The sequence below is a fragment of the Thermobia domestica genome, chromosome 12 (genome assembly GCF_964235325.1).
Source record: "Thermobia domestica chromosome 12, izTheDome1.hap1.1, whole genome shotgun sequence".
Lineage (NCBI taxonomy): Eukaryota > Metazoa > Arthropoda > Insecta > Zygentoma > Lepismatidae > Thermobia > Thermobia domestica.
Genome location: NC_137465.1, coordinates 229169680 through 229420022, shown reverse-complemented (window position 1 = coordinate 229420022; position 250343 = coordinate 229169680). Strand labels below are relative to the sequence as shown.

The window sequence follows — 250343 nt, the reverse complement described above, 5'->3', positions numbered from 1 at the left end:
AAATATTTGGAGAAGGAACTCCATAGCCTATCGAAGGCAACAATTATATTGTTATAGATTTGGATATCCCTTTCAACAAACAAACCATTTCAACAATGAAGAAAATTCTAAATAAAAAAATCGGCATGGATTGTAGTCTTCGATAGGTTATGAAGTTTCTTCTCTAAAAATTTGAAGTTTCTAGGTTGAAATTTGTAACAGAAATCGTGAATTTTCGTGAAAGGTAAAACATACATGAGAGAGATTCGAAGACTATAGTGACATCTATCGGCAAAACTTGTCCCTTTAATCTAACCTTAATCTTCTCATGTGTGACCACTAATTAGGATACCGGGATAATTTTTTCTATGGACACTTATTAATCCTGATAGTATTTTTTTCCCTGAGGATCGAATACCACTCTGAAATTGAACCCAAAGTCGAAAGTTCAGGAATCTTCGAATTTTCTTTTTTAGTTTTTTTCAGTATAACATACTTCGTTTTTAGGACTTGTCAGGTATATACCTCATACGGATACCTATAAATATACCACATTGACTTGATCCCTAGTCTTCCGTCGCAAGCGCTGCTATTGGCTGAAGGAATTCCAGTCACTTTCTCTCGCTTAGTAACAGCTGAACTTTTATTGGCTCAACGCATGGGTGTGTGAGGGTGTGAGCTTTAGTTCGCATTTTTGCCACGGCTCAAGACATTTTGGCAGCACAATAATTTGAACAGCTCGCAATCAGTGTTACCAACTAGGGAAATTAAAATGTTCCTATTTTCAGTCAAAAATTCGAAATTTATGTTTACAAATTCGTACCTATACCCATGGGCGGCGATTAGGGGGGGCAAAGGGGAGCAGTTGCCCCCGCATTTTTTTGAAGTAACCCAATAATGTATATAGTTTCATTTAGAAAAGTAAATTTTTTGTATGTACTTACTGGTTCATAGAAAAAATGGTGCCATGTATTTGCCGTTCCGTGAGTATGTATTGGTTGTCTTCTCGTGGAGTAAAGAAAATTTCAGGAATTGCATTGTAATTGCCACAGAAAGTAACCCCAAAATTAACCTATTGGAGCACAACAATTTCAGCATACTTTCACTTCTTACAAGGGCTCAATATATTAAGTCAGCCGCTTTGAAACTAATTCAGAGAGCATTTCGCTAAAGAAAAAAGTTTTTCACAAGTTATTTTTTAATTGCACAAAAATTGACAGTTCCTAAAATGATTTTTCTTCTTCTTGCTAAAGTAAGGGAAAAAAGCGTAATAAGAAACAACTTCTATTTTTTACATTGTTTTGTAGTGCAATATATGAGTGAAGTGATGTGTTAGGGGTGTACGAGTGTATATACAATTAAATTTAGTGAATTCAACATAATTCTAGGTTTTAGTGTTATTTTGTATAACTGGAGTATGGAGTGATTCTAAGCATTGTTGTGTTTTAATGTGTTCCAACAAAGTGAAAACTGCACCTAATGGCAACGAACATGTTTCGGGAAGCTGCAAAAGCTAAATATTTCTTTAAATGTCTTAGCATATCCTTGTAGTATTTACTGTCTCATTTTCTAAGAGTAATAACATACATTTAATAACGTGTGTGGAATTAAAAATTAAGTGTTCATTAATCCCTGTTTTAATATGACTTTTGTAAAACAAGCATCATTAATTATTACTATGATTAATATTATCCTTTCTATTTATTTGTTTTGCAAATTTGTTATTCAATAATCTGATCACGCAGTTTTCCAGACAGAATTTTAAGATGTTCATGAGCAAGGAATCAAATCTCCTCTTACACTTTTGTTGTTTAAGAGTACAAAGGGCTATTACCTACTGCCGTTGCTCTTGCTCTTGTCAATTTACTTAATAAAATATGAAATATTATATACCGTATTTTAACTGAAAAAGATAGTATCCTATTAGTTATACAACCTTTCGTCAAACAAATTAGAAAGAAGCAGGGAAACTAACATTTATATGCAAATATTCAGATCATGTCTTGCCTCCCACCCCCCACATTTAACGTGCAACCACCGCCACTGCCTATACCTATGCTATGAGATAGTTAAAAACTATGTAAATGTAAAAAAAAAAAAAAAAAAAAAAAAAAAAAAACAGAAAAGTCTGTTATCACCAGAGGTTTATTTAGTTAAGCAGGGATTGGAACACGAAAGACGTGATAGAAGAGGATAACAACTCAATCAACAAGAGCAACAACACTGAACCGCTGGATTTGATTGTAAGATTGCTTAGATAGTTGGAAACGATTTATTGAACGTCTCTATTACATTTACTGGAACTTCCAATATCATTCAATATCATTATTACCGCTACCAGGATATAGACGAATTTTTTTGTGGACGCTCTTTATATTTCGTAAAGACAGTGATTATTTTTTCGATTTATACTTTATTCTGCGACGCAAATAAGTTCTTTCTTCGTTGGGAATTGCTTCCTTCCCACGCAACTGGACAAAGAAGTCTTTCATTGTTTTTTCATATATATATTTAAACATTGCTTTTTTGTGGGAACGTTGCAGTGAATGACGAACCTTTTCAGTGTTTCTTCCTGACTTATTAATATGCACAGTATATATTCTGCAGTTATTTGGAACTGAATTAAGTGTTTTCTTTAATCATTTATGGAAATACTAGCTGATCAGGTGTTCAAGTGATCTGTACTTTGTTACGCCCAACTTATCGCAATGTCTAGTGCATCGTGGCCAGTGGACTAAAATTAACATAAATTCATTTCCGTATTCTGTTTGCATGTGCATACAGGCGATTTAAATGAGTCGTTTTTAGAATGAACTGCCAACACTCTTCAGTCAACCATTGCAGCTCGTATCTCGAACCTTTGTGCTCGAGGAGTTTAACTCCGGAATTGTGTGCAGCCACCACGCACGTCGCGTCGGGAATCAAGTATGACTTTGTGTTAAGGGGCACAAGCTATTAGCCGGTGAAGGACGTTTTCCTACGCCTAGCCCCAACTAGTGAAGTCCCAGGTTCACATACCTTGTGCATGTTATAAACGCGCCCTCCAACATTAGCATTCCACTTTGGAGACTTATTTTGTTGAAGACTCATCTCAACTCTTCAGGATTGTTTGGAGCAGCAACTAGATTGCTACGTGGGATTATCCCGGCAATTTTTCCCCCAGTGCGTCAATGGTGTGAGAAAAGCATTTACAGTGAAATCTGAAGTATAATCTTATATATATAAAGTATATATATATATATATATATATATATATATATATATATATATATATATATATATATATATATATATATATATATATATAAAGTGATAAAGGGGTACAGTGCATTGAAAAGGCAAAGTGCGATTGTGATATTGGAAATAATTATATATGTATCTAGTGTTGAGTATTGTGATGATTTTTCTTCGTTCTTCTTTTAATAGTATCCTAATAAATAAGTATAGTGTCATTAACTCAGTGTGTTTTCGTTATATGTGTGAATGATACTTGTGTGCGTTATGGTCTGGATGACCGTCTGATCGTCCGTGAGGTTTTCGAGACGAGACATCCGAACCTCTCCGCACCCAATGCTCATCTCATCATAGAGACCGACATGCGATTTGGAAACAATTTGTAATCCCTTCTTGGAGAGGTCCTTCAACGTCCTACTCAGGTAAGTCCAGGTCTCCAGGAGAATACTTATTGGCAGGAGCACGGAGGACAGAACCACGAACAGTGATTTGATATGTTTAATGGTTACAAATAAATGGCAGCCCGAACAGCGACTCGATACCTAAATTGGTTATAAATAAATGGCAGCCCGAACAGCGACCCGATACCTAAATTGGTTATAAAATGACTTAAGCAGCTGTGTAGCAGGAGAAATGTTAAAAACGAAAAGATGTATAACATTTTCGATTCTCCCTTTGTTACAATATTGCTTCACAAAATAATAAGTGCGGCAACTTTGAACACAGGTGTAAAAATGCTTTCCATGATTCAGAGTGCTACTGAATACCGATCAGCCAGAGTATTGGCCGAGCATGTGTAAAAATACAATGCCCCTATGATTACGTCATTTAGTCTAAAGAAGACGGATGATTATGAAAGAATTCGTGACACAATAATCTGGGAGGAAATTAGAGAATTTCAATTAAAACTCACAAACACAATGTTCTCCATGTTAACCGCATTTAATATTGCTTTGAAAATGCTCGATCGGAAACAGCACCACACGCCACTGATAATAATATATTAGACCAATGCACATTGTGTGCTGCAGTCAACACCAAGACGCATGAAGTATTTGTAGAACCGTAACATGAGCTTGTGAATGCCACTTTCGTAAAATATGGGACCCTGTTAATCCAGCGTTGCACCGCCAGATCATAATTGTAATGTGGGTGTTCCATACCCTCACGGAAACTGTCGCAACGGTTCTTGAATGCTAGTAGAAGTGTGTGGCCGAACATAATTAGTAGTACACCCTTTGACACAACCCAGGACGTTTTCGGACAACGTAAACGTTCCAATATAGCAACATAGACAACTGCATTATTGCTCCTATCTCCATGAAATTGACGAACACACTCTTCTGTTATGGGTCTGCCATTCTGTGCACAGTCCACTGTTGTCACCCTCCCAGTTTGAAACTGGGTGCACTATTTTGCCACACAGTATAGAGTCATCAAGTTTTTCCAGTAGATCTCCACCAGTTGATGATGAATCTCCGCTGCGGACGAGCTCTTCGCATTTAGAAATCGAACGACAGCGTACACTCCCTGCTTGGATCATTACTCTAATCGACCCACCATCTTTAACCACTCTAAGTTACCACCTAAACAATAGAAAGATATTGCTAGAGAACTTATTTCACAAGCACAAATTCTAACTTTTCTAAGTTACGAAATGAATAAAAAATAAATGAAATCTTCAGTTTTACGTCCGACAGTTATGCTGGGTAGGCTAAAGGTGATGATGTTGAGAATGAATAAAGAGAATGGGAGGAAACGGGAGAACCCCGAGGAAACTCACGCACACAGTTCTTGTCCAGGTTACGACTTCAAGATTGCCAGGTCTATATAGTATAATGTAAAAAAAAAAATTATATTTTCCCCGACCACGGAATTCCTCATCTACTATGCATGTACCTAGTGTGTGTGTGTGTGTAGGTAAAGAAGTTTTGCCAAACAAATGCTTATATATATATATATATATATATATATATATATATATATATATATATATATATATATACTTTTCAAGTAGTCTGGAGAGAGAAATTGCATTATGTGGCAACATCGCATGTAAAGAACCATATATTAGATCTACCAATCTATCAAATAGTTATATCAATTCTTTCCAAATGGCAGCTAAAGTCAATATTGATTGACACTAGCGTCACTTATTAGTGTAGCAATCGATTCAACTGTTTGTTGTATTCGTAGAGTAATATTAATGGCTCAAAGTTCATCTGAGACGTTGCCACATTATGAAATTTTGATGCTTCATAGCGGCTGAAGGAGGCCCCAAAGGCATAGTATATATATATTATTTTCGCTTTATTTTGGCCGGTAGAATAGTGCTCTGTGGTCAGTGGGCGCCATTTTTAGAACACCCGATATATAACATACCCCTACCTAGTAGCCGGATAAGGCAGTAAGAGAGACGAATTCTGAAAAGTAAATATCTGTACTTAAATTCTTGGACTTTTCCAAGTCTATAGGCATCCTATGTAGTTACATACTGTCTAAGATCAAAGTTATACTAGTGTGTTCCAAAAATAAATTTACAAACCAATAACGAAGATGTCAAATTACGTAAAACTGATAAAAATCAACGACCGTTTACTCCATCACGTAGCCTCGAACCCAGTAACATACCTATCTACAATAGACATGAATGTTTTCCTGAAACGTTTACTATCAGCAGGTAGTTATTTTCCATCTTCCTACTTACAAGGCGTGTGGTGACATTTCGATAAATACTGTTGAATTACTTGCGAAGCTAAATCTAACAGTATGCAACCACTATATCTGAACGAAAACTGCAGTTACTTGGCAATATTTTTTTTTTTTTTTTTGGTACTGTTGTGTTAATACGTTGGTTTAATATTATTACATAATAAAACCAAACTAATAATCACTCTCAAATTGTTTTATTAAATAATCCATACAAAATAATCACAAAACATTCAGTCATTTTCAAAAGGCAGCTCAAACAAAAACAAGAATTCTCTTTACCTCACTCACTCGTGCCATTACACACGACCACCAAACCAAGAAGCCAGAAAATAATCTGCACTATTGTCATTTACAATAATATATGATTAAAAAAAAAAAAAATGTTAACCTCTTTATGGTAATCAAAAATTTGACTAGTCCCCTGTTTGGGTTTGTACTGTCACAAGTAGGTACTTGATTGGATTAAATTACTTCAAGAACAGAGATACGGTATTAACTAATATAATTCACATTCACAGAGCCCAAAATTTTTTATAAATCTGTCATCTTGAAACTTGTGCTATTCAGTTACAGACTAGAAGAAAAAACAGTGTAGCCTACATTCTGGAGTACGGGTTCCACACCATAATTATAGCCCATTAAAACTAAGAACCATAGTTTTAATATTGTTCGGTTGCAGACAGCACAATCGAACTGCCACCATAAAAGCAAGCTATCGAACAAAACGCATACTACTTACATCCCATCACAGAATTAATTGATCGAGAGCAAAATAAACAAAATAGCAATATTCTGAGTGGGACGCGAAGAGGAGTACGTAAGAGAACCAATACAAATTAACATGGAGACACCTCGTTTTCATTAGATCCAAAGGTAAGTTTCTTATCAATAACAACCTCTGAATCTCATAAACATTACCCATCCTCTCTCCGAAAACTAACTTTCTGTACGAAGCAAAATTTAATGTAACTAGGTATAATTTGAAGCTCTACAGTGATGTCTGATAAGTAACAAATTTTTTTAAAAAAAAAGTTGCTATGACAATCGAGAAGCTAACTGCAATACGTATTGATAAACATGTGAAACGTTTAAAATGAAATACTATAAATTCAATATTTACAGAAATAAATTCTTGTTGATATTTGAACTACCCATGTATTTACACTGTTGCTCACATATGTACTTTTTAGGAATACACACATAGACACAAAGTTCCTTTTTTTATTGTTTATGTACAGAATAAGTATCAAGGCACACTTTAAAATCTACAGTCATTTATAATAGCACCTCATAGAACGCGTTTTAGGGCATTGAGCAAAATATACTGACTTTTTTATTTTTGATAGGAGATATACTAACATGACTTCCATAACATGTCTTTACAAACATACAATAGGCTACTAGAGGTGGTTGTAAAAATTAAGTGCTATCTTCTACTACTTTTACAATGTTGCTTTTTCCTAAGGCCGAGCTACCTTACATATTTCATATTCTTTTCTGCTTAACTATATGAAGTTTCGTATCAACAAATATTCTTTTACTTATTGTGCGATTAGCAGAAAAAAAAAAATCCTTTCCAATCCAAATATACTTACTTTGGCCAATAACTTCGGCATGAATTGACCACTTTTAATGTTAATTTTCTGTGTCTTTTTCCGACATCAAGATTACTTATTTTCAAATAATTAAGGATTAGGAAGTCATTAAAAGAAAATAAATTTATTAAATTAGGAGACACACATGCATTTTCATTAATGAATATATTCATACTCATACAATAAATGGAGATAATAGATTTTATCACACCTATCTTCTGTAGCAATGTTTCTTAATTTTTTATCTTCTTTTTTTCAATCAAGAACTAATTTACCAGTATACTTACATTTTAAAAATAGTATTATAAGGAGAAAATACGCCAGCTTTTTAATAATTGAAAGCTGTCAAAATATTTTATAATGGTACATCTATATAAGCAATTAAAATTGATATAATCTTTACTTTATTAAAATGTATAATTTTTATATATATATATTTGAAATTCTCAGCTACATTGTGTGATATGTACTTGACTTGAATTTTATTTTATTTTATTTATTTATTTTTTTATTTCTGAACAAAAAAAATTTGCAGCTGGACCGAATATGGTGTTCATCGAAAGTGGCACTTGCATATAACATATATACAGACAGATATGCTTTAACTGAAGTTTAATGACGTATCAGAGATGATTTTGAAAGGAAAATGAGTTGTCTTTCAACACGATTAAGAGGTGATTCCTCACACCAAAGTAAGAAAAAATTTGATATGAATATATGGGGAATAGTATATAATTTTGGAGGGCCGTTCAAAAGCGTGAGAAAAAAATCCAGCACGTGTTATTCCAAACACAAAGAACGTGGAACTGCCGGTCCCTATCTCTCCCGATTTCCCGCCGACGCACTACATGTTCACTGGTATCAAGGCTTACTTCTTGCCCCCGAGCACATTTGGGAATTCTGTTGACAGCATGTCTGGAAATTATGCTCTGTGGGAAATCCCTTATCCGTCCTTTGCCATTGCTGAAATATGCATTTTTGTATGGCTTCCTTGTGATTTCCTTTATGTCGATATGGACCCCGTCCCCCACTCAACGGTTCCTCGTGTTCGAAATAATACATGTTGCAATGTATTTTCTCCATGCGTTTGGACGCTCCTAACTTTGAAACTATGCATTTTCCCCAACAGATCCTATGAACTTGTTTCTTATTATTATGAAGTGAGGAATCACCTCTTAGAGTTTCGGCATACTTCATTAACAGCCTGTATTTAAAATTTTAACATGTTGAAATATTTAGTGGCTACAACGGTACCGATTAAAATTAACGCAAAGCACTCAACCAGTTTATAATAGATTGTAAGCACTGTTACCACCTACTTGATTACGTTTGTATTAACTTCTGTATACCATGTAACAGTTATACGCACTCAAAATACGAAGAAACAGGTACAAATAATCTTTCGTAAACGCAGCTAACTGAAAGAATAAAGCACCAACATCTTTAAATCCTTACGAAATTATACAAGTACATTAACAACAAAGGTAACATTATTATCAAAGCGCTAATCTGAATTTACACAGCTAATCTGAGCTCTTGAAAACATCACAGAAGACTTATCTTGTGTTAAGTATCCCTGAATCAACTGTTAATAGATACAACAAAACGCAGTTCTTCTGAGATTTCGACTTCTTAAAGAGTACCTTACTCCCTTCACCAGAGCCATGAGAAAGCAATGGTATAGTGTTCGAACATTGCACATATAGGTTTTATTGTATCTCTAAGCCTTTGCTCATTGAAACTTATAGAGAAGATGGAAGCTAGGAAGAACATTAATCACTATCAAACGAAAGACTGCAAGTAAAAATCAAAACATTAGTTCTTCACAACAGAAGGATAAATACGAAAAATAATAATAAAACATCAATTTCTTACCCTTACCCTTTCCGAAATACTACAAGTAATAGATAGGTCTGCAATTTACTTTACAAAAGTTAAGAAATAGTTTCAAAAATTACAAAAGTCAAGAACTAAAATTGCACACAATTAAAACATTCGTCAGTTACATACACTATAGTAACAGACTGATGTTCTTTGATCATATTTTGTAAAATGTTCAGAAAGGTGTGAATCTCCTGGCAGCTTTTAAGAACATTGTAGTTCGAGCCAAGGTAAAAGTAATTTTGCACAAATTACTTGGATATTATGATGGACCCGACTGTTTACTGGTTTAATGCACTAATTATTTGTCAAGCATCAAAAAAAAGCACAGTGGTGTATTTTATAAATTCACTAGTGATGTATTTTATAAATGTCTTAAACATATAAATTTACAAGTGATTTTTAGAAGCAATAAAATATTATGAAACACTATACATGGAGCAAAATTAGGAACGAACTGGCAGTTCAAAACCACATAGAAATCTGTATTGAGAAGGGAAGCTAAGTCACGGAGTAATTAAGGACGCCGAGAGAGGGCTCAATCATAAACGTCATGGTGGTAATTACAAGTGGAAGGTTTCTCTAGAACGGGACAACACAATGTTGTTGTATTGTAATAAATCTTTCAAAGTGTTTGTCAACCGAGATGTAAGAAGCCCAGCTGAATACTCACAGCGTGGGACCAGGTCAACACATGCTCCTCCAAATGCTAATTCGTTTCTCATTTTGATCAGAGGATAATACACTAATATAAATTACTTGTAAATGCATTAATTTGTCATGTAAAGCTGTAATATTTACGCTAAGTGTAATTGTAAAAACTTGGTTTTTACAAGTTTCTGCACTAGTACTACATTACTTGTACCTTTTACGAGAATATATATATATATATAATAAAAAGATTCTAAAAACTTCAGAGCTGTACCCTAACACATTGTAGATTTCGTTCTCAACACCAATGACCACTTTTGTGAATTAAGAGAACTGGAGATATGCCACCCTTCTGTAATATCTTAAAAAGACATCATCACTCAGTAGGATTCAACCCATGTATTTGCAAATCTACTGGACTTTCTGCAAATTACTACATATCCCGGAGTACACCCTTAACAGTATGAGTGGTAACATGTTCCGTATATTTGTTCATTTAACTGCTCTGTACACAAACAGAAATCCTCAAAGATTAAATTTGTAGTTTGAACACAGGGCATTTAATTTTGAGAGACTAGATATTTATGTTCCTTATTCCACTAAAAATAATGCTTAGGAATACAACCAAAATATAAATATAAAAGAAGTAATTGTTCTATCTCGAACGTATGTTATGGTACCTCTTTGTTCAGGACCTTTTACTCTAAATAATATAATACAAAATTCAGTTTTATCAGTCTTTTAGACATTAAGAACTCCAAGTTAACATTATAATAATAATAATCTTAAAAAAAAAAGACAACTTTTTACGTACGTATGTGAGCATCAGTGTGTTTTACACACACACACTGTGTACAAGAACAAACAAACTAAATTAATTAATTTAGCAGCAACGTGAAGAGATCTAACAGAAACTAAGCATCTTTCCACACACAAATATTAAACTCGACAGTCTTACGCGAACGACGCAAGACTCTAGAAGATGCGTCGATTGTCACTGCTTTTTATTATAATACAAATCTTTTTTATCAGGTTTTCACGAGATCATTGGACGTTGGGTACAATCACAACAGAACGAATATTTTGCATATATAAATTGAAAATTACGACCTGAAAGTACCAACGCAAACATCACATCATTGATTCCTTTGATTATAAAGGAATTCGAACATATCACTAAAGAGTTTTATTAAAAATACTATATACCATACGTGTACATACGTCTGTTTTGTGTTAAGGTAAGCACAACGGCCTGCAACTAATACATTGAAGACCGCGATTCACGCATATTGTCACTAAAATTCTGAAAACTACGCAAAGTACATTAGATATTAAGGTTCTCCACATTACAATTGATTCAACGACATTTTCAATCACTTTTGTACACATAAAATAGTTATACTGCTTTTCTCAGCTTTTATAAATTTTTATAGTGGAGAACACATCTAAACAATAATAATAAATAAATAAAGTCTAAGCATAGACATTTCTGATGCATAACACATCGGCACTTTCATACTGTGATATACAAATATGGTTTCATTAATGTAAATATTGAACCAAAACACGCTAAAGCAAGTGTTTTGCCGCATGTTAATTTGGAATTGCGATATTTACTCTTAATACAAACTGGTTTATGTCATTGTCTCAAGAGTATAAATATTGACATCAATGCAAAATCAGCACTTAGTATTCTTTACTAGGTACAATAACCAATCTGACGAGGAATTCAGTAATTTCACTAAATGATATGGCAAATTCTGTTATACTTCTCACAATTTCTAAATACAACTACTTCGTAACCTGGCACTATATAATCTACACAAGAAAAATAAATGTATAAATATTTCCTTGAGCAAATCGAACACACACAAAAAATACGAATACTTTTATCTTTCTGTCAGGTATTTCTGTTTTCAAAAACAAACGACACAGGGAACTATGAATATAAGTCTTCACGTTTGTCTATAGCACGAAATTCTGAGTCGTTGGTACCTTTTCTGAACATATTTTTTTAGAAATTTGTCTTTTCTAGTTATACGCAATTACTTGCTGCCCTCAGCGATCAATCACAAGGAAATTTTGAATATACAACATTCGCTACATGATTTAGCTTTCTCCTAAGTTTTCACGAAGAAAAATGTAATACAAAAGTCAGTATTTTGAAGTAAAATATCACACTGTTAACGTAATTAAATTTTCTACATAAACCTTTAGAACGAAATTCCATACAATTTGTCCTTTTTAACAGAAACAAGTAAGCAGCAAAAAATTTGTATTCTAGTACTTTTACAACAGAAAGCTGTCAACTTATTTAGTAGGTTTACCTCTCACTTCTTGTTATAATCAATACAAATGTTCACACCACTATTTATTTTCAGAACTTTCGCACCGTTGACTCGTACGAAGAAAAAAATGTATCCCAACAGAAGTTGGAAGAAGAAGAAGAATTGTTAATACAAGGTGCGCTTATAAACTAACTGAACTTTTACAAAAACAGCAGCCAACTTCCTTAAAAATGTTACCATAGTATGACAATACTACAAAGACCTTCGTCTAAGTTTCCTGTTAGTGACTGTTTAAACCGGTTTTGTTGCAGTTTTTATCTAGGTAAGCATGTGACACAGCGTGAAATCGTCGTATGAAACACGTGCATCGAAATAGAACAACGTTCTAACTGAAGGTTTGTTACCGGCTGGATAAATCTTTTACCGAAACGATGCAAGTGATAAGAACACCGTATAGTGATGCAGCTTTACCAAGAACCCAGGTGTAACAATAGTAGAGCCATTTCGAATGTTTCGAAGGATGATCCAAGGTCAGAGCTTTCTTGAAAGTCAGGAAACCATGGAGAAATTTCATGCACTAGTAAGAGGTGATAGACATGTAATCGCACAGCAACTATCAACAATACTTCAGATAAACAAAGCACGGTTTACGTTATTTTCAACTAAGGACTTGAAAATCAGGAGTGTGCATACTTGTTTTGCAAAATTCTGTGGACCTTTAACAGAACAGCAAAATACAGTAGGAAAGAGTACTGTAAGGATTTGGTAGCTACTGATGTACGGGACAAAATTTCCTAAAGTGCATCGTGGAAGCGACTAAACCTGTCGTTCAACAATTTCGTACAACTTCATACTGCATGCATTTGTCGCACGTTTACCTAAGTTACAAACTACATCAAACCGGTTTAAACAAGCACTAACAGGAAGCTTCTTACACAAAGATCTTTCTAGTGTGTCATACTACGGTAACATTATTACGGGAGATGGCTGTTTTAGCAAAAGTTCAGTTGCTTTATAGGCGAACCTTGTAGTCAGGGAGAATGACAATACTAGATATAATGTAACTCGTGCAAGGATACCTTTTGAAAATTCTGAAATTAACTCGTGCAAGGATACCTTTTGAAAATTCTGAAATTAACTCGTACACGGATACCTTTTGAAAATTCTGAAATTAACTCGTGCAAGGATACCTTTTGAAAATTCTGAAATTAACTCGTGCAAAGATACCTTTTGAAAATTCTGAAATTAATACTTAACATTATGATGGAGAACGGTACATTTGTCGAATACTGGGTCTAATAGGAAAGAAACTAATAAAGACATTTAGAAGTTTGTCATATATGAAAGTATATTGTGTCATATATGTCATATTTGGTGAAATAAATGGTATTTAAAAAATAGGGAAGATTACAATTGGCAACGATATCAAATGCGCGTCAATGGACATATCAAAGCTACTGTCGTACATACATGTATAGAAGCTTCTGTGGAGAGTGACTTGTTAGTGATCGTATAGAACTTGAACCACAGTCACTTAAAGGCTTCGATTTCTATGAACGTCATATTTTTATTTTTGCATCTTTTTACATGTCTAATTAAATATCAACACATTCCTGACTTTCGTAAACACAAGAACACAGTATTTTATTGGACATACACATGCATATTTGAACCATGTTTTACTTTTTAGGTCATATTTAAGCCCGAAGTGATAAAAAAAAAGGCATGTTTTTGATATGCAAGTTTCACTTTTTGCTCAGAAACATATTAGCCAGAATTGGTAACGAGGTTATTTGAAACTTCCTTTCTTAGAAATATTTAGCATTGTGTGCCGTGATTAGAAGGAATACTGTATACTGTTAGGGATGACAGTTCTTGACCTAGCGTAGTATCACCACTTTGGAGAAAAAAAAAAATCACTACTTTAACCTCTGACTGTCTTCTTAGTAGTGATAATACCTGAAGTCCAATTACTACTATGCATATCAGTGGAAATATTTTTCCAATCATATCCGGTGGAGATTTTCAATCCACAGGGAACGCAAGTAGTACTATGAAAATACTGGTAATGTAAATGAGCACAATCGGAAATAAGATCCTCGGAGAATTTTGCCCCTGACCATTCCTTGCAATTATCCGTCCCATTCTGAATATAACATGACCCTACTTTTTTTCTGTTAGAAAGCTTGACATCACTGAGTGTCGCTTCAAGATGCCTTTAGATTATATTTTACGTCATAGTTTGCCTATTTTTAAGGCATAAATGCATGCACATTTTCAAAGATTTTATGTCACAAAAATCGTAGCCCAATCACGGTATAGAACTGTACGCAACTAACCAGCTTCATTAGGACGACTTTGTGGTTTACTGTGAACTAAATTTCGAACTTTGCGGTGAATTCTATTAACAATGTTAACAACACAAAGTTTAAACGAAATAATCTGAAAACTTACTTCACTCCTATAAAGAATTATTATTTTTTGAGAAAAAAAAAAAAAAAACTTTCAATGACTGCGTCTTGTTAAAATTGTCCTTTACTCATTCGAAGATACGCTTGTCATCCTCACTAGCTCGAAGTTGGCTCCAGGAAAATCTCACATCGTAACATATAAAAATCATCATCTTGTATTTATTTCCAGGTTCAGGACGAGGTTAATTAAAAAAAAAAAAAAAAAAAAAAAAAAAAAAAAAAAAAAAAAAAAAAAAAAAAAAACTTGTTTTTCAAATTCCTGATGTAAACTAAGACTTCCTGATATACACACATATACTAGCAGCTGCAATTTTTACATTATCCTTAAGATTTAAAGGATTATCAATTAACGCGTTTTTACAATCAACCCATAGCTACTAAATATAATTTAAAAATAACAGAACGTTAACTTGTTTTTAAGGCAGATTTATAGTGTATAGTGAGAATACAGTCATCGTCTTCTTTAACTCAGTCTTTTTCCGCTTACGTGGGGTCGGTTTTTTTTATTATTTATTCGCTTCTATACTGCTTGGTTCATCTTCTTTTGCCTTCTTCCATCTTACCCACTCATTGATATAAAGCAAAACGATATAAAATATATAACGAATTACATAATCACTAATACTAATCAATTAATAATTCTATTAAAGTGAAAACTACAGCCACTAGTGTATGTGTATTAAGTTTTTTTTTTTAAGTAACTGTTCTCAATCTTCAACTTTTCTACACCTGGAAATAAATACAAGACGACATATATATTTTGTATTGTGACATTTTCCAGGAATTATCTCCCAATTACCAGGAATGACAGGCTGTCGAAATTGTATAGATTTACTTTAACACGACGCAATCCCTAGTAAGCTTTTTAACCATATTTAACAGAGGTAACTATTCAATGATAAAAATAAAAAAAGTATTATTTTCTTTAACATATATTTCTAGCTTTTTTTTGTTTGTTTGTTTGTTTGTCTGTCTGTCTGACTATTTTAAAATCTATCTACATTACGGTTACCAGATTTTTTTCAAGAATTCGGAGACGCTTTTCAAATTTCCTTTATGTTGATGTGAAGATAATGCATTAAAAATATCCGTAGACTGTCTGGTAATCTTGATCTACGTGTGAAAGTGATTTTGTTTTTAGTAAACTTTCATACTACTTACACAAACTTTATATAAATAATACTATATTATTAATCTTACAGAGAACGAGTTAAAATAAGTATGCAAAATAAATGGCAAAATCCTAATCAAAACATTACTCTTACTAAACAAGATGTTCGTGTAAATCAATTTATTAAATTCTAAAGATTTTCGAGTTTAATTTACATTTTACTGTTAGCTGAACTCAGTACTGCTGCTATCAATTTCAGAAATGTCTTTATCAGCAAGTGTCTACTATCACTGACAGGTCATCTGCCGAATAAGAAGCTTCCATACATTAGTTCTTCGCTAATCTCTTGAATATCATCTATCAACCGTATTCTTCTTGTTCCCCTCCCTTCACGGCCACTTCCAATGAACTGCTGATAAAACGCAACAGATATGTCAATACTTATCTATTATCTACCCCATTTAACTTAGAACGTTAAGAATATATGTACGAGAACTATTCTTGCTTAATGCTTGGATACATTTCTAGTTAAGGCATTGAAAGCAAGAGTGGTCTATGTTATATTATTGACGCTTCTGAGATATTGGTACCCACAGGTTAGAACAACATAGAATAGTGGGATAAGCGTATCTCAAGTGACTGAGAAGCTATACACAAAAGTATTTTAACAGCACATATTGTAATCCTGAGAGATGTAACACTTTGAGGACATTTTTCTACAAATAAGGCTTTTGTAACATAGATCACTCTTGCTTTCAACGCCTCAATCATTCTTTAATCCACTTTAAACTTTTAATTCATATTTACTAGTCATCTCTTTAATATATTTTCCCTTCGGTCTACCGACTTAATTTATGATAATGTTCCATACAGCACCGCCTTTGTTCTACGTGTTCATTGCATCAAATAGTTGCTCTAAAGAGAAAGTACGATTGTTCGTTCTTACATTTTGTTTTCGATTGTCTTTTCGGTTATTATATCGTTTAAGCTCTTAAGAGACAATGTCTAGAAAAAATAATGCACCATAATATACACATTCTGTATTTTCATTGTTCCTAATGTGTTTGGATTAATGTCACCTCTTAGTTAAGATTCTGGCTCTAAAAACGACAAAATGTTTGAAACAGAACAATTAATCTGCTGGAATATCACAAGCGATATAAGTCAGTTTAGATACACAGTACTTTGTTTGTCATAAAATCTGGAGTCTATGAATTCGACCAAAACGAATGCCAAGTATTATACGGTAGTTTATGAACAATATTTACTAAACTATTCATTTAACCCTAATACTTTTTAATACTGCTTATTTAAATACAGTACTCCTACGCAACCTTTCAACACTAATTAAAATACTGCATTTTGAAAATTCATGTTTGACAATCTATTTCACCCTAGATTGCTTTACAAAACATTTCTTTATGACACACATACTACTAGTATTATTTTAAATCTCCACTGTCCTACAAACTGAAAACAAAACTATGGAGTTTTTACTCCATTTTATAACCCGGACACAAACTAAAAAAAGTCAATTCGAATACAATTAGCAATCCTTAGTTTTAAAGTAAGGCACTAAGTGTCATGTTATATAGCAACTTTGAGCTTCGCTTTGTCTCAAGAACTTTCACGGGAAGTCAATACACAATACACACAAAACTAATAAACTAACATGTAAAGAAAATGAACTAGCTAAGATGTTACGAAACAATTAGAACCAAATACGAAAAACAACGTATTAGAATTACAAAAATATTACAATGAGTTATATAATAATAATAATAAAAAAAAAACTTCGCTTGCATAAACTAAAAATTAAAATTTCACATTTCTTCTTACATAGTAAGCAATTTATTTTCAATGAAACTGAAAATGTATGGTGTATATGTATATATATATATTTCGGTAATATATATATTAGTAAAAATTATATATTCATTCTATTAACATTATAATAGGCACACTCTTTCATACAAACACACATCCTAACAACACACTCAGTTATAAATATACCTTCTTTACAAAGACAGAAATAAGAACACGTGAAGAAATATGCATCACGAAGATACTCAAAATTTAGAATACTGATTATTGGTGAATTGGATTATTTCCAAACATGTACGCTTTAAAAAAAGAGTTTGAACTCTTCTTAAATTTTGTTTTAATTCGTAAGTCACTAACTAGAAAAAAGGTACGAGCTTCCTTCTTTTTCACTGTGCGTATTCTTTACAAACATACAATATATAATGTATATATATATTTATAACATGCAACATTTACAATTTTTAAAATATATCTATTAAAAATGCAATAAAAAACCTTGTTAATTAAACTTTCAAGGTCAGCAATCAATTAAAATTGTGAGACAGACCATTTTTCAATTTACAGTTTCTGGAACGAAATCAATCAAGTTGAATCACTTTGAAAGCGTTTCAGTCTATGTGTCATGGTTTCTACTGAAACATTTACCTCATTCTATCCTTCTTCATATTGTCATTGACAGTAACGACATTGTTAGGGTATCTTATAAGGAGCTTCGTGTTCCCAATTACAAATCCTTGGAGTTCTCTCATCGCATTCCCTGCAGACGATCCATTGTAGTAATTTATGAAGGCACAAAACCGTTTATGGCAAACGTTCATACTCTTAATGCGGCCATATCTAAAATAAATATATAAATGTACATATGTATAATATACAAATATTGCACGGCAGTTATATGTATACTACGTAACAGGATGTATATACGTAGGTTGACCAATAAAGACTGGTCATCAGTGTTTATGAGGTGAATACAACAGCAAGGCACAGAAAACGAAACACGTCTATGCAGTGAGAGAAGTGACGAACAGATCGAGTAAGTTTGAACGCCATGACGTCAGGAATGTAACCGTGGCAGCCGTTCAAGAACACACGTAGTTTCAGTTTCGCATAAGGCAACATGGAAGTAACACGCGAAGGACAGTACAGAAATTCTGTTGACTATCTTTCAAATATCAAAGTTCCGTGTGTACCCCATCCTCCATATAGCCCTGATATAGCCCCTTGTGATTTCTTTCTTTTTCCAACTTAGAAGAAACACTTCCGCTCACGGCGTTTCGCATCTTCAGGTTCAGAGGCGATTTTCACGGATCTGTCCAAAAATGGCTTCCAATATGTCTTAAATGAGTGGCAAAAACATTGGGACAAGTCCATTACATGTCATGGGAACTATTTTGAAAAAGACCATCAACATATGGAGTATTAGTACAGGTAATGACCATTCTCATTCTTTATTGACCAGCCCTCTTGCCAAAGTACCAGAATAAGTTGGGAAAGCAACGCAGACGTTTCAATGACAAACTAACATCCTCTTCAATGCGTATCCCTTAAGAAATGCGGATTTTCATCAATTTCCTCCATTGTAGAATTAATGTGCATGGTTCTTGAATTATTGCTATTAAATTTCTTCCCTTATTCCTATGCTATCATTTCATTACCTTTCTTCAGAATCTAAATAACTAAACGTATCATTACAGTAGATATCATTAATTATGACAACTATAACAGTGCTTTTAAGTTTTCTGAATTTTTAAGTTATGCTGTGTTAAGGTTGTTGTGCACACATATACAGGGTGACCCGTAAGTAGCTTGAGACTAGCAGTTATTCAGTTCTCAACTGACTAGAGCACCAGTAGGCTGACTGACAAAAAGAAATATACTTCCAAGTAGTGATCTTATAAACGATTTAAATCTTACTACATTTGTAATTAAATAAGTTTACAATGAACAGAAAACTATCAAAGGATGAACGTGTTGACTGAGTTATTTGTACAGCGTTTCCCGAACACTGTACCTCCAACTCCACTAGTTACCCGTAACTCGAATATAAGGTTTACATGGACTGGCTCTGAAGTGGATCCTCCGACCTACACCGGGTAAGGCTGAGTTTGTGACTACAGAAGAAACTTTCGTCTATAGTACAATGTTTCGTGCAATCTCACTGAAAATAAACTGCTAATAACAGTAAAGAGGATCACGAGATTGCATGGATAGCCACCGTTACCCGTGAAGATCTCAACAAATTGATTCTATTAACCCTTAGAAACCGGGAGACGTCATATCACACAAAAAAGAAAATCGCACAGTACAGTTGACGTGATATGACGTTCCGCCATGTGGGTCCTTCATACTTCGAAACACCCATGCCTACAAGATAACCGTCAATTATCAATTTGCGGCTCTGTATAATAAATAAAAATGCCCTTTTTCTTCAAAATTAAAATGCAGAAGAAATCTTATGTGCGTTTTTATTTATTTATTTTTTGTCTCTCTGATAGCAGCAGACACATGTGCAGGCAGCAGAAGGGGAACTCATGATAGAATTCGGTCACCCAACGTTAGTGGGCGGAGGCTGTTTCTTTGTCCTGTAAATAATATGAGTTCTGTGCCAAACTTGTTTTTAGCGTGAGTGCAAAAGAACACAAAGAGGCCTATTTTTTCTCTCCGCCCTTCCTTTTTTTCGGGATCTTTATTTACATTCCTAGTGGCAATTTTCTACAAACCAAATCGAAAACAGGTGGATTTGGCGGGCCTTTCCCCCAAATCTATGACTCTTTTCTACAATTTTGGGCTTTTGCCCCCTAGCCCTACTGAATTCGGACAAAGTATCTCAAATGCCACCAAAATGTATAGCACAGGGTGTATACTAAAATTCCAAAATGAAATTTCGTGACTTTTTCGTGACCTTCTTTTCACAAAACAGTAACATTCTTAAGACCGAATTTGGGTGCGAATTAGGCTGAGTTTTCATGCATGCGATAGAAGTGTGATTTGCTTGCGATTTGGTAGCATCTAAAGGCAATTACATACATTTTTGGTAGTGAATTTTGACGTTTTATAGGACAAAATTATTCAGTCCGTACTTAAATTTGTACAGTTTAAAAAAAAAAAATCGTTACTCAAAAGCTAAATTTCGTGACTGATACACACCCTGTAGTAGGTACCTTGCCCAAGAATATAAAGGTGATTTCGCAACTTGGTCTCATTTATCAACGTCATAATTATTTATTATTATTTGCGAGACATTATAATGACGTAAATTTCACACATTTTTTCCAGTTTGCAAGGTGTCAGAAAAAAAATTATAGTAACAATACTATTTCACATTTCGACCTGAAACAAACTGATTTTGCATTGGGAAGGTTGTAGTGACAATTTTCTACAAACCAAAATCAAAAACAGGTGGCTTCCCCCCCCCCCCCTCGCTTCTGGCACCACTGAATTCGGACAAAGTATGTCAAATGCCACCAAAAATTATATTAGAGACCCTGGGCAACAACATACTTTTTACTTCATGTCTCTGTGCACAATAGAAGTGATGCTATACGTTTTTGTTTCATATACTAGAGACTATTAAAAATCATTTAAATATCCCGCCGTACCATGAAGCATTCTGGGCGTTCGGGCGTCGTAAACTAAGGGTTAACAAACTCGGCCGACATAATCACTCTAGCTGTCTATTGAAAAAAAAAAAAAAAAAAAAATCATAACTTCCGCTAACGTAACGTTCGAGAAAATTCAGTGAAACGTCCTATGATTAAGACTTTTGGGCTAAGGGAGACGACTATTAATATAAAGCAAGTGAAAATGAAATGAAATTTTGAGTTTTACGTCCCACGGTTATGCCGATTAGGCTAAAGGAGACGGTGATAATGAGTAATGAATGAAATGGTGGAATGAAGAAAGTGGGAGGAAACGGGAGAACCCCGAGAAAACCCACGCACACGGTGTTTGTCCACCACAAAGTATAAAGCAAGTGAATCATGATGGAAGAATTGGTGGAATAAGAAAGTGGGAGGAAACGGGATTACCTCGAGAAAACCCACGGATACTATGTTGTCCACCACAAACTTACTTAGCCAGGGATCGAACCAAGGACCCCAAGCACCAGATGTAAGCGCTCTACTGAAGTAACGTACGTACGTCCTGTTATCATAACCTTATAAGACTCATTGACGTGATCCTATTAATGAAGGACACTTTAAGCACTTGATATAGGCAATTTCAACTTCCTATCCTAACTGAATGTTATGATTAAGATTGGCTTTCTGTGACGATGTCTTATGTTTGTATTCTGTCCATGTAAAATGATGCCCAGAATTTCATCTGCATCAAACAGGGCCTAACAAAACACAATACAAGATCGTTTCTCATTAATATCAACTAACGTTAAAATCAACCAACCAACCAAATTTTTTTTTTTTTTTTTTTAATAAGCACAGACTGTAAATAGATAAGCAAATATAACCCATTTCTAATCTATTTGCGTTCCATAATTTAACCATAATTATAAGTCTCAAAACATCATCACTATGTTGGGCGCCGCGCTGGCTCAGTGGTGAGCGCTCACCTCTAGTGAGTGAGATAACTGGTTTCATCCCTCCTTTCGCCAAGTGAGATTTATGGTGGAGAAACACCACGTTCGTCGTTTCTTCCCACTTTCTTCATTCTATCATTTCGTTCATTATCATCGTTGACAGTCTCTCTTAGCCTCGGAGCACAATCGTGGAACGTTAAATAATAATAAGTACATTGGTTTTCAGAAGTTAGTGGCAAACGTACTTCTTTTCAAGAAAAGGTGTCTATCTGTCATTTCCATATAGATATTTTACAGGAAGACACACTGGAGAAAAAGAAATCAGGATTTTCCGTTCTTCTACTTTGTATGTACGCTAAAAGTAGTGAAGATGACATTTTGAGAACTGAAAGGTATCTTGTAAGTTACCCAGATCTGTTCAAGGTGTTAAAAGAACTAGCGAAACTATATTATTACAGAATATATTATTACCGAATTAATATTACAAGATATACGAGGGGAAGTCAAAAACTTCCCGGAATTTCGTTGTAACTATTTATTACCACAATATAGGTACATATTCACTTAATCGTCTTCAAAATAGCCTTCTTGAGAACACACACTCGCTCCTGTCATTGCTGGAAACAACACTGAAAGTCATTTTTTGGCATGATCCGAAGTTCAGCCGTAGCGTTGGTTTGGCGCCTCACATAAACGAACATTTCCCTCCTCTACCAGTCTCCCTACTCACCGGATTTTTGGCTCTTCCCCAAGATCAAAAACGACCTTAAAGGTAACTATTTTTTCACCGTAGAAGACATCCAAAGCAATGCAACGACTTAACTTCGGAACATTAAAAAACCTTCCAGCGTAGTTTCCAGCAATGACAGGAGCAATGGAACATGCGTGTGTGTTCTCAAGCAGGCTATTTTGAAGGTGATTACGTATATTTTGGTAATAAATAGTTACAACGAAATTCCGGGAACTTTTTGATTGCTCCTCGTATTAAAGATAGTGCAAAATTTACTATTAATTATTCCCCTACTTGCCTTCAATATGACATGTGACTACTTAAAGCGAACTAATAGCTACTCGGCTACTTGGTCTCAGAAAGGCAACGATTCAATAATAAACATACCTTCAATTTACACCCAAGAACACATACGGCATATCCAGGGTGTCTACTAACATTCCAAAATGAAATTTCGTGACTTCTTTTTTACCAAAAAATAAAATTTTGTAACATTCAAAAACTAATAACAGTACCTATATAATTCAACACTTATCTTTACCTTATCTCTACTTTCAAAGGTTATTCCTTGGAGTGATAAAAGGTTGGTATCTTCTGACAGTTGAATAAACTGGTTAGATGTGTTGATGGTTTCGGCGATGCGAATCGATTTGCATCCCCACTGCTCAATGATGCCAGCTTAAGATCAGTCTGAAGAGCGAACTTGAATGTGAATTAGGCCGAATTCTCATACATGCGATAGAACGTGCTTTGCTTGGGATTTGGTAGCGTCTAAAGCCGACAATAGACAGTTTTGACAGTGAATTTTGACGTTTTATAGAACAAACTTTTTCCAGTCTCTACTTATATTCGCACAGTTAAAAAAAAAATCGTGACCCAAAGGCTAAATTTCTTGACTTTCATCACCATTTTCTGATTTCGTGACTTTTACATGACTTTCGTGACCGATAGACACCCTGCATATCTTAAGTCACCTTTTCATTGTAAGTATACATCCATTTATCAATTCATTGTTAATAATACCTTTCTTACCTAAGAGATACGTATTTTTTCTCGTACGGACGCACGCCCACGAAATTCTGATTGCGTACACCCTACAACTTGTACGTATACTTGTTTCACTCAATTTTCTTGCATTTATATAACTTGCCGATCTAACCACATGAACAGTTTAATTTGGTCTTTCCAACGTACAACAAAAGAGAAAGTGACGGAAGATAGGTATTACTAATTTCTGTGAAAAAGTTAACTGAACGCTTCTTAGAAAACTGTGTGTATTAATTAGTGAGTAATACTAATAATAATAACTTACTTTACAAACATATTGCGAATCATGTCTTCTGACACTTGTTCCGTAACATTTCCTATCCACAGAGATGTATAACCCATAGGATTGGAAGGACTGAAAAAAAGGAAGGAAAAAAAATGCATATAACAACAAAAGAATAAAGTACACAAATTAGCAGATCTTAACAGAATTAACATTTTCCCATTATACCTAATAAATTATTTTTGAAGACTTTTTAAGACCAAAAACACTTTGTATTAATTCCCACCTACCAACCCCCCCCCCAAAAAAAAAAAAAAAGGCGTAATATCGAACGATACAGCAAAAAAATTTGTTCTTCAGTTCTGGATCGTAATCTTTTTAATTATGTTGGTGTATATGTTATGAGACATATTGAAGATGGTTGAACTGTTTCCAATGTATCTTCAAGAACTCTTGTGAATTTACGTCCTTGTTGGAGATCACTTTTGTTCCAAGTATCTAGAACAAAAATGACTGCAGCTCTTTTCAGATGAAAAGCGACATGAGCAGTAGCCACTAGTACGCGATATTTAGTGCAGCGCTGCCGGAATGCGGACTCCCTTTTCCCTCCTCACTGTTTCTCTATCTAACGTTATTGCATGCCAATTGACAGCATTATCCATAATGTTCAAAAAAGGATATCCCCATAAACTTTAGACAACAACTTTTAAATTTATTTTACTAGAACTGATGAAAGCCTGTCACCTGTTTATGATGCTGTGTGATCATCATCTAGTTTGTATTTTGTCGCTGTCTGAGCATGAATCTTAAACTATAACATGTCTCAAATTTTGTTATTCGCTATTTTTGAAATCTTCCTCTTGTAAGATTCTTATAATTGATTCGTTGCTCCTGAAGTGATTGGCCAAGCATCTACACAATTTAAGCTTAAAAGCAATCCCGAAAAAAAAGTAATCGATAATTTTGCCTGAAATACTGATAACCATCTAAAGAAAATATTGTTCAACACAGGAACACATTCAGGATAGGACTGACTATCCGTTCAATTAGTTTTGTTTCATATATACAAAGCACACACCCTTATATGTTCTGTAGTGATGATCAGTTTGTCTTAGGTCGGCCACACAACTCACTTATTGGACAAACTGTATATTTTCGTCAACTTTTAATCATTATTTAAAATTAATATTTTATTCAAATGAAAAAGTTATTTTCTTCCTTCGTTCTGGACCCTTTATAGCAGCAGAGAAACTACGTTTGCACGCAGGTATGCTCCAGACATGTCGCCGAGAATAATACAAAGAAACCATTCTTTATTGAACTGAATGTTTATCTCATTAGCAGAGTACTTCAGAAAAATGATTATCAGCGTTTAGAAACCTTTTTAAATACGAAATTGTTAAACTGAAAGACCAGGATCAAAGCTCTTCACACTGACGCTTTGTTATCTAAACTCCGATGGGAATAACACTTACTGTCCGTGCGAAATGCAGGTGAAAAGCTTGCTCTTCAGAATTGCCAAACTGTATTCTTTTCAATTAAACTGTTTTCCATTGGACTCACATGTAAGATATCCATTAGTTACAGACTGAATTTCTCAAGTTCGTCTGCAACATTTTCCACCTTGACAACAAATTTTACTTTCCCGCGAGACTAAAAGACGTATTGCCAGGACTACTTATTATACCATAATTGTATCTGCATTGATTATGAATATATATATATATTTTTTTTTTTAATTTTTTTTTTCGGAGCAAATTCTAAAAGACACTGCCAACTAAAGGCGTTCTTTTGGGATATTCCCGGATGTCAGTAGAAGCGAGAAGTTCGCGTCAGTTACTCGAAAAGGAAGGCACGCAACAGCCACACTTATTCATGTCAAACCAGAGGCATGATATAGTGCACATAGACTAACGTTACTACATGACCGCAATCAGATGTTAACAGATTTGAAAAGTTACGACCCTAGTATACAATTAATAAGTGAACTCGAAACGCATTTTAATATTCAAATTACGAAGTGCGTTATTGTTAAAGCAACAAGACTTTGTTGGAAATTAGTGTGTTCTACCCAATCCCAGTATTTACTACCCCGTTCAATAGTGAAAGCCAAACATCCAAGTGAATAGTGTTCTAGTGTATGTGACATGAGGAATAATTGTGTGTTAACGGTTATACTCTAAGTTTATTTATTTTCCATACGTATATCTCGATATTCTTTTATTTTTTGTTGTTTGTTGTATCAAGTGTTTCATATTTTAAAAGTGCGTGTGCAGTGTTGTTCACTCAAGCATTCGTGCTTTATCAAGTTGGAATTTGTATGTATTTCGAGATATCATATAAATAAATAAATAAATAAAATAAATAGAATTTATTTACGGTAATTTTTTTTCTCATTTGTGTGTATACGAATACTTATGGAACTATCAGCTTGCCAGTCATATATATACTTACATATACGCAGAGATAAGATACAGACAAACCTTAATTTCCGAACCACTGAGGCTACCGATGTCGTATCACTTATCTGCCCTGTCGCAACAAAACGCTGTAACTTTGGCGGAGCAGTTTTGAGAAAAAGAGCCGTAAAGTCGCTACAGACCGGCTAATTTCCTACTTACATCAAAATTTCCTTTGGTATATTTTCAAAAGTATTTGACTCAGCTCAATGCTGGGTCTGGTGAACATAAATATCGGTGGCAGGAAATTCAAAAATGCTTATAGCGACAAAACAATGTAACTTAAGTTACAGCGTTTTGTCGCGACACGGCAATTATTTTCTATTATTATGAATATACACTTGAACGGGACGTGAGCTCTGAACCAGGTTATCATCAACTGTTTCTTGAGGGCCTATTCCAAAAGCCAGTACCCGAGGGAGACGGTAGGAAGCATCTTAACCTCTTCACGTCAGGGAACATATTGGTCCCGTTTCTTTAAACTGTCCTAAATTTGTACTTGATTTAAAATGTTTCAATTTTCACGTACTGTATGTTAAAGCTTCATGGATTACGAAGATGACAATGTAACTGAATATAAATACAAATTGTTCTGTAATAGTTTGAAAATCAACCTCTGGTTTTGTATAATTTTTACCAGCTACTCTGCTAACACTATAAATCAGAGGAATGAAGAGGTTAAAAGAAACTTGTCATAGATATAATTGCTTATGTTCATTTGTTTAAAAAAAAAAATCTTTATTGACCACAGGAACATATTTGTCCCACGCCATAGTTAAATACCATTGAAGTGATAAACTTATTATGAGGACGATTTTTGGAATCTATGTCAAATTTAGCCTAAATAACACAAAAAATATGTACTACATGCCTGGACCTGAAGAGGTAAATTCTCAGCTATATTTGCGGCATAATGTATGAATGCCCTTCATCATGATGTATTCTAAACTGAATTGTGAAAATGAGTTATTCACATTCTAGGGTCTAGCACTTCAGTAACAATAACCGATATTTATAAGTCAATGAACTCGGGTTTTTCACCAAACGACGGAAACACTCTACCAAAATATTTTATTTTCAGATTATCTTTACAAGTTTTATTTATTTGTATTCAAGTTCAGGTCTGGTCTCTACTGCGATCACGAGAAAGCGAAGAAAAAGCCTTACTAATCCATATGACCGGTACAGAGATCGAATAAAAGACCTCAACAAATAACATGCCTCTATGCTATTATAATGGACATCGTTGTAACACAAATTTAATTTCAGTATGGATCTGACACGACATAACCTGAAAACAAGACACGGGAACAGATAGTAAGAAAATTCTGCTATGAAGGTATTGAATACTTACTCCATCTGGGGATCGTCAATTCCATTTCCATTTGCAGTACTGTTCCTCTCTTCATCGTCTGAATAATAAATTTCATCCCCATCATCAACCGAGCCACTTCTCAACATCTGCATTGCTGACTAACGGAATAAATAAATAAACAAACTTTTAATCATCACCCAGAGAAAACTGAAGTTCACTTTATATTAACTAAAATCGCTACTAGCTTATAATGCTGATAAACAAAAATAATTTACTTGGGCTTCCTCACTTTTCAAGACAGTGTGATAAATAAAAGAGAGATCGCCAACAATTCATCCGTTTGATTACCTACCTACTGCTTTAACAAACCATATACGAGCAATTAATAATATCGACTGGAAATTAGGTACAGAAGCAGCTCAAAAAAGAAACTGGAAATACATATCACAAAAACGAAGAGCTTAAGTGCATTTGAGCTTATGATTTTAACATGGTGATTTTGTTTTCCTCAAAATTTTCTTTCTTAAAATATATCCACACTTAATAAATAAAACACAGTTCTGACCAGAGCAGAATGAAATATATTAAAAACTATACTTACAATGTGTTACAGTTTCAAGGACCTAACGTCCTCTTCATCAGACACAAAACATCTTGTGTTTGTGTCTGATGAAGAGGACGTTAGGTCCTTGAAACTGTAACACATTGCAAGTATAGTTTTTAATATATTTCATTCTGCTCTGGTCAGAACTGTGTTTTATTTGTTACTCTACTTATCCAGAGCCATGGAGTTTGTTCAATATCTACACTTGTTCAAAATTTAATTTCCTCCTTGAATTTTTTTAAGTTTCTTAAAATTGCCAGTTTGGCAACAACACATTTGAATAGGAGGGAAATCATAAGAAAATAAATAAATAAATAACGAAATTTCCAAACACAGCTCACAGTTTCCTGTTTGAGATGTTCAGCTTCTCTTTTGTTACTTAATCTAAGGATATTTTTAGAAAATAGTACCTTGACAAATGCAGAAATTTTGTTTTGTAGTAAAACACACAAGCTTTTTGGCCACAAAAATCGTAAAAGTTGTTGAGATGTTCGTTATCTATCCATACAATTGGAGGAAAGCTTTGTAGTTGTTTCGATAACTATGGGTGTTATTTCACTTTATGGTGATTCAATACTTTTGAACTTGGTTCGAATCTCACTGGGTGATTTTATTTATTTATATTTTGTAACTTTCAGTTATTCTTGTCGTACAGTTTTATAGTATATGTATTACATGGGAGTGATTGACAACTTTCTAACCTATCCAAAAATAAGAAGTCGCACAGGCGGAAAACCTTTTCTATATATATATATCCCAATGCGATTTCTCCTTAATGCAAATCATTTCTTACATCGATCCTTAAGATTTTCGTAAATCTGAAAATAAATCCGGAGTTCTAGGTTCAGGAAATCACTATTAGCCGTAATAACTCCACCATTACTAGAACGTAGTTCATTATTATTCTTAAGATAGAGAATAGAAAAGGTTTGATGATACTAAATTTGGTAAGATACTTTATTTCTTCTCAGTTTGTTGTTCTGTTGTTTTGCTGCATTATCAGTACAATTTCAGACAGTCTTCCACAGCGATCTCATTTTTTTCTTTCACTTAAATGTCTTAAAGTTTTCAATAGTTTAATCCAGTGACGTCTCACTGCTTGCTAGAGTGTCCATCATAAGAACGCTCTGAGTTCTATAAAACACCGGCCATGTCTCACATGAGATATGTTTTCTACTGCTTTCAAACCTGTTTTGCCTGATTAAAAGTGGTGGCTGTAAAGTCATATCCTGAATTTTATTAAAATCTGATTTTAATCTATTCATAAAGATAAATGCTGTGCTCATAAGCGAGCACTCGTTCACGTTTTCTTATAGAAAAGTTTGCTCGGGAGGAAATCGAAATGAGTTGGAGTCAGACACTATTTAATATATCTTAGCTCCGATGCGGGGCAATATTTCAACTCCGAGAGGAGAGGGGAAGAAGTATACCTGTAAAAAACACGAACACGCTGCCGAATATGTTCAGCACTCAGACATCTGGGAACCTGCCTCGCCAATATTTTCCTCATGCTCTGCTACAGATTTGTGTGTTCAGCACTTCATCAGAGGGTGTTGTAACCTCTTATATGAAATGTCAATTGTTTCTATAACTCACCAAATGTCTTCGATTCTGCAATACCATGCCATGAATGACATCAATGTTTTCTGGATCAGTATTGTTGAAGGTGCACTGGAGCGAAGCTTATCGTCAATGAACGTATGTCACTTTTGGAAATCTACAACCGAATTTCTCACAGTACCATTAGGAGCTGCACGATTCTTCAACGACTGACACATATCAAAAGCATTTCTTCAGATCGGTCAAAGATATTCAATAACAGCTCGGTTTTTCGCCCATTGTTCCTTGATCATGCCTATTCACAAGGACATTCTTTCGATTTGTGGGGCTTAAGGCAAAAGTAAATTGTATGGGACAATGATGTAGGTGAGAAATCTGTATCCATCATGAATACATTTTTGTGCTAGCTTGAACTATCGATTTCAACTACAGTGATATTTTGTTAAATATTTAGCACAAAGAAATAATAATAATAATACATAGTGTGTCTACTAAATTTCAAGACTGGCAACACTGTAAGATAACCACCAAACAGTTATTGTGTGTAACTTTTAGTACCGAATGTGTTGGGCACTGTGTGAAGAATTCACGAATTTATGTTCCGAATTTTGTGAGTTACAGTAATTTCAGTGAACTGTGTTTTCTTTGTTCATCATTGATAGTAAAATGGAGCAGACAGTAGCCATCAAGTTTTGTGTTTTGTTTAAGAAACGAATCACAGACCTCACCGCACAGTCGGACAGTCTTTAACCATTTTCATACCCTCTCAACAAGAACTAATACATTGTCAATGTTCCCACAGATGCACCTGGCCTGCCAATAGATGAAGGAAGCGGTACTTACTTTAAAACGCGTCATTCAAAAATATTTTCGGATCCTACGTTAAACAGTGGTACAGCTGCAGCTACAGCCTTGGTAACGAAAAGGGAAATTAACTCCACATCAATTGACCAATCGAATTTAACCGTGTAACCGCTAAGATACGACAAAGCTTTTTGATAGCTAGAAGTGTAGAGATTTAAACAGTGAAAGCATTAACACTATTGAAAGAATAAGAACCCAAATTAAGTACAAAATATTACATTAGGATAGATAACGGATTTGAAGTTCTCCCAAATTAAGTAGAGAATGAGAACTTTTTTTTTTCAGTGTCACGTCCCATGGTTATTCTTTATATAGGCTAAAGGAGACGGTGATGATGAGAATGAATGAAATCGTCGAATGAAGAAAGTAGGAGGAAACGGGAGAACACTGAGAAAGGTATTTATCCTTTGTATCTAAGCACACTAATACTATACTAATCCACACTTGTATTTCAATTACCTTAAGTGCGCCTGATCTCCCTAAAGCCTTCTCAGCCTTATTCCGATCATAGCCTTCCTTCATCAGCATCTGTACTTCAACTTCGAAAAGAAGATTTCGAGCTTCTTCGCAAGTTTCATCTTTTTCGAGAAGAGACCTCAACGAGGACGCAGCTTCATCGTACTTCTGAAAACAGAAAAGTAAAGTCGTGCTCTTTAATTCAAAAAAAGAAAACTTGGATTTTTTTTTAAAATGAAAAATAAAATAGAACTCAATATCATAGGCAAGTAAAAACAAAATGGAAAAACAAAGGTTTATTTTGAAATTTCCAAGACGGAAACAAATTAAATGTAGAAATGAACCATGTATATTTACAAACACATTTCACTACAAGAGAAAATAGCTGTCTTTATATTATTAGCCATGTGTTTGGAGATATCGAGGAATTAGCTATATAATCTCAAACTTGGAAAAATGTAGTAATACAGAAATCAGGATTCAGTCGGCTTTCAGCTCTGTTTCTTCAGATTAATAATAATAATAATAATAATAATAATAATAATAATAATAATAATAATAATAATAATAATAATAATAATAATAATAAAAGTGTGATTCTTTCTTAGAGCAGAGAATGTTAAGAAGCGGCAGTTCTCTCTACCACGTTTTAATTAAAATTGCATTTTGTACCATACTAACTTCACTTTGTTAAGCCACGCATTAATGAGATTGATTACTCATTAAATTAACTATTTTGATAAGCACAAAAATGTTGGTTTTCGAATAGCATTTAGTTTGGTTGTGGAATTCTCTATTTTGTAAAAATAAAAGAATAAATACAACAAAATAAAATAAAAAATAAAAAGTTTTTAAACTTAATTTTAATAATAAATTCATATTAATATTTGAATTACGGGAAATTCATATACTTTTGTTTACCTCTGCATGTATATTCGACCATCTTTTATTTTAAATATTTGCATCTATTCATTCACAAAATTATTTACAATTATACTTATTTTATTTAGCTCGTCCATGTTATTCATGTTTATAATATACTAAATCATAACATATTACTAAGTTTCAACAGAACACGACAGTAGTACACAATGACAGCAGAATGCGAAGGTAAATTCATGTGCTAATATTTATTACATTAGTTAATAGTTACATTAATTCATCTTGCAGACGTTGAAACATGTTATATTACATTAATTAAAAAATACTGTATAATTTGTTGTGTTACGCCTCACGCTATAATCTTTTATGCTAAAGGAGATGGATAATTATGGAAAGTGAAAGATTTAGGGATTTAGGGTTTAGATTTCTGGGCTTTCGGCATCTAAGGCCATTTAGCCCTTCACGATTTGAGGGATGACGACCCTCGGCGAGCACACAATCCGGGGAAAGGGAAGGAAGGAAGCGGCTTGGGACCTATAAGTTAGGTATCACCCCGGCATTTGCCTGGTGTGAATGAGGAAAACCCAGGAAAACCTCATTCAAGGTGGCTGGCCTGAAAAAGCGTGTTACACTTTTTCGACCGAGTGACCCAACCGAGAATCGAACCCGGGACCGCTCGCACCGAAGGCAGGAAAGTAAATGATTATGAAGTAACTGGTGGAATGAGAACGGAGTAGACGGAAAACAGTTGAGTTGATTTTTTAGTTTAGCGTCCCTTTCCGCAGCGGGGCTATATGAGACGCGGACCTACTGATTAACGTGGAATCCGAACCACATGAGCTCCCGCCGGGAATCGAACCCGGGTCTCCCACGCCAAAGGCGCGTACGCTAACCGCTTAGCCACGGAGGAGCTCTCTAGACGGAAAACACGAGAGTAGACTGAAAACAGAGAATATCACTGAGTCACCGTAATAGAATTTATGTAGAAAATTTAGAAGAATTTGATATAATGTTAAAAATCACATTCATAATTAATTTTGATCCAAGCGTAGTATTACTTGTAATTATAGTGTGCAGATATCTAGAGGTTTGCATTATATTATCCTTAACATTTCAATAAATAAACATTAATAACCAACATTCAAAAACAAAATCAAATCGAACACGTATTAGAACGAATGGCACGATTCTACTAAACGGGGACCATTCCAACAAACAAAGGAAATAATAACAATAATGTGAGGTACCATAAAAGGGTACGTTACAACCCTTTGCATTAATTCAAGGATTTTAAAAAGTTATTACGATTTATTTCTTAAAAGAGAAAAAGAAAAGGAAAACAATTTATGGAATTGTAATCTCCATGTTTCCAAGTACTACAAGAAGCTTGCTCTAACAATTTTTCAAAATTCACTCAATACTGTGGATAAGAAGACATTTCGCGTTTCTTTTGCATGTTGTCATTTAATTACATGTACCATTTGAAGAAAGAAAACATTCAGTTTAGCTGATTTTGAGAAATTAAAAATAACCACGTGTTGGCCACAATATTTTTCTTCTTTCAATTTGTATTATGCCATTTAATATTTCAGAAAACCGTATGATTGAAAAGTTTATTTATTCCTCAATGCAATAGATGCGTCTTTTAAATTAATAGATAGTGGTTATAAAATCTCATTTTCGCAAACACTGAAATATTTCCTTTCTTCAAATAACATGTTCAATTTAAGGTTTACTTTTTCATTATAATCAATAAAAGCATACAAAATGCAGGAGTATGGAATAACGATAAACAGGTAAGCTGGATGCCATCAGAGAAGGTTTTTTTTTTTTATATTAATTTCCTTTATACTTCCTGCATATATAATTCGCATTTCCTCTTCTTTCCTTTTATTATTGAATAAGAGAGAGCCTGACAACCAGTATTCGCTAACATATCGCGTGTAAGTTCGCCAAATATATACTTTGTCCTGACGGGTCTAAATTTTAGTCGGTGTAAAAATTAATGAAAAAAAAAAAAAAAAAAAAAAAAAGGCCTTATTGCGTTTCGATACAAGGATAGACATATTTATTGATACATTCAAAACGATGGTAAAACTGCTGAATCACACTTGATTCACATAGACTGTTTCAGCTCTAAACAGTAAAGCCATGTGATACAGCTAATGCCCAATTACTTTAAACAATTTATTCAAATAATTTGCATACATCGAACACCAAATGCGCATCTTCGTGTTGCATTAGAACATTTGATTCACAATTATAAGCTCCACTTCACTTGAGTGGGATTTTTAGTGTACTACAAGCTCACTAAACCAACCCGCTAGGATTATTATTATTATTAAAAAAAAGCCCCTCAGGATAATTATATTATTCTTCCTCCACCACCTGAAAAAGATGCCAGTGATAACCAAAAGACAGCCATCTACTTAGGGTAAAAAGACACCGTATCTTCACCATCACGACTAGAAACGATGACTGCTGTAGACGTAGAATCGCCCTAGACAGGTCTCCAACTCTGTTTTCAGTGTATGTTATAGTAAATATATACAGCTAACTTCGCTAAACATTAAATCGTGACTGTGCAATTCTCCATTCAATATTTCAACACGAAATTACAACCAAAATCAACACACACACATATCTTGCTAAACTAATAAATTTCCTTTGTTGAAATTTACATTAACTGGATTCTCTCAATGAACAGTCTTTCACTGTGTGAGAATAAAGCTTAAGTAAATTAATTAATGCTCATTTACTCGTTCTCATAAATCTAATTAGATTAAGGAAAAAATTAAATGAAATTTTTAAGTTTTACGTCCCACAATTATGCCAGTTAGGATAAAGGAGACGGTGATGATGAGAGATGAGTGAAATGGTGGAATGAAGAAAGTGGGAGGAAACGGGAGAACCACGAAAAAACCCACGAGCACGGTGTTTGTCCACCACAAAGTCCACACGGCGCGAGCTGGGATCGAATCGGGGACCCCCACGCACTAATTAGATTAAGGGTTAACTTGTCCCATGCTACATAGACCAGGGAATGAGGTCTGTCATACTTATTCAAAATTGAAGTTTCTGCATTTTCAGTCATTTTAGAGTAATTTCAATCGTTTACATTTAATTTAATTATAGACAAGAGTCTGATTACACAGTGAAGGCGAAAGTTTACTATTATGTCACAAACTTTCCTTGTAGCCTAACAAGCACGATACGTGGTACTAATTAAACAACTTAAGACGAAATAAAATAACTGGTAGAAAGATACGATAAACTTACCCTTAAAGCAATTAAAGCTTGAGCTTTCCTATAATAGGATTTGGTGTATGTTGGAAAGTGAAGTACCATATGTTCTGCGTCATCCAAGGCACTGAAATGATATTTACATTAACATATAATACTCCACATATAGACACTAACAATAGCTGCTCTGACAGACACTTACAGAAGTAATATCCTGGAGTATCGATACACCTGAATTGCGCCATCAAATAGCAAGAATTTATTATTATTATTATTACAGAAAATTAATCCATTATAAACGAAGCAAGTGTTTGAGTAATGACAACATGAATGTTTAGTTTGTTTGGTGGATATTCGAAGCGTTCCCCACATTCTTCTGGGTGAATGATACAATTTGCCACAATTTTCAGTCAAAATATCTATAATAGTTTCTCTGTGTACTTTGCAAATTTATATTTATGGTGATTTACACCTAATTCCTTCAGGACATACAGATTCTTTGTGAAAATCCACTATATAATGAGATACGGATACTGAAGAAAATAGCAGCGTATATTGTAACAAGTATATACGAAATTACCTTAACTGGATCGAAAGGTACGAGATTTTTTAATCAAACAAGTGCTAATGCGTACGACCAGATAGTTTTATTTGCTATTCTCAAATAATGATAATCATTACGTTTCCTATGCAGTGAATTATATTTAATGTTGTGTGTGTTCTACCTAAGTATTTTTTCTCTTTTGGCTTATTTTTCTACGATCTGACCTGAAGTATGCTAAAAGAAACAATGTATAACTTGCGACTAACTATAGCCTTAGAATTAAAATATATGAGCAGTTACGGTACAAATCAAGAATAAAAGTTACAGCAGAAATAGTTTTTGTATTGCACGAAAAGGTCTACCTCACCTTTTATATTGTTTTAGCTGATGAAAACAGTAACTACGGTTATTCCAGAACCGTCTTTCTTTAGGAAACTTTCTGATCGCTCCATTCAAAATTTTAATAGCTGTATCATAGTCCCCTAGCATAGCCTTCTGGTACGCTTTTTCTCCCAGCTCCTCCACTGCCTCCATCGAGCTGTAAACTGAAAGATTACGAAATTATTTCACATACAAATAAATTTTAATACCAATATTATATTTTATTCGATTAATATTACTGCTCATTCTCTCCTTTTCATTTATTATTTCAATATATACGTCAAGTTTAAAGTTCCTCTTCTTAAGCTGAAGACAAGAGGATATGGTGTAAGTTTCAACTAAAATTGCCATTAAAAACCTCGGGACCCACAAGACTATAATTTTGACTTCATTTATCAAATTAACTGTAATCCTGACAATACATCCATCCACTGTTTAAAAATGTTTGATGTGTAAATGCACAAACGAAACTAAAGGAACGAAGTTGAAAACAGGACGAAATTTCATCACCGAAACAAACATGGTGGATCAGATAAACAACTACGAGAATTATATTTTGTCCTATCGTTCTTAGCACTCTCTGACCCGTGTATACTCATTAGCCACGGATGGCATTTAGTATCTCCCCCTAAATCCATCGACGGCTCTGGAGCCGGTGGTGACTTACAGTGAGTCATTGTAAACGACCTCGTTTATGCATATACCCACCATCGCTGACGCGCCTGCTCACTACGGACACACTACCACGCTAAGGCTCGGGTCTCCTGCTGCGCTCCTGCCTTAACTCGATTAGATAGCATTTGTGTTTTCTAGTGGTCACCTAGCATAAGTTGGTTCGTGTTCTATGCACTGTAGTTTTATGCCGTTAGTTGCAAATAACGAACCATAATCACTACTAAGTGATTTGGTGGAGAAACTACTTTTTGGTGGAGAAAAATAATCAAGGATTTCTGATGTAATTCTTAGCTATGGACAACTTCGGTATGTATCTTCTATGATGAATCTCAATTTGTATAAAATTTCCATACTTATTATTTAATTTATGAATATTAGCAGAAAAAAATAAAAAGGTAGATTATGTGAGGTTAGATTTCATAACATGATACATAACAACATCAGCAGCAGTAGTTGAAGTAGGATGGTAGATATTATTCTTAGTAACAGAAGTGCGATGATGAGTGATTATAAGTTTATCATTGTTGATCCAAGTGGGCTATTAAAGTCGATAGCGAACAAAAATGCGATGGTAGAACACTAATATACACATCGTTAGTAAATCAGCTCCTATTCTCCCTAAGTTAATAGGCATGACTATCTCCACGAAACACAAAATACAATAAATATCTACTATTCATACAAGATGCGATATGCCTCTGCGGTCATATCAAAGTAATTCATTCTCCAGAAGACAAAAACACGTATTTTCGAAAAGATTTTTTTAAAAAAATCAGAAATAAGCAACTTATAACTAGAAAAAGGAAATCTCCAAAACTTTCATAATCAAATTCTACGTTCCTTTTTCGTAAATACGGCAAACGCGCAGCGAAATTTACACAGAGAGGTAATTTTACGCTTTATTACAAATACAACGTAAATCTCTCATAATGTTTATTACTATACATATGGAACAGCCCTAATTATCATAGATATTAAAACATTTTACACATAAACAAACGACTAAACGGAGGTAAGTCACAAAATATGCGAATCAATCAGGCATTTTGTGTTAGTGATTTCCTTATATACATTTACTATGTTGACAAATTTCAACTTACCTTCGCAGAGTAGTTGGTTACTGTGTTAACCTCATGCACCCGCCAGGTCCAAGTACTTCATTCTCCTGGCGTTCAACTCGAGAGGACGTGCGCTGGATTCCTTTCTCTCATATTCTTACAATTTTGGAGACGTCATCAACAACTAATTCTGGCCGCACATACCGTTTTTTGATAGCAGATTTAAAAGTATGTGACACACGGTGGAAACTTAATCGGAAAAACACCTCTAACTATAACTGATTCTACAGTCTAGGATTTGAAACTGTTTCTGAAGGTACTGTTCTTTACATGAACTTATTAACTCAATATTAAATATATATAAGCCGAGAGTAGCGATCCATTGCATATTAATAGAAATCTGTTTCTGTTTATAATAACTTGGATTGAAGACCTTTATTTTTAGGTGAAATTATTACTTGGAATAAAGAGTTCTATTGTTTATTCTATACAATGTCCCAAGTACCAATTTCCCATACGTCTAAAATAATAGGAACTCTAGGATGTCTGAATTAATATAGACAATACCCTTAAGGTGGCCACATTGTCAACTACACTGCATATATAGGCTACATATTATTGAGCACCTCATATATCTAATTTAGCAGCGATATTAATTTCCGTCGAACATGTAACACTTCTTTTTCAAATTACGTAAGTGGATGAGTTGAGAAAGTCCTTGCATTTACTTATTTAAGGATAGTGGAAAAGGACACTTACAATACTTTCACTATGACTCAAAATTCATTTCAATTTGCGTACACTGACATTAATTATTATATCCACACCCTCATTCAGGGTTGGCAAAAACCATGGATTTTATCGAAAAAAAAAAAAGAAGATAAACAACTGCACAAGTGAAACCATTATACAGAATTACATATGGATAATTTCAAAATACTGCAGAGTATAGAAGAACTAATTTAGTTCAAGCTAGTTCACTACGACTTTTATTAGGCCAAGTTAAAGAAATACAACGACTTAATTAGCATGTTAGTACGAAAAGCAAATAAAGATACGAATTATTTGAGTTCACATTGGCTCTGACCCATTTATACATAAATAGATACCAAAGATATTTCTGATCTCAATAAATGTCTCTAGTGGATTTTGTATGACCCCTCCCCCCCCCAAAAAAAAGTACGACATTTCGACGTATTTTATCAATAGGAAACATTATCAAGAAGAAACAGCATCTAGAACTTTTGTTTGATTGCAATTGCATAACAATAATAATAAATTATAGAAAAATCACAAAAGAAACATCTACAAATTTATATAAAAAGAAGTTGCTTTTGAAGTATAATCTCTGAGTAAGGAATGGGGAATTTAGGTCTGAATACAATATGAATAACATACGAGAATGAACCGTGATAACGCACAAATGTGTGTTCATAAAGATGTTATGAATACAAACGAACATTTGTCATTTCTTGAAGAAAGAAAAAAAAAAAAAGCTATTTTAAAGCAAGGTTTAAAAATACCTTGGTTTAAACCAGCCAACCCTGCTCTCATTCTTTCACAAAAAATGTTTCACATCGTATTTTACTTATAAATTTTCTATTTGGTACAACCCAGCTCGAGTGAACTCGAAGCAAGTGACCGGTTATGTTGCATTTGTGTACTTGGGACCCTCCTGTCCTGGTTTGGGAGCCATCTTTGGGACACATCATCCCTCACACCACAGCTCAATCATATATATTGTAAGTTGTATTTTAATAATTCATAAATTTGTAATATTTATTAACAATATTAACATGTACCCAAAGTTTTACTCCTTTTCTCCCATAACTCTTTAGAGAAGCTTTACGTTTAAGTCAAACATTACCACCGAAAACACCTATTCTTTCTTTAATAATTCCTGTTTAGTGATGCAATGTTTTCGCTCCATAAAAAGTAAAATGTAACATTCGTTATTTTTTAAAAACAAAGACAGGAGTTGGTATCTTGACAAAATATTTCTTTTTTGAAATCTACAAACCTTGAGTACAGTCTCAAAGCAGTCTCGGAAGTTGTGTACATGTGCCATTTTCCCGAACTTTGATCGCCACTAACTCTAAATCTATTTGGTCTAAGAAGGAAAAACTTCAAACAAGTTAATACCCTTATACTAGAAACAAGTGACGGAAATTTCATGAAAATCTGAAATGGCGGATTATAAAAAGACATTTTGCCGGATGATTTGATCTGGAATGATCCATTAAAAATTGAGTGAATATGAAAAATGAGTGTATTAGACACTATTTTCAACCAGCGGTATATTTCGGTTCTGCACAGTATATAGATGTTGTCTTATTTTATATTTACACAAGTGGAACGTTACTAGTGTAAAGAAATGACAAGTGCTACTGAAACTCGTATGATTGCCAAAATTTACTTGGTTTCACTACCTTCAAATACGCATATACACCCCATCGCTGACGCGCCTGCTCCCTTCGGACGCATCCCCACGGTATCCTACGAGCTCATGAGCTTCGCCCTGTTCTAATTCAGTTAGGGGTTATGGTTAGCAGAAGGGGTCCAGAAGCACGTAAAAACATAAAATTTACAGGAGAAATAAATAATGCAAGTACTTAGACCTAACATAACGTAACCAAATATAACCTAATTTAATCTAAACTAACCTAAGCTAACCGTAACTAACCTACTATTAGTAGAAATTAGCGAAATTCTATTTTTTTTTTTTAATTATGCATGAAAAAATATAAACTAACCTAACCTAATGTGAACAGAAATTCCCGAAATTGGAATTCTTTTTAGAAACAATTGCTAGATCCTTTCTGCTAAACAGTAGCCTCGGTTAGATAGTATTCGCGCTTTCTTGAGGCCACCTAGTACAGGTTGTGAAAAAAATATAATTAATTTTTCAACGATTACTTCGAATCTTGAGTCAAAACTTTATCTGCACGATTTTTATATTGCTTTAGTTCTTACTTAACGTTTTTTAATCCTTCCTATTTCAGTTACTGAATGTAAAAGAATATAAAATGATATTTACTCTAAACCAACAGTGATACCTATCACGTGTTTCAGACTGGCAGTGGTGTTTATATTTACCCTTGTTTTAACTTTTTTTTTTCGGTTCTTTCTATTTCAATTATTCCACATGAAATAATATACACATATTAATATTACTTGAAATACTATAGAACACAATTTTGGAAACTTTCGAACTTGAGCAAATATACTGTCACATCAAAAATAAATGAATTTACCTTTCTAACCAGAACTAGAACTTTGACGAGCGGAAATTTGAGCTCTTTGGTGCCTATTTCTTGCCAGCGATTATTCACCACAAACAATGTCATGAAGCTACAAACTACAGTTTGAACAGTCTCTGAATATAGATTACGAATTATTAAGTTTGTACTGATGTTTTTAGTTCATACACTTCAAATAAGGCCTTTTTAAATAATAGCACACACCTCAAATTTATAACCTTAAACTGACGTGTTGCTTGAATATGGTACAGTGTTGCCAACAATCCCAACTCAAAATTGTCTATTGGATAAATAATAGTTCCTCTGAATGACCTTTTAGAACACAAATTGTTTGAACTGAACAGGACCAATTTATATTTACACAAAATTATATACAGTTTATTTAGCATTTCATATATATATACGGAAGAATTTCACTTCTGCAAACTTCATTACAGATGTTTTACATTGTACCTGCGGTTTCGTCAAATAGGGAATGTAGTTTTAATTGGAACAAAATCAATGAGGTCCAGCATTTTCGTTTATTTATTGGCAAGTTCATATTGTTGTAATAAATGGACAACTATTAAGATAATAGGCAATATTCTAATCATCATCCTAACGAAATGATTTCTTGAACAACTTAGTTTTGGTATGTTTTATCGGGATTCTTTCGTTTTATTCTCCAACAATTATATTATCATTCATTTGCACTTCTATCAATCTTTCTAGATCTACAGGGCATAAATGTACATTTGTATACCAAATAATATAATGTACATGATGGAATATGAGATCTCAGCACTGCAGAAGAGAATAATAAACATTGCACATTTTATTATTTAAATTATAAATTGGATTTATCAACTTCCGAGTATGAAAAGATTAAATGCTGAACATTACTTAAATATCAGATTTTTAAGCGTGATTTTCTAAAGCAGAAACACATCGGATGGAATAATCTTAACATGATTAGTTGAGTGAATGTCAGAAATTAGTTTAATATTGTTGCTTTAGGCTGAGATCTAAAATTATCGCAGAATCTCGAAAAACACTTGAATAACTTACACGGTTGGGCAGCAGTCCCAGACATCTTGTATTCGAAGTTTCTTCTTTAGTACAAAGAATTCACAGTACAATATTGTCTGATACTTTGACAAGAAAACAAAGGAACTCGCACAATTGTTTTGTTTGGTCGACTCTTCTGTGATAAGGTGTAAATAAGTTTAAGCACTAGTTTAAGCAAATTGACTCATTTTTGGTTAAAAAGAAGACATTTGGCAAAACAGTAAATCGTCTACTACGGCTTTTATTCTAGTTCTTTCCATATAGAAATACGTGTACTGAATTCATTTGCATTTCAGTAATTTCCCTTATGGAGCGTAGTTGCCAATTTTCACTTATATAAATGATAAACAAACATTTCCTTCAGAAGTTTATTCGTGATGCAAACAGTCATATTAGTCTAAATGTTATAAAAATCTAACTATATAACGGTTAAAAGCATTTTTTCGACCACTGGAAGGGATATAGAAGATGACAAGAAACTGTATGTGTTTATACTGTTAGCTTAATTAACTCGGAAAGTGTGATGAAGGTTATCAAGAATAGAAAATAAAGACTAATTAGAAATACATAGGCGTCTCTGGCATATGAAAGTTGAGGAGGACGTTTACAACAAAAAATACTTATAAATCTCGATTAGATTTACATAAAAAATTGTGAATTAAATGGGGTTACTTGAGTTAGTGGAGTTGACTTTCTACTTCTACCAGTACGATTAAACATAATAATCATCATAATAATTATTCCATCATTAGTAGTTCACTTATATATATATATATATATATATATATATATATATATATATATATATATATATATATATATATATATATATATATATATATATATATATATATATATATATATATATATATATATGATATAAATTGTGGTTATGCTTAAGGTTTATCCTAATTGAGGTACATTGCGAGAGGTTTCGTATCTTAAACATAACCAACTCCCTCCTATACTCCTGATAGAAGAGATATACATATTAATTAAACTAAGATATTCTAGGCGTGAATAAAAGATACAAGCCCCAAATGTGTGATTGATTTTTAATGTTTCAGATTAGTTATGTGGTTTGTGAATCGATTTACGCGCAGAGACATTCTTGGAGTTGGCAGAGTTCTTAAGCACATACCTGAGTTTCTTGTTGAAGATATCATTCCACGACTGCAGTGTTGCCACAATCCTAGCTCTGAAGTGGGCTGAAAAATAGTACCAAATTGAAACAAAAAGGGCTGAATTCACTATTTTATACCAGTGTAATACATGGCTCTATAGCATGAAACTAAAAGAGGTAAAGTTCTAGAACACTTCCTCACCCCCTCTTCCAAGAGACGACCCGCTCGGTAGAGTAATACTCCCGGAAGTACGTTTTTCCGCGCGCTACTCTAGCCAGCTTTTTTACGCGCTATCCTAGCCAGTTGTTTTTAAGTTGGTTACAAAATTGATATCATGAAGTACAAGGGGAACAAAACGAGCCCTATATCATGGAGTACAAGGGCATAAGTACTACAACTACTTATCTGCACAAAAGTAAATAAATCACTTTTTTAAGTACTATTTTCATATTATTTTAATTTAATAAGTGTTATAAAATGTAAAAAAAATATAAAATAAAACTTTCCTCGGGCCGGGTTTGAACTCACGCCAAAAAGAATTTTGTTACTAGCATATAACGCTAGCGCACTCGGCCACAGAGGCCGACAGCAGTAAGTGTTTGATTTCTGCTATTTTAATGCAACGTGACAAGAAGTGGATAACGCCAACCAATCAGAACTGTGTTTCTCGTTTCTACTTCCGGGAGCATTACTCTGCCGAGCTAGTCCTTTCCAAGAGCCCAAATCAAGAAAATGTTCTTTTTAAAAACATACAAATAGGAGGATCCCGAAACCGTGGAAGTAGATGACACTTTTCTCGCACGTAGGAAGTATAACAGAGGCCGCAAATTAAAAGGATAAACAGTTATTATCTTCGGTACGTATTGTAAGGATACCAAAAGCAACTCTATTTCAAAATGATCAATAAACCAAAACGGTATTATGGCCATACAGGAGTACCCACAGAGGGGGGGCTATGACGCAAACTGCGTCATTGAAATATTTGGGGGGGTCAAAAATCTATATAAATATGTTTGAGGCGGTGTAAAAAATAATCGAATAGAAGATTTTATTCATGGAAGAACACCTACGGATAAACAATTGGAGGGGTGCGTCATGGACATAAGGGGGGTGGGCACCACTGTGGCCATATATGAAAAATATATAAAATGAGGAACAAACCATTCATCTCATGTGTAAACAATACGTTATAATAAAGTATTAAAATATAAATTATTGTATCCTCGTCGCCAAAAGTGCCTTTACATCGCCGTGACGAGTATGTGACCGCGCAGTACTCCAAGGAAGGGATGGTTGCATAAGAAATTGTGAATAATTTTGAAGAGTTTTTATTTTGACTAGGGAAATAACGTAGGTATAAGGAGTAAAGGAACAGATTTAAAGCATCAGTACACTGTCATCTCTGAAAAGATTCGTATTTTCAGTTTTTCAGTTTATTATCTTCTATGTTCAGTTAATAACTGCTAACAATTGCTACTAGCGCATGTCACTCTTCAGGAATTTACTACGACACGTTTGCAGGACACTTTTCTAAGTCCTAAATGTATGCGTCAATAATTTCTTTCGTCTCACTGTCCTTATTTCAGAATGGAAACTGATTACGCTGAACGTGAATATGTTTCGCTGTCGTAAAGCAAGGTCCGTAATAAATGTAAATAAGGTTGAGACGGTCCCTTTCCGCTCATGTATAATTGTTTATATTAGTATGAGATCGTTGGGATCTGAGGACCCAAAATGGCGCCCTTCGAGTTCGATCCAAAGCCACATCAAGTGTTCGTTTATAGTCCTCGCTGTGCGCGAATGTGCTGCCACCAAGTGAGAAAAGCTAGAATAAAAACAAACAAATATCAAGTATTTTTTTTTAGAAGAGAAAAATTTAAAATTTCAAACTAGATTTATTCAAGTAAGTAGTTGTAATTTAAATATTTTTACTTTAATCGTAATTATTTTACCACATTTAATAGGTTAATAAGTATGTTAAATTTCCAACATCCTCCGGTATTTAAACCTACCAATTGAAAAATAAGGGGGGCGAAGTGAAGCTATCCTCGCCGGTAGGGGATAGCGTCCTTTTTTTTCCGCGTCATCATGAAGTGGTGAGAGCGTCTTAGCCAACTCAGGGAGAAATTTCTGACAAAATCCACTTAACCGCAGTGTAATATGTAAGTCAAACTTATTAGTGAAACCAAAACCGGTTGGTGGGAGAAAACCTGAAGGACAGCTATGGATTGAGTGTAATAATTCGATCAACTACGACAAAATTGACAACTCCCTCTTGCATGGTGAGGATGCACGTGCTTCACCCATAATGGATTAGTTCGCAGTGGATAAGGTTTGAACGTTAGTTTCCAGGATTACAAGGTAACATCAATGCTTTTTTTATTTATAATGCGGCTGGAGTAAATCTAGAAGATAAATTGTAAATCCGGAAGGGTCATGTGACTCGGAAGATTCCAGGCGTAGGGGAAGTGACTGCTGCCGTCTAAATTTAGTTTCGGACGAATTGGCTGATGTTTTATAAACCGTGACAAACCTTAAAAATTTGAACTAGGAACTAAATTCTTGGTTTTCGAAAATTTATATTTTTTTTATATATATATCAGATATAAAGGGGGAGCAAAGATAAATTAATATATACGCCTGCTTATTGTAAATTGTTTCTACAATGATAAAAATAACATTATATGAGTTTCGTTAGAGTAATGGAATTTAGAAACATGATTGTTTAAAGTAAATCTTTCCGGTCAAGCATGGGTCCCCAGTCGCCTGGGTGATAGAATTCGTCCTTCCTCTCCCTTCACTTCCACTTCCACTTGTCTCTGTTGGAACTTCAAATATCGAAAATCTACGCTTAGCTCAGCACCTCTCCATATCAAATCTTCGTTCAAATCTCTTTCGTTTTGTGTGAATTTATTTTCTTTGTTTGTTAGTTATAGTAGTTAGGTTAGTTTAGTATTGTTAACTATTGTGTACCAAAATCTGAAATTGGCTCTGTTGTTTGTGTTTAATAGGACCCTTCTAGTAAACTTTAAATATGGAATTATAAACCGGGGGTGATGTTTAGAACGTTCACTGCTTTCTCTCTCTATCCTGCTGGCATATTGTTAACATAAATGCTTGTGATAATGGAATTACCTGAAGCTTGTCCGCTCACCCTGTAACTTAAAGAAATATTTGGCAGATACGATTAGTAGTTAAAAATTTGTGCTACACAAAAGTGACACTAGAGAAGTTGCGACTTAATGAGCCATGGGCAAAGAAATAGTTAAATATATGAAGAAAGTGTGTATTTAGAGACGTGTTGCGCCTGAGATAGACAGGTTGCCCGCTCGAAGGCAGATAATAATTTATTTCTTCAGTGCGTTTATGTAGGCCCGGCCATTCTCTATCTCCACCGCTGCCACTTTCATAGGGTGTTCAGCCATTAGGAAAGCTGTTGGGTGAAAATTGTATTCAGTTTGTGAACCGATTTAATAAATATGCCGTAAACCTTTGTAATAGTTATTTTGTATTCCTGATGTATGTCAGCAGGCGAAAGAAATGTTACCACCCCCCTTCCTTTCGAATGATGTAATAGTGTTTAAAAAAAAGCAATTGTAAAATTTAATACTAAATTGTGACGAAATTGAGTTCCGGCAACATAACAAATTTTTTTTTTTTTTTTGGTCAACCCGATATAAACAGAACTTGTAATTTTGTACTATGTAATTCTAAATCTCCAAAATGCAAAAATGTACTTGCACTAAGAATCGGATTGACGAAACAGAGTTTATATTGTATGAAACTAAATATAACCTGAACTAAATTTTTTTTTGGAAACTTAAGAGGTGCATTAAAGTAAATGTTCTGTTCGCGTAGATATTGTCGTAAAGGTAGGTTTGGTGAAGACAAAATTTGGAATTAAGAACATAATTTGGGACTAAATTTTCAACCCTAATTATACTTTTTTTTTCCACTTGCAATGTGTTTCAGTCTTTTCCTCCCCGTGCGGGAAGGGGAGCTCTGTCATTGTAGTTTCATTTTTTTTTTCTTTCTGTTCTAACAATAAATTTAGTTTGTATTGTATGAAGTAGTCGTCATTGTGTTATGAGATCTGAATATCCCTTAGTTATAAGCTCGATTAACAATATTGGCAAGTGGTCTTCAAAACGAAAGAATTAAACTTTATGGATATTATCAACAGTTGCAGTGCTTCTCGCAGTGGTCTCAACAGGAGAAAAGATCCTGATTCAAAGTATAGTTTAATTTTATTTTATTTATTTATTTTTTTTAAAATCTTCCTTTCTTCATGATTGCAGATGTTATTTTATTTCTCTTTTAGATTTTAACTTAAGTTTTTTTTTCTCGTTGTGCAAATACAATTTAAGTTACGGTTGGATAGCCTGGAGTACCTTCAGTACCCAGGAGAATATTCAACCTAAGTCAAATTCTGAGGAAAGGAAGAAAGCGAATTAAATCGTTACATTAAAAAGTGGCGACCCAGCCTTAGGATGTTTCTCTTGTCTGAGTACTGCTCGAGAAGTAACGTGTAATAATATTAATGGATAATTCAAATATTAAGTAGGTGAAGTGGAAGTGAAGTGGAGAGATGGTGGGCGAGTTTTGTTTTCCGGTGCTGGGACTGGAGGCTTGACTGGAAATATCTTATGAGTGTTTATATAAGTATATAGTGTTCTTGAAGTGAAAGTTTCAATGTCTTTTTGTTTTATTTTATGCTAACTGTGTTTATGAAGCGATTGTAAAATGGCGTCTCGTGGAAGTGGCTCCGATGGGGATAGCGTTTGTTCGGGTTCTCAGCAAAAAGAATATGCATGTTGTGATAATGCGCATCAAGTAGTCAGTAATGAAGGAGTAGAGAAAGTGAAAGCCGTGATGTGCGAGAGTTGCCTTCGCTGGTTTCATTTTGATTGTGTAGGTATGAAGAATACCTCTAGTATGTTTGCTTTAGTAAGCGCTGATTCCTACCGCTGGGTATGTGCAGGGTGCGAAGCGGCTAAGCTACCTCAGCCTAACAATGGCAATGACGAGGATCCCGAAAAGGGAAACAAGGAGTTTACGCTTGATAACGGTATTTCTGACAATGCACCCATCGCGACCTCGTCACCTGTCTTACGAGACAATTGTACTGTGTCGTCTGTCTCGCGAGAAGACGGTCTTATGTTAATGATGGAAAAGCTGTTCAAGAAGATAGACGAAATTAGTTACGAGGTAGTTAGTAGTAAAAAGGAGGTGAGTAAAGTTAACCAGAAAATCGACGAAGGGTTCGAGAAATTTGGGACTCAAATTACTGAGGTGCAGTCTAAAATTGAACGAACTGCTATAACCGTGCAGCAATTATCCTCTAAGTTGGAGCAAGTAAAAATACAAGCTCATGAGGAATTGCAAGTAGCAAGCCAGAAATTAATGGATAATGTTGGGATAGTTAGCACGAAGGTCGAGAGTAATGAATTACGAATTCAAACACTTGAGCATAATATGAAGGGAACCTTGAGTAGGCTCGAATCTCAGGATACGCGTTTGCAACAATTACCTGAGAGGATAGAAGCGCAGAATATTGTTTTACAAGAAGTTAAAAGTAAGCAGGACGGAGTTGAGGGCGCAGTGGGCGAGCTGAAATCACAGAATTCCAAAACAAATGAAAGATTAGAGAAGTATCAAGGCGAAATAGGAAATGAAGTAACAGCATTGAAACAGCAATTAGAAAAGTTAGAATTAGCTTTGCATGAGGATAGTAAAAGTGACAAGTCTGTAGATCACGAAATTCCTAGAAAAAGAGCGCACGTGAACTTTGAAACCGGGCTTGCTCAAACAAGTAACCGGAATAGGAATATCCCAACTAACAATCCTTTTGTATACAACCTGTCGACTCCTCCTTTGTCGAGTGGCAATGATAATTATCATTATATGGCAGGTAATTGACAAAACAAGATCTTTGAGGGTACTAACTTAGGAAATTGTTTCGGATCTTCTTTTATGACAACCACCCCGAATTTGGAATCTCAATGGCAATGGCAAGGCCAAAAACCTGATGTTCATCCAGTAACTTCTAACCCATTTTTCTTTTCACCTAATAGTGGTTTCCAAAATTCTCCTAGTTTCTCATCGTCTATTATCAAACCTAAAGACCTTAAAGATTTTCCGGTTTTTAGTGGAGAGGTGACAGCAGGTGCAGGCCGATCTTTCTTGCGAAATTTACAACGATGTTTGGATATGTATAGATTGTCTGATGCCGAAAAACTTTTAATAGTGTCGAAATGTTTGATGCGGGGGGCCGAAGCGTGGCTGCAATCAGTGGCACGCGATATTAAAAGTTATGAAGATTTTGTAAAACTTTTTAAGAAACAGTATTGTTCTGCTAGTATGGAAAGGATCCATAAGAAAGCTTTGCAAGCTTTAAGATTCGACAGGTCGAAATTTTCTACACTGCTTGAGTTTGCTTGGTATATAGTCGAGGTCTATTTCAATATAACTGAAGTGCCAGACCAGTCCGAATTGATAGATATTTTATTGGGTTGCTTGCCGGCTGAGGATTCGCGGTTGTTCATGGTAAGCCCGTGTTCAGACATCGATGAATTGATGGCTAAGATTGCAGCTCTGTCGGGTCACGCAAACGCGCACGCGAGTGATTTAAGACCTCCTGCGAGACGGTTTTCTGCCAAACAGGCTAAAGTCGTCAAAAATAAAATTCAACAAGTAGAAAATGGGAGTCAAACTGATTTTCTTAGCTACTTCGACAGCCAACGTACTAACCGAGATAATTTAGGATACGGTAATGATAATAGAAATAATCGGAATGGTCAAAACGCGCAAAACAATCAAGGCTTTGGATCGTACCGAGGAAGGAATCGTAACTTCCGACGAAGGTGGCGTGGTAGTCGAAATGGAAATTCGAACTATAGGCATGAGTTATCAGAAAACATTTCCGGTCAAAATAATGAGAGAAATAGTGATAACGCAATTTTTACCAATAACTCGGGAAACAAACGGAAATAATACTACCCCAGACAGACGGGCTCCGGCCCCGGAAAACTAGAAAGGCAGTCACTTTTGGAAATGGGGGAAGCTGGCTGCGGTAAGGATGAAGACCCCATTATAATTGATCAGACGTTAGAAACTATTCCCAAAACTTTAATACCGTTAGAACCTAATGAAATTTCTCAGACTTTCGATACTAACCAACAATCAGTTTATTTCAATGTAAATTTTGTAGTAGAAGACGAAATATCAGAACCAATTAGTGAACATTATTTTTCATCGTCTCCGGTAGTAAGTGGTGATATTGGGGGTGTAACGTTAAATTGTACAATAGATAGTGGCTCAGATCTGAACCTGATGGACTGGGAGATATGGAGAAAACTTAAGCAGAAATTCCCATCTGCTAAGTTAAGACCATATTCAGGATTGACTTTGGGCGCCTTTGCCGGCAAGGAGAAATTTTCTGTGCAGGGTGTTCAAACTTTTAATTTAAACATTCAGAACCGGATTTTTGATGTGCCAATCTTTGTCATAAAATATTTAAGGACTGATTTAATTTTGGGTTGTCCCTTCTTGGACAAGTTCCAAGGAGTGATTGATAGATGTAGAAGAGAAGTTAGATTGAAGGATAATTCCGGGAAGGAAATTATTATTGAAACCACAAACCCGAACATACTTTCGGTTTCTATTTCGATGGTTGAAATCGAAACTAGTCCTTTTCAAAAGTCACTGGAAAAGATAGTTGCGGTCGTAAGCGAAACTTCTAATAGTAAAGATCAGTCTAAAGTGGGTTCAAGGACAGATTCGGTTAGGTTGGAGAATACAGCTGGGTCAGTAACGGAATTTGAATCTAATCTTAGTGAAGACGAAATTCGAACTTATATTTCCTCTCGAGACGATCTCGACTCCTCTTCGAAACAACGCTTACAAGATTTACTTATTAAAAATAGAGATCTCTTTTCTGAGTATCCGCGAAGAGTTAGAACACCCCTGTGCAGGATCGAATTGACGGATGAGGTGCCTATTGTCGGTCCATATTATCCTATCCCGCAGTCTATGCAGGCAGCTTTCGAAGAAGAACTTCAAAAATGGATTAAGTTAGGGATCGCCAAAGAACAACCTTCTCCTTACCGCAACCCGATCCATTGTGTGAAAAAAGCTTCTGGTGGTGTACGCCCAGTCCTTGATACGCGATATCTCAATAAAAAGGTAATTTCATCTAAAATACAAGTGGAGCCGATTGGGGACATCCTCAATCGTGTTGCCAAGGCATGCTATTTCAGTAATTTTGATTGCTCGTCAGGCTATTACGGAATAGGACTTCATCCTTCTTCGTATAACTGTACCAGCTTTGTTTACTTAGGCAGACAATATGTAATGACTGTTCTTCCGATGGGAATTAAAAGTGCTCCATCTATTTTTCAAAATGTAATGTATAGTTTTTTTCAAAATTCTACGAAATCGTACGTAACGGTCTATCTAGATGACGTTCTCGTCTCTAGCATCACTTTAGACCAACATTTTGAACATTTGGAACGTGTTTTTGAAATTTTTAGGTCGGCTAATTTTTCTTTGAATTTCAAGAAGTGTAGTTTCCTGCAGAAAGAAATCCACTTCTTAGGACATGTAATAAGTGGCCAGGAAGTTAAGACAGACCCGCGTCACAACGAACCGATAAGATGTTTTCCTATTCCAAAATCCAAGAAACAGGTCAGGCAATTTTTAGGTTTAATTGGTTGGAGACGCAAGTTCATAGCTAACTTCGCAGGACTAACAGCTCCATTTTTCGACCTTCTTAAAAAGGATAAGAAATTTCAGATGACACCCGAATTGCTAGAACTTTTCTTTAAATTAAGAGAAATCATTAGTCAACCTCCAGCTTTAGGCCAACCCGATTTTTCTCTTCCTTATCATATTTATTCGGATGCTTGTGCAGAGAATTTAGCGGGCTATTTGTGCCAATACCCTTCTCCGGAAGCAGACCCTGTGGTGATAGCTTATGCTAGTCGTCGTGTTCGACCACATGAATTATCTTTATCAATCTTTCAACTTGAACTCTTAGCCGTACTGTTCCTCTGCGAACATTTTTCTCAATATGTTTTGGGTCGAACTACATATATTCATTGTGATAACGCTGCCGTTACGCACGCGTTTACAATGAAGAACTTGGATCCTCGTACCACCCGTATTTTATTGAAATTGCAACGTTTTGATTTAATTTTCGAACATTTATCCGGCCGGTCCAATCAAATTGCTGATATACTTAGCCGAAATCCTCCTGAGGTAACTAAGGAACAAGAGCTCCGGTATGTAAATTTTCTTACGGTACAGGATTCTTCAGCTCTAGACTTTAACGAAATTAAGGAAAAACAAAGTACCGACCCCCTTTGTGTTAAACTTCGGTCCTCTTTGGATAACGTTTCTAAATCTAATCATATTTTGGTTCATCAGGATCTCCTTTATATCAAAAATCGTAAAACTAATCAGTGGCTGTTAGTTATCCCTCAGGAACTTACAACAAAAATCGTTGAGTTAGTTCATTCCAAGGGACATTTCGGAGTGAGGAAATGTTGGTCGTTTTGTCGGTCATTGTTTTACTGGAAAGGGGTAAAGCTTAGTATAAAACAATACATACGAAATTGTATAAAATGTGCAGAAACAAAATTCGCGAACCGCATTATTGCAAAGGATGATTGTAGCATAGAGGCAAGAATGCCACATGAGCGATTAGGATTGGACATCGTAGGGAAATTGCCAGGAAGTCATGGTTTCTGTTATATTCTTTCAATAATAGACATTTATTCTCGGTACGTGTGTTTCTTTCCACTTAAAACGGCCCACGCTAAGGAGATAATAGCAGTGTTGGAAAGGAGATATTTCTATCTGTTCCCCTATCCCAGGGCTATTATCTCTGATCGTGGCCCACAGTTCCTTTCTAAGCTTTTTAAAGGATATTGTAATCGTAACAGTATTAAGCATGTTCTTACTTCCAGCTACACCCCGAATGCGAATGGCCTAGCGGAACGCAGCCATAAAGAACTTAATCGTATTATTAGACTGGAGTGTCAGGAGAGACAAACGCAATGGAGTCAGGTATTAAAGCTCGCGCAGGAACTTTTAAACTATTCCTTATGTAGTAGTATAAACTGTACGCCTGCTGAACTGTTCTTATCGTATTCAGCGGCGGAAGTCTTTAAGAAATCATTTCCGTGGCCCTCAAATTTAAATAATTTAAATATTAGAGATAAATATCTTGAAATTCACCCGGACGTGACCTCAAAAGTTGAAAGAAAAAAGGTAAAGAAAACTGGGCGAGAGGTAATCCTGAAAGAGGGACATCTTGTTATGGTAAAAACCCATTACCTCTCATCTGCAGTTAAGCATGAAACGTATAAATTTATGAAATGCTATGTCGGCCCTTATGTGGTCCAGAAAATTCTGAAAAACAGCGCCATTCTTTATACGTTGAAAGGCGAAAGTATAGGAACCCAAAACTTTCGAAACCTAAAATTATTTGACTGTACCAAGGAGAAGAGATTAGAACTCCTCCGTGATTATCCTCACATCATACAAGACGAGGTTACGTAACGATTGGAAGGTAAAGGAAATAGAAACCAAGGACAGGCTATAGGATATGTAGAAAAAAAAACAATGGTATGTGATTGTTTTATACTGTAATTTTGTTAGTGGTAGAAGATATTCCTTATGTTAAGATAGGTGTAAAGTCGTTGTCATGTCTCATTGTGTATTTTTTTTCCTTTCATTGTTAGTGTATTTTCATGTCATGTTGTCATATTGATTTTTTTTTCCTTTTTTTTCCTTTTCTTTCTTCCATTAGTAGTGTATTTCCATTCCCGTGTACTTTTATTTTATTTTTTTTTTTGGTTAGGTATAGTCTTATGTCATATTACTCGTGTATGTGATGTTGATGTCTTGCAGATGATTTCATTGACTGAATCTTAGGTGTAATTTTATGTCGTGCGGGTTAATGTGAATTGTCGGTGGAACCTGAAGATTTTTTTTATATAGTTTAAGAAGTTTTTTTTTCTTTTTCTCTTAGCTAATATCCTTGTAGGTATAGGTTAGGGTCAGGATGTCATTTTTTTTTCTTTTCATTGGTACGGCTTGTTAAATGTTATGTCGTGTTTGTTTTGTACCTGACCTTCATTGACGATTTAGGTAAGAGTTAGCTTTGGTGTCGTGTGAACTCGAATTAAATAATTGGGAATCAAGATGGAAAAATAAATTATCTCGATCGAGATAACTTATTTTTCTTCGGTGGGCCCCGAAGATGAGACGGTCCCTTTCCGCTCATGTATAATTGTTTATATTAGTATGAGATCGTTGGGATCTGAGGACCCAAAATGGCGCCCTTCGAGTTCGATCCAAAGCCACATCAAGTGTTCGTTTATAGTCCTCGCTGTGCGCGAATGTGCTGCCACCAAGTGAGAAAAGCTAGAATAAAAACAAACAAATATCAAGTATTTTTTTTTAGAAGAGAAAAATTTAAAATTTCAAACTAGATTTATTCAAGTAAGTAGTTGTAATTTAAATATTTTTACTTTAATCGTAATTATTTTACCACATTTAATAGGTTAATAAGTATGTTAAATTTCCAACATCCTCCGGTATTTAAACCTACCAATTGAAAAATAAGGGGGGCGAAGTGAAGCTATCCTCGCCGGTAGGGGATAGCGTCCTTTTTTTTCCGCGTCATCATGAAGTGGTGAGAGCGTCTTAGCCAACTCAGGGAGAAATTTCTGACAAAATCCACTTAACCGCAGTGTAATATGTAAGTCAAACTTATTAGTGAAACCAAAACCGGTTGGTGGGAGAAAACCTGAAGGACAGCTATGGATTGAGTGTAATAATTCGATCAACTACGACAAAATTGACAACTCCCTCTTGCATGGTGAGGATGCACGTGCTTCACCCATAATGGATTAGTTCGCAGTGGATAAGGTTTGAACGTTAGTTTCCAGGATTACAAGGTAACATCAATGCTTTTTTTATTTATAATGCGGCTGGAGTAAATCTAGAAGATAAATTGTAAATCCGGAAGGGTCATGTGACTCGGAAGATTCCAGGCGTAGGGGAAGTGACTGCTGCCGTCTAAATTTAGTTTCGGACGAATTGGCTGATGTTTTATAAACCGTGACAAACCTTAAAAATTTGAACTAGGAACTAAATTCTTGGTTTTCGAAAATTTATATTTTTTTTATATATATATCAGATATAAAGGGGGAGCAAAGATAAATTAATATATACGCCTGCTTATTGTAAATTGTTTCTACAATGATAAAAATAACATTATATGAGTTTCGTTAGAGTAATGGAATTTAGAAACATGATTGTTTAAAGTAAATCTTTCCGGTCAAGCATGGGTCCCCAGTCGCCTGGGTGATAGAATTCGTCCTTCCTCTCCCTTCACTTCCACTTCCACTTGTCTCTGTTGGAACTTCAAATATCGAAAATCTACGCTTAGCTCAGCACCTCTCCATATCAAATCTTCGTTCAAATCTCTTTCGTTTTGTGTGAATTTATTTTCTTTGTTTGTTAGTTATAGTAGTTAGGTTAGTTTAGTATTGTTAACTATTGTGTACCAAAATCTGAAATTGGCTCTGTTGTTTGTGTTTAATAGGACCCTTCTAGTAAACTTTAAATATGGAATTATAAACCGGGGGTGATGTTTAGAACGTTCACTGCTTTCTCTCTCTATCCTGCTGGCATATTGTTAACATAAATGCTTGTGATAATGGAATTACCTGAAGCTTGTCCGCTCACCCTGTAACTTAAAGAAATATTTGGCAGATACGATTAGTAGTTAAAAATTTGTGCTACACAAAAGTGACACTAGAGAAGTTGCGACTTAATGAGCCATGGGCAAAGAAATAGTTAAATATATGAAGAAAGTGTGTATTTAGAGACGTGTTGCGCCTGAGATAGACAGGTTGCCCGCTCGAAGGCAGATAATAATTTATTTCTTCAGTGCGTTTATGTAGGCCCGGCCATTCTCTATCTCCACCGCTGCCACTTTCATAGGGTGTTCAGCCATTAGGAAAGCTGTTGGGTGAAAATTGTATTCAGTTTGTGAACCGATTTAATAAATATGCCGTAAACCTTTGTAATAGTTATTTTGTATTCCTGATGTATGTCAGCAGGCGAAAGAAATGTTACCACCCCCCTTCCTTTCGAATGATGTAATAGTGTTTAAAAAAAAGCAATTGTAAAATTTAATACTAAATTGTGACGAAATTGAGTTCCGGCAACATAACAAATTTTTTTTTTTTTTTGGTCAACCCGATATAAACAGAACTTGTAATTTTGTACTATGTAATTCTAAATCTCCAAAATGCAAAAATGTACTTGCACTAAGAATCGGATTGACGAAACAGAGTTTATATTGTATGAAACTAAATATAACCTGAACTAAATTTTTTTTTTGGAAACTTAAGAGGTGCATTAAAGTAAATGTTCTGTTCGCGTAGATATTGTCGTAAAGGTAGGTTTGGTGAAGACAAAATTTGGAATTAAGAACATAATTTGGGACTAAATTTTCAACCCTAATTATACTTTTTTTTTCCACTTGCAATGTGTTTCAGTCTTTTCCTCCCCGTGCGGGAAGGGGAGCTCTGTCATTGTAGTTTCATTTTTTTTTTCTTTCTGTTCTAACAATAAATTTAGTTTGTATTGTATGAAGTAGTCGTCATTGTGTTATGAGATCTGAATATCCCTTAGTTATAAGCTCGATTAACAATATTGGCAAGTGGTCTTCAAAACGAAAGAATTAAACTTTATGGATATTATCAACAGTTGCAGTGCTTCTCGCAGTGGTCTCAACAGGAGAAAAGATCCTGATTCAAAGTATAGTTTAATTTTATTTTATTTATTTATTTTTTTTAAAATCTTCCTTTCTTCATGATTGCAGATGTTATTTTATTTCTCTTTTAGATTTTAACTTAAGTTTTTTTTTCTCGTTGTGCAAATACAATTTAAGTTACGGTTGGATAGCCTGGAGTACCTTCAGTACCCAGGAGAATATTCAACCTAGGTCAAATTCTGAGGAAAGGAAGAAAGCGAATTAAATCGTTACAAGGTTCTTCTTATTAAAAAAAAACACAGATGTATTTATTGTTTGTATAGCACAATATAATACAGTAACTAAGCAACGTGATAATCCTTAACACCTGCAAGATTTTTCCAACAGGAGGGGGGAGCAAAAGGCCGATATAGAGTTTTTCGATTTATTGCGCTATATATATATTAAGTTAAAATTCATAACATTTGTAATTGATAGCATATATCGTCTTACTTTTTGAAATCGCCACTGTAGCCTATTGGTCAGAACATTCATCTCCTGACATGATGTAGAGAGAAGAGAAAGAGATATAATCAGTAGCGTAACTAATTTTCCTGCGCCAGGGATCTATTAATAATCGATTAACTCATACCCGCCGCCTGCCCCACGCATTTCAGCTGCTGCGTTATATATATGGTTCTATGTCAGAAGGGCAAGACGAAAGGGCGAGAACCGAAAGGCCGGAGTCAAAACAGGAACGATCAAAAGGACCCGCGACATAAGAGCTCAAGGCAAAACGGACCCGCATCAAACGGGTTTTGTTAAAAGGACCCTACGTCAAATGGACCGGTGTCAAAACGGGCCCCGCTACAAAAGGGCCCCAGTCAAAAGAAACCTGCTCAAAAAGTCTCCGAAACAAAAGTGCCCTAGTCAAAACGGCCCAGCGTCAAATGGGACCGGGTCAAAATGGCTCCGAGTTAAAAGAGCCCGGGTTAAAAGGGCCCTGGTAACTGCCTCCGCGACAAAACGCCCGAGTAAAACCGGCCCCGGGTCATAAGCTCTCTGCGCCAAAGGAGCCCTGTGCTAAAAGGGCCCGAGTCAATACAGCCACGCATCAAAGGAGCCGCTTCAAAAAGGCACGGGTCGAAACGCCTAACAAAAGGGCCCGAGTCAAAACGGACACGAGTCTAAAGGGACTGGGTCAAAAGGTCTCCGCGACAAATCTACCCCCGCATCAGAAGTGTCCGGTTCAAAAGTTCCCTGCGTCAAAAGATCCTGGGTCAAAAGGACCCCGACTCAAATGGTCCTGGGTCAAAAGAATTTCGTGACAAAAAGACTCGAGTCGAAAGGTTCCTGCGTCAAACGTGCCAGAGTAAAAACGCCCTCGCATTAAAAGAGCGTAGGTTAAGATGTCTGCGAGTCAACAGGGCTGGGGTAAAAGAGCCCCGAGTAAAAACAGACTGAGCCAAAAGATATCCGTGACAAAACGGCCCTGCGTCAAACGGGCCCGAGTCAAAACGGCCTGGGTCAAAACTCTCCGCGAAAAAAGGGCCAGAGTCAAAACGACCCGCGTCAAAAGGTTCTTAGTTCAAAGGGCTCGAGAAAAAAGGGCCCTATGTCAAAAGAGTACGGGTCAAAACGACCCCGCCTCAAAAGGGCCCAGGTCCAAACAGTCCGGCGTGAAAAAGGTCCGAGACAAAATTATCCCGCGTCAAGAGAGCCAGGAATAAAACGACCCATCGTGAAAAAGGTCTGCGTCAAACGGGTCCAAGAAAAGGCAGCCCCACGTCAAGAGAGCCCAGGTCATAATGTCTCAGTGTCAAAAGGGCCAGGGTAAATGACCACCGCGACAAAAGGCCCCAAGTTAAAACGGCCCCGGGTCATGAGATCTCAGTGACAAAAGGGAACTGAGCCAAAAGGGCCCGAGTCAATACGGGCCCTGGTCTAAAGGGCCCGGGAAAATTGGCCCTGGGTCAGAAAAGGCCGGGTCATAGGAGCGGCCTCTAAAGAGCACAAGTGAAAAGGACCCCGCAACAAAAGGGCCCGAGTCAAAAAACCGGTTTCTAAAGGGCAAGGGTCAAAAGAGCGAAGCAACGAAAAGGCCTGAGTCAAAATGGCCCAGCGTCAAAATTGTACGGGTCAAAAGGAATAAAGTTAAAAGGCCCTGTGTCAAAAGAGCCTGGGTCCAAAGGAACCCTCCTCAAAAGGACCCGAATCAAAACGGCCCAGTGTGAAAAAGGTCTGGGTATAAGGGTATCCCCGACAAAAGGGAACGACTCAAAACGACCCCGCGTCAAAAGGGCTTGAGTTAAAAGGGGCCTGCGTAAAAAGAGCCCCGGTCAAAAGTATCCCGCCTCAAAAGGGCCCGGGTCAAATCGGAACAGCGTGAAAATGTTCAGGTCAAAATCGTCCTGCGACAAAGAGACCGGAGTAAAAAAGAACCTTGTGTTAAGAGAGCTCGAGTCAAAAGGGCTCTATGCCAAACGGACTGTGCCAAAAGGGGCCCCGCTACAAAAATGCCCGAGTCGAAAAGGCCCGGGTCTAAAGCTCTTTGCAACAAACGATCCCGGATCAAAACGGCCCCGCGTCAAAAGAGCTCGTGTCAAAAGTGTTCTGCAACAAAAAGACCCGAGTCAAAATGGACCTGCGTCAAACAGTCCCAAGTAAAAAGAGTTCCGGGTGAAAAGAGCCCAGTTCAATAGGGCTCGGATAAAAGAACCCCCCGACAAAAGGCCCGGTTTCAAAATATCTCTGCAACAAAAGGGCCAGAGTCAAAAGGACCTGTGTGAAAGGGTCTCCGCGACAGAAGGACCCGAGTCAAAATGGCCCCACGTCTAAAGGGCCCAGGTTAAATGGGCTTGAGTTAAAAGGGCCCTGCGTCAAAAGAGCCCGGCTCAAAAGGATCCCGCGAGAAAAAACCCGAGTCGAAAGGTTACTACGTCAAACGGACCCGAGAAGAAACGGCCCCGCGTTAAAAGAGCGCAAGTCAAAAAGTCTGCAGGTCAAAAGGGCCTAGCGACAAAAGGCCCCGAGTAGAAACGGCCCCGCGTGAAAAGGAGCCGAGTCAAAAGACCCCGCGACAAATGGTCCCTACTTCGAAAGAGGCCGGGTCAAAAGGATGCAACTCAAAAGGGCACGGTTCAAACCAGCCCCGCTAGAAAACAGCCCGCGTCAAAAAGGCCGCGTCAAAAGGTCTCCGCGACAAAATATCCGAGTCAAAACGATCCCGCGTGAAACGGGCCCGGGTCAAAACAGCCCAGAGTGAAATGTCCAGGTCAAAAGTCTCCGCGAAAAAAGAGTCCAAGTCAAAATGACCACGCGTCAAAATGGCCCGGGTCGAAAAGACTTGAGTTAAAAGTTTCCGGGATAAAACGATCGAGCGTGAAAAAGACCTGGGTCAAAATGGTCCCGCGACAAAAAGAACCGAGTCAAAAGGGTCCTACGTCAAACGAGCCCGAGTATAAACAGCCCCGCGTCAAGAGAGCCTAGGAAAAAAGAAACATTCGCAATAATGTTACCTCGCCGGTTTTGAATGCTTAAGGCACCGGCTGAGAGTTACGCGGCTGAGCGAATGTAAAAAGCGAGCACAGGTCAAAAGGTCTCCGGGTCAACAGGCCCCGCGAGAAAAGTCTCCGAGTCAAAAGATCTCCGCAACAAAAAGGCCAGAGTCACAACGGCCCCGCTACAAATGGATACGAGTCAAAACAGCCCGCGCCAAAAGGGCTTGGTGAAAGGGCCCCGCGACAAACGGGCTCTACATTAAAAGAGCCCGGGTCAAAAGGACCCGCTTCTAAAGGACACGGGTGAAAATAGCCCCGCTACTAAAAGGCCAGAGTCAAAACGGCCCCCACGTCAAAATTGCCCGGGTCAAAAGGAATCGAGTTAAAAGAGTCCTGCGTCAAAGCAGACTGGGTCGAAAGAACCCTGCCTCGAAAGGGCCCAAGTCTTACGGCCCAGCATGAAAAAGATCTGGGCGTAAGTGCTCCGCGACAAAAATGCACGAGTCAAAATGGCCCTGCGTCCAAATTGCCCGGGTCAAATGGAATCGAGTTAAAAGAGTCCTGCGTCAAAGCAGACTGGGTCGAAAGAACCCTGCCTCAAAAGGGCCCGAGTCTTACGGCCCAGCATGGAAAAGGTGTGGGCGTAAGTGCTCCGCGACAAAAATGCACGAGTCAAAATGGCCCCGCGTCAAAGTTACCCGGTAAATACGGTTTCACGTGCAAAAAGCCTGAGATCAAAGCAAGAGTGAAAATCAGGTATGCACGAGGGGATAATATCCCCTTCGTAAGTTGAAGTGATTGTGCAAAACAAGGAGAAACATCTGTAGTTATTATTAACAAATAGTAAATTTGAATGGTGATATTAATTTTGTTTTTTTGTTAATTGTTCTGCAACAATCTCTATCGCTTCTCCATCAAAGTTCGCTTGCTCTTCCGACTTTCTGAATCAAACCTTATCTATTATTGACTTTCCCATTAGGTCTAAAATTCCATTTCCACCCCTGGATCAAAGTATAGAATGAAAAATATTCTGTGGAAAAGATTAGTTTAATGTTGCTCTGAGAAGACATATGTGGATCTCTATACAGGGCATTGGGACAGAACAATAATATAGAGTTTTTCGATTTATTGCCCTATATATATTAAAAGTCATAGTTTATCATTGATAGCGTATATCCTCCTACTTTTTAAAATTGCCACAGTAGCCTATTAGTCAGAACATACATCTCCAGATATAATGTAAAGAGAAGAGAAAGAAGGAGATATGCCCAGTGGCCTAACTACTTTTACTGGCCTGAATCGATTCATTCCATTGGTGATCGATTTGCTCATACCCTCCTGCCCCACGCATTTCAGCTGCTGCGTTATATATATACAAGGTTTGTCCGGAAAGTAATAGGACTGAGTCGATTTAAAAAAATTATTGAGCCAATCGTTACAATTCTTTGAAAACTTTCAAAATAGGCTCCTTCTGTGTCGATGCAGAACTGCCAGCGCGATTTCCAAGCATTGAAGGCGTCACGGAAGTCATTCTCCGGAATAGCTTTAAGAGCCGCGGTGCAAGCTGCTTGGATCCCCTCTGTCGTCTCAAAATGCTTGGCTTTCATCGGGCGTTTCAGGCGAGGAATCAAAAAGAAGTCCGGGAGGCCACATCTGGGCTGTAGGGCGGCTGCGGAAGCGTTGGGTTGCCGGCCTTGGTCAGGTAGCTGTTCACAAGAATGGCGGTGTGAGCCGGAGCGTTGTCGTGGTGCAGCTTCCAGTCAGCTCCGATGTCTGGTCGGACCCGATTGACCCTTTGTTTGAGTCTCTTGAGCACTTCCACGTAAAACTTGGCGTTGACGGTTTGTCCAGGAGGAACAAATTCATATGGGACGAAGCCTTTGATGTCAAAAAAGACAATGAGCATCGTTTTCACTTTGGATTTGCTCATTCTTCTCCTTTTGGGCGAGGAGACGCCGGCGTGTGCAACTCGGAAGATTGCCTCTTTGTCTCGGGATCATACTTAAAGATCCATGATTTGTCACCTGTGATTACTTTTTTCAAAAATTGGGGGTCACTTTCATATATGTTCAAATTCTCTTGGCACAATTCCACTCGTCGCAATTTCTGGTCGTCAGTGAGCACTTTTGGGACAAACTTCGCGAACACCTTGCGCATGTTCAAATGCTCCGTCACAATTTCATGAACCACAGTTTTTGGTAAATTTAACATCTGGGCAATTAAACGAATACTTAGTCGACGGTCTGAGTTCAAAACTTCGCGCACACGAGTCACATTGTCGGTGTTTGTCGAAGTCGAAGGTTTTCCAGCACGGTCTTCATCGGCGACCTCTTCCCGGCCCTCCGAAAAGGCCTTGTGCCACCGAAACACACCACTTCTTGCTAAAGCATCATCTGGGTAAGCCTGCTTGATCATATCAAACGTCTCTGTCACAGATTTACCGAGTTTAACACAGAATTTAATCGCGTACCTCTGCTCTAACGAACGCTGCATTTTCGGCTTGCACCACTCACAGAAACACGAAAAAGCCTGTCCTGACTCTCCGTGCGCTCGGAGACAACTGACCAGCCGATCGTTTGTTAGCTAGGAACGCCCTCTACTGGATTCAGTCAGTGTGCGCACGCTCCGAAGTACAGTCATGGCGGAATAAAATCAGTCCTATTACTACCCGGACAAACCCTGTATATATATATATATACTAACAGTATACAAAGTTATTTTTATTAAGAAATCTAAGTTTTTACTTATCTTTTTCCTAATTTGTCACTACATACTTAACTCGTAACTACTATCGTGGGGGATCAAATTTGACCTCCGCAAACACATTTCTAGCTGTGGACAATATATATATATATATTGTTTCACTGAGGCTTCAGTCGTCTATTCTCAGTTGACCTTGCTAAGGGGCCGCGGTGGCTCAGTGATAGAGTATTCACCTCTGGTGCATGGGGTCCTGGGTTTGATCCTAGCCCGCGCAAAGTGAACCTTGTGCTGGATAAACACTGTGTGCGTGGGTTTTCTCGGGGTTCTCCAGTTTCGTCCCACTTTCTTCATTCCACCATTTCATTCATTTCTCATTATCGCCGCCTCCTTTAGCCTAGCCGGCATAATCGTGGGTCGTAAAACTTAACGGTTGCATTTTTTCAGTTGATCTTGATATTTCGTAGCGACTTGTAGTTCGTGTCCATGCACTTTGTTGTTTCGATAGTTTCGGACCTCTGGGGTCGAAATTTTCCCCAGGATAGTACTTGCGCTATACGTTTCCTGCATTACATTTTTTCTGTGGTTTTCTTGGGGAGTGTTACGGAGATGTGTGCAGAACTCGGAACTGGCAGATTTTGCAGAAGGTGGTTTCTTGCAATTTTCTATAGAATACTGGACGTTGCATGCTTAAATAGCCTTGTTTTTTTTTACCATCTTTCCAACGAACCAAGAAGACTTCAGAGACGAGACTTCATGAGGAGTATTACGATGACTCTCGCTCAAGGTCACCTAAAAGTAAGGGGCGAATGCGGGACACTTTCTCGTAGGCTTCGGCAGTCATTGTTACGACTAACTGATAGGAACATCAATGAAATCTGTCCGCAAACAGATTCTCCAGCTAAAAGAAGGAGATGTGCTATTTGTCCTCAAATTGATGACAAAAAACGTTCTTGGATTTGTTCTATGTGCAACCGAAATGTGCATAAGGGTCAATAAAGAAAAATCACTATATGTACTGACTGTCAGTAGAAGAACTAAAGTGTCTATATTTGTTCTGTGTCTAATGGATGTGTGATTAAGACACATTTAGGGGTCGTCCACATATTACATAACGCGGGAAGGAGGGAAGGGGGTTCGGCCTTGCATTATGAAGAGTGATAAGGGGGAGGAGGGGCTTTAGGTCTTCGCTACGTAACAGTTTTTTCTGCTGTATTTTTTATTTTTATTCTCAGATTTATATGCAATCTTTTAAACAAATAATTTTATTGTTTTTTTCTTTTTTATAAATTAGCTAGAATACCCGTTTTTCATACGGGGAGAATACGTTTCATTTTGGATATATAGGACACCAAAACTGTCACCATCAACTTACGGACTCCAAAAACTATGGATTCGACACAAATATCGGTCATATTCGATCACATTTATATATCTCCCCTTCCCCATGTTGCATGGCCAAATTTTAATTTAAATGGCATCGAAAGTGTTACTGTTCATCTCAGCGACCCCTAACACCATGGTCTCGACTCTAATATCAGTCATTTTCGAACATTTTGTATATGTCATCCTCCACTTTACCCAAGTTGCGGGGTGAATTTGGATTTAAACTGCATCGAAAGAGTCACTGTTTATCTCAGCGACGCCGAAATCTATGCATTTGACACTAACATCGTTCATTTTCAATCATTTTATATATCCCCCTCCCCCAAGTTGCACCTTCAAAGTAAAATGATAAAAAACATCCCAGGTCAGAACTTCATCTATGTTGAAAATTTGAACGAGATCGGTCGGGTGGTTAAGAGTTATTAAGTTACAAACATAGTCACTTTTATTTATATATACGAGGGTTGGAACTTAAATAGTGGCAACACTGCTGTGGAGACAGTATGCAATGAAATGTACTAGTGGCGCTGATAGCGGACGTTGTTGACATATCTACCTAACCTCCGAGCAAATAGACTCGCCCGTCCCACGTCACTGGCAGGCGCACAAGCGAGGGAAGCACAAATCACTTGTGAGCAGGCGGACTAACGTAAAGGTGTCAAATTCGCTAGTGGACAGTGATCCACGCCTGACGATTAGTGAGCTCATCCACGAAACCGGATTAGCGCGTAAGACTGTGCTTCGCATTCTGAAGGAACGCCTGGGCATGCGCAAAACTGCATCACAATGGGTTCCGTATGAGTTGATGGAAATGCAAAAATGGATGCGTTACGACGCTGCTCAGACGCACTTGGAGCGGTATGAGCGCGAAGGCGAGGCTTTCTTACGCCGTATCATAACACTGGATGAGACATGGGCCAGATCTTACGAGCCAACACTGAAACGCCAATCCAACGAATGGCGTCATTATGGGTCGCCGCGAAAGTCGAAAGTGCGTCAGAGCCCCAGTGTGGTGAAAGTTATGGTGTGTTATCCTAACGCATTACGTTCCTCCAGGGCAGACCGTCAATGCCCTAATCCGGTTTCGTGGGCGAGCTCACGAATCGTCAGGCGTCGATCACTGTTCACTAACGCGGCAACAGCTTGCACTTCTTCTTCAGAGACGCTAGGACGACCTGCCCGATGCATGTCCGCCACAGTTTCCCGACCTTCTTTAAAGGTTTTTACCCACCGTGCCACTGTTCTGTACGGCAATGCCGATTCCCCACACGCCTCTTGAAGCCCTTGATGACACTGTCGTGCTGTACGACCTCTGGCACATTCAATCTTGATCCAACTCCGTTGTTCCTGTTTCGAAAACATAGTGGCACCTTTACGTTAGACCGCTCGCTCACAAGTGACTGTGCTTCCCTCGCTTGTGAGCCTGCCGGTGACGTGGGACGGGCGAGTCTACTTGCTCAGAGGTTAGGTAGGTATGTTAGCAACGTGCGCTATCAGCGCCACTAGTACATTTCATTGCATAGTGTCTCCAAAGCAGTGTGGCCACTATTTAAGTTCCAACCCTCGTGTATATATATCGATATAGATAAATAAATATTCCTATTGTTTTGGAAAATTGCGAACTATAGCCTATATAAATTGAATCATACAGAAGAGATTCGAAGACGCACTAGACACCAGCATAAATGGTGGCGAATCCTGCATGTATTACAATACAATAAAACTCCGTTTTGTGGCTATCGCAGCATTGGATTTAGGGAACACGCTTTTCCGGAGTTAGTTGTTAGTGATCGTAACCACCGCCTGAAAATGCCCTCATGTTCCCACTAGTATTGCTATTTCTGAGAATGTTATCTGAAATCTTTGATTTGAATCATTACTCACTCTATTCTTCTAAGGGGTTTTGCATGGGAAACAGAAGAAATTCTTTTTCGTGAAATTATATTTTCCGCGATGGAACGATCCAGGATTTGTAGATCAAAATAAGATATTAAAAAACCTAATTCGTCGGATATTATCTCGTACTAAATTTTTGATTTTTGAATTTGAATATTTCTGAAGAAATTGAGTTTATTCGCATTCTTGCACTGATTTAGGACAAGAAGAATATGAAAAGGGGTAAACTGAAGTCCTAAATCCAAAAAAGATGCTCGAGAGCTTCTTCACAAACGAGATGTCCCTGCTTCTTCACATGCGCAGCCACTTTGAATCTGTGGTCGACGAGGAAGGCAACTTTGCATCGTCGAAACTGGCGAATTTCAAATGCACGAAGCATCCTGGATCCCTGAAAAAGAGATCGATGTTAGTTCTTCAGATCCTGTTCCACCTTCATCTTCCTTGTCAGTACGAGGGCCACTACGAAAGTTTTCAGATGTGAAATAACTTACTTAAAATCAATTTAACACTTACATTTTCTCAAAGTATTCACCATTACACTGTACACACTTTTGCATCTTCGAAAGCTACTTTTGGAAGCAGTGTTGCAAGCCTTTTTCTTCAAGTGTTGAAAGTTCGTTCTCGTAAGCCATTACAGCTTCTGTAGGGCTGCAAAATCTCTTCCCACGCAAGCGATCTTTGATCCTGGGGAACAGAAAAAAATCACACGGGGCCAGGTCAGGGCTATACGGCGAATGAGACATAAGTTTGACCTCCCTAGATTCTAAAAACTGAATTGTGATATTGACCGTGTGTGCGGACGCGTTGTCATGATGAAACAGGATCCCACGCAATCCAGTTCTTGGACGCCGTTCCCGAAGCTTCTGGAACACTTTTGTTAGGCAAACAGTAGTGTACCATTGAGCAGTAACAGTCCTTTGTTCTTCAAGTGGAACAGTTGCAACATGGCCAGATTTGGAGAAGAAAGTTGCGACCATATTCTTCCCCACACTTCGCGGTCGTTTCAATTTCGTGGGTGGATTTTCGTCTGGAAAAATCCAAACTGTAGACTGGCGTTTATTTTCAGAGTCAAATTGATAGATCCAAGTTAGTCTAAAAACATAACCTTTTATATTTAATAATATTGTGTGATATGCAATATGGCGGAATTCAAGATCGGTTCGAAGGTGACCCCACTCCAAGTCAATGCAATTGTAACATTTTTTGCCTCCATCCACGCACGTCGTTATTATTGTTCTGTCCCAATACTTTTCACTAACCCTGTATATAGCTCCACATGTGTCTTCTGACTGCAAAATGAAACTAATCGCTTTCACAGAATATTTTTCATACTATATTTTGATCCAGGGCTAGAAATCGAATTTTAGAACTAAGGGGAAAATGAATAATATATAAAGTAACGAGAATACAGACTCCGAAAGACGGGAGTGCAACCTTACTTTAATGGAGAATGACTTAAGTAATAGCATTTGTTGCACAACAATCAACAACCAAACAAAACTTATATCACCATTCAAATTTCCTATTTGCTACTAATAACTACAGATATTTTTCCTTCTTTTGCACAAAACCATCAACTTACCAAAGGGACAATATACACTTCTGCATGCTCGATTTCCTCTCGTGCTTTGATCTCAGGCTTTTTAGCCGTGGAACCGGGCCCTTTTGACGCGGGGCCTTTTTCAGTCGGGACTATTTTACGCGTGGCACTTTCGACTCGAACGGTATTGGTGCGCGGCCGTTTTGACTCCGGACCTTTTGACCAGGGCACTTTCGAAACAGCGCCCTTTTGACGCGGGCTCGTTTGTCGCCGACTCCTTACCCGGGCTCTTTCTACTCGGGGCCGTTTTGACTTGGACCCTTTTGACTCGGCCCCTTTGGTCGCCGAGCCCTTTAGACGCGGGACCGTTTTTGACTAGGGCAGTTTTGTCATGGGGCCCTTTCGCCCGGGGCTCTTTTGACTCGGGCATTTCGGTCCTCTCCCTTCTGGCATAGAATATATATTCACCAGCTGAAATGCGTTGGGCAGGGGGAAGTTATGAGTAAATAGATGATCAACGATCCAGGGCACAGTAAAAATACTTACGTAAGTGGTCATATATCTTTCTTTCTCCTGATTTCCACTCTTGATCTCAATCTCTTTAGCCGTGGAATTGTATTTACCGGGCCTTTTATCCCGGGGTCTTTTTGACGCGGGGCTTCTTTGACACGGCCTCTTTTAACGCGGGGCTTCTTTTGACTCGGGACATTTTTTAAATTGGCCCTTTCGACTCGGGAACTTTTGACACGGGACAGTCTTCACCCGTGCCGTTTTGATGCGGTGCCCTTTTTCACCGGGCATTTTTAGATAGGACCCTTTTGTCGCGACGACCTTTTGACTTGGGCATTTTTGACAGCGGGGCCCTTTTGACTTGGACCCTTTTGTCGCCGGTCCCTTTTGACCGGGGTCCAGTTTACTTGGGCATTTCTGTCTTCGCCTTTTTGTCCGTGTCCTTCTGACAGAACTATATATATATATATATATATATATATACATCAACTCTGTGTGGGGCAGGGCAGGGGCAGGTATGATTAAATACATGATCAATGACCAGGGCGCAGTAAAATTTGTTACACCACTGATCATATCTCTTTCTTTCTCCTGATTTCCAGTCCTGATCTCAGGCTTTTTCGCCGTGAAATTATATTGGCGGGCCCTTTTGACGCGGAGCCTTTTGAGTCGGTCCTTTTTGACGCAGAGGTCTTTTGACTCGTCCCGTTTTAACGGAGGCCTTTTTGACTCTGGCTTCCTTTCGCGGTGCCCTTTCGCCTGTAACCCTTTTGACCCGGGACCGTTTTGACCCGTGTCATTTTTGAGGTGAGGTCCCTTTTGACTCGGACATTTTTGATAGGGGCTTTTTGTCGCGACGTCCTTTTGATTCCGGCCCTTTTGACAGCGGGGCTGTTTTGATTCGGATCCTTTTGTCGCAGGGCCCTTTCGACCCTTTTTATTCGGGCATTTCTATTCTTGTCTTTTGTCCTTGCCCTTCTGACATAGAAATATATATATATATATATATATATATATATATATATATATATATATATATATATATATATATATATATATACCAGCTGAAATGCGGGCGGCAGGGGGAAGGTATGAGTTGGATGAACGATCAGGGCACAATAAAATTAGTTACGCCAATGGTCATATGTATCTTTCTCCTGGTTTTCACTCCTGATCTCAGGTTTTTTAGCCGTGGAATTGTATTTGCCGACCCCTTTGACGCGGGGCTCTTTTGACTTGGCTCCTTTTGACTTGGCTCCTTTTGACGCGGGGCCTTTTGCCGCGGGGTCATTTTGATGCGGGACCGTCTTGACCTGTCCCCTTTTGAAACGGAGTCCTTTTTGACCCGGCTTTTTTGAAATAAGGCCCTTTTGACTCGGCCTCTTTACTCGCAAGGATCTTTTGACCCGTGTCTTTTTGAGGCGGTGTCCACTTTGTCCGTTTTTTTACATAGGGCACTTTTGTCTCGGGCTCTCTTCTCGCGATGATCTTTGACCCGGGCCCATTGACGAGAGGTACATTTTCACGCTGTGCATTTTCGACTCGGACATTTTTGTCGCTGGGTCACTTTTGAACTTGCTCTTTTGACGCGGGGCCTTTTAAAACCGAGCCCCGTTTTGACTCGGGCCTTTCTATCCTAGTCCTTTTTCGGGCCCTTCTAACATGGAACCATATATATATAACGCAGCAGTTGAAATGCGTGGGACAGGGGGGATATGAGTAATGGATTATCCAGGGTGCAGTAAAGTTACTTACGCCACTTTTCATATCTCTTGTCTTCTTTTCCCTCTACATTATATCTGGAGATGTATGTTCTGACTAATAGGTTAAACTGGCGATTTTAAAAAGTAAGAGGATATACGCTATCAATGATAAACTATGACTTTTAATATATATAGGGCAATAAATCAAAAAACTCTATACCGGTCTTTTGCCCCCCCCCCTTTCGAAAAAAATCCTGCGGGCGTTAGTGATTATCGTGTTGGTTAATTACTGTATTATATTTTGCTATACATGGAATAGATACTTCTGTGTTTTATTTAATAAGAAGAACCTTATTTACATTTATTACAACCCTTGCTTGACGACAGCGAAACATACGTTCAGCATATTCAGTTTCCAGTCTGAAATAAGGACAGTGAGACGAATGAAATAATTCACGCATACATTTAGGACTTAGAAAAGTGTCCTGCGAACATGTCGTATTAAATTCCTGAAGAGTGAAAAGCGCTAGTAGCAGTTGTCAGCAGTTATTAACTTAACATATAAGAGAATAAAATGAAAAACTGAGAATACGAATCTTTTCAGAGATGATAGTGTACTGATGCTTCAAATCTTTTCCTTTGCTCCCTATATCTACGTTATTTCCCTAGTCAAAATAAAAACTGTTGAAAATTAATCACAATTTCTTATGCAACCATCCCTTCCTTGGAGTACTGCGCGGTCACATACCCGTCACGGCGATGTAAAGGCACTTTTGGCGACGAGGATACCTTATTCTCGCCTATTTCACGACCGATGGAGGATAATAGACTGTAAGAAGAATATAAGGTTAGTAAACTGACATTTATTAAAAAATGTAAAACCGGTCCAGCGTCCTAGAACATTTCGTGAAAGACATCACAACACATTATTAATAATTTTAAGTCACAATAGCATCTATGGTGCTGAATTGGGTAGAATTGTACCAATTTTTCACAAAAAGAGCTGAATTTGGTACAATTGTACCAAGTGTGACAACACTGCACGACTGTCACTCGAGGTCCAATCTCAGCACAAGTCCTTAATTTGGTTGGGATTGACAAAACAGTAAATCTTCCAAACCTTATCTGATGAAGACTATGATGTTTGGAGTCTGAAGACAAAATGTGTTTCCAATATCCAAGTTACATCGAGACTGTCAACGATATAGTGTCGGGTCACACTTCTCTATCCCGGAAATATCGTAAGATTATATACTATTTCTTTTGCTGAGGTTGTTACCCAAAGTCACGTAGAACCACACCATGACCCAGAAAATCGGGTTCATGTACAAGTCGGAATTTGGTTCAGACGAAGAAATCTGTCAACGCAAGATTTATATAATGAGAAAGTTCATTATGTAAGTCAAACTGTCTTCAGCACATAAAACGATTTCGCAGACAAATTACATAATAATTCTTAACATTTTATTATAGATTTTTGATCTGAATTTATGTAAAGGAATCTTTTCTTTGTTTTGTTCATCTTTAAGAATTAAATTTGAAACCAAAGTACAACACATATAAAAAAGATTATAACTGGCCGGTTACAACTATGGTTATTAGAATACTTCGCCTTGATGTAGGGATTGTATCATTAATGCTATCCTTAATTCTATATTTCTCTACCACCGTTGTTCGACACTCAAAGTACTGGTACCATTTCTTCTCCAACTATGTCAACTCTCAAATTACCAATTCAGATTATGTTCTTTCACCCTTATTCCAATCATTCCAATCAGCTAAATTTTATCAATGTCCTCAACATACGAATTTCGAAGGACTCAAATACATTTTTTTGGTCATCTTTTCGTAATGTCTGCGTTTCTGCTATATACAATTCAATACTCATCAATTAACTCCTTTTATTCAGCATTAATTCTTCATTCATTGTCTCACATGCTTCTCATTCTCATCGCATCAATTATTTTAAAGATATTTCACCATTTCTCTGGTTGTTTTCTATTGATAGTTTTAATTTCATATCTTTGTTACTAATACTACAAAAGTATTGGAAACTATAAGCATCTATTCTACTTTCTATTGTCCAAACTCACGCAACTGTCACGGTCTTAATCATCAGCTATCATTGCTTAAATCTTTTTAATATTGATTTTAATCTCAAATTATTTCCACAGTTCTTTATCTTTTCTAGTATTATGCTAATTTTCGACTCACATTCCACAACAGTAACTATACTTTTTTTTTTGGAAAGCGTAGTTAAAAGAAATAGCTTTCTAGTTCCTATCAAATTAATCTGTTCTCTAATCAAATTATTCTTCATTACCCTTCTAGAATATCGTTAGTAAATAATGCCACCGAAAGGCAACATTTTTGTCAGACACCTCTTTCAACTTCATTATTCTATATCATTTGTATTCCAACTTTTAATGATTGGTTCATATGCAAGTTTCTTCCGAGTTTGATTTTTCATTTCATTACAAATATCTTTCAAATTACCTGGATCATTCAGTTAAAAGTCTTATCTAAATCAACGAATACTACAAACATTTTGTTGCTCTTGTTTGAAAAGCTTCCATCTGCTTTTGCCGATGGAAACTAATTGCATCTTTGTGCCATAGCCTATCTCCTTCCAAATCATTGCTCATGAACTTCCTGCTTCTTCATTCATATAATCTCTTTCATATTCAAAGCTGAATTTTGTCTGCTCCCGATATGAAACTAAGACACCGGTGCTATACCATTATAAAGAATATGTAGGCTAGGCTATACCTATTGAAGGCATGTCGATCTTAAGTTTGAAGATGCCAGAACATCGGCCATCATAAATATCAAGCTGATTGTAGTGTCTGTGGAAAGTATGCTTCTAAAGATATACCACATTGGCTTGATCCTTAGTCTTCCGTTGCAAGCGCTGCTATCAGCTGAAAGAATTCCATTCGCTTTCTCTCGCTAAGCAACAGCTGAACCCTTATTGGCTCAACGCGTGGGTCTGTGAGACTGTGAGCTTTAGTTCGCATTTTTGCCACGGCTCCTTGAGGCACATTTTGGGAGCACAATAGTGTGAAGCCTGTCACATAAAGTAAAATCGCTCAAACCGTCCTCAGGCGGCTTCAAAGGAAGCGGAACACCATTGAAGAAAACCACATGTTTCTTTGTTACATGGGAGGGATAATTCAACAAGTCCTTCCAGTTCACCTGCTGAAAAAGAAAGTGATGTTGCAATTTTCACCCTCTTGCTTACTGATTCTTCAGTAATCTTCGCAGAAAGACAGATTTATCTAGTTTTTTCGTTACTTTTGTCTTCGTTGCATCCTCGGGCCGTTAAACTGAAATATTTCATTTAATTTGAATTCGATTTGGATATGTTGTAATGAAGAGAAAAAATAAATCAATAATTAGTTTCATGATGTATGCTTATTTTACTTTTAAGTATAGCATATTGCTAATATTGTGAAACTTCCATAACGATAATATTTGTACGAACCGAACATATTAAGTGGTTCGCCCCTTCCCTTCCCTCCCACGTAAGGCATTAGTGCCGCAAAAGCCCGATGAGAAAAACATACAATTTTTCTTTGCCACCTCCAGAAATCCGTCCTTGACCGCCCATGTCCACACTATTATATTGAATTCCTTTAATGATTGTTGTGGTAGCGGCATTATTATTATTATTATTATTATTATTATTATTATTATTATTATTATTATTATTATTATTATTATTATTATTAATTATTGTTATTATTGAAGCAGTGAGGGGTCAGATTGTACGTATGTATTTCGTTGAGTTTCCGTTTGCTTGTGATGCATCAGTGGTCCATCGACACGATAGAGAACAAAGTTCCCACAGTCGACATGCCTTCTTAATGCTTCCCTGATGTACTGAAGGGCCTGAAAAGAGAGAGCATTCAGGCCACTCTGGCAGCAGGACGGGACTCGACAATACAATCGATTGTTGAAGATTGATCCACCATCCTGTATTAGCTTCGGTTGATTATTCCTGACACATGATTATTGCGAGAAATGTTTTCCTTGTATACTTGTATATTACTAAACAGCTAAGTGTATATATTACTCAAATTTTCATTCTATACTAAAATATGGCTTGATGTTCTGGGGAAATACACCTAAGAGTCTTATCATCTTTAGGATACAGAAGAAAGTGGTAAGGATGCTTGCAGGAGTAGAATGGAACTCTCCTTGCAGAAATGTTTTAAGGAACTTTAAATAATGACTCTTCCCTCAATGTATTTTTTCGAAATATTAATATATTTAAAAAAAAAACATAGTAGTGAATTTATTGTTAACAAAGATATTCATATATACAACACAAGATGTAAAGATGACATTCACTTGCGTAGACAATAGAACAAATATATACAATACATCAGTTACTCACAAAGGTACTCTGTTATATAATGTACTTCCATCATGTATAAAAACATCAGGTCCCTGTAAACAGCTTTAGAATCAAAAGGTACTTCATAGAATAATGTTTTTACTCTGTTGAAGAATATGTGCAAAATAATTCGTATACGTAAAATTAAATGTATTTTAAGTAAATTACTGAATCTATAAGAATCCATATGTAATAATAATATGTATGTTTATGTATACCAGTATTTATATTACTGACATGTCCAATTTCGTTGTATAACGATGAACGGATGCAATAAATTTTGATTCTGGTCAAAGAGTCTCTTCTAATCTTCAGATACACGAAGCAACCATCATGGTTATCATCAATCCAGGATCCATATGTAATATCAGACCTTCCTAATATAATATTTTATGATTTTAGAATGTTAGAATCTTCAAACAACTTACTGTCATTAATATTCATCTAAGTACATACTAATTAAAGATGCATCTAAATTTGCGTTGTTTCCGTTTTCTACCGAGAATTCAATAATTATACCAGTAGTAATGCAATATCATGTTTTCAAGAAAAATCTAAGTTATTAACCTATTCAAATTTAAGTATCCATTGAAGTAATAAAACTAATAATTTTCAAGTAATTAAACATGACTTCCTAATACTAATGATAATTGCTATACTTCTTGTTTTGTGCTTTTTTTTTACCTAAATTAATGATACATTTAGTTATCATTATTGGTACATTATTTACTTTTACTTTCATTCTGTAACTTCTGTCTCCTTCTACAACGGTGTTTGTTGCGTTTACACGCTTTCTTCTTAGATATCTTGTTTTGTTTGCTTATGCCACGAAGTAAAAATAGAAGTATGACCACCCAATCTATAACGGTTCCTCCAGTACCTATCTCGTCAGAATTTTTTTCAGGCTTACCAGGAGAATCTGCTGAAAAACTTATTCAACCATTTGAACGGTTAAGTGTTCTTTCCTCTTGGTCGCACCAGAAAAAAATCCCCTTTGTTTATCTAACACCTCGCTCTTCTGATATAAGACTAAAGACTCATACAACACTTGATTGAGCAGACTTAAAGAAAGTAGTCTTTTTAGAACAATTTTCCAGTTCGAATCCACAATTGACGACGAATGACAAATACAAAGCACGCATACAGTTACTGGATGAATCTTGCTTTCTTATATATACGCGAAACAGTACTTGAGTAAGCAGCTTTCAAGGAAATTATCCTTTACGGAGCTTCTGTCTGAGATCATATGTGGGTTATTGCCCAAATATATAGTCGATTTGGCTCAGCGTCCAATCGCGTCATTTGACGTATTACGTGGCCAATGATTTGGATCTATCAACATGTGGAATACTTAATACTACTACTACTACTACTACTACTACTACTACTACTACTACTACTACTACTACTACTACTACTACTAATAATAATAATAATAATAATAATAATAATAATAATAATAATCTTGAATTTGGACCCCTGAAATTAATTCGTGCCTACGTGCCTGCCCTCAGATGTCCTTCGTAAAGTGCGAGAGACGAGACTGGCAAAATTTTGTGTATGAGGGTTGACGATAGTAGTGTTGAGAGGGCGAACTTTTGTGCCCCTGGGTACAGGTTCAGAGGCTATGGTCTAGGGCTATCTAGCACCATCTCTAATTTTCGGCAATGAGTACGTAGGCTCACCGCTCAAATTTTTGGCAATGGTTACGTTGGCCCATCTCTCAAATTTCGGGGAGTACAAAGGATCACTTCTTAAGGTCCAAAAATAGTGAAATTTAAAAATTTCGTACACTGGTAAGGGATCATGTATCTCTGTAAGTTTGGGTGGTCCACCTCGTTCTCCTTTATGGATAAAAAATCTCCAAAAATATAAATTTGAAAGTTTTTAGCCTAATTTATTCTCTTCAATGAGGTTTTATCACATTATATAATTACACAGTTGATTACAGGATCCCTATCTTTCATAGGGCATGAGCACATTAATGCATCTCGCTAAAATTTCGGAAGAGGTACATTGGATCACTTAAATTTAGGAATTGTCGAAACACAAAATTTGATAAATGTTCTCTAGGAGTAGAATATATATATTGTTTTATAAGTTTGGTTGGTCCATTTCATTCTCTCTTATTGATAAAAAATTGCAAAAAAAATTAAATTTGGAAGGTTTTTGATGTAATTTAGCCTGTTTAGTGAGAGTTTATCACGTTATTAGTAGAACAAGGGTCCATTGTCTTCCATAGAACATAGGTAGGGCTACATATATAAGCACTGTGCAAAATTGAAATATTTTTACGATAACTCCACTGACTATTCAGTATAGGCCGGTCTTCCATCTGTATCATAACTTATAAAAATATTATATAAACCAAGGATGTTATAAATAGAGGATCTTCCGATTGTATCTTCATTGTATTAACTCAATGAAGAAAAAAAAAGAGCATATTCACGTCTGATTGACTACTCTCGTTTCCATCATGAATGTTGGCTCAAAACACTGTGATCTTATTGGGCGGAGCGGGAAGAGTGGGGGTGGCGAAACTGTGACGCATGACTTCACGATTTTGTTATAAAGCCAGGTTCTCTATTTTGTAACATCCTTGATATTAACAAACATTATTGTGTTAACAAAGAAATGTTGTATTTTAATGTTCAAGTGTAAATGTCTCTGAATACCTTTTAAAAAGGAAATGAAATGAGAAAGAAATGAAATGAAATGTTTTGGATAAGCTATGTGTATTTCAATTTTTAATTTCAGTATCAACACATGATGTTTCCACAGAAGTCAAGCTTCAAGTATGGAAAGAATTAATAATTAAATTTCTATTTTACATACAGAATATTTATAAACATTGAAAAACAAAATAAAATAAAAATCTTGAGAATATATATATATATATATATATATATATATATATATATATATATATAAAAGATGGATGGTGCTTTAATCGAAATGAGATTTTTGTCCTGAAATTTACGTAGTTTCTTTCTTGTAAGTCTATTAGTATTTTTCAAATGTACATTTGTATTTCATCTTCGGAAAGTAAGCTGAAAGACAGCATCTTCTCTCTTTATGAGTTGTTTTGATCAATTTCTGGAAGAAAAATATATGTTTATAGTATTTTATATCTTTACGACAATTATTAATTAGAATACTTCTACAATACTGTTAGCGTTTTACAGAAAGAAATGTTTAAAGAAAAAAAAATTATACCAATTGACTGACCTCATTGAGCTGAACAAAATTATAAGAGTGAGTGCAAGTTTTTATGCGTAATTTTCGAGAAAATTAATTTTTATGCCGTTAACCCCTTGCATTCCAGGTGTCATTTTCCTATGTACGTGCTGTATACAATGTTTTCATTTACTGTTAAAAGATTGTCTCGACCTTATATAGGGCACAGTTATTGTGGAACCACGAGGATAGGTTTGACATTACTGATTAAAAAAAAAAATGCATTGTGGAACATTTGGACTAAAAAAGGAAAATTTTGATGTTCTGAGGGGATTTTATGCTGCTTCTGGTTGGCAACACTGACCGGAGATCAAATACAAAGTGTTTTTTCGATTTCGAAATACGATATTGAAGTTGCCAATTGTTTATCGTCAAAACAAACACTGCAATTGTTTATCATCAAAATGACTTCCTTAGGCCTGCCATCTACCGAGAGAAAACATTTTTGGTCAGTAAGGTGCTGTCACCTAAGGAGAAACAGTAGAACTAACTCGTGTCTTGCATCCACTAAAAAATTTTATCATCTCCATGATTATTACGACCCTTAAAGGAAACGTTTTCATGACATCCTCAATGGAGTAATGGAGTAATTACAATGGAGTAATCTATGACATCGACGTGGATGTCACTGGAACGCAAAGGGTTAAAAAAAATGTTCGTTTCCAATCTGATACAGTTAATAGCTTTTATTTTGTTTGAATTCATTTTGTTTCTATTAATTTGTCCCACGTATGTAAAATATTCTGTTAAGCAGTAGATGGTCTATTTCTGACGTAAACAAGGGGTGATTTTCTGAGTTTAAATATTCTCTTCCCCCATTTAACAAGATTTTATGCCAAAATAAATATTTATCTTTTTAAGATATATGTAAAAAAAAATCGTGCGTCCTGAAACATTTGACCTTAGTTGTTTGTATTCCTTCCTTGATGAAATCCTGTGTATTCCACTTGTATCCATCTGATTTCTCCTGGGAGTGGTACCGAGATCGTAAAGAGACCCGACAACTACATATTGAGACTTCCTCGAGACGACACCGAGATCAAGAGGTAATTTGAGACGAGAACAAGCCCAGTCTCGAAAGTCTCAGTCAAGACTCAGATATTGACAAAAAAATTACCTTTATTCAAAATTTGTTGTATTGCTAACATATATATAAGTTAATGGTACGATTACCCTTGGATATCCGCAATCTTATTCGTACAAACAGGAGAAATCGGGTCTATTTCCACTTTTGATCACTTATTGATAGAGGAAGCTAGGGTATTATGGAATAGTCGTGTAATATGGAATACCTCATTATCTCGCCTGTGATGTGTTGCTTTCAAGAGGAGAGGAAAGAAACTACTACCTCACCTTCCCATGATGCTCTACAGTCAGTCTCCTTGTGATTGCGACATTCGTTGTGTTGGTAGACGTGAAAATCTGATTTCTTATTCGTGAAAACTTTTACAGGTAAGGATTTTACAACCTGTATTTTCCTATTGAAATGTAATTGAACAACAATTCTTTGTTCACTATGACGTTGGATATACAGAGTGGTACTTTGATAAGCGCCATTATCATATACGTTTTCGAATGTGTTTAACAGGTCTTTTGTTTTCAATTTGGCGTGGAGGGCAATATGGAATACCCCAAGAAAAGCATGGTATTCCGTATTCCGTATGGTATTCCGATTACAAAAATATCAATCGGTATTGGGCAATTGAACATACATTTATGATGACAATGCTAAGTGTACTTTTTAATTTTTCTCAGCAAATTTTCTAATGGTACAAGGGGTGAGCTTGGGTTCAGCGTTTATCATGTTTAATATGAGCACACAATGACTCTGCCGATCCTGAAGGAGAGTATTATATTTATGACTTTTGCAAGTAATCACATTCAGTTATGGCTTGGCATTCAGAATTTTCATATATTGTCACTTCTGTTAAGAAAATTGAGAGATACAGTTCCTTATGAGTATCTGAGGAATTCATATTTTGCATTTTTTCACAGCATAATTGGATATGGGATTTTGCTTTGGGGTAACAGTAGCCAAGCACATGATGTTCTAGTTTTGCAAAAGAAAGCCATTAGGATTATTGTTGGAACACATGATAAAGAACACTGCAAACCACTATTTATCAGGCTTAAGATAATGACAGTAGTTAATGTATATATTTATCAAGTGCTACTCTACACTAAGCAAAACCTGGCAAATATGACACTCAGAGATGAAGTACATACATATAATACTAGATTGTGTAAGAAAATTGATATACCCTTCACTAGATTATCGAAGATCAAAAATAGTTATTTAGTTATAGGACCAAAGCTATTTAATAAACTAACATCCTCCATACAACAGCTGCCATTTAAGATTTTTAAGAAAAAGTTATATGACTGGTTAATAACGAATCCATTTTACTCGATTCAAGAATTTACTGAATGTCAAGACATTGTGTCCTAGTTTGCAGTATCACTTTATTTCAAATATTATTAGGTTGACTCATAATAATATTAACCAATAACTGATTGTCTGTATGTAAGGATTATTTTATATATCTGTATATATATACATATGTATCTATATGTATATTTCATTCGGACGTTGTCTATTGCTTGTAAAGCTTAATGACAATAAAATATTCTATTCTATTCTATTCTACTATATTTTTTGTGTGTTCAACAGAAAACTCATTTCTTTTCTATATAGCATTTGTATTTCATATTACCCGACTATTTCATATTACCCTCCAAAGTGGTTTCTTTACAAGTTATAAATTTTGCCCAGCCCTGTAACGAAACTTCTTTATCAACATACGTATAAATAAAGCCAAACATATAAGGCGTATACTAGTTTTCCTTTTTGTTTCAATGTGCAATTATTAACTGAGTTACAAGCAAAACAAAAATGGTATTCCATAATTCCCGAACTTCCTCTACTATTTCTTTAATATATATAGGGTGTTTCAAAACAACACCGACAACGTTTGGGAGGTGATTCCTGACACCAAGATAAGACAAAAAGTATAGACCAACCTGGTGCACAAATGCTTCCTTTGGGAGTTATAGGCTGCCAAAAACATGAAAAAATTAACTTTAAAAGTCAATAGTTCCAAAAGTATGGGATTTATGTGTGCGGTATCCAAAAATGCATGTTTCAGAATCCTAAAATATTCACGTAACAATTTTTATAGAGGGAATTTGGCTACAAGCATATAATTCGAAGTACTCACGAACTACCTTCATAAAAATTGTTGCGGAAGTAACGCAGGATTGTGAAACTTGGATATTTGGTTAGGGTACATACTAGTTCCTAAGTGAAGTATTGAACCGACTACGTAAACAACGAGAAATATTACTCATTGGCGTTATCGACTACGCCACACGGGGCCACGTAGTGCATATAGAGCCATTCAATTTTGTGTGTGATAATCTTACCCACTCAATATTTGTTTTTCTTTTCAAAGTATAATAGGTGTTTGTTTGATTAGAGTTTTAACATTTCTTTGAGCACAGAGAAATGCAATGTTGAATATGAGGTGAGATTTGGGCTGTCTCGTCTCGAAAAGAGTATCTGTTTTTACTGGCCTTCATCTCGTAATTCATCACGAAAATTCTGTCTTGCCTTGTATAGTGGGCAATACTAGAGACATGGATTTAATCGGGACCCAAACCATACGAAATCTCATCGGAAATCAGACTGAGATTTTAAACACCAAAGACAGTACTAGAGATCTCTTTAAACATTGCATATGTCACCTAGCGAGCTTAGGTGAGTGGCAAGCATGGGCATCGCAATCAGGAGGTCCGGGATTCAAATCTCGAAGCCGACCATCCCGACTGCGGTTTCTGCATAGTTTCGTCATTCTCACCAGATGAATACTGGAATATTACCTAAAAATTATAGATCCTGGCCGACTTTCTTCCCAGTCCTAGTTGTTAATAGTGTTTCAGTATAAAATGGCCCTTAAGTTGCTGCATCTCAAATTTTGTGGTAAATAAATAAATAGCAAATAAAAGAACAATGTTAAATGAGAAGAAATGAGAGAGTTGTGTTCAAAATCATTATCTGTTATTCCGTGCATGAAACAATAACTTGACACATTGAAATACATCACAAATAAAGTTGTATGTGTTTTAATTTTTACGTCAAGTTACGTTTCAATCAAGCCACAAAAACAGTGAGCATTTTAGTGTCTTCCCTTTGTCTTCGTCATAATGCAGCATGATAAAACTGAGTTAAATTTATTTTAACGTTTCTTTCAGCAGCGAGGCTATATGAGACGAGACCTACTCATTTACGTGGAATCTGAACTACATGAGCTCCCGCTGGGAATCGAACCCGGGCCTCCCACGCCAAAGACGTGTACGCTAACCGCTAAGCCACGAATGAGCTCATGATAAAACTGATAGAGTGTTGTATATTATGAGTCTGGTACTTCTTCCTTACAGGACGGTGTAACACTCTAAATAAGCATATTAGCTAATTAAAAAGGAATTTTCTTCCTTGAATTTGAACCCCGAATAAAGTGATTTGAACTACATTCAAGTATTTTAGTTATTCTTATTATAATATAATTTGCTGCATAATGTAGAATAATGCACAATGTGCATCATAAGAATAACGTCATTTATTTTGTTCACATATTATTATACTAATACTTAAAAAAACAAAAACGTAGTCCTATTGTCACAAAAAAACTAATAGACCTCGAAAAGAGTAGCTATTTAATTGACAAACAGAGGGGGGGGGGTATAATTACTGTATATCACACTTAATTTTTGAAGCGTACCATAATATCCTACAAAATACCATAACTGATCATGGTGCCCAATAATTGTCAGCTACTTAGTTGGTAACCCTTATATGTACATTATTCCTTCAAATTACGTTACACAAGATCATATAATTTTAAGAAAGTAAGTTCCAAATAATTTCGTTATGAGTACTCTAAAATACTTGAGCAAAAAGTGAAAATTGCTACAATATGATCATAATTGAATCTTTTTTTTTTGGGGGGGGGGGGTAAAACGACATATATATATCAATTTTTGTCAGACACGACATAATTGTGTTTGCTACGCGTAGATACATACCTTGTGAGATATCTACACCTGTCAAGCTGTTGCCTACACTTGGTATACAGGGGTAAAAGTGGATCTGCAAAGGTTGGAGGACGCATGACCTTACGCCGTCCTCCGTGCCTATTTCTACCCATTGTAATATTTCTAGAAAGTCGGGGTACGCCACAGATATTTTCTGGAAGTGGGGGACGACGCCCCCTCGTTCCCCTTTACTTTTACCCCTGTTGATTTATTATAAATAAATAGGCGTTTTTGGAGACAAAGCGATGCGCAGGAGACAAGATTTGAATTTGTCTCGTCCCAAAAAAATGATGTCTCGACTCGAAAAATGGAAGAGCTGTGTCTCGACTCGAATTTTGTCAGGAAAATTCTGTCTCGACTCGTTTCGTGCGCATCCCTAGAGACACTATACTGTGTAGTATAGTTTTTCTAATTTTTCTCAAAACTTCGTTTTCTGACGTACTGTTTAACAATAAATAAATAAATAAATAAATAAATAAATAATGCCCTTCGAGCCCAAATATGACCAGCTTTTTGTTTTTTTAAAAAAAGTTCAACTATTCATTTATATGACTAATAAAAACTATGTTTCCGTGTTCGCGAGAGTCAGAAATGTGTTAACATTTAATTAGACATGTAGAACGATGCCAAGATAAAAAAAAAAAAAAAAATGACATCATAGAAACCTGAGTCTTAGTCGTAACGTAGAAACCTGTCTTTCACCCATAATAAATGTAATTCAACACTAAAGAATTGGGGCTAGATTATGATATTTCCTTACTCGCTCAATAATTTCAAGGGAGATAGTGGTTCATTTGGTATATGATTATTTTAATTTTGATTTATTGATTTCACACATTTTGTTAACATTAAGTAAGTTATATTGTTTTCATTTCTAATTAATTATGATGCCATTAACCACAAGTGAATGGTCTATTATATTAGCCTATCATAATTATCGGTATGAATCAGTGGCGGTTTTAGCGAGTAGACCGGGTAGGCACGGGACTACCCAAAAATTTTGAAAAATATATAAGCACTAAAAGATACAATAAAGAGTAAATATATTTTCCAATATTTGTATTAATGGTAGATAATTATCTAACAAATAGCATCAACCACTACTGTAAAAGTGACTTCCTACTGTCATTAATCAATCAAATTTATATATATATATATCCATAACCAAGGGAGCGAGCCTACCCAAAATTAAAAATCTAAAGCTGACCCTGTTATGAACGTTCTTTGGGTTTTAGGTGAGTATCCACTGGATGCCCGAATGCTGTACAGGAAGAGTTATGACAATAATAAATATAATTTTAATTGATCTTTACCCGAGCGAAGCCAATATAAATGAGGACATCTTCCAATCGTTTCAAATCCCACCAGTCTCTAGTTGTCATCGCCAGAAGGATTTGTCTTGCGTCTTCAATGTTCGTGATTTCTTCCAGAGGAACAACGTCGTCAGGATATGCTTCCTAAATATGGAAATAATAGTATGTAAGCTTTAGCATAGGCTCAATAAACTCTTCAAAACGAAGAGCTCTGGTTTTTCTTTGTTCCCAAACTCCACAAAATCTTTATGTTATGCAAATGTCCAAAACAAGACAAGAACTAAACTAGACTTTAACTTCAACTTAATAGAAATGTACCGTACGTGTATATTTAACAATAAGAACGGTTGGCGTTATATTGTACCGAATTATTGTGCTCAAAGGTCGGTCAGAGTTTTGTTGAGTATCGTGTGATAGATACAGGTGTGTGTTGCAATGATAACAATGGAATAACAAGTGTTTTTTTTTTTTTGAACATGTGTTTCGTGTGGGTGACAACATGGCCAACGAAAAGACAGTTCTTCTCGTTGGGCACTGGGTGACAAGTAGGTCTATAAGAATTAGCTCGGGAGAGTAATGCTCCCGGAAGTAGAAACGAGAAACACAGTTCTGATTGGTTGGCGTTATCCACTTCTTGCCACGTTGCATTAAAATAGCAGAAATCAAACGCTTGCTGCAGTCGGCCTTTGTGGCCGAGTTAGTGGCTAGCACGTGCGCCTTTGGTGTACGGGGTCCCGAGTTCGATTCCCGGTGGGAGAGCCTTTGTGATTTTAACTGTCCTCGATGTTTCTGTGTTCGTGTCTCTGTCGTTCTAGATCATTGGAAAAGCAAGGTAAAATGAGTAAAGCAAGTAAAATTAGTAATAAGTAGTTCAAGTTTCTGAGGCACGTTCGGTGAGTCAGTTAACTTAAAAAAAAATTGGGCTAGCGCTACATGCAAGTAATAAAAGTCTCTTTTGGCGCGAGTTCGAACCCGGCCCGAGGAAAGTTTTTTTAAACATTTTTATAACGCTTATTAAATTAAAATAAGATGAAAATAATACTTAAAAAAGTGATTTATTTATTTTTGTGCAGATAAGTAGTTGTAGTACTCATGCCCTTGTACTCCATGATATAGGGCTCGTTTTGTTCCCCTTTATGATATAAATTTTGTGCAACTTAAAACAACTGGCTAGGATAGCGCGTAAAACAGCTGGCTAGGATTGCGCGTAAAACAGCTGGCTAGAGTAGCGCGCGGAAAAACGTACTTCAGGGAGTATTACTCTCCCGAGCGGGTCGTGGTCTATAGACATGTGAAACACTATTCATTGAAAAACAATTGAACACTATTAAAATAATAAGGAGCAGTATTACACATAAGATAAAGTCATGTCCAAAATGATTGTCGCATATCTATAACTGATTTCTTGTAAGAATACAATTTGATAATAATTTTGCAGGGTACTTTTAATACTCATACTATGCGTATAATCGGGAAATGTATATATGTGGTAAATTTCATAGGAACAGATTATAAATACGAAAATTAGAATGAGTAAAACAAAATGTTGCTAAATGGACAAGAAAATTTTATTTTCGTTTTACTGTTCTTATTTACTGCTCTTTTGACATGAAATTTGCCACATACATGTCTTTGCCGATTATACACATACTAACATAATAAGAAATACCGACCGAATTAGTTATCAAATTATATTTCTACAACAACATATTTATAGACATGCGACCATAATTTTGGACATTAATGTACATACAATTTATCGATCACCAATCCCTACTTCAAATATTCGTAAAAATATGTAGGAGGATTGACCTGTGACTTCTTGCTAAGATAAAGCATTTCCACCATTTACTGTAGTGGAGTCTGTGTATGTAATTCTGCCAAAATCTACTGTGGTTCGGCCTTTTGAACACACTGTATTATATAATACTGAATTATAAAACAACTGACAATCTAGCAGGGCAAATACCCTTATCAGAATATGAAAATATACAAAGTTTCCAAATTCAAAATTATTTTCAAGTGAGGAATCAAACAAATAATAGTGAATTTCCTGAAATACCGTTTTCGAAACAATATAATTAAAGCATCATTTAAAAGAATTATAGTCAATCTTTTTTAAGGTTCCACGCCCTCCAAGCTAAAATCACTTTGTTATCTTATTTATTAAATAATAATAATTATTACTACCTCTCGTGATCAACTCAGTTTTCAATTCAACTTTGCTTTTCTTATCACATTTAAGTTCAAATATTACAATGCATTCAAGGGCTATCCAGAAGGCCACTTACATGTATGTACGTTTCGGCGGAGAGCCGCTAGCGGCAGGTTATTTTGTGCAGGGACTATCGTTTGTGTTACTTCTGCTCTCTTCATAATACTTTGTTTACATGAGTGTTCTTATTAAAAATCCCGCCGGTTGTGAAGTGAGGTTGGTCATAACTATTTTTGTTGGCGAAAAACACGAAACCGGTTAGTATTCATCAACAACTGTGCGAAGTTTACGGTAAAGACGTGATGAGTGAAAGTAGAGTGAAGCGTTGCTGCTTTATGTTTAAGGATGGTCAAACTAACTTTAACGATGAGGACCGAAGTGGGCGACAGAGCAATGTTGTAAATGAACTGGTGACAAAACTCAATGACAAGATTCGTGAAATATCCGTTTTACGATAACAGAGTTCTCGTTAGAGTTCCCGCAAATTTCACAGAACTTATTGCATGAAGTTGTGACTCAAAAGTTAGGCTACCATAAATTTTGTACAAGGTAGGTTCCGATTTGACAGAGCAACACAAAACTAAGCAGATGGCAGCCGCCTTGAAATTCCTTGAGTTCTATAAATCTAAGAAAGTTTTCTTTATTGATCATATCGTTACTGGAGACAAGAATTGGGTAAAGTACTTTACTTGTTTAAAAAATGTCTATGAACCGGGGACACGTCAGTTCATCAGAAAAACCAAGAAAATGCTTGTAAACTATATCAGCAAGAAAACTTACGGTTATTATATTTTGGAATAGTGCAGATGTACTGCTAGTATACTTTTTGGTACGTAGTGCAACACTTACAGCTGAAAAATGTTGTGAAACATTACAAAGATTGCGAAAAATAATGCAAAACAAACGCGGAGGAAAACGTAAAGTCCTGTTGTTCCATGACAAAGCCTGTCCGCACTCAGCCAAGTGAACTCTGGAACTCTTACAGGCCTCTCACTGGGAAGTTTTCGACCATCCACCATATAGCGCGGATCTCGCATCAAGTGACTACCACTTGTTTCCCCACTTGAAGATCTGGCTAGCTACGCAGCGCTTTGATGACGACACAGACTTTCAAGTTATTAAAGAAGTGTTGACGTGCAGGAATTGTTGACGTCACACCCGGCAAGATCTTATGACAATATACTTTGTAAGCTTGTTCATCGCTACTTGTACGGCGACTATGTTGAAAGGTAGTTGAAGAGTGTCGCTTCAAAATATATAATAAAAAATCCCTACTTTCATTCACATCTTCCTTTTCTATCAAAGCTGTGAGTGACTTTCTGGATAGTCACCGTACAAATTAAAACAGAAGTAACATACTTACATGCAGCAAATAGTACATAGCACCTATTTCATGCTGATCAAGAACTTCAACACTATATCGAATAACCTGGCGATCATAGGTGTATTGTGGATCAGCTTCCTCTCGTCATTTTTCTAAAACATACCCAAATAATATTACAGGAAGGTATTATATATTATTAAAAAAAATATATTCTACTGTAATTCGAAATGAATATATAGAAAAAAAAAAATAATAATTTGCCTAACATCATACTTGGGGCGTCATTCCATAACGGTATTAGCAAAATTTGCAAATCGCAATTCAACACCAATAATACAAGAAGTAATTCCAAGGCTGTTAACCCGACTATGTTAAACTAAAACGCAAAGTTTGCATTGCTTTGACGCACACCATTACAGAGTGAGATCCTATGTTTGCTAATGGCCTTCATGGTTGGGAATTGCAAAATTAAATTTGAAATTACATTGGCCCAACATACTTGAAGTGTATGTTGGCAAACCAACAATTTGCCAGCATTTATTCAATTGATAAGACTTCGCACCTCCAATCGCAATTTCGCTTATTTCGTAGAGGTTAAGTTCGCTGACTGAATTGATAGGCTAAGCGACGAATTTCAATGTAGGGCAAACAATGACAATTTACCGTTTCCCCACTGTTTTGCCTACTGTCTATACTGTTATGGTTTTAAAAAAATAAGAAACTATTCGTAATATCGCCATGAAATTATATTTTCTTCTAAAATAGCAATCGTTTCTGCTTTAAAATACGAGAAGCAGTGGAAAAGTTCCGGAATGCTAGTCTAGTTTTGGCATCTGTGATGCAATCACAGTGAATCCCACGTAGCATTTTGGGTTGGCAAATGGTTGGGACAACAGACCATAGTTGGTTGGCCAACGATGATTTTGGAGGTACTGCAAATCGTTATGCCAATAATTATTTGCAATGTTGGGACAACAGAAGATTGTGTACAGTTGGCCAACCAACCAATGGACGACAATGTGCCAACCATTGAGCCAACGAAATTCCAACAAAATGCCAACGAGGAAAATCACAGTAGGCCAACGATCGTTATCCTACAATCTACCAACTATGATGTGGTTGGGCCAATGGAATGCCAACAAAGCACCAACGTGAAAAAAGACAATTGGCCAACGATCATTATCTTACGAAACGCCAACATTGTGACAATAAAATAGAACATCGTCTTACGATGAGTTGCCGAAACAACGATGCACCTACGTTGAACCACTGTTTTGTTTTCGCTTGTTGGCATCGATGGTTGATTGATTATCGAATTTGCCGTTGGTATTTTGATAGTGGCTTTGCCAATTATGCTTACAAATAGATAACGGTTGGCACACCGTTTGACAACGAAAATGTTACTTGGGTCTTGTACTGTGCAGGCCTTAAGTTGCCTAGTTATGAATATGACAAGGTGAACAGGTCATAACAGTCAGTTTACGAGAGTATAGCTAAATGGAGGAGTATGTAGTAATCAGTTGGTGTAATGTTGCGGTTTAAACAATGCACAAACATCAAGTTCATGTGTAAAATGGGGAAACCTGCTTCAGGTACTTATTTTAATTGCCTTAAAATCAGTTTATGGTGTCGGAGCTTTAAGGAAAACAGCACCGATTCCTCTTTCGCCATCATAGAAGATATCAAAACTAACGCGATGGCAGAACTTAGGACAATACCAAAGAGAACTTTTGTCGGTCTTAGGGATGCGCACGAGACAAGATTTATGGCTGTCTCGTCTCGAAAACGTGCTGTAAGTGCGATGTCTCGACTCGAAAAATGTATATTTCTCTATTGGAAGAGCCGTGTCTCGACTCGAATTTTGTCAGGAAAATCATGTCTCGACTCGTCTCGTGCGCATCCCTAGTCGGTGTTTTCAGCAATGGCAGGAGCGGATTTATGATTTAGATTTCTGGGCTTTCGGCATCTAAGGCCATTTACCCCTTCACGATTTGAAGGATGACGTCCCTCGGCGAGCACATTATCCGGGGAAAGGGAAGGAAGGAAGCGGCGTGTGACCTATAAGTTAGGTACCACTCCGGCATTTGCCTGGTGTGAATGAGGAATACCCAGGAAAACCTCATTCCGGGTAGCTGGCCTAAAAGAGCTCGTTACACCGAGTGACCCCACCGGGAATCGAACCCGGGACCGCTCGCACCGAAGGCGAGAGCGTTAGCAACTACGCTACGCGGGGTCACTAATAGCAGGAGAGGTGAAGTAAGTGTGTATGTTCCGTAGGTGACTACTTTGAAGGCCACAAAGAAAATGTGTACTTAATATTGTAGTAATAAAGAGCTACAACAGAATTCGTGGAACTTTTTGGCTGCCCCTAGTCCGTTTCTTATTAAGTTTTTATTAATGTTACCCACGAAGCAAGACAAAACGAGAAATTAGATTTTGTCACCTCGTCTCAATTCTCGAAGAATAATTTTTCTTGTTGCTTTGATTTGTAAAAGATTTGCTCGTCTCATTCCTTGATGTTTTTTTCTTAATTTCATTTAGATGTTACAATCGTTCCGCGTAAGGAAGTAACGAAAGGTATGATCTAAGAACATTTAAACCCTATTTATTATTGGTGTATATTGTGTAAGACTTTGAATATATTTAAACGCTGACAAATCGTCTTCATTGTGTTCGTGCATTTACTTAATTATAGCATTCCCTATTGATGTTACATTTTGGAATTTACTGAGCTACCTGTGGAATCATGCTCTGTAGAACATTAATTAACATCTACTCAGAGGTTCCTGTCTCCATTACCCTATATATGGGACTAGTAAACTGGCAAACTGTGCGGAGCATTGCTGTATTCTTCGCTTGTCTCGGTTTCACTGAAATGTACTTGGGATGGCCACAAAGATCCGGTTCCGTCAGAACCGGTTCCCCGAGGAACCGCTGGATCCGAAGAACCGGTTCCAGACCTGGATCCGAAAATTCTCTTCCGGAACCGGATCTTCTAGAACCGGATCCGTTCATACCCGAAAACCGGTTCCACCAGGAACTGGTTCTTGCCATCCCTAAAATGTACCACTCAACGTTGTTCGGTGATGATTCAATTTATAGTTTTTATAAATGAATCATGAAATTCTAAAACAATGCTTGAGATATAAGATTCAGGTGAACAAATAGGTTTTGCCAACGATACCGGTACTAATAATCATTGTAATAAGTGTTAATAGGATTTTCTTTCATATTAACTAATCTCCGTATCGGTTTATCCCCGGATCACTCGTTTGCAATTGATAGATCTATCACATAGAAGCAGAGAAAAATCCCTTATCCGGTCAAATATACGAAGTGCATATTTTACTAAGTAAATCAGTACGTAGCATATGTTACATACTGCTTTCCCCGCTTTGATGTTACATCATGCCGCTGCAGGAATTTGACATCTAAGAGTATTCCTTATATTACATACGTCAGCTATATGTTACATACGTCCATCTGTATGAAGATTCTGATCCCCTATATACAGTTCTTTCTTTTATACGGAAAATATTATAAAACATACTTTGCTACAGGACGTTACATATAGTCATTCCTTTAGTCCAAAAAATATAGGATTTACGCATCAAACATACGTTTTTACGGACACCGTACGTCTTTTTTTCTTTTTGAGCTCTTTTTTACAATGAGAGAAATAACAGGAAGAAACACCAAAGGAAATGTTTGGTGGGGAGGATACAACAATGGAATAAGTAAATATTGGAGCTGACACGGGAGGGTCCCATAAGTTGTCGCTAAAATCTGGTTGCCACATAGCACATCTGATAGAGCATCATGATAAATGAAAATGAGCAAAATTTAAGGTGCTATGGATCAGAAGGATAGGAGCTACGGGGCTTCAACATTTGAATATCCAAAAAATTATGTCATGGAATTATGTACGGTTAAAGTAAATATCTTGAAAACCGTTAAAGCAATCAAAACAAAAGTTGCACAATATAATGAGAAGAAAATGCCCTATCGAAAACCACAAACAGTGTTGCCAACTCTGCATAAATATTTTGTTTGAAATAGCACATATACAAGTGTGCACAGATTTAAAATGCACTATTATCACTAAACATAACAGTGAAGTGTCGTGGTACAGTGTTGCACACAATTGGAGCTACGTGTGCTGAAAATGTACAATGGAGAAGTCTGATATGTGGCAACAGATGATAATAAAGGAATCTGGGTCTCATACTATGAATTTAGTTCAAATGCATAACACAGATAGAATAAAATAGCAAAATGTCAGCAGTGTCTCAAAATATTGATGCATTTGAAAAACGAAATTGAGTGATGCCAATTTTACGTCCTGTGTCAGCTCCGGATCTGTATGGGAGTGTAAGGTTGGATCCGAATCACTATGAAAGAGAAATATTACAATGAAATGTAAGGTAAAAAGTACAAGAAAAACATGTTCGAGGCGGGATTGGAACCCGCCTCGTAGACCACACGACTATCCTGGCCGACTAAAAATGAAATGGTAGTAATAAAATAATGTAAATATGGTAGTCCGAATGTAAATATGGTAATATTGCGGTGTACAAACATAATCATATGGTATGTAGGAGAAGAAGTAAAAAAAAAAAAAAATATGTAACTTAGCACGAAAGAACAGAAACCAAGAAAGTACTCTTCCAAATGTTGATAAGATAACCGAGAGCCAGTTTACATAATTAGAAAACATGTGTTTCTTTCCTCGCGAGTATCATTTTGTTTTCGCGAGTTATCTGCTTATTCAGCGGGACTACAGAAGTATAGTGCAAAATCCGCACTTGTTTCTAGTGCATTACTTTATTACCCTTTGTTGCCACATATAAGACTTCTCTATTGTACATTTTCAGCACATGTAGCTCCAAAAGTGTGCAACACTGTACTACTACACTTCACTGTTATGTTTAGTGATAATAGTGCATTTTAAATCTGTGCACGCTTGAATATGGTGCTATTTCAAATAAAATATTTTTATGCTGAGTTGGCAACACTGCTTCACCTATGGCAACACTGTTTGTGGTTTTCGATTGGGCATTTTCTTCTCATTATATTGTGCAACTTTTGTTTTGATTGTTTTAACGGTTTTCAAGATATTTACTTTAAACGTACATAATTCCATGATATATTTTTTTGGATATTCAAATTTTGAAGCCCCGTAGCTCCTAAATTTTAAGCCCCCTAGCTCCTATCCTTCTGGTCCATATCATCTTAAATTTTGCTCATTTTCAGTTCTCATGATGCTCTATCAGATGTGCTACGCGGCAGTCAGATTTTAGCGACAACTAGTGGGACCCTCCCGTGTGAGTGGCGGATTTTGAGGTAAATCACATAGGAATTATAATTTTTGTATACTTAATGGATATACGAACTAGTATACCAGGGAACTTTTGTTCCTTAGTTTGAAACTCCTTATCGCCGTTGCTCTCTTCCAACGCCAGGTTAACCACCTGATATTTGTTCTCTTCGTGTGACTTAGTGAGAAGGAAATCGAAAAACTGTGACGTCATAATGTATCCAATTGGAAGTGATTGTCCTAGAGGAACAAATTTGGATCTGGTAATGTCGAAGATCACCTGATGAATGTTGTTATTTGTTATTTTATTTTTCATCCTTTTTCATTTATTGAATACAAGGTAATTATATTGAAAAGGACAGAGCAACCATTGAAGATTAACATTATTGGTTTGACCAGTGTCTCTGACAGACAAGAAAAATCAAGAGCAACTAGACGAATTAATTGTAAACAACGATGAATTTCACTAGGATTTTTTTCCACTGTTAAAAATGTAAACAGTGGGTTTTTATCAGCAATGTTGTTATAGCGATCGAGGACACCTGACTCATTTTCAGCATTCAGAACTATTGTACGGAATTTCACGAAACTTTCCACATTTGTGATTGGGAAATGGTAGTCCCCATATAACAAAGAGTGCCGCTCTATGAATTGTTTTAATCTCGCGTTATGTAAGACCAGGCCCGTAGCCAGGCCAAAAATGTAGGGGGACCCCACCCAACCATATTATAGTTCATTTGCAAGCTTACCGTGAAAATTTTAGGGGGCAGTGAAAATTTAGGGGGCCGGCCCACCCTAGCCCTCGTGGATATGGGCCTGTGTGAGACTGTATACTTTTTAATTATTTCTTTTAGATGACATGTGTGAGAGGATGAGAAACAGGTAAAATCTTCACGTTTATAACAAAAAAGGGTAGTATTTCCTACGAGATATATCGTAACATTTGTCCTAAGATAAATCCTAAGATATTTCCTAGAATTTATCTCATAGTGTACAGCAGGCCTTATTGTTACTTGTTAGACATCCACTATTAGGTCGGCTGTGTATTGATCAGAGGACAGGACAGTCGAACGAGGTTTAATACTGTGAGGAAATGCAATAAAATCTTGTACCGCATAACCACTCGACACATGCTAGGCAATGGTCTCTCTAACGCTGTGAATGAGACACACTGAATGCACTCAGACCATCCTCTTGCCATATTCTTTTGTCTTCCTCTGCCTCGGCTTGGCTGGCCTTCATCTGCTCAATATACGACCGGCCTTAGACTTGTAAACTTTGCAATCTATCTAACAATTCGGCAGAGTTTTTTTTTAATCTCACGAAACCAGTCATTCCCAACTGAATAGTCTGTGATGTCAAATTTTGATGCTTCCATTTTTGGTAAACCACACGGAGAGGAGAAGGAGGTTGGACTAATTGATTTTGATTTACGAAGGACCACGACAATAGGCAAGATAGTTGTGGTTTTGCAGGCTTATTACTTGTGGATCCGTGACTACATGAACACTGCTAACTAGTGCTCTCAAACGGGTCGGGTCAGTCGGGTCAGCTCGGATCGGGTTGTCGGGTCGGGTTAATCTGATCAACTCGGGTCGGGTTGTCGGGTCGGGTTAATCGGGTCAGCTCGGGTTGTCGGGTCGGGTCAATCGGGTCCGCTCGGGTCGGGTTGTCGGGTCGGGTCAGTCGGGTTATCGGGTCGGGTTCGTATATTAATCGTATATTAAGGTTAAGGTGATTGAATGTTATGTATGAGATATAATGCAAGCTGCACAATGTTATTAATCCAGAGTCAGCATAATGTTGTAAATAAAATGTTAATAGAATGTCTTCGCCGAGAGTCTGGCAATGCAGGAAGGCAATGCAGACAATGTGTCTATTCTCGCATTAGCCAGATTCTGTGCATTGTACAAAGAGAATCTGTAAGATTTCACGAATTTCACGAAATCACGGATATGCGGAAATTGCTTAGAATCGAGAAATCGGAGTGTGTCGAGGGTTGCAGTTTTTGACAAGCAGACGACAAGCGGATGACAAGCAGACGACAGAAGTGGATGAGGCTCAACAAAACCAGAGGATGAGAGAGGTTCAGGATCAGTCCTTGGAGATCAGTGGTGATTAGTCAGGAGCAGTCAAATTGAGTCCATGATTAAGTCTTGGAGACCTTAGTTAAAAATCGCCAGACAGTCAGATGACAGCGAAAGGAAAGTCATCGTGAACTACATTATTTAAACCACGTAGAACGTCACGTCCAGATAAGCATTTGAGAGGAGTCCATACCTCAATGCTCGTCCTCGCCGTCCAGTAATCAGGAGTATCATCATAGAGGAGTTACGTTCGACACCAGGTCATCGTTGGAGCGACACCAGAATCTTCAGGTATGTGTTACACCTACTCAGGGCTCAAAGGTTCAATACTCGATCGTTGCGATACTCGTCTGGCAAACGTTCCTAATATCCGTTATTAAAAGCATCACGAAATCTTACAGTCAAATCTAACTTATGAGAAATATAGTGATATCAATTAAATGAAGTTAACGTTTTCTTATTTGTATTTATCCCCGTTTGGTAAACCTCTCGCATATGAATATTAGATTTATCCCACTCATTCTAGATGGTGAGTGGAAGGCATCCAGTTTCACTCAAACAGGCATCCCCAAACTAGGCACTGAGTGGCTGGGTTGTCTATATATATATATATATATCTATCTATCTATCTATCTATCTATATATATATATATATATATATATATATATATATATATATATATATATATATATATATATATATATGTGTGTGTGTGTGTGTGTGTGTGTGTATTCAAGGTGAATGTTTCCATCTTTATTGTTCATGATTTTACTCTTTGGAAAACAGTGAAAATATAAGAATTTAGTACCTCAAACAACTAGGATTCATTAATGCAATTGATTTCTAATATAAGTAAATAGTTATTTAATCATGGCGTTTAAAATATGTGTAGCTGGTTGACTTAAGTGGAAGCAAATACACTTTTACAGGTAAAGAAAATAACTTATAGGTTCATGCCTCTACTTGAAGAGGATCTTTCTATTCGTGTGGGCAGCAGCAAACATATCCACAACTTGTTAAAGATCTAACGATTTAGCAATTTTCTTCTCAATATAAAGTAACACTAAGTTTTTCAACCTATCATGAGTCATTGACTTGCGTATACAAGTCTTTAATCTTTTCAAAGAAGAGAATGACCTTTCACATGTAGCACTGGAAACTGATATAATCACAGAGATGATACCTAGCTTGTAGGTTTCTAGGAATGCGTTTTTGTAGACACAAAGAAGATCAACGAAATTCGTTAAGGAATCAGCTTTCGTTTTCTTCTCGTCTTCATACAACTTAATTGTTAGAGCAACCCACATTATGCTTTATTTCTTGTTTAATTATGCTATTTTTAAATTATGCTTTATTGTTAATTTCAATGATTATTTTACATTAATCGTGTATAATGTATATTTATTATACATCAAATATTCTAAATATCTTGATCTATTTATTGATATTTTTTTGCAACTAGTTTCTCTCATATTTAATGAACTTTCTACTTAATTCATTGTAAAGAGATGTGCTTTGCTCGAATAATTTTTTTCTATCATTTGTGTGCGCCTTACAGGTACATATACATAGAAAGGGAAAGTAAAAGATGCCACCAAAAAGTACAGAAAGTGCTTAAGTTCAAAAAGTAAACATAACAATACAGTGATGACGCCAGAGGGGGGCAAGGGGGGCGAGCGCCCCCTAGTAGCTACTTCTGCCCCCCTGACTGCTACCTAGACTGCCCCCCAGACTCGTACAATCTTTAAACATTCTTCATGTAGTATTATATATCAGTATCATAACCAATCTCATTGACAAATTGTAGTCTACTTTCCATGAATTTACTATGTGGCAGATTAATCCTCAAGCTTTCTTCTTTGAGCGTCTGGGTATGCACGCATACTTCTGTTTTCTAATTTAGCCCCTTTTGAGGTAAATTTTAGTTATACTTCTTTCTTATGATTTTTAATAATTGTGCCTAGCGAACAATAGTAGATTTGGTCGACTTGTTTTCTTCTCATTGGATCAACTTCGATTGGAAACAAAAGAAAGGTAAAACCAGTTACGTAACTTGTTTGTATTTGTCCAGGTTTGAAGTTTTCAGTTTCATATTTTGTTTTATTTAAAACTTCTTTTTTCTGAAACATTATTCTCGGCTTCCAATATTCAGAGGATGTGTTTATAACAGCTTAGTTTGCAACTACCAGGGCTTAATTTTTTGAAGGAGATAAAAAGAGTTGTGTTTTCCCTTCCTGCAAATGATAATAATAAAATTATGGAATGAAATTGATTCCTAATAAAGTGTATTGTCAGAGTGCTGATCTTTAGTTAGTAATTGGTTTATACTAGTGCTCCTTTACTTATTTTGTTTCAAAGTACTGACGTGACGTCTACCATATTGACTAGGAACTGCTGAAAAATTCGTAGCCCAACCCAGAAGGAGTTCACGTGGATTGGTGAAGTTTTACTTCTTATTCTCTTCCCCCGAGAGTCAATATACTACCTTGTACAGTGCTCCAGCTTTTGCAGAAAAGTTAAAAAAATCTAGATTTCCTCGCACCACTGTTCGTAGTACTACCCCTATCAGATCTAAAATGGCGTCTTTCAAGTGTTATTTAAGTTTGGGAAATAAGTACACGTAATAGTTAGACGGAGCTAAATCTGCGGAATAAGAATGATGATCTAGACATTGAAATCCTAGATTATGCAATGTCAGTTATGTTCGCAGGGGCTTGATGGACAGGTGTATTCTCCTGAAGGAACAGAATTCCTTTCTTTTCATTTTCCGCAGCGTTGAACTTTGAATTTTTCTTTCAGTTTTGTAAGTAATGTAGAGATTCTGGATTAAATATCTGACCATTGAGGAGGTAGTCTACCACTCCATACTTATACCAGAAGAATGTTCCAAACAGTTTCTCAACCTACTTCTGTGTCTTGAACTTCTTGGGGCGATGGAGAAATGAGTGCTACTACTCCATTGACTGTTGTTCCGATTCAGGATCATAGTGGTACAACCATATTTCATCTATGGTTACTATTCGTCAGCGAAATTGATCAGCATTACGGTCAAATTGGAAGAATACTTCTCTTAATGCCGTTACCCTTTTATTCTCCTGACATATATTTTGGGAACCCATTATGCCGAGAACTTGCGCATACCCAAGCCATTCTGAATTATGCTACCGACGAGTTCCAAAGAAATGCCCAGAATCTCTGACACAAGTTTTGCTGAGAAGATAAAAACTGAGAAATCGGGGTGCAGACCTCAGTCTATAATAAATATAAATAGCTTAAATTATTTTTGTCACACAAAACTGGGGTGGCCTAGACCCTCCGACCCCGGGCTATATCCACCACTGACTGAAATGCTGCAATTTTCAAGAATAATGTCACAAATTGCATCCATGATTCCAGGAAGAGTCATTGCTTTTAATCATCCTGGATGTAAAGCATAATTTGTTGAGAAATTGCTACGTTTATACTAAGCCACTTACTTCTTCACCACTATATATAACGGAGGAGAGTCCCGTGGTGTTTCACGGATTTCCTAATTAATTTACTTCGGTGACTTTCCTTGGTGGAACAAAAATGTTATAACAGTAAGGATCTGGATGTTCGTGAAATTATCTGTTTGGGCACACATAATCACTTCAGAGGCCTGAGAAACAATAAGAATTTCATTATTAATATGAAAATTTATATTTGTACATACAGAGATATGTTTTTCTAAACTACGGTTTCATTTTTCTACCTAGTACCTACACTCCTTCTGGATTGGACTACGACATTTTCAGCAGCTCCTCGTAAGTTCTCTCTCTCTCTCTCTCTACACACACACACACATATATATATATATATATATATATATATATATATATATATAGAGAGAGAGAGAGAGAGAGAGAGAGAGAGAGAGGAGAGAGAGCGAGAGATACGTAGCATATAGACGAATGTGTTACTTGTAGCATACGTGAAAGTATAATTTAATTTATGTTTAGGCTTCAAAAGTTTCATTGAAAAATATTTCATGTGCAGACGTTACTTATTTGTTAGTTACAAATTTTATTTGAAATAAGTTTAATTTATAATCATATAGATCTAACATAAAAACAGCAACGAAATACACAATGCAATGTAAAATAAGTCAAACGTAATAAATATGTCATAGTAGTAGTGGCCGACGTATATTGAGCCGAGTCAGCAAAAATTTTTGTGACGTCATAGGTCAAAGGTCAATGACCTGGCCCGGGGGTCAATGACCGAGGGGTACCTAGGACCACCCCCTCTAAATTTTGGCAGGGGTACCTTGGCCCATCCCCTAAATTTTGGCAGGGGTACATAGGACCACCCCCCTTAAATTTTGGAAATTGCCAAATCTAAAAATTTGATATGGTAGCCTAGGACCATAGTATGTACCTCTATCAGTATTGGGTGTCTATGTCGTTCCCTTTCATGGGTAAAAAATTGCCAAAAATTCAAATTTCGGGGGATTTTGACCTAATTTATCCCCTTTGATGAGGTGTTATTACCCTATATGGTTATATGGGCGTATACAGGGGTCCATTACCTTTCATAAGACATGGGTATATTAATGCACCCCTTGAAAAATTTGGGAGGGGTACCTTGGCCCACCCCTTCAATTTTGGAAATTGCCCAATTTAAACATTGGGTATTATAGTACAGGACCCTAATATGTATTATGATAAATTTGGGCGGTCCACCTCGTTCCCTTTTAGGGGCACACAATTGCCAAGTTGTACCACGTGTTTGGTTTTCGACCTAATTTATCTCCTTGGATGAGGTCCTATTACCTTATATAGTTATATGGTCATGTATAGGGGGTCCATTATCTATCATAAGACATGGGTACATTGGTGCACCCCTTGAAAAATTTGGGAGGAGTACCTTGGCCCACCCCTTAAATTTTGGAAATTGCCAAATCTAAAAATTTGGTGTGGTAGCCTAGGACCATAGTATGTACCTCTATCAGTATTGGGTGTCTATGTCGTTCCCTTTCATGGGTAAAAAAATTGCCAAAAATTCAAATTTCGGGGGTTTTTGACGTAATTTATCCCCTTTGATGAGGTGTTATTACCCTATATAGTTATATGAGCGTATACAGGAGTCTATTATCTTTCATAAGATATGGGTACATTGGTGCACCCCTTTAAAAATTTGGGAGGGGTACCTTGGCCCACCCCTTAAATTTTGGAAATTGCCCAATTTAAACATTTGGTATTATAGTACAGGACCCTAATATGTATTATGATAAATTTGGATGGTCCACCTCGTTCCCTTTTAGGGGGTACAAAATTGCCAAAATATAAACGTAAGCAATACGTAGTACCACGTGTTTGGATTTTGGTCGATTTTATCCCCGTTGATGAGGTCCTATTACCTTATATGGTTATATGGGCGTATACAGGTGTCCATTACCTTTCATAAGACATGGGTACATTAATGCACCCCTTGAAAAATTTGGGAGGGGTACCTTGGCCCACCCCTTAAATTTTGGAAATTGACCAATTTAAACATTGGGTATTATAGTATAGGACCCTAATATGTATTATGATAAATTTGGATGGTCCACCTCGTTCCCTTTTAGGGGTATAAAATTGTAAAAATATAAACGTAAGCAATACGTTGTACCACGTGTTTGTTCTTTTGGCCCATTTATCCCCTTGGATGAGGTCCTACTACATTATATAGTTATATGGTTATGTATAGGGGTCTATTTCCTATCATAAGACATGGGTATATTGGTGCACCCCTTGAAAAATTTGGGAGGGGTACCTTGGCCCACCCCTTCAATTTTAGAAATTGCCCATTTTACACATTTGGTATAATAGTATAGGACCCTAATATATATTACTATAAATTTGGGTGGTCCACCTCGTTCCCTTTTAGGGGTACCAAATTGCCAAAATTTTAGTACAACCACGTGTTTGGACTTTTGACCTAATTTATCGCCTTTGATGAGGTGTTATTATCCTATATGGTTATATGGGCGTATACAGGGTTCATTACCTTTCATAAAACATGGGTATATTAATGCACCCCGGGAGAGGTCACTTGGCGCACCCCTTAAATTTTGGAAATTGCCCAATTTAAACATTTGGTATAATAGTATAGGACCCTAATATATATTACTATAAACTCGTTCCCGTTTAGGGGTACAAAATTGCCAAAATATAAACGTAAGCAATACGTTGTACCACGTGTTTCGTTTTTTTTTACCTAATTTATTCCATTGGATGAAGTCCTATTACCTTATATCGTTATATGGTCACGTATGGGGATTCATTTCCTATCATAAGACATAGGTACATTTGTGCACCCTGGAGGGGTACTTTGGCCCACCCCTTTAATTTTGGAAATTGCCCCTTTTACATGTTTGGTATTATAGTATAGGACCCTAATATAGATTAGTATAAATTTGGATGATTCACCTCGTTTCCTTTCATGGGTACGAAATTGCCAAATTTTAGTACAACCACGTGTTTGGTTTTGGCTCAATTTATCCCCTTGGATGAGGTCCTATTACCTTATATGGTTATATGGCCATGTATGTATTGGTCCATTTCCTATTATAAGACATGTGTACATTGATGCACCCGAGGGAGGGGATTCGGTATCATAGTACATGCCTCAACATGTATCATAATAAATATGGATGGTCCATCTTGTTCCCTTTCATGGGTAAAAAATTGCTAAAATATAAACATAAGCAATATGTTGTACCATGTGTTTGGTTTCTGGCCCAATTCTTCCCCTTTGATGATGTTCTATTACGTTATATGGTTATATGGACATGTATATGGGTTCATTTCCTATCATAAGACATGGGTACATTGACGCATACTTTAAAAATTTGGGAGGGGTATCTTGGCTCATCCACTCGGTTTTAGAAATTGTTTAATATAAGCATTTGGTATCATAGTACAGGACCTCAATATGTACCACTATAAATTTGGATGGTCCACATCGTTCCCTTTCATGGGTAAAGAACTACCAAAAATCAAATTTTGGAGGTTATTGACCCCGTCTTATAAGGTTTTAACGCGTTATATGGATATGTACAGAGGTTTATTACCTTCATATGTTTATGTTCCCTTTTAAATTTGGGAATTATCAAATAACAAAATTCGGTAAACGTTTTCTAGGACCCATTGGTGTCCCTCTTATGGCCAAATATTCAAAATTTAAAGGTTATTGACCGGCTTTATTATTGAATAAGTACAGGATTTATTACTTTTTTCATAAGACACAGGTGTGTTTGTGTACCAATCTTAAATTTTGGGAGGTGGTACATTTCTTATTGTCATATCAATAATTGGTAATTGTTCTTAGAATTGGGTGGTCTCTTTTTCTTTGGGTAAATTATTGTGATCACATGATCAGTTATTGACCTATGATGGGATTAGGAGCCCAGGACATTGGTACATTTAAACTTTATAGGATAATTTGAGAATGCGTCATTGGTATTGATTATTACAGCCAAATATAAACGTAAGCAATACGATGTACCACGTAATTGACCTTGATGAGGTAGTGTACAGGGATACATAGCTAACCTTATTGAATCTTATGACTCATAGTCTTAAGGAAATACATGCTACAACACTGGCAAAGTTATTGTTGATGCAATTTGATTGGTGGATCACTATCTTTCGTGCAATCTGATTGGCTGATCACTATCTTTCGTGCAATCTGATTGGTTGCTGATGTTCAAATCTTTGCTGCATTCAGTTTTAAGTTTTGTTTAACATTTAAAAATCTTGGTTTCGTTCAACATTTTGCACTCACTGATAAATATGATCAAAACCGTTTATTTGTTAATCGAATAGTTAAAAACCGGATAAAGTTTGACGGTTAACCGTGAAACGTAAAATTTTTTTGTTTGAAAGTTTTTGTTAAAAACTCTTGTTTCAAATTTGTTTGAATTTTTTTGAAAACCGTTTATTTGTTAATCGAATAGTTAAAAAACCGGATAAAGTTTGACGGTTAACCGTGAAACGTAAAATTTTTAGTTTGAATTTTTTGTTTGAAACTTTGCTTGAAAATTCTTGCTTTCAAATTTTTGTTTGAATTTTTTGTTTCAAAATTTTGTTTGAAAATATTTTGTTTGAAATTTTTTGTTTCAAAATTTTGTTTGAATTTTTTTGTTTAAAATTTTTCGTTTCCAATTTTTTTTTTCTGTTTCAAGATTTTTGTTTGAAAAAATTTTTCGTTTCCAAATTTTGTTTCAAATTTTTTGTTTGAAAGTGTTTGTTTGAAAATTTTTTTGTTTGAAATTTTTTTGTTGCAAAATTTTGTTTGAAAATTTTTTGTTTAAAATTTTTTCGTTTGAAATTTTTCGTTTCCAAATTTTTTGTTTAAAATTTTTTTGTTTCGAATTTTTAAAGAACCGGAACTGTTAGAACTAAAACCTCTGGCAACATTGTGGTGCACGTCAGAACATGGGGTTGTACTTGAAATGAAAAAAAACACTTCATTGAAATGGATCATTTTATTACACTCCACATACATCCATACCAGATAGTGGTTCTGGATATTGTCGATACAATGTATTTTGAACTTCGTGCACTATTTTGTCTTTAGCATATAATTTTAATTCCAATTGAAGTCTTTTAAGGTCTATTGCAATATCAATTGGTGGAAACTCAATGTCCATTTGATCACAAATAAACTGTTTATCAATACAGGTATGCACCCACGAACAACCATCACAATATCTAGATACATGTTGTACAATATGCATAACACATTTTGAAGGAATATACTTGTTTTGTTACACACTTCCACTGCATGTTTCACACACTGAAATACGTTGATAAATTTGTTCCATTCCGTTTGTGTTAGATACACCATGTTGCGAGGGACATGGAATGTACTCTTTTTACGTAACAGCACCATCTTCTCTTCGAGGACCACTTCATGATTTGAGCCTAATGATTTGACTATGGTCATATTTAGCTCATCATGAAAATAATCGTTCATTTGGTCGATTCGTGCCATTCTTCACAGGTCAGTTGTACACCAAATTGTTCTGCTTTGCCCAATCGAATCACTGGTTCAAATGTTCTAGCACTGATACCAATCATCACATGTTTTGTTTATTGGATAATAGCTTGCGAAGATGAACTCTTTATCGTTAGAAGTACACATCTTTCCTCCTGAAAAGCACTTGCTCAAATGATTTCGTGGGATGACACTGTATTTGCTGGTTTATAGTTATTGCTGATGTCGAATGTGCTGATTCATGATTTCATCACAGTTACTGACGTCATGCCGACCAACCAAATTCATACAACTATGTCTAATGTGCTGACGTTTGAATCACAATTGCTGACGAATCCGGCTGTGTACTAAATTCAAATTGATGACTTCGACCCAAGAATCCTTTGTAACATAAAGATACAGATCCAGTATTTAAGAAACGCAGCAGTTCTTCTTGTTTTGATGCCTCCATGGGTAAATATCTTGCTGGTAAAATTATATTCTTATCATTTTCAAGCTTCACTACGATTCTTAATCCAAACTTTGTAGGGATTTTTTGGCTAGCTAAGATTCTATAAGGTACATTCTGTTGTAAATCAGTAATCTTGGTAAATGATTTCATCACATCACGTGTGTTTAGAAACTGCAGACAAGTAGCCATGATGACGTTATCATGAATACTAACTCGAACGATGATGCAAAACCGATGTCGTTGCATTATCATGTTCTGACGTGCACCACAATGTTGCCAGAGGTTTTAGTTCTAACAGTTCCGGTTCTTTAAAAATTCGAAACAAAAAAAATTTTAAACAAAAAATTTGGAAACGAAAAATTTCAAACGAAAAAATTTTAAACAAAAAATTTTCAAACAAAATTTTGCAACAAAAAAATTTCAAACAAAAAAATTTTCAAACAAACACTTTCAAACAAAAAATTTGAAACAAAATTTGGAAACGAAAAATTTTTTCAAACAAAAATCTTGAAACAGAAAAAAAAATTGGAAACGAAAAATTTTAAACAAAAAAATTCAAACAAAATTTTGAAACAAAAAATTTCAAACAAAATATTTTCAAACAAAATTTTGAAACAAAAAATTCAAACAAAAATTTGAAAGCAAGAATTTTCAAGCAAAGTTTCAAACAAAAAATTCAAACTAAAAATTTTACGTTTCACGGTTAACCGTCAAACTTTATCCGGTTTTTTAACTATTCGATTAACAAATAAACGGTTTTCAAAAAAATTCAAACAAATTTGAAACAAGAGTTTTTAACAAAAACTTTCAAACAAAAAAATTTTACGTTTCACGGTTAACCGTCAAACTTTATCCGGTTTTTAACTATTCGATTAACAAATAAACGGTTTTGATCATATTTATCAGTGAGTGCAAAATGTTGAACGAAACCAAGATTTTTAAATGTTAAACAAAACTTAAAACTGAATGCAGCAAAGATTTGAACATCAGCAACCAATCAGATTGCACGAAAGATAGTGATCAGCCAATCAGATTGCACGAAAGATAGTGATCCACCAATCAAATTGCATCAACAATAACTTTGCCAGTGTTGTAGCATGTATTTCCTTAAGACTATGAGTCATAAGATTCAATAAGGTTAGCTATGTATCCCTGTACACTACCTCATCAAGGTCAATTACGTGGTACATCGTATTGCTTACGTTTATATTTGGCTGTAATAATCAATACCAATGACGCATTCTCAAATTATCCTATAAAGTTTAAATGTACCAATGTCCTGGGCTCCTAATCCCATCATAGGTCAATAACTGATCATGTGATCACAATAATTTACCCAAAGAAAAAGAGACCACCCAATTCTAAGAACAATTACCAATTATTGATATGACAATAAGAAATGTACCACCTCCCAAAATTTAAGATTGGTACACAAACACACCTGTGTCTTATGAAAAAAGTAATAAATCCTGTACTTATTCAATAATAAAGCCGGTCAATAACCTTTAAATTTTGAATATTTGGCCATAAGAGGGACACCAATGGGTCCTAGAAAACGTTTACCGAATTTTGTTATTTGATAATTCCCAAATTTAAAAGGGAACATAAACATATGAAGGTAATAAACCTCTGTACATATCCATATAACGCGTTAAAACCTTATAAGACGGGGTCAATAACCTCCAAAATTTGATTTTTGGTAGTTCTTTACCCATGAAAGGGAACGATGTGGACCATCCAAATTTATAGTGGTACATATTGAGGTCCTGTACTATGATACCAAATGCTTATATTAAACAATTTCTAAAACCGAGTGGATGAGCCAAGATACCCCTCCCAAATTTTTAAAGTATGCGTCAATGTACCCATGTCTTATGATAGGAAATGAACCCATATACATGTCCATATAACCATATAACGTAATAGAACATCATCAAAGGGGAAGAATTGGGCCAGAAACCAAACACATGGTACAACATATTGCTTATGTTTATATTTTAGCAATTTTTTACCCATGAAAGGGAACAAGATGGACCATCCATATTTATTATGATACATGTTGAGGCATGTACTATGATACCGAATCCCCTCCCTCGGGTGCATCAATGTACACATGTCTTATAATAGGAAATGGACCAATACATACATGGCCATATAACCATATAAGGTAATAGGACCTCATCCAAGGGGATAAATTGAGCCAAAACCAAACACGTGGTTGTACTAAAATTTGGCAATTTCGTACCCATGAAAGGAAACGAGGTGAATCATCCAAATTTATACTAATCTATATTAGGGTCCTATACTATAATACCAAACATGTAAAAGGGGCAATTTCCAAAATTAAAGGGGTGGGCCAAAGTACCCCTCCAGGGTGCACAAATGTACCTATGTCTTATGATAGGAAATGAATCCCCATACGTGACCATATAACGATATAAGGTAATAGGACTTCATCCAATGGAATAAATTAGGTAAAAAAAACGAAACACGTGGTACAACGTATTGCTTACGTTTATATTTTGGCAATTTTGTACCCCTAAACGGGAACGAGTTTATAGTAATATATATTAGGGTCCTATACTATTATACCAAATGTTTAAATTGGGCAATTTCCAAAATTTAAGGGGTGGGCCAAGGTACCTCTCCCGGGGTGCATTAATATACCCATGTTTTATGAAAGGTAATGAACCCTGTATACGCCCATATAACCATATAGGATAATAACACCTCATCAAAGGCGATAAATTAGGTCAAAAGTCCAAACACGTGGTTGTACTAAAATTTTGGCAATTTGGTACCCCTAAAAGGGAACGAGGTGGACCACCCAAATTTATAGTAATATATATTAGGGTCCTATACTATTATACCAAATGTGTAAAATGGGCAATTTCTAAAATTGAAGGGGTGGGCCAAGGTACCCCTCCCAAATTTTTCAAGGGGTGCACCAATATACCCATGTCTTATGATAGGAAATAGACCCCTATACATAACCATATAACTATATAATGTAGTAGGACCTCATCCAAGGGGATAAATGGGCCAAAAGAACAAACACGTGGTACAACGTATTGCTTACGTTTATATTTTTACAATTTTATACCCCTAAAAGGGAACGAGGTGGACCATCCAAATTTATCATAATACATATTAGGGTCCTATACTATAATACCCAATGTTTAAATTGGTCAATTTCCAAAATTTAAGGGGTGGGCCAAGGTACCCCTCCCAAATTTTTCAAGGGGTGCATTAATGTACCCATGTCTTATGAAAGGTAATGGACACCTGTATACGCCCATATAACCATATAAGGTAATAGGACCTCATCAACGGGGATAAAATCGACCAAAATCCAAACACGTGGTACTACGTATTGCTTACGTTTATATTTTGGCAATTTTGTACCCCCTAAAAGGGAACGAGGTGGACCATCCAAATTTATCATAATACATATTAGGGTCCTGTACTATAATACCAAATGTTTAAATTGGGCAATTTCCAAAATTTAAGGGGTGGGCCAAGGTACCCCTCCCAAATTTTTAAAGGGGTGCACCAATGTACCCATATCTTATGAAAGATAATAGACTCCTGTATACGCTCATATAACTATATAGGGTAATAACACCTCATCAAAGGGGATAAATTACGTCAAAAACCCCCGAAATTTGAATTTTTGGCAATTTTTTTACCCATGAAAGGGAACGACATAGACACCCAATACTGATAGAGGTACATACTATGGTCCTAGGCTACCACACCAAATTTTTAGATTTGGCAATTTCCAAAATTTAAGGGGTGGGCCAAGGTACTCCTCCCAAATTTTTCAAGGGGTGCACCAATGTACCCATGTCTTATGATAGATAATGGACCCCCTATACATGACCATATAACTATATAAGGTAATAGGACCTCATCCAAGGAGATAAATTAGGTCGAAAACCAAACACGTGGTACAACGTATTGCTTACGTTTATATTTTGGCAATTGTGTGCCCCTAAAAGGGAACGAGGTGGACCGCCCAAATTTATCATAATACATATTAGGGTCCTGTACTATAATACCCAATGTTTAAATTGGGCAATTTCCAAAATTGAAGGGGTGGGCCAAGGTACCCCTCCCAAATTTTTCAAGGGGTGCATTAATATACCCATGTCTTATGAAAGGTAATGGACCCCTGTATACGCCCATATAACCATATAGGGTAATAACACCTCATCAAAGGAGATAAATTAGGTCAAAATCCCCCGAAATTTGAATTTTTGGCAATTTTTTACCCATGAAAGGGAACGACATAGACACCCAATACTGATAGAGGTACATACTATGGTCCTAGGCTACCATATCAAATTTTTAGATTTGGCAATTTCCAAAATTTAAGGGGGGTGGTCCTATGTACCCCTGCCAAAATTTAGGGGATGGGCCAAGGTACCCCTGCCAAAATTTAGAGGGGGTGGTCCTAGGTACCCCTCGGTCATTGACCCTCGGGCCAGGTCATTGACCTTTGACCTATGACGTCACAAAAATTTTTGCTGACTCGGCTCAATATACGTCGGCCACTACTACTGTCATTTTTGGTATGGCAAATAGCCGCCCCCCGAAAATGTATTTGCCCCTCCTTTGCCCCCTAAGAACTTAAAGCTGGCGTCGTCACTGTAACAATATAGTATGGAGTTCTTGCATACTATTCATTGTTGGCGGAAAAATTTCTTCTTTTACTTTCTTTTCTCCACATCAAAGGATTACACCGAAAAGTTTACAGAAATGAAAATAAGCTTTTCATTGTTGCATTGTTATGTTCTCAATGATTTTGCATTGTAAATATTGGCTTTAAAAATATTAACACAGTATGTTAAACTTTAAGTTAAAGAGAATTTTCCAAGAATTGTGCTATATATTTTAAATTATGCTTTATGCTTTATTTTCTAAAATTATGCTTTTAAAACTAGTTTCCCAATGTGAGTGCATTTTGGCGTTCACCCAGTGTCGTGACCATAGTGCTCTCAAACGGGTCGGGTTACGGGTCGGGTCGGGTTGTCGGGTCAGGCTACTCGGGTCGGGTTGTCGGGTCGGGTCAATCGGGTCAGCTCGGGTCGGGTTGTCGGGTCGCGTTATTCGGATCGGGTTGTCGGGTTGGGTTATTCGGATCGGGTTGTCGGGTCGGATCAATCGGGTCAGTTCGGGTTGGGTTGTCGGGTCGGGTCAACCGGGTCAGCTCGGGTCGGGTTATCGGGTCAGGTCAATCAGATCGGATCACGGTTTGGGTCAGTCGGGTCGGGTCGGGTCATCGGGTCGGGTCAGTCAATTCGGGTCACGGGTCGGGTCGGGTCGGTCTTCAACCCGACCCGACCCGACCCGTTGAGAGCACTAAACTAACCTTGTTTCTTTACCTCCTATTCTCCTCTACTTTGCTGTGATCTCTAGTGTTGTCAACTGTGTGAAATAAAATTACCAAAACCCACTCTCAATTTTCAAAACAAGGAATCAGAGGTACCGAGATTTCCAAGGGCTCGGGCGCAACACTCCAAATTTGCCACTTTATTTCCCAAGTAAACCTTTTTTTTAAAAAAAAAATTACCATTTTCTAGTTTAATTGTATTACTTTCAATGAAAAAAAATGTCTCCCCAAATATTCTCATGGCGGTCATACACCCTAAAACACACTTGTGGGTACCCGTGTGAAGAATAATTATATTTTAAATCTTGAAATATGTTGTTGAGCATAACAAGATACCGGTCACTCGGTTCATTGACAACCCAAGTGATCTCTCTCCTTCCTCCGATCGTAAAGACGTGATCTTACGTTAATACATCCGCCAGTCACAAATAACTGCTCTAAGCATTTTGTTCTTCACTCCTTAATAAAGTTCAAATTATTATCTTCAGGATAGAGAGTCATTGTTACTAAAAGTTACAGTAAATCTAATTATATCACTATCATTAGACTTATATTCATGCATAATGTCTTACCGGTTTCGTTTCACTAGATTCGTCTTCAATGTCCGAATCACTATAATGGTTTTTAACTGGTTTAAAAGGTCGATAATTTGGGTTAGCTTTCGGATCTCCCCATGAACAAGTTGGCTTCGGGTTATCGTGAATAGATGGAACACGAACAGCTATTTTCACCGAAAAGTCAGTGGCTTGATAAGAATTATAAGACTGTCGAGCACAAGAACTTGTATGTTGTTTGCCTTTATATGATGTTGATAGGTCTTCTTGCATATTGTGTGTCTGGCTGTTTTGCTCCTGTGGTAGATCTGGTACCTCATTAGAACACAGACAAACTTGTTTATAACAGTCGTCACATCTGCTTCCAAGTTTTTTCGTCCCGGCTTGTCGTCTCCTTTTCCGATTTTTCTCACGGCGCGGTTGGAAGTTCTCCGATTGTTTTTCTTCATTCAGCATATTGGAAGCCAAATCACTGACACTGTCTCCTTGATTTCAACCTTTTCTTTTTATAGTACTTCTAATATCTTTCTGTTTTAATTTATCTTTTATGAAATGTCCATATCTATTTCCTGTAGATGTATAAGCTCTCTTTCTTCTTTCCACTGTGTTGTGATTAAGGAAGATATCAGTCACCCTCCCTACAACAAATAAAAACTCAAAATTAGATATTTTTAAAAATGTTTAAGTCACTTTTAGACTTCCAAACTATGCTACGCGTAAGTGTCGGAAGTTTTATAGAATAATTGTGTCTGCCCATCTGTCGACAGATATCAGAACAAAACGGTAAAATATATCGAGAAGTTTTTTTTTGCAATCTATTTAGCGTTCTAAAAATAGGTTTCATATCCTAGTCAACTTTTATTCAAACCGGAAATGGTTCAAATTAGTCCGACGTTTATCGCCACAAAACGAAAATCTTTTTCTGCAAGCAATTCAGCGTGCCAAGACAACGTCAGCAAAACTCTTCCAAAAACGGAAGTAGGTTAAATTCATTATTACTTCAAGTTTCACTACTGATTTCCATAGAGAAACAGTTTCGTGTCACGGCGAGAAACCACGATAGACTTCCAAACTAAGGGGATTCAATACTCAAACTTGTAGTAGTACATCTACTTGGCTGCAATGTATTTGGTCTACGTAAGATCTAAGATAGAACCTGTTCCTCGGACACTGAATTCAGATCAGAAAGCCATTACTTGGTATGCCTAACTGTTTTTGTTGTATGGCGATAACGAATGGAAAAGGAAATCGTTAGTTTGAACTACTTTCGGTTTGAATAGATGGTTAGACAAGGACATAGAACGTACTCTTGAGAAGCTGAATCGACTGCAAAAAGCCGTATCTCTATATCTCCTACCGTTTCTGCTTTACGGAAATCAGTATTGAAACCGGAAGTAGTAGTAAATTACAACCACTTCCGGTTTTGGTAGTGTGTTGTGGGTTATGATGGTAGACCTATGTTCTCTTGACACTCTGAATCGTTTACTTGTCGCTAACCGATTTCTATTTTGTTCTATGGTGATAAATGTTGAAAACGGAAATAGTATATTTTAACCACTTCCGGTTTGAATACAGAGTTAACGGAGAATGTAAAACTTACTCCTGGGACACTGAAGAACGCCAGACACGACTACTCCATAGGGTTGTCCTAACACAATTGGAGACCTCTATATAAGAGAGAATACGTTTTTCTTATCAAGATTTCTACCAATGTGTTTGGACAACTCTATGCTTCTAAATACGGAAGTTAGCGTCATGGATTAGTCAAGCTCTTAATACAAAACTGAAAAATACTATGCATATGGGCCGGCCACTATATCAAATCTCAAACGTACACCGTCACTGGATTTAGTTTCCTGCTCGTTTCTTAATCTTTCCCTTGTATCCTCTTGTTCCTCAATACACCCTTGTATATTTCAACTAGCAAATGCCCTCACCTCTTAAGGCTAACATACACTAGTGTATTTTCGGAGCGTATTTTCGGTCCGTAAAATGATGTTGTAAATTTCGGTCCGTAAGTTGGCCCATACACATAGCGTAAAAATAGGCGCGTAAAAGAAGAAGAAAAAGAAGCGGTCATTTTTCGCTCTTCCTCTTGCCTGTTGTTTGAGCACATGGTCGTTTTCCAGTTTACTCAAGTTGCTTGAACAAGATGGATCTATCTGAGGCAATGGTTTTAAGTGCAGGTGCTATAAACATTGTGTTGTTAAGTAAAAGAATAAAAAGAAAGCATAGAAGAAACAGACTGGGAGCCACGCCGAAGAGGATTAAAAATTCACATTTATCTATATTACGTCCAAGCAGCTCAATCCATTTGGCTTATTTTTGGTACAATCTTAGATCATTGTACTTAGTGATCTGAGATCACTAAATATTTATATAAATCGTACTTCGAAGGAGGAGGACACAGGACAGGGAAAAAGTTATATTCAATTTTTTACGATGTAGATTGCAAACATTTAAAGGAGGTGGGCGGATAAGGGCCATTTTTCGCCCATCCGACAACGGAAAAATGAAGTGTCCGATTCCGACAAGTTTGCAATGTATTTGTATACTAGAAGATATGTTGCATATGTAAAAATAATAGATACGTGATAAAGAAAATAGTAAGTCATAGAAATGAGTGCCCAAAAAGAGTCCGTTTCAGCGTTTTGCGACATTTTGGTAATGTTTGCTGTCTTTGATGGAGGCTTATAGGAAGAAGGAGTCGATGAACCAAAATAAATCTGACTCGTCATAATATAACACTGTGTAACCTTTGATATGAGTACTAACTGATTTTGGTTCAGTGTGTCCTTCTACCTATTAGAGAACAAAATGTATTGCGCGAGAGTATAGAGCGATGAATACCGTTTATACGCTGTAATGTACGAGTTCAACTGGATACTCCAGCTCTGATGTAAGTTACCGATTGTGACTGAAAATACATGCTCAGCATGTCAGTAAGATATATAAAGAAAATGTATTGTTTGCGCGGATATGGGTGTAGGGCAGCAAAAATAGAGATAGCACGTTATGGAGTATTGAGAAGGCGTGTCATTTCTGAAAGTGGTATGAGTAAAAGTGCGAGCAGGAAAACCAATCGCAGAATGGCATGAAATTCTGCAATAGATATATATATCGAATAATCATACATACCACTCGTCAATGAAGTACCGATGGGAAGTCATTAATACGTTATATTGCAATACTGAGGGAAAGATGAAAAACAACGACCAACAATCGTTACCTGATGTCTCCGATCCTTACACTCACGAGCACTTAAGTGACAAAGGTATGTACTCTCTGTACATACATCATGACGATGCTTCTGTTCTCCGAGTTCAGTGGTACTGTCAATGTAAAGTAGGCGCACGGGTCGTCGGATGTTGTGGGCATGTTGCTTCCGTACTATGGTTTCTGGATTACTGGCGCCACAATTCCACCGCAGTTAAGAAACCGAGTCTAGAATATACTCATACACTACAAGATGCCGCTGCAGGATGGTCCAGTGGAGATTCGGATGACGACAGCAAGCACGATGCCTAATCTGCAAACTAGCTACAAGTGTCTCCAGCTATCTGATTATTATCTATGCTTGATTATTTCCGATGTAATATATTGATCTCATAGTCGTAGTAGACTTCATTCTTCTTATTCTTGCCGTTAGTGTTTATTTACTGTTGCTTTCTCGGATGCCAACTCATGACATTAGTGTTTACGTTCCTCATTAACACACGACTTACGTCTGTGTTTATTTTTTTTTTACCTCTCAGTTATAGCGCTTTCCATCAAAATATATTTGTTTTCTTATTTTTATGAGATATACTATTGGAAACCATGCATTTCACATCTCGGGCCTGATGGGCGAAAAATGGCCCTTATCAGCACACCTCCTTTCTAAACAGACACAATGATGATTTAATACAATCTGAACGAGCTTGATGTGTGGTTTCCTCTTACCTTCCGAAATAAGCCTATTGTTTGGAACTGCAGTTTACAAAGAATAAGGGAGTAAAGGAGTGTTCCGATAGTTGAATAATTGATTGATTTTTTTGTTATACCGTACAATGTTTTAGACTGTTGACTTTGGTCGTTAAAAAGTGGGCTACTGAATGATAAATTCAATTTAAAGAAAATATGATTTATTAGTGGTTGCAGCTTTCGTTTTTTTCTTTCTTACAAAATTAACGAAGAATATAGTAGTAACAAATAGAATAAATTATTCCCTCACGGGTTACCAATTTTTACTACCTTATCCACAGCTCAAAAATAAGCCAGAAAGGAAAAACAAGACTTATACAACTACCTACAGCCCCATTCTTTAGAAATAGTTTGATCCTTGTTACGTCGGCTTTTGTAAGTTGAAGGGATCCTCCCCGCTGCTTCCACCTACCTTTTTCTATTTCAAAGTTTATCTTGCCATTTAGTTTTTATCTAGTTGTTAAAAATCATTTAGATATTTATTTATTGAAACGTTGGGTGTTAGCGGACTTAGGTAATTTCGTCATCGGTAATTTTAAGTCACCAAAATATTAGCATGTAGGTTATTTCGTCACCGGAAATTTCGACATAGTAATTTCGTCACTTATAATTTTGTCACCAAAATATTATCATGCAGGAAATTTTGTCATGGTCATTTTTTCACCTTTGTTGAACTAAGTAGAGACAAAGTAAACGACCGAAACAGCTGACCTTATCTCAATCAAAGTTAGAAAACAATTCAGTTGGTGTTCGACTCTGGAAAATCAAAGTTTCGGATACTCGAAGCAAGAACAAACAGTAGTAAAATAACATAATGTCAGTTTCAGCCAATGTTTCCGCACAGGCAAAATGGGCCAGTAATGGATTTATATATCACTATTTACAAATATTAAGTTTCGGCAATATTAAAATTTCAGAACAGAAAATTAGCAAACAAAATATAACTTATATTAATGCAATCAATGGTTTACATGTTCATTTTCTACTATTCATAACATTATAGGAAACAACAAGCAACTTTTGTTTCAAACATTTAGTTCCAGTGTTATACGTTAAGCACAAAGACTAGAGCCGTTTCTAAAAAATCTGAAACACTCTTCTAGTTTGCTGGTTTGGGTGGTTGCCCCATAGCACCTTGATGAAGCGCAGCTGAAACCGTTGCTTTAACTTGTTGAATTTCATGAATAAGCTTCCAAATAGTTACGTGGAACATTCCTACTAGATGATGGAACTTCTAGTTCCACAATTCACAAATATTATTTATCCTAGAATTGCTGTTAAAGGTAGCTTGGTGAACATTCCAATTGTCTGGGGGATATAGATGGGGCACATTACGCAAACAAATATTCCCAGACCGAGCTTTAACACGGCGATACGTGTTTGACACGTAAGTGCTATCAACATAGTCCAGAAGTTTCAGCTCTTCCTCCGAAGTCACTTGTATTAATCGATGCACATCTGCTATTGGAAGAAATGCAAATCTGTTTATTTTCTCGCAAAATAGACGATAATTTTCATTGCTCTTGTACCGTTCTAAGAGTCCAAGCTCTTGGACCTTCCTCCATGTTGACTGAGTCAGGTGAAAAAAGTAATGCTATAAACAAGTTGAATCTCCAAAAGTTGCATTTACAGCCAGCATTTACGCTATATCAAAATCCATTACCATAGTTACAGGTCCGTATATTCACTAAATTCACTGCACTGATGCACCACCGCACGAAACAGTTCTTCATATGAATTTTGTGTCTTGGTCTACATTAGGGCGTATACCTAGTAAAGGAAGTCTCACCTCAAATAACATACACTTTTTTTTTTAAGCCATTGAAAAGTTGGCGTTCACCATCCATGTTTCACTTTTTAATAGCTTTATAAGGCTATATTTAAAGGAAACATCCAGAAATATTTATACGCTTTTCCTCCTTTATAGAAATTTGTTCTCTTCACATATATCCAATAACAATTTGCCAATGTTTACTCAGAGTTGAAATGTAATATAATTCTTTTAATAGCTCCTAAAAAAAAGGCCACTCTTTTCAAATGACTCTGTTAACTTGGAAGGTCCAAGAGTTTGGGCTCAGAGAACGGTACTAGAACGATGAAAATTTTCGTCTATTCTGCGGGAAAATTAACAAATTGGCGTATCTTCCCATATTTGTTTGCTATTTTCTGTTCTGAAATTTTGATATTCGCGAAATTTAATATTTGTAAATAGTGAATAATGAACCCATTAGTGCCCCATGTTGCCTGTGCTTTTAACATTTGCTCAAGCAGACATTATTTTCTTCTACTGGTGCTTGTTCTTGCGTCGAGTACCAGAAACTTCAATTTTGCAGAGTTCAACACCAACTGAATTGTTTTCTAAGTTTTATTAAAATAACGTAAGCTGTTTGATCGTTTGTTTTGTCTCTATTTAATTCAACAAAGGTGAAGAAATAACCGTGACAAAATTTCCTATACGACAATTACTGGAAACTTTTATCTCTTGTCTCAAATACAATATCTAAAATAGGTAACTCTTTATTTAATAATAACAATCTATTTTGATTATGCTGCATAGTTTTGCTTCAGTTGAAGATTAAAGAAAACAATTTCAAAAATTTTCGGTGACGAAATTATCTATATGGTAATATTTTGGTGACAAAATTACCGGTGACGAAATTACCGTGACGAATTTTCCGGTGAGAAAATTACCGCCGCCCGGTGTTAGCATGCGGGGTCAGGTTAAATTCAGTTCTACTCCGGTTTTCGTTATTGCCAGTTTATCACTGTTTATTTTCATGTTTTCTTTAAATGTAGTCTTTAGTAATTTACTGTATTAAAAAAGTTTTAAACATTTAATGCCTTTTTTCTTCGTTCTTGCTGTCGGGTATGTGACATGAGGGTAAAATCCACCCGAACTTGAGGATTTTCACATATACATACAAATCAATTGAGTAGTAGTAAGGGCGAACTTAACATCGGATAATTTTCTTTAAATTCGAGTGATAAGTTTTTAAACTTAATACTTTTATCAGATTTCCAAGGGAAGGTTTTCGAAGTTTCTTCCTATCCCCCAAAATAAAGGAAGTTCACTGATAGTTGAAAATAAAAGGACAAACGTGATTTTATCGAAAATTACTCTAACGATTCTGCTCGTACATCAATATTTACCACTTTTATTATCTGGCATAAGTTATTTCTGTGGTAAAAATACAAAAAGGTTAGTTTACTCTTGCCTGTGAGTTTTTTTCGAGATATTTTCTCAAACACGAGTTAGTTAATTTTGTTCGTAATTGATAAATAAATGGTTTATTAATAACCGGACAATATGACATAACTAATTTTTCTTGAAAAGATCCACAACGGGTAGTTTACTCTTGAGAGAGATTTTTTTTCGAATTTCTGAAAAACGCCTTAGGTGATAGTTCATATTTCATAAATAAATGTTTAATTAATACCCTGCAATATGGAAACATCCACACGAAGCAGTCTTGAAGATGAGTTTCTACTATGTTCAATATGTAATGTCTATGAAAAATATACACTATTAAGTAGCAGATTGCGTCAATGATGCATATACTACTTACAAACATAGTAAAACGATTGAGTTGTTTGTGAAATAAATAATTTAAATGACAAGTATTGAGTGTTACATAATATTTTATGACAATATGCCTTAAGTTGACATTTATCTAGGAAGGTTTGATAGTACTTCCAACACTGAGATTGAGAAATGCTTTAATAAGTTAATATAAATTTATGAGTGTATTTCCTGTAAATGGGTGTAATTTTCAATTCTGGTCTTAGTTATGATCTCTTTTGGGCTTACATCTATTGTACTTTTCAGGTAAATGTTCGTAAACATATCCCCATCATGATGAGATATAATACAATGTTGAAAAATATTCAACATGGCCGGTACCTCGAATTGAACCAGAACTTTTACGGCTGAAGCAACCACACAGACACACACAAAAAAGCTGTACAACGATTTGCTATTTGACTTAGTACGTAAGCATTAATGGTGAAATAGGATTATTATTAGATTTAAATATTTGCACAAACTGAGGTTTGGAATAATATACGAAGAAAGAAACATTAGTCTCGTGGTTTATTAATTCTTTTTTTACGAGTAATGTCAAGATCGCGTGAAAAAAAAATACTTTCTTAACCTATTTCGCTATAAATTCTTGTAAAGTTGAGAAAGTACTTAAAATAACAAGCAGCACATTGTCAAAATGGCAAGAATCGTAGTCGAATTTCGATATTCAAACTCAATTATTTGCTCCGTGTTATCAGGGAAATACCGGATAGTATCTTGTTCGAGGTCAGGATTACTACTATTTAAACTTACTTCGTAGGTAGCTATAGCTTTAATGCTGGTGATGCTTGTAACGTTCCTCTTTGAGCGTTACATTTTCTCAAAGAGATTATTTGTAGAGATGTTTAATCAGCTCTTAGTTAGTGTTATTTTCTTTTATATTTTCTCGATTCTCGACCCTCATGCAGGATTCAAGATGGTCGACAATTGGATTAGCATGTGTAGTTGAAATATGCTACTTTCCTTGTATGTCTATGGCTTGCGTTAAGCGGATATCTCTCAGTCTCGGTAGATAGCGCGACTGTTTGAAATAATTTAAAATTTTTGTGTTTCGTTTAAACGGAGGGATTTATTATAAACGTACATATATAAACATTGATTTATGTAAATTCTATTTTTATTTAGTTATATATATTCTAATATTAAAGTTGTCGTTTCGGTATTACGCTCTGATGCGTAGTAAGGAGCGACCAATCAGAGAGCGAGCGGGATGCAGAAGCGTGCTCCCTTTGTCTCAGCTCTTTGCACAAACAAACATGGTGGGGGTGAGAATGGAGGCGTAGTTTTTCGTTCTGTCTTTGGACATGAATTACTGCGTGTCGTGCAGTAAGTGATTGTTTTCTATTGCAAACCCTTTAATAAAAGATGCTATGACCGAGTAGTGACAATGGATTCAGTGTACGTGTAGTGAATTACAATAACTCACCTACGAACATTCAGCTCGTGCTCGTTCCGGATACTACTGGGATTGGCTTGATACTTGTTAATCGTTTGCTGTGTTGTAAATGGAAGTCCGATAGTCCCACCAAGAACTGTCTCTTGGATCAAGTTCGATCTTGTGTATGGCCTCTTCTTCTTGACGTAGTGACTCTCTGTCCACCGCCTTTCCTTAATTTGGGACTCCATCCCTTGTTACTTGCCGGCTGATTCTGCCTGCTTCTGTGGGACCTGAGTGTATCATTCAGTGAAATCTCCATTTGTGGTTATTGTTGTGAATGTAAGTGTTCCAGCAACTTATACAGTGAAATCCCATTCATATGGTGAGAGAGTTCATGAAGTATACTTGGTTGCTGTTAACCGAAAGGAAGGTCAGCATTTGGTTCATTCTCGTAAGCCACTACAGCTTCTTCAGGGTTGGATTGTGATGTTGGCCGTGTGTATGGACGCGTTGTCTTGATGAAGCAGGATCCCACGCAATCCAGTTCTTGGACGCCGTTCCCGAAGCTTCTGGAACACTTGTTAGGTAGACAGTGGTGTACCACTGAGCAGTAACAGTCCTTTGTTCTTGAAGTGGAACAGTTGCAACATGAACAGATTTGGAGAAGAAAGTTGCGACCATCTTCCCTACACTTCGTGGTCGCTTTACTTTCGTGGGTGGATTTTCGTCTGGAAAGATCCAAACTATAGACTGGAGTTTATTTTCAAGGTCAAACTGATAAATCCAAGTCTCATCACCAGTAACAATGTCAGAGACGCGTCGGGAATTGTCTCCATCAAATCTTGCAAGCATTTCTTCACACCATTCCACACGCATGCGCTTCTGCTGTTCAGTCAAAGTGTGAGGCACCCAACGAGATGAAACCTTCCTGAGCCGAAGATGATCACGAAAAATTTTTGTTACTGCTGGCGATCCAATGTTCACTGTCGATTCAATGTCCTTAAAAGTTGTTCGTGGATTTTCTCGAATCATTTGTTCCACAGCGGCATTCATCTGACACAGCTGTTGCCGGAATGCCAGCTCTCTCTTCATCTTTAAGCGATGTCCGGCCTCTTCTGAATTCATCAAACCACCGAACAATTATAGCACGGGAAGGAGCAAGGTCCCCAAATACCCCCTGCAAACGGTCAAGGCTTTGTGTCTCGTTCAAACCACTTTTGAAATCGTAAAGGATCACTGCCCGAAAATGTTCCCTTTCGAGTTCCATTCTAGACAGCCGAATATTGCTCACATCAACAAACAAGTGAAGGCGATACGGCCACGCTGATAAGCGAGGCGAGTTGAAACTTGCTTCGCTTCTTCGCTCTGGATACCACTACCGAACGCAATTGTTGGAATTCAAATGCTGTACCACAACAATGCGTATCTCAAAACTTTCGTAGTGACCCTCGTAATACAGACGAAGTGGTGCGTTTTATTGGAAAAGAAGGCTACAAAACTTGAAAGAAGATGAGAGGCAAGCGAAGGCTCTAAAAATGTTTCTTTCGGCTTCTGAGCAAATTTCGAAAGTGATAATCATACAAATATTGAGGTGAGGGAGTTGTCGATATCAGTTACTGTTAAGAAAGCATTGTAAGTCGACAAACTTTTGAAACTGTAAATTTATTTTAGTTGATTACAGTAATTTAATTGTTAAATTAAAATGGAATTGGTACGACCTCTTCGGTTACGGGTCTGAGTTAAATTTAGTGCATTTCAACATTTGTTTGAATACACTTAGTTTTCGCGCAGTATATGAGTATACGAGTAACTGTAATTGAAATCGAAACCGTAATCGAAAGATCATTAGGATAATAAGCATTTTTTAAAAAGAACTCTCACTATCAATCACGCTCACAGGTGACGAGAACCCTAGCAGAAGTAGTGTGACGTGGGTATGGGCTCGCCCACTTTTCGCACGGGGGTTTCAAATGACACCACGGAATAGCACACAGATAAATACCCAGAGAAGAGGAGACAACGCCGTGACACACCAGTGTTAACTGAGGTGTGCTCACCAGCAGGGAAGAAATCTCAGCACTGAGATACACAACAACTCTGCAAAGAGTCTTTTTAGAGAAGAGTGTGCTTACTTTATTTTTAATAAAGAAAAAATTCACAACACACTTACACTCACCGCTTCCTGTGGAAATAGGCATTGCTTTTCGTCGGCTAGACCCCCTATTGTGAGTCAAGCTTCGCGCTGGCCATATAGGTTGTACAGCCTTTGGCGACAGTCGGCTGACGGGAACCCAATACTATCTCCTCGGGATATCATTAGAGGAGCAAAAAACACTATCAATTAGTGACTAAAAGGCAATTTCAAGGACCATTCTCCCCAACCTGTGAGATAGTGACGTGAAGTGCACCCAACAAGTGTGGCCCTTTTCAGGACCAAGTGTTTAGTGACAATAACTATAAGTGATAAGTGATATTAACAATGCCGCGTCCAAGAAAGAAGACTCCAACAAGGAAGGAACCCACTGTCCGTGACCAGACGGAGCAAAGAGAAGATCCCTACGAGAACGCCAACCTAGACTTCGCCCAGTTACTCGGCGTAACCTTAACGCTTGCCAACATAAGCAGCAGATACAACTCAACCAGGGACATCAAGGACCTAGTAGCAAAGAAGATGGACCTTGCAGACATAAGGATCAAGAAGACTGGACACAAAGAAGTTACTTTTGCATTCTCCAACCTTGTTACTAGGGACTTGTTCATGCGACTCTTCAAACCAAGTGAATTCGGCTCTCAGGCTCACATCAAGCTCTTGATTGAAGAAGACTACAACATAGAAGAAGACGCCCACAAAGAGCAATGCCAAACTACAGATCACCAGAAGAAACAGTCTCCAAGAATAGATGAAACACCCGAAGGCGAGAAACCCACAGTTAGAGATTCCAATGTACATGAAGCTCCAGAAGAAGCAGACGGCTTCAAGGTAGTGAAGCCAAGAAGACAGAAGAAAGAAGCCACCCAAGAAGATAAACAACCGCATGGCGGCACTTTTCAGGACCACATACACAGAGAACGACCAGCCAACGCAAGAACCGACCGGGACCACTCTTCACCCCTGCAAACCATTGAAGCAAACAAAGAGACACCTACAACTGTACAAGAAACCAAGAACATGAAGAAGCAATCCAGAAGAAATGACAACACCTTCACCTGTGTTGTAAAGAGCGTACCCACCAACCTAGAAGTACAGGATATAAAAGCAGAACTCAAGAGACAAAAACTAAACATCCGTAATGTGACCAGAATCAGAACAGACAAAGGACTAACCCCGCTACTTAGGATTTTTTTCTGATGACCCACAGCAAGTGAATCGTCTGCTACAAACCGGAGTAAACATATATCAGAAACACTACCTAGTAGACTCCCTAGGCCGATGCCTAGGCCACAACTGCTACCAGTACGGACATCTCAGGTACTGGTGCAAAGTAGAGAGAGTCTGCAATCGATGCGGAAAACAAGAAGAGTGTAAGTTATCACGAAAGAACATTTTTTGTGCCACGTGCATCACCGACTCCCACCGTACTGGTAGCAGTGGCTGCCCAAAGAGACCAAAGCTGTACCAACCAAGAAGACCACCTCCACTTATTACAATAGAAGACGAACCAAAACCAACAGGCTCTTTTCAGGACCAGTATTCAGCAGATACATCCGAACCCACCATAGCAGAAACTCTGGACAATATCATGAAGAAATGGATAAAAGAAGAAATTGAAATAGCCACAAACAAAATAGTAACATGGATGTCACATTCTTACTTCAACTGCAAGCCAACAACAGCACAAAAACCTCACCATAGCCATGCAAGCAGCATCAAGAAAAATTTTCGGAAACACAATAAACGCAATCACAACCACATCAGGAAAAATTTACATCAGCAGGACATACGCAGATTCTGTGAAGAGAACCCCAACAACAGACAACCAACCAGCAAAGCAAAAGGAGCAGTGCGGGGATACAGTGAGCAGGGGTAATCAACGCAACTGTGACTGATGCAAACCGATGACGACCTGGCGAGTCCATGGACAATGAGAACAGACATGCATGCTTTAAAAATAACAGATGTCCCACTAACAATACATCTCCCCATTACAGACAACACAGATTAATAATAAAAATTAGCAGATTTAAGTTATGAATTAATAGACAATAACAAATAATTTATTTATTACTACAGACGTGTTTACATGGATTTTTGCCACCCCTTCACAGTGTGGTTTTGCCATGTAAATTGCCTATTGCATGCAGCATGATCGACTTAGGTTTTTTTTTTTCCTGGTTTCCAGGTTTTTTATCCCTCTTTCAAATCTCAGACAGTGAAAAAACTTCTCGCGCTTTCCTATCTTCTTTTTCTTACCCTTCTTTCTTCCTATTTACACAACCCAGACTCGCGTGTAAATGTCTCGTAAAGATAGAAACCGCGGAACACACCTACCGACACTTGCTTTAAGTTTACTAACGCATGCAGAGGAAGCACGTAGATATAGGTTGGTGCTTCACTCACGGGACGAGCTTTCTTGCTAAGGGGCCCTCTGTATTCTAGCTTTTCTGTTTCTGTTTCTGTACGACATCTAAGTATAGACCACACCTCAAAAAGCGAAAATGGACTTGACTGTGTCATTGACCTTTCCCCGCTACCGCTGTTTTAGGGTTCTTCTCGTCATCTGTGAGCTGCACATATGTTCGTTGTATTATAACAGTGTAACAATTATTATCAATTCATTCTCTTGTATTAAATTCAGATGGAGCGATACTTTCAAACATTTGGTAATAGTACTAATACGAAGTAGCTTTTGATTGTTAGTTACTTGTGTTCAGGGATGCACCAACGGAGGTGGTCCGAGAGTCTGGATACCTCAGAACTTTTAATTTTTAATAAAATTAACACAATTTCAGGGGCCAAATACACAAAATTTTGCATTTTGTAGGTTACTCCGAAAAATCTTCGGACCCAAAAGAGAAATCTTCGGTGCGCCACTGCTTGTGTTTACATTGTGTTATTCGAAAGTCTATGTTGGAAAGACATGAAAGGGCTCAATTGTTCTATAGGCCTAATGGATCATTAAAAAAAATTGCAGGGGACGGGTTAAGAACTTTTTACGGCGGGACCTGATTATGAAGTTCCGCCACTGGATCGAAGACAAATTAAATAAATAAGACACACTTTTGTTATTTGTTGTGCATTAAATGACTTCAGCTAGAATTAATAAAGAATTATTTGAGATCAACTTATCTGAAGAGAGATTAAATGAACTACCTTTGATGGCCATTGAAAATGATATTCAATGGAATTTATATGGATGCAATAATAAGAGGTTTTGTCAAATTGAAAGACAGAAAAGTGTTTTTATAACATGAAACCATAATCGTATCACTAGAAAATACAAAAAAGTGTTTTTATAACATGAAACCATAATCGTATCACTAGAAACTACTATGTAAATATGCTTTAAATGAAGCATAAAAGCATACTGATTTCTCAAAATCAAACCTGTGTTAATGTTAAACTTGAAGCTCATGAGTTTTATTGTGTTTCGACTTTTATGTTTCAATTGCACTTATCAAAATACATCTTAGGTATATATTTTAGTTGGCTTATTTAATAAAAAATGCTATTTATTACTAAAATTGGAACTTTGTTTAATATTCATCTACACTCAGTTATAATTTCAACATTTTTCGTTAATATTCGCAGGGAGACTACAAATATTGAAGGAATATGTAGTTGTAACAATTATTTTAAGAATTTGTATACATTAAACTTTGTACTCTTTTTTTGTCATTTAGGTGGGGGCGCCAAAGTATTGTTTGCTTACACTTAAGAAATGTCTAGAACCGGCCCTCTATAGCATTCCTCTGAACTAGAAATCTCGCATGAAGTTGAAACAACTCATCAAGACAACCATCTCCATCTCCTTTTCTTCCTGCCCAGGTCAAATATCGAAAAACGCTCAAACACGTGCTTAATAATTTTAAATGAAAAGTTAGCAACTACATTTCGTTTCTCTAAATCTAAGTGAACCAACCCTTACACCTCCTTCTAGGTCAAATATCAGAAAACGCTGTACTATGTGTTTAGTTGTTTTAAACGAAAAGTAGTCCTGCCAAATTTCATGTCCCTAAACTTAAGGGATTCTCAGATATGGACGTCTTATTATAATCATTGCAACCCTCATTTCACCCCGTTTTAAGTCGATTTTTTTAAAAAAGAAATCCTTCCTTATATTGGTAACACACTTCACAAAACCTATGCACTGTTCAAATTAATAGTTTTAGTTTAAGCAGTTTGACCTAAACGTTCAGCAGTCCGTCTGTCAAGACTTCTACTTTTACACATCGAGATATACAATGTATTATTTGTTTTATGAACACAATAAGTAAGATCAAATCACTGACTATTACGGAGCAATGCGTATTTTTATTTATTATGTAAGAATTGATAAAGTAAAACTTACTGCACGATATAAAAATTTTGGAACACTTTGATTTCTTGTTACACCACATTCTAAAAGTACTCAGGTGCTATAGAGCAAAATTTCTAATATTTGTATAAAAGTGAATTTACTACGATGCTTCCTTAATTTGATAATCTATCTCCATTACTTACTGGAACTTTTGAAGATTAAACCAGCTTTACAATTGCGTAGATTTAAGTTGAAACTTTATGTTTTTACTTTGTATTCATATAATCAATTGTAATTGAATATCTATAGATATACTTACATATGTAAAGGAATGACTCAAAGTTTATCTATAAATCCATTAAGATATAAAAATGGTTGCCAAGAATTTTTTTTTGTAACAAATGAAAAGTTTCATTGTTATTATTCTCACTAATATATCATACAGCTAACGCTCTCACCTTTGGTATGAGCGATCCTGGGTTCGATTTTTGGTGAGGACACTCACTCGAAAAGTTGTAAAAGCCTTTTCAGACCAGCCATCCTGAGACTTTTCCTCATTCACACCAACCAAATGCCAGGATGGTACTTGGAATAAAGGTCTTCCTTCCTTTCCCACTTCTCTGGACAGTGTTATCGACGACGGACGTCATCCCTCTTACGTGATAGGTTAAAATGATAATAAAACCCCAAAATTATAATCCCTAATTCAAAAATACGGTCCTATGTATAAAAGAAACCTATGTGTGTGTATGAGTTCATATTTTTGTACAGGAGGGAGCCACGTAGACTGACCAAATTTTGTAAGGGATGGATCTTCAATATAATCGCGTACGAAGCCATTTTTCTCGATTTTCGACTCAAGGGGGTAATTGGTAGGTCACGCGTTCTGGAGGTTTAAAAAGTATAGAATGTCTCAGAAATCCTTCAAGTTAAACAACCCACACTTCTTTATTGTTTTCCGGGTTGCATATTGTCCAATTCGTGCGAGGAATAGGCACTTATGTTAGTATAACGATAAAACAGCAAGTTTAGCAAGTACGAATATCTTCATAGCTTTTTTTTGTTTGTTCGTTTGTTTGACCTATTTCATTTAAATTTGGATCACCGGAATAGCATCTGTTCTATATGTTCTTTCAAAGGTATCAAATTTAACTCCGGGGCTACTCGCTTCCCTACCTAAAAACACATGTGGTTAAGTTTGTACAGCCAACAGGAAAAATATCTCCCCCTTACTGCTATAACTCCATTAGGTCTCATTCAGTGCTTTAGCTGGTATAATTCTGGGCACAAAAATGTAGGTATGCCTTCCAGAGACTAAGTTCGAAAAAATGACCCTAGATTCTTATGAATTCCTTGGCTCTTTTTCTCTGCATTTTTGCCGCAGCTAGGAATGGAAATTGAACGATAGTGTTGCAGTATGCATACGATAATTTCGTTATAGACAAACAGAACAGATGTAATACGGAAAATTACTGTAGTTTTAACTTACAAGTGCAATACATTATTTACATTTTTAATCTAGAACGATTAAATAAGTTATGGAAGTAGGGTAAAATATCGTAATCACAAATAGACTACAATGATTAGATATCTGTTTCATGCGATTTGCTATTTTTTTTCATGGCCAGCTCGAGTGTCCCCAAAACATAACTTTGTTCAGTTAACTTGAAACCAAAACTAAGGAGTAATTTATGGAAAACTTACTGAAGTCAGTTGGTTAAAAGCAAGAAAATTTGAAAACTTTCTGCTGTTTTCTGGTATAACATGTGATTCATCTTATTCGTCTTTTGCGTAGGAGGTTGACGGAGTATATTTCAGGAAACAAAGTAAAATCACATTTGCTTGCAATTTCAATACTACAACCTAGCAGAAAATAAACCAAATCCTAAATAAATTTTGCTGCACGTAAGACAAGTTTTCTTTCTTTTTTTTTTTAAAGCTAGGCTCTTAAAACAATATTTTCGTCAGGAAAACAAATAAAGATTTTTCTCATTTATTTTCTATCCTTCAGCAAATTACTGTAATTAATATTCAAAATATTCTGTATTCTGTAAATTAGAAAGTAAAAAGTACCATGTTTACTCGCGTAATAGTCGCACTTTTTGTACCAATTTTTAATATGAAAATCCAACTGCGACTATTACACGAGGAAAGCTTGCGTTCAATTATCGCTACGATTAAAAAACAATTTCGAATTTTGATACATACAGTATTCTGTCAACATAAAAAAATAAAATATAACATACTAATGGTAAAATATTAAAACTTGTAAAAATTAAACTTGTAACTTACCGATTCGTGGAAAACAAAAGTCTTCTTAGCATTGGCACAAAAGAACAATATATTTACATAATCCGGAAACACATGAATAAACACTACGTAACACCACAAAGAAGAAACATACACGCACAAAAAGTATCAGAGCTGTCTATACATGCGAAAGGCACTATTCACTCTCATCCGAAGTTCCACTTTCTGTCATATCTGCATCTGATCGAATCTGGGTAACTGTTCCACACATCATCATTTTCACTTCCGTCCGAAGTGGTGAATATACCGGTCTTTTTCAAACTTTTTGATACGGTGTCAGACGTTACCGAAGACCAACTATGTACTATCCACTTACCTAGAAGTTCGAGAGATTGACGCTTTATTTTGCCACTGAGTGTTTTCTCTTTGTTACTGTTGCTCGGACTCGGGCAAGATAAGCAAGTTCGAAGGAAGTCTCGTTCACAAAAACAAAAATCCTGTAAAATACGACTTCTATGCGAGAAAATTTTTTGAGCGAATATTTTTAGTTCAAACTTAAAGTGCGGCTATTATGCGAGGGCGACTATTACGCGTGTAAACACGGTAATCAAAATTTTCTCTAGGTTATGAACACAGTATTTGGCATATTGTCCTGCATATGAGCTAGTTCATCGTTTCCACCTGTTGTTTTGATGATTAATGTTTTAAACGAAGATATGATGATACATCTGGTTCATTGTAGAGTGTCATACAATGAATTATAAAGTGACAGGTGAAAACGATGAACTAACTCATTATGCAGAACAAGATGCTAACTTACTACTCACCAATGTATTTTAATAATCCCTGTGGGCTTGAAAATAGCCTAGTAGGAATATTCGCTTAGCGAAAATAGCCTAGTCACTAAATTCTTATTAGCAATGGACTAAACTTCAATCTTGTCACCAAATGTGTATAAAAGATTGCTAAAGCCATACATTTAAATCTAATTTTATTTTAATTTAATCTCTAGGAAGCTTATGAAAAATTGAAAGAAAATATAGTTTTTATCACACCCTCCAGAATGTCCGGGTCCCTGACATCTGTCGGGATTGTATAGGTGGCCCTGATGATATGTTAGACTCAACGCTGGCTACACATTCAATTTGTACGAAATATCAATTTTGATTTTCTATTTAAGTTGTTAGAAAATAAATATCAGGTAAGTAAGTATAAGTAAGTTATTACAAAATACATACAAATATTATTTAAAAAGTAATTAACAAGGAACACAGATAACATAATAAGTCATCAATTACTGTTGAGTTCATTTATCTAGTCGCTGCCTTAATCTAGATTTTTGGGTAATTCAAATTTTGGTCACACTGTAATTACTATGGATAGCAACACTGATTACTCTTCCAATTCGTATTTTCGGATGTAGAATAACATTATCTATTATTGTTGTAAGTTACCTTCCATAATCTCTTTTCACTTACGAAAACCAGGCAAAAGAAAAATTGTTAGCTTTTGAAAAATATTCAGTAGTCTGTCCCCTTAATTTATGAGTCGATGTTGAGTAAATCTTCACCATTACAAGATAAATCGGCAGAAACAATACCGTGGCAAACAACACGTAATCGTCCTGTATGCGTAATTTATTTCTTCATATAAAATACGAATTTAATACATAATATTTTTCATGTTATTAACAGTCAAGCTGTGAATTTTGTCTGCAAGATTTATCTTAGGTTGAATATAATCTATCACACTAGTAGCAATTTAAGATTGAATGCTGAAATATTGTTCAGTTTCATTTCTCAGAAGATTTACTCCCCATTTCAGTCATTGATTCGTCAGTAACTTACAAAACACTGACACCAGACTTTTCACTGCATTATCTGTAAGCCTTTCTCCATATCTTTTTCTCAACTTCCTCAGTTGTGGTTGAATATTTTCTTAAGCATCTTTTAAATATGAGACTGGTCCTACAGCTTGACGTGAAATCCGAACTACCTGAGCTCCCACCAAGACTGCGAACTGGTAAAAACGTACGCGCAGCGATTTCATTCTCATAGTAAGGAGCAAAAAACGTGTTATTTATTGTGAAAGATAATACAAGGGCATCAAGAAAAAATATTTTGTTGAAGTATATGTTGAATGAAAAAAAATTCTGTATTTTATTTTACTCCCGGAATTCGAATTCATTTTTTTAAATACACTTTACCGGTAAAATTTTATGTGTACATAAACATTTTAGAAATAGAATTTTCTGAAAACAATGACCGTGCAAAAAATCCTGTTTTCTGATTTTTGAAATGTTAAAAATTGAAAAATTTCAAGCTTTTAATTTAGAGAAGTTAACACTAATTTTTCGTTACGAAAAATTTAACTGTTCTGATCAGCACTAAAATTTCCGGAACAGAATTTCTGAAAACTAAAACTTTGTTCAAAATCTTGTTTCAGATCTTTTTTTAATTTTAAAGAAATTTTTCAATCAAAAATATTCAACAAAACTTTTTGTATGTGTGTGTGTAAAAGAAAAGTTTGAAACAAAATTCTGTTTTTAGATATTTAAAAAAGTCAAAACTAATTTTCCGTCACGAAAAATCTAACTTCTCCGATCAGGTGAATCAATTCTTTCTTTTATGTATATATAAAAAAAATATGTTATAGCTAGGAGCACGATTTTTTCACAGTAAGAATTTGAAAGTTTCGCGTTTCGTTTTTCATATTTCGCGTTTTGTCGCATTTTCCAAATAAAGTTTCGCATTCTGTAGCTCTTGTGGAAAAGAATTCCCAGGCATTTTTAACATTGTTCCTTTTATTCATAGACTACTATAAAAATAAATCATTAATTACCTAAAAACAAAATGCACTGAATATTTCTCTTGACAATGTCAATTTCATTTATAGAAAATTATATTTTTTCAAATCAAACTGAGGAAAATCAGTAACTAAACTTACTATGGGTAGGAAAGTTTTACTGTCTTCTGAAAACACATAGGCACAAGTTGCATTTAAGCATTAAATATAAGCATGTTACATGTTTCCACATTTTCCTCCTTCATTGTTTTACGTTTGTCACTTATCACCAGCCCATACTCGAAAAAAATCTCTCACAATTGGCATTGCTTGTTGGAAGCCACACATGTGTAAGTGCATATACAAAAAAACTTGAAACAATCATCACTTCGGTACTCCTCATCCAGCTGCGATGGTGATAGCTAACGGGCAACATGTTCCCTATAGTCGTGTCCTAATCACCCAAAATGCACAGTTCATGTCACGATCTACCGTTCCATCAGCGGAAAACGAGTTTTTAAATTAATGAAAACGTATATTTAAAATTTCGTGTTATATCGCGTATTGTTAGAAATTTCGTGCAGAACTGCCAATTTCGCGTTTTATCGCGCAACGGAAACCAATGAAAATACACATAGAATATCATAAAACGTCAAGAAACTGAAAATTACTTAATTCTGACGCATTTCGTTTTATCGCGCATTGCGAAAAACTCATGCCTCTAGTTATAGCGATTAATAGTTGTAGGCTTATTAGATTCTATTGCCACTGACGAGATATGAGCACTGCTAGGTTTGCAACTAGATCTCGGACAATGATCATAGCATTTCGAACAAACAGATGTAAAATAACAAATAGCACCCATTTATTAACCATCTGAGATTAAACAATCCTTTAGTCTTTTAAATCAAACACTACGAATTCAGATAGATTAATAATAAGACAATCTTTATATCGCTATTTAAGAGTTTTAAATCCCAATGACTTAAATCTTAATTGCGTAACAAAGTGATTTGTATTGCACTAAAATAATCATATGGTATCAGAAAACATATAAATGGTTTCCTTCCAGACCGAATGTTAATGACTAGAAAGGCTGAAGATAATTCATATGAAAGTCGTACAATAAAAAAACATAATTAAAATACTAAAAATTATTAATTTATAGTTTTATATTCTTGTATCGAGGCTATACGAGACATGAATCTATAACTTAATGTAAAAGCTAAATAAAAAGCTACCACTGAAATCGGACCAGGAACTGTCAAGAAGCTAATGGTCCTATACGTAACTGTTAAATTGCCAAATGACCTTTATCTTATTAAACAAGATACATTAGGTAAATATCCAATTTTGGTAATTTTTTTGTAACCTTAAAATGGTTGCGAAACATGGTGGCTTACTCTGAGGGAAGAACATAGACTGAAAGCATTTGAGAACAAGATCCTGAAACGAATATTCGGACCCAAGAGGGACGGGAATGGGGAATGGCGGAAACTTCATAACGAGGAATTGCTCAATTTATACAGCTCACCAAGCATTGTTAGGACCATCAAGTCTAGGAGGCTCAGGTAAGCCGGTCATGTAGCTAGAATGGTAGAAAGTAGGAACGCTTTCAAAGTTTTAACTGGAAATCCAATCGGGAAACGACCATTAGGATGATCTAGGAGCAGATGGAAGGACAATATTAAGATGGATGTCGCAGAAATAGGAATACAAAGTAGAAACTGGATCCAGTTGGCTAAAGATATAAATCAGTGGAGAGCTTTTGTGAACGCGGCATTGAACCTCCGGGTTCCATAGCCCATAGAGGTAGTTAGTTTTAACAGGGAACTATCAAACTAAACTTACAAAAGTACATACCACTGTCCAATAATATTTTACCAAATTTTTAATTTTGGCAATTTCCAAAATTTAAGGGTGGGTCAACATTCTTCCCTTAATTTGATAGGGAGTGATTAATGTACTCATACGGTATCCCTTGAAATAGAATGGACTCCTCTACTTATTAATAATCTAAGAATATTCATCATCCTCATAATTCTTCATAATCTAAGAGGATAAAATAAATCATAAACCTTTTTTTTATTTTTTTTGGTAATGTTTTTTTACTAATACATTGGAAGATGAACCACCCAAACTTACAAAAGTACCTACTACCATACCAACATTTTAAATTTGACACTTTCCAAAATTTGAGGAGTGGTCCTATGTACCCCTTTTGAAATTTAAGATCAGATACCCATGTCCTTTGAAAGAGAATGAACCCCTATAGTTCTCCATAACTTAATAAGGCACCACTCGACAGGATACATTAGTTCAAAAACCTCCCAAATTTACTTTTTTTTTGGTATTTTTTTTAACCCATAAAAGGGAACGAGATGGACCACTCGAACTTATAAAGGTGCGTACCATGGTCTTATACTACATTACCAAAATTTTAGTTTTGGCAATTTCCGAAATTCAAGATGGAACTATGCACCTCTCCCAAAAATTTGAAGGGGTAGGTCAACGTACCCATGACCAAAATTTAGAGGAGGTGGTCCTGTACACCTCTGAAGCATGTTCCCTGAGCTAGGTACACAAGTGTACAAGTGAGATAAAGTAACGTTCATACTACTCTACGCTCAATAGAATAAATACATACGAAATTTCATGAGAAAGTTAAAACTGAATGCCTATTAATAGAGAAGATAGCTCATGCCATTCCGAATTTCACCAAATTTGTGATATCGAAATTTACTACAGCCAAAAATAATATTAAAACTAACATATAAAAAATTTAAAATAGTAGGTTATTTTGTTTATGTAGAATTTATATTACTCATATTACACTAATGCTGCCCTGCTAAGCGTAAAGGCTATATCTCCATTTCACATACTTTCGAGAAAATAAGCAAAACGCGTTTTGGCTTACGCTGTACGTACAAATTTATTGTATTTCAGTAAAACTTTATTAAATATATTTTCATGATCTAAACTTTGTGTGGTAATACAGTTAAATACTTTTGCTTATGAATTGCCACTTAAGGTCTTTTTACTTACTTTCAGTTACAGCTTTGAACATAAGGTAAATACTCATGACGTCATTACCCCCCACCTATTGGTCAAACCACGTCAATTTCACTTCAGATAGATGCAGAATTGTACTATGAACATTCCCATACCAATATATCGATTTTCGAAAGATGTGGAGTTAAGGTATTTTCGCTTAGGACGGCAGAATGAGTAAATATGTATTTTTTATGTTCCCCACTCATTTAAACTTACGAACCACCACTGAAAGAAACATAAAGTTGTCAAGATGATAAGAACGGAGGGAGACTACAATATTGAGTTCACCATGTTTTTTATCTTGTATGTTATTACTGATTAACAGAAAAAACGCCATGAAGTTATTACAATAATTGCACAAGTTTGAATTTATTAATTTTATTAACACTATGGTATTTGCATTTTGCTATACATAACACTACTAAAAATTTACTAACTTCTATTAACACTATAGTATTTGCATTTTCTCTACATAACATTACTATATATCACTTAGTCGACCATAAGTTCGATTTTATCACCGAATTCTAACCATTACAGAAAATCTTTAAATGTTTTAATATTACTTCTACGAACGTTTAAATACTGTAATTCTATTTTTATTCATATTATTTTAAAATTACATTTTTTGTATTTTCTACAGTTCTTCAAGCATTATGAACTAACTACTTCTAGGCCAAAGAAGAAGAAGTTATTACTTTACTGAACTTTACATTGTTCCATTTATTACACTATTTTATCATTTGGAAATTAAATTGTAAATGATTCCAACATTTCACTTTTGAATAGTATATATTATCTACCTACCAATAATTATAATAATAAAAAAAGAAGTTGCTACAAATTGTTTAAAATGCTGTAATATCTATAGAAGTTTAAATATAAATAGTGCTCAAAAGTGAAATTTTGTAATCACTTACAGTTTATTTAAAGTAATATCAAAATATTTTAAAATTGCCATTACAAAATTCACTACACGACTTAAGTATCACATAACATTTCATAATATAAAATTAACTTTTCATTCAAATACAACTGTTAAGGTACAAGCAGTGGTTCACAAATGTTGCTATTATCTGGAAATACTTTTCCTTTATATTATATTATGCCTCTTACAGAGCCAAATTTATCTTTTGGAAACTTTTCAACTTCAGGTACGTTCACGATCATTTCAATGGCTTCCTGAAAGAATAACAATAGTTTTAAAAACTACATTTGTTACAGAAAATAGAAAAATCAGAGAAATCTGCAACTACATCTTCCATTTTAAAAAATAAGGGAACGTACTCCATCATTGAAAATTTCTTGTTGGTTATATATATATATATATATATATATATATATATATACATTTATCTATCTACCACTACACTCATAAGGTAACATTAACTTTTAAAACATTCTCGTGTTCGAATGCATAACAAATCAATTTTCCTTTTATAATTATTTACTTTATATTAAGGTTCCTACTAATCGGGAGAAATCTATGCGCCTGACTTTTCCAGACCTTTTTTCAGGAAATTCCCTGAGTTTCATAACAGGAGTCGGATGACGTTGACATATAAATAAGGAATAAATAACGGCGAATACTTACATATGAAAACATTTATTTCTAGAGAGACAAATAGTAATAAATTGTTCATACATACATTCCACTTACCTTACCAAATAGGTATTATAATGGCTCTTCTTGGCTAAGCTGAAATTGGTGTACAATTAATATTAGAAAAAATATATATTATAAAATTTCCCTGATTTTCAGTCTTTTTCCCTGACTTTCCTGACCATTATAATATTTGATCTTATTAATCTATTGCAACCAGTAGTCTAGATACCAGTTATCTACTACAGTAGTTATAGATGTACTACTTTAAGTTTGAGCATTGAACTCTCATAGTTAATAATTTAGCAATATTGGAAATAATAATAATAATAATAATAATAATAATAATAATAATAATAATAATAATAATAATAATAATAATAATAATAATAAAGTAGATTTGCAATATGGTACTTATTTTGTTATTTTTTGGCCATTGCGAATTATTTTTTTATTTTCTGAAGTTTTGATGCGTTTGACTGTTTATTTACTACAGTGAAATCTGTCAACATTGGCCACCTCTCTAAGTTGGCCACCTGCTCATCTTGGCCTAATTCATCTTGAACCTGCATTTTCCCATAAGACATTCGTTACTTATTACTCTGTAAGTTGGCCACCTGTCTATCTTGGAAGTTGGCCGCATTGAAGCAATGTTTATCCTATGTTGATGATGATATATTTACCTGTGTATCTTGGCCACGCAAAATACCGTTTTATTTTTCTTAACTCTTTCGTATTCCTATATGAGAGGCAGATGTTCTGTATTTGTGACTGGAAACAAAGAAGTATGCATTCCCACGATTTGTTTTTGGAGGTCAATGGCCAGAACAATATCCTTGCAAAGGGGTTGAAGGGAGATGTGGATGAGAAAAGGCACGTACAGGAATTCAGGAAATGGTTGTAAGTATTTGTTTACCCAGTTCGTTTTCGTAAAACCATTACCTATATCGACTCCTTTCATCAGTGGGGAGCTTCAGTAATAACTAACTAACTAACTCTATGGCCTATGGAACCCGGAGGTTCAGTGCCGCGTTCACAAAAGCTCTCCACTGACTTCTATCCTTAGCTAACTGCATCCAGTTTCTACTTTGTATTCCTATTTCTGCGAGATCCATCTTAATATTATCCTCCCATCTGCGCCTAGGTCTTCCTAATGGTCGTTTTCCTATGGGTCTTCCAGTCAAGACTTTGAAAGCGTTTCTACTTTCTTCCATTCTAGCTACATGGCCTGCCCACCTAAGCCTCCTAGACTTGACGACCCTAACAATGTTGGGTAAACCGTATAAACTATGTAGTTCCTCGTTATGAAGTTTCCGCCATTCCCCATTCTCGTTCCTCTTGGGACCGAATATTCTTCTCAGGATCTTGTTCTCAAATACTTTCAGTCTATGTTCTTCCCTCAGAGTAAGTGACCATGTTTCGCAACCATATAGAACAACAGGCATGATTATCGTTTTATATATTTTAAGCTTCAAATTCTTCGACAGAATTCGCGACGACAAGAGATTTTGAACCGAATAGTAACACGAATTCCCTGCTTTTAGTCGACATTTAATTTCTTCGTGAATATGATTTTCGTCTGTTAATATTGATCCTAAATATTTGAAAGTATCCACTTTATCAAAAGTATTATTTAATATTTTAACGCCTCCACAATTTGCCGTATTACGGTCCCGGCGCACTTCCATGTATTTAGTTTTCTCTGCATTTACTTCTAAACCCATGTCCCTGCAAGCATTTAATAAGATCTCTGCATTTATTTCTACTGTTCTCCTATCATCCCCTATTAAATTTACATCATCAGCATATGCCATCACCTGATGAATGCCGTTCAACTCTAGGCCCTGGTTGCTATCTTTGATTTTCCTTATAGCGTATTCCAGCACAAAGTTAAATAATAATGGCGACAACGCATCTCCTTGTTTCAGGCCATTTTCGACGTGAAAGCTCGTGGACAAAAATTTTCCTACCCGGACTTTACTTTGGGATTCACTTCAGTAATTCCGGAAAATTTTCAAGGTTAAAGCTAATCATCTCAACTGTCAACTATTGGCACCTAACGACTTGTCGAAAGGTAGCAGAGGTTTGGAGATATGAATTCCCTTAAGAGTTTCTCAAAACGTCTTTTGCTCCAAGGGAAACACTTGTACAGGGTGTCTATTAAAATTCCAAAATGAAATTTCGTGACTTTTTGGTGATCTTTTCTTTTACAAACCACAAAATTTAGTAACATTCTCAAGAGCGATTTGGGTGCGAATTGGGCCAAATTTTCATGCATGCGATAGAAGCTTGCTTCGCTTGTGATTTGGTACCATCTAAAGCAGACCATAGACATTTTTGGTGGTAAATTTTGACGTTTTATAGAACAAAATTTTCCAGTCTATACTTATATTTGTACAGATAAAAAAATATCGTGACCCAAAAGCTAAATTTCCTGACTTTTTCTTGACTTTCATGACCGTTTTCTGATTCCGTGACCGATAGACACCCTGTTGTAGCTAATTAACAAGAGGTAAACGGTACAGTACAACAGAATTGAAGCACACTGGATTTCAAAATGGAAAGAATACAAACAAGAATAGCGGACTATTTTGCAGTAAAAAAGAGCAGTAATAACTGAAAAAGAATCATATAAACTGCATATAAATTGTTCAATTTATAATTGGCTTTCCTTGTTTTCAATCTGAATAACTCAGTGTGCTACAATATCAATTTCAGTAAACTGCGTACATATGTTTCTATTTTATGGTTGTTTGTGTTATTGTTGTTTCAATCCGAATAATTCAGTGTACTAGACTAGTTTTCAGGAAGAGAAAGGTATGTGCATATTGTACCAATATTAAACATACTGTAGTGTTTTTTTCTAGTACTGTATATTGTTATGATTACTCTATATACATTATTTAAAAGTAGCTGTCGCGCCATTGCTTATTAAAATTTTACAATCAAGTAACACTAGAAATCTTATTCTAAAAATACACCAATCACACTTATTTTCTGTAAGTTGGCCACCTGTTTAAGTTGGCCATTTTTCAATAGAACTGATGGTGGCCAACATAGACAGGTTTCACTGCATTTGTCATAGCATTTTGTTTGTAATCTGACTTAATTACCTTATTCTTTGGTTATTTTATTATTTCTTTGAGAATATTTCCATATTTATTAAAATATTCTTTTAGTTTAAATTGAATTTTGCTTAGAGAATTTCTCCAAACCAAACAAGCAAACAAAATAGGTAAAATACGTGGCGTCGACAGGAACGGTGTGATCTTTACGCGTTTGCACATACAAAAGACGGACAACGAAAAAAAGAAAATGGACAAATAATGTTGAAACTCATCTAGAGATCTCATTAATATGGTATCAATGATAAAAATCTCGCTAACAAAGTTTTTTTTTTTTTTTCACGAAAATATTTGAAGCAATGAAGGTATACAAAAGTTCTAGTATATATCCAATATTCACACTAATTAAGAAATACTAACCTCGAGTGTATTGCACTTATTGGCAGCTCTTAAAGCTTTGTCGACTGAAAACCCCATTTCTATCAGCTGAATAACTTTAAGGTTTTTAAGTTCATCTCTAGCATCATCCATGTCCGGATCCAGTTCAACACATCTTTTAAAACAACATTCTGCCTCCCGATATCGCTACAAAAAAGAAATATTTCATGTTACAATTCTTTATATGAGTGATACGAGATAATAGCAGAAGCTTGCAAACTCATTCAATAATATGGAAAAAGTTGGTAGCATAAGGATACTTGTACAGCTGTAATGAGTAATATCTGCACCTTTCCTGAGTTAACATATCATGGACATTGTTCTGTGAACATTGAGGGTTGTGCACATTGCTTTTGAAACAATGTGCATGGCCACATGAGCATTGATTACACGTTAGAACGTAATATCAAATTCTGCACCACAGGATTTGAAAATGTGAAATAAAAATCTTTCGATTAATTTGACACTTTTAGGAAGGAAACAACGAGTCACGGTGCATCATGTTTTCGCGCTCGCGATTCACACATGTAGCGCAAAAGAAGTAGGATGATCTTCCACTAGCATAATTTCCGAAAAAGTTGCAATATGGATTTGGGCTTGATAATTTGAGAATTACTAAGGATTTCGCTTCAGAATATTGCAGCAACGTGCCATACGGAATAATAGGGACAATCCGAAAACCAACACGATGTTGATGCAACATATATATCGAGGATTCTAACAAACGGACACAAGTTACACCGGATTGAACCCTGCTAAGATCTTTGTTGGATAACAAAACTTTTATGTATCGAGACGAGAGGGTTTACTGTTCTGTTCCACGGAGAGCAAACAAAAATCTTCGTAGTGGTATACCCTCCTACCTCCAACATCTAAGAAGGAGGTCAAGAATGTGATCATGAGAATGTTCATGGTTTTCTTCCGACATTCGAGGGTTTGTCTACTGAAAACTCTTGAGGAAGGATATTCATCTGAAGAGATGAACTTGAGAACGATGACAATTGGATGTCAATCACGACAATCCATTCATTCACACAGCATTCGAAGTACGTAAGTTTTATTTTTTTTCCGTCATAACATCATGATCAATCTTTTTCATAGGAATTGGTTCTCTGAGACCTCTTTTTCTACCTGAAGATGCTCAAACGAAGGAGATGGTCGTTCTGAAAAAGTGTATATACATATCCACCACTTAACATACTTAGATAACAGGAATTGTATGGCACTTGTGGCACGTGTGCTTTTGGTTGGTTATCCATGGGCTACCCAGTGGCGGATCCAGAAAGGACGATCGCCTCCCCCCCCCCCCCCCGAACAGGAAACTTTTTTTAGTTTTATATATTAATAAAACCCATCCCAGAGTTTGGAGCTCTTAAAAGTAGCTCTAAGTAGCAATATTACAACTCACCGCTCCCCCAGAAGTCCGTCCTGGGTCCGCCCCTGGGGCTACCCTATATAGTCTTATTCGAAAACCTTGGACATTCTACCTTTAAATGTCCATATTCTAATACTTTGCTCTAAATGAAGTTCTCAATCGGACGAAGAAAATCTAATTTGTTTGATTTAATTACATTTGTAGATAAAAGTGTAGGTCTTTTCGAACAAGTCTTGTGACTGGATATGTATTGATAATAGGAATAAATGTGTAGTAAATTATGTAAACTGGATATTTAACATAGGGCCACCATTTTAGCTGATGTTAGGAAATATGTCCCTACAAATGCTAAAACAAAATTCTACTTAAAATAAAAATTGAGATTCATTATTCTTTTGCAATTGCAAATCTAACTTATAAATTTGTCAAATTGAAATTCAGAAGATATGTTCTATGTTCGTCTTTGTACACATAGAAACCCTGTTATCGTTGCTAGTTAAAAAAAAAACTGATTTCTAATAATTGAAATACGCTGAAGGGTTCTTATGAAATTACCCCTAAAATGCAAGGAAATTATTTAACTAAATACGGACATAAAATTGTGTAATAATCAGGTTAGTCTTTATTCACAGCAAACTATATATGGACATTTTAAAAGAAAAAGAAAGTTTGCAATGAACTTCTAGTGACAACTGATCTGAATTAATTCACAATTTTGTTAATAGTTGTCGCTATAATCGGTTTTCAATAGTGATGTACTTCTCAAATTTTAAATGAAATAAATTTCACATTTTCATACAAGGTTGTGCTTAGATGTTCACACGAATATTTTCAGAAATATTAAATTATTTTCTGTACATACAATGTTAATATAATATCAAATTAAAAACAGGGTAATAACCTTACATGCTTTCTACATATATTATAACATACATCACTACTTTACCCTAATATTGGCCCATACATTAATAAAAATTTCTTGTACTATTCATATTCTGCAATTCACATTTCACTACTTATAATAATAATGGTCGTATTATTTATAGCAATTTTTCAATCTAACCATTTCTTCTGGGACATTAAGCATGCATCTGTACCAGAATCAAAATAAGAAAGTAATCGAATCTAAATATTTGTGAGAATTATTTTTGTAAACATAAACAAAGAACAATTCTAAATAAAATAAAAATATCCATTAAACCGTACTTGTTCCATTGATATTTATCTCCTGTGAAATAATAAGTATTATTCTACGGAATAAATCTGGTTTGAAGAATGTTGTCATTACTATAAATTTGAAGTCACTGAATTAGAAAAAAATACGCTTATGTTCACCACGACTCTTTCATTCTGCCAAGGTATTAATAATTGAGATATAAGGAAAACATTGTGCAATGCCCGGAAATACAGTCATTTCACTCTATGGAAGAAGGGACTAAATTAAAACTAGCCATGAATTATGTTCGTTGCCTTTCCCATGCTCTCAAAACTCAACTTCTGCCTAGTAAAAGTAATTTCAACTGCACTATTAACATTTTCAAAACGTTTCTAGTTTTATCTTAATTTTGAAGTTTTCAACCAAAATAATGTTTCAACTTACGGTACTGCCCAAGATTTACTGATCAGCAGGCATATGAAACAAGTTAACTCACCGATAAAATAAAACCTATCTGCTCACAAGAATTTCGAAGTACTTTGACACTTGAGATATTTACCTAGTTGTTTTATTTAGTAGATTTTCTTCCATAATTTCGGTTCAATACTTCCTTTTGAGCTTTAATAATTACACTTCAGGTGTAAAGCACTTCTGCTAAACGTAGCAAAATTGCAAAATGTATACAGGAGAAGATATTCCGTACGACTGTCTTCGTTGTTAAAATACCATCTAGTACCTAGTCTCAACCCCAGACGTTCAGCAAATCAGCGGTTCACATGCCTGTTTCCTTGGCAACGTCACATTAAAACATATGGGAATGTAAACTTATACGAGACTATGAATATAATTCGCCTGTTTTAAATAATTATCGAAGTTTCTGAGTGAATAATTTTAGAAATAAAATATTAAGCATTCGATAATACCAAAATAATATAAAGGTAGCCAAGAAAGTTCTGTTGCTTTTTCACCTACCACCTTCGAACATCGATATGTACCTGGAAGATCAAAAATAGTCCCCATCAGCATCGACGACCTTCTGCCAACGTTGTGGAAGGCTATGCTGGATGGTTTCGGCTGTTTTAGAACCGGCTCATGAGATGTTAACCAATAATGACGGCGCCGTGGTGCTTCGTACAAGACCCACTTCTCATCACATGTCAACACCCTGTCCAGAAATGGCTTCTTCTTCAGAGGAGACAGCAAAGAAACACAGGTGTCTGCTCGCGTTGCCTTCTGATCCGGAGTCAAATTATGTGGAACCCATCGATCCGACTTGTAGTGCTTCACAAGTTGATGGAAGTGCTACCGAATGGTTTCTTCATTCACACTGAATTGTAGTCCCAGTTCCTTACCTGTCTGGCCACTGTTCGCTTCAATTGCTGCCTGAAGATATTCATTTTGTACGTGTATTGGTCTTCCGGCATGTGGTGCGTCTTCGAGTGTTTCGTCACCGTCCTTAAACTTGTTACATCACCGCTGTACTACCCGCGTAGTCATAACAACCTCATCAAAGGCCTGGCATATCTTCCGCCCCGCTGCAGGACGTTTGACTCCTTTTTGAACTCGTACAGTATACACTCCCTTATGACGCGTGTATGTTGTATGAGGTCCCATGTTTACTCTGTGGAGGTCCCATGTTTACTCTGTCCTTACGCAAGTTCAAGGTGTAACTGAACTGCCACAACCAGACAGTATGTTGGATATACCCACACAAACAACTGACCTTCGCCTTAACTCCATTCGCATTCAACTCACGGTGTGAGGGCCAATGGAGCACAGGCCTCCACAAAAAAACGACAGAACTTTCTTGGTTATCTTGATATAAATTCACATAATTTAGAAGAATCTTCCTGAATACGTGCATTTCAATGGGTAACAAACTTAATCATTAGTATTACTACGACCACATACAAGCTAGTTAAATAACGACACGAATAACTAATTGACGTAAATAAAAACTTGGAAAAATTAATTATTATTAATATACGAACTTTGCAACAAAGTATATTTTTAAAAATTAACATTATAAAAAAAAATTAAAATGTGATTCTTACGGTCTACTTCGATGCGTGTAATCCCATGTCCGATTTGGCATAATGACAGACCGTCATTTGCTGATCTTTCACGCCGTAAGAGAATGCCTCAAGTTGGGAAACTTCTAATTTAAAAGCACTTAAATGAGATTTAACTAACAGAAGTTACTTTAGATATGGAATAAAATACTTATCTAATATAAAAAGCAATTCTGGAACTTCCTTCTAATTTGTGAAATGCAGTTTTATATTTAATATTGAATTAATCATTTCCATTTTTAGAAAAGGAAAAAAAAATCTACAAAAAATCTCTTACCTTAGTTAAAGGACACTGATGCAGATTATCTAATTATTTACGAGGGAAGTTGGAAAATAAGTTCTTCCTTTTTTCCCGAGAAATTGTAAAGCAACAAGTAAACAAAACATTGGTTTATTGCGAGTCATCCATGCGTCATATGGTTACGTAGACAAAGACCCTCAAATGGAGCTATCGCACAGAAAGTTTGAATAAGCGGCTATTCTTTGCCCGGCAAGATGAAGAGATGTGGTTTGACCTAATAATCAAAGGAGGAGTGGTATAAATAGGCCAGCTGGATGTCGAATGTTGAATTCCATAACCAGCTTGTGAAAGTGTATGGTTCTTATATCACGTCGAAACAAATGTTCCCCGCAGCTCATGAGGGGCGTGCACACCGAAACTTGAATGAACGTTAACAGATACTTGAGAATAGAACATCAGGTGTGAAGATTGAATGATTCAAGCAAACAGGTGTCATAATCGATTAAGTCAATAGAGAACTTGGAATCGGGAACTCACAAAATCATTCACAACACTCTACAAAACCGAAAAGTGTCAGTACAACGGCTGCCCCGTCAACTAACCCGGAACCATATGGAACAACGAATGGACGTAAGTATGGAGTATTTTAAGTTGTATTATTGGAATAGAAATGATTTTCTGTTACGAATTGCAAGAGAAACGAAATGTGAGTCCTCCATTTCACATCAGAATCGAATGTCGCGTTTATGGAGTGGAAATATCCGTCTTCCCTTGTCAGAGAGACATTTAAGACACCTCCTCCAGGAAAGTTTTCTGGGACACCATCAAAGCTCAGAGGCAATTGTCAGACACTAAAGACTGAAATGTGTTATCCACAGGAAGCGGCCTGGCCTTCTGACCACACTCGGCGGTGGCAATAGAAAACCACGTTGCCAACTTCGGTTGGGATCGCCTTGCCCATCTGCCTTGCAGTCTCGACCTCGTGATCAGGGATTTTGTCTCTTTCCGGCATAGAAGAACGCTCTTGGCGGAAGACACTTTTGAACTAATGAGGAAGTGGTGATAGCCGTAAGGGGTTTTCTATATGTAGGACACGCATTTTTTTTTTTTTTTTTGAATTGCCATCCCACGATTATGTTCTGAGGCTAAGGCAGACGGTGATGACAAGGAATGAAATGACGGAATGAAAAAGAGGGAAGAAACAGAAGATCTCAGGAAAATTCATACACATGGTGTTTTCTATCAGAAAGCTCAATTGGCACATGCTGGCACCGAACCAAGGACCCCACGTACCAGAGGTCTGCGCTCTACCATTGAGCCACAGCGTTCCCATTTTTAAACTTCTTAAAGTAGTGTCACAAATGCATAAATGTGCTTGGTTGTTATGTGGAAATATAAAGTAAGCCTTGTTATTTATTTTCGCAGTATATTATTTGTCTTGAAGAAACACATTTGTCCATAGGCGCCACAGGAAGCTTATTTTCCAATTTATCCTCGTATATTTTATTATATTTATAGTTTTTATCTTTTAGGAAGAAAAATTACCTTCAAAGCACTTAGGGCTAATCCTTTCCTATAATAGCCTTTTGGGAAATATGGTTTCAATAAGATTGCCTTCTCTGCATCCAAAACAGCGCTACATAAAGAAATAAAAGTAATATTTCATTATGGTAAGAGGAAGTAATAATAATTAATAACTCAGTAAAATCCTTCTACCGTCTTTATTCGTTAGTTATTATAGTTGTTAATGTGCTACCAGTGACATGATTTCTTTAAAATGCTTTATTCCTGAAAATTCTATTATTCAGAAATCTGCTGGCAATTCCTAATTAATTCCTAAGTACTTTGTAATTCAATAACATAGCATGTTTTATTGAAAAAGCTTCGGCACACTGTACACAATTTAACACGTGGAAGATTGGAATTAGAGTTTCATAAGTACCTTGCAAATATGAATATAATTACAAGCCTACTCGTAGTTATTGTATTGAAATAATTTAAAATATTTGATGCGTCCTTGTAACTTTTAAACTAATTAATAAAAATCATTGAAGTTTCGTACGATGCAAATATCCATAGGAGACATACTCTACATACCACCAGATTAACAGTGTTGCCAACCTAAGGTGAAGTTATATTTTTCAAGGAGCATTACATCTACATATTAAACGAAAACTTACCACATTTAATATTCATTGTTACAAACTCAGGACGCTACATGTCAAAAAGATCCATACTTTTGTGCCCTTTACAACAGTGACGACACAAATGAGACAGACAGTACAATGCAGACGCAAAGTAGGAGTGTCAAATACTGTAATCATGATATGACATGTTTAGAATAAATGGGAAGAATAAGATGGGTACATTGAAGTCACTTCTTAAATCTGGGGAGGGGTACACTGGACGATACTTTCAAATTTGGGAATTGTCAAACAATAAATATTGGTAAATGCTCTCTAGCGCTTGAATATATACTTCTTTAAAGTTAGTTGATCCTGTTTGTCTCCTTCTACAAGTAAAAAATGTCAAAATATATGTACTCAATATGTATTAAAATACAATAAGATTATTTATTTAATTTATCCTCTTTGATGTGACTTGATTGCATAATACGGTTATATGGATCAGTAAAGGCTCCATTCCCTCGAATACGTCACAGGTATTATTAGTGCAGGGGCATAAGAAAGTATTTCCTAGTCTGTGGGATTTTGAATGAAGAAATATTTGAGACTAATCGCGATTTATTTGTAACGAAGCATATAATTACGTGCTACCAGGTATTTGGCCTGATTCCATTGCAGACGGGCTGTATGACGTCATAATTTCAAGATGGACGCCAGAATAGATACTAATATCTTTTTTCCGTCTGTAACTCATTTATGGTTAATTCTATGCAAATTTTGTAAATAACATTTTTTGTTCAGAATGAAGAAAGGTAGTGAAAAAGTTCATTATATATTTTTTTTAAATCTCTCTTACCGTTTTAGAGATATAGCTACAGTATTAAGTTTTCTCACTTGTTTTTCCTTCATATTAACTTTCGGCCAAGGCAATAGACCGAGGTAGAATCCGTAATTTGTACTAAAGGAAATGCGTTATTTTTTGAATGCAACTCATATTGTACAACTCGTTTCATACCTAACTAATGGGAGCGAGGTTGCTGATATGAAAGGATAATTTCTGACAATGAAGAAGTTTTGAAAGGCTTCTCGCCCCCTTTTTTCGGAGTGGGGTTTTTCTCAGCCCTTATTCAACCGAGTTACAGCAAATTAGGTAGGTAGCCTTTTAAGTCCCTACAAATTTAAGGTTGTTTCGCCCTACAAATTTTGAAACCGATCGAGTGAAATATACAAGGTGTTTTATTTTTTATTTTATTTTATTTTTTTTTTTGTGTTTGTTTTCAATGGCTATCAATCTGTTTTCTGGGCTATTTCTCCGCTCCTATTTTAATCGATTTACACGAAATTTTTAGAATGATTTTGTATGAGTATCTAGTTGTAGCCCCCAGAACTTGAAAGAGATGGGAGAACTCCGCTTACAGTAGTTGCTACAATAAAACAGTTACAGCGATTTTTGTTCACTTTGCAACTTCTCCCTCACAACGCGATACACCTAGGTACATATATAAACATCCGGTCTTCGCACGGCAAATGCACGAATTCTATAAGATTTCAAAATGTACGATGTAAAAATTTACTAATTAAGTTTGGACTTAACAGCATCAGGAGTATCATCACCTCAGCGACCACAACATCTACGGATTCAACACGGTCGCTTTCGATTATTTTGACATGCCACATCCCCCTCCACCTTCAATTGTAAAAACCGTTTGGATCGTTGTTCTCGCTGCATTAACCTATATTTTGGAGGGTGAATATTCTAGTACCAATTCAGAGGACATCTTTAGTGACTCCCTACTTTCTTAACCGGTGAGTACCAGGGTTGATACGGGCATGTAGAGAGCTAGTTGGCTCTCTAGGTCACGAATACGCTGGTCTCGATGTCGCAAAGTGAGGTATGTTTGAACAGGAGTCGAAAAACCGATCGATATTCCCGATAATGTTGTAGTCACTTCTCGGTTGCCGTGCGCCACTGAAGAGACTTCCGGTGGCGCTCTTTGGGTCTATCCTTATCTCCTATGTTGCGTAATTCTATGCCGCACACTACCCATGAAACCACAAAGATCCAGCAAGATCCTCACAAGAAATGACCCGAACAGACCCAAAAGCATGAATGGATTACTTTTGGGGGCACGTATTTCCGGTGACCGAAAGGCCCCTCAGGCATTGTGGATATGGGGACAACGAGAAGACACGACACGCTAGTTTCCGAATATGCAAACCCCAATGTCGCCATTGAAGTTGCTCCAGTGCTAGAGCTTTAAACAGTCAGACACTGCTGATCGCTCTCTGCTATTTCGACCTATTTTCACAGTGTTTGGCCATTTTGAGCTCTGACACTCTAACAACTTTAAATGTGACAGCGGGATTTGCATATTTGGACACTAGCGTGTCTTCTCTTTGTCCCCATACTCACAATGACCAAGGGGCCCGTAGGTCATCGGAGATATGCACGCCAACAAGTAAACAATCTGTGCTTCTGGGCCGGTTCTCGTCACTTCTTGTGAAGATCCTGTTGGATCTCTGTGGTTTCATAGGTAGTGTGCGGCCATAGAATGAGGCAGCGGAGCAAAGAGATGAGTATAGACCCAAAGATCTCTACCAGAAGTCTCTTTAGTGGCGCACGGTGACCCGAGAAGTGACTACAATAGTATCGAAACAGTCGATCGGATTTTCGACTTCTGTTCAAACATACCTCACTTTGCGACATCGAAACCAACTTAATCGTGATCTACAGAGCATACTGGTTCTTTACATACTCATATCGACCCTAGTACTCACCAGTCAAGAAAGTAGGGAGTCAAGAATGCATTGAGTGGAGATGCGCTTCACCAATGACAACACTGAAAATTGCTTGCTGGGTCATTTATTACTTACCGGTGGTTGTCTTTACATGCTCTAAATGCTGTGCAAAATCAATATTATTGCAGATCCTTCATACTTACGTGCACAGTAAAGTCCGTGTTTTACACATGCAATTTACAACAAAACGTCCTTTCCCACAACCACAACGTACTAGTTTCAGTAACCATTCTAGCGCGTATGGCATCGTACTAATCATAGGAGAATATTTGTTTCCAGATTTCTCCCATCCATACTGTGATGATTTTTGGGAGGTTTGGTTGTTGCTTATCAGCACGCGTCACTCCAGCACTTGATAATGTACTCTTAAAATATGTGGTGTGAGGGAGGATTTTTGGAGGTAAATTTTCACTTTGCACATCTTTTCTTGAAAACATTTACCATCGCAATTCACCCATGTCTGATATTTTTTTCCTGACAAGAAAACTTGGCAAATGAAATGCTCGACTATTGCTCATGTTCTAGTTTAAATTCTTCTTCAGATCGAAGTAATGCCAAAGCCTGTTGCTCTGCTGTTTAGAAAGATTTGCAGAAAGCTAGTTTGAATTTATTCTTGAAGGATTCGGTAATATCACTTCCCGAAAATGCATGAAGAGCTAACAATGCCTGAACTTATGTCGGTCCTATACTGGAATACACGAGACTAATATCAATAAATCGTTTATTAGCACCAAATTTGGTAACGAACATAGTCTTTCGGTAAATGTTGCGACCACCACAGTGAAAGGACAAAATCGTCTGTATCTGGTGAATATATGTGCGGGGTAGTAGAATGACGTAAGATGTACAATGAATGTAGAATAATTTTGGTATGAGCTTCCTTTTGAGTGTTTTGAAGTTCTTTAATATAATTTCCATCTGATGACTTTGCCTCATTCCTATAACTAACTATCAGTTTTTGTTTAATCTTTTGTGCATGGAATATGGCTTTATTTACAAAAAATGACGTTAGCGCATCCTTAGGTTTTGAATGAGACAAGAGAGATTTATTGGCGATCTTTGGATATTGATAGAGTCTGTAATTTTGTACTCAACACACATTTCTTTCCCAGAAAACAGAAAAGAACAGAAATTTAATTTGAATAAAACACAACTGAGAAAACTGATGACTATAGTCAAGAGAATTATGACTATATCTCGGAAACAGTAAGAGAGATAAAAAAAATAATGAATTTTTCTCTAGCTGTTCTCATTCAGAACAAAAAATATTATTTAAAAAAAATTGCAGAGAATTAACCACAAACGAGTTACAGATGGAAAAAGATATTAGTATCTATTCTGGCTGCCATCTTGAAATTATGACGTCATACAGCCCGTCTGCAATGGAATCAGGCAAAACACCTGGTAGTAAATGATTCTATGATTAGTTACAAATATATCGCGAGTAGTTATAATATTTCTTCATTCGAAATCCCTTCGAGTGGAACATATTAATATATGCCCTTGCTATTGAATGAAAAACAACAGAAAATTTTAAACTATGACTATATCTCGGAAACGGTAAAGATATCAAAAACATTATAATGAAATTTTCTCTTCCTTTTTTCGTTCTGAACAAAAAATGTTATGTACAAAATTTGCATAGAATTAACCATAAACGAGTTACAAACGAAAAAAGATATTACTATCTATTTTGGTGGCCATCTTTAAATTATAACGCCAGCCCGTCTGCAATGGAATCAGGCCAAACACCTGGTAGCACATGATTATATGCTTCATTTCAAATACATTGCGATAAGTCTCAAATATTTCTTCATTCAAAATCCCACGGGATTATATATGCCTCTGGACTATATGGTGAAAATCTCTTAAATTTTGGAAGAGTACAAAGGATCACCTCTTAAATTTGGGAATTGTCAAAATAAATAAAATTTGGTAACTGTTCAATAGAATACAAATACATACCTATGTAAATTTGGTATGTTCACCTCGTAACCTTTTATGGATTTAAAAACTGCCAAAAACATGTAAGCATATACGTCTGGTCAAGGTACCTTTCTAAATTTTGAAACCGTATTTGGCAAATGTGAATTCGGGAAGTACTTTCTTTAATCTTAGATGAAGTCTTATGAGATACTTATATGTAAGTGTTTCACATGTACTTGGTAATGCGATGGCGTATATTGTATCATTGTTTAACAAGAAAATATATTCTGACGTTACATTCGCATATTACTTAAAACACGAAACAGGATTTTCTACGTTTTAATAATCTGATTTATATGTTCTGACTTCATATTTACATATTTTATGTCTTTAAAATAATACTTATAAATTTATGATTTGACACCTGATAGATAATTAATTTAACACAGAAATGTTTGTCAATTTTTGTTTCAAAATTTTAGTTTGAAAAGTTTTGCACTCAATATATTTTTTTTAGTTTGAATGTTTTTAATTTGAAAATTTCTTGTATAAAAATTTTTGCATTCATTGCAATCATCTTGTTTTTAATTTTTTTATTTTCAATTTTTTGTTTCAAAATTTTAATATTATTTCTTTAATTTGAAAATTTGATTTTTTAGTTTGAAACTTTTTGCACACTGAATTTTTCAGTTTGAAAAATTTTGATCTTTTGTTTGAAAATTTTTGTAGTCATTGAAATTTTTTGTTTGAAAAATTTTGCACTACTGACATTTTTAGTTTGAATTAGTTTGTTTGAAAATGTTTGTACTTACTGATTTTCTAGTTTGGAAATTTCGTGTTTGACAACTTATGAACTCATTGTGTTTTATTTGAAAAGTTTTGACCTCACTGAATTAGAAAAAGAACTGTATGAAAATTTCTTGTTTGAAAAATTTTGCACTCACTGAATCTTTTGTTTTGAAGGTTTTTGTTTTAAATTTATATTTTGAAATTTTTGTTGAAGTTTTGTCCTTTCACTGAATTTTTTGTTAAAAATTTTTGCACTTACTGAATTTTTGTTTCGGTTGAATTTGCTTAAACATTCTTCTGAAAAATTTCCATACTGAAAGAATACGTTTTGCTTTCCCTGAAAAATTTTGAGAACTTTGTAGTCAGTAGCAGTTAATGGGGGAGATCGAGGGAATACCGTGAGGAAGGATGTCATACTTCAACTTACAGGGAATTTGAACATCCCTTGCGCGACATATGGGTAAGCATTGTCGCTTAATATGATGACACTATGTCTGATTATGATTGCTGGATATTTGAGGACAAGTTTGTGTTGGAATTAATGGAGTTCAGCATTGTAACGATCTGCAATGTTGATTTCACCTCGCCTGAGAAAAGCATGATGGTTCATCCCTACTATAGACCACCATATCAGCAGACGATACCTGTGGATGGAGAGGTAGTTTAGGAAACCGTTCTGGACGTTGATCACTATCGAATTGTTGCTCTGACCGTTTACAATTTTGATTGCAGATTCATTTTTTATTTCATCTGCAACGACAATACTTTCACGGTTATTCCTTTCACTCAGAGAACAGCACACCTCCTGGCAATGAGTCTTATTGGCCGGTGCAGCTCATGTGGCACCTATGGGTCCAACTTTTTCAATTTACCGATTGCACGGAACTGCCGAATGACAGTGGTATGGTGAATGCCTACCTCATCTACAATGGCACGAACACTTTACGAGGGTCTGCTTCCACAGTATCTCTGAGGAAATCATCCGAACATGATGTTGGTCAATTCCTACGGAACTGTAATATTGTGTCACCGAAACGAAATTTAATAAATGAACGGCAAATGGTGCGTTAATTAGCCATTGCTAACCCAAACCCACTGCTATTTTGTTTTCGGCTTGCTGCGCAGGATGTTCCAGTTTGAATTCATAGAGAAAAAACACTCGCAATTTCACGGCCCGCCTTCTGAGTACCCCAGCCTCTTTAATGGACGTTTACTGAGTTTGTGAAGTTAGACCGTGACCTTTGTCTATCCTTGTATTTGTTCTTGAGACGAATTTTCGCCAGACGTCAAAGTGGACATTTCATTTGCAGCAATCTAATATATCATACATATTACTTAATAGCTGCTAGGAAGCAAACATATATTGACTCATAACGTTTGTTCATATGGCTCTGTGTCTGCGTATCGTTATAAATACCTAGGTAAACCAATAGAGAATATTAGTGAGCCATTGGACCCATCAGTAGAGGCAACATGCTTTGTAAGTATAGATACGAAGAAAAGACTGAAACACTGAGTGATGAAAGGTGATACCCACGAAATACAGTCAAATATGGTAGAGGCCGTTGTCAGTACAATACTGTCATGTAAAGTGAATAGTCTGTTGGAAGATGACGGGAAGGGTTCATCTAAATGATTATGATTGTGGCAAAGCCATCAGTCGGCTTGAGGCAAATCGATGTGTCTTAGAGGTTGAACGTCTGACGGGCGAGCTAAAGAGAGTTCATATCTCAACTTGAAAACGTCTGGTTACAAGAGAAATACCTCCTCATGTGCATGGTGGAAGTCATGGAAGGTGTAGTTGAATACTACGGTCATCATATGACGTATTTCGAGCAAGTAGAAACAAAGTTACAAGGATTTGAAAATTTGGCATTTTTCAAAGGACTTCATTTCGAAAAGTTATTTAGATAAATATTCCACCCAATTACGTAAATGGTTTTCGAAAGACTTAAAGATCAAAATCCCGTTTACAGCAATTTGATACATCAAACCCGTCCGTCTCACTTGCGTTATTACTGCTGTAGAAGCCATCAAAATTTGTGTTTGTGATAGTGTAGCGTCCTTTGTTTGTAACACTGAATAACAAATGTGATATCGTAGGTTTTCGTGCATTTAAGAGATTAAATAATGCCAGTTACAATTGCAAATTCAAATACATATAGTACTGTACGTACTCCATGTACATTCCCCTTTCAAGAAGGCAGCAGCTTCTATTATTAAATAGTGTTGAGTTTCCAGGCTCCAGTCGAATTGCTTTAGTCAACCAGTTACAGGCTTCAGCATACAATCTAGCTTTATATGCTTCATTCCCGAGAAGTGCAAAATTATGAACTTGCTGTCGTATCATAATAGCCTGTGTCACTCCAGAATCCTGTTGTCGACTTCGCTGAAGAAAACGATACAATGAACATCTGTTAGTATTTAAACGTTATATACTGATTAATTTTTACATAGTAATAACAATACTCTTTATTGATATATGTGATACTAGTCATAGAGTCATTAATTGGATACATTAAAACAAATTCATGATCTGACGAATTATGGAAGAAAATATTATGAACAACTTAAAAAACATGCAAAAGACATGAGACAACATAGAATAGTGTTAATAATTTTAACGACATAAAACTTATATGCATATTAACAATACGATATCCTCAGGCGCGGATGCAAGGGGAGGCTATAGGGGCTTTTCCCTTGACGCTGAGGTATACACTGGATAAAATGGGCTTCAATCCTGCTTTACACTGGATAAAGTTGCAAACTGTGGTTTAGCCCCTCCCTTGAACATATCCTGGATCCGCCACTGTATATCCTAAACATATATAAAACTGCCAAACGAAAAAGATTTATTCATTACTGGCTCACAACAAATCGATCTTTAATTTCAGATTTTTCTCTAAAAAATATATCAAATAGTAAAAGTGTTTTATTAACAGTTGTACTACTCAGTGGCGGCTAATGTTAGTGTTGCAGCGTTGCGCAACGACCAAAGTATTTCAAGAAAAAAATATGATCAATAGTAGTAAAGAACAGAAAAAATACTTTTTAAAACTAGCATATATACACTTTAAATAACATATTTTTTTACTTCTGTAACTGCTCGTTCCGTTAATCCGTTTTAAAATGCGAAAAATAATCCGTCACAGAGTCTCTAATTTATATTGTGTTGCAGCGAGCATACAACGACCAGATTCCTTCAGCGCGGCAATTGGAGTAAATGTTAAGTCTCCTTTCCCCTATCTCAGAAGTTAAAGGGACTGGTCGTTGCAGTGCTTCTGCAACACAGCACGGTTTCCAGTGAACGAGAAGGTTTTTCGCGCTAAATAAGATTTCTGAATTTTCTTTCACTAGCAATTAACAAATGGAATTTGTTTTTATGCATTCATATTTTTAAATTACGGGACCATACTGAAGCAAATCAAAATAATGACAAAAAAAATTATTGCAGAATTACAAAATAATAAAGAAAATATCTAGTAGAGGAGAAAACAAATGAAAGTAAACCCGCATTTACAAGTTAATTCTTAGCTTATATTGATAATGAAGGCTTCTTCTACAGTAATTTGTGAATCAAATATTAATAAGTCAGTATGTAGAATCGCTCCTCCCCCCCTCTGTGGATAGTATTTTAGTATAAACATATTTCTTTTATAAAATAAGTATATTTTATACTCTTGATAATTTACACATAAAACTGTATGATGGGGAACGCCACATTGAATTTGGGACTAGTTAGCAATGCTCAGGGGCGTAGCCACGAGGAGGGTCCACCGGGTCCGGACCTCCCAAAAATTTCGAAACTTGACTAACATTTGTAGACTTTCTTAACGAACTATACTTGTTTAACAGAGAATTTTTTTTTATTTTACGACTCATCATGTACTCTTCTTTTCTTATAAAAATAATCGTTTTATCAATTTTTCTAAAAATATAGATGACAGTAAGTAAGAATTACTTATCGTCTTTTCGGGTGCAGTATAAGACAGGTTCCATATTATGTAGACGTATTGGACCTCCCTCAAATACTTTGGACCCCTCCCAGTTAACATTTCTGGGTGTAGAACTGGCAGTGCTGTTTGTTTTGATGTTCCTTGATTTTTTGGCTTCTGTTACATGCTGATCCTTCATCTGGCGGGTTTTGAAGTTTCCTTTCCAGAACATATCACATTGGTAAGCATTGTTTCGCCTCATGTGGAAGTATATTGTGTTCACCGTGCATTGCGTAACAAGCAAGACGGATGATTTGGAATGTAGTTTTTTTCTTTTACGCACATGTGTGTGTGTGTGTTGATGTATGAATATGTGACATGCGGAATTCATATACCAGTACCTATTTTGTATCAGCTGTTTTGGTTTTTAATTATTAGGTTTAATTTTATTGTGTGTGCTTTAATTCTGTAAATAACCTACAAATTCTGAATGAATTGTATACCATGACTTACAAAAAACATTGACCAGCTTTCAACTGGGGAAAAATTAGCAATTAAGGCTTAGACAAAACAAGCAAAGGGCAATTCAGGAGAGTGTTCGAAAAAAAAATCCAGTTTAAATTTACAGGATATCTTATGGCAGTAGTGTTGTTTGCACCAGAGAAATTTTCTCAATTTATTTCAAATTTTCCTGGATAAACTGTGAATAAAGTGTGTTCAATGTACATTTTTTTATAACACTAATCTCTGCTACGAACTCTCTTCAGTCAACGCTGAAGAGGAATTCGGATCACTGTCAGGGACTGAGTTTGCTAGAATGAATCGTTCGCAATAATCTAGAAAAAATATTTGGTGAATCTACAAAGCTTCTGAAATTAATATTAACTGTACCTATGGCGTCAGAAAAAGACGAAAAGTTTTTTTCCACGTGAGAAAGAATTGACAGTTTCAAGGAATTGAATGTTCCAAGAAAGGTTATCACCATTGGTTATGCTTTCCATCGAAAAAGACCTGATAATAAGAATACCAGAGTTCAACCAGCATGTATTAGACAGATTTGCTTCAATAAAAGAGAGGAGAATGAACTTACTAATTAATTAAGGTGATTAATCGGATAAAATGTTCTGCATTTTTTTATTTTTTAAAAACAGAATTTTATTTAACATGTCACATAGCATTTACATCTAAAGTTATGCTGATTAGTCAATGAGTCAACTTTATATCTTCTGTCTCTTATCGTTCGTACTGCAACACCCGTAACCACAATCCACCGGCCGCCACTGGTACTACTATTATATATTGAAGTTCCAAACAAGATTTCATTACATGCAAAAAGTTGATAATTTCTAGGGTTGTGAGATGCAACTCTAATATACAACAAATCAATCAAGTCAGTCTTAATACAACAAATCAATCAAGTCAGTCTTAATACAACAAATCAATCAAGTCAGTCTTAATACAACAAATCAATCAAGTCAGTCTTAATACAACAAATCAATCAAGTCAGTCTTAATACAACAAATCAATCAAGTCAGTCTTAATACAACAAATCAATCAGCTCAATCTTAATACAACAAATCAATCAAGTCACTCTTAATACAACAAATCAATCAAGTTAGTCTTAATACAACAAATCAATCAAGTCAGTCTTAATACAACAAATCAATCAAGTCACTCTTAATACAACAAATCAATCAAGTCAGTCTTAATACAACAAATCAATCAAGTCAGTCTTAATACAACAAATCAATCAAGTCAGTCTTAATACAATAAATCAATCAGCTCAATCTTAATACAACAAATCAATCAAGTCACTCTTAATACAACAAATCAATCAAGTTAGTCTTAATACAACAAATCAATCAAGTCAGTCTTAATACAACAAATCAATCAAGTCAGTCTTATCATGAATTATGTTATGAACAAATTTGATCTCTTTTAGCAAAGGACAGTAAATTACGTTTTAAAGGAACAGCATCAGTAGTTAGATCACTGAATTTAAATTTAAATCGAAGAAAAGAGAAGAACGGAATTTAAATAACTTCAATACATAGAGAAATCGAAATCAAGTTCCTATTTCATATCCAGGTTCCATATTCTAAGTATGATCTAAGATTAGCACAATAAAGATCTTTAAAGTCTGTAAAATCTATTTCATAAGACCTAAATTCAGGGCTGGATTAACCGATTAAGCAAAATCAGCACATGCTTAGGGCATCAAGGGAAGGGAAGCATCACAGAAATTCTCCATAGGCGAACTTATCATAGTCCATCGGTCATATGGTTCAATACTGCAAATGGTGCAGCTGAACCGGGACCCACGAAGGGGGACCCCAACATAAAAAAAAAAAAAACATATAAATGTAACTATACAATGATTAACAAAAGCACTCAGAGAGTGCAGATTCGGCCGAGTCACGAAATCGAAGGGAAAAAATTCTTCCACATTAGTCCACATAAAAGCAGGAGAAACTTTATTATGATTATTATGATTATGATTATGATTATGATTATTATTAATAATAATAATAATAATACAAAAGTGGTACGCTTCTAGGGTGGCGACAAAATTTACAGGAAAAAAATTCGGTGGCTTTTCTCGGTTTTCCAGAACATATTTTTGAAATTTTCCCTGATACATACTTAGGCACATGGATTTTAAAATATTCATTGAAAAACAAGATCAAGAAAGTATGACAAGAATGATGCAAAGTAATATATTTTCTCCCTAATGAACTACAGTAATGAATAATACAGAAACAAATATAACATATTTTCTTACGAAATTACAGAACACTTGGTTAATAGAAACTCCTGCACAAAACATAAAATTAAACATCTTCCGTTAAACATTAATTTGTAACGTTAGTCACATGATGAAAGTTTCGCCACATATGAAAGGAAAAGGTCACAGTAAGACACTAACCGAAAAAGGGCGGATATATTTACATAAAACTGTCTGTTCTATATTAACAACGTATCTTTACAAAAAATCGATAGTATTATGTATTTCATTTGCTGTTGAATACAAGAGCATTGTATTTGTTTTAAATATTGTATCGAAATTATGTACTGACGAGTTCTATACCATTTTGTACAAATGTACACTCATGTCCAAAATTATTGTCGCATGTCTATAAATATGTTGTTGTAGGAATATAATTTGATAACGAATTCACCCGGTATTTCTTATAATGTTAGTATGTGTATAATCGGTAAGACATGTATGTGGCAAATTTCATGTCAAAAGAGGAGTAAATAAGAACAATAAAACAAAAATAAAACTCTCTTGTCCATTTAGCAACATTTTGTTTTACTCATTCTAATTTTCGTATTTATAATTCTTTTCCTATGAAATTTACCACAAATATACATTTCCCGATTATTTACATAGTATCAGTTTTAAAAGTACCCTGCAAAATCATTATCAAATTATATTCTTACAAGAAGACAGTTATAGATATGCGACAATCATTTTGGACATGAGTGTACATGTAACATGGTCCAGAGAATGATTAATAAATCTAATCTAATCTAATCTAGTCCTTCTCCAAGCGTTTATTTCGTCATTTCCTCCAAGCGCATATCTTCCATTATTTTAGTCTTCGTAGCTTCAAGCTCGTTCACAATGATTTTTATTTCCCTGTCTTCAGCTTCTTGTTTCATTTCTTCTGCCTCCTGTCGTTGTTCTGTTACTTCTGCAAAATGAGTACGAGCATTTCGTGCATAATGAATCATTATTTCTCACGGTTACCAGAAGCTTATATCTCGTGTACAAGTCTGCGTGCTACTGACGTTTGTTCTTTTAAATAATTTGCTATACATTACGCATTGATTAAAAATCATCTTTCTAGATTTGAATTTTCATAAGAGAAATCAAGATCATTTTAGCATTTCTTAAACCACTGTACTCTGAAGTATCCAAATTATATAGCCAAAAGTCATCCAAACGCTAACCAGTTCTAGACCACTGATCGTAATTGACTTACAACTTGGATCCGGACAAAATTATTTGAACTGCCTCACAACTCCATTTGCTCTAAGCCATCTATCCAATTATTTTCAACTAATTCAGCTAAAAGATACTTCATGAGATTTACTTCAACATCAGATTCGGCAGAAATCTCAAGATTCAAACACAAAAGAGCTCTACTCAGTTTATACTTTAAAAGTGACTTCTTCAAAAGTTTAAGAACAAATTTACGTAGACATTTTTTGCAATTTCGATGTTTCAGGATAAATGTCAATGGTTCTTTCAGCCAACACAGAACAAACCTTCACTGGAGAAATTGCTGAGCCTCTAGTGGTGTACTTCGCACAGTGTGCTGGAACAGCCTTAAAAGTTATGCATAGCTCCTAGAAATTTAATGATTCTCTAGTTCATTGCTCCAACTGCAGTCTTAAATGCTCCACGCAAAGAAAGTAACCAAAGCTTCCAATATCAAGTATTACAGAATCATTTGGCAACGTCTTGGTATTTGGCTTGAAGGCATGAAGACAAGTAAAGTCCACATTATTGCCATCCATTGAAATTTGAATGGTTCAATGGTGAGTGGGTCTCTTTGAAAGTACTTAAAAGATCAGAAGCTGTAGAATTCCCTAAAAACGTTGATGTCAAGTAATGTATGCACATTTGCCCTCTCACGATCTCCAGATTCGCGTATTTGTCTCTTTCAACAACTGATCACCTGTAAAGTATGGTGATGATAATCCATAAACAAAACCTATTTTGTGACGTTGAACCTGCATTTTCCTAGCAATCTCGCTGTAAGGGAACATAAGTTTTACTATTTTGACATTTTAAACAGCAGTGAACACTGATGTATGTCATTACACTACAGTAATTATGTTTTGTAATGCTATGTTTCACTAAAAATCCCTATGAACTACTTTGTTTCGTCCCCGAACTCATACCTACTTGTATCGTAGAATCCATAATTGAGCACGCAACATGATCAGAAACCCTGAAGTTCTGTACAGATGAGGTGCAAATAGAATAACACTCCAAGTAAGAAGGTACTGATTTTGTTTTCTTGGTTCACAAAGGCATTGACTGTTCTTAATATTGAGATGGATGCGACCATCTACATATCCTTTTACCTTTCATGTGACTTGTTAACGCTTCCTCTCCGACGTTACTCAGCGAAAAAAACACTTTGGCAAATGATGCAGCGAGCAGAAAATTTATCACTTAGTACTTACCGAATCTATGATGAAATATTATCTAACAATCAGGAAGAATTGAATGTGGTCTTAGAATATTCGGAAACAGAGATGCTTGTAATCTGTATAGGAAGAATATACACAACGAATACCGAACAGGACAGAAATTATACATCATGAAACTTCGTTACTCTTACAGGGTACTGAAAACAAATTAATATTATTTCACGATAATTTGAATCGCCATATCGCATAGTAAACACAAAGTAGAAAGTACACTTTGGAATCTATAGACGTATCCTATATTTAAAGATCAAAAATTCGATTAAATTAGTCCGGCCATCTACTGACTATTGACCCAATGCATATCTGATGTCCAAAGGCTTAAGCATTTCCGAAATAAATTTCTTTGCGAATTAGAATGCATTAAAATGAAAACACAGAAAGCTAAAATACGACTAACTGTACTCCAAAAACCTTTCATTTGTGTGATTAGCTACCCTCACCTAATGCAGGACGGGGAACTGCAATAAAATCGAAACCAGTGAGAACGATGATAAAGAAAAAAGGCTGAATTATTTGTGTGTCGAAAATGAATTTCCCATTGGATTTATGATCCAACTGTATTTTGTGGATGATTCACCAATATGATATTCCATTGCTCAAGCGAGAGAAAAAGATAATGCGCATAACCACAGAACCTAAGTTTATTACAAATCGTTAGTTGAAAGCAGAGATAAATTCTAAGTTTGAAGTTGCCAATTAAAAAACAAGCACTCAAACAAATCTAAAGTCGTCTTCAAATTTTCAGTTCAAATGTTTCTAAAATCTCATTCTTAGCAAATCGAAATTCCCTGACTCTTCTCGGTCTACTCAAATTACCTGACCTTTTCCAGTTCTCCAGTTTTGTCATTGCCCTAGCTTCAAACAAGTACCAATATATTTTGAATTTCTTTTGATCACTTTCACAAAATTAATACTGACTTATTTTCGTTATTTTTACTTATTACATTTAACACAATGAATCAAAAATAACTATTTCGCTGTATCAGTTGGTCTTTTAAAAATCGATTGGTATTAGCAATTCTTACAACTAAATAACCTGGCACAATTTCTTCCAATAGTATGTTGTTGCCATCATATAAAAATTACGATTAATAGTCTATAAGTTCTAAAGATTCATTTCTGCTTTCTTGTAATAAAACTGTGTATGTTGGTTATTACAATTCTTATCCAAACTTCCTCTGTCAGTGTTAAGTGTCGAATTTTTCGAATGGGGATATAGATTCATTTAAACGTGTTATTTTCTATTAGTGAAGCTGATTTATGCAGAATATATACGAGGGTTACCGCAAAAAAAATGACAACTTTTTAACTAAAATGGGAAGGAAACAAGAAATTCTAAAATATGCAAATGGAAAGTTAGTACATGTGTAAACGTTACATGAAGGGAGTTGGATGAAGATATATATAGCACAAGAAAAAAATGAATAGAACGAATCGTTCATTTCATACGTGTTTTACCTCTAATCACAACATTACGAACCATTACGAGTACAATTACATTTATGCGTAAAGATCAGAAATACATACCAGTGGCATCTTTGAAAGAGGCTTGCAAAGAATACACCATGCACTGCTAACGATGTGAAAGGCGCCCAATATCAGTGGTCTCACTATAAGAGAATCTTCCGGTTTTACGGCTCACTGCTGTGAAATTCTTACGTTCGTGGCAATATCTTCACGTGCTAAAAGCGCATTCCACTAATGGTTCTTTCAGTTTTGGAATGAGGTCGAAATAGAAAGGTCATAAATCTGGCGAACATGGTTAATGCTCGAGTACTTCCCATTTCTACCGTGTGAGATTCTGCATACATGCTGCCGTACGGACTGTCGCGTTGTCATGAAGTATTGCATTGCATTGATTTTCATCCTTTATCATACATGTCATTCAAATGAACGTACGAATTGGACAGGCCAGAAAACATTGTATGTATACAGGATTATACATTTAAATGAAGGATGAGTGCATCGTGTAGACATTCAGGTAGCCCGACGTAGGAATCATTCACTGGCATCGTTAGCCTTTTAAATCTGTAAGGGGGGGGGGGGGTCCAGATGAATCAAACTCAAAATCCTCTTTCCGACAAAAGTTATATATACAAAGTAGTATAGTTTCTTTAAATATATATATTCAGCTATACTCACTCAACTCAACTATAAAGAATTTTGTCCAGCTGTGAAAACATCAAAATCGAAGAAGTTTCCGGTCTGGTATGACAATGAGCTTCGTAATCTTCTTATAAACAAAAAGCCTGCCTGGACTCTATGGAAGTTACATCCGAGTGATTATACATACAAACAATTCGCTAAAATTAGAAGCGTTACGAAGAAGGTAAGCGATGTAAGTACTTTGAATACGTGGACTAAATTGGTGATTTTACTGTTAGCAACCCTAAACACTTTTGGTCTGTAATTAAATCTCGATCGAAATCTCCCGGCATACCAGCAACAGTTCATGTCGAGAACATTGAAGCTAGTAATGGTCAAAGATCGACCTTTTTAATAACTACTTCTGTAAAATATTTACCGCCCTTTCCCCTACAACCCATCTTCCCCCTCTCCTCCCATATATACTAACACCTTATCAGACTTCTCTACCACCCCGGGTGAGGTTTTGGTTCTCTTGCAGTCTCTTTCTCCACATAGATCTCTTGTGCTCGACAACATTGGCTCTCTCTATTTAAACAAAACTACTTCAGCTATTTCACTTCCTCTATTCATCCTATTCAATAGATGTTTAAGAGAAGGATATTATCCCACCAACTGGAAACTAGCTCACATGACCCCAAATATATAAATCAGGAATAAAAGATCAAGTATCCTTCTATAGGCCAATATCTCTTCTTTCTGTAAATATCTATTATCTGCAAAAAATAATCAAAGACGCTTCTCAAATTCACGTCGCCTTACATTCACACTTCTCAGCATGACTTTCTACCGAAAAGTTCAAGTGTCACAAACTTAAGTACTCTTCTCTCCTGTACAGTCATGTGTATGAATAAAAATAGTCAATTAGATGTCATTTATTTTGATCTTTCAAAGGCCTTTGATTCTGTCAGTCACATTCATCTTCTCCACAAGCTTTCCAATAGGTTTAATGTTCATGGTAAATTTCTCTCTTTAATCACCAGCTACCTGAAGGATCGTAAACATAAAGTTATTCTTTCAAGAGCGACTTCTAACCCCCAACCTGTGATCTCGGGGGTGTCTCAGGAAGCGTACTAGGGCCCCTGCTACGTGTTCTGTATATGGACGATCTCCACTCTCACTTATCAGCTAATCCTAGTGGCGTTTTACTTTTTGCTGACGATTGCAAATTATATAGAGAAATATCATGCTTCCATGACACAATTGCCCTACAGGAAAGCAAAATTATCTTGTAGACTGGTGTGAAATGTGGCAATTGAAACTTAACAGTAAGAAATGTGACAGTATTACAATTACTCTGAAAAAGTCTCCTTTTCCCTCCAAATACCATATTAGCGATTCCCCTATAGCACATTCTGCTACTCATAATGATCTTGGTGTCATGTTTAATTCGAAACTCTCGTTCTTTGACCACATCTCCTCAATAGTTAAGAAATCAATGCGTATGCTGGGGCTTCTTTACCGATTCACTGAACTACGCACTGTGGCATCATTAACAACATCCTATAAAACTCTAATGCACCCAAGATCGAATACTGCTCTCCCATATGGGTCATGGCCGCACTTACACATCTCTCTAGAATTGAATCCGTTCTCAATTTTTGTATTGCAATAGTGCGTTTTCGTATTCCCGGTCTTCGAATATTACCTAAGGAGGAAATTTTGCTATATCTTAATATCCAGACGCCGGGAGTACGGAGTAATGACTCTGATCTGAAGTTTCTTCATAAGATAGTTAATGGGAACCCAAGATCAGAAACCCTAATTCAACAACTATCCTTACGTGTCCCTTCCCGCAAAATCCGGAATACCCACCTATTCCATCTTGTACGCCCTAAGTTGACAATTATACAGAGGTCTCTTTTTCACCGAGTACCGAACTATTATAATAATCTAACTAGTGAGGTGGACATTTTTTCGAGCCACCCGGTGTTTGAATGAGCAATAAAACGCATGCTGGCCAAATAATATTACTTGTGCACTCTTTGTTGATATTATTGATGTTATTGTTGTTGTTAATTAATTTTATTGTTTTTATCCTTTTTCTTTTCTCCTGCTTGTTAACATTTCCCTGTGTCAAATGGCACAATTATGCTGTATCCAGTAGCGTCATTTCAGATTTGGCTTGGGGGGGCAAGACCCCCTGATATAAGTAAAATTTTGCGTTTTTCACTGATTTACTACGATTCTATTGATAAAATATATATAAAACTCTCAAACTCAGGGGGGCAATTGCCCCTCTCTGTCCCCTAAATGACGCCCCTGGCTGTATCTAGGAATTTGTTCAATAAATAAATAAATATAATTAAGTAAAATCTGGGGGGACGCGTCCCCCGATCCCCGCTAACGGCGCCCGTGAGTCATTGCAGAAAATTGAGGAAGTAATACAATGTGTTCACATTTCAGCCATGTGTGATGAAATGGCACAAAATCACGCCCTAATATCATACTATTAGGATGACCATTAACTTGACAGTGGAGAGATTACGATGAAATTTCTGCCTGTATGACGCCATTCCGCTGACTGGCGTTTGTTCTGGCTCACAGACACTGGTCCTGTAGCATTATTGTGGCGTCATGATCCTGCCATCTAGTGAATTCTTCGGGAGACTAATTTGAAGGGCTCTAAATGCTACTGTTATGTGTTTCAGGGCTTTTCACACAATTGTGATTGACCTTGTAATAATTTGTAATGTTGTAATAAGCGGAAAAACACATAAGAAATGGACAATTCTTATTGTATTCATTTTTGTCATGCTATTTTCTGATGGGAATATGTATGTTTATTAAACTCCCTACGCGTGATATTTACATATATACTGTCTTCCATTTCCATATTTTTCAGAATTTATTGCTACGTTCCTTTTTTGATATTAAAAAGAAAAAAAAATACGCTGACACTCGTATATGTCTCTTAAATTGTGTTGTTGCCAAATAAATGTTTAGATAAACTTAATAGGCTACGTTTTCTTCTAAATTCTCGTTTCTGTATTACGTTTGTTCATATGAATATAATTGCTGTCGCTTTTACAATTTGCTTAATGGACTCCGGAGTAAGTTTCTTCCTCAAAAAATTATTGTTTATAACTTGTTTAAGTCTTTTCTGTACTAATTGGAGGTTTTAACTTCGGTTGAAGTTATATTTTTGAACTATTTACATTAACTTGTATAGAAATCTGGTAGCAAATACGGAAATTGAGATCTATTTTTGATGAGTTAATAGGAAAAGAAGCACTTCATTACCACTAATCTGGTTTTCAGGGTTTCCCAAAGTACATAAAAGTAAATTTTCTTTAAGATGTATTCTTTTTGGAAAGTCATTAGGCATATTTTCCAGCAAAATATTTAAGTAAATATACAGAACGTCAAAACATATATATAATGTAATTAAATAGATTTATAAACCTAGACACGAAACCATTTCATGGTCAATGGAAGTTTGCTATAAAAATACAGAAATACTTCATTTCGTTGTTGTTTTTCTATTTGCTTTTCCTGTTCTTTCTTCCTTTCTTTTCTGTTTTTTACTACAGTTATTGGCTTTTTGTTGTGTTCTGTTAGAATATTATTCTCTTTCTTTATGATTTCTTTTCTGTTCATATTTGTAGCTCAGCATATGATTTGTAAGAAAATCAAGCGCTAAGGATTGTCCTAACAAGATCGTTTCAAGGTAATATACTTATTGTGTAAACTTGAACTAAATTTACCTTCTCATTATTATATTGTTTTCCTGTCAAAACTTAACTTATAACTGTATAACAATGGTGTCATGTAATTTTTGGTATTGTATTGTCTTGTATTTATTTCTTCCTTTCTTCATACATTTAGCACTGTATTGCAATGCGTATGAAGTGGACACGTCATTTATATATAAATACAAAAGTAAAAAGAACAATAATAATGAAAATTACACACACTAGGTTAATAATTAAGCCTGACATCTTATTATACATTACATTTTGCATGATATTAAAAATAAAGTTAGAGTTAGTAATTATTACTTGCAGTGCATGTAGAAATCCTTGAACATAGTGCTAAAAACAAGCAATGACACTGGTTACTGTAGATCATGTGCTTTTTTTTTTTCAGTTAGCAATTCATGTATTCTTCTACAGAGTAAAAGCAGTGTTGTAATAAATATTTCTGTAGTTCTTTTTTAAATTTAGCAACAGAGTCCTGAGTCTTTATATCTTTGGGAAGTTTATTGTAAAGCATGATACCCGCGTATTTACACCCTTTTTCATATAATACGGTTCTGTGTTCTATAATAGAAAAAATTTGTTTGTTTCTTGTATCATGATCATGTTTTTCTTCTACCCGCGTAAAGACACCCTCTAGATGTCTCTTTACAAATATCAGTAGATTTAAAATGTACAAACAGGCTACTGGGAGTATACGAAATTTTTCAAATATTGGTTTGCAGCGATCTATTGGTTTAGCGGTTGCCATCATTCTTATTATTCGTTTCTGTATTGTAAAAATTACCTTGGCTTTGTGTGTATTTCCCCAAAATATAATGCCATATTATATTTGACTGGAATAATCCAAAGTAAATTGTTTTTAAAGTATACTCTTTTAAAACATTTTTAAGTACTTTAATTTCGAAATAAATTTGATTTAATTTTTTACTTTAATTGCGAAATAAATTTGATTTAATTTTTTACTAAGTTATTTGTACATCCCAGGAGAGATTTTTATCTATCCGAATTCCTAAGAACTTAGTTGAGTTCACATAGTCTATTTCGGAATTTTCAATTAAAATATTCACAGGCTGCGTATGTTGGTTGCGCATATGATGAAAATTGATTGCATGTGTCTTTTCAATGTTTAGTTTAAGCTTATTTTCTTTAATCCACTGAGATAATTTATAAAGGATTTCATTTGCATTACCTGCAACATCCTCATTTGTGTTCCCTTTTACTATAATACTAGCATCATCTGCATAAAGGGATAGTTCTGCTGGAGCAATATTACATGGAAGATTGTTAACGTATATCAAAAATAATAACGGTCCTGATACGGATTCTTGTGGCACTCTACATGTTTTTTGTAACTAAAAGGCCTAAACAGAAACACCTCAACATTCACACCTAGTAATGTTGATTTGCGAACACAAAGTGGACAATGGGCTCAAGATTGTAATTGTATACAGGTATGTCGATCTTGATGTTACGACAGCATATAAGCTTGCGATTGAAAACCTGGATGTGGAGTGTTATAATCAATAACATTTCCATTACAACTGCTCATATGAAACTTAGCTGGCTACATGAAAAAGAAATATATTTGACCTTCTAATAAACGAATATTATTTGATCAATGAGTATGGTAATGACTAACTGACCTTTTTTAATGATTAGTGTTTAAGATTGCTTTGTGTATATTTTTTTGCGTGAAGGTTACATTGTTATTAAAATAACTGATTACTTTCTTTATTTTTTCAATTGCTGAACTTTCGTAAATCTTTCCACTTACAGACTTCTGTAATTCCTGAATTTCCTTTAAGCTTCCAAGCTTTCGACTCTCCCCGGGAGTCTTGGTCACGGAGGTTAAAAACAGGAAGAAAAAGAATAGAAACAACAAGGAATAAAAATGGAACGGACATAACAAGGGAAGAGCTGTGTTTTGCGGAAACATATTATCAAGTACGTCAGCGATCAACGGATGAAAATGATGCAAACTAATATATGGCGGAGTCAATTTCTGCGTCTTTCTTGTTCCTTATTGGAAGGTTGCCAACTCATGTTATTGTTCTTATTGTCATGACAATGCTTTGAAATTTTTGTAATTACCGCCTCCCATTTGTCACATAACCATCCCTCGTCTAAATTTAATTTCTTTTTTTTTTTTTTTAATGAATAAATAAATCTTCAAAAACCAGTCTCTCTACTTCATTTCAAGCTCCAAAGACATTTTTCTTAATCTACTCTGTGTTGTGTTTCTTATGAATGTTTCGATAGACCAGACACTGGATTTTCCACTCTCTAATATGCTCCTTTACTCGGACTTTTAGATTTCTTTTTGTTTTGTCTATGTAACTCTTTTGGCAACTGCATTTTATTTCATAAATACCCGATTTTTCATTGGGATCCGTGGGAAAGCTTGGAGCTTAAAAGAAATTCAAGAATCACAGAAATCTGTAAGTAGGATAATAGTTAAAATTTTTGAGTGTGGTTTTGCATTTTCGATAATCATTTCGGAACTTAAGTGTTAGATACAAAAGAATCAAAAATACACAAAACATTTCGTAGACGATAATTTTCATATGTAAAAAAGACTTACAGTTACAATACCGTCACAGTGCACATATCCAAACCTCAGATTGTAAAATATAGTTACAAATTTTACTACCTAAGCACACACGCACAAAATATCGCTCTTTGAACACAAATAAAGAAGCCTAAATGGATTCGAGATAATATTGTTGAAAAATATGAGTAAAATTCCAACAGAAGACTCAGAAATTTGTCAATAATATTTATTACTGCAAGTTTTCATAAACACAAATTACATATTTTGAGTTTTGTACCACAACTAGTTAAGTACTGATTTTCTTGGTTAATATTGGATACTAATGAAACATCGCAACTGTGTATTTTGATCTACCGGAAGGAAAGGAAAAGGAGAGAATGCTAGTAAAGTGGAAAGAATAATTGATTTTTATTTTGAACAATATATTTATAGTAGAGTTTAGATGTTGTCTTTCTCATTACTTTATCTAAATCTTGTTATTCCTAGCTAAAAGGCCTGATCACCGAAGATTCAGCAATTACATTAAATTAATTATAGTTTCAATTGTTGTGCATGTGTATTGTAAAATTCTCTCTGTGAAGGGGCAGTAGGTAGAGCTTGGTAGAGTAAATTATATGTTTGAATTTTCTTTTACTATCAGTTTATTATAACAAAAATTCCTATAAACAGTATTTTACAAAAATAGTATAATAATGCAATTTTTTAAATATAAGATAAAAAAAGATGACCCAAGGATCAAACAGCCAAGGGTAAAATTTTTACAAAGCTCTGCAGCGAGCTAAGTGGAGTGGGATAAAAATCTTTAATATTTTTAATGCAAGTAAAAAAGGGATTTAAAAGTCACAAAACTCCAAAACAAGTTAAATGACTGAACTTTAAAATCCCGACAAAACTCCAACGCAAGCTAAGAAAAAAAAAAAACTCCTAAAGTTTCAAACCAAACTAAAGACTTTGTGTTAAATATTTTTTAAAGTTCTAGGAAAGCTAAAGGGGGAGGGCGGGTAACCAATCACAAACTAATAACTGTCTATAAAATCCTGTCTGTTACATAAGCACTCCAAAACGCGGTAGTGCTGCTGTTTCCTCGTCGTCATGTGATTATAGGTGTCACTAATGTCTCCGTCGTCTGCAACTTGTAGTACTCCTCGTAAAGTACCCGTGGTTGTTGTTTATAATTAAAAACACGTGTAAAATGTTTTGTAAACACAATCACATCTTAAGTGTTTGTAAACACAAACACGTGATACATTACAATATTAAAGAAATAAATGTTTTTTTTTTTTTTTTTTTTTTTTTTTTTCGTCAAGTCTAACAATATGAATGCATACCTTGTAATCGGATTATTGGAACAATTACACTACATCTCTATCTCGATAAAAGATCTTACTTCACTTGTGAGTCGAACGGGCAATAGCAATACCGGGTATATCAAAAATTCAGGATCATTTATGAACTCCGTTATGAGTCAAGGCACGCTGCTGGAAACATGTGTTTCAATCTAAAATGGTGGAATTATTCTAATTGTACCACCAGTTTGGGTTATACATTGGTAAGACGATCTATGTTAAATGAAAAATCGAAGTTTATAGCTCAGTAAACCGTCCGAACAGAAGCTAAAGCAGGGATGTAATGGGGCCTATACGGGAGTATACGGCGTATACTCACCTAAAATTTTTATAGTCCAGCGTATACTCACCTTCAATTTACGAAAGAATGAGCGTATATTGGGGTGCGTATACGCCAAGTTGTCTTGCGTATACCCACCAAAAATCGTAGCATTACACCACTGAGCTAAAGTTATGCAAAAAATAACAGGGGGACTGTGTACACTGTTATAAGTAGGAACCTAGAACACCTCTGTTCCCAACAATGCAAAATGACAGAGAGAACGTGCACATTGTTCTAAATGGAAACCTAGAACACCTCTAATCCGTTTACCAACAATGCAAAATAACGAAACTTGCACATTGTTCTAAGTAGAGCCTAGAACATTTCTAATTCGTTTTCCAACAATCCTGTATTGTTGATATGGTGAGATGCCCAAGGTACCAGCCTACTGAACTGGCAACGTTGCTTTTTCGTTTAACATAGGACGCCTTATTAGTGTGAATCCCAAACTGGTGCGATTGAAAAAAAAATCACTATTTTAGATTGAATACTATGTAATTTGAACAATTTTTCTGTTTTTTTTTTTTCATATTTTCGTATCTTATTTCATAACGAAGTTTCATCACGGCCCCGGACTTCTGATACATACCCACCCTATATAACACATACAAAAATAGTTATGTTATTCGATTTTTCAAAAGAAATGAACTAGTTGTTAAAAGCTATTTTTAGTTTATGTTTTATTTTCTGATTTTCGATTACCTCATTCCGCTTTAGCTCCTCTTCTGTGTCTGCATTCGTTCCTTTGTGTTTCATATTCTCAGACAAAGATAAAGTTTTCCTGGATTCGCTTAGCTCTCTTGGCAACTCGAGTACTTTGGCTTTCAATAGTTCCTGATCTTTAGTTTCTATAAAACTTTTCTCTGTATTGGTGACTTTATTCTTTCTTATTTCTTTCCTAGAACTGTTTAGTTCCCTTGGACTATCTTGTATTTTAATGTTTTTCTTCTTTTGGACAGATGAAACAAAGGCGGATTGCGGATCTATAGCTTCTTCTTCAGAAGAATGAAGTTTCTTTTTCTTCTTACTGCAAAACAGAAAATAAATACTCTTAAACATTCTTTAAAAACACATTTTCAATATTAATAAGCATTCTTAATAATAATAAAAAGTGAGTTTCGTTTCACAGTGTGAAACCACAGTAGGCTTACAAACTATGGGAGTTCAATACTCATACTTAAATTAGTACGTCTGTAACTATTGGTTGCAATAGATTAATAAGATGAAAGATAGAAGCTGTTTCTTAAACGCTGAACCCACATCAAAAGGCCATTACTCGCTACGCCTTACTGTCTTTGTTCTATGGCGATAAAGGCTGAAACCGTAAATCGTTAATTTGAACAAATTCCGGATTGATTTGATTTGATTTGATTTTTAGTTTAGCGTGCCTTTCAGCAGCTAGGCTATATGAGACGTGGACCTACTGATTAACGTGGAATCCGAACCACATGAAAATTCCGGATTGAGTAGACGGTTAAGGGAAGAGATGGAACCTAGTCTTGGGAAGCTGATCAATTAGAAAAAAAAATCTCGATATCTCTTACAGTTTTTGTTCTACGCAAATCAGTATTGAAACCGGAAGTAGGAGTAATTTTCAACTCTTCCGGTTTTGGTAGTGTTGTGAGTTGTGATTGTATGTATGAAGGAATCCACTTGTCGCTGGCTATACCATTTTTATTCTATGGCAATTAATGTCGAAACCGGAAATGGTTAATTGTAACCACTTCTGGACTCAATAGAGGTTAAGAAAAAAGATAGGATCTATTCTTGGGACGCTGAATCATTTGCAAAAAAACTGCATCTCGATATCTCTTATCGTTTTTGCTCCATGAAAACCAGTAGTGAAACCGGAAATAGTAAATTTAAACCACTTCCAGTTTTCGTAAAGTCTTGCAGGTTGTGACAATATGTTCTCTTGAGATAATGAATCGATTGTAGGAAACAGCTTCCTACTATCTCATACCATTTTCGTTCTATTGTAATAAACGTTAAAAACGGAAATTACTAATTTGTACCACTTCTGGTTTGAATAGAGAGTTAACGGAGATGGAACAGGGTGTCTACAAAAATTCCAAAATAAAATTTCGTGACTTTTTCGTGACCTTTGCTTTACCCAATCATAAAATTTCCTAACATTTTCAAGAGCGAATTTGGGTGCGAATTAGGCCGAATTTTCATCCATGCGATAGAAACGTACTTTGCTTGCGATTTGGTAGCGTCTAAAGCCGACCATAAATATTTTGGTGGTGAATTTTGGCGTTTTACAGAACAAAACTTTCCAATCTGTACTTACATTTGCACAGTTAAAAAAAAATCGTGACCCAAAAGCTAAATTTCGTGACTTTCATGACCGTTTTTTGATTTCGTGACTTTTACGTGACATTCGTGATTTTCGTGACCGATAGACACCCTGTGCAACCTATTTTTGGGACGCTGAATCGATTGCGAAAAAAAAGGAAACTGCATTTCGATATCTCTACCATTTTTGCTCTGACACCTGTCAACAGATGGACAAAGCCGTTCTAGAAGATTTTCAACACTTGTGCAGAACATAGTTTGGAAGTCTAAAATGAAAAGAAATTTACTTTGAAATGGATAAGGTGAGGTTTATCAATGTGGATTCATAACACAATTAAAATATAGAATGAAAAAAATAGAGTCCAGAAAGTAGGGTTCCTAAGAAAGAAATGGATTACGTCATGTTCTACGGTTAATAATGGGATATCTATTCACAGGGTACAAAGAAAATCATTAAAGTTATTTTTGAGAAAATCGTCGGAACAAAACCATTCACACCAGTAAATTGAACTTTTATGGGTTAAATAAATTTGTACTATTTTAGAGTTGTTATTGAAATATAAACATAACAGTTAGAGCCATTTTAAAAAAAATCGTAGTACTTGAGTTTCATTCTCCAGTAAAGTACTCTTCTATTTTAGTACAGGAGGAAAAAATTGAAACATCTCTATAGAGAATCTTATTAACATTTGATCTCGACACATTCAACGTTTTAGCTTCTGAGCCTCTGTATGTTGAACGAAACCCATAAAACACTTTTTTGGCGTTGTTAAGTCATGAAACCTACACATCCTCCGAAATCTCAAGTTTCTTACTTTTGAGTGGCAATAGAAGAAAAGATTTTCTTCTTTCCTTTCGTTTCACGATCTCTGAATCTTTTACTACTATTATCGCTCAAAAGTACAGAAACTCACTCACCTTCTTTAAACTACCTGTCCGTGTATGTCAAAGAAAAATAGCATGCCACACTCCTCATGTCATGTCGGTCAATATATGAGAATGTACAGGACACAGACAGATATCATGTGTTGTTTCATTCCAAGGCAACAGATGTCACTGCTCGTGTTCAGTTTCTTCGTTTTTTTACTCGTGCCACTGACTCAATAAATATGCGAGGTGTCTACAGAGCAGTGCAAGCGCCAGATGACGAAAGACTGTTCAAAAGTCGATTTCGCAATTTGATCAGATCAGAATAGTGACACTGCTGAAAAGAAGTTATACACAGGTTTGCTTTACTTAGGTTATGCAAGAAGCAGAATCCAAAATCCAGAAACAACCTAGGAAGTCAACAGTATGTGTGTGATCAATGGAAGAATGGCCGTCCAAGAGTGACCACATCACGGCAAGTCCAGGTCGGGTTTACAAGAATGGGGTAATGTTACGTTTCAAAACGAAATACGGGTAGCACTGCATCCTGGGAAATAAATGAGTTTGACGACGGAAACAACGTGAAAGAAAAACATGTGCAAGAAGTTCATGCATTTAGCGGGGGTAATGGAATTGGGTTGAAATTGTTTGGCTGTCGGACACAGGTGATACTTGAACAAGAGAGATTAACTGACCACAAGTAGGAGGATCGTCCATTTGCTCTTCGTTCAATCATTTCACCAGTATGGGACGGATTTGTGTTTGTGAGTGATAGCGCGAGCCCATTTCATGGAGCACGGGAACAGAACTTCCAGCGCGTGGTTAATGTTCACCACATGAACTGGAACTCTATGTTGCCATATACGAACTACATTGTATTGGGAAGATATTGAAATCTGCTGTTTTATTCATCCACAGGTTAAAAAATAGCTCGTAACAAGATCCTAGTAAGCAGCGTCTAGATGCGACACCTACAGTGTAAAACTAATGTATGCTGTATATAAAAAAAGAAGGATGACCTTCATGTGATAGTAGGATAGGTGTACGGAGTAGAAGGTTAAGGAGTCAGGAAGTAATTTTTAGAGCAAGCAACGTTACACGGTCGACATTATGGTATTAATAAATAAACTAATATTTACCAGCGAATTGGAGTTGTCATATTTTATTATAAAGGAACAATAATAATAATAATAATAATAATAATAATAATAATAATAATAATAATAATAATAATAATAATAATAATAATAATAATAATAATAATAGCTATTATTTATTTATTTTGACTTGCAATTTTACGGGATTTATAGGATACCATAAATCAATATTCAAGCAAGATTGAAATTCGAAACGATTTTTTTTGTTGCGTACAAGATCAGAAGTAAAATGTCGCAATATTCTAGCAAGTAATGGATTACTTGGTAGAAAGAACTTCATAGAAGATAGTATAGTATCTTTTAGTTCTCAGGTTAACACAAACATTAAACTTTATAATAAGTTTCCTGATATTATTATAGAAACATAAACCAACTACTAAATTTAGAAAAGAAATAAACAGTGCCGTGCCGTGGGGAGAGCGAGCGGGACAACGGCCCCGGGCGTTGAAGTAAGGGGGAGCAAAATTCAAGGAGGAAAAAAGAAAAGGAGGAAAGAAAAAAGAGAGAAGAAAAGTGTTACTCAGTTAGGAAAATACATGCGCACATACCTGTGTATAAAATGGAAGGAAAAAGTAATAAAAAGTGCTCAAAATCAAAGAAAAGCAGGGCTAATTTTAGAATAATTTCTTGCGCTTTGCGCCAACCATGGTTGCGCTTCGCAGCTGGTCTGTCGACCTCACTCATATATATGGAGGAGCTGTCGTATACTTTCGCCCCGGGCACTGATTTTCTACGGCACGGCACTGGAAATATATATACATTTATCATTAATAACAACTTCTATTTTGTAAAGGAATCATAATTAGAACAGAGACATTTTGTGTATACAATTCTGTATTTTGGATTTATAAATTATGAGTTTTATATTTATGAATACATTTCTTCAGTTATGAATATTAATATTGAGTTGTGAAACTTAAGGGAGAAGGGAGCATGATTCAAAGTAATAAAACTGACTATACTTCGATTAGCTTAAACTTATGTAAAACTAAAATTCCTGTACTGATTTGCTGAAATGTATATGTAAAACAATTCCTTTCTTAGATAACTAAACTATAGTTCATTTAACGCTAGAATCATTACATAATTTATATAAAGAGTGCTTTTCATTCCAACACAAAAATTGGATTAAAAAAATGCTTAAAACTTATCTGAAAGTAGGTCTACTTGATATTGTTCTTACCTTTTCGATTTGTTTTTGCTTAATTCATTTTTCTGTTTGTTTTTTTCCTGAGCATTCTTTATTTTATTCTCCCTCATTTTCTTCTTCTTTGCCTTCTTCTTTTCCTTCCTCCTCCTCTCTTTCTCTTCCTCCGTGAGAACTCTTTTCGGTTCCTCAACGAAATCGTTCGCCTTGTCTTTGTTTGTCCCACCACATACAAGAATACAATGGATTCTTAGTATATATTGTTATTAGTTACAGAAAAGAAAATATATATATACTATCAGCTTGACCATGCACATTATAATGAAACGAGTTCTTTATTAAATTGCTTTACTGTTTAGATGTACTAAGGATGCTTCTTTATAATAATGGACAGGATTAAAAGAATTGATTGTTAGCTTATTATTCTTTTCTAAATTGTCATTCACGGGTTTTCTACACTGCATGTCCCACAGATTCAATAGAAGCAGGCAAAATTGGCATTGATATTCTAAACATATTGTATAACCCATTCTTTAGCTCATGTAATTTCTACAGATATCTTTCGCATAGAAGTAATTCATAACCTTTCCCAGATCTTAGCAATATTGATAAAATACGTAATTAGCCACTTGCGTTCGAGATGTCATTTTCCTATATGGGTGCTGTAATACCAGATTTTCATTTACCATTAAAAGATAGTTTAGATCGTTATATAGGGCATAGTTTTTGTGCACGCGTAAGGAGAGCATTCACATTACTGATAAAAACAATTATTTGTATTGTAGAATATTTAGACTAAAAAAGGAAAATTTTATGTTCTGAAGGAATTTTATGCTTTTTCAGGTTGACAACACTGACCGGAGACTAAAGACAATCTTTTTCCTTTTTACGATCTCGAAACAAGATATTGAAATTACCAATGGACATTTCCACTGATTTTATTACTCTATAAAAAATAAAAAAAAATAAAAACTCCAGAGCTAGCTAATTACAGAGAACACTTTCTTTCGCTCATGCTATGATTCTAACTATTCGAAATTTGTGATTGAATTACGGTCTGCTACTCGTGCGCTTAAAACAACGACGACCATATTATGAAGGGTGAGGGAAAAAAAGAAGGAATGTCACAAAACTGCATTTTTGAGAAAACTGCGATTTAACATTGAAAACCGCGTAAGAAGAATAAGGTTAGTTACATCTTTTGCCCCTTTTTACATGGACATTTTTACATCTACGTATGCGTGGCATATACATTCAAATAGTAACAAGAGTCACCAACATATAGGACAAAGCACCCGAAAAAGCACATACATGGACATTCCTTGTTTTTTCCCCTTACCCTTCATTTGTACGTCACGCCAAAACCCTTGTCTGTGCTGACGTGACGCAAGCAGCTCATTTTTCCATTGTTCGAAGCATTGTATCTCCGTAACGAAGAAATATTTTTCTGAGATTTTTGGTATGTGATATATTGAAGACTAGTTCTACACGATGGTGTCTTTAAATTACAACCTTTGGTCAAAAAGGAAATATCCAAAACAAACACACGTGTGTTGTAATTGAATGCTCCCTTAGGTTTGTCCTCTACTGAGGCAAATTTTTTTTCTTTTGTCAGTAAGGTGCTGTCACCTAAATAGAAATACGTAATATAACTAACACTGGCCTTGCATCCAGGAGCGTCATTTCAGATTTTGCTTGGGGGAAGGGGGGAAAACCCCTTGATATAAGTAGAATTTCGCGTTTTTCACTCATTTACTACTACTCTATTGATAAAATCTATATAAATCTCAAACTCAGGGGGGGGGGGGCAAATGCCCCTCCCTGCCCCCCTAAATGACGCCCCTGCTTGCATCCACTAAAAAGTTTCATCTCCTCGATAATGAGACACTTAATAAGAGATAAATTTTCATGATATCCCATGGATATCACTGGTACGCAAGGAGTTAACCATAATATATATTTTTTTAACTAAAACGATCAAGTACGCCAAACAATGTCTTAAGTATCTCGATTTATATTTAGACTTTTCGTCATTATATTTAATTAGAGTTTAGCATCCATTTCAACAGCGAGACGACATGAAACGTGAATCTACAGCTTAACGTGGAACCACATGATTCCCTCTCACAAATCGAACCCTTCTCCCATACCGAAGACGCGCATTTTAACTATATAACCATGAGGAAGCTTAGACTCTTTTGTCAAAAACAAAATGAATGGAAAGTTCCGAAATATCACTATGCAGTGAATTTATGTAAAATTTTGACCTTGACTTCCAAAATAACGTTTTAAAAATAACTTTCCAACTTTTGTCCCTTTCTTTTGCATATGCCTTGAGGATCTATATGTAACGAACTAACTCTATGGGCTTAAGAAATCCGACAGTTCCTCGCTACAAAAATAAAACCTCTCCATTAAGATTCTATTCTTCCGCCAATTTACTCTGGAGTATTATTACTAACTTCTCGAAGAGCCTGCTTTATAAATTATCCCCTCAACTGTTCTTGTCTTACCCAAAGTTTTTTTTTTTCTTTTTTCTTAGGATCCGCGAGTAGGGCTCTATGTATTCCGGGAATATCACTCATGCGAGCAACGAGAACTGCTCATCTTAGGACACTTCAACTTTATTATCAGTGACTTGTGTCTACAATGATGTTCAGCGTTGTAGATTTCTAAATACACCTGTTCGTTCAATTCTTTTTGCACCAAGTACTTTTCTTTAAAAAAAATATTTAAAAAAAGATTATCAGTCTCTCCTCCTCTATGCGTTAGTGGTCAATTTTCACATTCATATAATGCAAAAGCAGAAATATACTTTATGTATTAATACATAAATATCCTTAATGTAACATACTTTAAATCTATGTCAATACACCTTCAAAAGATGTACAATACTTTCATTGTGACAATACGTTCTGCATTTTTCAATAGTACTTACTATTACTGAATTGATCTCCATCTTGTCTATTGTTTGGTGATATATCTCTTGACTCGTTAGTTTCAGATTCACTGCAATCGGAATTTTCTGAACTTGGTTCAGAGGATGAAGAACCAACCAGAGGTGGCGGTAAACTCACTGAAATTTACATTTACGTTTACGGTTTATTCACTTCACCTTAACATTAGAATCTAAACACTTTTCACACAACCTCTAATTATTGCTATATACCAGCATGTACGGTCAATTTGAAAAAAGTTCTTTAACAAAATATATACATACAGAAAGTGTGGTAAGTTACTCTCTATTTTTAAATAATTGTAACTTCTTTATTTTTGAACGGATTTTTATGAAACTAATATATTTAGAAAGAATTATTTGAGGTTTTGGTTTTGTTATAATTTCATGAACACCAGCATTCTCAAAGGCAACATATTTCCCTAAACAAACTTCTACATTTGCCACTGCCACTTGCAGAAGATTTTGTGGAATGTTACTGATCACCTCGACTATTGTTGCTTCCAATTCGTCCAAACTGCGTTTTTTTTTTCTCTTGTAAACCTCTCGTTTAGATCACCCTAAGAAGAAAAAAAGTCACAAGGCTTTAAACCTGGACTGTGTAACGGTATGGATTGGCATGAATTTTTAAACCAACCCTCGTATTATTCCAACATCAATTCTTGGAAATGAAATGCGACTAATCAACAGTTGAAGGAGAACAAAGCTCAGGAATTTCTCTCCCAAAAGGTACCTCACTTTTCCAGACAGTCTTACTTCCTCCCGTCAGTCCATATTAAGAAGAAAAATTTTGCTACCCTCGAAAGAAACGCCCATGTAGTGAACTCTCATGACGATGACAGAGTTTTACGTGACAATGTGAAGTCTATCAATAATCGTCGATTATACAACTTATTCGAACAATCAGTGTTTTCAATGTGATTTCTATTAACCTATGAACCATTCATTATATGTTATTAGCAATATTATGAAGCAAAAACTTGATATTTTCTACGAACTATATTTTAACTTAGTCAGTGTATTCTTGCGCTGTGAACTGGCAACTATGTGAGGCGTGAGGAGAAGCGTGTGTGTTTTCCTAGCCACCATGTGAAGCACAGGGTACCTAGTCTCTGACCACTTAAAGTATAGACATACGTAAAGTTTCAGTGTCTAACTACTCCAATTCACAAGTCGCAATGTCAAGGAGAGCATCGTCTTCTTCACCAGTTGTAGTTGACTTCTTTGAATGAGGAAACTTGTAGAAGATGATGCAAAACTCATCCTTATGAAATAGTGGACCAGTGAATTGTATACGGCATAGTCGCCGAAACCATCGAGTTATCATCTTCAAGTGACAATATAAATGAAATCTTCCTCATGAACGTGTATGGATGTTCACCGTTACGTCTGCCGAAATTGTCGTGCGCGGTTCGTGTCGTTCCGAATTCTTTGGGCCAATACATCATTGAGTAAAATATTATCCACAATTTGCAAATGTTATTATTTTTGATTTATATGTAATCAATACAGTGAAAATGAGTGATAATATAGAGCTACTTTAAAATTCTTGTTATTATTCATGAAATGATGATAGTGCTAACCAAATGTGTTTAATAAGTCATATTTCCTTTTAGAACTTCAATGTGTATAAGTTAAAGTGTATGCGGCATAAAGTGTTTATCAGAAGGTAAGGTACCCATTAACAAAAAAGTTCAAACATTACTTTCGTCTCTCACTATCCATCTGGCGTAGATCATGCATTGCTGTCCCACTTTGTATTCTCTTACAGTCAGCGAGCAGCATATCTTGGAGCTGACGCAACAGCGATGGTGGGTAAACGGTTTATGCCTCTGATGTTTAACGCTCGAATCCTAGGACCGTAGGAGTGAGAATATTTGTTTACTTACCAGTTCCTTATTGGATCTATCAGTCTTTGACAAATGAATGATGTTAAGGAAGACTTCAAGAGGGATCCAAGGTTCGAATCCCAATATCATTATATCTGGCTTTCGTTACGTAAACAAACTCCAATCATAAATGGCTTTCCCGAACAGGAACGATTAAGTATCGAACCTAGGACCGGCATTACAATCATAACTGCGGGCTGGTCATTCAGGTGTACCACGCCGCTCAATCAACGAGCTGAGAACTTACCATAAGCCATTTCCGCACTTCGTTATCGTAATGTGTAGGAGCACCATTGTGCCTGAAAAGAAGCTGTGATTTACTTCTCTGTGAAATTATGGGTCACACACGAGTTTTGATCATATCATTCATTGTATTTCTCATAAAGAAAGGACCAATAAGTTTAAATGACGTCAAACCACACTATATCGTTACTTCTACGATCTTGTGCTTTTTCCAAACACATCTTCATATTATCACGCGCCCAGGAAGAACTGTTGCGTCTATTCACAAGTCCACTAACACGAAACACTGCCTCATCATTTACAAAAATGATGTAAAACAGTTCAGGTCAATCATCATACTACCAGCCCAAGAAAATTTCTGCAAAATCTATGTTGTTACAGTTATCAAGAAACAATTGTAGTACGTAATGTGGTTTCCATGGCTTTAAAAAAAAAAAAAAAAAAAAGTATTCTTCCTTAGAATGGTGGCAACTGCATAGCCTGTGTGATGACTTTCATAAGCTTCTTGATACACTTTCTCTGGGCTCCCACAAACATCTCATTACTTTGGTTATGTTTTCCATTTTTCCCGAAATGGACGGTCTTCCCGATCTTCTTGCATCAGCAACACTGCTTGTTATTAACGTTTGGTGGCAATTTTTAACTGTTTTTGCATCCAGTGTTGTATAGATTCTTCGTTCAACCCTCCATTACCTTCACACTCAAGCAACAGATTTCCAGACTTCATATCGAGCTGTTATTCTGGCCTGCTCTTCCATGGTTAACACAGGCGACATTTTAAGTCAAAATGGAAAGAAAAGATATCGAACAGAACCTTGATTGCTATTCTAAATATACCGTTTCATAAAAATCTGTTCATAAATTAAGAAGTTAGAATAATTTGAAAATAGGGAGTGACTTCTCAGGCACTTTGAGTATACATAAGTCATTGTGAGAAGTCTGTGATATTATTGATTTTTCAGAATTTTCCAAATAAAAGACTCTGTGTCCATGCAAAACAATGTTTATTAGACTCGTTTTTGAAAATAAACAACATATTTCATATAGGAATGCGAAAATTCATTATATTATCTTGTTGACATCGAGAAAAATATATCGAGGAAAACTGCTTAGCAATAAACAGATAACTAATTAACAGACAACTAACGTCACGTTTTGATAATGCATCGTTTCAATACCTAGTGGTATGTGTATGAACCCTTGTCAGTAGTTATACCTTTACTTCAACGAACAGTTGTGTATGCGCTATTCAATTTTGTCATAATATGATCAAAATGAATGCAAATCTGTGACATGTGACCTTACTGTTTTCATTCGCATGAACCAGTTGAATAGTGTGAAGAACATGCAAATGCTGTAAAATTACGGAAGAGAAATTGTTAACTAAGAGTCGAAGCTGTTATTTTGATAGAAGAGTCATTCTCTACGAAAAATCACTCAGTGATAGGGCGGAGCAATGTGTCCGATTCTTGAAAGGTAGTCACAAAGTGGTGTAACTATTATACGGAAACGCACTGATCGTCCAAAATTAACAACTTTCCTTAAGTACAAGTTTTCTGGGAAAACTACCAAACGAAATAGACGTTAACCGCCCCGGAAAAACCAATAGAACTATGTAAGAGCCATTTCTAATCGGTATTAAACAGGACGGTGGTCCAGCGCCTTATGGTCTCAGGGGTAAAATTGCGGTAAAGAAGCCATTACTTCGAGGAAACATTACAAAATGATACTCCTAGACCAAAATAAATAAATAATTAATAAAATAAAATAAAACAAAATAAAGACTGGATCCATGAACAGCGGAAGAAGGCACTCTGGAGTCTACGTTCCAATGTTTCGCCTTCCAATGCTTAAGTTTGTGCATCATAGTCCCGAAAAGTGCTTTCATTCCGACTGTGTAATATCTACAGTAAGGCACAAAAAAGGTAGCGTTACTGTTTGGGGATACGTTACATATTGCCAAGTTGATAATTTAATTCGAATTAATGAAATTATGGACAAAAACGTGTTTCACAACGTTTAAGTGAAGCATGGAATTCCATCAAGAACGCAGATTTGGGTCAGTAACTTTGTACTACAATCACAATCTTTCTTGGGAAACACACATATCTTAATCGGTGGCGAAGCGTAATCTTACAAGTAGGGCAGGTCCGATAAACTAATATTCCATTTAGCTGCACTACAAATATTTTGAAGTGCAGTTCATATTTTCTTCTCTCTGGGATTTGCAGGAGAGATGAGGGGAATTTCCTCCTCACTTGCTGTTTTTCATTTCCTACATATTTGAAAACGGAGGGAGAGGAAAAGAGGGTACATTCTTAGAGTTAGCTGTCAAATTTCTTGGATAAGTATTTGTTACTTGCACCTCCCACATTAAAGTAGGCACAATACTGGATTTAATTAACGCATCACGTGATAGACTTTACTAGAAATGCTAATGCTCAGAAGGAACTTCATTTGAATCCACGCAAGATATTTAATATTATATTCTATGCAGTGGTATATTTAAGGGGGTGGCCTCGGGTTTTAAGCACTCACCGAAATTTTATCACAACTTTTTATTGTTTTATATATACTGCAGAATTCTCACATTTCAGGAATAAAGTTAGCAAAGCCCCTCCCGAAATAAGCAGAATCCCTCGAAACAAAATCGTAAATACCCCACTGATCCTATAAAATGGAGAACTTATCTAAAATTACACATAAATATTATTATTTTACCCTGTACAGTAGCGTTTGTTAAATTTATACATATGTTTAATGTATCAGACGTAATTATATTCTACAAGCTATTGTGGACCAGGCCCCAGTAGGGGAAAAACAGCTACTCTGAATAACTCCTGAGAGTATACATCTAAATTAAACAAGTTATCACTAATAGAAATACATAATTCTACACAGAAAATTCTTACTCTGTATTAAAGAAATCATTTTATAACAGATTAGCATTGAAAGATGCCTTTAACGTTAAAACAAAACTCCCAGAGGCAAGCCATCGCACCTTCCCAACAATGCATGTAACCCCAGCGATAATAGCTTCGCTCCCTGAGCAGCATAGTCCATAAATCTATCTAGCGAGTTGATGAGGCTTAGACGGAAGGGTCTCCCAAGTTTTTCCAACCTACTTTTTTTTACCGAAAAATCCGAAATGTTGAAGTATTGTTTTATTTTATAAGAAATCAAAAATAAAGAAAATATACGGTAGAAAACAGGGTAGGCCCGGCCTCAGGGCCTCATAGTACGCTTCGCCACTAATCTTCATTGGCCCAAAAGCTCAATAAAATGAATGGTCTCTGCTTTAAAATTTATCAAATATGTTTTAAATCTAAACACGCTTCATAACTTATATTTCGGACTCTTTCAGCCTTTTCTAACATACGGCATAATCTTCTGGGGAAGTTCCCAAGGAAGTAATATGTTGTTCGTGATTCAAAAAATGGTTTTAAGAACTATAACAGGAGCAAAATAAACGACTCGTGTAGACCAATATACAAGAATCTTAAAATATTGCCTTCACCCTCTCTATACATATTTCGCATGTTGCTCTTTGTTAAAACACATTGAATTACTTAACACACCATCAACCCATAAATACGATACCAGGCATAAGGATAAAATCCCCAGCAAACAGCATCGCACAAGGTTATACGAAAGGAATCCAACATTTATGGGTATCATATTACATAATAAAATTCCTAAATATGTTCGAATGACAGAACAAAGAGGAGAATTCAAGAGATTACTGAAAACGTGTCTGTTTCAACACTGCTTTTATTCCGTGAATGAATTCTAGATGTGTACATGTTCACTGATAGTATTAAATATATATATTGTATTTTTTCTATCGTAGCTGTAGCCCAGTATTTTAATGTAATCAGTATATGTATGTTACAACTATGTATGTTTATGTATCTTTATACCTTGATGAGTCTTATTCATACGCACGAATTCGTGCACTGCGTATAATTATAAAGACCAAATAAAATGAAATAGGATTTTCATCCTAAACATCCTTTCCATCTATGAAGTAAGTATCTAAAATGCAAAGAAGACGTTTACATCGCCAACAAATGGAATAGTCACCACAGTCACTGGATTTGTTACCAATCAAATTCTTGTAAGATGAATTTGACAGGATAGTCCGTAAATAGATGCCAACGAATACTGAAGATTTTTGGGAGGCTCTTCAGAGCTACTGGAGTCGTATAGGTTCGCAAAAGTTAGATAAATTAACCAAACAAATACCTGGAATCTGTAAAGCTCTTATCAAAGGGTCGCATTTCATTGAACACAAATATACGTAATAAACTTTTCTAAGTGGAAACAGGACCATATGTTTTACTTTCTTCATTTCTTAATTTATCTTACAGAACAAGTCTAACAAATTGGATTTCGCTACGGATACATGCCTTATTTTTTACGGAAAATTCTGAAAAATCAGTAGTGTGCTCAAACTTTTGACAATGACTCAAATTTATCCGGGTTCTGATAAGTCACTACCTACTTTTATGTAGCATACCTCTTGCATTGGTTAGTAAACTCGCCTATGGCGTGGGAGACCCAGGTTCGATTCCCAGTGAGAGTTCATGTCAGTCGATCCATGTCTCATTTAGCCTGACGCTGAAAAGTACGTTAAGCTTCAACCAATTATTCAAATCAACTGAATATAATTACTATCCTTATCTGTGTTCCAGATTTTTGAAATTTAAATAATTTTAATTTCCACTGGCGCACTCTTTTCCATGTTTAAATTGAAACATGGGTTAAGACACCTGCTTACTTCATATTTCTAAGCATAAAAAGAAAACATTTCATACAAATATATACAAAAAACAAACTCCAATATTTTCTTAACTTCCTTCAAATATCTTTTATATATATATATATATATATATATATATATATATATATATATATATATACAATATTTGGCTTTAACTCATTTATTATATAAGCACATCAGTGAAAAGACAAATTTCATTCTTGCTTCTTCTGTTTTCAAATTTTTCAGTAATTTTAAATGTTATACGTAAATAATTTAGCACATAATTAGCATCAACTTGCGGATTTTTAGGGCGGATTTTTAAGCCTTTCTATTTTTGAAGCTTATTTATGTAAAATATTTATGTCTTTTCTACTGTGTTTTTGTCAAAATAAATGCTTTGACATAACAGATATGATTGTGTTTTCTTGTTTTCAACCCCTGATGTGCTCCTTAATTAGTTTTGATATGAGGAAGAAGTGTATTCTCTTCATACTTAGAATCATGAAGTAAGAAATATCCCTTAATGTTCATTCTCTTTAATATTGGACAAAGATTGCAGCATTAATCGTTGAAATTATTATGAATTTCAAATATCTGGAACAGAAATAAGGTTAATAATTACAGTATTTATAAATGTGTTCCTTGCGTATGAATTTAAATTACTTATTGTATCTGACTAATAATCGCAAAATTCTCTTATGTTAGTTGAACTTATTGACGATGCAAAATAATAAATCAATTTATTTTTTTTAATAAAAATGAATTTAATTTTCAAATTTTGTAAGTACATTTGTTCCTTACTAAAATTTCAAAATGAAATTTCGTGACTTTTTCCTGACCTTTTCTTAACCAAACCATAAAATTTCGTAACATTCTCAAGTGCAAATTTGAGTACAAATTAGGTCGAATTTTCATACATGCGATAGAAGCATACTTTGGTTGCGATTTGGTAGCGTCGAAAGCTGACCATAGGCATTCTTGGTGGTGAATTTTGACGTTTTATAGAACAAAATTTTCCGGTCTGCACTTATATTTGTACAGATAAAAAAAATTCGTGACCCAAAAGCTAAATTTCGTGACTTTTCTTGACTTTCATGACCGTTTTCTGATTTCGTGACTTTTTCATGACTTTCGTGACTTTCGTGACCGATAGACACCCTGTTAATAGTAAATATGAAAATTAATAAGTTGTGTTAATTGCGTACTTGTACAAACATTATTTTACCCATATCTCTGTTTATAGAAATTATTTATTCATTATTACAGCTGTTATATGGGACTTCAGTATTCCACAAACTTCGGTAATGTTAAACTGAAAATCTACCTTTCCTATACCACCTGACTTTCATTCTTATTTCCTCGAAAGATTGCTAGCCCACGAGAAATACTGAACACATATTTTCAACAACATAAGGCAGTGATTCTCAATTTTTTTTGACTGCCGACATACTGTACTGTACAAGCTCAAGACAATGCGACACTTGTTTGATTTTTATTAATGATAGTATAAATTATAAAGATGTAAAACAGAAAAAAAACGCCAAGAACACCAATGCTTCCACCGAAGCAGAAGATGGAAACAAATGGGAGAACACGGATTGAAGAGAGGAAGAAGCAACAGCAACTACGAATGAAGGAATACTAGACAAACGTCAAAGCCCGAAGAAAACAGTTTAAATAACGTAATCCTTAATTAGCCGAAACGAGAAAGAAAGAGTATGTATTTAAGACTATAAGTTTCCATAATGAAGTGACCCTATATAGTACTAAGTATTATTCTGCCGATGCAGGTATTGATTGATGTAGCCTGTCTCAAAATTGATTTTTACCTAATTATTAAATGCATCACTTTTAACTTCTAAATTTTGCGACATACCCTATGGGGCTGCGCGATACACGTATCGTAATACATTGGTTGGGAACCACTGGCATAGGATATAGCCAAGATTGATTTCTTTTAGTTGCATTTTTTTTTTTTTTTTTTTTTTTTTTACATACGGGTCATTCTATGTTAAATCACCTAGAGCGCTGTGCTTCAATGTCTCAGATTCTTTTCAATTTTTTTCATATATAAATACAAACGAAATTATGCTAAATTAATTTTTCCCGATTTTTTGGATGAGAAATGGGCCGGGGAGAAAGTTTTGAAAAATGTGAATTTTGCTTCAATTTCAGTTTTTGGCACTCAGTATCATGGAACTAAACTACCATAACTTCCTTATTTCTGAAGTTATTGGGTTCATCCAGGTGTCAAATGAAAGCTTAATTTTTGCTCTTTCAGTAGATCTTAAGTAACCTTGCAAAAGGCTACACTGTCAAACATTAATGGGCATACAAAGAAAATTTTAGGGTTTTTACAAATTGTGCCCCTGCTCAAAAGTTACAACTATGAAACTTTTGAAAGTTCTTTGTACATTCACCTTAACACGTACATGGTATGGTTAAAAAATAAAAAATAAAGAGGGTGTTTCTTGTATTTTTGTAATTATTATTTTTTTATGTACGGAAATATACAGTTTTAAGTTTTGTTACAAATTGTGTCATTGCTCGTAAGTTACAACTATGAAACTTTTGAAACTTTTTAAATAGAATCATCTTGGCACATACATGATATGGTTAAAAAATAAAAAGTGTGCTTTTGGTACGTCAGAGTGTAATTAATGAATCGCTCTGGGCCTTCTATATTCTACTGGCCAGAAAATTAACTTTTGTTGGATACCTTTTGAAAATATCATCTGGAAAGCTCCTGTTCCATCTCTTACAAGCCAATCAGCCCGGACTTACGCAACTAAAAGCAAAATTAAAGAAGACATATTTATCATCAATGAAAAGAATAAGCTGTGAAATATAGGACACAACATTTTGTATGTAAATCTATGTAATTCTAAGAAGTATTACTGGTATGTATGTTTATTGTTTTCATCTATGTACATTAGTCTATTATTTCTTATTTCTGTTGATAGGGTTTGTAATAATCACTCAATCCCTTACATTGCTAGGCCCATATTTTCCATTCACAAAACCGCAAGATTGTTACAAAAGAAAGGTATTCCTTTTTGTTATTTAATCATACCTAGTAAATGCAAACTAATTCTACAAAAAGTTACAAAAGTTTGATAGTTGTAAGCGATGATACAATTGGGAAAAAAGTTGAAATTCATAGTTAAAGTACAAAAATATATATTATAGTAATACCAAATCTAAACATACACCTGTTCTATTTTTAAGCATACCTAATATTTACTAAGATGATTATTTGAAAAAGTTTTAAAGTGTGAGAGTTGTCACTTCAGAGTAGGGATGGCCAAAAATTTTCCGAAATCGGAAATTTCACTTTCCGGATTTTTTCCGAATTCCAAATTTTTCCAAAATCGGATTTTTTCCGAATTCCGAATATTTTCCGATTGTACTTTCCGGAATCCGGAAAGTAAAAATTCCGGAATTGGCTATCGCTACTTCAGAGGAAAGGCATAATCTGTTAACAACAGTAAATCTGTATATTTCTGTATACGTAAAACACTAATAATAATAATAATAATAATAATAATAATAATAATAATAATAATAATAATAATAATTGCAAAAATCCCAAAAGCACCCTTTTTATTTTTTAACCATATCATGTAGTGATAAAATGATTCTATAAAAAGAAGCTTTAAGAATGTTATAGTTGTAACTTATGAGCAATGACAGAATTTGTAACAAAACTTAAAACTGTATATTTCCGTACATAAAAAATAATAATTACAAAAATACCCTCTTTATTTTTTAACCATACCATGTACGTGTTAAGATGAATGTACAAAAAAACTTTCAAAAGTTTCATCGTTGTCTAACTTCTGAGCAACGACACAATTTGTAAAAAACCCTGAAATTTCCTTTGTATGCCCATTAATGTTTGACAGTGTAATTATTTGCAAGGTTACTTAAGATCTACTGAAAGAGCAAAAATTAAGCTTTCATTTGACACCTAGATGAGCCCAATAACTTTAAAAATAAGGAAGTTAGGGTAATTTTAGTTTCATGATACTGAGTGCCGGAAAGTGAAATTGAAACAAAATTCACATTTTTCAAAAATTTCTCCCCAGCCCATTTCTCATCCAAAAAATCGGAAAAAATTAATTTAGCATAATTTCGTTTGTATTTATATATAAAAAACAAATTTGAAGAGAATCTGAGACATTGATGCACGGTCATGTTTTAAAATTAGGTGATTTGACATGGAATGACCCATGCGGTACTTATATGAATAAGTTTAAATTACAGTGGTATAACCACCTTTTTCCAAGAGAGAAATTTATAACATAGAAACCAGACCTAGATAAGTCGAAGCTTCATTCAATTGGCAACTGTTGGTAGTGGAAACTCTTGTGAAAACAGTTGCTAAAAGGAAGCAGCTGTTTTATTCCTCAATTTATTATAGTATAATTTGCCTTAGTTTCTGAAAAGCAAAGATAATTGACTAATTTTAACCTGTACATATAGGCAATAATACATTGTTACTGTTTAAAAAACTTGAAAGTGTCTCGACATGTTTCCAAATACGAGGAGTAGCCAGAAAGTTCCCGGAATTTAGTTGTAGCTCTTTATTATCATAATATAAGCACACATTTACTTGATCACGTTCAAAGTAGGCACCGTCGGATTCAGGGGCGGATCCAGGGGGGCGATCGGGGCAATTGCCCCCCCCCCCCAGAAGAGGAAACTGTCTTATTTTATATATATAAATAAAACCCATCCCAAAGTTTGGAGCCCTTAAAAGTAGCAGTATGACAACCCACCCTTTCCCCAGAAGTCGGTCCTGGATCCGCCCCCGGTCGGATTTAAACATACTTGCTCCACCGCTTCTCTGATTGCTGGAATCAAGATCGAAAGTCGTCCTCTGGTATCTTCCGAAGTTGAGCAGTTGCGTTGATTTTCATCTCTCCTACGGTGGCGATCTCTTTGAGGCTCATTTTTAGCTTTGGGAGGAGTAAAACATCCGATGGTGTTAAACAGCTTTTAAAGTTATCAAAGTCTCTGAAGCAGATTTTCTCCAATTTGTACATAAACTTTGATATTTGCGCGTTGCTCGATCTGTGAAATTACGTCAACTGATCACCGCACACTTCCTCCGTTCAGCTATACTACTTCTACACCGTTTGTTATAACCTGTTCACACTTGTCAAATTCATAATTAAGCAACGCAAGAACAGCACTGTACTATTCTAATGCCACATTGACATGATCCGTAGTCTTCCGTTGGAAGCGCTGCTATCGGCTGAAGGAACTCCACTCGCTTTCTCTCGCTTAGCAATAGCTGAACCCTTATTGGCTCAACGCGTGGGTGTGTGAGGGTGAGCTTTAGTTCACATTTTTGCCACGGCTCAAGACATTTTGGCAGCACAATAGTCATTGTGATTCTATCACAAATGCTAAAACTACAACATTAGGCGAACTTTCTGACTGTCCCTTCGATACTTTCATGAACGAAAGTTAACTTTTAAAGTTTACTGCCCTTCAATTAACTATTTCTAATTTAAAATGAAAAGAAAGAAAAAAAATCTTACTTTTTTCATATAACTGAACACGTTCAATGCTTTCTAATAATCGTTTACTTGGTTCTTCAGTAGTATTGGACGGGCTTGCTTTTGCCTTTTTACCTTTACTACTTACTTTTTTCTTACCCTTGTTTTCATTGCTGAAAGGAACATAAAATAATAATCGTTATTTTAAAATAAACGTTGAATAAATTACTCTTGAAACAATGTAGTTATGCAACTATGAAAAATACAAGATTCTACAAGAGGTTATATACATTTTTCATATGGAAGTGTTTACTGCAAAGTAAAACAAGTAATAATAATAATAATAATAATAATAATAATAATAATAATAATAATAATAATAATAAGAAGAAGAAGAAGAAGAAGAAGAAGAAGAAGAACAACAACAACAACAACAAGAACAACAATGTCTGAATACTACACATTCTAGCTTTGGAACTTCTTGTGCAAAATAAAACAGTCAGGTATATAAGTTTGTAGTCAATAAAAGTTTATATGTTTGTGGACGTGTATATGTTTTTGGCCAATTCTTTTGACAATGATATTTCGGAAACTACACGCTCTAGAAAGATGCCGTTTACAGTAATCAATTGCAAATTTTGTGTAGATTGTTCAGTTCTAATTGAATTTATTTTTTAAAAATGGCCGTTATTTCTTTATTATATTTTTAGCGATACGTTGGGAAGTATTGCGATTTTAAAAAGTAAAGCATCATATCCTACGAGTTATACATTCAGAGACCACACATTTGTATACATGTATTGTATATCTCTCAGGCGTTTGTTTCATGTCCAAATGATAATGAACAACGAAGGATAACCATTTCTCCAGTTTAAGATGAATCTTTATTGTTTGGAGCGTTTTGCTCAATGAACACCATATATCACTGACATTATAATTAATTGTATGTGTAATGTATTTGCTTATTACATACTGCATGCAAGAAGAAAGAAAACACTGATCAGATCATACATGAATTAGAAACTCCAGCCGCATTAGGCTCAAATCTTGCAAACAGTGTGAGATATTGAAAAAATCGAAAAAAATCTCCCCTTTATGATACCCCTTGCCGATTTTTATCAAGACGTCCTTCACTTGTGTCTGTAAAGGGACATATACAGATGTTGTAAGGAATGATAAGGGGATTCATGCTCATATGTGAATGATGTGCTGTGTAGGGAGCGCAGGTTCAGCTAGTAATAATAATAAATTAATTGAACGTAAAGCACATTCCAAAATTTATCGCAATACTGACCTTCATTTGTTCCTGTACTGATGATGATCAACAAATTTTTAATCTGCTCGTTTATATTTCTAGTATGTAAATGAATGCTCTTCCTCAGGATGTTCAATTAAGCTAAATTGTGAACATATTGCCTATTCACATTAAAAGTTATAGCACTTCAGTAGCGAAAAATAAATTGTAAGAATCAGTGTATTTCAGTACTGCAACCAGTACAACACTCTATGGAAGTATTATACACCTATTTTCTATTTATTATATATAACCTAAAAATGAACTTATTAAACTAATATAAATTAATGGTTTATACTTCAGGTTAGTATTATCTGGTTTTCATACTATCAATAAAAACAGGTTAAACCATGAGTCTTCTTTTCCACACCATATCAGCAGAAAATCCTGTGCATTTAAATGCGATATAGTCTTAAAGCAATAATGATGCCGTAACAAATTTGTATCCACTTTAGTGATGTTTAAAATTATTTTGTATTCATCTTTTGTACAAAAGATTATTATTCCTCCGTTGTAATGGATTACTTTTTATTTATGTCTTTAACGGTAAAATCAATAAAATACGTACGTATAAACTTTGTGTGGCTTTAACGGCTGGGATACTGCGGGGTGGAAAGCAGCGGGAAACCACCACTCGATTTTTGCCTAATTTGCTAGCAGCAAAAAGATGAAAGGGTCCATATATAAAATGTTATAATATTATGTTATAATTTTTTCATATGTAAAAAGTGTCATTAAATTTTTTAAGTTTGTTAATAAAATTATCCATAATATCATTCCACTATTACCTACATTTCCTTGTTGGTATTAAGACCCGAAAATATCTGCAAATATCAAAATATTCATCTCAGGATAACTCCATCGGACCAACTCGCAAATTGAAAGACAAAGATGTTTTCAAAGTTTACTATATTAGAGCCAAAAACGCGAGTCTTAATATGACAAAAGAAATCTAGATAAAGAGTAAGATGATACTATTAACAATTTTATCGACAAAAATTAAAAATCCACTACTTTCTACTTATGAAAAAACATTTTGTAGTTCTGTACAAGAGGAAGAAACAAATCCACCTAGTATTGTATATATATCATATATTAAGGCTTTCTTTCTATTACACGCTTATGTATAAACAAAATAAATACGTGCCACTATCTCATAGGTGCCGAAATTGTAGACTTATAAGGAAAATACATATACGCAAAGCAAAGTATCTACATCATTTTTGTTTTTATTTGCAGATATACATTTTTATATATGTATTTTATTGGTTTTAAAGTTAAGGACATATTTAAAAAGGAATTCATTAGAAGGAAGGAATAATAATTTTGCACAAAAGGTGGATATAAAAAAATTAAAATATTAGTAAGTAGATACAAATTTGTTGTGGCAACAATGAATTAGTTTCTTCATTACAATATTTGTTTATAGTACAAGTTTATTTTTTCTACTGAAAAGTCAGGAGTTAAAATGTTTTTTGAAAGCTAAAATACAAGAAATAAATTGTAATTGAATATCGTAAACTCTCTATTATAATTCTGACCAACACAAATTAACATGAATCATACTCATGCAACCATTTTATGAAAAATTATTTTAATTGTTTTTATTTATTTATTTTTTTTTAAATGTCAAAATCAACTATTTAGATCGAATCCATGTACAGGAATCTCGCATTCAATATCTGAAAATGTTTCTTTACATGCCTGGGATGCCTGAATCAAAATTAACTTAAAAATAAAATAAAAAAAAAAAACTTCTCTAAACATATCAGATTAATGTACGTGAAAATGTCCATAGTACACAATTAGTCCACGATTTGGAAAAATGGACAGGAGTACTTTAACACCGCATAAAATGCACGAAAACCGAGGACATGTCTAACTTTATAGGCAGAAAAATAAACTTACACTATTAAGACAAATATTCTGCCAACATAACCATGAAGTATATATCCTGAATGTATTTAAAAAAAAGGCAAAAGTTCATCATAGGCAGGAAATGGATCTATCTTATTATTTCTAATCCTTTTCATTTGCTGAAGTAAAAAAAAAAAAAAAAAAAAAAAAAAAAAAAAAAAAAACCTGGAAAGACGTGTAAATGATGTAGAAGAAAGTTAATGAATATTTGTTATGAACTAGTGAAAATTAAATCTGGAGACTGTTCAATTCCATATAAAAGTGTTAAAATTAACAATTACTTGAATGTCTAGAATACATTGTAAATTAACACGTACTAACCTCGTATGCTGTAATGGCAATGATGTGTAATCTCTACTCTTTTACTTCTTATCGATGTTTAAGGTGTAAAGCTCGAACGCCTTTCATCGGGACGCAGTACACTAAATTCTCAAGGTATTAGTTAATAAACACTTCAGTAGTATTCATTCTTTTTGAATTTAATCTATCACAAGTCTTCAAACGGTAACCAAACACTCTATGGCACGGTAATTTATCTATTTCCTGTGTATCATATATGTTTTTATTGATTTGTCTTTTTGGTTTTTGAGATTAAAGTAGTAGTAGTAGTAGTAGTAGTAATAATAATAATAATAATAATAATAATAATAATAATAATAATAATAATAATAATAATAATAATAATAATAATAATAATAATAATAAAGTGAGATATTAAGTACAGTTCATAATTTTAATGAAGAGTTAGAAACAGTGAAAATAAATAGTAATACTTGGACAGCTAAGAACAGTTGAAAAGCTAAGAGAAATAAATAAATTATGATAGGTGAAGAATCAAAGTTAATAAAGATACTACCAAGGGAAACCATGAAAACATCAAAAAGGAGAGAAGTTAAGCTACAGAGAAAAACACAATTAGATTATAGGAGATATTAGAGGAAGAAGAAAGAAGATAAAGAAGAGACTAAATAATTAAGTAAAAAAGTAAGACAATGACTAATAGAACTAAAACCTAGACAGACTAAAACAAACAAGAATAAATACTATGATTTAATGTCTTTTTGTTTTTGTTGTTATGAGGTGGAGGGAGTTGTAATAAAAAAAAATTTAAAAAAATAAAAATACAAATAAGAATTTTAGGAAAGATCCAAAAATGCATCAAAACATTGTGATCTTGGCCAATAATTAGTTTTTGGACCAGGGTCTACGAAAGTTTTGAACCTCCCCTAAATCAAGTTTTCGTATTTTCTACGGAATAAGCACATCATACTGAGTTAAGTGATAGTTTTTGAGTTTGGCTACACTGTATGTAGTTCTCCAGATATAAGGCGTATAAGAAAATTTTTGATTGAAATAAATTGGATCTTTTGATCCAAAATTTGAGATTAAGGGCATGTTTTAAAGTTTAAGGTAACGTGCTAAAAATAAAGTGCCTCGACTCCAGCTAAAGAGGAATGAATCGAACAAAAGAGAGGAGATAAAAAGAAAGTAAAGAGAGAGAACAGAAAGAGCCAGTAGCGTCTGCTCAATAATAAGTTCTGAAGATACAGGCAACAACACGGGGAAGTGGAGGCCTAAGAAATAAAAGAAGTTTTAAAAAAAATCATATATGACCGTAAGTATACTTACGAATAACTATGAGATTAAAAGTTTCTATTTCAGTTTAACGATACCAGCTTCAGGAACCTGTCGATAATTATGGCAATATTAATTCTCCAAGATTACTTCGCATTTAATTACAAAGAAGTTTCTGGTGCTGATATTTGAATTGACAGCTGCTTCAACGAATTATTGATAGTTTCCTGATGTTGTATCGTTAAACTGAAATAGAGTCAGTCATATATGATATAAAAGAAAAAAATAAATTACTTTGCCATAGATTGTCTGATTATCGTTTGAAGATGTGAGATATGAAGGGTATCAAAAAGTTAGAGCAATCACTCTTGAGAACTCTGACACCATGATGGTATTAGTTCTTCTTACGTAGTCACCGTGTCTAGCAACACAGTTTTGCCAGCGGTTCCTCATTTTCTGTAAGCCTGTTTTGTAAAAGTCTGCAGTTTGCTTTGAAACCACATTTCAACCTCGGAAATGACGTCATCCCTACTTTCAAAATGGCGTCCTCTGAGTGGACGCCTCATTTCTAGGAAGACAAAAAGTCACTTGGTGCTAGATCCGGTGAGTATGGGATGGGGCAATATTTCATATCCCAATTCCACTACCTTCATCATGGATGCATGGGCGGAATGAGCTGTACAGTAGCACCATTTTGTGAGCAACCCACGTCTTTTTTCTTCAGTTCCTGTCGTAACTTAGTCAGATGGAAATAAAATGTACAGTAATAGTTTGTCCCTTTGATAGGTAATTTGTCATGATAACTCCTTCACAATCCCAGAAAACGGAAAGCGTCACCTTGACGGCAGACTTCTGCATTCGTGCCATTTTACGGGGAGAGGAGGGGCGTTTCCATTGTTTGCTCATTTCCTTTGTTTCTAAGTTATAAAGATAAACTCAACTTCCATCTATTGTCATTAGTCTGCCAAAAAATCCTCTTCATCCACCTCACAGCGATACTAATTTCGCTACCAGCATCCTCGCGATTTTTCTTTTGGAAAGGTGTGACCAATTGTGGCACCTACCGTGCTGACACTTTCTGAAGATGCAGCTGGTTGTGAATTATATTCCAGACAGACTCATATCTCATACCTATTGCACACATAACACTTTCTGAGGATGCAGCTGGTTGTGAATTATATTCCAGACAGACTCATATCTCATACCTATTGCACACATAACACTTTCTGAAGATGCAGCTGGTTGTGAATTATATTCCAGACAGACCCATATCTCATACCTATTGCACACATAACACTTTCAATGGTTATCCTCCTGTCTTCCATTATAATCTTCTCAACTTTTCCGTGAAGACAGTATCAGTGAAAGATGGTCTTCTAGATCTAGAGACGTCCGTGGTAGTCAAGTGTCCAGTTTGGCATTGCTGTTTCCACTTGGATACCATCTCATAGGATGGGCTTTTGTCCACATAGACTTCTTTTGTCTCTTCGTGGATCTGATTTGCTGATTTCCCCTGAAGATGGAGGAACTTGACGCTACGTCCCTCCAGTTTGTCAATCGTCGCACCTTCTTTGATGTACCTGAATAAAAAAAATAAATAAATAAAATAAAATAAAAATGTTTTAATGAGTTCAGAACTTGCACGGTTAACGTACAAGGATCTATTTATAAAATGCATGTCGTCACCTTTTAGGTGATTGCACACTCCCTCGTGGATTAAGACTAAGAAGAATGAATGCCACTGAAGTGTATATAAAATTAAATAACTAACATCTTGAGAACTTAGCGAACTATATCCCGATGGAAGGCGTTCGAGATTTATGCCTGTGATATTGATGAGAAATACAAGAGTGGAGATTATTCCTCGTTAACGCTGGAATACAAAAGGTTAGTATCGTGTTAAAATTAAATCTATTAAATTTTAATATGTACCTAAGCTATACTATAATGTGATAACTAACAAAATCAAACTAAAACATACTAATTCCACCAATCAATATCCTGGTCCAAACGTGCTGCAGACACAGATGTTTTTGATGATGCCGTCTGGAAGCTCTTGCTATCACTGTCTGTATCTGACGCGCATGCCTTTTTGGCGCCTACAGCATCGCCTTCTCCATTTTTGAGGGGAATTTCGGACGTTTCCTCTTTAACTTGGACTCTTGGAATTCGTGGAGTGGTCTCATTTTCAACTACAGGTGTTGGTGCTTGTTGACTCGCCACATTGGCATTTTTACCTACAAATGTCGGTGCTTGTTGAGTCACCACATTGGCATCTTTACCTACAAATGTCGGTGCTTGTTGAGTCGCCACATTGACACCTTCATCTTCCAACGTTAAGTTTTCAAATTCCTATATTAATAAAGATAAAAATGTAGTCAAAACATATTCATTACCTGTATAATTATAATGCTATGAAATAAATACTATTAACTAACTAATTAATTCTATGACTAATGGCAGTAGTTTCCAACGTTTTTTGACTGACACCCATGATGTCGTGACACTTGTTTGATTTTTTTAATTAATAATATTATATGTTATAATGGTGTAAAACTACACGTTTTTACAAAAGAGTGATTCTATGTACTACTGAGCTTTATTGCTACTGCTGGAGGCGTTGACTGGTACAGATTATTTCAAAATTGGTTTTACCTATAATTATTAAATATTCCTTGATTTTTAAATTTTTAAAATTTCGTGACCAACCCTAGGGGACTGGTGTGTTGTAACATACCGGTTGGGTACACTGGCCTATGCAGGGTGTCTACTAAAATTCCAAAATGAAATTTCGTGACCTTTTCTTTACCAAACCATAAAATTTCATAACATTTTCCAGAGCGAATTTGGGTGCGAATTAGGCCCAATTTTCATGCATGCGATAGAAGCGTGCTTTGCTTGCGATTTGGTAGCGTCTAAAGCCTACCATAGACATTTTTGGCGGTGAATTTTGACGTTTTTAGAACAAAATTTTACATATACTGTACTTATATTTGTACAGATAAAAAAATCGTGATCCAAAAGCTAAATTTCGTGACTTTCATGACCGTTTTCTGATTTCGTTACTTTTTCATGACTTTCGTGACCGATAGACACCCTGTTATGGAACCCGAAGGTTCAAAGCTGCAAAAGCTCTTCACTGACTTCTGTCGTTAGTCAACTGGATCCAGTTTTTACTTTGTATTCCTATATCTGCGAGATCCATCTTAATATTGACCTCTTCCCCCCCTCTGTCCATAGGTCTTTTTTTTTCGATCGGGTTTCCAGTTGAAATTTTGAAAAGCGTTTCTACTTTTCCCATTCTGGCCACAGGACCTGTCCACCTGAACCTCCTAGAACTAATGACCCTAACAATATTAGGCAAACGGTAAAAATTATGCAGTTCCTCGTTATGAAGTTTCGCCATTGCTTGCCCTCGTCCTTCTTGGTCCCGAGAATTCGCCGCAGTATTTGACTCTCAAATACTTTTAGCCTACGTTCTTTGTTCAAAGTAAGCGACCATATTTCGCAGTCACACAACAGGTATAATTATTGTTTTATAAATTTTAAGCATTAAATTCTTCGACAACATTTGCGAAGACAAGAGTTTCGATTGTATAATAACACGAATTCCCTGCTTTCAGTCGACAATTAATTTGTATTGTATTGTATTGTATTGTATTTATTTTCATCCTTTTTCATACAAATTGTTCACAACGTGAACGTATGAGTTGGACACGTCATAAGAACACTGAATGTGTACATATGCATAGATTTAAATCTATATGCAATATTAAAATAGTGTGAATTTATATAAAACAAAAAAGGTACAATTTTTCATTATTCTAATTTACATACATCGATATAAAACAACATAACAGTTAATAAAACCTTACATTATAGATATACAAAATATATATACTTTAAACATTATTTACTACAGGCGAGATATTCTTCTACAGAATAGAAACAGTGCTCGAGAAGGTAGGACTTGACTGCTTTATTGAAACCAGATGTTTTGTTTTTTTAAAGTGGAAGGAAGCTTGTTATAAATATTCACTGCCATAGGAAATGTACTATTCTTATGTACTTTTAAACGTGAGGACTCTACATGAAGGTCAGACGCTTGTCTTGTATTATGCATATGAATATCTGAGTTCAACCGGAAGGTGCTTGTATCTATCTGTATATCTTTTCTTACAAATTTTAGAATTTCATATGTATATAAACATGGAAGAGGTAAGATTTCAAGAAATTTAAATAGAGGTTTACAAGAAGTTCGAGGTTTACTTCCGGTCATAAACCTTAAAGCTCTCTTTTGTAAAACGAATATGGAATTTAGCAGTCCAATAGATCCCCAGAATATAATACCATATTTCAATTTAGAATGAAAAAGTCCAAAATAAGTTGTGAGCAGAACATGTTGACTGACACTATTTCGTAAAAATTTTAACATGTAACAGGTTTGAGCCAATTTACTTTCTTTTTAGATAAAATAAATAGTATTGCAATATTCTCTTCTAGCTGTGGAAAGCTGTACTAAGATCGACCACCTATTGCAGGATTGCTGGTAAAGAAGAATCACCGGAAGGTTAACTTGCTCTTATACAAGAATGGTTAAAACGGTTGCCATCGCTGCCCGTAGTCTATGTTTAAAAGTGTTGAGTACTTACGTCATCTTTAATTTTAAGCCTATTGATTTACGAGATACTGGAATTATTAAATGAAGAGTTCCCACTCCCCCCCCCATCAAAAAATTCCAGGACAAACCACCAATTTTCCAGCACTTCGACACAGGAAGGTATAACAAGATTGCAACTGTAGGTTTAAAACTCACAACAGTGAAATGAAAAGCGCAGTAGCTTATGCAGTGAAAATTAATGCAAGTACGATTTTAATACACAATAATTAAATACACAAAGCAGAGCGTAATGTGCTTTTTTTTTTTTTTTTTTTTTTTTTTTGTCGCCTCCCAACTTCCCTTATAGCCACTCGATCCACCCACATCCAGCACATGTATTTTCATTCTTTCTACATGACATTTTAATTGTGCACCGAACAAATTTACAAACAACAAAAATCTACTTTTCGCACATGGTATCTTCATTGCGTGACAATGTGACAGATAAAAAGAAAGGAATTTTTTATATTAGAAGTTTTCCAACTGAGTATGGAGCTGTGTGACTCCCACTTAATCTCATATGAAATTTTACTGAAGAGTAAATAGTGTTATACGAAAATAGACTGATTACGGAGGATTGATACTGGTACAAAGCACAATTTCTGAAGGATAGTGCTAGTGAAGACAGCATCCAAGAACGGGTTGACACATCAGTGGATGACACACCATTGAAGATCTCCCAGCCAATCACCCTGTTGGAAGAAAGCCCACCAACCATCCACACATGCAGGATCATGACAATTATTCAGCACAAAAACAGGAATAGTGAACGAAAGTAGCAATCAATCAAAATCTTCACTATAATTATGAAAAATCTGACATTTAGCATTTCAATAAATTTCAAGGACAGAAATGCATTTTCAAGGACTTTTCCAGGATGTTTCCAGGACAAGATAAATTCAAGGACATTTCCAGATTTTCCAGGATTTCCAGGACGAATGGGAACTCAGAAAATGAGATTTTACTGATCTGTTTTCAAGTCTAGTTAAATATCGCTTGTTTTATCAAAATGAATTTAATTACATATAATAATTTAATATTACTTGAATGAAATTTGATTATTAAAATTATAACAAAATTCAATTTTCACGCAGTAAGAGAGAGATTTGAAGATGAAATGAGTAAAATAAAACCATTATTCATATTCATATCCATCCATCATATAATTCATATTCATATCATAACCATCAGTAAGATAATTTTCAACAGAGTAATAACTTTTTTCTAACAATAATAGTAACAGAGTACTTCTGAATACACGGTTTTCGTTAGTCTTTATACTTTATCGGAATTTGTTATACAATTTTATACAATTCATATAAACAGTTTTGCTAAAATTCGCACTGGATGATATACATATTACAATTCTGCCTAATATTGTATGAGTGAATCGTATTTGCTAATGTAAATAGATTCTTGTTTGATTACGGGGGCCGCGGTGGCTCAGTGGTAGAGCGTTCACCTCTGGTGCTTGGGGTCCCGGGTTCGATCCCAGCTCCCGCCAAGTGAACTTTGTGGTGGACAAACACCGTGTGCGTGGGTTTCCTCAGGGTTCTCCCGTTTCCTCCCACTTTCTTCATTCCACCATTTCATTCATTACTTATCATCACCGTCTCCTTTAGTCTAACTGGCATAACCATGGGACGTAAAACTCAAAGATTTCATTTTTCTTGTTTGATTACGTCTATAATTCTGCGATATATATATAAACTAGTTAGTATCAATAATTTATATTTTTTTAAACATTTTAAATGAGGATCGTTTAGGCATATTAAACATTGTTCAAATATTTTCTTTTCTATATTAGGAATGTACTAGCACTTATTCTTGAATTCTCCCAAAAATATAACACCAAAATTTACCATTGAAAAAACTTTATTATAGTATAAGGATATGACAGCTTCCTTGCACAAACTACCTTCCAGTCTACGAAATGCAAAGCACAGTGAACTGAGTTTTATATTAACTTATTCAACATGAGTATTCCATGTTAAATCTTCATTAACATATACCCCTAGAAATTTAACACATTTTGCTTGCCATAATTCTATAGTTATTGGAATAAGTTCATTTCTTTGGCTGGGAATCGAAATTTGACAATTCTTGTTTTTCCTAAATTCATAGGTAATTTATTTAGCCAACTAATAATTTTCGTTAACGTCTTTGTAGTGAGCCTTCCTGCTTCCTTTACTGAGTCTCCACTGACAAGAACATTTATATCGTCAGCATATAATGTTAATTTGACAGTCTGAATTGATAACTAAATCATTAATGTATATAACAAACAAAAGAGGACCTAGTATTGACCCTTGTGGTACTCCTTTTGTCACTTTCAGTATAGATGATTTGAACATTTCTCTTCTGCCATTTACCTCTTTACAGATGCCAACAGTTTGACTACGTTCAAATAAATACGACTTTATTCAATTGTATGCCACACTTCTGATGCCGTGAGAATACAATTTTTCTAGGCACCATACCATGGTTTATAGAATCGAACGCCTTAGATGAATCAACAAAAATACCAATTACATGCTTTCTTTTATTTATATCCATCGCTGCATCAGAAATGAAATTAAAGATTGCAGTGATGGTTGACTTCTGGCTTTGAAACCTGTGTTGATTTGTTAATATTATATTATTTAAAAGAAAAAAGTTATTTAGTCGCGCTATCATTGCTAACTCAAATATTTTAGAAAAACATGATAGAACTGAAATAGGACGACAATTATTTAACTCGAACTTATTTACCTTTTTATACACAGGTGTAACTCTAGCTAACTTAAACAGCGTAGGAAAAATTTCCTGTCAAAAATGAATGATTTATTACATAGACTAACAGAATTGATCTACAATAAGGAGAGAACATTTCTTTATAATCATAGATGGCACTTCGTCCCATCCTGGAGAGCTAAAAGTTTTTAAGCTTTTTATTATTTGTAAGATTTCCTTCGGTGTAGCTGATTTTAGAAAAAGCGATTTAGATATTCCGTTCTGTAGCTTACAATCATTTTCCTTGGGAGTTGTATTGATAGGGTTCAATGTTTCTAAAGTTAAGAAGTACTTATTAAAATGATCTGTAATCTTATTTGAGTCATTTATATTACTTGAGGATTAATTTGTATTGCATCAACTCCTATAGTTTGTCCTATATAAATACACGGTGTCCAATATACAATGCAACCCAGAGTTTAGGACAGTAAAACTTTTGAACCTGAAACGATACACAAATAATGCTCATATATCAAAATGAAGACTTGTTCTGCATGTATTTTTAAACTAGGAAGCAACAATTGAAATTGTATAATTAATGGTTGTATATCTAATTTGTATATAATTAATGTTATTTCGCTTGTAATTTGTTCAAAATTATTATTATATGTGTTATATGCTATAAAATAGGATTTCATTTACTTGCTAAATTAGTTTTTAGCTCATTATTCACAAATAAGTAATCTGCGTATTTATTTACACATTTTTCTTTTGCGGTACCTATATTTTTGTCCGCTGTTTCCCGGCTTCGGTCGTAGAGAAATGTAGGTATGATAGAATCGCCTTCGTCGTGGCATAGCTGGGAAAGAGAGAGAGAGAGAAAGGGAGAGGGGAGAAAAATATAGAGGCGCTAGGTAAACATTCGTGTTTACAGGAAGTTACATCCACTACGAAAACCACAATCTTAAAGTACACAGTGTTGCCAGATGTAACCGAAGGTGTAGATCTTTAAAAAAAATTGACTCATAACTCATACGTATGGATGTTCTGCCGTTAATTTTCAGTATGTTTAGTTGGAGTAGCTTGAAAACTATGGTGCAGAAAAAAGAAGTTTTCATTTCTACCGATAACCAATCGGATGAAGTCTGTGTAAGGGGGAACTAAGGCAATTGTAGTTTTCATAAATGAACACTCTCAATTGGCAACATTGCTGATATTTCAGTGCATCAAAAGGTGTGTTAAGGATCTGTCTACATTATGCAATTCCTGAAAACAACGAAAAAGAAACTTAGAAATTATCATGATAAAACTTTTACTTACATGCATCCGGCAACACTGCTATTATCACGAAGTGAGTTATCAGCTCTACAGCAGATGCTGGCAGTACCCTCTGTTTTGATTCAAACACTGGTTCACACGTTTCACCATGTTGGAAGCAACTTTACGAAAAGTAGAAATGTTAATGTACTCAATGGTACTGCGAATGTTCATTTGTATAGTTCGAGGATTGTTCTTGCATACCTCTTGCTCCCATAGAAATGAATAGCAGTGTTGCCGGGTGCATGTAAATAAAAGTTTTATTAATATGATAATTTCAGTTTCTTTTTCGTTATTTTCAAGGATTGCATAATGTAAACAGATCCTTAACACACCTTTTGATGCACTGAAACATTAGAATAGTTGCCAATTTAGAATGTTAATTTATAAAAACTACGATTTCCCTAGTTGCCGTCTACAGAGGCCTCATCCGATTAGTTATTGGTGGAAATTAAAAATCCTTTCTTCTGCTCCATAGTTTCCAAGCTACTCCAACTAAACAAGCTGAAAATTACCGATAGAATATCCATACATATGAGTCAATTTACGTGTTTTGTAAAATAAAAAAAAAAAAAACCCTTCGGTTACATCTTGCAACACTGTGTGGTTCCTAGTATACTACAATCATTGCTTCCTAGTTTAAAAACATATGAATGAACAAGGCTTCATTTTGGTATAATCATTATTTGTTTATCCCTTCAGATTCAAAAGTTCTACTATCCCAAACTCCGGGTTGCATTGTATATTGGACACCCTGTAGAATATATATATAAATTAGCTGCTTAGGTATCCTGTATATTTTTACCAATTCTTTCAAGCATTCTTATAATCCTTGTGATTGAGAATAGAGCTCGAATGATGCATATGGTACTTTTCAATTTGATACTGAAGGATCAATCTTGCAACTAAATTATATTATGCGTAGATTACCTACCTAATTAATTCGTTAGTTTAACTTTTAATTAATATCTCAATTTTTGAAAACACTTACCTGTTCACAACTCAGTTCCTTTTCCAAATAGTTTAATACTTCTTCGCAATATCCTGAATCATAATTCAATTTCATTAGAGCATGTAGACATTCTTGAGCTTCTCTGAAGTACTGTAAAGGTGTATCATTTCATGTATTGTGTTTTAGAATATAAGTGAATTCATAACATAGCTATTTATGTCTTTTTTTATATCTACATTATTAAATTGAAAATTTATTAATCACAGCATAGTATACATTTTTCCATTCTCATTTGTTATATGGCACTTCTTATGAAGTAATTCTTGCGCGCCATAAACAATACATAAGTGTCAAAAAAAAAAGAAAAGAAAAAAGAAAAGAAAAGAAAACAGCAGCAGCAGAAATGAAAGAGAATTTTGAATATTTTTCTTTAAATATTTTAAAATAATAACAAATATACACTGAGCAGAACACAAAATAGTTTCAAGTATATTGGTATGAAACTATGTAACTTACTACTTCCTAGAATTAGAGAAATGGATATTTTTATTAATAGCTAATAAATAATTAGGTAAATGTGTCTATAGTATTATAAATTAATTCCAAGAAGAAATTACGAAGTTGGTGTAAAAAGTATTTTGCAAGTTTTCTTCTTTCTTTCCTCCAATTCAATCATATTCTACTGCCCTAAATAATGTTATACCATTGCTGCAATTATTCTTGATACTCGTACATACGCTAGTTTAAAACTTGACATTGTCTCTCATAGCTTCTTGTTGTTAATAATAATAATTAATCCTTATTCTAATAATCTAAATGCTCTTAGGACAGTAAACTCAAAAATTACTTATTTTGGCTACTCTGTATTATTATAGATTGTTTTAAAAATTACATTAAACGTCAAATTTTCGTTGACAGGTCAGCATTCTTAACCCCTTGCGCACCAGTGACATCCATGGTGAATGTCATGAAAATGTATTCCTTATTAAAAGTCATATTAATCCTGAAGATGATGAAATTTGTTAGTGGATGCAACACAAGACTTAAGTTCTATTTCTCCTTAGGTGACAGCACCTGACAGAAAAGACAAAAAAAAGTGTTGTCTCAGTAGATGAGAAGCCTAAGAGAGCATTCACTTACAATACACATGTGTTTGTTTTGACCACAAACAATTAGCAACTTCGAGATCGGAAAAGGAAAATCTTTGTCTTTGATCTCTGGTCAGTGTTGCCAACCTGAAGCAGCATAAAATCCCTTCAGAACATCAGAATTTCTCTTTTTCAGTCCAAATATTTTACAATGCAAATATTGTTTTTATCAGTAATGTGAATGCTTTCCTCAAGCATACACAATAACTATGCCTTATATAACGGACTAGACAAGTCTTTTAACAGTAAATGAAACCGGTATTACAGCACGCACACAGGAAAATTGCACCTGGAACGCAAAGAGTTAAGACTTATGTAAGGAATGATATTTAATAGAGATAGAATGTATGGAATTTAAATGTTTACACTAGATGTATAGCAGCTAGATGTTTTTATTGGCTCGCAGAGTAAGCAGACGGATGCTTATAGTTTCACTTTAGAAATAGGTGTGTGTGTGTGTGTGTGTGTGAGAGAGAGAGAGAGAGAGAGAGAGAGAGATACTATTTCTCGGTAACTACTGGCCAGATCTGAATCAAATTTGGTGGGCAAGTACTCCAGATCTAACGAATAAAGATCGCCGTATTTGCTGGCCAGGTTCAGCTCGGCTCACCTTATAAGTGGTACTTTATTTCGCAGTAATTATCGGCAGCATCTGTAGCACATTTGGTTAGCAAGTAGCCTATCGTCTAAGAAATAAACATCGCTATATTTGCTGGCCGAGCTCGGCTAGAAGAGGCTCTGCTCGGCTTATATGTGGCTTTATTTCTCGGTAACTACTGGCTCGATCTGAGCGAAATTTGGTGGGTAAGTAGCCTATCGTCTAAAGAATAAAGATCGCTATACTTGGTGACGAGCTCGACTAGAAACAGGCTCACTCTGCTTGTATATGGTGCTTTATTTATCGGTAATTACTGGCTGGATCTGAGCGAAATTTGCTGGGCAAGTAGTCCATCGTCTAAAAAATAAAGATCGCTATTATTTGGTGAACCGGCTCAACCAGAAACAGGCTCAGCTCTGCTTGTATATGGTACTTCATTTCTCACAAGGAAAGGACATGAACCTGTCATCCGGACATCCGAATCAAACTTAGTCCATTCGATAAACATAACAAAGATATGTTACATGCACAAACAATTAGGTGCTATGGGCAACGGAGTGTTGTAAACTTCACCAATGTTTATCGTATCTCCGAACAGTTTGAGATACCATTATAACATATACCATTATTGAAAAACCTTTATGTGATTGGATATGGTAGTTACATAAGAGCTTTTACGAAATAAAATCTTTTGAAAAAAGTCAAAGTTTCAATCTCTTTTGAGTTCGTTCATATTTCTTAGAAATGCGTAATATCATAATAATATTCGACAATAAAGAACTTTATGCATTGCCCCGTCAGTCTTACTTGTTCATACTGTTGTAGAGGCATGCTTTTACAACAATATGAACAAATGTTACCGACGGGGCAATGCACAAAGTATCTCATATATAACTCAAGAGGGGAATTGTCCCTTGCCCACTAAATGACACTCCTGGATAGATTTTGTTTCTTATGGTCTGTTCCAATATAAATTTGTACAGTCTTATCGTTCCAACTCCTTAAGACGAAAATGATTTCAACTTAGTATTATTGAAATATGAATTTCCCATTTGGATATTCTAAACAAATTGCAACTATAACCACAATGTAAATCACGTATGTTATGAAAATACTTACACATAAACCAATTAAAGCATCAAGCTTCCTACAAAGGCTCTTTGGATTGTCTGGATTTAGCCACAAAGCTTTATTTGCATCATCTAAAGCTCTAAAACAAAAGAAATAGATAAATTAATATCATGAAATGATTTACAATAGAACAATGTCGAGTGAAGACAAAATGTAACAGTTTTAACTCCTTTTTATTGTTGATGTTTTTCTTCCCGCTACTTAAAGAAAGTTAAACTATAATAATTTCGGGCTTATTGATTGATTGATTTGAATTCATGTTCTTTGTCAATGTACAGTTTAAAGTGGGATATGAACAAGTGTAGTTCGTTCAATACTCTCCTACTGGAAAACGAACTAGGGACCTCAAGCACGAATACTAGTTACTACACAAATAATGACCTCCTCTCTCCCTTAAAAAAATAACGAAATAAAAACTTTTGAATATACATAGGAAAAAGCAATATTATTTATATTTTTTAATACTAACTCATCTATGGGCGTACAGGAACAATCAAATTTCTCTGTGGGGCTCAGTGGTAGAGCGCTTACTTCTAGTGCATGGGGTTCCTGGTTCAATTTCCGGCCCAGTAAGTTTGCATCGTGCTCGTGGGTTTTCTCGGAGCACTTACATTTCCTCCCACTCTCTCATTCCACCAAATCTTCCATCATCATCCACTTGCTTTAATCATCTACCTTAGCCAAACAGGCATAATCGTGGGACGTTAAGCTCAAAAATTTCATTTCAAATTTCTCTCTCTTGGTACTATCTTCCAAAATATACAAAATTCGAAGTAATACTACCACAATATGTATGTTTTCATTAGTATAATTGAAAATGTGTGAAAACAAAAATTTTTAAAAAAATCATTTGGTTGTCGTTTGTACTAAATGATTCCTGAAAAGCAAATATGAACTCAAATTTACTTTTAAACATTTTACGCATAGTCTTATATAATTGACTTCAACTCCCTTTTCTTACATATAGCACGTTTTATATAAATAGATAATGCACATACCTCTTGTTTTCGCACTGATAACATATCTGGATTCTAATTAGACTTAGACAGGAATACACCCTCCATTCCAAAAGAAACCGAACGTTTTAAAAAAACAAAAAAGCAATGTACATTTTGGAACAAATCATTTTTATTAATCAGTGTATTCCCCTTCTGCATCGATACACATATTTGCATGCTCCAACAAGTTGTCAAACGACTTCTCCATGTCCTTTATTGGAATGGTCTTTAGGACGGCGGTCGTCGCCTTCTCAATGGCATCAATCGATGCGTGCCACTTTCCTTTCATCGCCAAATGCAGTTTCGGGAACAGATAGTAATCGCACGGAGCGAGATCTGGTGAATAGGGCGGATGATGCAACCGAATAATGTGATTTTTGACCAAAAATTCAGTTAGAAGTCGCGAACGATGTGATGGTGCGTTATCGTCCAAAAGAGTCCAACTGCCGATTTCGCGATATTCATGCCGAATACGACGAATTCTTGCCAGCAAACGCTTCATGACGCCCAAGCAAAACTCTCCAGTGACTGTCTGGCCGGGCTGAACAAATTCTTTGTGGATAATTCCTTTTGAATCGTAAAAACAAATCAGCATCACCTTAACTTTTGACTTCACCAAGCGACTTTTTTGGGTGTTCCTTCATCCGGCGCTCTCCATTCAGCACTTTGTCGCTTTGTTTCGGGCTCATATTCAAAACACCACGTCTCGTCACCAATTACAATCGATTTCAAGAAGTTTCGATCCTGCCGAGCACTTTTAACGATGTCTTTGCAATGCGCAATTCGATCAACTTTTTGGTCTTCGGTGAGTTTGTGTGGTACAAACCGCGAATTAACCTTCTTAAGGCCCAAAACTTCGGTCAAAATGCGGTATGCGGTTGTTTGAGGAATGCCTAATTCCATTTTAATAGCTTTCACCGACGATTTTTTGTTATGTTTGATGAATTCACGCACTTTTTCGATGTTTTCTTCCGATAATCCAGCTCTGGGACGGCCTGATCTTTCGTCATCATCCAGCGTCTCTCTACCCGATTTGAATCGCCTGAACCACTCGTAAACTTGCGTACGGGATAGACACTCATCACCATATGCATTTTGTAGCATTTGGTGCGTTTCACCAAAAGTTTTACCCAGTTTAATACAAAACTCAATTGCAGCTCGTTGTTTGAAACTCATTTTCCGACCGATGTACACAACACACTGACAGTTGAAACGCAATAACTTTGTTGCCGTGCATCCAAATGTCATGACATTTATACCAGTTGTCAGAGGGACTACGCCATCTCTAGGTAAAATATTACAACAGATGGCACTAGTGGTATTATTTGTTTTCAAAAGTTCGGTTTCTTTTGGAATGGAGGGTGTATATGTAAAACAATTAGCTTACGTCTACTTATATATTATAGTTTAATGTTCCATGAAAATATTGCAAGGCTAAGGAAGACCATGATATGATCATGAATTAAAATGGTGGAATGAAGAAAATGGAAGAACCCGAGAAAACCCTCGCACATGGTGTTTGTCCACCACAAAGATTCTTTGAATAAAATCTTTTATTCAGCTGTGAGTAATACTGTAGAGACAAAATCTATGGAACAAATATGATTTAAATTTATCAACGTTTGCAGTAGTTATAGAACTTGAAATGGTTACCCACTTGTATTGATTGAACATTCAGAGTTCAAAGTCTCGCCAAAAAATCGAAAATCATAGGCATACACTTCTATCCTTGTAATCTTGTCTATCGTATCTACGCGATAATTATATTTATCTCAAGACGCGATTTATTCGGCTAAATCCGACCAATATACAAGTTGTTGCTAGATCGTGATCGAGTTTAAGTGCTAGTTCGATAATCTTCAACATTCGTATTGCAGACTGCTCTTGTGTTTGCATCTACAAGTAGATCTAATCAATCACTCACATAAACAGTGGTACAATCGAATTGCGATTATTATACCATAATACCTCGTAATGTTTTTAACTTTATGACGCCCACCTGGGGTCCGTGCGGACCCCAGGCTTCATTACGATCATATATTTTCTCTGTTACATATTCTTGTCAATGACTCAGAACATCTCTTCTTAAGGTGTTTTCAATTCACCCATGACAATTTACTTATTTGTACATTTTCGTATTTAGAAATTATAAGAATATTTAAGAACCAAACCGTATTTAGCCAATCTGGGGGCCGTGCGGACCCCACGGTTTTCTATGCTTACATAAAGCGCAGAAGAAAAATATATGGGGAAATATTTTTGTCAGAAAGTAACACATGTACGAGGCAGCATAGAAGACCTGGTAAAGTGACTAGTTAAACTATGGTTAAGTAAAGGGGAAAATATAATCATGGAAAAGCACCGAACTCACCGAAGAGTTATTTTTTCAGAGAACAACAGTATTTGGCATTGAGAAAGTGCAAACCATGGAAAAGCACCGAACTCACCGAAGAGTTACTTCTTCAGAGAACAACAGTTTTTGGCATTGAGAAAGTGCAAACGGGACATCACTAGGGAAAGTTTGAAATCCACGAGCGATCCGAAAATGTATGATCTCTTGTTCTTTGAAGAAGAGTTGACCTATGCGAACTATGTCCCGAAGAAAAATAGATTATCCTGCTATTGTCTTATATGCACCATGATAAGACTGTACTTCCCGAAAACAAAGAATCGGATATTATCATAACGTATAATAAAACTAAGTCGGGTGTGAATACAGTCGACCATCCCTGGAGAACAAAGTGAGATGTTGGTTTTTTTTTTTTTTTTTTTTTTTTTTTTTTTTTTTGCTGCAATATTATTGATTGTGAAGGAATTGTTTCGATGCTGCTTTCGTAGACAAAGTTCTCACAATACAATGCTACCACAACTCAAAAGGAGAAAAATATTCCTAAAGAACTTTGGACGTCAATCAATGGAAAAAGAAATCCAGAGGCATTTTGAAAATTCCCAGTGCATGCAAAGTAAAGCCAAACAAGCTATTACTGCGATTAGTATCCTGAAGTAGATTAAAAGACGTTCTGGAATGACCCACGACAAGAACCATTGATGCATTCTTTACCCACAAGATAAGGATAGAAAGTAAAGAACACGATGGACTAATTGTGGTAATCCAGCTTTCCCGGGACATGTGAAAAAACTGTGTAACATACCCTTATGTGCTGGTGGATTCTGAAGTAAATTATATTACCGTAAAATGTTATTAATTGAAAGAAAAGTGAAAATGTAGTACATAGTAAACATAATTAGAATGTGTTGTAGTATACAAATGCTTCACTATATATATATATATATATATATATATACAGGGTGGTAGGTAACTCCACCGACAAACTTTGGGAGGTGATTCCTTATATGAAATGAAAGAAAAAGTTCTGATAAACATAGGTCGAAAAACGTCTCCTTTCAGAGTTATGAACCGCCGAAAATTCGAAAAATCATGTTTTGAAACGCCCTGCCTTAGAAACTATAGAACCTATCCCAAGCGGTTTAAGGAGTTACACAGGAACTAGTATGCGCTCTATCTAAATATCCATGTTTCAACATCCTCCGTTATCGGCGAGACGAACGCGCCATTAGTACTTAAAGGAGTATCCCTATACCTCAACTTCCTTTTTACAGTTCGTTTTGCCGATAACGGACCACGGTAAAACATGGATATTTAGATAGAGCGCATACTAGTTCCTTTGTAATTCCTTAAACCGGTTGGGATCGGTCCTGTAGTTTCTAAGGCAAAGCGTTTCGAAACGTGAATTTTCGAATTTTTGGCGGCTCATAACTCTGAAAGGAGAGGTTTTTCGTCCCATGTTTATTAGAATTTTTTCTTTCATTTCATATAAGGAATCACCTCCCAAAGTTTGTCAGTGGAGTTACCTACCACCCTGTGTATATATATATATATATATATATATATATATATAATGTGTTTAACTATACTACAGTAAATAAAAGTAAGGAACTGTATTCAACAATATAATGAAATAAAAGTCAATAAAAAAGGTGATTACTAACTATAATATTGATTGGTGTCCGCACGGACCCCAGGTTGGCATTAACGTAAATTTTGAAAGGCAGGCGTCATAAGGTTAAGAACGGTGAAAAGTTCCGAAATTGAATTAAAGTTAGTCTACAAAGAACGTTATCTTAGTTTTGACAGAATCAACTTCAGACTCCTCCACTCTCATTTTTCGGGGGGACGGAGCAGTGGCGGCTTTAGCGGATAGGCCGGGTAGACATGAGCCTACCCAAAACTTTTGGAAAATGTATAAACCTAAAAGATACAATAAAGAGTAAATGTATTTTCCACTATTTATATTAATGGTAGATAATTGTTTAACAAATAGCATCAACCACTACTGTAAAAGTAATTTCCTACTCTCAATAATCAATCTAATGTGTATATGCAGGGGTTGAAAAATTTTGTTTGCAAGCACTAGCCAGCTAAAAAAATCTACTAGCCAGACCATTTTGCAGTCATAGTGTTTAATCGGACTTCACTCGCCAAATGTAAGAATGTACTCGCTACTGGCGAGCAGGCGAATGGATTTTTCAAGCCCTGTGTATATATATCCATAAGCGAATGAGCGGGCTTACAGAAAATTAAAAAAACTAAAGCCATCCCTGGAGGGGAGAATGGTAAATTTGTGGGATTTTGACGAAGCATCTAGAAGGGGGAGGGGGAGGGGCACTGTTAGAAGAATGGATATATATTGAGTGTAAAAACAATAACCTAAACAGCAAGTATTCAGTGAACAAAATACCCGAATTGTCATAGATACACTAAACAAATTTCAAAAGTAGAACGAGAAAGAGTTTGTAAAGATGAATGTTCGCGAACTTATTCTATAAACTATGTCCTAACCTAAATCTATTAAATTGAATGTCATTTTTTATTCATTTTGTGACAAATGGCTTCTTATTATTCAAAACACATTTTGATTAAACATAAATTAGTAAGCATAAAATCACTTTCTTTAACTTTTGTGTTAATTTATTTCGCTTATGTCTCTAATAATTATGTTACTTACTTGTCAAATTGCTCTGTTTTGTAGTAACAATAACTTCTGTTGTTATACAATGTTCTATCTCCCGGCTGCAGCTCAAGAGCTCGAGAATAGTATTTGATAGCATCCTCAAAGTTATTTTGCTGAACCATCAGATTACCTTCAAATGCTAAACACTCAACTTTTCTGAGTGGTTTTACGTTAGAACTCTTTTTCTGAAAGAAATAGAGATACTTTATTCTCAAAGTTCTAATTTAATATTCGTCTATAAAATAGTTAGTCAACAACATTTTGTTTCACAATAGAATGTAGATATTCTTATGACACGGTACATGAACATTGTAAGCTTAATTACACTGAAAAATTGCGCTCTTCAGGCACCAATGAGTTTATTATGAAATTATAAAGTAAAAGTTAGCGCTTTTTCACTGATGGCGGTCCGAAGAGAATAGATAGGAAGGTGATTGCATAGAGGGACCAATAAGTATTATAGCATATGGATAGTTACTACAGAAAATAATAAAATTCCAGAATAAGTTTAAAGCTTAGCTGGTATTTTTGTTTTTGCCAAAAATAATTAAATAGATATATATTTCAAAGTTGTCTTGCTCTTCATCCTGGCGTTACTACGTTAATTATATTCTTTCACTCCCCCTTTACATCTCTGATTCTTGATATTATGACTCTCTTGTAAACTATGTGGACTTATGAGTATATAATTAGTATATTTGTATTGGTCCTTTTTCATGTATTGAATACAAGGATACGTACTACACGTATGGTTCGAATCATAAAAACATAATCACTAGTTTCGCTGCACAATATAAATATATAATTTTGCAAATACATAGTAATTGAAAGTATTTTCATAAATTAGGAGTTATGAATAATCATTTTCCCTCTATGAACAGCACATTAGCTAATTACGGTGTTCAAGTACAGAATAAAACAATGAGAATGCTGAGAATTTCTAACCATCTTTCTAAATTTGTACGTATTTTGTAGTGATTTAATTTTGTTTGGAAATTTGTTGTATATTTTAATTGCCATATATGACGGTTATTTTTTAAGTAAAATCCAACTGTCAATAGAAACAAACCTAGTACACTACACATAGTACCATACATATTTTCATTTTCTTTTTATACATTAAGTTTTTTTTCTACATAGTTATCATGTTTGTTTAAACATTTATCATAGCGTTTGACAAGTTCTTGCATTTCACGTCGTAGAAATCACCCACCTGTGACAAAGCTTCGGCTACAGGCGGGTGATTTCTAGACGTAGGCATGCACAAACTTGTCGAACGCTATGATAAGTAACTATGTAGAAAAATAACTTAATGTGCACAGAGGAAATAACCAAAAATATATGCCACTTTCTTTACTAGTTTTGTTCCTATTGACAATCGGGCCTTACTTAAAAAAATAGCCCTCGTATCTCAGACTTTATTCATATAATGATGTATTATGAGGTAGCATGTGGAAATCTTTCTTGTTCCTATGTTGTATATATACATTTATTTTCATTTAACTCTGAAACATTTCTCACGTTTTCTTTAGCAAAGATCAAAATGTGAAATATATATATATGGTAGTGGTAAAGTACAATAGACTTTACTTCTTTTGCGTACATAATTTCATCCACGTTATTTCTTAGTATTTTATTCATGTTTTTGTACTTATACTAGTGTTATTGTTCGAAGTGATGTGGAAAGTGCTGTAATAAAATACTATTGTTTCACTATGCCGCCTTCTGGCTGTATAATCATAGACTGCATTAGCTGTTCGTTTTCTGTTGTACACTAATTGTATATTTTCAAGTCTAGACAGTTTATGAAATTTTCAAGAGAACTACAATATCACGGATTAACTATGTAAGAAAAAAAGGTTATGTAATTAGTGGAACTCTGTCGACACGAGGAGAGGTTGAAGAAATACGACTTCGAAACATATCTCCGAACACCATTTATTATTTTATAAAATTGGAAAATCACAGAAGCTTATGAGGAATGAGTTTCAAATTTTGTTTGAAATGGTAATATTGGCAATTGCTTTAAATGGTAACTTGACTTCGATATCTAAAAGAATCTTTTACTAACCTCTTTTTGTAAGTCTAATGATAAAGTAAGCCGTAAGGATACGAAAATTCGAAACTTAACATTTCTAACAAACACACTTTGGGTATAAAAGAGGTTGATAAATAGTATACCGATAAATAGATACTAGGTAAGTCCTATAACTATTCTATCAGGCCTTGTTTCCATTTTGTATTAAGACACAATAACACACTGAGCAAGGCTATGTGACAATATGTTAAAAAAAAAAAAAGCACTATCACGCTACAGTTTCGGCTATGTTACATAGTCGAAACTGTAGCGTGATAGTTTATTTTTACATGCGTGTTATTGTGTATTAGGTAAGTCGTATGTGTATTAGGTAAGTCGTATTATGTATTAGGTAGTCGTATACGCACACCATCCATGCTTAGTGTGCGTATCTAATGGGAGTGTTATAAATTTCCACAGACACTGTCATATAATCATTTGATTTATACACTTACGTTATTTATGATGTTAAAAGAAATTGTGCAGTATACTTGTTTGTAATAATTTCCGGTTAAACGTAATAAAAGCCTTACGGAAGGAACAACATTGACGCATTATAACAACTATTAAATTAAAATCAGGAATGCGTCTAAATATTCAATAATGCCGAAATTTTTCCGTGACGGGAATCCCCACCTTCGTCAGTTGTTTATTTATTTATGTAATTTCCCGCTGCTAATTGAATGACGTCTCATGATTTCCATTATGTAATGAAAGAAAATCTCATTTTAGGCACACTAAAGCTCACTTCTAATGACGTTCATCTGTTTCCAGAATGTAACAAGTAACCTTTACCGTACCTAAAATGATATTTTTTAAAAATCTAATGATATTTGTAATTAAATTTGGACTTATCTGAAGCAGATATAAAGATGATATTGAATACAATTGTTCTCACTCTAATATGTAAGAATTTCATTTAAAAGAGATCTAGATAAAGTTAAGAATTTATTTGAACTAACTTACTTTTGAGATTGTATAGTTATTTCCCAGACTTATGATTGGTGAGATTTCATATTGGATAGAACAATTAATGTTGCTTGAACAACTTTACAGTTATTACACACCTTCTATTATTTCGAAAGGCTAAATAAGTAATAGTAATGATGAAAAATATCAAATTCGAATTTCAAAGATTTAAGCGTTTCGTGATCTCTACACAAAGAAAAAGTGGTTTCTGGATATTTGTCTGTCTTTTCCAACGTCCTGATGTATGTATTCTCACTTAAGGGCCAAACCGTTTAATCTATCCGGACAAAAAGTTAAGGATTATGTAAAATTCTCCAAGGGATCTTTTGAATCTTCCTACCTGCTTCCCCTCCCTTACCAATAAATAAATAAATAAATAAATAAATAAAAATAAAATAAATAAATAAAAAAGTAATGCTAGTTTACAGAAGATAATTTTTTTTAAAAAAAACACGAAATTTCTCGAAAACGGCTCCAGCAATCTTGTTTATATTTTAAAAATCAATATTTCATTTTGAACCTTTATAATATGGTATAAATATTTTTTCTGGAAAAAATCCAGGTGTAGATTACTCTTGAGAGTAAGTTTTTATGAAACATTTTCTCAAAAACGACTCAAGCCATTTTGTTCATTAAAAAGAAATTTCATTAACAACTTCACAACATGATATAAGTCATTTCATCTGAAAAATACAAACATGACAATTTATTTTTGAAGGTGTTCTTTTATTGGAAGTTTTTTTTTCTTTCTTTCAAAAACGTCTCAAGCGACCCATAAATGAATGTTTCAGTAGTAAATTTAACTGCAGTATTAAATTTAACTGTAGTAAATTTAATGACATGATTTAAGAAATGAGAGGGAGAAACTTTAATGTGTTGGCTATAACTTTTATTATAGAATTTCTATAATAAAATACATTGACTTGATTTTTCACATTTATTTTTCATATACCTCCATATAGCTTCAGGGTCGGCCTTAGGCAATTTGGCATCATTTGCCGCTCCCTTCCGCTTTCTCCAGAAAGAACAAATCTTAAACTCCACGATTTTAAGTATGCTACCCCATTATGAACAGCGAAAGGGAGGGAAAGAGCACTCGAATTCAGAAAGACCTAAACACTACAAATACAATCTCGTTGTGTCTGTTTTTCTTTAAATAATAATCGATTATGTTAGTGAAAAATAAAGTGAACATACTTCCAGAGGGAAGATAGTAATCCTTTTTATACAATTCAATATCAAAGTTCAATCTCAATATATCAGTTCGCAATTCCAATGCAACTTTCTCTTTTATCTTTATTTATTGATTTTTCCTTCTACATCTGTAAAATTTAAAAAAAAATCACCTTCAGTGATAAGGAACTTGTTTATGACAAAAACAAGTAGACTAGTTATCCAATCAAAACTGTGATAAGTAACTAAATGAAACAGGTGTTCGTTACTGTTCGTCAATTGAGTTCTTGTATTTGATAACAATCAAGCAATTCGTGCTGGGATTTGTTTGACCATTTGCTTTAGCATTGTCCATGTGACCTTAAACTAATGAGACCAAAGTTTGATTTATGAATGTAGCATTCAAATAGAAGATCAGGTTAGTAAATTTAACTACCATCATCATGAAATCTGTTTCCAACAAGAAATATTTATTTTAAATAATACAATTATGACAGATTTTGTCGCCCCGTGCAAATGCACGTGTTGCATATATGACAGAGCCGACAATGTATAGCTTTCAAAATTTCCCAATTTGCCATTACGAACATTTTATGTTAGTGTTTAAATGATTATATCTTTTATGATGGGAATCAATATAAGCATCTTCACATTCTCACATTCCCATAGGGAATTTTACAATTTCTCTAACTTCTTATTTTAAATAAATATATATATATGATAATTAAACTGAAACTTCCAACTTAATTCGAATAATCTACAAACCTTCTTGCCAACTTGAATTCCCCACGATGAACTTTCACTTGCACTAGCCATGTTGATTGTTTATAAGAAATGAAAATTTTCTTTTCTGAAACTTCTAAACACTGGTTAGGCCTATAAGCTGAAACCAAATGAAATGAATTATTAACTTAATTTAACGTCTCGTGATTACATTCAGCTTTAGAAGACGGATTATCAGGCAATGGATGATAATGAAAAATTGAAGATGATAATGGAAAGAACGAAGGAAAAAAAAAAAACATATACACGATACTGTTCACTATAATACTACATGATTAGGGTCTATATATATGTAAACAAAAATAAACACATTTTAAAAAAAAATAAATTAAATTAAACAAAAATAAACGTAATTTTAAAATAGGAAAATTAAAATTAACAACAGTTTTATATTTGAAAAAAAAATCCCATACAATTATTGATTTTCTGAAAAGATTTCGTTTAAGATTTTGAGCAAAGACTATGAAAAGTTTCTTCTACTGGTCTGTCAAATAGCTCAGTAAAATGAAATCTGTAAGTTTCATGGGCGATGGGTATGCTCTGTAATGTATTTAATTGTTGGTTCATATAAGTTTCTTATGAGTTTTCGATTTTTCATTCCAACCCAACCTTCTTTAGAACTTCCAACAACAATTCCCAATTCACGCGGTCAAAGTCTTTTCTAGATCAATAAATACCACGACACCTGTTTCCCTTTTTCTAGAAACCTTCCACCCATCACTCTTAATAATACAATTGCATCTCTTGTATCCTTACTTCTCCTGAATCCGAACTCTTCTTCCTCAACTTTTTCATTTGTTCTTCCACACAACCTTCTGTCCAGAATTCGAAGCAAAATATTTGATGCATGAGATATGAGACAGTTCTATAATCCTCATGTCTCTTTGGGTTCGATTTCTTAGCCACTGGTATCATGGTTATCTTAAGGAAGTTTTTAAAGTCACTCTCCTGTTTCATATATTCGCAACAATTCTTTCTTTCCCTTGTCTCCCATACTTTTAATGAATTCGATTGTTATATTATCTATCCCGATTGACTTTCCATTCCTAATCTCGGAAACAGCTTTTTCAAACTTATCTCGAAGAATACTAAACCCTTTATCATCCTCAGCTACTTCATTTTCTACTTCAACATCTGGGCCACTCTGCCTGTCTCTACTTTCACATTAAGTCCTCAATATATTCTTTCCATTCTCCTAAGACTTCCCTTCTCTCGCGGACTAACTTCCCATTCTTATTTTCTACTGCCATCGTAATATCCCTTGTTTACTCTGAAGTTCCATGGGTTTCACCTCCTTGTGCATTTTTCCATATTTCCCAAATCTTTCTAATTCTTCTATGTCCTGAATGATTAGGAAATAATTGGTGAAATGGGAATGTGGAAGAAAACGGAAGAACATCGAGAAAACCCACAAACATTATTTTGTTCACCTCAAACTCACATTTTGGGAAGCGCGGTGGCTCAGTGGTAGAGCGTTCACCTCCGGTGCTTGGGGTCCCTGGTTCGATCCCAGCTCGCACCGTGTGGACTTTGTGGTGGACAAACACCGTGCTCGTGGGTTTTCTTTGGGTTCTCACGTTTCCTCCCACTTTCTTAATTCCACCATTTCACTCATCTCTCATCATCACCGTCTCCTTTAGCCTAACCGGCATAATCGTGGGACGTAAAACTTAAAGATTTCATTTCATTTTCAAACTCACATTTTCTGGTAGCGAACCAGTAGTCCACCGCATCAGAGACCATCTTTCGGCTACTAAAAAGTTACCGCGCCTTCTCCCGTCCACAGTGACAAACGAGATAGTCAATATAACTTTAAAGATTATCTCCAACTTAAAAAAAAAAAAAAAAAATCAAATAAATAAAGAACATGCTTTATATGTAAATCTCATTAATATACATTATTTTCTAAAATTATAAATATTTTGATGAAAAGAGCTGCGAAAAGACAAAAAGTCCGTCTTCAGTGAACATCACGCAATAATTTGGAGTTCTTTACTGAGAAAACTGACAATTAAGAAGTAATTTCAACCAAAGATTAGAGAATAATTGAGGCATATTCCGGAAGAAGGGCACATAGACCGTTTTCGTGAATGGAGAAAAAGAGCCTTAAAAATTGTATTAGAATATATAACAATAACATAATCTTGCAAATACCTGTTACAGGTTTTCTTAAAATAAATGATCTATTTGTCCAATAAATAGCTTTAGGGTGGCCACTCATTTGGAATTTCAAAATTCCCTGACTTTTCCAGAAATTTTCCCGGTTTTCCAGAAAATTTCTAGAGAGATCTAAAATTGATATATCATTGTTTTTCAAAGCTTAAACAGAAGCTACAAGCGAAATGCAATGTGGACTAGAGGATCATTATTAAAAAAAGAATCACAAAAAACACTAGCGAAGATAAATAATCTAATTTTAATCACTTACTTGCCTAATTTTCAATTCTCCTGTGTGTTTCCCCTCCACTGTAACCAACTGCTGCACAGGACGAGAAGAGGAATGTCTATTTCTATCGCTTTCCAATCTTAAGCTTAATTCTAGTCACAAAAGTACACACACTTACAGTCCACTACTAAAACACAAATTACTGGAACGAACACTACTTTACTGAAATGTTTTAAAACCTCAAATCACAGATTTGCAGTTCACTAAAATTAAACTGAAGTTAAGACCACATCCACTTAAATGTTTTAAGACCTCAAACCAACAATCTCATCATCAATTGCAAACAGTTTCTCCTTGACATCATTCAACAACTTCATTTTCTTCGCCTCGAGTTCAATAACTTTATCCTTAATGGCATTTCTCTTCTTCTGTTTCTTCTCTTCCTCTTCTTGATTCCTCAGAGACTCAACATATACTCCATGAGCATTGCGGGCAGCATGGACAACCCTCTTTGTAATTGGAAATTTATCAATACTACCCACAGCTGAAATGTTATCATGTACCTGCCTGAGTGCAATTAGACTCAACTCGTTTTGATTTTCAATTAAACATTCTTTGTTGATTGAAAATCCCCTCTCCACACTAGCATTTCCATGAGATAAAATGACGAGAAATTTCACAAAATCAGTCATGTGTATTGAGCATGCGCCTAAATGCAGCATCTCCATCCAATGGTCATCTAATCTCTTACTTTTCCTGTCATAAGTCCTCATTGCTTCCAATACAAGAGGATTTTTAGCAAAAACTTTGAATTCACCTTGGATTTCATCAGCTAATGTTCCTGAAATCCAATTCTTGGATACTACAATTTCTAGGCAATCGGGCAATCTCTTTGCAGCTACAGTATCATCCATAACAAACACACTTGGATCCAGGGAAGGAATTGCTCTTGTCAGGTAGAATTTTAAAGGTGACCTGTTCATTATTTTCAGTATGAATTTCTAACATCCTGCGCGACAGTCTTGTCGAAATTCAAGAGTCTGTCTATCCGATACGGTATTGGCTTTTCGTATAGCATCCTTTGATGTGTATCCAATGTTTACAAACTTGGCTGGCTTTAAGTTTTCGCTATTATTGAAATCAATCTTAACCAATGGCCGGCCTTCCAAAACACTATCTTTTACAAAACGACCTGCAACAGACAATACTATGGCCTGGAGCGAGTTGTAAAGGAAAGGAGCTAATGGAGCTTCTCCCTGAAATTCACGCAGGAAAGGTTCAACAGTTTTTGCTAATTTTGTGAAAAAGCCAAGTTTTGCATCAAGCAGGTTATCATTTGTGAAATGTCTTACAGTATCAAAGCTTTTGCACTGTGGTACTTTCTTCTCATCAACAGCCCATTGTACGTATTTCTTTACGTTCGGTAATATTTCCATCGCCCGGGAAGCAACGTCTGAATTTTCTGTCCATCTAATGCTGCAAAATTTTTTCGGAAACACAGAAGACCCTGTGCATCTTATGTAATCTGCACGACGAGCTGGAATAAATAAATTATAAGACGCCCTTAGGAATTCTTCTAATTTCCAACCTGTTGCTTGCATGGCAGCTTTAAAGCACAATTCATAGTATGGCAGCTTTAAAGCCCACAACTTCCAATATCAAGAAGAATTGGATCTGAAGGTGAACTTGCAAGATCTTTCTGCAGGTCACTTAAAAATTTGAAATTAACATGTGGGCCATCCATCGAAACTTGAACAATTTTCTTGAGGTCCAAACCTAAGATACCATTCTTGAAATTAACTTGAATGTCTGCTGACGTTGAATGTCCGAGGAACACTGAATTTAAATATCTTGCTGACACTTGGTTTTTTTCATTGTCCCAAAACCGAATCGTAAGGTCCATTTACTGCTTTTGCGAGACTTTGTTAAGGCTTTCATCAAACCCAATAACATAATGCTTGCAAGCTTCTATTTCTTTGAGAAGATCACCTTTAAAAAGTCGTCCAAGACCATGAACGATAGTATAAGCTAACTTGGTACATTGTAATTGCATCTTACTACAAATTTCGCTATCAGGGAACATGAGCTTGAAATTTGTTGCCAGTCGGGAAGCAGATCGGAATGACAAGTACTCCATTACTGCCTGCAAACACCACAGAACTTCAGCTTTAGTTACTGACTCAGACACTAGAAACGACTTTATAACGTTAGCATGTTTATTTTTAATAGATTCTTCGGAAGCCACCAGCATCTCTTTACTTACAACCAGTTCTTCAGCGGGACAAAAAGGACCTGGATTCTGACCACTACATTCCACTGCATTCTTTTGCTGACAAAAAGTTGTTATCGGCCGAGTTACTAGAGAGTTCTTCACAGCTGCAGTGTGCTTTTTGCCTTCCATGTGGCTAATAATAGCCCGTTTCCCCATGTTGCTGAGGCTAAAAGTATTTCTGCAAATCTCACAGAATGCAGCATTCCTGTTGTCCTTCACAGCAGAAAGCCACAATGAGAAATTTGGGTTGGACAGCCAGTCGTTCGAAAAAGTAGCTTTTTTAGATATGATTGAGACGCAAACACTCAACTACCGTTCAGCCTTTATATTAATCATGTGACTACCAAAACGGGATGCAGGGGCAACAAGTGTGTGAATTACAAAATGGTTCCGATTTCGCTCCAGCTCAATTCATGGGCAGCACTAAATGATAAAAGAATATGAAGAAAGTATGCGCAGCCCAAACCAGCAGAGCTAGACAAACGAAACCTGGAACGAAGGAGAGATCTGGGGGCGAAGCCCCCAGCGACCAAAGCTATTTTGTATATAAATAAACCGGCTAAATGGCCAGGAATACAGGAAAACGTAAATTTTCCCCCGAGTAAAAATTCCCGGTTTTTCATCAAAATTCCCTGACTTTTCCAGAATTAAAAATTTCCCTGACTTTTCCAGGTTTTCCAGGTGAGTGGCCACCCTGTAACTTGTATTAAATGAAAAAATATTTTACTCTAAATATTTATAAACATATTTGTATAAAATGTTATGTGCCCCTTTTTCGAAAATCCTTGTTAGTTGAAGAAATAGCACACTATTAATGCATCACAATAATGTCTTTATTCTAATTAAAGCAAATATAAGCTATTACCCATGGCAATAGATGTACTATGGATTTAATCCTGTTCATACTCATTCAATATATATTCAATCTAGTTGCTGTCTTCAGCTGACAAGAACTTCATTAAAGACCGAACGTCTTTCTATTTCTGTTCGGTCACTCCAATAAAAGGGACAGGCTTAGGGTCAATATCACTCAATTCTTCGATATTAGTTTTTGAAAGATAAGATGTTGACATGTTGGCATGTACGTAATAGAACACAGCAGAACGCCTGATACAGTGTACTTTATCATTACATATTACATAATGGTATAGTTTGAAGTTTTTGATGATGGGTTGGAATGAAAGAAAGGATCAAGAGCTGAGTCCAAATCCTTAATCAAATCTTTATTTATTGTCAATTCAAAAGGAGATGGATTCTGTCGACAGGTAACGATGGTTTCTAACCATGGCTTAGCAGATCCGATTCGCTCCAAGTTTTTTTTTTATTATTATTATTATTATTATTATTATTTTGTTTCGAACAAACCCGAAGTTGCGGTCGCACTGGCTAAACGAGTGTCCACACACAGGATATAAACAAATTATTTTTACTTTATTCACTTTATGAACTTTAGCGAACCAAGAACAACATTTTATTATTGTAGTGTTTCCGTTTTGTCCACCTGTGGCATCTGACAACAATACTACTGTTCTTAGTTCTGAAACTTGCTGAGATTCTTTTTCAAACAGTCAAATAAGAAAGAAGCGACCGCTGTTAGAGTCTGAAGTCAGCTGTGCGCCAAAACAGTAGTGCAAAGGCTTACGAAAACAATATCGCCAGTCTGCCAAAAATAAAGATATCGAGATGAAATTTTCACATCGTATTTACCTGTACATAGCTAATTATCCGTAATGTGCAAGTCTAAGGCAATGTTCTCTTCACATTACCGCTGGGCAACATGAATCTGTCAAAGGGATGAAAATTCTCAGCTCAGATACTTTGTACTTCATTTTCTTTAATACTATTTACATTTTATTGGAATTTTGTATTAAAGAATTGTAAAATTGTTTTAATTTATTCTTTGCATAGTCGGAATTTTTAAGTAACAAGATTTTTAATAGAGGGATTGTACGTCAGACTGGAAAAGTTAATTTCTTCTTGATAAAAATTTGTCTTTCTAATATCTAAAAGTAGGAATAAATGAGCTCATCTAAGGTTCATTTTGCTTTTTAATTTTGTAGATAGGATAATTTCGGTTATTCTCCTATTTTGTTGACTTCATCAGAGATTTTAGAAGGAATGAATTAGGAAATCTGAGGTATTACGGAAGGTAAAAACAAGTAAACGGAGAAATCTTATAAATAAAAGACGTATAGTTTTTATTCTTTTATAAATCAATCTTGTTTCTTGTGACTTCAGAACTCCACGCCACTCAAGTTTGCTTTACTTTGATTTTATCGATTATGACTAAACTTGTAAAATTATAACTTACCATTTTTTCCCTGATAAATAACCATTATTGTATAAAGTCTGCAATACCACTGTTGACTAACAGAATTTTCTATAATTATTTCAGAGAAAAACACTTCCCTTCTTCGGGCACTGACTGATTGCAAATTTACATATTTCCATTTCTTCTTATACTGCCAACCCTTAAAATAATTTATCCCTTTTAATGTAAACCAAAGGAAATTGCTTACCTACTCGTCTAAATAATTTTTTTCGGGACTACTATTTCGCATATCTATCTGAACCATCTGCAGGTTCTAGTCAGAAATCAATTTGAATATAGAAGTTTACTACATTTCTTCTTCTTTTGGTGTATATTGTAATGGTTTGGCATATTAGTGTTTTGGAAGAAAACTTTAAACCTGCCGACAATTTACTAGAGAAGAAGAGAGTATAAGTTTACTACAGGGTTCCTACTTATTTGAGGAGAACGAATTCCCTGACTTTTCCAGGTTTTCCAGGTCATGATTTCCAAATTTCCAGATATATATATATAACGTAAAAAAAAATCAACTATATTTTTCCCTACCAGGATGTTCCTTATCTACTATGCATGTATATGTATATAGTGTGTGTGTATTTGTAAGTAGAGAAAATGTGCAAAAGAAATTTGTTTTATAAAATGTCAACTACCATATAACCGGGCAAGGCAAAAAGAGAAATGGGTTCTGAGAAACAGAATTCCGTACTCAGGTTACTTTACTTTTCTTCCCTAACCTTTCCAAGATCTTTTAAAAGTAAGCTAATTCCTTGACTTTTCCAGGTTTTCCAGAATTTCCAGGTCGATGGAAACCCTGTTACTACTTATATTTGTTTGTAAGCTTTTTTCTCTGAACCCTTTTGAACTAACTACTACGAAATTGGTAATAATAGGAGCAAAAATTTTTGAACATGTCAGTATTTTACCACTGAAGAGAGTGAGTGGGTTTTCTATTTTTAGTCACTTACTACATAGTATCTCAAAGATTTTTTATTATTATCTTATTTTATTTTATTCTAGTGAAATAAAAGATGCTATGTAAATGAAATGAAATCTTTAACTTAACATTCCATTATGCCCTGTCATCTAAAGGATTAATAGAATGAATAATTAATTGATAGAATGAACAACTGGAAGGAAACGAAAGAACCTCGAGAAAACCTGCGGACACAATGTTGTCCATCACAAACTCACATGATCTGGGATCAAATCATGGAACCCTCGCACCAGAGACGGGCGCCCAACCACTGAGTTACGAGTGCTCCCTACAGTGTACATTCAGCATACATTACTAGATAGGAAACCTAAGTCAATACTCTGACAAATTAATTTATTGCAAGCAATTTCCTTGATCTTTTACTTATTAGAAAATGAACACTGTAAGAACCTACTTGTTTACTACAAATTTGTAATTTTATGTGCATGTACATGTTCATATATACATATATATGAACATAAAAAAGTGAAATGTGAATTGCAATGTCAAATGTTAATCTACAGTTTAATATGAAATCCGAATTACCGTAATGTTCCAATTTCAATGTTTTCCTACCGGAAATCGATCTCAGGACAACATGCAAGAAATGAGCTACTAGACCAGCGAGGAGGGCTCCTACTTTTCATGTTTGTATCTGGGATCTCATGGTATTGAACCAGGCCCGTGGGACGCTCAGTCCTTCTGCAACGAGCTTCAATCCCACTGAAACTTTCTGTTGTTTATTTATTTATTTTCCTGTTTTGCATTCAACTGAGAGTATTCTCGAGTACGCATACGGTTTCAAAATTACAAAATAATTACATATATGCTATAAAAAAAACTTACAAATACAGTAATGCATACATAACTATGACTTTTATTAGCTTACAAATTCATAACTTAATTAACAAAAAACATTTATACATTGTTTGGTGTGTATGTGTGAATACAAGGTCAACAGAAGTTAGCTCTGCCAAAATATATCTCCCTTATCTTAGTGTCCTGGCTACGGGCCTGTATGGAACCTGGAACCGTTTGCACAGAAAGAGAACGCTGTAGTATATTAGCTAAGAAGAATAATTTACACAGATATTTAACTTACTAACTGACTGGGTGAATTATTTTTTCTCGATTCTTCTTAAAATTTCAATGGAACACTTTATGTCATGCTAGAAAAAAAATCTTCTAATTTAGGTCCAGTTCAGAAAATGAAGCGGGTTAACTGCCTCAGATGGCAGCACCGAAATACAAAATTTAGGCAAAATAAACAGAATCAGGCGAATGTCAGCATGAGAGGAAGAAAAAAAGTAATAAAGGTAATCAGTATAGAGTGATTAATCAGGAAACAAAAACGAATTTAAATACTGGACTATATGAGTTCTCATTTTTTTTTTTTTTTTTGTTATATATTGATGCGATATTAGATAAATAAGCAATAGAGCATAATATGGTACTGCTTCCAGCCAACGAATCTAGAACGTGTATGCTGGAGTAATGGAGGGAAATACAGAAATGTAGAACGGAAAATAATGAGAGGAGTTGTATTCGAACTAAATATGGTGAAATGGGACAAAATTTTGGATGCTATCCTATTTTATAGGGGAATAAATTTGTAAAACATGTTACTTGATTCATAACAGGATTGTACAAAAGCATTCGTGCTCTTTAGTGACCATCTAGCACATGCTGGTTTGTTTTTGTTAATTCGTTTTATGCACTGCAGTTTTATGCCATACATATGTGCTCATGCTCAGCCCTCCTGAAGTCAATCTGCACCCATTTATGCAATTCCTCCCTTAAGAAACACTTTCTACGGCAGTAGGGCCTGAGTGTATTGCCTCCTACAAAAACATCATGTATGATGAATATAATTATCCTCTATGTGGCAACGTATGCGTTTCGTAATTTTTGATGTTCCACAGACATGTATTTGATAGGGGACTCCGCCCCAAGCCTCCTTTATTTTTATTTATTTATTTATTTATTTATTTTTTTTACATAATACTGTAGTAGTGTTGGTTGCAAACGAGAGGGTAACGATTTATTTTCGTTATTTCTAAATAGTGCGTAGCTTGCAGCACTTATCAGTTGGGAGGTACTAATTTTATGCAGTGATAGAATACAGATGAATACGCATCTCGTGAAGAGCAAAGGAAGCATGAAAATAATATTTTTAAAAAATGTGATTAACAGGTAACAGTGAACGGCGGAAATTAAGGAGCAATTCTAGGTAAGGTATATTTAAAAAAACTTCCAGTTTAACGTCCCACAATTATGCAATTTAAGAGACAGATGATCAAGGTAAGTGAATGATTATGGAAGAACTGGTTGAATGAGAACGTGGGGAAAACTGGAGTACCCGAGAAAACCCACGGACAGGATGTTATCCACCACAAACTTACTTGATCGAGAATCGGGCCAGGAACCCCAAGCACCAGAGGTAAGCGCTCTAGCACTAAGCCACTGTAGGCCTACATACATTGATACCGTAATCTGATTAACAAAAAGCCTTAAATTCCCTTCCTTAACATCATGGTAAAATCTAATATCCTTACCTCTTCATCCCTTTTGAGATTATTGAAGATTTTTACTCCACAATCACGAATTAATTAGGCCTAGTTTGCATCACAAATCCATTAAACTTTGAACAAATTTCGTTTTCTTAATATTCCTGAATTATGAGAATCTGCTGCATTAGATTATTCCAAAGATTCGACACACGTCTCATTCCACATTAGATTTTTATAATTCGATTTGGCTCACGGATTACAACTCAATTTTAATCAGTGACATCCAGATCAATTACCTTGACTCGAAGATGTCAAAAATTAACGGACTTCCACTAGTGGAATCTTTTCAAACTTCAAAACTCCTTGAATTGGTTGGAAAAATTTGCTGATTCAAAAATACCTCATGCATCCGTTTCGAAAACAGTATTTTTTGTTGTAAACATGTTATTTAAGTTGATTTAGTATTATTGCTTTTATCAAGTAAAATGCGATCACTCTCCAGGATGAATAGATCACGAAATTATTAATTTAATATAATAAGCCATCGATTATGAATTAATTTAATTTAATTAACTTCTAGAAAGTACAAGAAATGTCAGTTTTATATCAGAATATTTACAACTGTTTATTTATTTTTAATTAACTAGAGTAAATGTTACAATCTTTATGCACACTTACCTGTTTACAATATTTAAAAAAAATAAACATGTAGTGCGAGTTGCATGTCAAAAAGCGATTGGGTCAGTTAAATAGGCTCGTTGATTATCACCAGCAGGGGCGTACAAGACACGAGCTAAAGCTTGGAGCATTGCTACGAAGGAAGGTTTAGATCAATTTAATAATCTGGATTTGGAGGGGGGATAAACTATTGGTATTGGTACATTTATTTTATTCCATCTTCCATTGTGTCATTCAAGGTTTAAATTAAAAATCATTTTACATCCGTTTTGCTCATGACGCTGTATGTTGTTTCAATATTAGATTGGTTAACTAGCAGTAAAAATGGAAATTTTCAGTTTTACTTTCTACAGTTATGTCTTGTAGGCTAAAGTGAATGCTGATGATGAGAATGAATGAAATGATGGAATGGAGAAAGTGGGAGGAAACAGAAGAACCCCGAGAAAACCACGCACACGATATTTGTTCAGCAGAGTGCACACTTGGGAAAAGCTGGGATAAACACAGGGACTTCATGCACCAGAGGTAAATACTATTCCCGTTTTAATATGAGGATGAACCAACTCTGCCCAATTTAATAGTAAAAGTAGTTAATGGACAAAGAATTCAAGGTCTCGTTTTAGTTTGCGGTAATCGTCATGAGCTATAATTGTTTGTTGCCAGGGCCGTAACTTGTGGGAGGCAACTTCCCCCCCCCCCAGAGAAGCTCCCAGTTATTTAAGGGGGCCCACTTTAAGACAAAATTTTCATACTCCATATACGATACGAACATGAAATTATAAATGAAGCATCAAACAGATTTACTATATTACATAAACAAAACAGCGTACAAAAGGTAAATAAAAACAAAAATGAGTCTTGGGCCCATTTCAGTAAAAAAAAAAATGTCTACTATTAGGGGCCCTAGAAGCAATATTTATTCGTATGGCTTTGAGATTTGTCAATATTGTCTCCTTAATTAATTTGTCATGTATGGAAAGGGCCCATGGGTGTAACTAACCACCCCACAGACTTTGCCGTGCGGGAGGGCCCACAGGCTCCGGGGGCTCATAAAGAGTAAAAGAAAGGTGGAAAGAGGGAACCAAAGAATTAGAGAAACAACTTTTTCTAGGGGGCCCAAATACGCGTATTAATCCTTGCCCCCAGAAAATAATATAAGTTACGGCGCTGCTTGTTGCGTTTTTGTATAGCGTTGCAATCCGGAATTTTGCGAGACTGATTTACAATAATGTCCCTTGTCTTATGTTTAAAATCAAAATAAAACACTCCACTTCATAATCGCTTTTTATGACACAGTAGCTATAATTAATGTATGTAGTTTGCCTAGTATAATCCACTTGCGATTATATTTAATGGAGAAAGATAAAGATTTTTTCATCTCTACAATATTTTCTACACTTGGGACCAACTTGACCTTCTTTACACGGTACTGTACTTCCTTTGAAAATGGCATGATAGCATATTTTGAAGTAACAGTCAGGAAGGGGCAACATTTTCTTTTCTGGAAAAGTAAGATGATGAAAATTCTGCTTTTAGAAGATTCTTTCGTATTTGTATCATGTACACTCATGTCCAAAATTATTGGCGCATGTCTATAAATATGTTGTTGTAGGAATATAATTTGATAAAGAATTCGCTGCGTATTTCTTATAATGTTAGTGTGTGTATAATCGGCAAAGACATGTATGTGGAAAATTTCATGTTAAAAGAGCAGTAAATAAGAACAATAAAACGAAAATAAATCTTTCTTGTCCATTTAACAACAGTTTGTTTTATTCATTCTAATTTTCCTATTTATAGTTCTTTTCCTATGAAATTTACCACAAATATACGCATAGTGTTAGTATTAAAAGTATCCTGCAAGATCATTTTCAAATTATATTCTTACAAGAACACAGTTATAGATATGCAACAATCATTTTGGACATGAGTGTACCTATTTCTTTGATATCTTTAGGAAATTTACCTTTTCATTCTATCTCACACATGTATAAATTACGGTACGTGTGTGTATTAATTACGTGATTAATTACTAAAAAATGAACATAATGTTATACACAGCCGATCACAAAAATATCAACACTAAGATAGTGTTACTTCTGTCTTGCAAGTAGTTAGTAGGCCCTATTCAAATTAGGGATGCGCACGAGTCGAGATTTATACCTGTCTCGACTCGTCTCGAGAAAATGAGTTATAGTGCGTTCAGTAAGAGAACGTCTCTGACAGCTCGCAGTGACATTGCCACTACTCACGTGTCAAGGTTTTTTTCGGTGCAACTGTAGTGGCAATTTAATTAATGGTATAAGACAGAGTGATCGTGGTTGGTAACACTGGTATCAAAGTAGGGGCTGCCATGTCCCACCGCATGTGGTAAGAAACGCCAGAGACCATCTCTTGTTGGCCGTGCTATAAAATGTACACATACATCAGCCAGAACATTATGACTACCTACCTAATTATCAGTATGCTTACCCTTTGGCACGGATAACAACGGCGACGCGTCTTGGCATGGACGCAATGATCCTTGGTAGGTCGCTGGAGAGAGTTGACACCACATATGCAGATGTATCCCAGTTCACCTAATTCCCGTAAATTCCGGGGAGGGAGCGATGCGCTCTCACGTCACGTTAAATCACATCCCAAATGTGTTCGATTAGGTTCAGATCCGGCGAGCTGGGGGACCACCACATCATTTGGAACTCACCCCTGTGTTCCTCAAACTATTCCATCACACTCCTCGCCTTGTGACATGGTGCATTATCTTGTCGAAAAACGCCACTACCGTTGGGAAACATGGTCGTCATGAAGGGGGGCTACGTAGTCTGCAAGCAGTGTGCGATACGTCTCGGTAGTCATGTTGCCTTGCTCGAGCTCCATTCACATGGATACTCACGTGAATGTTCCCCAGAGCACAACTAGGCCGCCGCCAGCTTGTCTCCATCCCTCAGTATAGGTGCCAAGGAGCTGTTCTCAATTCGCATCCTCCCATCTTCATGTTAAGAAGGTATCGGGATTCATCAGACAATGCAACGCTCTGCCACTGCGCTAAGGTCCAGTGGCGATGGTCACGTGTTCATTTCAGTAATAGTTGCCGATGTCGTGGTGTTAACATTCGCACATGGATGGGTCGTCGGCTGCGGAGGCCCATTGTTAGGAGTGTTCGGTACACTGTTTGTTCAGACACTCTTGCACTTTGCCCAGCATTAAAGTCTGATGTTAGTTCCGCCACAGTTTGCTGCCTGTCCTGTTTTACCAGTCTGCCCAACCTCGATATCCGACATCTGTAATGAGGTGGGGGCGCCCAACCCCTCGACGTTTGGACGTCCCCACCCAACCAGGTACATTCTAGGAACGTGCCATTTAAGTTCCATATGTACCGTTTACGTACCTGGTACTTGAGAAATGTACATTTCATATGCATAGCACGTGTCGCTAGGTACGTGCCTTTCGAGGAATTTCTGACACTTGAAAGGTACTTTTACATGCTTCACTGGAATGTGAGGAATGTGAATGGCACATACCCCATGTACCATGGCATGGTTGTGCGTAAGTTGCTTCGTATTGCGACTAGGGTTGCCAATTTAGCCACTTTGTGACGAGATCTGGCCATTTTGAGAACGTCGTTAGTCACATAATTTCCAAAGAGCCAATAGTGGCTTTTTAGCCATATGCTTTTCACTTCTATAGCCACTTTCTGAGTTTAGCCACGTTGTAATATATTGTGTGTGTCATTTTGCAATTTTCTGACGTTTGATGCGTTCTCTAGGTTGTAACATTCTAAACCCCACTGGCAGAATTGTCCTCATAAAATTAGCATTGATGGTTATATTGTGACGTTACACAGCAGAGAATTAGTTCAAAACCTGTACGTTAAAACTAGACGTTAAATAAAATTTTCGGGGAGACGTAAGTTTAAGTATAAACTAACTCCTTAAAGAAATTCAGCCTGATAATATAGACATCCTTCAGGAAATGGTTATCCTTCCTTTTCCATTATTATTTGGCTATGAAACAAATGCCGGAGACATATACAACCGCTATATACAACAGTGTGGTGTTGGAATGTGTAATGATTAGGATGTGATGTTTTATTTTATTTTTTTGAAAGTTCAACACTTCCAATGTACCCGTAAAAATGTACTAAAGAAATAGTGCCCATGTTTTTTAAATATTCAATTAGAACTGGACAATCTACATGAAATTTGCAATCGATCAGTGAAAACGTCATCTTTCTAGAGCCTGTAGTTTCTGAGATTTCATTGTCGAGAAACATATGTGTATTTTAAAAGAGCTCCAAAGATGGCAGCACAATTCATTTGCATGTATGTCGGAGAAGGCTTACTAAAGGCAAAGGCCTTTGAACAATAATTTAAAAAAATAAACTTTGTGAAAAATATTTATTTCAGTAATTTATTTAAACTACACTCTTTTAAAAATATTTGTCTTTGTTATAAACATGAAATCACAAATAACCGTAAATCAAAGGTTTGAATGCTAAGATTATAGGTTAGAGCTCGGTCGCTACGCCATGTACACGGCGAACATTCCCACAACCCCCAACACAGCGGTAGCAACATTCGCAGACGACACGGCAATCTTTGCCAGCCATGGAAACATCAGATACGCTGAACTATACCTCAGACGACACGCCGCCCGAACTTCTCCACCGATGGTCTGAAGAGTGGAAGATCAAAGTCAGCGAACAGAAGACCTCAGTAGTAAACTTCACAAGAAACAGAAGAAGGGTTCACGTCAGGATCACCAGGGGTGGACTGGCTATGTAAAAAGGGCGCGGTCACATACTCTGGGAGGGCGCCGTCCACCCGAGGCTATCGCTTCTATGGAATACCTCCTCCTAATAAAAGGAAGTGCCGGGGGGCTTGTCCCGAAAAATTATTACACAAAAAACAACAAAAGATTAAGTAGCTATTGCAGTTAATCACGATTATACAAACTCAATATTTTCATAAACAAAGAGACTTTGAGTACTAAATATATTAGGCCTATAAAATCTGCACACTTTAACTGAGACTACAAAAATCACACCAGTTGTTTAAATTCTTCGGCTACATTTGTTAACAGCCTAATTATAACTGAAGATTTGAGTTAAGTTTGAGGCTTATGCTATTTTTCACACTTCTGTCCTTTTAAAGCTGTGTTCATCATAACATTAACTTATTTTTCATCTATTTTTAAAACCGTTGATAAAAAGTATACATGAAACATTTACTAGAAATTAACAAAAGTAAATTTAGAATTATATACCTACCTAACGAAAAAAGAAAATCAAAAACAAAACTGGAAAATGAAAGTAAAGTCACTGCTTTATGCTTGAAGGAGCCTTCGCATCTCCTTGCTTTTCTCATATTTTGTCAATAATAAGATTGTTGTCTATTTTGGTCAGAATGTCTCTTTCTGAGTTCATCAAGAACAATGATTCCAGATGTTCATCTGTAAGTCTTAAACGGAGTCTTGTTTTTTATGTATCTGAGCTTTAAAAATGCTCGCTCACAGAGCACTTGTGTTGCCGCTAATGTAAGGAGATACTTATAAACTTTGAATAATTCTGTGTAGAGTCTTGAGTACATATTGTACTGCAGAATCACATCGAAGGCGCACTTAAAGCAAGAATTGCACTTCACTCCATCACATTTTATAGACCTTAAATCCACAATATCGTCAGTCGGCCCCAAATATTCCTCCTCATCCTCCATGAAATCTTCAGAAAACTTGTCCTCTTCAATCAAATCTTCAATCGTACGAACCTCAACAGCTTCTTGATTCTTTTCTTGGTTCTCATAAGGGGATTTTGAAAACTCTTCCCACATTGATGAAAACGAAAGAAGCTCTTCTTTAGGTTTTCCCTCTTCACAATCAGGAATTAATTCAGTGATTTTTTTCAGTGACTACGAAACCAGACTTAAACTCTTGAACTTAGAAACAAAACACTCTAAATCTAAGCTTTGATTTTCAGCAAGTCGTTCCTGCATGCTGTTAGAAATTTGGTCTAGAACACAGTTGAAAACGGTTACTTAAAATCTGTATTTGCTGTCTTCAATTACTTCATCAGAAGCTGATTCCCCTGCCATTTTCTTTCTTTTTCTACATCTTACCTCAGGCAATTCTGTTTCTATAGTAACTTGTTCTAGATTAGGAACATCTGAAATGAGTCCTTCAATACTATTTGACATTTCTGTTGCAAAGTGTTCTGCTGCTTTGTAGACTTTGTCAAACTGGTCCCTAGCTTCTTTCAACTTATTTTGAGTTGAGGATATCAGGCGCTATGCTTGGACATAGTCTAAGTTTTCTGTTTGCAAGTAGTCTGATAAAGGTGTGGTATGCTGAAAAATCAATAAAAACATCATAGCCACAATGATAGTCTCAAAGGAGCACAACTTTTGGATGAGAGATATTGCATCATGTTTGACTTTGGAATTGAATTCTTGCGAATTGCCAATCACACTTAAAGCTGTTACGAGTTCCACATATATTGGTTTTGATTTTCTTGGTCTGGCATCCTTTGAGTCGGGTGCTCAGTAATGAAAGTGTCCAAATATTTTTACAGCAGCGTTGCTTTTACTTCTCCATCGAGTTATCCCAATAGCCTCAAGAGGGACGCTTGGGTTTTGTTCCAATACACCTCAAGTCATTTCTGGGATTGTTTCAAAAATATCTGAATTTTCTGGAGAAACCCAAAGATATATATATATATATATATAATCACCCAAACTCGGCCAGAGGGCAAAGCCGTAGGCCGAGTAAAGACTGGATCTGGGGGCGGAGCAGTGGGGGTGAGAGGGTTGATATATAAAAATGATCCAAAATGACCGATATTAGAGTCAAATCTATAAATTTCAGAGTCCCTAAGATCATTATAATGACATTCCCAAAGCCAAAAACAGAAAGAGCGAGGCCGTAGGACGAGCAAATACTGGGATTTGGGGCGGAGCGTGGGGTTGGTAAGGGTGATATGTAAAAATCGTCCAAAATGACCGATATTAGAGTCAAATCTATATATTTAGGGGTATATCTAATATCATTAATAGCATTCCCACGCCGGAAACAGAAAGAGCCGCAGGCCGAGCAAATACCGGGGTCTGGGGTGGAGCCCTATCTGGCCAAAGGCTAGCGAATTTATAAAATAATTATGTATATAGCTTTGTTGTTGTTGTTGTTTTTTTAATATGTTCAGAGAGGAAACTGTGCGCCTTCCCGAGGAGGGCGCAAAGGCACTGATGTAAGGAGGGCGCAGCGGCCATCGGGCCGGTACTTGATTATGGCCAGTCCACCTCTGGCTGGAACACCCCTCCAGAACCGAGATGATGCCAAATACCTCGGAATAATACTGGACAGGAAACTTACATTTGCTCACCACATACATTCCATCGCCAAGAAAGCCAGTCAACGCCATCAAGCCTTGCTACCGCTACTCCTCTCCCCATCCCTCACCCTGAAAACCAAACGCCATATATATCAGATGAGCATTCGTCCCATCCTGATGTATGCCCACCCTGCATGGCAACACGCAGCAAAAACGCATCTCAGCCAACTACAAGTCATCCAGAACAGAGTAGCCAGGGCTATCACTGGACACTCGAGAGACACTCGCCTCGAGCAAATACATGAAGATTTGGAACTCCCATTTCTACATGACTACAGAATTCACAGATCAGCCAACTTCTGGAGGACAATCAGAGCCTCACCACACCAACACATAGCCACCATAGGAACGGCCAACCCAAGAAGACGAACTTACAAGATGCCGCACCCCTAAAACGCACAACCACTAAACTGACATAGGAACAGCAAAAGAGGAGCGCGACAGTTGCGTCCTCTCTCACAACAAATACGCACGCAAAACAAACGACAGTCAACAACACAAATGGAAGGCAAGGGCCCAAGCCCGGTACTTAAATCAACCACAAAAACCGCCAAGAAATCTCTGCTCTCTGCTCTCTGCTCGTAAATGTTACTGTAGTATTTTAATAGATAGTTAAATTGCCACACAGATGCCGGAGGAAGGCATATATTTTCAGAGTTAGTTGCTTGGCTTTTTTTAAAAGTACAAGCTTCTAAATTCGAACGTTAAAATGAAGCGTTAAGGTTTTAGTATTTAAGTACTCGCACCCCCAGTTACATAGCACTGCCCTAAGGAACATTACTGACATGCCTAGTACATTCCTGGCACATGCCAATGCCAAGTAAATGTGTCAAGTACATACACGGTACGTGATATACACATAATAGATACATTCCTCGGTATGTGTCATGCACGTACTTTTGGGCGGAAGTAACCTTATTCCTTACATGTGTATTTCACATGATTGCTCTATTCACGTACCTATCATGTACATTCCAATGTACCTCGAGGAACATTCTTTACACATGATCAGTATGTACTTGTGTTGGGTGGGTCGTTTTCCCTTGGTTTCGCCACTTGTTGAAGACACTCACCACAGCACTCCTCGAACATCCGACAAGTCCTGCAGTTTCCGAAATTCTCATGCCGAGTCTCCAGGCCACTACAACTTACCCTCGGTCAAACTCAGATAGATCGCGCGCCTTCCCCATTCTACACGCGGCCAGCACTCTCACTGATATTACAGTCACCGTACATGTATCTGACTAGCAGACATTCCTCGGCAGGCGACGCTGCTATCGCCTGTACGGCTTTATATCGATAGTAGGTAGGTCTGGAAGCGAATAATCCAGAAGTTATGTAGCCCTATTGCGTTCATGGGAACGAAAACACAATAATTATAACTATGCTAAATTACTATAGACTGCCAATTGCTCATTCAGAGAATTTATGAAGTTCACTTTATCGCAATGGTTTTATACAAACTGGATATAGGCTACGGATAATAGTTTTATACAAACTAGATAATCAATAATAATAATAATAATAATAATAATAATAATAATAATAATAATAATAATAATTATTATTATTATTATTATTATTATTATTATTATTATTATTATTATTATTATTATTATTATTATTATTATATTTCAAGTACAATTAAATATCATGACATTAATTATTACAAGTTTTAATTAACTGAATTGAGCTGAAAATTAAATCTTAATCTCGAAAGATTAACTGTTAAGTTTATGCGTTCTGTACCTTTCTGAAGTGAAAGTATAGTGCGCGCGGTCGAAATCAAAAATGCATACCAAAATGGAGCAGCGAACGAATATGCTGTTCTGTTTCAAACATGGAAAATCAGCAACAGAGATTCATGAAATACTGACAACGTTTTACGAAGAATGTACTATCATCTTGAACTGTGTTTATGAGCGGTTTAAACACTTCCGATAAGACTGGGACACCATAGAAGACGCCATCCGAACTGGCCGGCCTGCAACTGCACGCACCATGACAACGTACAGGAAGTGAAACAACTTTTGGCCCAAATCGTCGCGTGACAGTGCGAATGATAGCGATGGAAGTGCAAATAAGTCATGAGACGGCCCACCTCATAGTGTCCCAGGATTTGGGTAAACTCATTGCTCCTGACTCGTGTCCCATACTTTGACGCCAGAAAAAATGCAACTTCACCTTGACGACTGTGAAGACTTCATCGAGATTCAAATTTCCTGAAAACCATCGTCACGAGTGACGATACTTGGTGTCTGAGGTACGACCCCGAAGACAAGCATTAAAGTAGGCTCTACGAAGTGGCGGGGTTCAGGGTGTCGCCGAAAAGCAGAAAGGTGTAAAGTGAGAGATCCCGTATCAAGACAATGTTCGTGGTGTTCGACTTTCAGGATCTCATTCATAAAGTATTCCTTCCTGAAAAAAAACACGTTAATTTTTGCTACATATGTAGAAATACTGAAACGTCTGCTACAAAGAATCAAGAGGGTACGCCCCCAGCACGCCAAGCAAAGCTTCTTAACCCTACTCGACGACAATCCCTAACCACACACTGCCTTTCTGGTACCGAAGCTCCTGACAAACAGGGGAGTTATGTCAATCACCCACTCTACTGACCAGACTTGTCTTCGCGGACTCTTTCTTCTTTCCCAAATTGAAATCAGAGTTGAAGGGCCAGAAGTTTACGGACATTTCGGACGTCCAACGTAATGTTACGACTCAAATGAAGTCCATCCCTAAAGACGAGTATGCCAGGAGTTTCCAGAATTTGTACAGCCGTTCGCAAAAAGTCACATCTAAAATTACCGGCAACGGGAATTACTACGAAGGACAGTAACTACTGTTTCAGATAAGACAACAATCCATTCAAAATATATCCATTCCACAATTCCACATTCACCAAACTTACTGGACAGAGGTTTATTGGAGCCCTAATAGAGACATTGTACTGAGATGGATCAAGATTGTATTTCCGTTTCATTAAAGCTTTTCTTAACCTATTCTATACTTCATTTATACAAAAGTGGGCTGCCAGTTCTTACACCTGCCATTGGCGTCTCTAGCATGTTAAAATTGGGGAGGGGGACGAGGACGATTAGAATACTAGTAGACCCCAACTAAAGTTACGTCAAAATTATGTGTAAACTGGAATTTACTTTACTAACGGGATCCCCTCTTTCTATCTTTACCAACATAATTCTTAATAATTTTCTTCCATCACTGGTAGGCTATCTGCCCCCCCCCCCAAAAAAATAGTTTATATATCATATGGTTCTTAGATAATTTCTTCACCTTGACATTTCCTTCACCGTGAATTTCTACTCAATGATCTTAAACGCACCTTCAGCAGTCTAGTTCTTTTGTCCTCATATATTTCGATTATTTAGCTAACAAAATCTTAACTCTCTGAAAGAAGTCCTACGATGACACTTGATTTGATTGCGAGTTTGGAGTTTTTGATTTTCCTTCTTCTCCTGTATTCTTAATAAACTCAAAAGATATTTTATCTACCTTTTTCATTTCGCAGTATGTTTTTGAACTTATCTAATGAATCATTATAGTTTACTTAATTTCTCGTTTTAATATCTAAAATACTTACATACAGCTTGTTCTTGCTATTATTTCGCTCCTCAATGTATTCTTTCCATCTTCCTCAAGTTATAATTCGCTCATTTAGCCTCATTTATATCTGTATTTTCTATATTCTCCCTTGCTCCCTTCTATTTAAATAAAATTTATCTTCTTATACGTTATTCAAATTTTGATATCGTTTTTAATTCTTCTTGTCACCTTCGCTTCTATTGTATATTTCCCTGTCTTTGTATAGATCTCCCTTCTTAATTCGCAGATAAACTTTCTATACATCCTTTCCTTCCTTTCTACAGTCTTTCTTTGTCATGGAACATAATTGTTGCTGATTAGGCAATGAAAAACGTGTGTGCCTGCAGCCGACATTTCTTTGACTAACCAAGAAGTGTAAATTTAAAAAAAAAAAACAAATCTTTGAACGTGGCACACATCAGGTAGACACTTTAATCAGATCATCAACTTTAACAACAAACGTAACTTTTATTTGTTCTGCCTATATTTTTTACTTCTTCCATACAGATCTAAATACTTTCAGCATTTATCCATTTATCTCGTACTCAAAATATTTGGGGGGATGCGTCCTCCTGTTCCCCCGCCAGAGGCGCCCTGCTCCTCGCAACTTTGGCATTGTTGAGGATGGCGTTTTACTCATATATATATATATATATATATATATATATATATATATATATATATATATATATCAATGGTGAACTAACTTTGGATCAAATCTAAGTGGCTGCTTTTACGTTAAAAAGTTTTAAAAACCAGTAAATTTCCTGCACAGTTTAACGCTTAATACCACAAGTAGCAATATCAATTAACATTGACTGGTTATTATTTAGATTAGCTTGACGCACAAAACGGAGTCGCGCCGTGTGGACTTTGTGGTGGATAAACACCGTGCTCGTGGGTTTTCTCGGGGTTCTCCCGTTTCCTCCCACTTCATTCATTACTCATCATCACCGTCTCCTTTAGCCTAACCGGCATAACCGTGGGACGTAAAACTCAAAGATTTCATTTCATTTCATTTTCGTTTGAAAAACTGGTCCCGCGAAGAAGTCTGTTCAGTTATTCAATATCTGTGGTAGACACATGTAACCGCGGCTGAAATTCACTGGTAGAGGTTTATGGAGAGACTGTAATGTCTCATGAATATGTCGCAGAATGGTGTCCAAAGTTTGCGGCTGGTAGAGAAAGCGTCACCGACGAGGAGCACAGTGTTCGACCCAGCACGGCATCAACAGATTTGAACACAGCTCGCGTGGAGTAGTTGGTTCAGGACAACAGGTGGATCACATTACGGCATCTGATGGCAGAATTGGAAATGTCGTTCGGAAGTGTTCGTCACATTGTGCACGATATTCTGCAGCACCGGAAAGTTTGTTCCCGATAGGGTTTACGCAATCTGTCCAAAAACACAAGGAGAAGCGTACAGGGACAAGTCTGTAACTTTTGGAACGGAAGGGAACTGTTTGCTTCACCTCACTGTCACGGGTGACGAAACATGGATCCACAATTACATGCCCAGCAGTAAGCGGTCATCAAAATGAAATGAAATCCTTCAGTTTAACGATTATGTCCCACGATTATGCCCTTTAGGCTAAGGGAGACGATGATTAAGGCAAATGGATGATGATGGAAGAATTGGTGGAATAAGAAAGTGGAAGGAAACGGGAGTACCCCGAGGAGTCACGAACACGATGTTGTCCACCACAAACTTACTAGGGCCGGGATCTAAGGGACTCCACACACCAGACGTAAGCCTTCTACCACTGAGCCACTGTGCGGTCATCAAAGGAGTGGAAACACCCCTCCTCTCCAAAGACAAAGAAGTTTAAGATGACGCCATCTGTTGGGAAGGTGATAGCCACAGTGTTTTGTGACAGCGCTGGTGTCATACTCGTGAAGTTTTTGGAAAGAGTGTGCGGAGGAAACGCCAGTATTTCTAACCGAGGGCGTCATCTTTCTTCATGACAACGCGAGCCCGCATACAGCCCAGAAGACTACCACGCTGTTGAAGCAGTTTCGCTGGGACATCATCCACCACCCTCCTTACAGCCCGGACCGCGCTCCAAGAGACTTTCACCTGTTTCCGCACTTGAAGAAGCGCCTAGGAGGTCGTCGCTTCGCTTCAGACGAGTACGTGAAACACTTCGTTACAACGTGGCTGAACACGCAAGGGGAGGAAGGAATATTCAAACTCATCCTACGATGCGGCAAGTGCCTTAACTGACATGGAGACTATGTCGAAAAATAACCTAATGTATGTACTATCTATTGGCTGTATTAAATAACATATACGCCTTTCACTGCAGGCTTTGTAACCTTACATCCTGATCACACCTCGTAAATTGATATATCGTTAGTATCTTTAATAATAATAAAATAATTTGTGTGTGGTGCCTGGCTGTCTTTCATCAGTTTTTCGCATAGAAAGGAGTAAACTAGAGCCACCAAACTTCTTTAACAGATAGATCTTTACCAGACTTAACCACCTACGAAAAAGGGCTGTAGTCGAGGGTACACGGGGGTACACGCCGTATACCTTCTGCTTAATCTTAGTCATTAGAGTTTACTTTCTGCTTCAAAGCGTATAGTACTTTCTACTTTTGTTTCGTTTATATTTATTTGATTGGGCCATGACTCCAATGATAACCCGGCGTCCCCATCGCCCAGTTCTTCGGAACTGCAGTCAGTCACTCGTACTTTAGGTTGGGGGTCGTGCCAGGCAGATCACCCGGCATTTGAAACCTGCAATCGAGTACAATAGAAAGATAAGCCTCGGATGTGGACTGATTTTTTTGGATGCCAACCTTGCTATGGCCTGTTTATGATAAATAGATTTGTGGTTTTAAGACGCATGGACCCGGAGCCATAGAAGTGAAGCGCATGCGCAACCAGCAGGAATGGAGCTATGGAGGAATGGAACTATGGATGGAATGATGCCGTGAATGGTTGATGCGACTTTTGAGAAGTGGTGATTTAAGTAAGAAATGTCATCAATAGGGCCCGGATTTTTATGTGCTAAAAACTATAAAATATTTAACAAAAAATAGCAAGAAAAACGCCCAACATATGGGAAAACGACCAACATAAAAAAAATTAATACTGCTACTCACCAATAGCTCCTATTCATCAAATGTCGAGATTCCATGGGCATTGCAGTGAATAACTAACATATTGTCCATCAGAAAGCCATGCCTATTGTCACGGAATAATGCCTTATATTAAGAAAAGGAACGTTCTACATCACACGATGTTAACCTAGTGTATATGAAAAGGGGTATATCACGAATATCCACACTAACTTCACTTGGGTTTTCGCCTTCCCATACTTCAGATATTATATATAGGGTTTTATCCTATGTTTTTCTCAAACAAATCCTTAAATTCTTTTTCTTACGACTTCAGCTTTCGAAGCAGAAAAATCATTCAGCTTTCTTTCAACGCACTCTACTTCTTTACCCGAAGTACTCAATAAATCTCCCGTAGTTTCTAGTTTCTTTATAGAGTAAGTCAAGAAACCGAAATTGGGAGATATGAAAGCCAAGTCACATTTCAAGCTACTGTTACTTACTTAAAGGATGAGCCATAGTCTGGTTTTAGTTTAGTTACTACACATACAAATGCTTCAAAATGATCCGTATAATATAGTACTGCATTAAACAGGTAAGCCCGTGATTACGGGTGTTATAGGAAGTGAAAGATCGGGATTTGTTTCTTTGAAAAGCTCAGTTCTAGTTTGCGGTTTTACGATATTTTTTTTTTTTTCATTTGACACTAACTTGTCCATTTTAGGATAAAAGGTTCGAATTTTTTCACACAATGGATGTAGGGGGTGTACGACACATGTCACGTGAATCATGTTAGAGTAGCATATGGAAAGAGCTTTACCACCTTTCCTCATATAAGGAGCGCCATCAGTCAGGAAAAGCAAAACGTTGTTGTATTTCACACCATTTGGCCACAAAATGTGCAAAGATTCATCGAACAGTTTGGCAATTGTCACGTGATTCGTAACTGAAAGTTCTTTAAAGGCTAGCAGTGCTATACCTACGATTACTTCCCCTTCACCTACGGTCACCCTCTCCTCAGTTTTGGCTTCAAAGTACAAAGTTCTCCTTGTTTTACACAAGTTACCCCAGCGCTGACAAGCAGAATTTATGACGACGCTGTTTCTACAGGTGGGAAATTGCTTGTAAATACGATTGATTAGTCTATTCTTTTCCCGAGTTAATTTCTTTCAAGTGAAAGAAAAAATCGTTGTGAAATTTAGAATAAAATAACAGAAAATTGTTAAAAATATGTATTTATAACAAAAATGTGCAAAATATTTATTTACCTATTTTTTTTCAGAAAATATGTATTTTTATGTGAATAAAATTGTAATTTACACTTGCAGACTCTTAATCGGGATAATAAACTTTGTTCGGGGCATGTACTGTACGTGTTTGTTTGAAAAAAATGTTTTTACATAAAAATCTGGGCCTTAGTCATCAAGAAAATAGCATGAAATGTTTTTAGACTATAAAACAGTAAAGTATCCTCTACATTTCAATTGAATTAATGCATGCGTTTTACATTGTTCATTAAAAATACCTTCTATGTCTTTTATGACAATCATAGATGATCACAAAACAGCGTATACCCTCTGAAAATTTCAGGACTACAGCACTGCTACGAAACTCCCCTTTTTTTCGAATTTCGTCTCGGGGGAAATTACAGGGGTCAAAATATATCAAACATGATATGATAAATATCCGAGACGCGGGATATTAGTGTCAAATTCATAGGTTTCGGAGTCACTGAGATCAATAATAACACTCCCGACGTCGTTATGCTAGTGACTAGCATGCGCACCTTTAGTACACGGGGGATCGGGTTCAATTCTCTGAGAGACGTGGGAAACTTGATTGTATTACGGTGGTTCGGATTGTATCTTAAACTGAAGGTTCACGTCTCATATAACCTCGGTGCTGGAAAGGTGATGTCTGATGAAGAGGACGTTAGGGCCTTGAAACTGTAACACATTGTAAGTATAGTTTTTAATATATTTCATTCTGCTCTGGTCAGAACTGTGTTTTATTTGTTAATTCCAAAATTTAAGTGAGAGCCAAATGTACTCCTCCTGAAAAAATTAGAAATGTCTCAAAGTACTAATGTTCAACGAAAGATTTAAAAAAAAAAGGCCGACTCAACGAGACGAACGACGACCATACTACTATAGGTTTCACTTGATTTGTTTTATTCCAACCAGAAATGGCAGACATCAATTGCCACTTGTGGTTTTAATATTAATTTCCATAGAGCAAAGACAGTGAGAGATAACGATAAATAGCTCTGGATGATTTGAGGAACTGATTGTTTCTTTAATCTTATTCCTCTATTGCATCTAGTAGCCATTGATGCTACTATTGATGCTATTACTTCAAGTTTGAAAATTGAATTTAGTTTCACACTATGAAACAGAAGTTACTTATTTTTATTTGAGAGTTTATGAACGAAATTTTACATCTCCAACTTAAGCGAGTCTTAAGATTCTGCACCATATCAATAAATAAGGGGACATTTCAATATCATAGCAATTGTTCCTTCCTGTGCTGGTCAGTGCCACATCAACAACCCCGTCTGAAATATCTTTAAAAATTTCAATCAGGCATTCCGGCAGGGCATACCGGAGGGTATTTAAACGTGGAACAGGGTGTGGACTTTCTCTCTTGGCCATCAGAGGGAAGTATCAAAAAGAAGAAAGAAATCTACCCAAGGGAGCACACTACTATTCCAGTGAATGAAAAGCACCGAGTATAACTCGTAATAGTGTACTATTGAACTATTGAGTGATGTGACCAATTGTGGACACTGTGCCATTATACGATGTCATCGTGGCTGAAGAGAACATTGAACTATCGTGGGTTAATCTGTGTGGCGGAAGGACTAAGATAAGTAACAGAAATATAATCATTCCATTCGAATTACACTTATCTGTATATTTTTACGAGATCACCCTTTGTAACTAATCAATTTTAATATACAAGCTAACACTTTTGCCTTTCCTTTCTTTTTGAAACCACTTTACTGACGTCATGCGCCACAATGTTACCGTGGCAATATGCACCCTCACATTTGTTCTTGAGCAAATGCGACGGTAACATTCCGTTCCCTCCCCTTAGGAACGAGATTTTCGAATTAAAAACAAGCATTCCCTTATTTTTATTTCAAGAGTATATATACCGAATTTTATATCTTGAACTTAAGCGAATCCCCACATTCCGCACTTTGTGAATAAATAAAAGCTGAAGCCAATAACATCCTTTGTTGAGAAACAGAAGTAGAAAGGAATTTTATCATGATTTCCATTGAGCCCTAATGGGTTGTTGAGCCTGTTTGAAGAAATAAAAGGTGAACTATGGATATAGCAGCCACAATAATAGATAAAAGAAAATGAAAGGCATAGAATCGATTTAATGTGGCATTCTTTCGACATTCAGAAGTGCAGAGAAGCTGTCCCTAATTTGAAAAATAGAGAAACAGAAATTGAGTTATATGCATTTTACAAGCTCATGCAAAGTAAAATAATTGCTATTAGGAGAAGGGAGCTTGCAAAGGCTTCCACGACAAAGAACTTTAAAGTAGATTCGATTTAACGTTGATTATTGGTGCTTCAAATTAGAGGGTTCAAGGCTAATTCAAGTGCCAAACCATTAGACTAAGTTACCTTAGGGATAACTTTTTTTTTTTTTTTTTTCATATCGATGAGAGAGACTGTGACCTCGAGGTTTTACTTAGGTGTAGAAGCTTAATACTATGTATATATTTCTGTTCGACCTTTGAAATCTTACATGATTTGAGTACAGATCGGTGTGATCTAGGTCGGTTTGTACTTTGGCAGGTAAGTGCATCTAATAATGGGTGAGTTATCCAGGTAATAGTGTATATGGTTATGCAATAGGAACCGTTTCTTACGGCAGCAAAATGGAAAGACCAACAGAAGCACCAGCAAAGAGCAATAGCGCTGGAGAATGGGGGTAGACTGTCATTTACTTCCTGCCCCACTTTCTACAATTCTTCCAGCTAAGAGTAGAGTAAAGGAGGTGGGAAGTAATCAGAATCTTATGTTATTTAGACGAGTTTCAATATTATTGAAACAGTCTTTTTTCTTCTTTGGAGCGGAATTATCAGAAACGCTGAAATAGTTTTGAGTTAATTCCTTAGTTTCAATTAATAGTCTACATATCAAATTTTAAATCTCTAACTTAAGCGAATCCCTATATTCGGCATTTTCTAATTAAACAAAGGAAAATTGAATATTTTGTAAATGTCTCCCTTTAGAGCGGAATTTTCAAAAACGTTGAAACATGTGTTTTCTTATTTCAAGTGAAGAGTTCATACGTCGAGTTTCCATCTCTCTAACGCCAGTGATCCGTGAGATACATTACTCATGGGGGAAATTTTGAATTTCCTTTAGGATGAGCATTTCCAAAAGACCTTGCTTATTCCTTGCTTTCAAGACAAAAGGACTATTCTTGAATTTCACGTTAATACCTATAATAGTATAGCCTAGGCGATAAAGAGCCACTCACTTCTACTCTTTTATATGATAGTATAGATAATAATAGTTAAATTTTGATATAGTAA

At 35.7% G+C, this 250343-nt stretch overlaps 2 protein-coding genes, 2 long non-coding RNA genes and 1 other non-coding gene across 13 annotated transcripts; all 5 read right to left on the bottom strand.

The window, feature by feature from the left end:
- Positions 1 to 6100: 6100 nt before the first annotated feature.
- Positions 6101 to 42921, bottom strand: LOC145667097 (stress-induced-phosphoprotein 1-like). 6 transcript variants are annotated; one of them, XM_081734828.1, is made up of 8 exons: positions 42629 to 42919; positions 36575 to 36752; positions 35700 to 35790; positions 31542 to 31706; positions 28094 to 28212; positions 24323 to 24412; positions 18392 to 18583; positions 6101 to 16331 (listed from the first exon to the last, which is right to left on the bottom strand). In XM_081734828.1, exons 1-8 carry the CDS (start codon positions 42651 to 42653, stop codon positions 16283 to 16285), a joined length of 909 nt encoding a protein of 302 aa, XP_081590954.1. In that variant the 5' UTR covers positions 42654 to 42919; the 3' UTR covers positions 6101 to 16282. The 6 variants fall into 6 exon arrangements, with proteins under 6 accessions (XP_081590954.1, XP_081590953.1, XP_081590955.1 ...); XM_081734827.1 differs by having other exon boundaries at positions 6101 to 16334; positions 42629 to 42918; XM_081734829.1 differs by having other exon boundaries at positions 6101 to 9314; positions 42629 to 42917.
- A 35181-nt stretch (positions 42922 to 78102) lies between these two features.
- Positions 78103 to 88491, bottom strand: LOC145665881 (uncharacterized). The gene is made up of 3 exons (XR_014127674.1): positions 88380 to 88491; positions 84802 to 84945; positions 78103 to 78256 (listed from the first exon to the last, which is right to left on the bottom strand). It is a non-coding gene; the product is annotated as an uncharacterized LOC145665881 (long non-coding RNA).
- Positions 88492 to 90500: 2009 nt separating this feature from the next.
- On the bottom strand, positions 90501 to 90575 carry TRNAR-UCG (transfer RNA arginine (anticodon UCG)). The gene has a single exon. It is a non-coding gene; the product is annotated as a tRNA-Arg (tRNA).
- Positions 90576 to 111166: 20591 nt separating this feature from the next.
- On the bottom strand, positions 111167 to 126918 carry LOC145665880 (uncharacterized). Its single transcript, XR_014127673.1, has 2 exons — positions 126847 to 126918; positions 111167 to 111786 (listed from the first exon to the last, which is right to left on the bottom strand). It is a non-coding gene; the product is annotated as an uncharacterized LOC145665880 (long non-coding RNA).
- Positions 126919 to 135623: 8705 nt separating this feature from the next.
- LOC145667096 (uncharacterized) lies at positions 135624 to 231755 on the bottom strand. Of its 4 annotated transcripts, none has more exons than XM_081734823.1 (14): positions 231734 to 231755; positions 220586 to 220703; positions 215596 to 215786; positions 209559 to 209649; positions 206733 to 206843; positions 199034 to 199404; positions 192309 to 192439; positions 179845 to 179982; positions 176943 to 177135; positions 172140 to 172464; positions 154383 to 154594; positions 146111 to 146201; positions 139704 to 139868; positions 135624 to 135797 (listed from the first exon to the last, which is right to left on the bottom strand). In XM_081734823.1, exons 2-14 carry the CDS (start codon positions 220634 to 220636, stop codon positions 135714 to 135716), a joined length of 2154 nt encoding a protein of 717 aa, XP_081590949.1. In that variant the 5' UTR covers positions 220637 to 220703; positions 231734 to 231755; the 3' UTR covers positions 135624 to 135713. The 4 variants fall into 4 exon arrangements, with proteins under 4 accessions (XP_081590949.1, XP_081590950.1, XP_081590948.1 ...); XM_081734824.1 differs by lacking the exon at positions 231734 to 231755 and adding an exon at positions 231101 to 231448 and having other exon boundaries at positions 176943 to 177117; XM_081734822.1 differs by lacking the exon at positions 231734 to 231755 and adding an exon at positions 231101 to 231445.
- Positions 231756 to 250343: the final 18588 nt, after the last annotated feature.

Coding starts and splice junctions, on each gene's coding strand:
- LOC145667096 (XM_081734823.1), bottom strand. CDS start 220,636: ATGGCTAGTGCAAGTGAAAGTTCATCGTGGGGAATTCAAGTTGGCAAG. Junction 206,844..209,558: donor ATGCTTTAATTGGTTTATGT/GTAAGTATTTTC, acceptor ACACCTTTACAG/TACTTCAGAGAAGCTCAAGA. Junction 139,869..146,110: donor TAGCCCTAAGTGCTTTGAAG/GTAATTTTTCTT, acceptor TCTTTTTTGTAG/CGATATCGGGAGGCAGAATG.
- LOC145667097 (XM_081734827.1), bottom strand. CDS start 42,653: ATGTCTGGGACTGCTGCCCAACCGT. Junction 36,753..42,628: donor TGGGACTGCTGCCCAACCGT/GTAAGTTATTCA, acceptor GTAATCTTTCAG/TTTACAGCTCGATGGAGGCA. Junction 16,335..18,391: donor ATGAAGAAGGATAGAATGAG/GTAAATGTTTCA, acceptor GCGTTTTATCAG/CAGTTCATTGGAAGTGGCCG.